Source organism: Fringilla coelebs, assembly GCF_963513975.1.
Source record: "Fringilla coelebs genome assembly, chromosome: Z".
NCBI lineage: Eukaryota > Metazoa > Chordata > Aves > Passeriformes > Fringillidae > Fringilla > Fringilla coelebs.
Window position 1 is genome coordinate 62,645,754 of NC_140031.1, and position 288,358 is coordinate 62,934,111.

The window sequence follows — 288,358 nt, forward strand, 5'->3', positions numbered from 1 at the left end:
AAAGGGCCTGAACTTAATATGTATTGACTAACATCAGAAATAACCCCCTCTGAAATCAAACAGAATTGATACTTGCCCGTGCTTCTCTTACTGCTTATTAATAAACATTGTTTAAAAGTCATGCACTCCTACTTACATAACCTGCTTTCATGTCATGTTATTGATTGTTTTGCAAAATCTCTCAGTTGATTTGGCTGGCAGGATGTTATTTGGAAACTCAGAGATAAACTACAATCCTCTAAGTGTTTTTCTTCAGAAATTAGAGAGTTTTTTCTTTACATTGCCTAAAAAAAAGGTGCAATTTCTGGTGCTCAGACTTAGTATGTCAAAACTCAGCTTTCCTGTAATGTTCCTTCTGATTTACGGTTTTAAGAATGACTAAATAAAAACCACCTTTTTTTTTACTCCAAGCAGACCTACAAATATGCAGTTCACAATTTTTTCCATCCCATTTTTTAAAATTTGCTTTATGTTGGTTTTGTTATGTCCCAAAATAGATCATGAGTACAATAGTCAATATACCCACCTTCCTTATATAAACATTGCTTCAATGCCTAATAAAAAATGTAATAATTGGGAAAGAGAAACGTACCCATTTGTAAAGAAATTTTCAAAAGCTGTGTGAGATAACAACCACGCATGTAAAAGTTATTTATATTGAAGAACACCTCTTTCAATCTTCCACAGAATTTCACTGAAGAAGTGAAAGCAGCTGGTGGTGCCGGAGTGGGCAATGTAAACATGATTATGTGGATAGGTCACAGTATATTCACACATACAGACTACTCAGAAAATATTAACAAGCTCCCCAAAAAAGGCCAGAGATTTTGTGGAGACTTTTGTATCTCACCCTACCAATAATTTATAAACAGGAGGGAAGAAAAAGACTTAAGCAAGTTATATAACCCAGTCTCTTACAATCCCAGACATTACATACCATGACTGCTTTTATAAAGGATCCCATAGCAACTTGAATTATTTCTGAAATGTCTGTTAATGTCTGTTATAAATTAGGTTAAATGTAATGTCAGGTTTTTAAAGCATCAGTATGCTCTCGTGAGTCATTCTTACTCATCCAAGCAACCTGTTTTTAGCGTAAAGGGATGGGAGACAGATGCACTACAATTGTACCTATTTTTTAAAAATGAAATTACTACCTTGTATACTGTGTGCTACTTGTTAGCTAAGAAGGAATATGTCCTAAAATGTTATAAAAAGCAGGAATATGAAGTTCAACTGCAGTATTACATAGCCTTACAGACAATTATGGAGAGCTATCAAATTTAAAAAATAACTAGGGATTTTTCATCAGACCTGCACAGAAACACCCTCTTTCACTACAACAGAGCATGTAAAATAATAAATAATTCCACTTGTGGTATTGGAAAAGTGAGAAATAAGGAAGACCTAAAGTGCAAATGAAAATATATGCCAAGTCCGTCAGAAAAGAAGAACGTACATTTACTTTTTGCCAAGCCTTTGACCTCCCCCGTAAGAGCATTCACAAGTCTGCATTGCTGTGTGTGATTCTGAATGGTCTATGCAGAAAAAGGAATCAAACAATAATTAGCTAGCTAACTAACAAACTAAAAACCCAACAAAAATACTACCTAAATTAACTTCTTCCAGAACATGGTGTCCTGAATTTGGGATAAGGAATAATCTGCTTCAAATACGTTAAGTTTGGAAGAGCATTGGCATAAATGGAAGAAAAAGAAGAGGAACAGCTGTGATGCTTCAGAGAAAACACCACAACCTATTATTGGGTAAAAACCACAGGCTCCATCATACAGCTCTTTGGGACACAAAATGTGGGCCAGAACAAGGAAAGTGTCTGGGAGCAGAACGAGGCTTCCAAAAACCTGCGGGAGCAATTTTATCTCAAATACCTCTTGTCCAAACCTAACAGCCCCTGGTGGCTCTGAGACATGCAGAGCAGTAGCTTCACACAAACAGCTGTAGATAACATCTGTACCAGACTACTGAGGAGGGTCCCACACAGCCACTGTCTGCCCCTGAAGGTCACTCTATTCAAGCTATGGTTCACTTTGCCACTCCAGATTCTATCCATGCCTTTGAAGATTTATATGCTGCCTTTTTCTTTGCCAAGCGCCTCTCAGCACTGTGTAAGACCTGAGAACCAAGGGGAAAGGTAACAAGTGAATCCAATCTTTCCAATGTTATGACATGGGATGACTCAAAAATGACAAAAAGTGGTTTTGCAGCCCACAAAATCTTGCTTCAAGGAAAAGACACATTTGCTTTCAGATTTTTAGCTTTACAGTCAAGTCTTTACTTTTTCCCATTTTACATATGCTTATATGTAAATACATATGCTTTCATGTGCATATTTCTGTGTTTGGTACATATAGATCAGCTCAGGAACATATTGGTTTCCTCTCCTTTCCTCATTCACAAAATGCTGATATAAGAGCTTATAAAGCTATTAAATCTTCTTACCATAAGTCTGGTTTTAGTTCTTTCATTCAAATTGGTATCTAGAAAGAAATACCCACACACATATTTATACATGTGCATGCACATGTGCATGTGCTTAGATAAAGGAGAGGCAACATTCTCATCCGTGTAACTCCCTCTTTAAGGGGAAATTTGGCCTGGGAGCAAGGATCAGCATACCCACTCTGCTTACCAAATATTAATATCTGTTTTGATTTTTGATTACTTACATAAGTCTTAGATGATCACATATTTTTGCTGTTCATCTATCCATCATAATTAACAAATAAAGTGAAAGTTCTGTAAATTATTATGACACTGCACATGTAGAAGACCTAATTTTCAGTGATGGATATCTTTGGCCATTCACATCCTCCCAGTTTTGCTCAAGGTAGACAGGTCGTGCAATGATGCCTGGTTTCAAAGTTATTTTTTAAACTAATGCCTGCTCTTTTAAAAACAGCAGGAGCTTCACCTTTAACAATGTAACATGCTTTGAATTTATCTTTGACATTAAAAAATGTGAAAAGTGCAGCTACTTTTGCACTAAACTGAGCACCTAATATAATTAAGAATGACTATTTCAAGTCATGCAAATAAAAAATTTTCTTTTGCTCTTCAACTGATGTCTTGCCTGCCAATATTTAAAGAAATATTTTCATTTTCTACAATAAAAATTACCAAAACTCAAAGAAATGCTCTGTTATCATTCCAAAATTAAGCCATGAATAGAATGCCTGTGCACCTTTTGTCTACTCTGAGACATTGTATATGCACTGTAAATGCAAATATTGTAGCTGTATACGGCTTTCCCACATGTTAATATTTACAGCTGGAATTACTAAATTTTTGTCATTTATTGTATTCTAGTTTGTCTGAATTACGAGAACAGCATCAGATTGGTAAGACTGGAAAATGAAGAAGAATATAAGTCAGATGAACCAGCAGTTGATTTATGTTAAGGCTAATCAACTAAACAGCGATATTATTGCAACTGTTGAATTTATAGTCTATTTTGCTGTTAACACTTGAATTATCCCATCCCTTTTGGAAATATTGAGCTCTGCAGGCTGGAATTCTCTATCCAAACAACCTGTCCTTTGCAGACAACAAAGTGAAACTCTTCACCAGCACCAAGTGCACAGGTAACCTCGGAGTTAAAGGGGGTCCCTGTCGAGAAGTGAGAATATGGTCATTCTCTCTCACTGCCCAGCTGGTTCCACTCCTCAGGACAAGAGAAGTCTCAGTAGACAGATCTAACATATTCATATTGCAGAAGGGTTTTCATGCAGTAAGCATGACTTTTGGGGTAAGCAAGGAATGCTCTGCGTAAAACATTTCAGTACAAACTTTATAAAAATATGGGCAAAGCAAACTCGGGCTGCTGAAAAGATGCCCAGATTTCCTCTGGGAAAAAGTGAGAGTATATGAAGATGATTTTTTTGCAACATTTTTCTTTTCTGTCCTATTATGTACAGCAACTGAAATTTCCCATTAAGTGCATCTAAATGCTGTATTTCAGTTACCTGTGTAATCCCTCCAGTTTTTTTTTGTTTTTTTTTTTGAGAGTATATACTTCAAAGTGCAAACTGCACCTGGGAAGAAGGCATAAAACACCAGGAATCCAGGAGCATAATTGAAGGAAATGATATAAGGATTACAGTGTATGGAAATCTGAAAATTAGCCAGCAGGACAAAGTTTTGGACAATGAGCAAACAAATGACCAAACTCAAATTCAAAATAAAACAAACAAAAAAGTTCCCTCTAAATTGCAGTCAGTGGTGGAACCAATGAAATATTAACTTGCATTTACCCTCTTCCAGATCAACACCCACAGCTATTTCTTCCTAAATGTCAACTTCCCTCAAAAATATTTGCAATATACTCTCACTCTTGTCAAATTCCTCTCTCTCTGAAATCCCCCTTTTTTCCTCACGTGCCAGAGGAAGAGGTAGCTGGATGTGGATTTCAGTGACAGAGTAGACAGGGCATACATGCCAACCAGCCTGTCAGGTGTCTGCATCTAGGAAGGTAGCTGAGCTCTCTGTCACCTGTTCAGACACAGATTTTCACAAAATTCGTAAGAACTATGTATCCTCATGTATTCTTCAATCAAATTTGGTTGAAATTGACAAATTTATATAAGAAGAAATTGCTCAGAAAAAAATGGCACATATAAAATCAGATGGAGCACAGCATAGAATCCTTAGAAAGAATGAGAAAAAGGAACCTGTACTGGGATGTTGTTCAGAGGAGTGGTATATAGCAGATTTGGAAGATAATTACTCTAATATTCACTACAGATTTAGTCCTGTATCCTTTCTTGGATCTGACTTTGAAAGTGAGATTAATTGCATTGCACTCCAAAATTACAAATGGTAACAGACTGGGAAAACAAGCCCTACAGAATAAAAAGTGAGATGAGTGGATATGTTTAACTTTGGTATAAAAGTACAGAGATGGGAGATTATGTAAAGAAGTGTTTAATGCAGTGATCAATTACTCTCTGTGCTGGGAAAGAAGAGATTGGCTTCATTAGCAGCAAAAAAATCTGTATGAGATCAATCAAGCTCTCTAAAGCAGTGTGTGATCAGCTGCCATGGAGGCTTTTAACAGAAATTTACAGAAGCATAGTCTCTTGTAAAGACTTTAAGCTTTATGTTTCTGTCACTGCATCTTAAATCTTTTTATCTGGGAGATTCTCGGAACACAATAAGGATCACTACAGTTACAGCAGCACAGCTTGGGTGCCATTTGCATAATTTGCTAGACCTCTATAAATGTCCTCCACTGATAAATCTGAGAAAAATCCAGTCAAGAAAATGTGAATCTTGATGTAGGCTTCAGTTAATTTTGGCTCAAGATCTGAATGCATGAAAAGACTGTGCTTGTGTATTTTAACACCTAACAGGGAAAAATGCTTCTTGTTCATGGTCTCAGTTTTTTCAAGCCAGTGAAACAAATTCAATTCAAAGAAAGTAAAAAATATATATTTCTAAATTTTTTTCATTCTAAGTACTCCAGTCTAAAGATTAAAACAACAAAAATTGAGCTGTATGTACGTATGCAATAATTTCCCAATAAATATTAATAGTGAATTTTGTTTATCAGTTATTCCCCTCTTCAACCTCTCCCCAAACATTTTTTAAAAAACTAGTTAGTGACCAGGGAAGCACCTCTTCATTTACGGAAAAGTGATTTTAACCAGTCGTTCTCTATAGGGAAATTGGTCTCAAACATATTTTTTAAAACAGTTGTTTTATTTTGTTTTGTTTTCTTTTGTTTTTTACCTGGGACACGGTAAAATTTCACTCCTGCAAATCTGATTGCATGTGGACAATCCTCAGTTACCTAAACATGTACTAGTTTCAAGTGAGACTTTTGCATGAGCAAAATCACATGAGCAAATAAATTGCTCATGAATCACATTCCGAATATAAGAGTAGAAAAGCAGATTCTTTCTTTCTTGTTACACAGCAAAGGAGGTTCAACTGCAAGATGTCACATAAGATTTTTTAAATGGAGAAACTGGGATGCAGCTGACAGCATTATAAAAAATTGTATTGCAATAAAATAATGTTAAATCAGCTTATAAATATGTATGTCATTCATGTTAATTCATCCATTCATTGTTATACGTTAATGTGTATGAAATTTGGGGGTTGGGTTTTGGACAAAAGAGAAGACCAGAATTGTGCCCCCTTTTACATATAAACTTCATATTTAATGCACACATCCATTTCTTATCCTTAATCTATTAAGTCTGACAATAGTTATTTTATGACTACAGTCCTGAAAACCAAGATACTAATTGAACAGTCATTCCAAACTTTGAAATAACAAAGGAATAAATAGGAGATCTCTCATATTAGTGTTCAGCATAAATTGTATTTAACATGGCAACTGGAAGGTGGATCAAAGATCAAGCAAAATGCATAATACCCCAGTTGTGTAGTGAAGTCTGCCCACATTATTCTCTTTAATCTGTTTATTCTCTTTTATCTCTTTAATTTTCCAGGAAGAAACCTTTCTGAATCCAATGCTTTGAAAATCTGAATAGTGGTACGTCAGCCACCCTGTTTGGCAGCTCTCAAGTTGTTCTGATTGGTAAGGTTATGTAGCCAGCCTTGTAAGAGATTTTGGGGACTCAGAGCCCTTATTTCATGCATTTCCCTAAGTATACATGAGTAGTCCAATGGGAGCAAACACAGTAACTCCCATGCAAAATGTGTGGATAGAGCTGAGGCCAAGAATCGCATCTATAAGATGGAGGAAAGGAATGAGAGGAAATTCCACAATAATGACTGGAGCACTGTCAGAGGAAAAGTAGAGGTGTCAAGGCAGCAGCAGCTTCCTGAATGTCAACCCTAAGCTGGACCATTTAAACTTATCATGGTTGGTTTCAAATTCATTACACACGGGGTCAAAGGATGAAGAAGAACACCTCTAAGATGACAGTGCAAAATTTGCCCCATCACACTAAGCCAAGATCATGTTTGTGACTCTAAAACACAATGCGTTACTTGCCTGTTCAAAAGATCTCGAAATCAGCAAATGCTAAAAATCTTTCTGCTAAAAATTTCAGTGCCAAAAGCCATACAATTGACTCAAAGTAAAAAGCATTTCAAGTGAATCACTCATTCGGGCAAGCCCAGACAGGACACTGTTAAGTATCAGTTGGCCATCATAATGGTTATCTCTCTTTAGGAACTTGAGTGTCAACAGAACCAACACAGACCAATCTCACATGTTGGGCCCAGACCTGTTCTTCTTCCTGTGGTAAAATTCCCACAGGTAGCAATGGAAATTCCACCTTTAAGATCTGTGCAGCTCTGCCATTTGTGTGAAGAGCTGAGTCTTCTGTGGACAGCAGATAGCTACACACATATCTTGATATTTCTCTGCATTTTGTCCTAGAGAGACTAAAGAGACTCTAATGGACTGTCTGAAGAACAAAGGGTAAAAGGAAATGAAAAAATGAGGCCTCCCTCACTTGATGTAGCTTATTGTCTACTTACCCATCCTTCCTCTACACCCATGGTCAAGTTACTCAACAGAAGTTTTGCCCAATGCTCAACATTTTATTTCTGCCATTCCTAAACTTCAAGTGGGTAATTCCTGAAAGGCATCAGGAAAAAAGTGCTGATTGGCAATAAGAGTTGGAGGTGACAGTTCTGCCACCAGCAAAGTGCAAATGACCTCTCTCGTCTACAATAAGCCAAAAGTGACAGCATGAGCTGGCATACCTTCACTTAAGCAACAACAATTTTAGCTTGTAGGAATATATCAGTTGACCAGTTGTTAGCTAAAACTCTCTCCAGTTCTCCAACAAGTCAGGATCTTCCACTAAATTCAGCCATAGGCTCCCTTAAAATAGAAATCAGCTGATGATAAGGCAGTTTCAGGAAAAACTTAACCAATAACTAAGGTGTTGAAAACACCTTAAGGGAGCTGAAGCTGAAGAGGAGGAATTTGATCTGTTTACATGTTTTTCTATAATTCCCACTACATAATTTCTAATATCATATTCAATCTAGAAAGCCAAGTATCCTCCAGCTTCAGGATTGTCCTACTTCAACCAGAACTCAGAGATTCACCTTCCAGCTCTGTTAAATGACCCACTTGGAGGCAGCTGTCCTCACTGAAGACAATTATATCTGGTGGGACAATGCTTTGGAAATCTTATATAAACTATATAGCACAAGTCGTAAAACTTGCCCATAAACATTTCAGAGACCATCTGATGTAACAGAAAAGCAAAGTGCTGCTTAAAAATAATCATTGAAATCTTGCACCTTGGAACACCTCTGTTATTTTGTTGGCCCAACTATCCTGCATTTATTTTCAGCATAAAACACTGCTTTGTACTCCTAAAAATTACCATGGGTGCCAAAGCCCTCCCATTTTCCATCCCCCAGACAGCTGAAGCAGATAGATGTAGCAATGGGAAAATGCTTCCTTGCCTCTGTGAAATTATGTGGATAATGGGATTGTTTTCCATGAAGCTCTTCCCAACATTCATTGCAGAAACTGCTGTCCAAAATTAACAGAAAAAACTCAGAGTCTTATCCAATGTAATAAGTGAATAACCTGTATTTTAATATTTAATTTAATTTAATTTAAACAATATTTAATTTCATTAATAAAAATAAAATGCAAATTGGCATTTAAAACTAACAAATAAGGAATAATTAACACAAAGCATCGTCCATGTCATGAAAATAGTTTTATAATGAAATAGCAATTGTACCACAGGTGTGAACAAAGTTAAGCCCAGAAGATATCAGAAGGACTCCCTTGCTACAATCAAACAGTGATAATGTTTCATCTTAGGCTTCAGTGATTAGCCAATATTAGCCTATATGCTTACTTCTGCAAAGTTATTTTGATTGGAAGATGAAAAAATATAGAGGCATACAAAGGGTTTTTTTCCTGGAACCTAACAGAAAAAGAATAACAGCATTAAGTCAGTCAACAGTGTGCTCAGAGAACTCTAATATTAGATTCCCTTCTCCCCATGTTATTACAATCAGTTAATTCCCTGACACCACACAGCTTAGCCTTGCTGTAACTTCCCAGCCACCACTGTTCAAGACTGCATTTAATGACCCCTTCCACGTAGACTTTTGGCAGAAAGGATGCCAAACATAGCTACAGGGCCAAATCAAGTCTCCAGCTGTCTCTAGTTCACCATCTGATAGATCCTCCAGTATAACAATTCCATCCCTACAACTGCTTTTTCTTCCACTGAACCTGGCAAAACATCACTGGGACTAACACTAGAAGTGCAGACATTCACAACAGGTTCAGGCAACTACCTTTTATAGACAGGGATGAAAAGAAAAACAATCAGGAGGTATGCTATAATTACAGGGTAATAAAACTATAAACATTGTTAATACATTAATTTAACATTTGGATTTCGCATCTAGGTGTACAAATCCACAGATGTCCAATTGTTACCATTTTAGGTTGGAGAAAGTAATTTTTTTGACTGATGCCTATCAACAGGCATTTTTTTTTCAGCAGTGACAGAGGAGAAAAGATATCGGAAATATTACCAAGGGAAGCTCATCTGAGTTACACAGTAAACACAGATAAAATAAAACCTCCCATTGTGTCACAAAGATTTAATTTATCTGGTTATGAAAAACACCTTCCCGGAGGAAAATTGTTTATATAAAATGCAGGAAGGGCAAAATGTTGCTGCTACCATAAAATGTGTCCCTGACATCCTACTTTCTGATTTCTTTCTGAATATTTGTGCTGAAATTCTGAAATTCTTGAAAAACATTGTTTCAGATGAGGCCCATAAAAAGCACAATTCTCATAATTCTCCTGGCTAAAACTTTGGTATTCTTACAACAAATCTCCACGGACAGCAGAGGGAAGATCATTCTGGCCCTTACTTTGAAAGAAGCAAGGAAGTCAGCTAATGACAGTGTGAAGAGATGACGCTTGCAGGAAGGGACAGTGTGGCACAGAGGGTCTGTAAAGTGTTGGGTGGGAGGGAACAAAGGTGAAGGGACAGAAAAAGGGGAGACATGCTGAGTTTATTTCAGGGAACAACTGTTGAGCACCAGAGGAAGACGGCAGGAGTCAGAGATATCTGTGTAATTTGGAGATGTGACAGCTAATCATTCACCAAATTCAGAGCAGGACCAAATTTTACAGCCAACAGAAAACTCACAGAGGTTGTCCAGTTGCTGGTTTGAATAAACTGAAAAACATAAGTTTCTGAGAATACCAGACATTTTTATATCCAGAATAAGACTGTGAAACTTTTTTTTTATTTGTCTAGTTTAAGCTACCTCTTCAAGGAAGAAGCTCTGATACTCCATGGGAACTGGACACGCAGTTTTCTTCTTTACTTTGTACTTGGAAAATACAAGGAAAAAATGCTTTAAATGAAGGAAGAAAAGCATTAGTGTTTAAATGGCTGATCCTGTGTGTTGAAGAGAGAGGTTTGTTTCTTTTTCTTGTTACAACAAATGCAAAGCTGCCATAAAGCACTCCACCCCTTATTTAAAGTGAGAGTTTCTGGATATGAAAATCACCAGACCAAAAGACATTTATACCGCCTACAGAAGACTGAGACGTTCCAACTATGCCCTATTTTACTTATCAACAGTAATAACTGTAATTAACTCATGGTTCTGCTGAAGTCTGAAAAGTCTGTTGCAGTTTAAAAAAAAACAAACCAACACAAAAAATCCAAACCCCAACCAACAAACCTCCTGCAAAGTGATATTAAAAAAAATTGATACCTGCACAGTACTGTCAGGAATCCTGTAGGAGCTTGTTAGGAATAATCTTGAATGTCTGATATTTAGGAGAGAAACCTCTGAGTGACAGCAATAAGGAGAAAAGAAGTAGGGTAAAAAGGTAGCCATTAGAGCAACGAGGTTTAGAGATTACCTTGTGAGGTTTAGAGATGCAATCCCTTTTTGTCTTGTGGAATGGAATAAATGCATGCTGCTGTGAATTTCACTGTATTTTCCAGAGTTTATATGTTGTTTTTCTGCATAACTGTGCGTACAAGTTTACTAGAAGCGCTATATTTTTCAACTCATCAAATTACCCTTTGCAGATTATCACTTTGAAAGCTCATTATTGAAGAATAAATAATCAGGGTGTCTGATCAGAGGACACATTATACAACCCTTCAATGCAGGCAGCGATCTTTTCAAAAGCCATTTTACCCCCAGTTTCCCTTGGGGAGAACACAGTGCTTATTTACTTTTCTCACAACAACAAAATGTCAGCTTCGAACAATATTTGAAAAGAATATTAAAAGCTGGGAAAAAGTGGAAACAGTAGAAAAACTGCAGTTTTTTTACATAAACTTTTATCTTGTCAACTCTTTCAAAAGTTACTATGTGAAGGATAAGAGTGCCCTTTGTTAAAATGAATTCACTGAAAAAATATTGCCACAGTTACTTTTAAAGATTGTTATATATTTTTACCATACCACCTTAAAAGTAAGCACAAACTAATTAAAAAAATCTATAGAGCACTCAATAATATAGTCTTATAAAAATTCCTCTGTGTGTATATAAAAATATATAAATACACACTTAGATACATTAATGTATTTATATAAAATAGTAAACCCCAGCCTTACCTACAGTGAAAAATCTTGCAGTCATATAAGAACGAAGAGCGGTGAAGCCCTTACTCATAAAGAGAATCAGATCACAAGAGGGAAGAAGGTGAAATCAGGAAGCTAGTTCCTACTTGAAAAACCACAGCTGTGAGGAAGGCTCTAAGTTTGTATATGAATCAGCCAAACATCTGATCTCTGGTGGTAATTAAGTGCTGGAAAATAAATTCATCTGGAATCTTTTTGTGGAATAGGAGGTAGGGATAAAATAGAAGCCACATAAAATAGCAAAGCTCAGGAGCTTTTGGTAGATAACTTCTGTAAATGATTTAATTATTCCTTGCTAAAAAATTAAAGACTATTGAACACAAAGGAAAGAAAGTTTTAATTTTAGCAGCAGACAGTACTTTTTGATCTCCACAAGTAAAGGGGAAAAATTGGGGAATTACTGAAATGGTACTGTTATATTTTTTAAAACGAAAGTGCTCCAATTGGAAATGTTTACGTGCATTTTTACCAGAGATAGAATGAGCAGTTGAAGTGTAGGCTTTCTGCAGGCTTTCTGCAATGCACAGATAATACAGATTTTTTCACAAACTGACAAGTAATACAAAAAACAAATCAAAGCTGAGACACTTCCGATTTACAGAAAGGTAAGTCCAGGCAAATCCTGTCTTGCTCTCCAAGTGCTCTGTAAATAAAGTCCAAGTGATGATGACTGTGACACTTCTATGCAAAAGAAGTAGGAAATAGACATGTACTTGCCCCATTTTGTACACAATATTTATGTATTATAGCTTTATCTTCTGTAGTGCATCTAAAATTGCTTTAACTGACTTTAAATATGAAAATTACTTAGACATCTTTAGCTATTTTAACATCTTTTGGATACATACTACAGGCAGAGGTTTAAAAAAATGACGGAAGGAAATAGTCTTTTTATTGCAAGTTATTTAATTAATTCAAAGTAAATAGAATAACCAGTGCTGCGCCATCCCAATGGTGTATTTTCCTCTAAAATCAAAAACGTATAGAACTGGGCTGTTTTAATGGCCCACTTCAGCCTGTGTATATTCAAATATTACTCTCAGATTGGGAGGACGTTTGTGTCCTTTACAAATATCAGATTCCCAGCTGTGAAGGGGCAATTCTGTGACTTTGTAACATCCAATAAAATCTTAAGGTACCAAAAGCAACTGATAGTTGCAATCACCATATTATTACTTTTCTTTCAGTCAGCAAGGCCCTCTAAGAAGCATTACAAAACCACAAAGAAATATTACAAGGTACTGAGTTGTAATCAGTACATTAACAACTGTACAAAAAGAAAATTGTAATCTATTCTGGCCTGCTGAGAATGTGAATGATACATTCTGAGTTTGCTCTTCCAGTAATAGATTTTAGGGGAAAGGCAGTGCCAAAATGCTGAGCAGCTACATGTCCTTATCACAGAAATGTATTATTAGAACAGACAGCAATCACAGAGAAACATAACACAAACTGTCATAGTTTCCAAAAAACCTTGCAATAGATGACTCTAAGAAGGAAGAATACGAAAAGTACTTACTGTGTAGAGAATAAAACGACACATGAGGAAAATCAGACTTTCAAGAGGAGATAATGAACCTTCTTGACAACATGGAAGAAGAAGAGCTTGTCGCAGAACTTTGCAGAGAGAAAAATAATTTCAACAAGGCAGGCCAAAAGATTGTGCAAATATTTTATTGTTTAAAAAAAGTGTGCACATTTAATGCAAGAAAGCAGACTGGATGGAAACAAGCTAAATCAGTTTTTGGGCCCTTTTCCCTTGAGTAGCATAGCTGGAGACTAGACCACACTGAAGAGCAGCTGAGACTGGCTCAGTTTGTTAGAGCAGGGTGTCAGTATAGATGAAGTTGTGGGTTCAATCCCTGGCTAGCCCTTTGCTAAAAAGGTTGGTTTGATGATCCTTGCAGGTTCCCCTCAACTCAGGATATTCTGAGAATCTGTGGTGCCAAGTGGAAGTGCAGGAGGATAAGGCCACTGTGGATTTTTGCTTTTGAGGACATTGGACAGTCATGACTCCTTTCCTGGCCTCCTTATGGACAGTACCACCTCCTGAATGTGTTCCCACCCTAAGGCATAGTCCAGTTCACTTTTCATGAATGAAAAAAAAATTTTCTTTCAGTTCTAATTTAGATCTTTCTTAGATGAAGCAGATGCTTGCTCTCCCTTACTTCAACCTACAGCTAAACTCAAGGTCTGTTGATGTCTCTGACATTCTCATCAGTAGCCTATTAGCTTGATTATAGGTCCAGTAGAATCATCTGTTTAGACATGAAATAAAACCTTCCATTCATCATCTCCAACTGCAGGTCTTCAGTCTGAACATGCAGAGACCCAGACTCAACTGCATGCAAATCATATAATCTATTATATAATATATCCACCTTCCCACACAGAGGCCCCAGGTAGAGCCATCAATCAGAGGAGGAGATCCCTATGGGATGTGAGTGGGGAATAACAATTCCTTGGTCCCCCCAAATGAGAGCAAGGCAGTCCATCAGAGCAGGGCTGCCAAACACAGACCTTTCCATTCAAACATGCAGAGCAGAAGTACTGGTTATTGGGGGATGTCTTCAGTCCTACTGCAGCACACAACTTGAGAAGAGCCTCCCATGGTCCCTGCTGCCTACTCTGAGCAGCCCATCCATTTCTCAGGTACCCCTCATGCATCTCAGCTCGGTGCTTTGCTGTCACCAGTCCCCCTTTGGTATTGAGGTTTGCTCTAACCCCACCCAGTTTCAATTACAGCTAGCCTGTGTTTTTATTCCTCGTCGTGGTTGTGTGTAGGTGGATTATGAAAGGCCCTGGGCTCCTCTCTGTTTTGAACCAACTCCAGTGCTGTACACTGGGGCTTGGAAGTGCTCCTGGAACCGATGGCAAAGCTAGTGCACAGTGATGGGACACCTTACAGATATCCTTGGCAGAAGGGCTGGATTCTATTTATGTTTTATCAATAAATCCTTGCACATCTTCTCCCGCTTCCATTTTTAATATATTCCATGGGCTAAGATTCCATTCTGCAATATTTGCAATGTGACAATCAACTGAAGTTTCCATGGGAGAATCAGCAGAGCCTTCTGCATAATTCTACAGAAGATAGTAAACCACATTTTTTCTGCTGCTTCTTCTAGAGTTAATTTACCAACATATACTGTCTCCTCATCTATATACCGTCATATCTATTTTCCTATAGAAATGCAAAATATCATTGGTTTTTAATGATGAGATGACAAACATTTTGTCATTCCACTGGCAGAGAAAACATCTGTTCCATTTGTCCTCTTCTTTTAATTTTCCTCAAAATTGTCCAATCTTTGCAATTGTGTTACTGAAACCCATTTTGTTGTTGTTGTTGTTGGTGGTGGTAGGTTGGGGGTTTTTTGCTATTTTCATAAGGGCTAGCCATGACTAAATGATGACAGGAAGGTGAGTTGAAATATGCTTTATATTAATTTTTACTCCCCTCATCTGATTAGCAGCCATTCAGGGAAGAAGATAAGGAGGACATTTTGCACATGCTGGAATATTCAGAAGCATATTTATTGTATTAAATTACTTTTGGAAATTTCTAACTTAGCTGAAGAGCAAATTGCCTCTCTGATAACCTGTTGTTTGAAAAGTAATACATGTGAGACATGTAGTGTTATATATGGACACAGACCAATTTGGGATAGATTCCACTCCAAAAGGTGCATGGCTTAACCCAAAGAACACCATGGCACATATCCACCATTCTGGAGATGTAATTTATTCTTTCTGAGTTGGAAGTACCAAAAGCAGCCCTGTGTAGCTCCCCAACTCCTCTTCCAGTGAAGGAGCAGCACAAATCCTGATTTGGACTTGGTGAATATCTGTGGGCCACGTCCTCAAGAGCACTGCAAGACCACTCAGAGGGCCAGATCAGCTGTGTATGCAGGCAACAAACCTGACAGTGCAGTCCCAAAGCAGGCAAGGACTGCTTTCCTTGAGTCTGTCTGGTATGTGACAGATGGACTTTAGCTGTCTGGAGGTCATTAGGTGCACTTAGACATGCTGCCCACAGGCTGACTTCAAAACCCCTATGTGGAGGGGAAGATCTGAAAAACTTGCTTATTTCCAGGCATTTCGCCAACACCTCAGAGTACTGTAACAGAAAAAAAAAATTCTTACTTGCAGCTGAATCTCTTTTGCAGTAAATATTTTGGATACTTCTTGTTTTCAGACAGGACAGTCATACAATTTTATTTGTAAAAAGCCTAGCAAGGCAGAAATGGGCCTCTGGTGTCCCTTAAAACACTCTATCAACATCCATTAGCAAACAACATTTAGTAGATAGTGGGGCTTTCTATAAGATTGCATCTATTATCCTAGGATTTTTGTTTCATGCTTTAGGCTCTCACATAACTTGTTCATTGTGTTACCAAAAATTTGGTAAAATTAAACAAAACCCCCTCCTTAACACTAATGTAGTATTAAGACAGCATTCTATATTTGGCCAGAGGCATGGGGGAATAGCTCCTCCCAAATCCATGCATATTGCGTACCTGAAAGCTGCTGGTTTTATATATTCTACATACATATTCATTGATTGTCCCAGACCAAACATATATATGATAATAATTTCCCTGAAATCATTAATGTATTTTCCCTCCCCTTTACACATGCATTCTTCTGTCCTCAGGGTCACTCTGGGGTCCCTGGTGGCTGGAGACCCCAGCGTTCCAGTTGACCTGGCTGAGCTGGCAGGGCACTGGGGTTGGTGGACTTCCAGTTCTCTTTCTTACACAATGGGTATTGTGCAGTGCATAGGTCAGTAGTTTTAGAGAAGAAGGATTGTATTAGCTCACCAGGTGTAGACAATTTATCATCTGGTAACAATTGTAAAATGGGACGATTTTCTTCTTATGGCATCCCAATATATCTTGGTAGTTAAATACTGCCAAGAGACACAAATGTTCTTGATGTGATTTGCTTTTCAATCAGAGGGTTAACAAACTCATCCCCTCTCCACCACCAGTATCCAGCAGGTAGGACTGTTATTGGCTGCCAACAGACAACACATGAACTGCTCCAATGCAATTGTCGGTGTTCTTTGAAGACAGAAATTACATAAAAAGAAGAAACAACAGCTTCTCAGCTGTGATTATTTGAAATAGGCAAATAAATTTGTCCAAGATTGGAAAGTGACCATGAAATCTAAATCTAAAGAGCTGGGTGAACTTCAGGACTTCTTTTGTCCCAGGCCATCTACTCATTATTGACAAATCACTGACCCAGTAACTACAAGATTTCCTGGTGACTCATATCCATGAAAATCCCTGGCATGCAACATCTAACAAGTAAATCCTCAAATGGGCTTAGTCACTGTGTCACCAAGGAAGGCTGAGAGTCTTGCAAAAGGGTGTTTAAGAGACAAGAATTTTACATGCATTGCAGCATGAGGACATGGGAAAGTACATTCTATAGTACTAAAATCCTTCCATGGGACATTGAAAAATCTATGGCTTTTCTTGATTTTGTTACATAGACCAGCTGTGTGAGGAAAAACAGCTTTGCGGGAAACCATAAACCTGTTGGAGTTCACACAGCAAAACCAGCATCTTTAAAAAAGAGGGGGAGGCCATAGAAAGGGCCCAAGTATAAAAAGTGTCGGACTTATAAGGTGCTATGGGATGAGATGATATCTCCAGGGCAGAGGTGTTATAATATGGATACAATAGCTTGGTGCCTATTGACTACACAAAGGGAAATTTGGAGTTCCCAGTTATTAAGGGATGGTTTCAAAAACACACAGGTTACATGTAATTGTGAGGCAGGTTGATCAAGAAAGCATCAAGCTGGGAATTTTTCAAAATGCTTCTGTTTCATCAGAAATTGACAATTCAATAAGGACAAATAAATATTTGCCAGGAAAATGATGTCTCTTCATGTAGTTTTCACCCAGCTTTCCAGAACATTAGGTTTAAAAGTTTGAACCTAAGATAATTTAATTTGGAGAAAAGTCTATATTTTAAGTAAAACGAAACTGAATTTCTTTAAACTTAAAAATCTTTAGTGTGCAAGTTGTCAAACCTGACGGAGAGTTCCCATGAAAGCATCTCTAATGATATAAATAATTTTTGCTTTTCAATGTTTATTTGTAAAAACAACCCATAAGTTTCTTTTTGGGAGAAGTTAAGTGCTACTTAGTTCACTTGCAAGGTGTACTCCTGATCCTCTGATTAGAAAATGCTATGAGGTGAGGTAGGTTCGTCTATTAAAGGACAAAGACAAATACAACTTCTTTGTCATTGCAAGGTGAAGGTTAGAAATCTTCTAAAAGAGAAGCCAGACAGAACTCTTAATTTCACTATTACACTTCCACCCTAACTCAGCACCAACATGCTGTTTAGACACCTGCCAAGAAAAACAGAAATAAAAATGAAATAAAAATCTAAATCATATAAAGTGGAGCCTGAAATGGCTCAATGCAAGCAATTGGGGTTTGGTAAATAAATAAGAATATGGATTTTTTTTAAGCAGATGGAGGGAGGAGGAGGAGAAAAACCTCATCTGCAAGGAGTATTACCTGAGTCATCATGCAATTAAAATCTGTGGGCTAATTTTGGGTCTGTTCCACATGCTTTGCACCAGCTCCAGTGGTATTACACATTTCAAAACCTACCTCAGCTACCCATCAAATTTTGCCTTTGGCATAAGGAAATTTTTAAACATTCCCTCCTGATTTTTTGTGTACGGGGCAGGGCCGGTGAAAGTGAATGTGCTTTGAGACACTCACAGCATCCAACTACTCTCACTTCTGGGGTGGTCCCCTGGGGACAAAGGCAGTGAATGTTAATTTCACTATCTCATGGCTACTTTAATTTACACTGGCAATTGTTATCAGGTAGCATCAAAATATAGCACATAAATATTATGAACCAGAGAATAACCACAGGAAGAAAGCAAGCTTCACTTCGTGCCTGCAGGTAAGACTGTTCATGAATGCAAAACTAATAGACTGATTCTTTAAAAACAAGTCTCTTCCTTAGATTGCAAGGTGATATACAAAAGGAGCTGAGTTTCAACTGAATCCACTTAACTCATGCTGGGTTAAGTAAGCCGACACTTGACCAAGGAATGTGAAAGGAGACAGAAAACAAAAAGGATGATGTTGATTCAACAGAATCTTTTCTTGAAGTTAAGTGATGCTATGCAAAGGGCCTTGCTTCTGTAAAAAAGTTTGCGACAGCATGAATGAGTTATAACAGGGAAGGAAACAAGGAGGGCAGTTCTGCTTTCCCACCTTGAGCAATTTCTTGCAAACCCGGATTTGCATCCTGTCAAGAACCTTGAGTAATGCACCAGAAGCTGTACAATAGCAAACAGTACCATCACGGTACCACAAAAACCTTAATACCATAGGATATCTTATAGATTCCTAGCAAGCCAGAAATCTCACTGAAGCCAAAACTTTGCATATTCCTTTGTCCGTCCTGACCCTATCCACAGTGCAAAAATTCCCAAAGCCCACTGTCAGCAGGTACCAAACTGTGCCTTTTAGAGGGAAAAAAAGCTGCTGGCTCCTAGTATTGAAAATTTTACCCAAATAATGAGTGGGAAACAAAAAAGAAAAGAATTTCTGTAATGAAGGCTGTGTTCCAGTTTACAGCATTTTCAGATAGTATAACACGTAAGAGCCTGCATTATAAAAATCAAGATGGATATTGGTCACTTCTGGACATTTCTCACCAGATATCCTCATTAAGTAATAATTACTAATTTAAAAATATTAGTGACTACGTAATATATATGTAGTATGTGTATGGCATGTATCACCAATCACTCTGAAACAAAAACATGTTTTATTAACTGCTCGATTTATCCTGAATATCTGCACCAGTTACCTTAGACAAGGAAATACAAAAAGCCTTAACATAATAGAGGGGTAAATACATGTACAGGAGTATATATATAATATTTTTATGTATATATTCACACATGCACAGACACATACCCAAAAATACTTCAGTGGAGTGTACTGAGTTTTCAAGAGAACTTGGCACTACCGAAAGTTTCTTACAAACGAACCTGCAAAATGGTTGTCAAATAATGCAAACCAAAGCAAAGAACAACATACACAATATTAAATACTTTGAGCTTACTGAGTTGCTTGCTTGGACTTGCAGGAGAAACTTGAAAACTGAGATACAGCCAGTATGAAACAGCACTTAAGAGTTTTGTCTCCTACTAATGCATATTTTATCATTTATGTTAATTATGACTTTTCATGATGGGCAATCTTCAAAGAAGTATAGAAAAGTCTCAGAGAAAGAGGCTGAGTATGAGGAATAGATTGGGTACAGTCACAAAACAAGGGGTGGGGTGAGGAAACAACCTTGGCTCTGTGGGACAAACACTCAACAACATGAGGGGGCTAGACATGGCAGTGAGTCAGAGACAAGGCAGATTTTCTCCTAGGCGAAAGGGAGGGGAACATCAAGGACTGGTGCAAGGAGCAATCTGAAAGTAAGAGTTTGTCTGACACAGAGAAGAAAAAAATTTTAGGAGATGTGTGAGTGGCAGAGCAGAGAAGCAATAACACTGTCAAAATGACTGAAAATTCAGATTTTGAGATCTCCAAGTCTAAGTCGTCCCCTAGAAATTTGTATCCCTCACTGTTGGCTGTAGGTAGTGTACTAGATAACACCTACTTCAAGGTTTCAGATAGGAGCCCAAAGGCAACTTGAAAAAAAAAAAAGTTTCCAGAAAATCAACATATAAAACATACTCAGAAAAAATGCAGAATTTTTTCTGGTATTCATCGGTACAATGTATCCCCAAACTTGACCACTACTGCCTTAAAAAAAAGGAAGAGAAAAATGCTATTACAAGTCATTACACATAGTCCTGATGTTTTATAACCTTATAGTCTCCATAATGGTAAAACCTCTTGCCCAGTTTCCAACAAACAGACATGAACAAACTGAAGAGGTATGAGATGACCTTAATCAAGAGGAAAAGTCACTGTTCACATCCATCTATAGCTTGTTTGTTCTATAGTTAACAAATAGAACAAACCTAGACCTTATTGAAGGACAGACTGCAACTGGCTGTATGTCAAAAAACAAGGGGCTACGAAGCAAACTCTCTGTCTGAGCATGTATCAGTGTTCTGAAGATACCACGGAATGATGACTGCAGCACGGCCTGGCTGCATGAGCTGCTGAAGTTGCACTCAAAGAGAAGCAGGACAGAGAAAGGAATTGGATCTCCTTCGTCTCCTTTGCTGCTAGAAAAGCTGCTTTTAGCCTGAAACTGTGGGAGTTCTTGTTAGGTATCACCGCCTGCTTCTCCCGCTAAATGTATGAATACTGAGGCAGATGGGTGTGAACCAGAAACAGTAGACAAATTCCCTTCTCACGCTTCGGAATGACAATGTGAGACAACTCCATCTCACTTTATGGAACCTAATTCAAAGCTGAGTTTTATTGAACTCTTAAGTTTGACTATTCCTCATCTGCTAAAATGAGGTATATGGTGGCTTTCAATTTAATTGACAATTGCATTCAAGCCCTATTAGTTGACCATTTAATGAAAAAGAGCGTCAAATAGGTAACTTGATCATTAGTTCTTTCTGACTATCAAAGTTCTTGTCATTTTCCATCAATATCAGAAAACCTTCTCATCCTTCTGTCTCCAGGAAATTTGGGATTCAGAGTGAGATAAATAAACCATCATTGTTGCGATGCATCTTGTTTAGTATAACCAAGAACCCACTCACACGAGTTCCTTAGCAAAGGAGTCTTGGTGTTCCATGTGAAGGCAAAAATATCCATGGGGCTTTCCCATGAAAAACACTGGACACCCCTGCTTTTAACTGGCACCCACCCCTCTGTTGATTCCTGACGGTTCTAAAATTAATTACTGTAGATTGGGAGGAATGAGGGTAATCTCTGAAACTGAGTCTTTCAAAGAGTTACATTTCAAGGAGCAGAAAATAGTTCTGCAAGAGTCTGGATTGTTGTATGAATAAAAAGCATTTAGACATAACCACTTTCTGTTAAACATAGCCCTGCAAAAAAGGACTCTCCACTTTGCTTCTTGTAGAGAGGCACAGAAAAAAAAAAAAAAGAAACAGCACATTAATAGCTCTTGAAATTCCTTCATACTGTCATTTATCTCACAGAAATATATTAATCCTGTTATGACTAAAACAAAATGGTGAAAGAGGACTAGGAAATTGAAGTCAAATGAACAGATCCATAGCTTTCCTTACACAGATTAAGTAGCATTTGGAAATAGAAATCTCTATTATGAAAAGGCATGCTACTAGTACATTTGCTTGGCAAGAACATGCTCCAGAATAGTATTGAAAATTTTTCTGTCTGGTCACTAGCTTTGTACAGCAACAACAAATTCTGACAGGGTTCAGTGGAAAGGACCCCTTCAAAACGATTGAATTTAAGCACTCTTTCAATTTTGCATTGACTTATGAGCTATGTTTTCTTGGGAAAAAAAATAAAGAAAAGGCAGTATTAAATTCCAGAGCTGAAATACTAACTATGAGTAAAATACAAGCCTGAGCAGGGTACGGAATTTCATTTGTGCAATATTTACACTTGCACATACTCCTCCAAAAAGTGGGGTAACATAAGCACGCCTGTTCTACACAAAGATAAACTTCAAAGGAAATGTTGAATTCTGTAGTCCACATTAATATTGTCACCTCAAGATCTAACTCTCTCCCTTCTTTTGCATTTTACACAATAACAGTCTACTATTTAAGTCAGCAAGAAGAAATAACATCATGACAAGACAACTCCTATTCTGCATGCAGGTTGCTTGTATTAAAAAAACAAAAAAAGTTGTTGCTTATAATTTAGTAAAGTACATGAATATTCTGCAAACCAAATGAGCAAATCCCCAGTAGGATGTTATAGTCTATATAACACAAGAAGTTTGCTCTAGGTGCTGCAATCACAAATTTCTATTTCTTAAGTCTTAGCATAGTCTGGGATAGACACCAACTACTCTTAAGCAATGGATACCTGCTTTTAATCAAAGAGAACAGTCACAAGATAACTTTATTGTCATCAAGTTATTAATACTATTAGGCATGGATATATAGCACCACACAACATAGTCACAAGTAAACCCCAAACCTACATGAGTTTCTTTTTGAAAAGAGTACTGCGTAATACACAGATTAAAGCATGCACAAGTTTAAAGATTAAGGAGGTATTATTAATGTTGTTTTACAACATTAGTTTCAGTGAGATTCATCAAATCCTTGAAGAGAAGAGTAGAAATCAATCTGTGTTTCCTCTGTGATGACTTAATAATTTTTTACTCCAGAAGGTAATTCTCATATAAGGGTTCCCCATGTTGGTGACAGACTTGGCATTCTGTGATGTCATAATTTCTCACATGTGCTCTAAACTTAGAGTACAGATATAAAAGTCTATACTGGCTTTCATTTTATAAGTGTATTTGCACCTCACAAGAACTCTATTCACATTTTCCATCACTTCTGCTTTTTATGTGTATTTCACGTGCATTTCAGTAGAAATGTAACTCTTTTGATTTAAAAATTGTTAAAAATTGTTTTTCCTTACATTCTTTTTTTTTCTTTGAAGCAGAAAATAAAAAAGAATATATCATAATTTTCTTTATCTGTGATCGTTTAACTAGTATAATTGGTTGAGACTTTATATAAAACTGAGAGTTAATAAATACAAATTTTACAGTGCCTAGGACAAGTGAAAACCTCTTTCTTGATCTAAAACAAAATCCAGTTTAAAAGCAAATAGTCTCTCAGAGTATTTACAATGCAAATACTACCACAAATGCATAAAAATCAATGAAGTCAATGATCTAGAAACTGTAGATAAAAATTTAGACTGGATGTCTAGGTGCATAAAGATTCAAGATGAAAGAAACATAAAGCAGAGAATTAACTAAGAGCAGCATCATTATTTTTTAATTATTAGAAAGAAATGTTTCTAACAAAATGGAGGGTTCCAAACCTCACAACAGAGAAGCTCATAACTCATGAGCTCATAGCTCATATTGATCAGAGAGGATCAATAAAAAAAGAAAGAGAGGAATCAGTCAGAGGTTTGAGGCTGCTACAGCATACTTCTATATTCAGAGGTCACAAAATCATTTGGTTGGAAAGGCCTTTCAAGATCATCCAGTTCCAACTCCCTTGCTGTGGTCAGAGACACCTTCCACTATGTGCTCAAAGGCCCATCCAGACTGGCCTTGAATCCTTCCAAAAGCAGAGCTTTCTGCAAAGGACAAATAGTTTTTTTAACTTGGCATTTTTAAATGCCAGAATATGGTGAAAGACCAAGTGTGAGTAACAACAAAAATACGCACTTTATGAGAAAACTGGACAGTTATGGGAAAATCAGTCAGTCTCCTAAAAAAATGAATATTTTGGCAAAATGAAAAAAATATAAAGAAAAAAACTGAAGTCAGACTCTTTAGCCTCTAGGTTGAAACAAGATATACAGGAAGTTATTATGATAACTTAACTTTTGAAAATATTTCCTCTGGGAAATAACAATACAGAGAATACTTATGAAGAAGAGAATTCTGTACTCATTCCAAGTATCAATATTTTATTTCTATGTTGATTGTAAAAGAGAACACATGCAAGGAGTAAGGCAAAAGAGAAACCATCATGTAGAAAACAATACAACCTACTCCAAAAATTTGTTGCCCGTAGTGTGGCTCACTTAAGATAATCCAAGCAAAGCTATTTTCAGACATGGCATTATCAGTATCAGTGGACCAAGAGCTGAAAAAACCAAAAATTATCTAAAATTGGGCCCTGATTGAGCAAAGAACTTAAATGTGTGCATAACCCTAGAGGCAATAGCAATCCAACTCACCACAGCAGCAATATGCAGCAACATGCCAGAGGACACATTTCAGTCACACACTGCGAAACTCTCACCCACAAAGAAGATTACTCTGGAATTTACTTCTTTTTACAATCATCCTACACAACGCTGTTTTGTCAAGAAAGAAAACCCCAAAACCAAAGAGAAGCCAAATCAACCCTTTTTTAAGAAGTTGTTAGGGAACCTTTTTAAACCCCAGAACATTGTGGGGCAGTACAAAACACTACTTCCTTTCTGCCTTCTTCCAACCAAGCAGTAAATTTGCTCTGAAAACACTGCTGAGTTTTGGGGTGGGCAGCCCCCAGTGAGCTCCTGCTGCTGCACTGCCTGCTGGCAGCAGGACCCACTTCAGAGGGATTGAAGCCCTGAAGTCAAAGATTGCTGCTGCAATGCCAGTTAGTGCATAATACAGCTCTTAGTCTGTCCAGAAGGGTCTGAGAAGAGCCAGTTTGGTGTCACAGGATTAGCTAATGGACACTACCTAGCTGCTGCCCCCTTGGGTCACAAGTCAGACCGTGATGCTGCATGGACACCCTTCGAGTCCCGTGGATGCTTCCAGGCCTTTCTCCCCCACCTCTTCCCAGCATGTTTTGATAGGTCACGGGTACAAATCAAAGTACACTGATGAGATTTTTCTTTCAAAAAAAATAATGAAGTGAAGCACATTATGTAACTTCTTAACAAAGTATAATGAAACTATGAATATATACTGTGAGGATAAGAAGGTGTTTTAGCATGCACACACATATTATTACTCTTGACATGAGCATAATGCATAAACTTAAGACAAATATTTACAATTTACATGTGAGATTAATTTATCCTATTTCTTCCTTTTGACAGCAAAATTATATCAGTCGCAAAATTCTTACCATTTTAATGTTATGTATTTTGTTTTTATTTGCTAACAATGAACAGGATTTATAAAATATTTCACTCATAAGAAAATTTATATTTATATTGTCATCTTAAATTAAAACCTACCTGCCTATTTCACATACTTCCCTTTTCTCTGCCTTTCCCAATAGAGCACCTCAGTTCTGCTAAATGTAGTCAGAAGAGAAAGTTTGCTTACAACGATTCCAAAGATATCCATTTAATAAATAGGGTAAAAGCCAAAGAACAACTCAAACAAAGACAGCCAATCAGAAAAAGTGATCACTTTCTAAAACTTCGGCGTTGTACATTCTTTGGTGGAGTATCTTTCATAGGATTGATCTTTGGCAAATGATTTGTACTGCATACAAATTAAACAAGCCCTAAGGACACAGAACAAACTGTAAATACAATGAAGTCTAATTCTTTGCTGTCTTTATCTTGCAAACATTAATTTATCAATGCAGTCCTGCAAGGATTTCTTACCTCCTTGCGCACAGAGGTATTTCACAGAGGCCAATGAAATTTCTGCAAGGAAGGAGACAGTACAATCACACACTTCAGGACTTGCTTATAAGTTAGGATTCATGAAATACACTGCATACACTGTACATATGCACTTCCTGTACACATATGGCATTGAGCTTCTGCTGCTCTCTTCACTATTCTTTATTATAGTGAATTATTTCTTCTCTTCACTAGTTTTGTATTAGTTTTTTTTTTGTAACTAATACCAAAAAATGTTTTGCAACAAATTAAAAAAAAAAAAAACCACTCCAAATTTGCTTATTAAAAATATTAGGATTTCTGCTCTTTTCAACTAAAAAAGACAAGTAGGCAAAACAGGTACTTTGGAGTCCTCTATCACGATGGCCTAGTGCCAGTGGCTAACAGATCATACACAAGGACAACAAGAAGTTAATTACTGTGAATAAACCTAGTTCTTTTTATGACTCATTCATTCTCAATGAGGATTTCCTTGTCCCAACTGTTAGAACAGTACAGTCATTTCACTTTTAACAATTAATACAAATTCCAGAGCTCTGCTGCCGTCAGAAATGACAACACCCATCCAATGTTAAAACTTGAGTATTTTTTTCCTATTCCCAGAAGAGACAGTTATATTACATATGCTGCTTGATCCTGTGTGCTTATCTATTCATAAGAGTATTTTGTCTACTTAACACAGATGCCCTTGAGTTAAAGCTGTTGCAATGTGCAGGCTTTCTTTAGGGCGATGGAGAGCAGGGAATTTCAAGCATATCCTGCAGAACTTGAACAAGATCTTGGAAAAGTACCTTATAAATCTTTACCATCTCAAGTCACAGAGCAGACACATTTTGCTGCCTACTCCCTAGCATGATGTCCCATTCCCTATTTGGGCCTCCCTGAATACAATTTTGAAAACTCTGATTCAGGCTTGGTCCCATAATACAAGGAGGATATTCTGAATATTGTGCAATGAATTGAGTCAACAAATCTAGAGCAGAGAGGAAAAATTGTGCTGTCACTGTATCTGGTGACAACCCCCCAAATTCCCTCCGTTCCATAAACAAGCTGAGGAACAACATCACCTGCAGAAAACCCATCTATCCTGTGATGGTTGGACTCTTTTTAAACAGAAACAGGTCTGCAGTTTTACAGAAGAGAGAGCTCCTGATTTCATTTGGCCAGAGCTGTATCTGCTGTGGGTCTCCCAGAAGAGCTATCAGACAGGTATCATTTGTCAGAGACTCCCTGCCACTCCTGATAGAGAAGACATGGTATCCATTGATAAATTTGTCTGCTTTCTTTTTGTGACATAAATGTTCTGCTGCCATCTTTTTTTCCTGCTTTCATGCAATTTGCAGTGAAAATATTTAATGGAAAAGAGTTTGAAGACATGGAGGAGGAATCATGAAGGTAACTGGAAATTATTTGTTACTTACAACAATTTCTTTATTCCAACATAAGGAGCTTGCATACCTTTACACATCCCATTATTTTATTCCTGTCCTGAAGTTATTATTATGTGCTTCAAAGACCGTAACTTACATAACTTCTGTGTGGCAGTTTGTCTAGCAATGATAAATGACCACAAGGAAGGGAGCACAGTAAATAAATTAATGAGGTCCCATGTTTGTGAGATTTTATGCTATGACTGTATGATTATAAGATTTATTTCTCATTACTTTTGTTGGTCTAGAGAGCAACCTACAAAGCATCTACAGATGGGATTTTTTATGTTGTTATTTTATATATTAACTAACTATATATGAAGACTAAGCAATCATCAAAATAATATACAAATAATTAAAGTATTTTTCTGGAGAAGGGCAGACAATGTAACTCTCCCATTTTAATTAAAGAAAATTAGGTTTCTTTAATTTAGAAATTAAAGTAACGAAGAAATCCATACACAACAAAGACTGAAAGAGAGGAAGAAAACAAACAAACAAAAATAGTGACAGTGATCTCTAATGGCTTAGAAAACACACTTCACCACCAAGAAATACTCCTGTGATGCAGGGCAAGTCAGTCATCAAGAACACGTTAAGACTGAGTTGCTGAGGCTGCTGTTCTATATTTTAGAAGGCTGTTCACAACCCAGCTCATTTCACTGGCACAGAACACACTCCCCACAGGTTACTGAGGGTAGTGGTCTGATGAAAAGCTTTTAACTAGATTTTTCACCCAGAAGCCATACTGTGAATTCTCACTCTAAGGTGCAGTGTTAATGCAGCCTCTTAAGAATGTTACAGGACAAAAATATACAAACATTCCCTTTTATTTTCATCTAAAATATCTCAAATAGGGTTTATGAATGTGGATGAAGATCCCTTGATCCTTTGTTATGCAAAAAACACCCATCCCTCTCATTTTCTAAGCAGGAAGGATGGATGCAAAGGGAGACTAAAAGCATAACAGCATTTTTTCAGCACAGAGCACTGAAAAAATCATAAGGAAATTGTACACTGGAATCAGGGCAAAGGGCTGAGCATGTCTGACTTCCCTGAAAAACTACCTTTGAATCAATGTGCCAAGAAACCTAGATGGGACAGAGGCCTCAGAAATACCACATTCCTGCAGTTTTCATGATAGGTATTCAAGGACAGAAAAATAAGAAAAACCTGCTTATGTCTTTCAGGGCTCACTAATACACAGTAAATGGGGACAGAGGGGACAGAGAGTCTCTTCCAGAGCACGGTTCAGATATGTTAGGAAGAGTATCTTACAAGGAGCCACGGCTACCTACAAATATTCTTCACACAGCCATCCTTGAATGAAAACTAATCTGCCAGCCACAGATGTGTAATGCACCATCTTGAGTGCAGAAGCAGAGATGTTCACAAAGACACCAAAGCCAAAAGACAAGCAGTTCTTCCACAGGAGGAGACAGACCCCCAGCTGCATGTTGTAGAGGTAGCACAACTCTGTTTCCACTCTAGCTGCTGAGAGACATCATCCCTCATTAAATATTTTATTTCCTAATTTCAACCCTACATAAACCCTAAGTGTCTTTAATCCAGGCAGGGTTATATTTTAAGCCTTATCTTTAATTGCTCCTAGCAGTGGCACAACTGGCACCCATTTGTGGGGCAACACCTTTGCTGAGGGCAATGCCTCCTGAGCACAGCTCACCTGCACCCACACCGGGACTTCTGACTAAGGGATGATTAATACCTGCAAAAAGAGATAGGCTTCCTCTTGAACGTAACAGGGGCTTAAAGCAAACACTAAAGGGCAGTGACAATAGGTGGGTAACCACCTGTATCAGTGCACGTTAACCAGCATATTGCACAACCCTTAATCACGGCAGATAAGACTGTGCCCAGCAACTCAATGAGATGTAAAGGTGTGGGAAAATAATGTTGATTCATTACTTTGAAGGGAGAAGACAAATGTTCAGTGTGCAAAGTGAATCCAAGTGTTTTTGGCCTCGCATCACTTCCTTTGGCAGCATTCTTGTTCCTTTTCTACCCTTTGATATGAAGTGGCTCTGATTCAGACTGATTCCAACTCAGCTTTCCCAGAAAATTCTGTGTGGCTTTTTTGGTTGTGCGTCTCAGTCGATTGCCAGGACTCTCTTTCCAGATACAGTTTGAGTCTGAACTAAGAAAAAGCATCAAGATTGTCAGAAATAGAGCCATGCAGATTATCTCACAGCAAAAACAATGAGAAATTTGGGTGACAGATTATATGGTCATTGTTTTGATTCTGGCTCTGAGGACACCAGTGTGCCAGAAACACAAGACCTACGGATGATGCAAAGTCTAATTTCTCAGTCAGTTCCCCGTTATTGGATATACCACTTTGAACTCTGATTTTTTTCAGAAAAATACCTGGTATCTCAGATTTTGCTTGAGTGCTTTCCTATCTACTCTGAAAGGGGTAAAATGCCATAATTTCACCATGCATTGCTAGGCTTGAAAGTATTTTGAGGTACTCTGGATTTTCCAAATGGTAACAAGAACAAATCCATCCTTCTGCTTGCAAGGTCATATGTATAGCTGTCTTTGTAAATGTGTAAATATTAAAGGTTTCAGTAAGGCAGCAGAAATATTTCCAATCAGAAATATTGTGTTTCATTGTGTCTCTGGCAGAAGATGACAGTTTTATATTTCTGCATACGGCTATATTTAATAATATACTTATATGAACTTGTAAAATCATTTCAGAAGAATGAATGATTCAGGATCCTCTTAGATGGAAAAAGTTGCACAGAGGGCTGTTGGCCCAACTTAAAATATAAAGCTGTTAGCAAAAAAGCCCCAAAACATTCAAAATGGAGGGGTCTGAAGTGAAGCCTTGTTCTGCTCTTGTACCGTATTTCCCTGTTTCCCTGTTTCCTTCCTCCTAGACTGAAGTTCAATCAGCCTCATCTCAGCCACATCATTAAACTCCCTTCATCTCTGCTGTGGCAATGGTTACCCCATATATACCCCACATTCTCTGCAGGGAACACTGGGTTCAAGCCACACTCAATAACCAGTTATTTTGAGACAGAAACTTAAATCTACCTCTCTCTGAAGGGATTCTTGGTGGCACAAACAAATTGAATAGCACACTGTTGAAGCCACTGCCTGCACTCATCTCACAGGTAAAGGCCAAAATGGTAGTAAATTCTACTCTAAGAAAATTTGCTCCTGTCGTGTTGGTTTGGGGAATACAGACCAGCTGCTGGGGACACCTAGTTCATATTACTCTGAATTTGGAATATGAAAACTAGTATGCAATCATGTGAAGCTAAACAGAAAATCCTAGTGTCCTTCAGAGGGGAGAAGGCTTTTCTTAAGCCTTAAGAAAATCCTCTTCGGCTTTAAGTAGAATAGGCCTACTTCACTGAGATACTACAACACATAAAAAATTACTTCTTAAGAGAAACTTAATATTAAAAAATTACTTGTTCTCCCTACCCAACTGTTGTTTCCCAGGCATGAAGTTTAAAAATTAAATCTTCTGCTAATTTTTTTCCAAAAATATTCCATTTATAGTTTTCAAAATGAGAAACATTAGAAAGGAGATACAAGAATAGGAAATAACATGGAACCTTTATAGGATGTAAAAGAGCTGTTGTAACTACAATTTGTTCTAGCATACATGTATAGTGTTCAAAGACCATGGAAGTGGGCTCATTATATGTACTGTGATAAATTATGTGTCTTGTAAGCTGAAGATTCTCTCTGAGAAAAACCATTTCATGTAAGAAACAGTGGTTTTGTAAAGAGATAACAGTGGTTTTTGGGGTTTCTCTTATCACATGAAAAATACATGTAGTCACATGTGGCAAAGTGCTGATGTAGTATAAAGCAATTCTGCTTGCTCAAATTACCTCAGAAAACTTTGTAGCTTTAATTTTGTTTAGAAGGCAGCAGTCAAGATCAAGTATGGTCAATCCACACAATTCTAATTTTATGTTATATCAATTTGTATCTAATTATTATATCTATTATTATATCTAATTTTATGTTATACCATTAATGATACATAAAACTGATGTGCTCACTATATTGAGTAGCACTTTTACAAAAAGGCAGATATGTGCCCAAGATTATTTGAATGACAACAGGATTACAGCCAAAGACCTTGGATCAGGAAGAAAGGCTCACGAGTAATTCCAAAGTCATTGGCCTTGTGCTTGTTTGATTGTGCCTCAACTGGACCCAGCAGCACACAGGCATGCTTCCTGGGACAATAGGTTCAGAATTTGTCATTCTTAAGACTGCATTTAGGTGTAGGTGTAAAAAACCACAGCAGTGAGGTGTACCTGGCAAACCCAGGAAATGAGTCAATATTTTCTTCCTACGTAGTAATTACATGAAAGAAAGGAAAAAAAGAAAGGGTAACAGAAAACAGCAGAAATTTATTCCCTTAAGGCTGGGTTTTCCCTTGGTCCATAAACACTCCTACTAATCTCCCTCATCAATTAATTAGAAGAATCACAGAAAGGATTAGTGAGAAGGATCACAGTACATCAATCACCAGTGAGAAGACTATTTGTTGACTAATAATTACGTGTCTCCAAAGGCCATGGCTCAAAAGTTCTCACTTGTGGATGGATGGACTCATTCCGCTCAATTTCAAACCTACCTGAACAATTCTATGTGTGGTTCATATTTGTCTGGTCAGCCAAAATGCAAGCATGAAAGGGAAATAAAGCTGAAGAATAAGTATATTGCAAATCTTGGGAACAGCCAGCACTAATAATGCCATCAGATTGAAAGACAGTCCAACAACAGTCACTAAAAGGTAAGGGCAATATTTAAGTGATTTTTTTTTTTTTTTTTTTTGTAGTGAAGCACTGAGGGCCTCTGAAGGAATTAATACATTATATCAATATATTAATATTGATATAATGTGTATTTGCATGTGGGCATTACTGTTGTATTTATGTGAGCATGTCTGTTAATGGAAATATTCAGGGCAGTGCTAGTAAACATTCCAAGATTACAGTCATTTTAGGACAAACTGGTTTTTACCTGAGAGAATTTTATATATAGCATAGTATCTCTTTCAAATTTTCTGTGATATGGGAAAACAGCTTTGAATTAATTTCTAACTATCCATTCATTTATCTACCCTTCCATGCCTTTTGTGGTAGTTCTTTTCTAAAACACAGTACTAAGACCAGTCCACTCTCACTTTATCCTCATTTAACATCCAAGGTTACTTGCCAATGGGTCCTTATAAACTTTGAATGCATCAACTAAACAGCAGAGACTTGCAACATTCATGTGAAAACAGATATTTTTTGAGCAGATAGCAAATGCCCATGGTTGTGATTATTTTTTTAAAGGATGATAACAACTTCCTAGCCTTCCTCATCCATGCTAACTGTAAGACGTAAGATCTATCCCCTTTATTGCTTAAATCACACATGTTCAGAGGCCAGGATGCTATTCAGAAAACATCAGATTTGTAAGTACTTTCAGAATGATTAAATATTCACACATTTCACATCCTCACTTTAGTTTAAAATGCACATTGGAAAATATTCCCTTTTTAGGTAGGATATTACCTTTTGTGATCTAGTCTAATTGTAGTTACTTTGCAATCTTACTTCTAACACAAGGCTCCCCAGAGTTAGATCATTTTTTTCAGAGATATTCCATGGTTTGGAGAAAATGTGATTCTGGTTAAAAATTACAATAGATGTTGTTTACTGCCGTTGTTCACCTCTGAAAAATCCTACTAAATTCAGTATAATATACTCTGAATATATATGAATACATATTTGCATATTGAATATAAACATCTCACATGTGCAAATAGATAACTGTATGTGTTGTGATGTGTGCTTTGTGCTTATTCATCTTGAGCTCTATTCATCTTCATGTCATGGATGGTGACTTTGTGTATATACCAGCAGGGTCTTTTACCATTTTGCTGCTGGATTTGAAAATTACTCTGGCACTTATGTTTCAAATAACATGAATTTGTACATTTAAACTCACTATGGATTCCTGGAATCCTTTTCCTAAGAAGAATTAAATCTCTCCATTAAGCATGAACATTGATCCTTATCAACTGTAGTGATCACATGTATAAAGCTAATTCCTGCAGAAGTCCTTCCATGGAAAAAGTCTGCTTAATAAAAGAGGAAAAAAACCCTTGGTTTTCAATGAAACTACAAATAAACAAATATCAGCAGTCCAGGAGAACCTAACTGCAACACCTAAAGAATGAAAAATTTACCCAGGCAGAAGCCAATTTTTCTTCTACATTAAGTAACACATGCAGTACCAAAATTTTCAATCTGGCAGTTGATTCCTTTTCTGGAGGAGAAGAAATAGGAAAAGAAAACCCACACAACTGCTAGTGTGCTGCATTTTTATTAATTATTTACTTCTAAGTTTGGTACTAACATTTTAGTACTCACAAACGAAAACAATGCTGCAGAATTCCAAATACTCTGAAAAGCATAACTTCACACCTGTGTATAGAAAAGCAAAAACTATTCTAAATATATGAAATTTTTTTCTACAAAAATAAAACAAGAGAATGCAAACATTTTAAAAAGTTGCTCAGCTGTTTTTAAACTTCAGTAAGTAAAATAGCAAAAGTTCTGTCCGTGCTAATGCAGTACTTTTACCTGAGCTAAGTTACACCCTGATTTATCAGTTCAGCAAATCTTTCAAAATACTTCAGGTAATTTGAAAACCACTTTTATTCTTAAATGTTTTTAAGTGCTCTACTGTGAGGGTAGTAAGTGTACAGCTGTAGACCTCAGCTTCACCTTTGAAATTCACGAGACGATCCCATTCCTTTATTAAGCCCGAGGTTGTACAATTGGTTGTACACTGTCTGCACAACAGACCTAGGAATATTTAATGCAAGCTTTTCTTGGCCTTTTGAGGTGGTTGCACAAATGTGCCACCTGATCTCATCTGTCAGGCTTTACCAGTGAAATGTCAGACAGGTTGGGTCACTTCTTATGCTCCAGATAGCAGTAATCAGGAAACCAATAGAGATTAAATAAGAGATATATTTAGTGACTCCACATGGTCTGCAGTCAACTCTAGTCTTAAGGGGATTCTTCTTATGACAGTCATGTATATAAAAACAGTACATCAGTGCAATAAATGTGAAGTCAGTTGAAACAGGGATACCTTGTTACTCTTCACTTTTAAAAACACCCTGCAGATGCCTTGCTTGCACCTCAATATAATTAATCTTACTGAATGGGCAGATATTAGAAGCAGGTGGCAGCTGAGTGAATTAGTGAATTTTATGAAAGATGGAGAAATCAAAACACATATCTGCAAAGGAAAGCCACAATGATTAGCAGATCAAAGCAGGCTTAAAACTGAACTGAGCAATATATGTTCACTACAGCATACAGATTTTTTAAATAGATAAATAGACCGATCTAACCCATATCTACAAGCAGAAGACCTTTTTAGAACACTTTTTTGTTTAGTAGTCCATGTAGTCAACCCTAGGGTAACTCGCTGTGGTAATTGCTCACACAGCATGTGCGTCAATCACTCTGCAGATGAAGAAACTCCCCCTGGTCTCCTCTAGCCCCACCAAGAACGTGGTACTTTCCAAATTTCTGCCAAAGGCAGGATCTTAAAGTATTAATAGGAAGACAAATCTACCTTGAGTACATCACTGCCTCTAAAGTGTATTTCTCCTGCAGCCGGGTGAAAGGGGAAGTATCCATACCAGGACTATTATCTAGTGAGCACAAAGAGGCATGTGAGAGGGAAATGAATAAAAGAAAAAAGAAAGAAAAGCAGGAGGAGTTGACTTTTGCCTTGCAGCCATACAGTTAAAACCAGATGGGATTTTCATCAGAAAGTCATCTTAACAAAATGCACTGGAAAAGGAGAGAGCCAACTACAGCAGAAGCCTTGCTTCCTCCAGAGCTAAAACTAGAAAATATTTGATTACTTGCAGGCAATAGCTTAATCCAGGGCCTGCTGATAAGAGTATGAAAAAACAAAGCAGAGCCTTATAGAGTAGTACAAACAGCAAAAATTTTCAAAAATATTCAAGATAGGATGACATTTGTGCAACAGACAATGCAAACTGCGATTTAATCCTAGATTTTAACTTGGTTCCACACAGATAATTCAGGTGTAGCCTGTGATCAGCATTAGGAGGAACCAGAAAAGAAGTGTACCTCTTCAGGAGGCAGATTCTCCTGGTTAGCAGTGTCTCGACTGATGTATTTTGAGAGAATTTTATCACTCACTGATCAATCTCAGCAGCTTCACACTGGTACAACTGCTTTTTATCAGATTGTTGACACAAGAAGAAATGTTCTTAAAATATTTGGCCACTTAGGTAACTTTCTGAAAAATACATTGTAAAATATTAGTTTAGCCTTCGAAGCCATTTAGAGCAAAACAACACCATGTTTTGGGACAGCAGAGCAATGATAAGTGTTAGTAATCTAGTACATGAAATTGTATGACTTTGTCTCTTAAACATACTTTCAATAAGATGTTCATAAAAGCAAGCATTTGGAATGCCACTTCTGTACTGAAAAAGGGCACTTCTGATGGCACAAAAATCCTTGCAAACTCAGACATGGTTCAGACATGATAAGTGACTTTCCACTTGGGTTTTTTCCCAAGTGGACAGCACTTGGGAAAAAAAAACCCACTGGATTTTTCCTCAAAAAGCATTTCTCAGATGAAGCCCATTCTTCAGAAGATTAGATGGCCTCTGTATCTGGTCTAGGCTTTCTGAGGAAAAAACATGTTACAACTCCATGCTAATGGTAAAAATACTCCTGAAGTACAGATTAATTTTTAGGTGATATCTGGCAGCAAGTATTGTTTTTAGAAGAAATGTAAAAGCACTGACAACCTGTTGCTCCCTATGGTGTTTCCTCTGAAGCTTAAGGGCCTAAAAAGCTTGGGAAAGGCACTTGTTATAAAAGACTTGTCAGATGTAATCACCAAGACATCTATAAATCCATTTCTGCTTTTCACATTAAGGGGAGTTAAAACACAGTCCGCAGTTAAAGGGAGTTTTCACAGTATTAATTTGCAGTTAGTATAACGTTCTTTCCTGCATTCAGAGAAGTGCAAAAGAATTTTGTTGTAGATAGAAGCGAACCTACATCCAACTAAAATACGGACTAAATTTTTTGAAGCAAAAAATTAATCAAATTTAGTATGATTTTCAGGGCAATCTTGGTGATTTAGAAAAACTACCCTTAATGAAAAAGACCACAGCAGATGGTCTCTTTTTTTTTCAGTGCAAGTGTATCTGGAAGCTTTGAAAACGTCTGTCTACAGTATTTGAAAAATCACTACCAAACCCTTTTGTTAGATGCTGCATAAAGGAATTTACGGCTGAGAATTATTATTGAGACTAAAAGCTACAGAGTACAGCAAAGACAGCCTTACTATTGATCCATTAATGTCTGCTCACAGTGTAGGGCCTGTGTCATTTCTACAGGACACACCTATGATATGGCACTGACTCTGCAAAACTCAAAACATTCTTTGACATGCAGGGTAAATTCTACCCACAAGCAAATGAAATGTGTAACAGAGGAATCAATTATCTCAATTTCAACTGGGATAACGTTGACTTGTTTGACATCCTTGGAATTCCTTAGACAAAAACGTGTCTAAGAGATACCGCATGTCAAGATGGATTTATGTAAGATACTTCTTTTATTTTAATTTCATTCAGTTTGACCTTGTAAAATATTAAGTATCTCCTGTTTGTCCTATGTCTTATTTTGTCCTGTGAAAATTGCTAAGGATTGAAGATGTTCAATATCCATCCAAAAAGCAGGTACTATCTTTCAGCTCTGGAAACTATTTCATGGACTGTGCAATGAAAGCTTTCTGCAGGTATACATAATAAGCTGTTAACAACCAAGACATAATGATGAGGACTGCAGCACTGTGGAGTATATTTTTCTTTTCAGCTGGTGGTTAAAATGCATGCATTTCCACCAAGACTCACAAATGCCAGATTATAAGAAAAATATTTGGAATAAACTGTGGGCCTGATCCTAATTTAGAAATCTGTTGAATTTCATTGAACATGACAGCAAATGAGCTGCAAATAAAAGCTGCTGTATTGAAGTTCCTCAAGACGAAGCCTTCAGCTGGAAGTGTACACAGATGAGTCAAATGACATAACCAGCCACCCAAACTGAAACAGGTCTTTCAGGGAAAAAAAAGATAAGGAAGGATTGAGCTAGCATCAGTAGTAACTCCTTTCTTGCATCATTTGTATTAGTAAGAAAATGCATTACTGTTTCATGGGTTGGAAAAAATCATCCACCTCCTTCAAGTATTTTAAAATAACTTTAAAAGGGTAGCTACAACACTTAAAATATACAGATAATAATTTAATAATTTTAATGAGAATATTTCTTATCATGCATTGCCAGCTCAAAAGGCTCTATGAATAAGTAATTAAAGGGTAAAAATGCAAGACTTGTTCCACTTTTCTGATGCAGAAATCTTTTAAATATTCTTGATAACATATCTTGATATGATATTAACAGTAAGCTTAAATCTCAGATAAGCTTGCCTCTAGGGAGCAGGAAATCCCCAATCTGATAGCCAGTTATCAAGTGCAAAATGTTAATTATTATAAAAGGCAAATCAACATCAGCAGACGGGCAAATAAATACTTTTCCAGAAGATTCTAAGCATACATTTAATTAAATAAAATAATCATGACTAAACAAGACTTTCCTCATAGGTCCCAGAAAGGAAAGAATGATTATGTTCTTCAACAGAATTTAAAAGACTTTGAACCATATTTGTTATCCATAAGGGAAATAAAATCTGCACCATAAAAGAAAAATAGCAGCAACATAGGGAATGGCAAGAAGTATGCCATGTTTCAGTAATAAGAAAGCGTGTCTGTGCCCTATATATAACACAAACCTGATAGGTGTTTGTATCACTCAGTCTACAGAATGCAAAAGCGAAGACTTAAATAAGGCGCAATAGACTCTGGTCTTCCTACTAATTGTCACATTTTATAGAAGATAAGAATCTAAATGAGAGTGGAGACAACTGATACTTGAATAACCCCCAAGTATGTATGTAAAGTATTCCACATGGAAACCTCTTCCCCAGAAGCACAGAGCACTTGGTATATTACCTCTAATTGTGTCTGATAGTTCAGCATTGCCAGAAGAAAGACAGTCAACTTTTTTATTAGCAAACTGTCAGAAAGGTCTGAATATAAAGAGCAGAAAAAACAGTAAAGTGAGGCAACTCCATTCCTCCACACAGAGGACTGCAAGAGCAGAACCACACTGTTGAGAGCATAAATCAAGGAGGCTGTCACCACTGAAGTCACCTAGAGGACTTGGCTGCGTGTGCTGTTTTGAGCTGCAAGTAATAGCTTGCCTATGTGGGAACCTACTGCAAAATGAGGTAGTCTGCACTCTGCTTGTGTTAAATAGTTCTCCTACCAATTTACTCCCAGTAAGGTTTAGCTCAGCCCACCATTACAGCAGGAAATGGATTGGTGCCCCCATGAGCAGCTAGTGGGGAAAAAATATTCCACAGAAGGTCACAACTAGACTCCTGACCTGGTTTGGTCTAATCTGTGGTCTCCAAGGAAAGGACTGAAGAAGCCCGTTGCCTTTCTGACACACACTCTATCTGCTGCTGAATGAAAAATTCCTCTTCAGCTCCAGACTGCTCCATTTCATCCCTTTCCCTTGCTTCTTGACTCTGCACTCCAAAGCTTCTTCAAACCCCTTTATGGATATTTATAATTGCATAAGGAGAAAAGTGTTAAGAGGTTTTTACCCCTGGTTTTGAAAGAAATAGTCACTGACCTTTGTCCACGTGCTTACAGAGTTTGTAAGCAGACAACAGGGACAGTAGAAAAAAGCCAGTGAGAGGAACCAGAGGGATCCCCACCCTCTGTCTTTTAGAATCACGCTTAATGAGACTAATTGCAGACAATAAATGCCTTCCACAACTTTTTCTCCTCTTCCATCACTGACTTTCCAAATTGCAGGAATGCCTAGAAAACACACTAAGAGTAACCAAAGTAGCATTGCTCAAAGTCTCTAGGTCTCCAAAACTACAAAATTAACTTTTTCTTACCTTCTGCTTTATATAGGAACTTGCAAGTCCTGAAATACACAAAGAAATACATATTCAAAATTCAGTATCAGGCATCAGCTATTTATTTCAGCTCCTGATCTCGCTCACACCCAGCATCTGCTTATCAAACCTGTTGTTAATACATTACAATAAATTGTGAATTAATTATTTTAATCTATTTTCTCTAATTAGTAACTCATCACACCTTACGTGCTACTGATAATAGAAAATTGTGCTTACTTTTAATTTGGATCTCAAATTACAGGAGACTGTGGGACATTTTCAAGATAAAACTGAGCAAATATATAAATGATTAAAAGTTTACAGTGGGATTTTAAGATAAGGACAAGACACTGAGAAGGAGGCATTCCTAAGTTTTCAATCTCATTTCAACTAAAAGAGGATCTCTATCATGGATGAAGGAAACATTATATATGATGTGCATTAGAGCTAGTGGTTGGTTAAAAATACAAGAAAGTTAGGTAAGACAGAAAAATCAGGTTATTGCAAATAGTGAACGTGTCCCAGGAACCATGAGAAATTACTGAGATAATGTGAAGTGCACATGTAATATCTGTTGATGCTGGCTTTCACGCTTTCATGGGATAATTCTGGCTCTCTTTTTTGAGATTATTTGATACACATTGTACCAGCTTTCTTAGGAAACAAATTGATGAAAGAAATGACTTTTCTCTACAATTTATTTGAAAGAAACCAAGCAAGTTCTTTGTTTCACACATGTGCATGCATATTTGCGCAGAAGTAGTTTACACAAGTTAAATAATGCTCATGATGAATTTGTTTCTCTAATTGTTCTGAACACTTACTAAAGCAAGAATGGAAAATAATGCTTCTTTATTAATTTCCAAGAATGGAAAAAAAGCTTCAAAGAAAAATCTCAGTACTTTAATTCTGCTTATCTAAGAGAAATATGAGACTTGACAAGGGTTCCTTTAATCGATATTTAAATTAATGGTGGCCAGTGGTGACAAATACATTGAATGCAGTCAGACTGCAGTGTTTTCTAAAGGGTCTCACAGATTTACTGCAACTAGGACAAATCATGAGCATCTTAATAAAAGATACTTCGGCTTCTAAAGGTGTGACATATTGTGTAAAGAACTAGCCACCAGATACCCCCATTTTTCCAGTATTTACAGATAAAAATTATTCCAAAAGGAAAGGGTATTTTCCCCACAATAATCCTGCATTTATATCTATCATATTCCAATGATCTGTGAAGTCTAGCTAATAAATTCTCATAGGTACTATGAAACAAGAGTAAAATAAAATATTTTCTGGCTTACAAAATGCTTACCTAATGGTGTCCAACATACTCATATTTGAGAATGATGTTGACTGTTATTGAAACAGTTTATTTATTATAGTCTTAGAATAACACACACTTTTGTGTCAGTCCTGGGCTACTGTTTGAAACAGGTCCCAAAAAATGAGTTGGCTGATGTTTATGCACCAGACCTTCATCAAACAGGTACAATTGGAATGGACTCCACAGTGAATGTATTTTTGTATTTCTTCCATACTGCAGTCAAGAATCCAATATAACATTGTATAACAACATGACGTCCCAAAAGAACTTTGCAGAATAAAACAACAGCTCAATCAATGAATAGAGAGCTCAGATTTTGTTAAGACTACAGGTAAAGAAAGAGGATACACTTTACCTAAATGTCAGTGATGCCAGGACAATTCTCTATCATGAGTGTTTCCGCTCTCCTCAGGCCCCTAAAATGCTTTAAAACCCAAACCAAAACCCCTCAGAGAATAGGATGTGCATATGTGGGACACTAGTAATCATTTCTACCACCAAACTTGGGAGTGTTTGCAATCCTACAGATGTAATCTCTCCATTTAGTGATACAACTCTATAAATGTTTGCTTTGGCATTCACCTGTGGAAGCCACATTGATAATGAAAAACTGAATTACTTGCCCCCATGATGGGTGTGGGCATCATGAGACCAGCAGAGTCCTGTCAAAAGAGATTGCAAAATACTATTTTCTGTCTTTTTAGAGTCACGTTGAAGATCACGAGAAAGTTGTAGAATTTTCAATAACTTTCACTGCAAAACTTAAATCTGGTAGGTTGCATTAGGATTTAAATTCTGCTTGACATGTGTTAACACTATGGAAGCAGTATCTGCCTTCAAAAAGGTTTAAAGGCAGCATTTTCAGGAGCACTCAGCTAGTTTGAGGCTATGTATATGATTACATTTCAGTCTGTCAGAGGAAACAAGATAACCAGTCAGGTCAATAGTATAACTACTTGAGATTAGGCTCTAGCTCAGATCTCAGAAGCCACTTTACTTTGCTGCTGCTACCTCCAGCTAGCTGGTTCCATCTCAGAGTGATTATTAAAAGGTCCCACAGCGACAGCTCTATCTCTGACCAGTTCTGAAACTTACTCATTCAGTGCTGCATGGATGGTCTTTGCAACTCATTTTAATGCAGTTTCAGCACCTCCACATCCTGCAAAGGACGCCAAGAACAGTTTTGGAAAGTGTTTGTGCGTCCACATCCCTTGAAATATTTGCCTACCAGTGGCAGTGGTAGCATGAAACTCAGCAGACTGCAAACCCTCTGCTTCACCAGCTGAGTAAACATTCGTGCAGTGGCCTGCACTGCACTCAGTGCTGCAACTCTGCCAGCACCATCCATTTCAATAGCTTAACTCAGGTGTGTCTGTAGGAGCGACCACAGTGTAAACACGCCCGTCAGTCCTTCCAAAAAGTCCACTTCCACTGAACTAAGTGACAAGCTCAAATCAAGTTGCATACTGATGCACAAGACAACTGTGTTTATTGTAAGATAGTCAGCTCTCTTAAGGATGCAGGTTCCAGCTGCATTCTGCACACATATGCACTTAAAGTTCAGGCCCTGCCTTCCTAGTCAAGACCTCTAAAAACAGAGATGTAGCTCTTTAAGACAATATTATTGAAACTGCTACTGACAGTTTTTCAAACATCTGCTTCTTTTAAGACTTTACAGAATAATCAAAACAGATTCAACACTCATATTGCGCTATAAATGCAGTTCTCCTTTCTCCAAAAAGTTATATAATTGAAATAAAAAAACTTCCTTCATATATGATGGTGAAAACTTACCCTCCATAAAGAAGAAAAAACCCATTACTTATTCTGGTCATTTATATTACCTTATTTTTACGTTTTCTTAAAGTCTGTATACATGTAACCTGTACAGCTACGTGTACGTGTGTAGTTCACTTAAATTAAATGTCTCTTAAGACAATACAATTTTGAGATATATTATCCATAAAAGGCACCCTTGAATAGCCTGAATATACACAGCAGCACTAATTCAGTTCTTGAGCATCCAGATACAGAATATTAAATAATACAGGCTTTAAAAAAAAGGCATTTAATATGAAAGAATTCTTTTTATGTCTACTTCTCTCATTTGTGATTTATAATAGCCATACTATAGGATCTAATGCTACTCTACATTTCAAATGCCTTTCTGTGCTAGACAGTTCTGTACCGTACAGTGCAAAGTTATGAAGAGCCTCTGTGCTGTTACTCTACACCTTTCTGCATTCACACCTCTCATTTCAAGTCCCATTTTAGAATTTAAATGTGTGACTGAACTGCTGTAGAGTAAGAAACTCCACAGTATTTGGCAAAACCCTTACTCTCCAAAAAGCCAGAGTAAATGCACAGAAAATGTATCAGAACTAGTAAAGATCTACTGCTCCAGATGTCAAACAAAGATTTTAGGACAAGAATCAAAAGCGAAAGGAATAAGAGGGAATTAATATGGCTTCTGTTCTGTAAAAATAAACAAAAAATATGAACTTCTTTTCAAATTTCTTGCTTTCTTGGGACTCATACTTTTAATATTGTGCCCCTATTGAAAGATTAGAAAGCAAGAGGAAAACAGAATTCTCTGACTCTCCAAGCAGCAAAAGGGTCTCATCCAACATCTATTCTGTTGTGCACACACAATTTAAATAAATACGTTATCAGGAAGTCTATGAGTATACACAAGCAACTAGCAAAGCTGATTGAGGATCACCATGGCTGAAGTCTTGGAGGTTACTTCAGGGGTAAACTTGGTTGTGGGGCTGATTTTGCTGCCTCAGACTGCCACGTCTGCACAACAAACTGCAAAGGGAGCTTCCTCAGCCTTCGCAAGGAATCTCAGATTTGGCTTCACAGCCCTTTAAGCTGTTCCCAGATGTGCTTTTTCCTGTTTCTGCACAAACAGGGAGCTCCAACAGTTGGAGATATCTGCTATGACACCCTCCTCAAAGCAGGGACACCTGAGATCAGGTCAATTATGACCAGGAATCATGAACAAATATGAGGAACTCCTTAGAAACAATAATAAAATTTTTAAACCCCCAATTACTAATATCCAGATTAAAAACTCAGTTTATGAGATCTGCAACCTCATTTCAGTCAGTAGCACTCACAAGTTTCCATTAGAGATATATGAATTTTTTATAAAAAATACATGAGATAAAGTAGAAAAGAAAGGGAAATTTTACCTCAAAAATGCAATCCTAACTGCCCTAGTTTTCGTCTTGTTGTTAGGAGTTTGTTTGTTTTCCCTTTTTTTTTTTGTTTTTTTTTAAATACGTGTTGGCCATAAAAATAATACATCGGTCAAAAGTATTCTGAATGAGATGAGACAGTCTGAGCTCTCAAGCAAAACCAATACCCTGTAGAAAAAGTAAAGGAAGAATCCTAAAGCAGTGTAAATGAAGTAAAGTGATCTGACACAACACTACTGCCTGAAGAAAATTATTCTATCATATTTTAAGTGTCAGAATTTTATTCCATGGAGTTATGAGAGTTTTGCCTCTGGGATTCTTTGCAGTATTGCTAAATCATCAACACAATTTATGTGCGTATATATATATATACACACACACATATACACACACTTCATACATATTATGTAATATGTACTCATACATATTATATAATTTACAGACATATGGTGATGCTCTTGAGACTAATCCTGTTCATTCATGCACATCACATTTTGCCGCTGACAAAAAAGGAACTGTTCAGATGTCACAGTGCGAAGCACTCACTCTATTTTTCTTTTTTTTATTCCTGTAAATCAGCCAGTCAATAGTTTGAAGAGAATATAATTTTCTCAAACAAAAAAGTTCTTTATCCTTTTCTTATTTCTATATAAAATGTTCACAATACACAAGATAATAAGTTGTCTCAAAATATAAAATATTTACTTCTGTTTAAAAAAAAACCCAACAAAATAAACTGTCCAGGAAAATCTCCAAAGTTTTCTTCTTTTCATTTCTTCCTGACAGATTTTGCCTAAGAATAGATGTCTAGATGCTGAATATTTCATTATTGACATACAGACCTGGGACACCCCAGAGCTTCTGTGTTTTCTTCATTTAGGACCAAGAAAAGATGCCTCAGTCATTTGGAATTTATGACTCCTTAATCATTTATCAACAGCAACTAAAAAAAAAAAAAAAAGGCAAAAATGGGCAGCTTAACATTTACTGAAACGATGACTTTTAAATAGTCATTAATTACTTCTAGAAAGACTAATCCACATTCAATTAAATTCAACTGGTGTATTGGCTTCACATCATGACAATAGCATACAGTAAAATCCCTCTCCGCAACACCTACAGGTATTGTGTATTGAAACCACTTTCTGGCTGATGTTGGATTACTTGCCTCTACAGGACATTGTTCTCCAAAAAGTGTGGTTTAGCTACTCCTCAGAGGCTCTGAGGAGAGTTTCTGATTAGAAACTTCATGTATCTCTACATGTTTGAGCAGATGCAATACCTGTATTAGACTTACATAATTTAGACTAAACTTTCAAAAGCAGCCTTATTAATTGTGTGTGCAAGTGTATAATAAATAAATAAGACAGATAAATTTAGTACATTCCAACTGCATACAAAGTGAGGATCTTGGTTATTGTAGCAACTGGTCTACAAACGTCCATCTCTGTATGAATTTATTTCAGTCATAGTAAATACAATTTCTGAATAGATTCTCATCAGGTATTTTCAGTTTGCTCCAACCTTCCCATGCAACAGTAAAGCACCTTAGCTTCACTATGAATGGCTAGCACCTGACTAGACAAAGAAAATAGTTATCATCATATAAGAATTAAATTGATGTCTTAAATCAAGAGTTCGAGGAAACAGATGCAATCTTAAAAACAAATAGGGCAGAACTATACAAGCACTTCATGGAAAGTTTAGGGATGAAAAAGTTACTACTCTGAATCTACTAGAAATAACAAGAGAAGAGCTGAAAAGACCAACCCTAGAAGCACACACACTGTCATAACACAACAAAGTTTTTCTTCCACAGTGTCTCACCTGCTTCTGTACAACCCACAAAGCACAGAGACTAATGCAATCCTGTGTCTTACTTTTCATGGGTATCCCCTCTCATTGCTGCTTTGAGGGCAGAGCTGAGGGAAGGCACCAACACTGATGACTGCACAAGCCATGGGGATCCCCAGAACAGAGCACCCATGGGCAACCATTGCCCAGTTCCAACTGCTGTGCTACCTTTCTGCTCCTTTCTTTCTACACCACCTGGACCCCATATATGCCAAGATCCACCGTTTCAGCAGATCTGTAGCAACTGTGCTGTAAAGCCTGGATCCTTTCATTTGTTTCTGACTTCACCATTTCCTGCAACACCATCTGTATAAATTCCCCAAGGAGAGACAGCCATGACATCCAAAGAAAGATGAACAGTTTTTAGCCTGTCAGACATTTGCTTTGCAGGTTTGGAGGGAAAAGGAGACCAACAAAGCATGGATATAGTGCTCAGCCCTTCACTAGCAGACAAAGCCCAACATAAGCGAAGATGGTAAATTTGCTCTGTAACTGATTTGGTTCAAGAAGCAGGTGAATCTTGCAATATACCCTCCTAGGAAGTATTTTCCTGTTTAAAAGTGAACAGGAATTTCCAAATCAGTGGTGCTGACAAGTTGACAAAATCCAAGCCGTTAAACCAAGTGACTTCGCCGAAAGTCTAGCATTCTTTTTTTCTCATATCAGAGAATTCCTGTATTGTGGTTTTCCTAACACTAATAGGGTTCTTCTAAAACTGCCTCTGCATGTCTGTAACCCTCACAACTGTGCTGCTCTAAGTAAGGGACACAGTTTCAGTGTCAAACAATAACAAAAATCATTGACCTATCGGTGTACTCAGTTGTTACTCTCTTTCCTCTTGCTCATCTTCAGTGGTCATCAAGTGCAGATAGGAAGGCACACCCTGGCTCACCCCACCACAAAACTTCTGTCCCTTAAGACAGGAGCAGCTCTCTCAGGATTTGTGTTTTAATGTGGAAAATAAAAGAGGCCTTTTGATGACACTCCATGTACTCACAAAAATTACTTGTGTTGTCTGATCCCGAGCTTCCTCAGCAGTAAAATGAGGCCATAATACTACATACTTAATGTCATTTATCCAAGACTTTGTAGGTCAAAAGTACTAAGGCTAACACAGCTGGAAGAGAAATCCTGTTCTTTCTGATTTCTACCTTCATATTCTAGGCACTGGAACTTACAGCAACTTATTTTTCAAAACAGCAGTAAACTAATACTAATTTTACAGTGACATGGATAATGAAAACTTATGTGGATGGATCTATTTGATTATAAGCCCAATACTTCACTTTGTTAACTATTCATGTCAAGCCCATATGAACAGATATTTACAAACATATACATATACATATCTTTCTTTCATACTATCTTCCATGTGTCTTTCTTTCTTGATAAAATGTGCTCTAATATATAAATTTATTCTACAAGCAAATCACCAATAACTTGTCAAACTATGGTCTGAAAAAAATGAGAAAACATAGAGATGGAGCTCTTCAAATTATTGTTTCTATATTTGACATGTCTGCAGTATCTCATAATGCTTCTGTAGGAGTACAATCAGCTTGTGTTTGTGAAGTCAAAACTCCTGCTTTTCACTGAAGTTGTTTATCTTTTAACGTAAAGCAGAGTAAACCAAATGAATGCCCAATACCGTAACACTTGGGAGAGGCAGAATTCTAGAGTCAACAGGTTGCTAATTAAGTTTGGAGAGTTTTCTTTGAGGATTTTTTTTTCTACATGAAGGAAATACTTTCATTTTGAGCAACTTCTGTTCTCACATCCATGTGGCTTTCTAGGTCTTGTTATACTTCAAAGCACTAGAAATTTTCTCTATTTCAGGTATCCAATAAAAAAGGAAAAGCTTAACTACACTTCTTTTGCCATGAAAAATTTGGTGGTCAGACCAATTTAGCTCAGCTACTGACAAGAGAACTGCTTTACACATATTCAAAGAGGGAGAGAAGAGTAGCAGTAAATGCTCTGTATTAGAAAGTCCTATGTGAAACTATTTGTCAAGACAGAGGCCCTTTGTTATTATTGAAAAGCAACCTGGAGGAGACCACCTGCCACTCTTCAGGCTGGCAGGAGGTCCAGTTGACGTTCTCTTTGTTTTAATGTTGTCGCTGATAGAGTTAATGAGCTGGTCATTGAGAGATAGCTGAGATCTGCTATTCACACCTTTGTCTTACAACTGAATTAATTAATTTCACAATGTCTCTTTTACCTTGAAATGAAAGACAAAAGAGTACCAAAAAGCCGCAGCTTATCAAATACTTTACCAAAACAGCTTGTACAGGGTTAAGCAGCACTTTCATAGTCTCTGCATGCATCTTCTGTTTTTCCTGATGAAAGCTGTGAGTGTGCAAGCACACACTTTCTCTTGATCTCTTTTTTTTTCTTTTGGCATGTTTGCAGCCTCTGTGGTCTGTGTGAAGGTAGTGAAGTGTATTGGAGCACAGGAATAGGGCAGGTAAGCCAGCAGACAGGATAGCTTGCGCTGTTCTGCTCATATCACTCAAAAACACCTACTACTGCCTCAAATTGTACTAGCACTGCCACAGAACTCAGGGTTTCTGATATAGATTTGAGATTCTGCAATTTATTAATGTTCCGTATATACTGGATTTTTTTTATCACTTATGACTCTTTCCAATAAACAGAAGAAAAAGGGAGATACAAGAAAAAAATTATTCCCATTAAACAGGAATTCTAAAACTATAAACTCCTGCACCTTTTTGCTAATCCAAGGCTTTTAAAAATCTTAAGATTGTTTCCTTTCCCTCTCCAAATCTAGGGGTTCGCTTAAAAAAACTCACACAAGATTAAAGAAACAATGCTTTCATTATGAGAAAAGGTTCTTAATATTTTTTAGTTTCCAGATATTACTGCTATTAAAATCTTTTAATATAATAGCACAGTTGGTGAGAAAAGTGGTAGAATTTTCAGATCAAAAGGAGATGGATGCTCTTGAAAAACAGAAGTATAACTCTAAACCAATAAGAATTTTTGATTCTCTGATAAAACTAAGCAATTGTTCCATACAAACAGATAATTTTAAGGAAAATATAATTTAATCATGATATATTTTTAATATAATATATAATTTAATGTTGTCTTTTCTATCAAATTTGAGGGGAAATCAGTCCTGATCTTACAGGATAAAAGTGGGAGAAATGGCCATGTCATGGTACTGCTGAACTACTTAGAAACTTTCTATACCATTTTGGGCTGCCTTCTCTCTTTCAAGGAAGACATGAAAAAGTCAGAGTAAAAGTTCATTTTGTATAATATGTTGGTAAAAGAGCTAGTTACACATTGCCAGAAAAGCAACAGAACAAATTTTTCTACCTCCTCTATGTTTACCTTCCTCATGGCTCAATAACTAGACTATATGAATTCTGAGTGAGGTCCTTACCTCTTCTATCACACTGCAGAGTTGATGGGAAGAGCCAGAACTCTGTAAAAGTCCCAGTTTTGCCTAAGAAGCAGCAGCTTCCCCTTCACCATCTCAGACCTCTATGCACACAGGAAACCAGGGGAAGAACTGTAATTTACAATGCCATCCCCTCCACCCTCTTCACCACCCAGAAGTACCAAACTTGACCAGGGAAGTTTTCAGCCTTTGAAGGAGGTCAGCATACAGGAAATGCAGCTGTTGGAGCTGAGCAGTCCGCTTCCCACGGGCTGCTCCTTTTTTTCTGGCTAGTGAGACCTGTATGGTCTTTCTGTAGCTGCCTGACCAACCACACCCCTGATTCATTACAGCACTTCAGACAACTCACTGAGCCCTGTGTCTTACCTGCACAAGACACACAGCGGGTGACTTTTCAAAGAACTTTTTGCTTCAGTGGTTGTATCCTTGAGTAAAAACTGTTACATGGATGTGAAAAAGTAGCACTACTATACACCCCACAAACACAGAGACTGAAATTTAGGTTTTAGGGCTTTAACTTCCAACAGAAAAAGGCAGCAGGAACTATGACCAGTATTTCAAGCCCCACAATGTATATCAAAATAAAAGCTTTTGTCAGTGGATTTGTAGGTGCTTCTAAAAATAATGTGGTTTGGACAATTACATCTTCAAACATTAGGTGGGCATACACGCCCTTCAGTTTATAGACAATTCTTGAAGTCATATTAGGGTTTTCAGAATAAGAATTCAGTTATCCTTTTAGTGTATTCATAGAACCATAGGATGAAAAGGGGTTGGAATAGAGCTTAAAGACCCTCTAGTAACAACTTCCTCTGCCATGGGCAGTCACACCTCCCACTAGACCAGGCTGCTCAAGGCCTTATCCAACCTGGCCTTGAACACTGACAGATTTGGGGCATCCAGGACCCCCGTGGGCAACCCATTCAGATGTCTTACCACCTCACAGTAAAGAATGGCTTCCTAATTTTTTCCCCTCTCTCAATTTCTTTTTTCTTTCCCATTTCATCTGCAGTTTTAAGTAGTCTGAATGTTTTCAGGTTTTGACCAGATGGGGAAAAAGAGTCAGCAGAACAGAGCGTAGTTTTAATTTGGGATTTCGCTTAGGATATATCTCAAAATTATTTAAAAAGTGAGAAAGCTGGCTGTCATGAGCTTCTGAAAAAAATCAGGGAAAAAAAAAAAAAGCACTTCTGGTCAAATCCAGGGGGAAAAAAGAAAGCATTCTTGGTCAACAGAAATATCAGAAAAACTATTTAAAAAATTAATTGATGTTCTTCAATCTTAAGCTGCTCCAAGGGAAATATGGGCTGGACATTAAGAAAAAAATTTTTACAGAAAGAGTGACAAAGTACTAGAATGTTGATAAAGTACTAAAATGGTCTGCCCAGGGAGGTGGTGAAGTCAGCATCCCAGGAAGTTTTTAAAAAAAGATTGGATGTGGCACTCAGTGCCATGGTTTAGTTGAGGTGTTAGGGCTGGGTTGGACTCAATGGTCTTGAAGGTCTCTTCCAACCTAGTGGTTCTGTTATTCTGTGCTAGGTGTTATACACCTAACACACCACATATCATGTGAATCAACAAGCAGGTATGGCTCCAATTTTACCACAGGGTAAGGATTAGTTTCGACTGGACAAGACATTAGAATTACAGCACGCATGGACAATAAAAAGTGTAAAAATATAACACACGATACTTTACAAATCCAAGGAATCTGCACTTCCTGATATGTATCCATTCACATAGCATACACAAATCTCTGGGAAATGATATGACCAGCTTGATAACACACATCTTTCAGCCTTGTGTGGCTGTTGTTTCTTTTCTCTTCTAATAATGAAGTCTAGTTCAGTAGTTCTTTCCTCCATTTCAAAAGATTTTGCCAAGGGACACTGCAGTAGCAGCCCTGCATATATGACCAAGATATTTCTAGACTGTTCCCCTAATGTTATTTCTAAAGTAAGCAATTTCTGTGTTTTTCACAAAGTTAGGCTGTATTAATCATGACTGGAAACAGAGAAAGCCTGCTCAACACATGTGAATATTGCCTATGCCATGAAAAATGCCTGAATGACAGTTCCCACCCAAAATGAACTGAGTTGTAATGCGCAGCACAGGCAGAAAGGGATTTCACATGTGCTGGGGGTCTGTTCAAGCCTTGCTTGGTTGTGCAGCAAATTGGTGAGGGACTGCTTTTGTAGCACATATTGCTTTCCACTTACATCAAGAGGAAGGCGATTAAAAATGACATAATTTTCCAGCTAGTAAAAAATCTACAGCCAGTTTTGCAATGCAAAAAGCAGAGAACTACTGTCTATCTCCAGTCAGCAAAGTTTCTCCTGGAACACAGCTGAGCCATCTCCTACAGAAGGCATAAAGGAAAAACAGTCTACATGTGCATAACTAAAAATCCTCTTAGCTAGGCACCTGAAGATTTTATCTCACTAGCTGCTCTGTCAGTTTTGTGGGTTTACAATTGCCTTCTTTTAATTTCAAAAGAATGTTTAAAATTGCTGTGAGAACACTGCATAAAAGAACATGGTGCTATGCAATTAACAGAGCACAGAAGGAAATACTGAAAATTACTCTATACAAAGATTTTTGATAAGAGAACAAACCAGAACAGGAATAAAGAAAAATATATTTGCCTAATCACTGCTTTATAAAAAAATGTATTGGAAGTAAATGTAGCTAAATTTAGAAATTAGCACAATTTTTAATTAGCAGCATGCTTCTCTATGGTGCATGCCTATGTACTCTTTGGAACAAAAGTTCAGAGTCGACTATCTCATATGGAAATGTTATTTTAAAGGTCACATTTTAAATGTGCTTTTAGCTTTTCTGTATTGCAGCTTCTAGCATAAACTCAGATTGTGAGTAAAACACCACCGGAGGGAAATCATGAGGGTTCACCTTCTATGAGAAACAGGATGCAAAACCCACCCATTGCCCTGCTCTGCTACAACAATGTCCTCTACCTCTCTTCCCAACCAACTCAACGGATTACTATAAAATTGTATCTTAGCTTCACTTTACTTTTAATCTTGCATTTTGCTGCTTCTTTTCAGACACAAGGAATTAGGTCCAAAAGTTTGACTGTGTTTCCCAACTGTACTGTCAGGTTGGAAAATCATCATTTTCTCTATGTATACAAAAAATAAGACATTTGATTAAAAAAAATAAAATTAAGATGTACTACTACCATAAGAACTGCAGGAAGTATCAGATGGTGTTGACACTTTGCATATGCTATGATACCTTGCTGGTTGCTCTAAAATGAACAGAAAGTGGCAAAAGTTACTGAACACCCAACACCGGTGTTTGAGATCTATGGTATTGAAATGGTAGCCGTTGTACAGATTTCTCTGCCTCCAGATGTCTACACCGCCTATGTGAACAGTCTGTAAACCCACCCCAGGAGATCAGCTCTCCCCTGTCGCCGGCTGCTGTCGCGACAGGGTGCAGCCCCAGAGGCCCCAGGGCCCGCTGCGGGGTTTTTGCCCGGCTGGCGGACCGGAGCGGTCGGCGGGCAGGACAGCACCGCGGGGCCCCGCCGCGGCCTGCCGGCAGCTCCGGGGCCGAGGGGCGGGTCTGGGGCCGGGACCTGCGGGAGGACACGCTCCCGGCCAGGAGCCGTCTGCCACTCGGACTGGCTCTCGGAGAAGGTGTTTCGGGCGCGGCTGCCCAGCGGAGCCCGGGGTAGCCCGCGGGTCTCGGCCCAGCGCGCACGGGGGGCAGCAGCTGGGGCGCGGCGCAGGAGGGCAGGGCAAACACCGCGCCCGCGGGCCCGGCCGCGCCGGGAGCGGGGCCCGGGGGGACGCGGAGGGAGAGCAGCGGGGGAGGCCGTAGGCGGCGGCCGTCGGGGCTGGCCCCGGCCCAGCCTGCCCCCCCGGCCCGGGCAGGCGAGGCGTGTCCCCCGCGGGCGAGGGCAGCGCTCGGGGCCGGCCGCGGCCGCTCCTGCGCGGCAGCGGCGGCGGCAGGTGTGCAGCGGTGGGGACGGGCACGGAGCGGGGGCAGCCGAGCCGCGGCTCTCCCGGCTCTCCCGGCTCTCCCGTCTGCCGCTGCAGGTACGGACGGAGTCGCGCTGCAGAGCCGTGGCTGGCGGATGTGCTGGCGCAGGTCGACCCTGGTGGTCCCCTGTGGGGGCCAGGGGCTGCGCGGAGCCCGAAGCCGTCACGGGCGAGACTGCCCTCGCTTCCCGCGGCCGGAGGCGAGAACTAGGCGGGGAGTCCTCCCGTCGGGACGGGCTTGGTTTGGAGGAAGGGGAGCGCGGAGTCTCCGGAGGAGTGGCCGCCCCGGCCGAGGTCGGGCTGAAGGGACCCGAGCGCCCCTCGCCGCACCTGTGGCCACAGGCGACGCGCATGGAGGTGCGGGTGTCCCGCAGCCCCCGGAGCGGCGCGGGGCCGGCAGCAGGCCGTGCCTCGGAACCGGCCTCTCCGGCCGCACGCAGGTACGTGCAGAGGGACGCGGATCTCCCGGGCCCGCCGGCGGCACTCGGCGGCGCCCGGCTCCTCCCGCCGGCGTCCCTGGGCGAGAGGGTGGTTCTGCTCGCCGGCCGGAGAGTCGAAGTACTGAAAGTCACTTTCCTGCTAAAACAGTAGTTGCGCTAACGCGAAGCAGGTATCGTGTTAAGTGGAATGTGTTTGAGGAGTGAGTGAACGGGAAGGATCACAGAACAAATTTCTCTCACCGAAATGAAGGGGAAAGGGACACAGCCACAGGCAGACCCTGCCGTGGTGCTGAGATGCGGTGTAAGGTAAGTGCTTTCATAGGACACCTACTGCGTTTTACGGCTGGCCATTGGTAAGGCGTACTGTTTGATTACATACTACTTAGTTATGTTTAGCCCTGTGCAGATCTCTGAAATATCTCTTCTGCAGATACTGTCACACATGCCGCTTTTTATTTGCACTAGTGGCTCTTCCACAATATTTAACTGGATCCTTTCATTCCTATGGCAGGAGTTGAGCCATAGTACAAAAAAATTTCAGAAGTTTGTGCTCTCACTGAGCAAAAACTTATAAACAATACAGCATTTTAAATTTTTTACTTCTTTTTTTGGTCTCTGAGCGACTTTAGTAATTTTGTTGTTTTGGGTTTTTTTGGGATTTTTTTGGGTGTGGGGGTTTTTTGATTGTTTTTGTTTGCTGGGTTGGTTTTTTGTTCTGTTGTGGTTTTATTTTTTTTTTTTTTTGCAAGCTGGTAATTATTCTGTGCTAGTGAGTTTTAGATTATGGTACAGACTACTATTGACACCTTTTTCTTTATTTCTGCAAAAGAGTGCCAGACACTATGGACTTGCAGCCCATGGTTTGCTGGAATCTCTTGATTTTAATTTTCTGTATTTAGAAGGAACCCATGAGCACAGTGAGACTACACTGCAAGTCAAATTTTCCTTTGACACTGCTGCAGTTTAAACCCACTTAACTTAGTTTCTTCAGAAAACTTCTTTATGTAGTAGAACTGAGACAAAAGTATTTACCCTGCACATGTATTCAGAGACACATAGTTTGAAGAGAGGATTTTTTTTCCTAGATTATTTCAAGACAAAACTTTTACTATGAGACGTAAAATACCCTCTCAGCTGATCTCTAAAAAGATTTGTGTAACTTTTAACACTGAGATTAGTCTGAATCCATGTGCGGTAGGGTTGGTTAAAAACAGGAGAAAAAAATCATCCTTCTATACCACCTGAGTAGCCAACGTCTATGCTGAACAGTCATAACCTTTATTTTATTCTTCAGTATTTGACATCTGGACTCTATAAATGTCACAGTTGTGTGTAGCCATTGTTTTTTTAATGCTTCCTGCATCTGGTTTGGGGAGGAGTAAAGAAAAGCTAGGTAGGCAGTTACCCCAGTTTAATTAGCCCAGTATATGATTGAATTCTCAATGTAAATAAAACTTTTCTTCATACAGAATGAGTTTTAAACCTTTAAAATCAAGACAAGATTTTTCCTATTGAATGACACAAGGTAAGTGTTGTTTTCAAGGTACCAGACTACTTCTTGTAGGCAATAGCATAACAATATGTAGGGAAAGAAATCTCTTAAGTATCTTTGTAGCTGTAAAGGATGATTACTGATGCATTAGCACTATGATCGGCCTCAGATTTTGGAGTTCGTGCAAGTAGTCGTGGCAGCAGGTTTGTGCCTTTTTTTGGATTTTGTAAAGCAAACAGGCTGCTTTGAATATTTGCAGTACACTCTGCAGTTACAGGAGAGTTTCTATCCTGGGAATAGAACTGGGATTTTTGCTTTGAGCTGGTGTGTCATTGTTTTGGGATGCTTGGCAAAAGAACAAGCCAATATTGTCCTTAGCTACAGCAGGAAGCCCATTCCCTGGCTAGTTTTAAGTGGTCCCTTATCTTGCAGTTTTTGTTTGACCAAGTTATTCCAAGAAATGAAGCCAACTGTCATCTTGACTTCCTAAAACTCTAAAATCTCAGATATGGGAATGACATTTGTTCTACTATGTGCAGTTGTTTGGGTTGTTTTTTATTTCTTAGTGTAAGGGTATTGCATGAAAAAGCTGTGAACAGAAGGAGAATGCACAAGGCTGGAAGAAAGTGAAGAAATTACGAGTAAAAAATAAATCCTTGCCTAAATTCTAATTGTGGTGTTAGCTAGTAGCTAAGTCTTAGCTAGATTCTTCATGTTATTTCCATTTATTTCAACAACCTGTGTGGCTGTGTGTCTACTGTGTCTCCTGTACACAATAGACTCACGATAGCCTGTGTGGCTATTGTGCCTCCTCAGGAAACCAGTAGTTAAGCAATACTATTTCTCCTTAAAAATCAATAGGGAGGACAGTCGGGTTCTGTCCAGAAAAAGAAGGCACAGCATTCTCTCACATGGTAGGAGCAGTAAAATGTCTAGCACAGTTTTATTCTTGATAGTTCAAATCCCACAATAAAAGTAAAGTTCAGTGAAGAATAGTACTGGGGATTTGGTTGTTCTTTGAGGAGGTTGGGAGTAGAAGGTAAAGGAATTTGCCTCCGTAGTATGGGTGGATTTAATGTTCGGCTCAGCTCAGAATAGCTCTGTCTGTCTCTTTTGTGCCTTGGTCTTCCCTTGGTTGTTGGTGATGATGTCCAGTTGTCAGATGAACAGATGCTGTGAGAACTTTCCACAGTTAGTTGTAGGAGGAATGTCTTTATAGTAATGAGCTATGACAAGTTTGAGAATAGGGCAGATGAGTTACTTCTTAAATTTGACATTTGTTTTTAAAGGAGAGCTGATGCTGAATTATAGGATAGTACCGTCCTACTGCACAGTCTGTAGATCTTCCTTCTTTGGATTTCATCTTTTGCCATCTGTTTTCAATACTAGTAGATGTGTTGATAGAAATTTTACAATTATGGTATCTGTTGTCTTTTAAAAGAAGTTACATCTTTCTGTTTTGACCAAAAAAGTCACTTTATAGCAATGTCCATTTTGCTTACTCATATACAAGCTTAGATTGCATGTCCATGGATCCAGGGTAGCAATGAAATGAGTCTGCCTGTGGCACCAGCATTGGCGTTTCTTAGCAAAGGCTTCTGGCTTTCACAAGTTGTACGCTTCTTTGTTTCTTCCCTTTTTTTTGGCCACAACAGAGAGATGTCATTTCTTTTAAAAGACTATGGCTAACTATTGTAAAATTAGTATCAACACATCTACTAAACTTGAAAGCAGACAGCAAAAGACAAAATCCAGAGAAGGAAGTTATACTGACTATTTTTCATTTAGTAGAGTCCCATCTTCATTTTGTGAAATAATTATTATCTCTCTTTTTTTAATTAAAAAAAAAATTAATACCTTTACTACCTCATTTATTTAATCAGGTTTTGATTTTATTTAATTTTATATATTGTGGACCAAAGACCATTTCTTAAATGTGCCTTTACTTCAAGTGTTGTGTATGATTTCCGTGTCTCATAACAACCTAATTAAATTTCACAAAACCTGCAAAACTTGGGTAAATAGTAGGGTTAATACTGTCAGATGCGTGTTCTGGATGTCCCGTCTCAGTTGGATAACCTTTCAGTGACTATTTCTGCAGCCTAGCAGGGAGCTTCTTATCACACATGTTGTTCTGTATTCATGTATTTCATCCTGGGTATTCAGAAAACAATGTGCTAGCAACTGGTAGGCATTTGTAAAAACTTTAAAAGATGTGCTGTACTTGCTTTGCTTAGGAAATACAGGCTTGAGAAGGAGGTCTTTCAGCAAAATAACTCTTTTCATCTCTCCCACCCCTATTATTAATTCACATGTCTCCTGTCACATCTGCAACAAGCAGTGCAAAGTCTGTCCTTTCATGTACTACAGTTACTGATTTCCCAGATCATAGTCTTTTGAATTGACAGCACAAGGTAGAAGATTTTAAAAACTTGTGAGAAGAAAACCTTTTGAGCATGTAGTTCAACTAAATGTTCTTAATACAAAATCAATTTTCTTTAAGAAAGTCGGTGAAATAAAAAACTACATTTGTGTTTGTTTGGCAGTAAATAGTTATCTGTTGAGATTTGATCTGGTAGAGTGCAATGCACCAGTCATTTCCACAGACTTGCTTTGCAGAATTAGCCCTGACATCCAGAGAAATTGAGCAAATACAAGAAGCAAAATACAAGAAGAAGATGTCCTTATAAATAGTATTCACAAATTTTAGAGATAACCGGGAGATGAAAATCAGAGGCTAAAATATGTAAGATTTTTTAAACAGAGCAAATGAGCAGTGAACTGTTATGCTCGGAATGCATTTTAAAGCTTCTTTAAAATTAGTGTAAAAAAAGAAAAAATCAAATTCATACGGCTGGAGTACAATTTCAATATTTGTACTATTTTAAATAGATACAACATTATTTGCTACTAATAGGATACCTTTTTTTCCTTGACTTTAACACAAAAGGTGTGTTTAGAAATCCGTTGACAGAGACCTTATGGTCACAAAATCTTGTTTTAATTAACTGTTATGGTTTAGGGGGTGCAAAAAAGATATTTCTTCCTTTTACTGTCTACATTGTGCATAACCCACTTCACTATATTATAAAATTAATGAGAAATCTTGAATCCATTGCACTTTTTAAATACAAAATCTATGTCGAAAATAACTCTTATATAGGTTTCATCCTTTTATCTTAGAGTTTAAGAATTAAAATAATGGTAAATCATTTAATGATTTAAAAAAACCCAAACAAACAAACCAAAACTGTACAAAGACTAAGTCAATATGTTTTCTGTAGATTTTCTCAAGTAAATCTTAGAAGGTAACTTCATATAAGCAATATGACATAATGGGATTATTTTCAAAATCCACTTAGAGGTTAGCTTGCCTGGCAGTGGCCGTGTAGATGTTCTCCAATCCGATGTTGTTTTAGGGAAATCTTTCTGTTACTGTGTGCAACAAACAATGTAATTATTTTTTCTGGCTAAATTGTCATGCTCAGATATTGGCGAACACTTACTGAACATAAAAGTCTTTGCTTGTTTATAAATAAGACAGGAAAAATATATTACTTTTTCACTGTTACTGTGTTGGTCTTGGTGTGCTACCCTTAGAGACCAGTTCAGCAGGTCTTCCCCATGACTGTCCAAGGAATCCTCCATTAGAAGTGACCAGCCACTCTGAGTCTTCTGTAGGGATGCCTTTTGTGTCCTTAGATGGGATTCAATATGTATCTACCAGCCACACTACTTGTAGACCCCAGAAACCTAATTTTCTAGAGGCTGTTTGGTTTAACCAGTTGTACAGAGGGATGTGTTCTTTAACCAGTTCTGCGTGAAGAAGAGTAATTACTATGTGCTGTCTGTATAACTTTTATTGGCTAATCACGGTGTACCTTTCCTTTTTCCTATGATTCTTCTTTAGAATTGCCAATCTACTATATTTTAAAACTCCACACTAAAAAAACAGGAAATACAAGGAAACGCAAAATTCCGTCAACAATTTCTGTGTCCCCAGCATTTCATCACTGATGCACCTTGACTTCCAATAAGAAGTTGTATCTTTACTGGCAGTGTCTGCAATGTAGGTCACAACATGAGGGGGAAGAAAGGCAGCACTGTAGTAGACCTTAGATGGCTTTCTGGGCAGTGAACTGAAAATGAGCCCAAAACTGAAAACCAAAACTGTCTTGGTTTGTCCTGAAGCGGGATTAAGCCATACTTAAAAGTCAGAAATCCAGATCAACCATGGTTAATTTGGAAATTTCTTTCCAATAAAGATGTTCTTGACACAGTAGGGAGCTTTACTTAATCAGTGTTTCTTAGACCTACTTAGGAACATGCTGCTCACAGCAAGCTATTTTAAGAACATTTTAAATTGCACGAACACATTTGCAAGACACCTGCCCCTGTAAGAAGTTACCCAGGAATAGTAATTAACACCTTGCTTTAAAGTGCAACAGAGAATTTCAGATAGATAGGGTAGGAAGAGTAAAATGAAACAGAAAATAGCACAGAATAGTTGATTTCATAAGTAGATTTTTTAAAAAAAATAAATTTTTATTTCAAAAATTTTTTTCACATTATTATTCTTGAAGGAATAATAATGTGTTTGCAACTCTCCAACACTTACTTTTATGACAGATGTCTATACCAACATTTTATTAATTTGTAACCAGGTTTAGTTGTAGAAGTCCTAACCTATAAACTAGTAAATAGTAATTGTGTCAACAGTAACAGACAACAGTTTCTGGGTAACACAAAAATATTTCCCTAATGTTATGGCTAATATGAGCTAATCATAATGCAAAGGTAAGGATGGATATTGTATGCTTCTCTGAGGACTACAGTGCAGTAACTTGCCTTATAACTTCTGAGCTTTCCTATGTTGAGAAATCAGTGTCTTGTTTCTACACTAAGTGGAAAAAATGGGCTGAATAATTTGGACAACTGACAGCCTGTGGGCTGCCGGGCGATTTATACCTCATGTTGTTGTGATTCATTTTTCTAGACTTAGTGGTTCATTTGGTAGATTGGGAAGGAACAGTGGGTCAGTAACTAACGTCACTATATGCCTCCAAGTCCTTTATATCTGCCTTACCCTGCAGTCTAAGTGAAGTACTCAGGGTAGAAATAACAAAAGGCTTAAAGACTCTTAGCAAATTACTGTTGTTCTGCTTTTGGCTCCATACATCCTTTGCTATTTACCATGACCTATTGATGAGAGAGAGGGTTTGTTACATATTTGTTACATATTTGTTTAGACCCAGCTGCGCCCTTGGGTCAGTGCATCACAGTGTACTTAAATACAATTTTACACACCAAAGCCATTGTCCATGACCTTTCAGCAAGTGTATGCCATCACATACAAAGTGAGGATCTCATTTAAGGATAGCTATAGTAAAAAAGATATTTGTATGAACAGGACAGTATGGGCAACATTTCCGTGTTGCTACAGCACATTTGAATTTTTTGACTGTGCCTTGAGTTCTGCTTCTCTTAATCTGTTTGGGCAAATAAAGGCAGTAAAGCCTAGGCTGTTTCTTTCCCAATAGAGAACATACAAATATTAGTTGGCTTACATTTTCACAAAACAGCATTTAGCTTAGTTGTTCCACTTAAGAGTGTTATCTGTCATTTATATGAAACTTTGTTCCAATTGAAGTATGATAATCTTATTAAACGATGCGTTCAGGTGCTATCCATTACATCTCCTTTACTGTGGATGTATATATTAGCAGTATACAAGATACTCCTGAAAAAAAATCACACGTATTATTTTCATTATTAAAATGCTGTTTAAGTTAGTCTTTGAGGGACAAAGCTGTATTTCCTATAAGCTTATAGAACGCCCTGTTCCTATTTAAAGACTGCAGAACTTCCTGTCATCACTGATGTCTATTCTAGCCATTTAATATTTATTTTTTGCATTTGGCTACATATTAGCTAACTGACCTCATCAGTTGTCATTGGAGAAAGAGAACTATTCAGAAGACCTGAATTACTTCATGATTCTTTTTTTCTTCTTCTTTTTTTTTTTTTTTTTAATGACAACCTATTATTTCTCATGGCATACTAATGCCTCAGAGTGTGTTAAAAGGACAGAATTCACACAAGAGACTGGAAATGTTATTAACCTCATTCTGGTTTCATTCACATTCTGACTTCCAAACGTAAGCCACCAAGTCAGTGGCAAAATCCCATTTACCCAGGAGACTGAATTGTCTGCTGTTAATTAATTTTGATTTTTGGAGTTTTTATTTCCAGTAAAGATGAGAGGTGTTCATGTTATACCTATTTGAATCCAAATACAGGGTTGAGAAGTCTCAGGATCTCATATTTCAAACTTCTTTCTAAATATTTTAATCTTAAAGACAGGCAAGAAGTCAAGAAGTCTAATGTCATTGTGACAAGTACCTTTATCAGATGTACTGATGTCGGTCATTGTTGTGCTTGATGTAAAAAAATTACGGGTTTGATTTTTCGAAAAATATGCTTACTTTCCGCTTAGTCACTTGACTTACTTTACTGGTATCTCATGCAAGTTAGAATATGATCCCAAATATATGCAGTTTTCAGTTCAGAAAAAAGTATTGGAAAAGTTGTTATCTTAAGCAAATTCAGAGATTATTGGATTCAGTTTTGGATAACAGATACAAGGACTTTCTAGCTAATTAAATTAAATATCTGAAAGTGTAGTATCACTTTTAACTTGTACAAATTGGCATAATGAGCAGACTATTTAGATAAGTTGAAGAGTTAGTTGGGGAAATGCATCTATCACCTGCAGTGGAGTTTAAAACCTGGGGCTTTTCTCCAGGTAATGTTTTTAGTACAGGGGCTGACAATAAAATCACAGGAATTTTTTCATATATAAGAGCAACAGGAATATTGGTGGATCTGTAGCATGCGATATCTTTGCTAGTTTTATATGTTGCAATCTGGTTTTATCTGATTTCACTTTAAATTGTTTTGTTTCCATCTAACTCATAAGCAAGAGTGTTTGAAGTTGTTATTTGTGTTGCAGCTTCACCATTGGAACATGCAAAGTGTGTTGCTTAATTCAATAATTTATAAAATGTGTATTTTATTTATATCTGCATAAACATGAATGTAAGTGAATGAAATGAAACTGAAGCTACGTTGTCTTTAAACAAACTCACAGGCTGTAATTTTTTGAAAGTGAGTTGTTAGAATCAAACAGCTGCATAAGGGTGACAGCTTTTACATTATCAGGTGAAGTCAGGGGTATTAGTGGGTCAAGGTTGAGTGATACATCATTAAATACTGAGACAAACCCATTCAATCACACACCTCAGTTCCTTGGCACTGGGACCACCTTAAATATTGCTGAGTATTCCAGAGACTTGGAATCCAGCTAAATCTGAGAAACTAGGCCCCCATAGGATTAGTTCTGGGATCTTCCCAATAATCTTTAGTTTTGAAACCCTACTTTCTTTCAGCATCCAGAGAAAGACAGATAATGCATCAATCCTCAAAAGACATAGTCTGTCCTATATGTCTGTTATTCCCACAGCCATCTGCAAAATCAGATTCTTTTAAAGGACAAAATTCCCAGTTTAAAGAAGATTAGTTCAGTGATTGAAGTCATATCCGATGCAAAGATCAAAGGAGCTCACAGGCTAATTTTATTCAAAGTAATTTTAAATAGTTTTTCACCTTGAACCTAAACATTGCCATTTGTGAAACTAGACGAGGATCAGTCATACCTTAGCTAACTTCAACATGGAGATACAAAGATTCACAAAACTTTGCACAACCATTTTTAAAAAAATGTTTTGCATGCCAACACAAGACATGTCTGAAAAGAAAATGGGAAAAAAAAAATAAAAAGCAGCATATATATACCCAATAGGCTCAATTAAAAACCCACAGAAATTAACGGGAATCTCTTTGACAAGGGTGTGTCTTTTGAGGCCATGCAGGAAAGTTTATGTGCATTATGCTGTGGCATAATCTCATAGGTTTTAGAAACAAAGGAGGGAAGAAAATTTTTTCCTAATTTAGCCAGAAGAAAACCCATGGAAAACGTAGTATGGAAGAATCCTTCAGTTGCAGGAAGAGGACAGTTTTATTCAGTCAAATGCAGTTAGAATGAATAATGGATTATACTGTAATAAGTGAATAAATATTTCTGGATTAATAATTTATCAAATTTCCCATGGTCAAATAATTTGGTGTGAGGGAGAAATATATGTAAGCCTTTATAAAAGAAATATGACAAGGTTTTCCTCAATGAGTATTTCAAGCAGCTGTATGTTTTTCTATTTCCAGCTGCTGCTTCTCTATTGTTGATACATTCCCAGCTGAAAATTTGCATGGGAACTAGGTTTTCAGAATCTTCTAGAAACTGTTTGGCTGTTCATTCCTTCCATCTTCTTCCTGGTGCAGGATGCTTTCAGATTTTCAGAAATCTACCAAATGTTCTTGGGGAACAGAGTCCCCATGTCTTCGGCCTTAGTCTCCCTACAGCTTGGATCTCCTCCTAGTTGTTCACCATTCTTGTAGGATTAAGAGTGTTAATCCCCAGCAGAGTTGTGTGTGCATATGTTGGGTTGGTCACCTTGAAATATTTCTTTCCTTCAAAAATGTGCTTATTCTGCATTTAACAGGAGAAAATACTTTGGCCAGTGCAATAAATGAAAATTAATTAAAATGCAATTAAGTCAATTTATGACAGACTCTTAGCTTTAAAAAATTCAGGCTATTATTCTGAGGAAATTAGGCATAGTCTCTCTATAATTAGTTAAAAAAAATATATTGAAATGGATCATGCATGTCAGAGGCTGCCAAAATACTTGGTTTAAAAACAAAGATCCTTGAGGGAATGTCCCAAACTCCCAGTTTTATGAAGCTTCTGAATTTGTTTGTAGATCTTTACATTACCAGGTTGGAATAATTACAGGGATTAAACTATGCCCGTAAGGCTGCCTGTTTTCTCCTGGTGCTTTCCCTCACACATACTCTGCTACTGCTAATGCCAGTGCAGCTTCTGGTTCTGATAGTGGGAGTCCTATAATACAAGAAGCTCCAGGCAGCTGCCAGTGCTTTGAATACTGGCTGTCTAAACCTGCTCCGAGCAGGTCTATACACAATAACCATGTAATGCTGGGGTTTGGAAGATAACTTTGCATTCTCTACTACAAGGTTCATCCCAGTGAATCAGTATCAACAATCATTATTTCTCCCTGCATTTCTTCCCTCCCAAAAGCTTAACCCCCATTGTCCATGTGTAGTTTTCCCTTTGTTTCAAGATTCTTTTAAAGCTACAGCTTTGCTTCAGTGAAGTGCTGATTCTGTGTCTGATTCAAGCACTTTTCATAGAATCGTAGAATGGTAGAATGGATTGCGTTGGAAGGGACCTTAAAGATCATCTGGTTCCAACCCCTCTGTCATAGGCAGGGACACCTTCCACCTTCTGATTGCTCAGAGCTCCATCCAACCTGGCACTGAACATTTCCAGGGATGGAGCGGCCACAGCTTCTCTGGGCAGCCTGTGCCAGGGCCTCACCACTCTCACAGTAAAGATTTTCTACATGATAGCTAATCTGAACCTTCCCCCTCTCAATTTAAAGCCATTTCCCCTTGCTCTATCACTACATATCCTTGTCAAAAGCCTTTCAGGTGCTGGAAGGCTGCTATAAGGTCTCCTCAGAACAGCATTCTCTCCAAGCTGAACAATCCCAACTCTCTCAGCCTTTTTTTATAGGAGAGATGCTCCAGCCCTTTAATGTTTCTGGCACTCCACTGGACTCTCTCCAGCAGGTCCACATAATTTTTATGTTGGGGGCACCAGAACTGGACACAGTAATTCTGGTGGGCTCTCACCAGAGCAAAGGAGAGGGATAGAATCCCCTCCCTCCCCTGCTGGCCGTGCTGCTTTTGATGCAGCCTAAAACATGCATGGTCTTCTGAGCTGTGAGCACACTCTGACAGATCACGTCCAGCTTCTTGTAAACCAACCCCCCCAAGTGCTCCTTTCCAGGGCTGCTGTCATTCTGTTCTCTCCCCAGCCTGGACTTATGCTTGGGATTGCCCTGCCTCAGGTACAGGACCTTGCAATTGGCCTTTTTGTCATTCATGGGGTTTGCACAGCCCCACCTGTCCAGCCTGTCCAGGTCCCTCAGGATGGCATCCCTTCTCTGCAGCACGTGGCTGCCCCGCACAGGACGATGTCTGTGCAAACTGCTGAGGGTGCCCTCGATCCCACTGTCTGTGTCACTGACAAATCTTGAACAGCACCACTGCCAGTACTGACCCCTGAGGGACAGCACTTGTCACTGCTCTCCATTTGGACATTGAACACAACTCTTAAGTGCAACCATCCAATTCCTTATAGACTGAGTGGTCCATCTATCTAATTAATCTGTCTCTCCAATTTTGGGGCTAAAATGCCATGTGTGACAGTGTCAAATGATTTGAATAAGTTCAGGCAGGTAATGTCAGTTTCCCTTCCCTTGTCCACAACTGCTGTGACCCCACTATAGAAGGCCACCAGATTTGTCAGTCACAGTTTGTCTTTAGTGAAACCATGCTGTTTGTCATTAATTCCCTCTTTGTTTTCCACTGCTTTTGCACAATTCCCAGGAGAATCTATTCCATGATCTTGCCAGATACAGAGGTGAGACTGACTGCCCTGAAGTTCACCAGTTCTTCCTTTCCCCCCCCCCTTTTAAAAATGGGGATCATGATTTTTGATTTAGTGGGAATTTCTTTAGATTGTCACAGCTTCTCTAATTGGATGGATAGTTTGCCTTTCATCTGCCAGTTCCCTTGGGTGCATCTCATTATGTCCCATGGACTTGTGCACCTTCAGTTTCCTTAGATGGTCTCAAACCTGATCCTCTCCACAGGGATTGGCTCTTCATTCTCCCCAGTCTGCCCCAGCCAGAAGGCATTCTCCCCTGCCTTTACCTTCTGCAGCTTGGCTGGAGCACTTGCTAGTAAAGACTGAGGCAAAAGAGTAATTGAGTACCTCAGCTTTCTCTGTGTTCTGGATAGTCAGGTCTTTTGTTTCTGTCTGAAGAGGATCCATATTTGCCTCAGTCTTCCTTTTATCACTGATGTACCTATAGAAGATTTTCTTCTTTCTCTTGACACCCCTTTAAATACAAGCCAGACTTAATTCTATCAGGGATTTCATTTTCATAGAATCATACAATCTGTCTGCTCGGACAATCTCTCTGTATTCTTCAGAGTCTATTCTATGCTCTTTAGGCTTTCTTTTTGTGTTTGAGTTTGTCTAGGTGCTCTTTGTTCATCCATACAGGTCTCCTGGCAGTTTTGTCTGACATGATCTTTGTTGGGATCACTCCTGAGACTAGAGGAGTTGAATCTTGAATATTAACAAACTTTCTCTCTTCCCTCCAGGATTTTATGCCATGGTACTCTACCAAACAGATTCTTCAAGAGGGCAAAGTCTGCTCTCCTGAAGTTGAGGGAAGTGAGCTTCTTCTGCCCCTTTCTTGTGGCCTGAGTTTCACCACTTAAGATCTTGAAGTTCACCACTTCATGATCACTGCAGCCAAGGCTGTCCTGGAGCTTCCCATTCCACATCAGTCATTCCTTGTTGGTGAGAACAAGGTCCAGGGTAGAACCTTTCTCTGCTGGTTATTCTGCAGCCAGGCCTCTGTAATCCTTCTTGATACTCAGTCTTCTGGCTGTGTCACTGCTGCTGTATCATGTGAAACCACAGCAGTATGTAATAGTCAGTGGACTGTACAAGGCTCAGCAGCCTGTCAGTGACATCCCTGCTACGATTCCCCAGTAAGCAGCACCTCTCTAGAGTGTGTCAGGTCTCTCAGAACCTCTGAACCTCTCAGATGTCACCTACTGCTATCACCCCTTGCCTTTTCTTAGTTTTGCTGGCTGTGATGTGGGACCAGATGGGGCTGCCTTTCTGGTTGTTATACAGGGAGCAGATGGGGCTGCCTTACTCAGACCTGGTGCTTCTCTTGATCTGGCAGGTCTTTCTTCTCAGTCTGCAGGGTGTTGAAGTGATTTTGCAAGGGCACCTCAGGCTTTGGGGAATTCTCTTGTTTCTGTGGGTCCTTGCTGTTGCAAGCTTCCATTCTCCTGTGTTATCACCTCCCTTCCTTCTGTGTGTGTTACATTTTGGTGTCTCTCTTCCCTGCTCCCCTGTTGCAGCATGTTTGAAAATTGTGAAGAGCAGTCTTAGAGTGGGAGATGCCTTAATGCATCAAATAAGCTTGTAGTCTGCTTGCTTTCTCCCCTTTCATATTCTGACGTGGCTGTCTTGAAGATAAGTTGTGCTCTGCTACTGAACTTTTTAACAGATGAAGTTAGAAAGTTTTTTAGAAAAATGCTCTATCCCACCTCTAGTTTTATCAGTTATAATTACGTGCTTTTCCTTAGTCAGAAAATGGTTCTTTCAACAGCTTTATGTGTTTGATAGCATTTGATGTATTGCCAGATACTTAACCTGTTGGTTTTTTAGCTCATAGGGTCAGTAGGAAAATCTACAAAATATTCAAAAACCTTAATTATATTAATTTTTCTTACTTTCAGCTTTTTCCTTTCCCAGTAAACTTAGTCTAAAATGAGCTGTGACATCGAAGGTACTTCATCAGCAGATTGTCAGAATCTTGTGCTGCAAGTTCCTCATGTTAGTTCTGCAAGCTCTACACATCTCTGCTTTCAGTTTCAGTGGTGGATTTGTCAAATGGGATGTTAACTTCTGAGCAGCAGCCTTGTCTTGCCTGTGTTTGAACTGATTAGATTTTGGGTCCTTGCAGCATGCCAGGTCCAGGCTCTTTGGGCTAGTGGCACAACCAGGATATGAAGCTTTGAAATAATGCCTCCCTTGGCCTAAGTCCAGACTATGCTGTATTTCATACAGCGCCCTCCAAAAAAACAGGCTTTGTTAGGACAGAAGGGATTGTATGAGACATCAGATTGGCAGATCAGAGAGCATCGATGTTAACACACCCTGATCTTGTCTGCTGACACAGCTGTTTAATTTAAATCTTGTTTATTTTATGTCATGTCAGAGTATAAAACCCCTCTACTGATGTTTGTACACGTACATGCAAACATTCTGTAGAATATGATCCCAAATATAAGCAGTTTTCAGTTCAGAAAAAAAGTATTGGAAAAGTTGTTATCTTAAGCAAATTCAGAGATTATTGCAAAAGTTTTAAAATAACCACACTGACTTATAAGAGATCTGTAAGATAATGGTAAAGTTATATATGAACGTACAAGCTTATATAAAGCTTATAAAGCTTATAGCTTGTAAAGCTGTATATGAACATACAAGTTATATATGAACATAAAATCATACAGATTTATAAACTAAATTCTAAAGGCAGAAAGAAAGGTTTAACAAATACAAAATGAGCTAGTAAATATGTTTTTTCTGTATGTCCATGAATTTTTATGAAATAAGCATTTGAAACTTAGAGTTTACTTTCCATTTTGAAGAGTTTAAACTTTTTCCCATCCTGAGATGTGTAAATGGAAAATTCCAATAGAATTCACAGATAATATTCCCAAATGGTAGATTTAAGAACTTTTCCTTAAATATAATTCTGAAGGGAGTCTTTGAAATGTAGTGTCATTCACATGTCTTCAACTTGGCAGTTTTCTTAGATGAGAGTAATTGGTGGGAAACAGGCTTTCATTTGTGTGAGACAGCTCACATGCTAGTTGTAATGTTAATTAAAGACACAAGTGTTTACGAGGACAACAAAAGATGCTCTCTTATGGTATTTTGAAATATGATTAAGTGCTTGGCTCCAAAATGTTTTCTATTCTATTTATGTAATATGGAAAAATGTGCTTTTCTATGTTCACTCCCTTTTTTTGAGGGTTCTAGGTTGTATATTTTGAAGCGGCTTGATCATTGATAGCAAGGTAACACCCAAAGGAAACTTTATTATGCAACCTCAGCTTTGAAGGATTTTACTGAACCACAGCTTCTTTGAAGATTTCCTACAAAATTTTAGAATACCAGGGTGTCTGGTGATAATGAATGCATTTATGTTAAAGATGCTGTAACAAATGTTAACAACTTTTCCTTTGCTTTTCTCCTCATTCTTAAAAATCTGGAGGAAAAAACCCCAAAACTACCAAAACTCCACAATGTTGATATGAACTCAAGGTGTCAGGTTTAAATACAGAGTTTGGAAATGAAAATTAAAGGTACATTTGGCAACTACAGCTGATAATGTCATCTGTTCAGTAAAGCACGTTTGGTGTTGTGAATGACTGATCTAGTCAATGTGCTCCAGATAGTTATCAACTCTCTTTACACTCATCAGATTCTTACATTCCACTCTTGCCGTTCTGACTGCTTTATAGAACCAGGTACATGATTAGAGAAATAAATTAAAATATCTCTCCTTGTTTGTTGAAAATAAGTGAAAAGAAAACACCAAACAACCATCAAACTGTGGAAGTGTGCGCTGTGGGCAAGGTAAATTGGAGGAGTCTGTCTCCAGTTTTGTAATGACTACCACTTTCCTCCTGAAAATCTGTCTCCTTGGCAAATCCACTGTCCCCAAAAATACTGTCTGCAAATGTTTGTGTGAATGGAAATAGATTACAAGAAGGTGGCAGTATGATTTCGAAGTATGAATGAAGCTGCTGATGTATTTTTATAACAGCAAATGTGTGTGTTTAAATCTCTTCCTTTGTAATCATTTCTTTGTTTAGGTGAATGTGGGAAAAAAAAAAGAGAAACCAAACAAACTGAGTTTAAAATGAAGTCACTTGAGAATACGACTCCACTGCAGTGTATAAGATACAACTCTAGATAATCCACCCTCTCTCTTGGATTTTACTGATGCTTTGGTAAGAAATGTCCTGAATAAATTACTGCTTTGTGAAAAATAGTTAAGAAACACTGTCTCTGCTCTGCAGCTGTTATAAACACAGAATTACAAACTTGGCTTTTGTCAGAGATTTTTTTAGATCTCATTGCCTAAGGGGTAAAAAATCCACTCATATTAGCATTACTGTACACTGTATGGTGAGACTGATATTCAAATGTTTTACATAACAGTGTGAAGCTTTTGCATAAATTTTGGTTTTCTATTTTTGATTAAACAAATCACACTTAAAGACTGTACAATTCCCACAGACACCTTTCCAAGCAGTTCCTTTATGCAGAGCTGGAGAGGAGGCAAGATGTTGGCATAGCTGTTGACCTAAAAACCTGCTATGCCAACATATTGTCATCTTTCCTGTCTGTTTGCGGCAGAGGGAAGTTATATATTGTAATGGGCATTTGGAACAGCTTTAGTCTTTATAGATAACTTGAACTGTCAGTTTTCTGACCCTGCTTTTGCATCAAGGAGGCAAGCGTTTGTTAGTTACCTAACAACCAAAGGAGGGACAGAACTTGGGTTTTTTTTATCACTCAAATGACAAACAGCTTAATGTGCTCTGAAAAAGCTAGTGTGGAGAAACACACTAGAAACAGAAACAAGGGCTTGAGTGGCCATCGGGGGACAGGGCAAGAATTGAGTGTTTTTTCTGTCTGACCTCTACACATTTACAGAGAGGTTGTGAGTTGTCTGCATATGAGTATTTCTGTTTGCATGTTTTTTTCCTTTTCTGATTGTATTCTCATCCCTGTGTACTTTTCATGTTTGTACTTTCTGTTAAGAGCCATCTAGTAAAGGGTGTTGGGGGCAATGAGAATATGGTAGTGGTCATAAAATGAACAAGCATCCACTAATGAAGTGTTGTAGCTGCATTTCATTGATCTGTTTTCAATACGTAATTACGAAAAATAAAACAGTAGAACTTGATCTGCAAGGTCTCATGATTACTGAATGGAGAACCCCATGAAAAATATAAATTCTTTGTAGCAATTCCATAATTCATGTACTTATTCTATATAAGGTGTTACTTCACACAACTAGAATTTTGCTTTGAGAATCTAAAATGAGAGCCTGGATCATGAGTAGTAGTGCTACTTAAAAAAACATAATGAAGCAGAACTTGATTCCACATTGCATGCACAGAATTCTATGAAAGTACACATAAAAGTAGTCCTTTTACACTTCTAACTCATTCTTGTCACTGAAGCACTGCATTTGATCTGTATATGAAAAAAAAGCTTATCATGATTAGGCTATGTCATTGCCAAATGTAACTTTGGGTTACTATCTGCACTCACCATAACAAAATTATTATAATCAAATGTTCTTACTACTTTCAGCTGTGTAATATTCAGTTTTTTATAGCCTCTACACTTAAGTCAGGTATGTATCTGTAGTGGGAAATCTTTCAAGTGATGCCTAAACTTTTTTTTTATATATATATGTTTATTGTATATTACACATTTTAGTATTTTAATGCACTCATGATGACAAACATGGAGTAGCACACAAATATAGTTGTAGAAAATTCCATCATTCTAGCAAACATAGAGAATGCTCCTCTCCTGATCGATGTTGAAAGTAATTTGATATTTAAATAGCAAGGTCTGAAGGCTAAAACACATCAGCTTTGTTTTAAAAACAGGATAGAGACAGAACTGAAAATTCAGCTCCCCTATTGTGCCAAACCTACCACAGATCCACAGAGCAGCTGTCATCTTTCTTGTGGCAAGGTGACTTCTTGCTCTCAAACAAGTAGTGTCCCCTTATTTGAGCACCTTTCCTGTGATACTGAACCTTGTGCTACTGTTCTAATAAGCAAAATAAATATTACTTGGTTTTCTGAAAGGAAAATAATGGTGAGAAGATACTTTACCTGTTAAAATGAATTAAGGGAAAATGGAGACAGGGATTTGATATTGGAAAATAATGATTATGATCTGGTCCTTGTGGAAAGGTATTAATGTTTGTTGTAATACGGAAGTTTTAAGTAAGAATAAGGTACTTAGAGTTACAACACAGTGTGTTATAGTATGTTGTTTACTTTGAGTTAACTTACTTTAGCATGACTAGCTAAATTTTCTCAAGTTGTATGCCAATAGTTGCAAACTTTCATCTAGAGATGTTTCTGGCTGGAGTAAGTTTCTTAGTCATTTTCCTACTAGCATTTATAGTGAGAATAATGTAGATTACAAACCAGTATTTAAGTTATTGCCTAGAAGTCCTTACTTTAAACCAAGGGTTTCTGAATTTCCCATTCTCTACCAACTAAACTAGTTCATTAGATGTACAAACCAGAAGATGAGGAGGCTGCAGTTCTCAGCAGAAGCTGTCTCAACAAGATAAGAACAGTTACTGGCCTGTCTGTGGGGTCATGGGAAGAGGATCCTATAAGCTGTTAGGAGGCCCCAGACCAAAAGCTGCCATTGCACCAAGAGGCACGTGCGGGGCATATGAGGAACAAAAGCCTAAGTTCTGAGGTAATTAAGGCCCATGGGTCTTGGTACGGGGTCCCTCAACAGATTAACCGGGCTCCAGCTGCCTATTGATGTACCATTCAATTATTTGGTTATTTTTTCCTGCAGCTGGATGACAGAAACTCTCTTGTGAGGAACCTAGAGTGAAGAAATTTCTTTTTTAACATATTCATTACATAGGACAATGTTTTAGTAGTACTCATGTAGACCCTAAACAGTACTGGGCCTTATGCTCAACAAACTACATAGCATAAGCTATGAGAGCATATGATGAGACAGAAATCTTCCTATTTCTGTAGGAAACAACTGTGCTTTAGGAACAATATGTCTATGATACTCTAGATGCTCTAGACTGTAAACTGTCTCCTACATCATAGGAAACATATTCAATAGCTGTACTTCAAGTAAAGTGTAACTGATTTACTTGTTTTGTGCATATAAACTTAAAATTTATGTTAAAGGTGATCTGATATGTTGAGAAGAATGATAAATCGTGCATGAAAGAGCTGAAAAAGAACAAGGAAAATTTTCCATATCTTTCTTGCCAAATACAAGACTGGGCAGAATTACAAGGAAGGGGAAGGCAAGGGCCTGGGGTGAGATTCTGACCTTGCTGGTGTCAGCACAACTATTGTTCTGTCTTTGTTTAGGATAAGGATACAGACATGGAATTGAGTTCATTGTTAGCAAGGTCTGGTTTGGAACATCTTCTATGAACCTCAATCAATGCTCAGTTGTTGTGCTTCATTTACCATCCTAACACTAACACTTCCATACTCTGCTCCTAACACTAACACTTCCATACTCTGACACAGGAGTAGAGGGAACTTGGAGACCTCTTTGTGTTGATAAAAAAAGAAGAGAATTAGTCCAGGAGGGAGCTGGGCAATGAAATACGTACGTACTCCGCCAGGCAGCCCAGTGGATGTTCTTCGTTAGTCATCAACATTCAACAGCAGTTGGCCAACTTGGCTCCTGTGACCATGGAAATATACTGTGAATATAACACATGTCCAAAATAAGAAAATGCTGTGAACTGGGGAGGGGGAAGGCAGGAGAGGCAAAGGTAACTGAAAACCAGTAACACGAAGTATCTTCTGTAAAAGAGGAAGGAAAGAGACTTGATTTTCCCAGTGATTCCATTATTGTCTTCTCTGGATGTGGTACTTAGAATCTCTATCTGATTTCATGTGACTACATGTTCTGTATAGCACTGACTTTACTCTGCCCTGCTACCTGATAATTGCTAACACAATTGAGACATGTAGTGAGGCAAGAAAAAACACAGAACAAAGGTTTCTCTTGTTTCATATTTTTGTGATCATAGCACAAGTAAAAACAAACTGCTTGTTTCAGTGTGTTGACTTGTCTGGAGAATAGCAGTCGGGACCCTTCTGGAAGACAAAGGCCTATCCTCATCCAGACCAACTGCAAAACATCTTTTCCAGAGGGAGATTATAACTGTTCTCCACAGTGCCTAAGTCAAAACAAGAAGTAGTCCTCAGATGATGCACAGTATTGGAAGCTGTTTGTCAACTGCATAGTTTGCTTCTTACTTTGGAGTTTTTTCAGTAAATGACAAAGACTTTGCTGATCTGCCATAAAGAATGAGATTGGAAGGATAGAACACAAAAAGGTGAAGCTACATCTCAATACAAAAAATGAATTTGAATCTAGGCTGACTGCTGGTAAAAATTCCTTAAAATATTCTCTTTCATAATTAGGTAATTTCTTAGATTATTTTCTAAGAGTTTGCTCAAGCTACTACTTGATGAATACTCAATTTATGATAGCTCCATTGACAAATGTCGCTGGCATTAAGTATTTTGGATGTACTTAGAAGAAGTTTCATTCATGGTGTCTGCCAGCTCTGTAGAGCATTTCTTCAGTAATTCAAGGGTAAATTGCATTATTTTTGTGAGCTGGTTCCTACCCTATTAAATAATTATTAAGATGAGGTACCTATTTAAGTTGTGGGAGCTCACTTTTTGTGTTCACTGCTGCATTTGTATTCTTTCATAGCTAAAAAGTTTACCAGTGCTGAAGCACATGACTGACTGCAGAGTAGGAAAAAGGAAAAGGGAATAATTAAAAGGAAATGGGATGAAACTGTTTACTTACTGCCATTTCAAGAAGAAAAAGTTAGGCTTACTTAAGAAAGGTGATACAAAGTTAATGATGGTACTAAAAAAGCAGCTCTGCTTGCTCAAGAACAAGAAGAGACTGGATAAAAGTTGGCATATACAAAAGGAAAACTATTGCAAAGCTCTTTCCTCCTTTTCCATCACATGATGAAACTTGCTTACATCTTCTGCTGACCTGTGTGCATACAGGGAGATTTATTGGTTGATTCATAGATAGGTAAGTGTGTGTGCCCGCAATAGCAATTCTGAAATACACTGTTAGGAATCTACTTAAGGTATATTAAAATTAACACAGCACCATGTCATTTTTGGATTATCTTTCCCACCTCAACATCAGTCTCTCCTGAACCACAATAAACACAAAAAAAGGCGCACAAGCGTGAACAAGAGTCTTTCTTACACATCACAAACCCCACCACCCCCAACCAAAACTACATTTTCTCTGAATAAATTCCATGTTTCTTAAACCCTTGTCTTACAGTCAAGAAGCTGGTTAATAAATTCCCAACATTCATAAGATACTGTAAATCAAAGCATAGGAAATGTCTCACGTCTATCTTCAAATGTCTCTTGTTCTTCTCCAGGTGTGTATCTGAACGAATTTTAATTAAGTGGTACCTCCTCGGGCAATGTACCAGATTTACCCAGGTAACCACTAGCTGGATGGTCAAATTGGGCTCCTGGCTACTCATTTATGCAGATATCCCAATTCCAGGCACAACACACGTAATCCGGCAAACTGATGTGATAGTTCCTTTACCAACTGTTAAACGGTTTTCCAGCAATATCCCAAGTCCTCTGCTTGCATCTTCTGCTGAATTTGTAGAACGTGGTCTAAGAACTAATCTGTGTATATATTTAACAGTGTTTGGATGGGCGTATTCTCATAATGGAGCCATAAACAAGTCAATTTTGACTTGTTTAAAAGCCCATCCAGAATTTGGATGGCATGAAAAGTTCTAGTACATCATGCCTTCTGAGCCCAGGGGTAACCTTGCTGAACTCTCATGTGGGAGAGCTACACAGTTGCTTTATCCAAGTGCCCAAACCTGCTGAAATGATGGCATGAGGCTGCATTTTTTCTTAATACTACTTTTTTTGACTTCAGGAAGAGTAAAGGATGGATGAAGAAGGATGCAAACAATAAATACCTGTATCTTCAATACTGTTAAGGAAGTTTACTTGAATAATTGTAATTTCATGCATGCTGGTGACGTCATGTCTCTTCGGTACACGACATATGGGTCTTCAGGGCAGCAGACTTCCCTCTCTCTTTTCCATTCTAGAACCAGGGAAAAAAAAGTAATTTCCTAAGGGAAAGTCTCCACACAGTAACCAGCACCCTCTTGTGTTCACGGCGAGCAGAGGCCAAACCCCGTGCCAAGTAACTCCGGATCACTCCGGAGCTTCATCCTGCAGCACCTTCCACAGCCCGAAACCTGACATAACAGCAGGAGCCTGGAGTCTTATACATGTTTCTCCAATAGCTGCTGGCTACTGCCCAGACAGGAAAGCAGTAATTAGCACAGCTTTATGTACCTTAATTTTCTAAAACACCATCAGAAATATTCTGATAACAAATAATCTGAACAACTTCTGCCCCAAGTGTTTCTTTTGAGCCACCACGAGGCTCAAAGAAGCTTTCCAAGTAGCTGGGGTATTTCTCAAAACGGAGTTTACACAATGTCTTCAACAGAAGCTGGGGAGTTTTCTATGGCTCTTTCGATCTTCCATGCTTCACTCAGCTAAGGATTTATGAGATAGAAATAGCCCTATAAATAATGTAATAGCAATGAAATGGCATAAGTAAATCCAAATCAGAACAAATATGCAGTTTGACTAGGGTACAGTACTGGTATCTAAATAAAAGAACAACTGATGCAACCATCAGTGGATCAGTTCTCCAGCCACTAAACTGTCCCTGAAGTGAGTTCTTGTTTATGTTGTTTCCCTGTTTGGATTACTTTGTACAGAAATTCAGAATTGCACATCGTTTGCAGACAGTTCTCTGTAGAAACTACTTAATAGCTGCAGAGTTTAATATATACAGGTAGTGTGTGATAGCTCTGAATCCATGTGCCTGCCTTCCAGACAAAGTTGAATATCCATGTATTCCTCACCTTATTAACCTATAAAGCAAACTGGATAACAGCCACTGCAGCCCTAATTATAGGACTTATGTTTAGATAAGGGCCTGCAAATGGGAGAAATATAGCCACGACCACGTGCCACCCAAACTGGGATAAGCTAGACCACATAGTGACACTTAATGAGGTTTCTATATCCAGCACACAAAAAAGAAAAAAATAATAGGTTACTCAAGAACCGTTATTCCTTTTTTCCACCCTTTTTCTGTCAATGTCCTTGGGCCCCACGCTTGGCACCAAAATCTGTCTCAGTTCGAAAGACAGGTGTCTGCTAGGGAAGGCAGGAACTTCCCTTGGAATGGAGAATGTAAACCCTCTACCTCCGAATTATCATAAGTTTGAAATTAAGGGGCTTTCAGGCAAAGATACTGGAGTAGGACTAACAGTTCTTTAACAGTTTGTATAACAAGGAGAACAAAACAACCACAACTGCAGCGTTAGTAACAACCGGAGCCCGGAGCGCACTCACAGCCGCGCTGTCCGCCGCCGCTTCCCCCTCTGCTGCAGTTCCGGGCGCGGCCGCCGGGGGCGCCGCTGCTGGCGGCGGGCGGGGCGGGGGCGGTGACTCCCGCGCGCTGCAGGGGGCGCTGTGGGCGGGGAGCGGGCGGCGATGGCGGCTGGGCCCGGACGGGAAGGGAGGGGGGAGGAAGGGAGGGTCTGCTCCGCAAACCCCATGGCACCGATCCCGGGGGGCTCTGGGGAGCACCAGGCTGGGACGGCAGGGATGAGCAGAAACTCAGAGGCAGTGGACGAGATGAACCTGGAACTCCGGAGGCATGGCTGGAACCCGCGGGGTGTCTGGGCAGGGCAGGGCCCGGGACCCAGCGGCAGAAGCAGCTCCCAGCTGGGTTATGGTGGTGGCAGCAAATTCCTTTCCCCGGGCGCAAGTCCGACCGTCCTCCTCCGAAACCCAGTGAAAGAGAGCCCCCAAATCCCCAGCTCCATCTTTTTCCTGCCTCTCTTCTTGCGGTGTCTCTGTCCCCCCGGCCCTTTCCCCCCCGAGATAAACTCCCAAAACCAGAGGAGTACTGTCTAAAACACCCGGCCATCAGTGCTTCCTAGCGACTCAACGGGAAAAAAATTCCACAAGTAACAAGGAAAGAAAAGGAAAGGAAAAACCCCAACCCCTGATAGGCTGTTAAAAAAAGAAGTGAACAAATGCATGATTGCTCTACAGAGCTTTTTGGAAAAAGCAGGTGAATTTCTAGCTGATAAAATCAGAGTGTACCTGAATGCAGGCACACAGTTTGTGTCACTGGGAGTGGGGCTGGGGCCGGCCTCATCTCCAGTGGGCTACAGCTGTGAGAACACTGACCAAAGGGAACACAGGGCACCCAGGTGCAATGCATGAACGTGAGGGGTATAAAAGGTTGGGCTAAAGAGCAAGAAGGGCAGATGCAGCCTTCTGAAGGGATGTTACTGTGTATGGGCAGATGCTTAAAGCCTTCTGGAATTGCATGGTGATACTCTGTGTATCATGGCTGTCCCAACTGTGATGCATGCTGTGGCACATGCTGCAACATCTGAAAATTGTGGGTCATTAATGAATTCTAAATAGCCTGGAAGGTTAGTCAGGGGAAATGTACTTTAACCAGATCAGTGCAAACAGACATACTGGAGCTCCAGCTCCATAAGGGAGAAAATCAGCACATCTAATGTGACCACTAACTAGAGTTAATAAGTCTATTGCAAAGAATGGTAGGGTGTGATGTCTTTTTTATAGAGTCATAGAATCAATCCTTTGGGGTGGAAGGGACCTTTAGAAGCCATCTGGTCCAATACCTCCCTGCAGTGAGCAGGGATGTCTTCAACTAGATCTGGTTGCTCAGAGCCCTGTCCTGCCTGACCTTGAGTATTTCTAGGCTGGGGAACCTACTACATCTCTGGGACATCTGTGCTATTTTTTTGCCACCCTCATCATAAAATTACTTGCTTATATCCAACTTAAATTTACGCTTTTTTCAATTTAAAACCACTGCCTTCTCTGGGGGTATCTGCCCTCTGTGCCCTCTATATTATAGCAGGCCCTGCCAAGACTGGTGCCCACCTTTATTATAAGCCCCCTGTGAGTACTGAAAGACTGCAGTGAGATCTTCCTGTAGCCTTCTGTTCCCTGAACACCCCAGTTGTCTCAGTCTTTCCTCACAGATGAGGTTTTCCATCCCTCTGATCATTTCTGTAACCATCCTCTGAACCAATTCCAGCAGTTCCATGTCCTCCCTGTGCTGGGTCCCCAGAGCTGGATGCAGGGTTCCAGGTGGGCTCTCACCAGAGCAGAGCAGAGGGGCAGAATCCCCTCCCTGCCCTGCTGCCCACGCTGCTTTGGATGCAGCCCAGGACACGTTTGGCTCTCAGGGCTGGCAGTGCCCATGGCTGGGTCATGTCCAGCCTCTCACCCAGCTCCCCCAAGTCCTTCTCACAGGGCTGCTCTCCACCTGCTCATCCCCAGCCTGTCCCCTGATACTGGGGGCTGTCCTGACCCAGGTGCAGCACCTTGAACTTGGCCTTGTTAAAACCTCATGGGATTCCTGTGGGCTCCATCTTGAGCTTGTGCAGGTCCCTCTGGGTGGCATCCTGTCCTTTAGGAATGTCAGCTGCACCACACAGCTTGGTGTTATCTGCAAACCTGCACTTAATGCCACTGTCTGTGTCGCTGTTGAAGACATTTAACAGTTCTGATCCCAGTACAGACCACTGAGGGACCCTGCTTTTCCCTAACATCCATCTGGACACTGGGCAGTTGACCACTACCCTCTGGATGTGACCATCTGGTCGATTCCTCATCCACAAAGCGGTCCACCCATCCAATCCATCTCTCCAATTTAGAGAGGAGGATGTGGTGGGGGACTGTGTCAAAGCCTTACAGAAGTCCAGATAGATATCTGTAGCTCTTGTCACTCCACCAGAAGGCCACTGGGTTGGCCAGGCAGGACTTGCCCTTGAAGCTGTGCTGGCTGTTCCAAATCATCTCTCTGTTCTCTGTGTGCCTTAGCACAGCTCAGAGGAGGATCTGTCTTCCCTCACCACCCTCCACTGTCTCTGTGCCAGACCCTGAAATGTAATTTGTGGTTCACAGCTGGAACCCAGCTGGTTCTTTGCTGGTTCTTTGGTGTGATCATTTCTGCGATCGTGTAGGATCCTACAAGACAATCACAGGGGACTGGAAGATGGGAATTACTTCTGGGACAAAGTCTGGCTCCTGTGTGGTCGTGGTCATTCTGTTTCAGTAGTGCCTGCAAGTGAGAATACGTTCTGCCTCCCATGCAAAACAGGCAGGATCTCCAAATTGCAATCAAATCAATTACCACATACAAAAGAGTATTTGCCATTTACTTGGGAGGAATTAAAAGAGCCACCCTTGAATGCTTAATCGGTAGTTATGTTTTAATTTCCAATCTCATTATGGCTGCAGCTGCAGACAGACTGTGTGGAAGTGCTCCAGACAGGTCCCACACACCTTCTGCACAATCTTGCCAAAACCTGAAGGCCCAGACCTGAGCTGAAAAAGGGCTCACGCAGATGGCATGAGGGACTGGGGGCGTGAAGGAAGGCTACTCAGGTTCCTGAGTCTCTTTTTGTGCAGCCTTCCTTCCCAGCAAGGGGTGTTACCACATCTCTTAGGGACCTAGATCTGAAGGGTGACTTGCTGGGAGTTGTAAGAGGTCACAGATTCTCTAGACAGGCAAGGTGTGGCTGTGTGTTCCAGATTGCTCTACTTTAAAAAAAAAAAAAAAATCCCCAAAATCCCATTCATCGCTGTTAAGCTAATACACTCATTTAGACAAGAAACAGCTGCATGCAGAGAATGTAATTCCATTACAACACTGCCACCTCTTGATCTGCTGGTTTCATTTTTGTCCAGCTCCAATCTGTGGTGGTGGATCCACCACCAACAGAAAGGCATAAAGTCTCCACTGCTTTTGTTAAACTGAAACCTTACAAGGAAGAGCAACTGTCTGGATGCAATATCATGGACTTCTATACCAGTTGCAAAAAAGTAGAGTGCTTGAAAACAGCCACATATTCTATCAGTGTTGATTAGTGTGAAACTATTTTCTCTGCTAACCCAGAGAAGGAGATACTGAAAGAAATGGCGTGGGGAAAGAGGGGGGAACAAAGGAAACCTACCACAACAACAAAAAACCACCCCAGAATCTGAGAAGCAGCAAAATCCACCTCAGGAGAAAATGTTATGGGATTTGTCCAGTATATGTGAAATACATTTTGTCCATGCAATGTTACTTTCAAACTCTGTGACTTCCGACGTGAACCTCAGTTTTCCTCTCAGTTCTTGTGCAATCTGTTACCCCAGGGGCTGCCACCCACAGGCATACATTTTCCAGGTGCTGGATAAAGAGGAGCAGTGCCTGCCTCCACCAGGAACACCAAGCCTGAGAATTGTGTAGAGCCTCCCGGAGAAGACTTGGCTGCAGATAAATAATGCAAATTGATTGTCTTTGAGTTTTGACTAGGTGATCTCTGGGAGGAGGTTTGCTCTAGAAGGAGGAGGATCACTCTGTGCTAGCAAGTGTGACATGGGGAAAGCCCACAGATGGCAAGGAAAAGAGACAAACTGGACAGACTGGCTGGGCCTCTTTGTCCAGCTGCTGGATGTTCAGCTAGTTCTTCACTGGGGTTTGACTACTGACAGAGATGGGGTTTTTGCATGGATTCCTTGATTTCTGGCACTGTATTTAATTTTTATTTATTTCAGATAGTGTTATATATAACACTCTCTTGAATTAACACCTTTTTGCTAGACTTTTTCATGATGTCTCTCTATGTTTCAGTCTTCATGTGCAGAATAGCTGAAAACAGGGGTAATGTTTCAGCCAAACCCAAGTACCTGGGAGCTGGCAGAAGCCTCTGAAACTGGTGAGTCACCAGGGACACAGCACGGATCCCCTGAGCTGTGGGGCCAGCTGAAACTGCAGGTCAACCCACCACACAAAAAGAAATAACCTGACAACCAGTCCATCAGGAGCAGTTTTCACAGCTCTTTCTAGCTGGAAGATCCAGTCAAAAAGAAAAATTTGCTCCTCAGATGGAGTTGGCAGGACGCAAGCAGATTTATTGTGGTTGACTTATAATACAATAGGACTTGAAGCAGCTGGGTTTTTCTACTTCTTATTCAGTAAACAGATTAATTCTGAACAACATTTATTGAATCCAGACTTTTCTTGCAACCCTTTCTGGTGTCTAAATCCAAGATGAACCCTCAAAATCTGTGCTTTTTGTTTTGGACACATTGTATGCAGGGACCACCTTGGAAGGGTTAGTAAGGTGAAATCAGGAGATATTTTAAATTAAAAATTTCTGTCTTTTCATGTAATTGATTTTGAGTGAAAAATACACAAATGCCAAGTCTGTCCTGACTCCTACAGCATAAGTTTCTCTCTTGACCAATTTTTTTTTTAATGTCTAAAATAAAATATCTGTCATGTCGTGTAAGCACTCATGTATAATCAACACGATACGAGCCCTCAGGTTAGTACACGCAATATTGCAGAGAGTATTGTCATAATGTCAGTATCATGAAAGAAATCCCAAAATCCTGATTCCTTAAGTTAGGTTTTAGATTTATGATTTTCATCTCTGTGTAAGCCACATTTATAATTTTGAGCACTATAATCTGGCAAAACAAGAACTATAAAATCAATACATAAGCTGACTATTTCTTGATATATTTTAGTCCAATATTTCATGTTTCAGTCCAATTCTATGTAAGTACACCTTCAATAAATGCTACATGTAGAGTCAATCTACACAAGCAGTTCATTGAAATGCTTGTGGTACTTGGGACTGGACACAGCCATTGATTAATAAACCTCTTAATAATCTAGTTTCACCTCTGAATGATCCTGAAGTAATAACATTGTACAATGTAAGGTAGCAAAAGGGGATGTTTCAGATGAGGGAAGCATGGAAAAATTATCCTGTATAGGAAAATTAAATGCATCCAGAAATTGGTGCCAAGGAGTGAAGCTGGGTGGCTCAGCTTACATCCTGGATTTTAAATTTAAGTTATAAATACATGTATACACACAAGAAAACCACTCTGTCTGTTAGCTACTATAAGTAAAAATCTTGGATTTAAAGGATATAGTTGTATGGACACTCACTAGCAGTGCTCTGTACTACAATAAATACTGACATCAAACAGCCAGAGTATAAAAACCACTGAAATATAAGTCCTTGTTATTGTTTGTATGGGAACCAAACAGAGATGCTACAAAAATTACTTAATTATTCATTGAGAAATTAAGGATTTTTACAATATCTCTGGGAAATACCATAAAAAACATCCAGAAGCAGTTAAAAGATTACAGAACCTGGCACATGGCTCCAGCCCTGCAAATGCACTATCACACCCCTCCCCCAGAGGCGTTGGTCACAAAAGTTGCAGGCAGAGCTGGCTGCCGCTGCTGACTGTTCTTGCCCGGGTCACAACATATCCATTTCTTTTTGCCAAGTCCTCCCTGAACAGCAGTCCCACCAAGTGCACCATGGCTTCTGCTTTATTTTAACCCTCCCCTCCCGACTCCCCCACAAACACAGCCCCCCAGGGCAGTACTCCCTTGCCCATGAATGGCATACCTCAGTCTTATGGCCCTGCCTGTTAAAACAGCCTTCACACTCTGGGTGTTTTCAGCTTCATTTTGTTCTCCAGGCTAAGAAGAGCTCGTTCCAGTCCTGAAAAATAATAACTAATAACACAATAAACCCCAGAAACTACAACACCGGCAGTAATAACAGTAGTAATACCCATAGCAAAATGAGCAGTGGTGGGTCTCTTTTTGAAGTCAGTTCCTCTGTACCTGTTTTAGTCAGAATTGCTTATGTGCTCTTACTGTTTAGAAGTAAAGCAAATGCCTTACAGAAGCCTTTTTCTCACAAAACTCTGGGTTTCTAACCTGTGTTTGTGCTCTCTTCAGCATGAAATATGACATTCCCTTGTATGTCTTTCCCCGGTGTCTGCCTTGGCCCATGCAGCCCCTCATCTCCATGCTGGTAGAATTAAGAGCTGGTTCTCACAAAGACACCCACAGATGAGTTGTGACAAAGGAGAGGCAAGAAGTTCCTTCAAGCATCCATAATTTATTAGACTCTAACACAAAGTAACACAGATGATCCAGCTCACGGTAGTTGCCTCCCATACACTGCCTCCCCAAAGAAGTCACTGCAGCTGGGACACACCCTGTCCTCTCCCAAAGAAAAACCTGAGGTCCTAAGCCTCTGTATTTGTCAGACTCCCTCTGGGTGCCTGTGGGGAGGGAGCAGATGTCAGCTGAGCAGCACCAGAACACGTGAACCTTGGTTTCTAGTCCTGTCCTGACCTGGTTGATAGCCTGGCTAAAGCACACAGCAACACTTGCAGTAGTTTTGGAGATACCCTTAGCCTCTTCCTCTGAGTGCGAGGGATTCCCATTAAAACACCCAAAATGTGTGAATTAAAACACCCAAAATACTGTCATCAGAACACTGACTTTATTGATAGAGAGAAACAAAGGATTAAAACACATTATGAGTTTGCTGAAATACACAGTGTACCTGTGGAGGACAGACAAATTTATATACATCAGTTCATTGTAGAAACATGAGTAGGATATCCCCAGGTAGTTTGCAACAAATCCAGACAGCTTTCTCTCCGTGGTGGCCCTGATAAAGCAACGGATATCCCCCCAGCCCCACCCCAGCCATGCTAGTGCCGGACCCCCTGCCCACCATCAGTGTCTCATGCCAGACTTTCTACAGCACGGGTGAGCACAGCTGGATTTGGCCTGAGGCCAGCAGTGAACCCCACTGAGGGCTGCAGGCTGCTTGCTCTGGGGTGTGCCGAGCTAGGTCCTCTCAGAGGGGAGGCAAGAAAGAGGGGGCCAGAGTGCTTTGGACACACCCGCATCCCGCCTGCCCCCGCTACCCCCAGCCACCTCAAGGGAGTCCCCTGGCCCCGGCTCCTCCAGCCGGCAATGGGTGGATGTTTTCCGCCCGAGGAAGGAACCGAACAGCCCAGGGCACGGCACGGGGCCAGTACGGCTTCCCTGAACGGCTTGGCACTACTCGGGTCTGCACTGGGACAGCACTGCAGCTCCCGGGACCGGCACCTCTACTCCCAAGGCACGGCCCGGGATTTTCCTGGACGGACAAAAACAAGCGGGGGAGGAGGGGAAGGAGAGGACGGGGTGGGGCGGGGGAGAGAAAGAAAGCAGCTCCACGGATGTCGGATGTCACGGACGGCGTTACACGGGCGACGCGGGGACTTCTCGCCGCGTTTCTCGGGCGGAGGAGCTGCGGGAAGTCGCCGGCACGTCGGGGCGGCCAGACGTCAGTGCCTGCGCTGCCGGCGGCTTGTCCCGGGACGCCTCTGCTCACAGGCACTTGAGGAGGAAAGAATTGCACGACGTCCCCCGGGGACAGTCGCAGAGCTTCCCGATGCGAGCCCCCTTCCTCACGGCGCACTGCTCCCCGGCGTCGCACTGCGGGCAGCGGCCGGTGGTGAGTGGGACCGCCACCAGCGGCCGCCCAGTTCTGTCCCGTCCTGTCGCGTCCCGTGCCGTCTAGACTAGTCCCATTCTCTCGCGTGTCGTCCCGTCCCGTCTAGACCAAGTCCAATTCCTTCCCTTCCCTTCCCTTCCCTTCCCTTCCCTTCCCTTCCCTTCCCTTCCCTTCCCTTCCCTTCCCTTCCCTTCCCTTCCCTTCCCTTCCCTTCCCTTCCCTTCCCTTCCCTTCCCTTCCCTTCCCTTCCCTTCCCTTCCCTTCCCTTCCCTTCCCTTCCCTTCCCTTCCCTTCCCTTCCCTTCCCTTCCCTTCCCTTCCCTTCCCTTCCCTTCCCTTCCCTTCCCGCCTCGTTCTGTTCTACCCCCTTCCCCTTCCTTTTTAGTGCCTTCCCGGTCCCGTCCCGACCTGTCCCGCCGGGACACCCACCATGGGCACCTGCCCGAACTTCTTCTCGTAGTGCGGTCCCCTCTTGCTCTTGAGCTTCTCCAGCACCTCCTGCAGCGCCTCGATCTGCCGAGAGACCACAGAGCTGCCGTCAGACCGCGCCCGCCCGCCGGCGCCCCCCGCCCGTTCCCGGCCCCCGCCGCACCAGCTCCTTCTCCCGGGAGGCTCCGCCGCCGCCGGGCGGTCCCAGGTCGCGGGCGCGGCGCGGCGGGGTCGATCCGTGCCCGCGGGCGCTCAGCAGCAGTGCGGCCGCCACGGCGCACAGCGCCAGCGCCCGGCAGCTCTCCATGGTGCTGCCGCCCCGCCGCCGCCGCCGCCGCCTTTATAGCGCCGCGCCCGCCCCGCCGTGCGTCAGCGCCCACCGCCGCCGCGCCCCGAGTGTCGGCATGGCACGGCTGGGCTCCGCGCCCCCACCTTCCACCGCCCCAGGCGGCGCCCCAAAGCGCCCGCCGTCCCTGGCCCTCGGGCCAAACAGCGGATCCATTTATGAGGGGGGCCGAGGGGAAGGCGGCCAGCCCAGCCGCACCCTGCCCGCGCTCCCTGGGCTCATCCACAGTCGAGGGCTGTGAGCAGAGTGGGAAACTGTTCCCTCGCCCCTAGGGGCTGGAATGGTTGAGGGAGAGAGTGGACATTGGACACACAGAGATGAAAGTGGAAGTTGGGCTTGCAGACTAGGGAGACTAGTCTTGGAAGTCAACACAGGGATCTGACAGGAGTGAGGGTAAGTTCCCCGTGGGCTAATGAAAAACACGATGTGCTAGAAGGAAGGAAGAGCCGTGTGGGATGATTAGCCTAAAGGAGTGGGGGGGTTGGGGGTGTGGGAGATAGTGGTGATGAGCAACAAGCTGATGAGAATGTGAATACTTGAATAAGGACAAGTGGGAACCAAGAGTGTGGGGAGGCTTAGGGCCACTGAGAGCAAGGAAGAAGCAGCATCAAAAGGCCCAGGATAAAAGTAACTGCTAATGTATCAATCAGAACTGTGAATGGTGCTTGAGGTCAAATATCATACCAGGTTCTTGGGGAGCATTATATATACCCTGTGTGTGGAATGAGGCCACCTCTGAAAGAAAATGCAGTTGCCTAAAGGAGACCTAGCATTAGTAAACACATGTCATTGAGACCTTCCCACTCACATTTGGTTCCACCAGCCCAGTGGCCTAGTGTCCTTGAATATTCTCACTAAAAAGATCTTTGGCAGGTCCAACCTGCCCAGGCCTCACGGCCATGGTAGTGGCAGGGGGCAGCTCTTCCCATTAAGAAAAGCAGTGGTATGCCAAGAAGACCATGCAAGATGAAGGACAGTGCTCACTCAGCCTTACTCCAGCTGCCTCTGGACCAAGGCTGGGGTAAAACAGGGTCACCGAGCAGCAGTTTGCTGGGATGAGACATTTGGCCATCTGGTTGCTGGGACAAGGAGGCAACAAGCTGGGTCTGCCTGTGAGGTTTCACTTCAAGCTCACTGCTCTAAAGTGGCTACGGGTATGTTCCTGCCTGCAAGTCAACAGCAGCAGGAACTGGGCTGTGTCTCCTCAGGTGAAGGGAGGATAATTTGTAGAAGAAGGAAACTGGAAAACTTTGTTAACAAAACTCTACCATCTTGTTAAAAAACTCTTAACAGCTGATCATTTGTAGGGAAGCTAGGAAGGGGAGTTAGGAACAGCTTGAAAAGGCAATGCAATGTGAGCGCACACACACAAGTTTGTTTAAAGAAAAACTAAACAGGTCCAGGCATGTATTTTTCCAAGCAGACAGGCATTTTTTCAAGGGAACAAAAGGAGTGTGGTTCAACAAATAATTTTCAGCAGCAGCATTTTGTTTGAGGTTCTGCTCTCTATCACGTTGCTTGCCTCCAGTGCTGCATGTTCACCTCTTGCTGTTACCTCCTCCCACACACTCCTATTGATCATCACATCCAGCAAAGGTCTCATTTGTAATTGCTGGTCAGAGTAGAAATCCTCTGTCTGTCTGCGTGGATCCTCCAGTTTCATTTAGCCACAGGGAAGGTTAAAATTTCCGATGTCAGGCTGGTGGTAAACCACTTGTAGCAAAGTCCAGGCTTTGTTCCCAGGTTGGAGCAAAACCACAACCACATGCAATACTGAAAATGATGGGTATGCCCAAAACAAAGTTTCTTAGAACAGAGAAATAACCCAGACTATGAAAAATGCAACACTTCATACAGAGAGGTAGATATATGGCCTATTCAACTTTAAAAGCAGCATCTGTGAAGCCTGACCAAAAAATCAAACCATATTTTATAGTATGAGGATTACTCATGCAGTGTTGGACACATAAGAGATGCTCAGAAAACATCACTGTTTTCTTTCCAACTTACAGTTCCAGTAAAAAGCTGAATTTAATGTTAGCTACTCCAGTAAAATTATTGTTGAATGTGGAGGTAATTACAAATTTCTGTTTCCAAAAGTCATTTTGTCTGTCTGGCTACAGACATCCACAGAACTATACAAGTTTCTGTGCCTGTTACTGTCTGTATCACGCTGTCTCTGCTGACATCACTGTCCCTTGTTCCCCATTCAGCCATTTTTGTATGCTTTGTCTCCAGCACTAGGAGATAAAAAATCAGCAGGATTAACATCAGCAGGATAGCTGAATATTAAATAAGAGTGTCAGAGGCTACCAGAGTGTCAGAGAAAAGGGTCAAGATAGAAAACCAGAAAGTCACTGTTTACAATTACAAAAAGGCAGGTACTTTTCAACAGCATCAGTAACCAGTCATAAGACAGCTGGCTATGGAATGAGGGGAGCCTGTGGCACTTAAGCACTTAGCTCTGGGCAATCTGCATGACGTGATCGGACATTGGGGATGGACAGCTCTGTTGTACCAAAGTACTAACCCAAGTTTCTCAAAGCTTACTTTCTCCATGCAAATGTTATTGCACACAAGGTACAAACAGAACACTACCAATGTGCATTAGCATCTGTACATCAAATGGATAATTTTGAAAGTCAGACATGCTTTTCATAATCACACTCTTCCATCATGATCAATTAATTAAGTGTACTTCTGAAAGTGGGAAAATAATGGAGGTTTATGTTGATGCTGGTGAGCAGTTCTAAGGCATTTATGTGTGTTCTAGTTTTGGCTTGGCATAGACATAGAGCTGGACGGATTTTAGGACTACTAGACTGTAGAGATTAGTGTCAAGCATTTGAACAAGTGTTCTACTGAATCAGAGCCACGAAAATGGATATCTGGCTTCAAGTGGATTCTTTAAGGCTTTGCAGAAAAGCAGCAGGCTTTTATAACTGCCTTGCTAAATTGCCTTAATTTATAAACCATAGTTAAAAAAATAATATACCGTCATTGGTTTTCTGAATCAAGACTTTTTTTTTTTACTGAAGCCTTGAACAGTGAGAAAAATCTAAGATAAATCAGAGTTACTGTTGAAGTAATAAGAGTCCAGAGGCATACTTGAAAGACATCTATTTCACCAGGAGATAGCAATTCATCTTGATGAGTAATAGATTGGAAAAAAGCCACTTAAATAAAAGATGGGTTCTCAGAACAACATTACATATACCAATGCCCACACAAACAGTGAAGCTACAAACTCCCCAATAAACTAACCCCACATGGGTGGGAGAGCAGTGGGAACAGGTCCCCAGTGGCTTCTCCATTTCTGCAGGCAGAGCTATCGCAGAGGCTGTGCACTATCCACAGCTCATTTCAGCCCACAGCTCATTTCAGCAGGCTTGTAATGATTGTGTTCCAGAGGCTCTACCTTGATGTTTGTTGAAGAAACTACCAATTTTGTCTGAAGATCAAACTGTAGCTCCCATGTTCCCAGCACCTTCCTAGCTGCCATGAAAATAAAAAGGAAAATGCATTTTTACAATGCATTCACCACCTCAGCCCAGGTAATTTGAGAGGAAATTCACCACCTCAGCCCAGGTAATTCACCACCTCAGCCCAGGTAATTTGGGAAGAAATTCATCACGTCAGCCCAGGTAATTCACCACCTCAGCCCAGGTAATTTGAGAAGGACACCCTTGGTTACTGCAGCAGTCTCTGGGGACATGAAAAGAAGCTTAGCCCACCTCATTCATGGTTTCCCATTTTCTTCTGTAGAGGTGTTTGAAAACACCCTCAAGGTCACAGTATCGACTCTTTTAAACTCCTTGCAGTTAAGTGTTAATCTCTTAAAGAGACCATGTCTAACTATCACAGAGAAACAGAACTAGGTAACCTTTTGGTCTCCCCTCTTCTCAGGGGCTGGAGGGAGGCACATAGCTCAGAATAGCTATGCCCAAGGCAAGACTAGATAGAAGCAAAGGTCCCCAGAAATCCAGAGCACCTGGAGTGATGTTCTGGTCCACCGCAGTTTGTGTGCACAGCTATTTCCCTCGTTCCTCAACCCCATTTGAAAAATCAGTGTCATTCCAAGTACCACCCTTTCCAGTAAGGAAAGAGATTAGTGGTTATGAGCTGCTTCAATATACCACAGTGAAGAGGTTACATGTACCAGAGACAAGTAGAAGTCTTGAAATAGTCACCCAGAGCTTTTACATTGCCTCTGCCATTCCAAATATTATGCCTTTACAGAGGCAGCTACCTTTAATCTAGGTTTATTTAAAATTTCCTTTCACTCCGAAAGAGATCCTACTGGTAGCACAGTGCCAATGAAAACTGAAAATTACTGTTGTAATGGCATCCATGTTAAACCTAAAAGGAGCTGCTACTGCAAAAGCATGAGAGTCCTGGTGGCAGACAAAATTTGAGAGCTCTGGGTGATTATTCTGAGCCAGCATGAATAGATCTACCAACATCATCAAATGTAGTACAAGCATGGGGTCCAATTCCTCACTCCTGCTGACTCCACAGAAAACAATGTTTTTCAGCAAACATCTGGGCAGCAAGAGACCATCTCAGCAGTCAGAACACCATCATATATGAGGGGCACTGTGTGCAGTCAGTGCCCCATACAGAATGCAGCACGGTAACATGCAAAAGCTTTTCCAAAACAGCTGTGTAGCGGAGTGGTGATAACCACTAGTGGCTCTCTGAACTGCTGTTCTGCACTGAAGATCCTGCTCGGTAGTGATTGCTAACCAGATCATGCTGATAGGATGCTAAGCCTGTGATGAATAATTTCATTTGCTTAACATGTTTCCAAAGCTAAGTATTATTAAGGCAGAACACTCCTATTTAATCAGATGTGTTTTGACTTTACTGGCATACATATTCAGAGGAAAAAATTTTGACAAGTGTAAAGAACTGTCTTTTCAGATGTAACAAGCAACAGGGAATTACCATTCTCAAAAGCATCTTTCCAAACATATTTGCTTTCCAAACACACCTGTGACCTGTATTCCAGGATTATCTGTTACTGTCTCCAACTTGGCATGATTTAATTAGTAGATTTAATTGAAAGAATGTATTCAAAATAAAAATATTATTCAGGAGAGATCAGATTTCTTAGCAGAAACAGGCAGTAGTCCTCATGGCTTTGGAAGTGACAGGCAAAACTGACCCCCATAACTAGGAACAGAAAGTCAAGTGCCAGAAATGATTATTCAACTGGAGTAGGAGAAAATACAGTACATTTCTTCTTATTGAAAGCCACTAACAGCATTTCAGGGTCTGGAACTATTTTTCTTCATATTTATATTTATATTTATATTTATATTTATATTTATATTTATATTTATATATTTTATAAATCTGTATTTAAATGTACAGTATTTTTAGATGCATTTCAGAAGCCTACTAACCACAAATAATTTCACTTTGCTTTCAGGATCAAGAAATCTTGGGTTTATGCCAGACATGTTCACAAATGTCTGTAGTGAGACAAGTGGCAAAAAACCACAGCTCTGCGCCTAGTTGGCAGTACTTTAAACTATTATTCTCTGTTAAATATTTATTTAATATACTAAAAGTAAGCATGAGACTGGAGACCCACAGAAGTAATCTTTCTAGTGGTGCAGAACACAGCAGGCTTTGGATACATTTCACCTCAGTAAAAAGAGGGAAAATTGCTCTTCTAGTGCAATTTTTGGCAAGCCTGCCAGAGACCACACAGCTCAACATCCGCAAGGCTGTCTACATTGTCTGTATCCTACACTGAGGATCCTGATTCCAATTATTTAATTTTCTTTTTTGCATCTGAGACCCAACTGGAAAGGCTGGTAGATAGCAGACCTTCCATCCTCCTCCTGGATCCAAGGAGAACTCCTTTCCACACAAGCCGAGGAAGATTACAACCCCGGGTGATCACTCCTCTTAGCAGTCTTTCCCCACAGGCCAGCACAGGAAAGGAACTCTATTCATGTACACTGGCTCTTCTTGCACTTGACTCTCAGCTAAGTGCAATGGCTGTCCAGGCACCTGTAGAGCAAAGCTAGATAAACTGAAATCACCTCCCAGCTACAACAGTACGTAGTTTCTTCAAGGTGCAATGTTTCTGAAGAGACCATACTAAACGACAGACACTGAGTTCTTGAAAAACTTTACACTCCAACAAGCTACCCTAAATAAATCAGAATAATCAGAAAGCACTCCAGCATCACAGAACTCCTTAGGTCAGTGAATTACAGGCTTCTGCTCTAAGCAAAGCATTGATCCTTGTGGAGAGAACACTCTGTCTTTGTGAAACCAAAATTACCAGAAGGACCACATGTTGAAACACATTTGCAGCCAGTCTCTGTCCTCAGACATGCTCTCAGCAACCTGCTGAGATTTCATAGATACCAGCACACACCTCCCATCTCTTCCAGAAAACATTATGCACCCATCAGGTTCAACAGCTGTTTTGACTTTAGGGAACCACACAGAAAAGCAGTGATTTTGGATGAAAGCCAGAAACAGAACAAAATGACAACAAATGCATAAAATCTAAAATTTCATGCTGTGTTGAAATCCCTGGCTGCCCTTACAGCACTTGCCTTTCACAAAAATTATTTATTAGCAAAGGTGAGTTTCTCTTTGTTGGACTGCTAAAGTACTTTGGATTTATAGGAGACATACAAAAAAGAATTAAAAGAATCACAAGAGCACCAAATATGTAGCTTATTTTGTACATTTATTTATATAAGAGATAGTATCAATAGTTTCTTGTAACATGAAGTACAATGCAAGAACTTGCAATTTATTCATGCAATGCAGTTATATAAGCACTTAAATGACTAATCTCAAATCACTATCAAAAATCTGAAGCACTGTATGCAAATTACAGTCAGTGAAAATAATGATGAAAGTTTCATTAAAAATAGCATCTTACAAATCTTTATTTTTAATCACCACAATACTGTAGCTAGTATGCTGTCCATCCCCAAATAAAACATACAGAGGTAATTCTGATGATCACATGTTTAAGTTTACATTCGGAAAACTCCAAATTCTGTCTTCTTTGTGGGTGCATTTAGTGCTGCGCTGAGACTGAGGCCCAAAACCAGTCTTGTGTCAGCTGGATCAATAATTCCATCATCCCACAATCTAGAGAATAAAAACCATAACAAACCAAAACTTTTAATAATTAAAGGAAATAAATATACACAACTGGTATACTTTCAAACCCATGAAATTTGAAATGCTTCAGAAAAAGAAAGAGGAGTAAAGAGCTAAATTATACTTAAAACAATGGAGTAAATCCATGCTGTTCCTCAATGCAATAGACTGGTGTGCATTACTCCATGGAATTGTCTTCTAGAACAATGTTTACATTATAGGTAAGTGAAAAATGTCAGACCTACATATTTTAAATAGATTCCTCATACTTAATCATCTCCTTCAAGAAAAAAACCCTCTTTGCTTGTTAATGTTCATGTGGAGAATGACCTATCTAATTCTATCAAGAGTGCTTGCACTTCAAGGATTATGTCACACCATTATTTACGCTATTCAGGTTAATTCAGCTGCCAGATGAGGATGATAAAAGTGTTTATTCTTTCATCATTAAAAAAACAGAAAAAAATTCAAGTATTTTCAGAATTTCTGTGGTGGGTTGACCTTTGATTCCAGGTGCCCATGGGGCCACTCTATCTCTCTCCTTTCCCAGCTGGACACAGGAGAGAAAATAAGATAGCAAACAATAGGTTGAGATAAGACAGTTTACTAAAGCATAACTGAAAGTTTGCATGTGCACCAGAGGAAAAAAATGTTAACAACTTTATTCTCTACTTCCCATCAGCAAGCAAGGTCCAGTCACTTCCCAGGAAGCAGGGCTTCAGTACATATGGTAGTTGCTTAGGAAAGCAGACACTGTAAATAACCAATGTTTCATCTTCCTCCTCCTTTCCTTACCTTTTGGAACTGAGCTGAAGTCATATGCTATGGAATATCCCTTTGGTTTATTTGTGTCAGCAGGTCTAGTTGTGTCCCCTCCCAGGATATTGCCCACCCCAGAATACTGATGGGGGGGAAATGTTGGGGAGAGAGGCTGGTGCTGTGCTAGCTCTGCTCAGCAAGGCACTGCTGTGCTGTCAGTACCCTTCCAGCTACTAATGCAAAGCACAGCACTATGAGGGATGCTGTAGCAAAAAGAACTCCTCCTCAGCAAGACCCAATACAATTTATTTTGTTTATTTTATCATTAAGTTCATTTAAGATACTACCTTCCTGAATCAAAGCCTGAAGGCAATTATATTATAAGCGAGCAATTGTCAAATGCCCAGGTCTCCAAAATCGCCAACACCTGTAAATAGTCTCTTTGATATTATCCAAAAATTAAGGTCCTAGTGGCATCAATTCTCAATGACAGCTCTATCCTACCTAAATTAAAATCCATGTTGAAATTCCCATGTTGAAATGAAACTGTAAATATTGTTATTTCCTCAGCAAGATATTTAAACAAGATACCACACTGCTCATTGAAACCCAGTCTCACTTAAACAATCACATATTTTAATCTGCATCTGCAGAACACATGCATCCTTGGTTAAGAGAGGGATGCCCCTCCTTCATTCCATCTTTCCCTTGAGAGACTTATTCTGCATTCTTTGTGAACTTACTTCAGTGTTAGCTAATGCTTAATTCCTTGTGGAAATTTAAAAATACAAAAAGCAGCCATGAACAGGGAGCCAAGAGTGACTCTACCAAGAGAAGACACAGCCTTTCCCTTCTAACTGAAGTTCCATCTGCAAATTTTATATTGTTCGGAGATAATTTTTGGCAAAACCTATTAGACAGGAAACAAGATATTTTGCACTCTTCTTTCAATCCCAAATGTGCCAAGCTCACCCCCAAGAGGACTGCAAACTGTACATAAATACATGCTGATAAACTCAAGGCAGCAGCAGACACTTGAGTGTTTTCCATATTCACTTTATTTTGTCATTTCCTTCATGCTGTGAAGGAAATATTGATCAAATCAGATAAATATACTAAGAGACTGACAATATATGCTTTTCATTTTACAAGGTGTATCTATCCTGTGATGCACAAAATGGAATTGCAGTAGAAGACGCCTTTAATGAGAGTAGGCACAAGGATTCAGACTCAGCTCTAGGAGCTTGTTTTCAAAGTTAGACAGAGAAGAAAAAGGATACCCAGCTTAGAAAGAATATTCTACTATAGATCTTATCACAGGGCAGCTTCCCAAGCAGCAGATTCTTAAACTAAATAGGCCACAAGAGAAAAACTGAAGTATAGAAGAAGAAAGGGTTTGGAGAAGGGAAGGCTCTGCTGCTAATTGGGCAAAATCAGGCTCTTTCTTTTTTGGGAGAGAAAACCGAATTTTGATTTAAGAAGTCCTGTACTACAGTAGTTGTGGCACTCACTGACCTGGCTGCCAGGTCCCAATAGTAAGAGAATGAATTCTGGAAAAATGACAGAATCACAGAATGGTTTGGGTTGGAACAGACCTTAAAGATCATCTAGTTCTAATCCCCTCACCATGGGCATAGATACCTTCCACTTGACCAGGTTGTTCAGAGCTCCATCCAACCTGGCACTGAACACTTCCAGGGATGGGGCAGAGAATTGCTCCTCTGGGCAACCTGTTCAGTGCCTCACCACCCTTGCAGTAAAGAATGTCCTCAAATGTAAAAAGGAGAAAAACTTATGGCATGGCAAAAAAGCCCCCCTGCTATAACCCCAAAATACAACTATAAGAAAACTGTAGCTCTATCTAACTTTTTCTCCTTTTAGGATTCTCAGTTAGTACCTCCCTTCTAGAGGGCTAGTAGCCCAAGCACTGGAATATTCTAACAGCCACATTTGTACCTGCATGGAAGTGGTACTAATAGCAAATTCTGTTTCAGATGACACAAGAGCTGTCTGTATCATAACTCAGATGAAGTGCCTGGTCTAAAATCCTGCTGTCTGACTCCTGTGAGTAACTTCTTTCCTAACTATATTTTTATATTTTAAGTAGTAACTAAATTTTAATTAGTAGCACATTTTGTTAAAGTATTTGGTCTTATTTGGCTTATTTGGGCAATACTCAATTGAAAAAACTCAGAGGAAGTGCTTCTTATCATACAAAAGTAAAAACAATTGGAAGCTTTTTTTGTTCAAAATACCCAAAGAAAAGTGTAACTTCATTTTGCAGAGACTTACTTAAGAGATCTTTGAATTTCCTTGATTTTTCTCAAGACAATGGTTGTAGCCCTTGATATAATCTAGCATGACCGAATGGCCAAAACAGTATTTTCTATACTTTCAATTTCATAGAGCGTACCTCACCAAAGTTTAATGCCTGTGGTTTTTTTTCCCTTTACCTTGTATTTATATTTTTATTTAGTTATGATGAATATAGTCAGAATAATCTGACAAAGGAATGGAGAAGATCCTCCTTAATAGTGAAAATAAAAGCCGTTCAGTGAGGTCAAATCAATCCCAACCTTCTGTCTTTCTTAAAACTATGAAAAAAACCCCAAATTTATGAACAATCTCAAATACATTAATTTCTATTTTTAAGCAAATTTTGGTTTTTTGATTGCTACAGCTTTGTTTGCTCTCTAGGTAAACTTTTCCCCCCCCCCCCCAATAAATACCTGCAATTAACTTTCTTATTTATGAAACATATTGAAACAGAATGAGGAAATTCATAATACTTAAAATATTCAACACATCTGCTCAGGGCCTGGAAAGGGCAGGGATGAACTGACTCCAAAAGAATCACTGACTTAGTACAGTACCTTGCAAGACACAACTTTATAGTGATTACAGCTTTAATAAATATCCAAATATGAAGCACATTTCAATGTCCGATTAGGGTTGTTTTTTATTTTTCCTTTTTTTTGTAACAACACAATTGACTTATATTGACAACTGCAGAAATTTTAAGCTGCATGGAAGTCAAGCTGCTTTCATATGGTCACCCCTGGCTTTTGCTTCTCTTTGTTTGAAGAAAACTGCATTCTCTACTGGGATGGAACATTAATAATTAAACTATCTATTAAAACCCCATTGCAGGAACATGAGTCACACTACACTCATAAAATGTCTGTAACTGAAATAGTGTGAGTAAAAGAAATGAAGTTGCCTAAAGTAAAATGCGTATTCGATTTGTTAAGATGCAAACCAGTGAAATCTTTTAAGAAACCTGTGAGCAGATTAATACAACTCATTAAAAAGGGTGCTGCCTAATGACTGCCATTAATTAAGGCTGTTCATTGTGAAAGGTTCTAATAAAAAAATTAGTTAAAGTCTGATTAGAAAATACAACTGCAGGGAAGAGTATTGACATCCTGTACGTACAGCAAGTTATCACTTATAAGCAAAACAATATAAACAGAATAAACACGGATATTTTCTTATCTTTTAAGATCATCAGGGCATTTTCCTTTTGTCCTTATTAATGCTAAAAGCTTGATTCAAAGCCTAATGAAGTCAAGTGGAAGGGTCACATCAATCTCAATGGCTATTAAGGGTGAGGCAGACATTAGGCAGGAGGACAGCATGAGTGAGCCCCCAAACCAGAGCTGCACACAAGCAGCAATACAGACAACAATCTTTGTGCTCATCTATTGTTTTTTGTTCTCTCAGAAATGCAAACCCGTTTGTTAAAGCTTCCTTGTTGACCTCTTTCGTGGAGGGCTGGTACAAAACAAAGGCTGTCTGGATTCTGTTTTAATTACAGTACCCTGACATTTGGTAGACAATCAGTTGGGTTTTTACCATGCCTGCAGCCCAACAGGAATGGGCTGCAAAAGGAACAGGGCTACTCCTCCCTGAATTACAGCAAATGCTTGCTAATAAGCAGCTGCTGATGTTGGCTGATTGGAAATTGTTGTATCCAAGGTGCAAGGTGAGTGGTACATCCTTCCCCCAAGCGAAGACTGTAACCTACTTCAACTCATTGTTTCTGCCTAGACAGCCTACTCCACAGTAATGAAAACTTCTGAACTATTGATCTGAGATCTTGCTTAGGAATTAGTTAATGCAAAGCATGAAAGGGCAGGAAACATGAGTATATCCACTGAAATACCCAATTAACTCTACAAGAGAGCAATTAAAAGCTCCTAGACAATGCAGACTGCACCTACTTGAACTGAAAAGCGAGAGAAACCAGCCAGAACTGCTTTGACCTAAGCCACTCACACACTGTTGTCAAAAGCACTCCATTGTGAAAAGAGGCATTTTACCTTCATTGCTTATAGCCAGGTAAGCCTCAGTGGGATTTCAGATCTGACATTTGACTTCATGTCTCAGCTGGGCTCATTACCTTGAATGCAGCATCACACGAACCCAACCACATGCAATCCAGACCCACGCTAGCTCTCAGCCGACTCACATCTGTGCACGTCACATTTCCTCTCCAAAAGGAAACAGTGAGAAGCGCTTACCTACCCTGCTTTTTCAAAAAAATGACACGTCACTTAGCACTAAAAGCACTAACACCTGGGCTGGGCAAATTTAAGCTATTTGCTGGGGTGACTACTAGATTAACAATTTCACAAAATGGCCAGATATTCTGAAAACATAAACTGGTAAATGTTGCTCATCAGAGAGCACAAAGCTGACATGGTTCAAGTTTCATGTCTAAAAAATCAGGCATTATTAAAAATTCAAAATGTGGTTTTTTTAATGTTAGTCTTAACTTCACATGTAAAACTGCTTTCTTACAGGTTAGTAATTTACTGTTGTAAATACTGACAATCATCTGTTGTTTTTGGGAGAAGGTAAGTTTTTATATTGCTAATATACCTAATATATTGAATGTTAAAAAAATCATGAGTAAAAGAGTCTGACTGTTTCCAGAGAACACATAAAATAAAGCAAATGTAAAAAAAAAATCACATTATTTGTCTTCTCTGGGGTAGGGATTAATTTTAAATACAGTTTGACTCATTTTTAAATGTTATTATAAAAGTGGAATATTCTTCTCCTTTAAATCCAGTTATAAAAAATTATACATATTTTTTCATTTTTCCTTCTGCCTTAGAGCACAAAGTCAGCTGTTAAAGGTCAGCTGTTAAAAGCTTTTGTGCTATTTCTATTACTACCCATAGAAGATCAAGCTTGACAAAGGTATTCATTTGATGAACATTAAAATTAATGTTGATTTCCCAGGTACGAATATCTCAGTTAAGTAAATTCCACTATCCCTACATAAAAGAGTAAAAGTTAACAGTCATTTCATATCTTACTTCTGAAGAAGGAGCTCTTCCCAGGTTACCTGCCCCTGCTTCCACAGTACACTTTCTTCTTACACCTCAGTTTGAGGAGAAAATCCTTGCTCAGCCATGCCAGTTTCCACCCTGCCATGCTCAATTTCCTACACACAGAAATAAAGAGCTCTTGTGCTCTAAGAAAAGTGTCTTTAAAGAATTGCCAGCTCTAATCAGCCCCTTTGTCCTTAAGGAGTTTCTGAGGCAATCTCATCCACTAACCCTTTAAACATCTTGAAAATCACTCTTCCAAATTTCATGGTCTGGAGTTTCTCTTTGCTGCCTCATATTCCTTGAGATCCTGAACTCAACCAGGCTGTGCCTGCTATTCCAGCTATAACCTCTTCAGTGAGCCCCTCTGCACTGGTGAGTGCCAGGAGTGCCAGGAGCGCCGCATCTCTGGCTGGCTTGCCTGATACCTGCACCAGCAAGTTGTTCTTTACAAACTCCTTGAGTCTCCTGAGTTGTTCACTGCCAGCTCTGCTGTTTCACAGCTGACACATGGGTCACTGAAATATGCTACCCTCTAGCTTCATTAGCAGCTGAGAGCCTGTGGAAAATTAGCTTTTGGATATCACAAGCAGAAATATATGCAGGAAGATCAGTACTGACAGGATGAAACTAATGCCGAATAACCATCAAAGGCCAAAAAAACCCCCTAAGCTACTTTCCAGATGTATCTGGATCACTTCAGGATGCCACCTTGTTTCATTAGCCTAACTACTTCCTGGTCATTTACTAATATTGCATCAGCCTGAGGCATGAAATGCTGCAAAGGACTTCTCAGCAAACATGAGTATGCAGCACCCATCAGCTAAAGCCCTACACCATCACTGCTATCATCTAATACAATTACCTACCATGACCTGAAATTTGCCAATGGCTTCAGATCATCTTGAAACTGCTACCTCCTTTTCCACTGGCTTCTTCTACTTGCAGGACCCCACTGAAATGAATTCCTCTTTGTACACATACAGCCACTCATTATATTGTACAATACGCTTTAGAAAGGTGACCAGATATTACTCTGGGGAGAATGATATAAAACTCATCCAGAATAAAACATGTAACATAGAAATTCCATGCTACCATATAATTTCTTACAGAACCAGTGAAGTACTTCCTGCAAGTGCATACTGTCTTTTGAAACAGTTCATGTTACCAGGTCCCAGAGATAAGACAAGACTGGTGTGAATGTACATCAAACACAATCTTTGCTTCCAATTGCTCTGTTCTGCTATTCTTTGATACCAAGAATTAGAAGTCAAGTCCCATGATTACAATTAAGTGTTAGAATAGTTATTTGTATGTTACCTTGCACTGGAATAATAAGGGTTTCCTTCCTCCTCGAACCTCCTAATGATTGGCTCCTTCAAAGCAGCTTCATCTGCCTCAGACAACTAAAAAAACCACATAAAATATTCTTTAATATTTTCTTCTCCAATGATAGCAGAGCTTTATATGCAGCATCAACCTGAAGAAAATGCCTAAATTATGTGCCCAAAGTTTTTTTTACTGTTTTAGCACACAATTGTCAATTTTGTATGTTTGATAACAAAATTCAAATAGCACTTTCCAAATTAAGTGGGTGTAAAAAAAGAGAATGAACATATACTTAACTGAATGCAAGAGTAATTGGTGACTAGCACTTGAAAAATTACTGAAGCTAGTATATTGGAAAAAAAAATTTGCATTGCCTTTGGCAAGATTTTTAATAAAGTAAGTCTGTGCTATTCTAACACTGGGTTAGATCCAGTGTGATCCAGACTGGTCATAGTAATTCAGAAAACTTTCAAGTTTTTAACACATCTGACTGACATTTAACTACTACTAATTATTTTTCTTGACCTTCTTTCTAGGTATCATGGATTTGGGAAATTAAGACAGAGATAAGGGTGAGTATATTCTACCCACAGAAAAAACAAGTCAAGTGTTGAAAAGTAATAAAACTGAGATAACATGTTCATACTGCTTCACTATTCTGATTAACTATTCATGATAAATATGAACAATTTTTAGACATCAATAAAACCCCTTCTTATGGGATCAAGGCAGTAGTATAACCATAAAGCTTGTAATTAAAAAAACCCAACTCAGCAGAAAAGAGTGTACAGTGAAACTATAAAATATTACAATAAGATTTAGTCAGATATGTTTATTATATAAACAATATACCTCTAATTTTCAATTAAAATGTTGAAATGAGCAAAAACTTTCCAAATCTCTCCAGACTTCTGTTGTTACAAGTTTCGTAATTCTTAATCAGTGAATCATTTGAAGATGAACTTTCTCTATAACTGCCATCTTCATAATAATTGGAAAGCCACTTTTTCCTGACATTCCTCTTCATACTCCCAAACCAAGGAGGATTCCTGGTTGCTTATATTAAGTAGAACTAATAACTTGCTACACTAAGTACAAAAATAGGATGGTATATGAAAAACTCCTCTTTTTAAGCAAAAAGTAAGAAATGTTAAGAATGATCTTCACATTTCAAAGAAGTAAGAAATAACCTTTCACAAATTTTCGTATTTGTCAGTGCACTAGTTGGCACTGGGATAATTCACTGGTGTCTCACTCTCTTCTACCCCTTCCTAGCTCACAAAGTGACCAATTCCTGTAAAAGAGCAAGTGATAATGACTTTACCAGAAATGAAAGAAGAAAGATATACCTGTTTTCCCTCCCTTGCTTTTTGGTCCTTAGCTATTGTAGCTAGAACAGTTGCAGCTTGTTCCCCTCCCATCACTGATATGCGAGCATTTGGCCACATATATAAAAATCTTGGACTGAAAAAAAACATGTTAAATATTAAGGTAAGACATTGTCACATTTCCTAGGGAAGAATTTCCACTCAACTAAGAATACATTTTTATGTATGACAATTTTACAATATAACATTTTTTTAAAAAGATACATTAACGTACTTCAATGCTTGCAGCATTACATTTGAAAATGTTAAAATTCTGTTCATTTCTATTATTCACCTTTTTTTAAAAATTTCTCTTTCATAGGTCTCTTCAGCTCACATTCCCAACCCACAGGAATTTTTCTCCTTAACATCCCAACTAACTTCAATAGTATGGGGAACCTTGACAAATTAAATTTACAAAAATCACACAAGCCATGTCCAAAGGGTCAACAAAAATTCTTTAGGGGTTATACAAACCTTACTCATAAAAGCATTGAAGTGAATAAGGAGTTTTTACACAAGCTGATATACTTTTCCTATGAATGCAGTATAAAGGACTAGCCTATACTGCCCAATGATTGTTTAACACTTTACAATTTTTCCACCAAGAACTGAAGTGGGAGAAAAGGTTATGAACAGTTTACTTTTAGAAGGACTCCTCTGTCACCTAATTCAAGGTGAATCATGAGCCTTATCAGTCTCTACAAATTTCAGGCTGTTATTTACTAATGAACATATTCATTAAGAACTCTTTTTCCAAAGAGCACAACTTCTTCAGACGATTTTTCAGAATGGTATTTCAAGGTTATGTTTTCTTAAATTATTTCTATCTGCTGTAACAATTTGAAGCAATACTTACCTATATGCTCTTCCACACATCCCATAGTTTCCAGCTCCATAAGAGCCACCAATAATGACGGTTATTTTAGGTACATTGGCACAAGCTACAGCAGTTACCATCTTGGCACCATCTTTTGCTATCCCTCCAGCCTCATATTCTCTGCCAACCATGAAACCTGAAGAAATACAACAAGAACAAAAGGCTCACCAGTTTATATTATAATACTGTGCCCTATGTCATACTGTGTGCTTCACAGTAGATTGCAGAAAGAACGAAGGAGCAAATCATAAGACAAGGCCTTCCCCAGCTGCTGACAAGCTGATTTCCAAACAAACTGGAGATGTAGGTACTATAAAGCACACAAGAGGCTGCCTAGAACACAGCCTCAACAATTAACAGCAAAGTCTACAATGAAGTGAAACCTCAAAAACTTGATCTTACTCACCTGTAATATTCTGCAAAAACACAATGGGAATATTTCTCTGGCAACACAACTGGATAAAATGTGTACCCTGTGGAGAGGAAAAAAAAGAAAAGAGTAAGCCATTAAAAGTTGGAAAAATGAAGCTATCACTACCAGCATTCTGAAGCCTGTGCTAAATCCTTCCACTGAAGTCCATAACAATATTTCCATCAGGGAATGCTATACTACTTCTCCTTCACCCAAAGTTAACTGCAAAAACATGCATTCACTGTAGCAGAAGTAAGAGATCTCCAAAACTGTGTGAGGCCATGGGTAAAACAAATAATATCCTTAAAAAAGCATTACTACTCATACTGAAAAGCTCAACTGATGTGACTCAACCAATATGCAGTTAAACCGTGGACAGTGCCAGTGTGGCATCTGACATTGACTTGGTAAGACTGTGTCAGAGAAATCAAGTCAGTCAGTCAGAAAAACATCTCTCTCCATTTTCTGTACAAAATAAAAGTATTCTCTAAAACTGAGAAAGGCCCATATACATATTTACCCACAGTCCTGCCAATTGCTGTAATGTTTTCTCCCTTTCCTGAAGACAGATGCCCTCTCCCAATTTATTAGCAAAAGACCAATTTCCTAGCAAAGTTACAAATAGTAGATTCCAAGCCTCTGTTTCAACCAATCTAAATCAATAAAGTTCCTTGGCTTATTTATACACTTGCTGGCAAACAAAACAAAACAAGGCTATGTAGCACAACAACTGAAAAAATATCTAACCTCTTCACTATATAAAACCTGCAAAGGTTATAAAAAGAAACAAAGAGAGAAAAATAATTAAGTATAATCTTCAGAGAAACATGTGAATAGCATAGTGATGATCACGGGGAAAATGTGCAACAATTCTTTACAAAAATGCAAGAAAAGAAAGGAATACTGCTAAGGCATGTTGCTCCTAGAACCAACATCATGGACAAATGTTTCTCTAGAGGTGAATTTCCTTATACACTAGTGATATGCCAGTAAAAGTCAGAAAATGAAGATTCCTTACTTTTTTTTTCATTGTTAGGAAAAACAGTTGTAGCACTAAATTGTTAGAAAAATAATGAAACTATTAGCAATACTGCAAGAGTTATTTTCCACCTGGAAGTAGCTGTTAAAACAAATGTCAGATGAAAAAAAATGTCATGTACTACAGTGCTTCAGGTTGGAAGTATTTCTTCAGCACATGAAACTCAATTTTGTGTATTATTTTATAACAGCAATAAATCCAGTAAAATTACTTCCTTTCTCTACCTCTCTCATCAATGCTTCCATTTTCTGTATATTCTCAATAACAATTTCCTCACCGTTAGCTCAAGAAGCCTGTTAGAATAAAACTAGTATATATAATTGCTATTACAAAAAATTCAACTGACAGTTGCTTCTTGAAAAAAATAAAGAACTAAAGCAAGCAACACAGACCAAGGTAAACACTTTGCAATACCCAGATACTCTTTATCACCATCATTCCCTGAAGTTCAAACTGTAAAGCACTGTTAATTGTGATAAAATCACAATATTCCTTCATACACAGCCTTTCATTCACAAAACAGGTGTTTTAGCTCACAGATTTTAAAAGACTGCACACATATTTACTCATTATGCTAAGCCAGGAGATGCCACAGCAAAGTATGAAACTTAAAACACTGGTAAACCAAGGAACAGTATTGGAATTCAGGTTTAAGATTTTGCAGTTATTACAAAATCAAAGATGTGATTTTCCATAGTACTTCATGGTTTAGAGTTTAGAAATACTCAACAGGGTATGTGACGTAATCAGGATGGACTTGTCTTGCAACAGATATAAGTTTCAGGATACACAATTTCAGCTATGCTGTATTCACACTGTATCCAAACGCTGTTCTGATGCTGGCCTATCTTCTTCACATCAGAAAAATTTACCAGACACTGTTTCTAAATTATGGTCAGTTTTTTTTCTAGCTTATTAATAGCTCATACCTGTTCTGCATTTACATAAAAAATGGGGAGCCAGTTGTCTTTCATTAAATAAAAAAGTTCCTCCTCGCAAGAGCAAGTTGTCCACCAGAAGTTTTGTTTCTCAATGGCAAAGAAGCTAATAATCTATCTATTTACCTTTTTTGCTGACTCTGAGAAAAGAACTCCATTGTTTCCAATAATTCCTACTGGGTAACCAAAAATTCTTGCAAATCCTAAAGGACAGAGATTAATTCGTAAATTTCCACATGTATTTATTTTTCCATAGCATATAAAGGTAAGATTTTCTCCTGGTAACAGAAACTACTATTCTTCTGAAAATAAACATCATTAAAAATATCAGTAGTGAGCCAGAAGAAATCCAACTATAAAACCAATGGGAACATATACAGAATAATTATATTTCTACTTACCTGTAACTAAAGTATCCCCATACAAGGCTTTGAATTCATCAAATCTACTTCCATCTACAATTCTAGCGATGACCTTAAGAGGAAATGGAAAAATAACATTAAACTCCTAATTCCTTTGAGGTTTTTAATTGCTTAGAAAGGATGGCCATGACAACATAAAACTTTTCCATTTTTGAACATCAAGCAGCCCACCATATAAACAGTTTGGATGGCAGGCAAAGCCCATTTAGTTTTTTAAGCGTGATTCATTCACACGTTTGTAAAAAATGGATTTTCAAGATCAAGAATGTTCTTACCAAACAGCTAAATTACACAGGAACAATGTTTTCCTGATTAGCTGAATTTCAAAGAAAAATCTCTGCTTATATTAAACATTAATCAATAGCCTCTCATTTGTAAAGAAAAACACATGTACAATCATGAGTCACTTTCTTAGAGATATGATTATTTTTAGGCTTGCTTGAGTTTGCAACATACAAAAATAATGAAGATCTGATTTGAGGTTTCTCTGTGATGCAAAGGAGCCATTTTTTATAAATACAGATCCACTGCTAACAAGATTTGCCAGAAGATACTTATTTCCACTTTCAAAGAACACAAATCCAAAGTCTTCAAACTTGTGAGAGTGAAGTATGAAACTCAATGAAACTGTTCATCTCTTTTTCCCCTTTATGCATAGCATAGCAAAGCCTACTAATTTCTGCTGCATATTTTAGGATAGGTACATATTAGGACTCTTCCTAAAATACATACTTGGCTAGTAGTGAAAAAGACTCTAAGTGTGAGATTCGTGGTAAATATGAGAAAGCCTGTTGGCTCACATGAAAGTTCCAAGGCAGATAATTAAACTAAAACTGCAGTAGGGTACAATAGTCTTTGAATGCAGTTGGGACAAGGCTCAATTGTTTGGTGTGCTTATACTCCATAAATACTTAAGCAATCTTTCACAGGACTGACAGAAAAAGCAAGCCATCATATCCCTGGGCAAGTCTATAGAATGCTTTGCCAATGAGGAGTTCCCATTGGCCTTTTCAGAATGTTACCATTGGCCTTTTCAGAATGTTACCAATCTCTCATCCTTCTCTAAAGTATAACTAAAATCCTTCCTTGGTTCATCCTTCTCTAAAGTATAACGAAAACTGATTATATTTTCAACAAGTCACTGCTATTGCAATGCATCTGCTGGACAAAAATATGAAGAAGTAAGTACCTAAATCAATTATCAATTGATTTAGATACTTATCAATTGATTTAGGTATTATCAATTATGACAATACAAAGAGTGATTTCCTGCAAGAAAATGGGTGCAAATATGTATGGGCATATGGATCTTGCATTAATACTCATACCTCTTTGACATCAAAATTTCTTTTTAGCTGATCGCCAACTATTCCATATATTTCATCAGCTGGAAATAAAGGCTCTTCTGACGGTTCTATAGTCACCTATAGCAATTTAACAAACAATTTACACAAAAAGTTCACATTATGATTATGATTTAAAAATTCAAACAACAATTGATTTGTCAACTTTCTTGAGCACAGACTTCTCTTCACTAACAACATTAAAATGCCCGTACTGGCTTGTCATTTTGCCTAAAGACCAAGTTTCCTAAACTGAAGGTTGATAACAGTTTCTCACTTACTGTTACCTTTTTCCTACTCCTGCATGTATCTCCACATATGCTCAACTTCTTCCATGTTATAAAAAAACTAGGCATGTCCTCCTATTTGCTTACTTTCCCCTGTGCCCTCTAAGGCAGGCAGCATTCTGAAAAACGGGTGAAGATTTTGTTACACTACTGAATGCAGTGTCTTGCATTCCTTGAACTTCTATTCACCCTCTCATATCTCCTACTAAAATAAAATATAACAATTCCACCCCCATATGCTATCCAAACCATTTCCTACAAGGAATTCTTAAATCAACACAATTAATTATTAAAATTTAGGTCTATCCCCTTGGTTTTCAACACCTTAATAATCCCAGAAAACGTTTACTCAAAAAGATGCTTTAGCAGGTATCTAATTTTAAGTCCATGGAAAATGATCATGTGGGTTTAGAATTAAGTATCTTGCAAGACTGGATTAATCTAAAAGTGCAGTTTTATGACTCTGAAGCACTCTTGTAGTTGCTTCATTCCTGCATTTAATCCCAGTAGTTTTACTGGGTATAATACAGCAGGAATGTAATTGCAGAACTGAAGCATCAGAGAAATCTTTAAGGACAAGAACCGTAACTTCCATTTTCAGACGTGTTAAGTCATAGACAAACATGTGTTCTATAAAACAAGTGTTGTATCAATCAGGCAGAGAAAAGCATTCCTAATTTCAACATTGCAGTGTTTTCAGACTCTATACACTTACATCTACTTTCTTTTGGAGATTCAAACTTCTTACAACTTTCCTTGCCAGATGAAGTGCATGATTGTCATCCAAAGCATAATGATCTGTTACACCAGATTTTCTGTACATAAACAACAACAGCAAGATGGATACTTCAGGGAAAAAACCAACATAAATCAGGCAATGAAAACTTGACATTTTAAAGCTTCTAAGACCTTGAAAATATAGATGAAACAATTCAGCTGTGTTTTATTATGCAGTTACTTTAAAAATGAAATCCATGCCTGACCTTTTCTTCAAAATAGTACATTCAAGTTATCAGACATGAAATAAAATGCAGGAAACAGAAAATCTAAATGGCAATATAAAATATAACAAGCATTGTTCATATGCAGCAAAAATTAATTTCAATTATAAAGAAAAATATGTTTACAAAAATGGCATGAACTGCCCTTCAAAATAATTCTTTATTCACTTCAAATTGAAGTAACAAATAAGCATTTATTATACAGCAATGCATAACTTACTGTGCAATAATACCTAATTTTGTTTATTATCAATTGCAGAATTTGAAATTGCACATATTTTATAGGTTTTATAAGCATTTTTTACAAAAAGCACAAGCTATTTTGATCTTGCTTGTAGTGAATTCTACATGACAGTAAGATACAATCTGCAAATTGCATTATCTTTCTCAATACATTATTCTGTTAACACTCAGTATTAAAGTCCTCCATATTATGCATGATGCTAAAGTCTACTAGACATGTATTTTAAAACAGGAAATGAAGGAAACAATGCTAACTAGAGTAACACAGTGCAACTCCGATATTCTAACTATAAAACAATCAGTCAGGACCAGATAACACAGAAATAATTTTCAAAAGGTAAACACAGCTTAAGAAAGATCTAAAACCAAAATAAAATAAAAGAAGGAAAGGACAGGGAAGGGGAAGGGGAAAGGGAAGACTACCATATGGACGAAATTAACTCTGGGAAAATATTTCTTTAAACCTGCAGTGAAGATCCGCTCCTCCAAGATCCTCTGCTGATACCTGTTCACCTGTTGCTGCTTTAACCTAACACAAGGAAAGGAAAATGAGCTTCAGAGATGACATTTGTCCTGCATTGATTCTTATACCATCTTAGGTACAGTAATAGAAGAGATCTTTGCAAAATGCTTCTTCATTAATCATATTTCCCTGTTTACTCTTCCTTAGAGCATCAAAATATGACAACACTGAATCTTATAAAAATTTCTTTTTTTTTCTTTGACTTTACATGCTTATTCTACTGTTAATATGTAGTTTTTATTTACAAAGAAACTCCCCACTGTTATACTTAGTGTGCATACACTTACACATCCTTCAGATTCATAAATATACTTTTTCACAAAAATTTTCTCAGCACTTAATATGAGATTTCAAATGGGATATTTACAAGCATTGTTTCAAGCTTGTACACCAGAAACCTAGGATTTTTCAATTTGCTCTCTCTTCATAAACACTTCTGTGAACTTTAACTCACTAATTTAAATAGTATTTTAAATACTATTAGTACTATTATTACTATTAATCATTAATTAGTACTATTTGTACTATTATTACTATAAATTTAAATACTATAGTACTATTATTATCAAATGTTTAAACTACTAGTAGTTTAAACAACCATTAGAAGTTTTTCTTTTCTAAATCTTCCAGTAAATACACAATAATTTAGTCATAATAATTTTCCTTAAAAGACTATATCAGTGGCATGTAACTGCCACTGTACAATGTCTCCATAAGAGAACCCGGACTGCACAATCCAAAGCCTAGATCTGTGTAACCTTAGACCTGAAAGGGTAATTTAAAAGTGAATGGTCCCCTTCCTAGAACAAAACAGTATCATTTATTACTAGGGTTAAAAAAAATCTCAGAACTCTTCTTGAGGCATTTCTACTCCACAGTAAATGCTCTGAAAAGGATTCCTTGAAAGCTGGAGAAACCATTCATCACCCACAGAGATTACAGAGGTAGAGTACAAGCAAGGGAAGGGAAAACTATCTTAATTTCCCAAACAGATTTCAGTTTCCAAGTTTCATATCTAAAAATGAAGCACACTAATTATAAAAATACATATATATTTTCTCACGCACACTTCCAAATGGTCAAGTTTGCAAATTTATCTACAGATATTTCTTCAACAGTGGATTCTTGCTTTGAAATTTGAATTACCCATCGAATATGAAGGTGTGGCATCCTAATTGATGGAAAATTTCTGTCAGAGACATAATTAACTTGAGTCTTCATTAAACAGTGAACATAAGATACTTTTAAGAGAAGTGAGGAAGATTTCTTCACTGGAAAGGTTATGCAGCATTGGAACAGGCGGTCCAGAGTAGCGGCTGAATCACCATCCCTAGAGGTACTTAAATGCCTACAGATGTGGCATTTAAGGGTTTAATGCACAGTTTAGTGGTGCATTTGGCAGTGTGAGGTTAATGGCCAGACTCAATGACCTTTAGGGTGTATTATAAGTGATTTTACCATTTGATTATATGATTTCTTTCTATGATTCTATGAAATAATTACGTACATCTGTCATTAGGCAACCAGTTATAATGAACTATTAACCACTGCAGAACTTGGCACAAAGCTGAATAGTGCAATCATTTCCATTGGCAAGGAAATCCAGAGATTAATTTTAAAATATTTTACAAAACCAGCTTTTTTATTTTTCCACAGAGGTGAAGTTTTCCTTCTCCAAATCACAATACTGGAGCTGTGGACTCTGTCTGCCACCATGTGAGATTGCAAAGTTTAACTCCTCTGCTCAAAGCAGGGCCAACCAGAGAAGGTTGCTAATGACCACGAGTTTTGAATAGCTCAAGAATGGAGACTCCACAAACTCTCTGGACAACTTGGTTTGGCATGACCAGCCTTGCAGCAAATGTTTTCTAATGACTAAAGAGAACTTCCTGTATTTCAGTTTGCGCCTGGCAGCCTCTTGACCGATCACAGGGTACCAACAAGAATCTTGGCTCTGCTGTCTTTACTCCCCTTTGCAAGGTATGGATAGATTTGCCCTAAGACTCACCAGATTGAAAAGTCTCATCCCTCTCACACCCTCTTCATTTCACAGATGTTCCACTCCATCATCTTCATGGATTTTCACTGGCTCACTCCAGCTCATTCTGGAGCGCACAGAGCTGCACCCTGCAGCCCAAATGTGTCTTATTCTGTTAGAGCAGGTGAGAACTAGTATTTGCTCCATCAACTTTCCAGATACAGCAGTGGAGCAGAGCATTCTACAAACTGTAGTTTTAAGTAAGAGTCTCAAAAATATATGTGGGCATTTTCTAAGAAACACCTGTTCAAGCTACTTCAGCTAGAAATTATTGAAAGCTATCAACATAAACTTTAGCTATAATATGTATTTTCCACAACAGATGAGGCTAATATGCAGGAAACTCCCCAGTACATAAATGCACAAGAATTTGAAAAACTTATTCCCTCTTTTTACCAGACTTTTTTCGCCTCTGAGCACAAAAAGCAGCAAATTTTACCTCAGGAAGGAAGAACCAGAAGTTTCTGGAACAAGAGCCTACAGGTCTACATAGCCTGAACTACCAAGCAGTACTGCCAAAGATGAGGATACAGGTATTCCACTTGAGAAAATGCAGAAGAATGGCCTTGAATATTACTGCTATTGTGACACTTGTCCTCTTCTATTAGGATCTGTCTAATTATGAAATCATTACTCCTCACCTTTCCAAAAAAGGAGACCAAGAAAACTTCCATTTTAGATGGTGGACTGTACCTACAATTCATATTTTTTTTATCATACACATCTCAAAACTAATTATAAGTAACATTGGGGATATTTCTTTTTTCACTTCCTCAGGATGTTTTGTTTTGGGCAGGTAAGCAATAAAATCCAATCCAATTTCCTTCATATAGGAAAGACGTTCTGGGGAACAGAGCTTACTCAATAACAGCTACAATATATGCTACAGCATGGAATGGGAGTTTCTATGGGAGTCTGAAGTAGTTTTGGCACTTAGAAGAAGGCAAGTAGAATATTTTCAGTGAGAATATGAAAAACTCTACAGAACAGAAAGGCTGACAAGTGGAGATAATAAAGTTTGACATATACACACAAAGATAAGGATCATTACATCTGCAGGTTGCTAAGAAACAAATTAAATGGGAGGATAATTGTGAAATCTTCCTCTGAAAATGGGGGAAGATTTTAAAAGTTTATAACACCCTTGCAGTCACTGACTTGCCTAGTCAAGTCCACCCCTTGAGGGCTGACTTGGGTCATCCTTTTCCAGATATCTATCCTGGCAAAAGTCTCATATGATCTAAATTGCCTTGTGATGTTAAATTATTACCATTCCCAGAAAACAAGCATCTAGTTATCTTTTTTTTTAATCTTCCAATCCAATTTTCTAGGTCATACTGGGTATTAGATGTCTTATTAAGATCTTTTGAAAAGGTTTCTACTTGAACAGCTCAGGTGTTCCTGCAACCAGGGCAGTTACTCCAAGTTATAGTAATGAACCTACTAACACTCCGATGTACAAAGTTCCTTTCTTTTATCACACTAGTTTTCTTATCTCAAAGGAAAGACATACAAATCACATGTTACTCGCTCAACTAATATTCTCAAATAGTATCTTTCATGCTTATACTACTTATCAGCAAGAAACTCCAAATATCTAAATTACAATGATCTATTTATACAGAATTACTTAATTTTGAGGATGATTTATCTATGTTAACCTATAAACAAGCAGAAAAACACTAATACAAAGAAGATAAAAAGGAACAGAAACCTAGGTAGGACATTTGAAACAATTACTGTCAAACGTCTAACAACAAAATCCTGCTGAGCAGTAAATAAACTACCATTACATTGCATAGTTGCTATTCATTACTTCATCTGCTTTTCCTCCTTACATTGTTCTTCTTATCAACTCAGAAAGCCTCCACCAAAATAATAAATTACTTCAAATGAAATGCTTTTTTCACTAGGGTGGTGAACAAAGTATCCTTGTACTTTCAGGTGTATGTCCCATACCCCTGCTTTCCATATGCCAGTTAAATTCTGAATTTATTTAAGATGTACAAATGTAAGACTTTTTTTCCTTCCTTTTTTCTCTTTTTTTCTTTCTTTTTTTTTAACTTCACAAGAATTTAAAAGCCATCTATATATTGAACTTTAAAAGAAAAATAAAATGCCAAATCTAGTTTTATAAACAAGATGACGCAATGAGGAAAATTCACTCTAAAGGAAAAGAAAACAAGACAAAAATTTGCTGTGGAAATGAGAGAAAAGCTATACAGGTAAACACTAAATCACATTAAAGGATGAGTCTTCATACTTTTAATGACAGTAACACAATCATGCCTTAGGAACTAGTCAAGAAATAAATATGTCAGCAGCTGTTTTCCCACAGTTTAATGGGATATACTACATTTTCCTAGTATTTTAAGTGTTGAAGGAAGTGACTTCCAAGAGACTTTGCCTCCTCTGTTAGTAGAGGAATCAATGGAGCAGTATCTTCATTAGCAATGCTGTTAAAAAGCAATTTCTCCACTTTGGCATTCTCTAGATGGAAGGACTCTTGAAAGACATTAGATTTACATTTGGCTTTGTCACAGGAAGAACACTTAAAGTTCCCAAAAGACTGTAACCAAAACAGAGCCATCGTGCTGCCTCAGACAAGTTTGTACAGTTTGACACATACTTGACTATTTCAAAAAAGCAATAGTTGTGATGAATGATGCTCCGTTAATTCTAGCATTAACATTTGTTACTAAAAATTCTTTCTTTTCTTGTAAAGCTTCTGTTAAGTAGAATAATCTTTGTCAGCAAAAGACTGACATTATAGTATTATTATTTGTACTGCTATAGAACTGAGCCTAGACTAGGAAAAACAATTATGTCTAAAATAACAAGCCACACTCAAGCATTCCTTTTGTTGTGCCAAGCTACTGTTTTAAAGCTCTCTTTTACCGTAGCGCTTCACAGTCACAAATTACACTATGAGTTCCACAATAATGCAAGGTTTAATTCACAGGAATTTGTCAGGTCAGTTTCCTTAGAAACAATTTCCTTACAAAGGATGGCAGGAAGGAAGAAAGGAAGGAAGGCTGGAAGGACAGAAGAACAGAGGGAGAGAGAGAGGAGAACTAGGACAAACTCCACTGTAAGCTGGCCTCCTTTGGCAGTAAACTGACATAAAAATACAGCAGACCAGTCCTGCTTCAGAAGTTCTTTTATCTTTGATCTTGACTTTGAGATACAATACACATGGTTGTGGTTTTTTCAAATTTTGTGTCAAACCTAGAGAGTACATAATTGAATATAGAAACAATTTTTAATATTTAAAATGTGCACAGCAATCTAAAAAGTACTATAAAAACACCTGGACACAGTCTGATTTATATACTTCTATATAAATCAGATATATATATATATCTGAAGTATATACTGATCTATATACTTCTAATGAACAGAAGAGATTTGATTTAGGAAACATTCAGATATACTTAAAAATACAAACAAATCAACAGAGTGTACAAGGTGTGCAATTATCGCAGCATGATTTGCGGGAGAGGGCAGGAGAGAGGCCAGTCACTAGAAACTTCTGTATACTTACCAGCGGTGGCCCTCCCAGGAATATTGTTCCCTGTTTGCCAACAATAATACTTTCATCAGCCATTGCAGGTACATATGCTCCTCCTGCTGTACAAGATCCCATGACTACTGCTATCTATCAGAAAAACAAAAAGCATAAGTTAATGAACTGTCCAACCCTTAAAAATAGCAAAGCCACATATTATGTATTTTAATACAGGTCATTGGACAGCACTGCAAGATTATTTCTGTCTAATAGAGCAAATTTTTTATGTTTTAGCATTTCTTTAAAAAATAAGAAATCTTCCATTTTCAACAGTCTGTTGAACTATGATCTTCAGACTACCCTGCTGGAAAACTCATATATGAAGCACCATGATCTAGGTATGTGAAATGCTGGAAGAGGCACACATTCTACCATGGAATTTGGTTTTACTCATGAACAGTAAAGGTTAAAACCTATAGGTTTCTCCCGGTATTTACACTTAAGTCAGGGCTTCAGTTACTGCTTATTGGCATAATTGCACCAATGTTAACATGCTTTGAAGGAAATTTCTCCCATCTCCTAGTGTGCTACTTCAGGTCTTCAATGGATCAACTAATTAATTTTGCCCTTTTGAGATGTATTGAGCATCTCATTATAGGCTTCAACATGAATAATTTCTGCTTCATCCTTTTGCCTAATTTTGAGATGAACACCTACCCAGGGAACATTTTCTACCAGTAATACCTTGGTGATACTTTTTCAAAACTAACTTGACCCTAGATATGATGAAAACTGTAACTGTAGATAATCATGGAAGTCAAGTTTCTCAATTTCTACTTCACACGAGCATCTTCAAAGACTCTTTCAAGACACTTGTAGAGCAGAAGAAAGGAATACTCGTATGAAAAAGGCAAACTCTTTCTTTCACAACCACACATACACACACATAAACTCAGAAAAGAACATTATTTTATGTTAAGCTTGTTTCAAGATATTTCTAAGGTGACATCAATTAGTGTTCTCTGTTATATCATAATTTAGAAGAAAAAAACAATACATAGAAAAATAAAACTTCTTAATCACATGCATTTCTAAAGAAGGACTACATGAACTGTGTCAATCTGCTATCATCAAATTAAACAGCCTTTTCAGCAGTTTTCAGGATCTTAAAACTATATATATTCAGAATCACATCATTGATCTGCAGTACTTCTCTTGTGCATTTAATAAATAACTCCTGGCAAATTCAAAAATAACATAAGTCTCTAGAAATGGGAGAAACTTGGTGTAAATCAGTTTATTTCATTTTTTCCCTCTAGGATTTGTGGGGTTTTTCCATTCTTAATTTCACCAGGCTCACACTGAGAAAATGGGCCTGCGTTTAAACTTTAACTCAGTTGTTAATTTTTTCCAACATAAAAACTGGAAAATCTACTGGAAAAAATAAAACCTACTTGTCAAATTTCCAAAAAATGTCCTACCTCCTGACTTAATTTTCTTAATTGCTGGAAAGAAATTCTTGATGTGTTCAATAGAAGTCAACAGTCCTGAGTACACATACACTATACTATTTCATATCCACTGATCCATCCACCACCGTATCCATGCAGAATATGAGTGTGAGAGAGCTCAGGAAGCAGCTAATGAGGAGCTAATCACAGCTTTCTGATTCACATCTATACAGACAACAACATAATTTAAGCTGCTGTGGGTGAATAATAAATTAGTCACAGGTAAAAGTGGAGGGGGAAATTAAAAACACTATCAGCAACTAGAAAACAAAAGAGGAGGAAAAAAGCAAGCACTCTGAGGGCCAAACTGAGAAGAACTAATGAACTGATGAACAGAACTTCAAGCAAGCCAGAGCACAGACCATCAGGTAGGAAACTAACAAAATCCAGTCTCCCATTTCAGAAGAATTTACCAGAGTGGAACATCAGAGAAAGCATAATTTCCTAATTCCATTTTCGAAAGAAACATGTTCTCAGACAGGGAAGATGGTTCTAGCTACCACAATCTGTTAGCATAGGACCAATAACAGATTTACAAATGTTAACAGTGCCTCTTTGAAATAAAACAAAGCAGATACATCGCCCCAAAAAAATGCACCCTTATCACATCCTTTAAATAAAGGAAGTGCTTCAGTAAAACATTTTTTTTAAGTCTTCCATAAATATTTAAAGAAAGATAAATATTCATCAGTGTCATACTTGGAAAATTTAACTTTCATCAGTATCATAACAAACAAAAATGTGTTTTATTAAAAGATAAATCTTTCTTATATTTAGTTCTTATTGTATATGAATACAATTACTTCTAATACAATACCATAATGGTAATTGAAAGAAAACAAATTCAACTTCTTAATGCAACTTTACAAGTATGTAAAATACATTTCAAGATATGCTGGAAACAAGAGCATGACTGTAGGGTCAAGCATTTCTAGAAAGGTCGTGCCCAACATCAGTAATTTCAGCCTTGCAAGCTGGGTATACACATCTGTCTTTGACATAACATCTAAAGATCATTACTCCCAAAGCAGATCATGACTGAAGTCTGTAGAAAAAATAAGGTTTTCCAAACTTTCTCCAAAAAAGATAATTCAGCAAAACATCGCTCCTTTGGTATTTGCTGTTCCACAAAAACACCAGGACCAATCTAGATCTACCAGGGAGTCTTACATGATTACAAACTGTATTTTTCTCCTAAGTATTTTCTTTCTAAATAAACATTACTGTTCTCTAGAGACCTACCTAATCACTACAATTGGTCCACTTCTACTGCTAGAAAGAACTGCAGAAGGTAAATTATGTCATACTTCCTAAAGAGATTTAGTGCATTGCTGGAATCTTCAGCCTTGGATTTTTATAGAGGCAATGGATTGCAGGATTCTTTGGAAGGGTAAAAGATGGTTGAAGATTTGAACTCTTACTTGCTTCCAAAATATGCCAAAACAGTATCAAGGTAACACAGGCAGTTTCTCAAAAATCCTGCTGATACAGTATCTGTCATGTAAGGAATCAGACTGAATACTGTTTCCTTGACTGGTGCATCTGCTTCACTCTCCAAGTATTGGCCTCTACTAACTCCTTCCCCCAGAAAAAAAAATAAACCCTGGCCAAGGCCCCAGTGGAGTCTCTTTTGTGAGTGGCTGGAATTGTGTCACCCTGATCCTCAGGGCAGCAGAATCCAGTAACGATCACCTCTCAAGGGTTTTATTACTTCTGAAAAAGAACACTGGATAATGGTATTATGGTGGGATTTGTGTGATACCACTGCCATGGGCTCTGGCTGTGTGACAGCCCAGTCTCAGACAACACAGAGTGAAGTAACTGCTGTGATAAAACTTGGGAGAACCTCAGGGCCTACTGCAGGCCCCCACAAATTAAACTGTATCCCAGCCCTTTGCTAGGATAATGACCAGCTTTTTCAGCATTTCAAAGTGTGGTAGAGAACTTTTTCCTGAAAATAAATATTGTCATCACAAGTTCCACGGTATGTGTGAACTGTTTCTCACTCAGAATAGATTTTGCTGTTCTCATTGTATAGAAAACAGAGGTTGAATAATTTTTTAATGTTCTGCATTCCTCTTACTGTAATCAGCCATAGATTAATCTGCCAGGATTGTATACATTACAGGTCTAAAAGAGAACCTCGATTTATGATCATAACTTCTTTTTACTCTGACCACTTGCAGATGCCAAAAAAAATGCAGGTTTCAAACAATGTCTTTATTTCTTCTATTGATTTATTGCTTTGTTGGAAGATTGTATATACTTTCCCCTGGTAAACAGAAAGAGTTCTGCATTTCAAATGAATTTCGCTGTGCCTCAGTGCTACATGAGGAAGCTGTCTGCTCTCCCTTGTGGTCAAAGAAAAAAAAGACTAATTTTGAGAACTGGTGCTCAGAACTGGTAGTTCTAAGAAGTTCCATACAATTTGCTTTTTTGACTTGTTCTAAGGACTGTTGGTGCAGTCTGTCTCCTTGATGCCAAAAAAGATACAGTTAGATTGGGAAAAGAAGATGAACTAGGACCATCAAAGGTGTAGAACACTGCAGGAAGAACAGTTAAGTAAGTTTGAAGTTTTTGGTCTGCAAAAGGGAGTACAAGGTGAGTATAAGAGAGGGCTACAAAACCATACAAAGAGGTAGGGAGTGACTGAGTAGACAGCAATCTGTAGATTGTGAATTCCCTGGTTGTTTGCTCTTCTGTAGTGTTCCTTTACTTGCAGTAGGTTATCTTCAAAGATCATGGATTTTTCTGCCCTCCCTGGCAGCTTCTCACAGGTCCCTGCTAACAATTCCCTTCTAGTCTTTATTCTGTTACCTGTCCTTCTCAACTCCATTGGGACCATACATCCTGCCCTTCACTGTCACTGCAGCCATAGCTGCCCATCAGCAATCCTCAAATATTTTACATTCTTCATGAATAATAGATTCAGTAAAACATGTAGTTTTGCTTCCCTACCACACCTGCATCAAAAAACTGATCCCTATGTATTACTGAGTGAACCATGACACAAAAGCATTTCTAAATCCAGGAACTGTGACTAACAGTAATTCTGTGCATCATTAATGCATTAGAAAATAACCTTATTATTAGGGGCGTTTCAGCATAAAGCATATCAGGGTATAAAATGGATTTATATATATACACATACTCCTGTTAGTGGAACATATGTCTCATTTATTAGCCATCCTCAAGGGGGTCCTCACCTTTGCAGTGTTGATGTAAAACTGTTCCAATAGATTTTCCAGTGCTTTCTCAAATGGCCCCACATACCATGTTCCCAAGACCATTTGTCTCCTACTCCCAGACAGGAGCAGGTAGGTCAAATCATTAACACTAAGAAAGTAGACAGTTTCTTCAAAACTATAATGAATTTTTGTGGACAGTTACTGTGCTACAGGGCTTCCAAGCCCCAGACTGGGCCATCAGGTTAGCACAACACAATGCGATCAGAAACAAAACATGGGCACAAGCCTTGAAAAGAGGTAATGGCAGCAGGCATAAAAACTATTTAGTACATTAATTCTTAGATAAAAGCAAATTACCTGTGGAATTCCTCGCGAGGACATGACTGCTTGATTATAGAAAATACGGCCAAAATGATCTCGATCTGGAAATACTTCTGCTTGCCGAGGTAAATTTGCTCCTCCTGAATCAACTAGAATGAATCAAATTATATCAGCTTGTTTTGAACAGTGTTACATACTTGTTGGTAAAGTATTTGCATGTAACCTAAAATATACAGCAACTACTATCACTAATACTGTATATATTTCCATTAATGCACATGGCATATATATACACAAGGTATAATGGCACATTCTTTTTGGAAAAATAAAGAAGAAAAACAGTAAACACCCCTCTCCAAAAGAACATCCATCCCAATGATTTTCATGGAAAATCAACTCAGACATGCTTAAAGATGCAACCATACCTCCAACAAATTTTAAACTCATCTTGCTGCAACTAAGAATTAAGAACACTTTTAATGTACAATTTTAACTCAACTATTCTCTTGCAATTCTGTCACAAGCTCCAGAAAAAGGCAGAGCTAATCACCACTAAGTTCAAAAGGTGCTGGCTCTGTTCTTTCACAGCTTGATTAAACTTCACAACAAAGACATTAAACTATCTTCAGGATGATTCATTTATTACGTGCCCTTGCCTCAGGATACACCCTCCTGCTCACAGGTCTCCAACGGCAGCTACCTCTCTGCTCCCAATTAATGAAAGTACAACCTATCGTGAGAGGTACCCAAAGACGGAGAGAACACTACTGAAGAAATGCACAGGGAGATAAAGCATCCCTGAGAACTCTGGCTCCTAATTTTTATGTACAACCACCAGTCTGTATGTACACTCTCATCTCACATGACTGCAGCCAAAACAATATTCCCACACCAGTGACTGACTCAGCGACAAATGGCACCAGGTGTCCACATGAGAATTAGCACCTAGGCAGCTGTTATCACTGTTGGAAAAGGCTGTTCAAACAACATGAAAATTACATGGTCAGCACAGTGCTGACTGACTACAAAGTGCTCCCTCTTATTGCACTGCTCAAACCAACTGGAACAAGTCCAGGTACAGAAACTGCAAGGCTGAAGTAAGTCACCAGATATGAATGACGTTATACATTCAAGGACTATACCTCTCAAAGACAGAACAAAACCCCTTAACTTTTCTTTCAAGGGCATTGCTGTGTCCCACAGTTCCTCATGCCATAGAATCTTAAAAGAGTAGAATCACCCACAGCTGCTCACTGATACTCACTAAAAAAGACTTCTCTGAACAGACAGAATTTGTTGATAACTCAGATGAAAAAAATGGTAATAGCTGTTTCGCAAACAGCAAAACTAAGTTTCTTCTGTTTTTTTTAAAAACTAAAATCAAATTTAGTCCTCCCCTTCCCTTCAGGACTCTTTCTATGGCAATCCCACACAATCCACACCCACACTGTCCCTTGTATCCACCTCACCAACAGTTTCAATTCACACTTCTCCTAATCCTTATATTGGTCATATTCACAGGTTTGACTCATCAGCAGGGCAAGAAACTTCAAACACTTGGGCTGGTCAGTACCTGTATTTATGCTGAATATTTAACTAGTACAAGCATCCAGACTGGAAAACAGCTGATATTTAAGTTGCTTAACTAAGCTGAACAGACAAGGAATAACCTGCCCGATTTTTAAAAATGGAGTTGAAGGTCTTTCTCTTCTGATGCTGGCATACACAAAATCCACAGGAATACACACTTTCTTACAACTCTCTGTCAAAGCTGACTGAACCTGGCTAATAGGTACAGAAGTGATTAGACTGAGAATTCAGGCTGAAAGGAAGACATTGACAGATATTTGTACAAAACCAGGATAAGAAAACACTACAAGTAATACATTACAGATATCTGTCACTCTGTTCATCTTTTATAATAAAAGCATATGTAAGAAAAACTTACATGAAGGTTTGGGTAAATACTGATCCAATAGGCTAAACTCAAAATGCTAAATAAAATACAATTAAATTTCTGCTTCAAAAAAATTAATCCCAAATCCTAAACGTTTATTGATCCAAACTATTTTTGACAATTTTGTCACTCTTATTATTTTTATTTCCTCGGTATGTTTTCTCATACAGATACATCCTCCACCAGAATGTACTTTTTTTTTTTAACTGCAATTTGAATTGACTGGATGAGTCTACAGGAAATATTGCTTATATGTGACAGAAAGAAGTGATACAGTGTAAACAGCTGCATCTGCCTTACAGCAGGAGTGTACACACCCTCCTGTTAAAATATGCCATCCCTCTGTAGAGATAATACAATATGGATGAAATACTGTATGAATAGGTGTGCTTTAAATACATTGTGGGTTAGTCAGATCTGCAGACACATCAGTTGCCCTTTACACTGGACCTTGGCTACTTCTGCAATGGGACTTACCCAAATAAAGGCAAGGGAGATGATTTTGCATTGCAATTTCTTGCGCACGTAAATGTTTCTTAACAGTGATGGGATAATAGGTACCACCTTTCACAGTTGCATCATTAGCAACAATCAAGCATTCCGTCCTGAAAATAAAAAAAAGTTTGAGAGACAGGAAAGTATTTCTAATGAGTAAATATGTATGTTGATTAGGAACTGCAACATGTCAAGGACTCTTTAAGCCCTGAAGCTCTAAGAGAGCTCTTCTCACCTGCATTTGCTCAAGGGCACCTGATGCTCTAAGAGAGCTCTTCTCACCTGCATACAGCTCAAGTGCTGTAACAGCAGCCTCAGCACTATAATGTCCTGTTCCATTATTTTAGGGAGTAAAATAATCCTGCATAGCACCATAATTAACTTCAAGAACAGTCTTGGAGGTACTTTGAGTAAGCAAAACTAATTTTTAGACTCAAATACCACCCTATGTTTTTTTAAATAGCTTTCCAAATGCACTTATCTCTTTCCTTCACTGGACACCTAAAACTCCCTGTATGTTTTGTTTAGTTAGTGGGATACAGTAACTAAAAATCCCCAACAAACAAACAAAAAACAAAACAAAAAACTTCACTTCCTTTTAGCTATGGCCAAACAAATTGGCCATTGATACTGATTTTGTTGATTTTTTGAGTGTCTGAAACAAAACATTACAAATACTAACAGCCTAATACTGGAAACTGAATAAAATTATACCTTCTTCCTTTTCATATCATAAGTAATGCAGATGACTGGAATCTCTCACCCAGATACTCGTCCAATGCCTGTGATAATGCCTCCTGCAGGTACCTCTTCATTACCATACAATTGGTAACCAGCAAACTGGGAGAACTCCAAAAATGGAGATCTGAATAATGACAAATGAAACACACCTGTAAAATATTACTAGTTCTATCTGCTATTGAATCTTACTTAAAAGGCTAAATTTTAAAATATTTTTTGTTAAAGAAGATCAGTATTTGAAAGAATGCTTCTGTAAAATTTCAATCAAGTTATTTAGTGTTTATCATGTTAGTGTTTACGGAAGCTAAAGAGAAAAGAAGCCTGCTGCAATATTTACCTGCAGAGACAACCTGAAATGCTTAAGAAAAAAAAAAAGGAAATACCTACCCAGGATCAATAAGCTTGTCAATTCTCTCTCTGGGTAACAGCTTTCCTCTTGATGTATGAAGCTTACGAGCTTTTTCTCCACCTCCTGTGATACAACAGTAAATTGTAACATTTTCTATGGACACAGATAAGATAAATTGTCAGTTATATTAAAACTTCAAATGGAAATGCTGACGAGTTCCCAGTTTTTGAAGTATGAACCTTAATAATAAATTTAATAAATAATAGTTTCTACTTCAAAGAGATTGAAGGTATTGATAAAAAGGCCTGTTTTTTAGAATCTACTTTATTTCCCACCTCATTTTTTAGTTTGTCTTGAAGCAAAGATTTTAATAAACATAGTTGTCTGAAACTTTCCCCCACGGCTTGGCAATAAACACAAGGGCAGAAAACATAAATATGTAGAAATCACATCAGTAGAACTACAGGAAATACTAATCCCTAGAACTCATTCATAATAGCTACACTGAATGCAATCTTGAATGACCCAGCACAATCTAGATTAATTTCCTTAGACCATGCTAAAACTGTAAGCAGAATTCAGACATAGAGCATTTAATATCAAGCTTATATTTGTTTCATTTCAACCCTTCACTAGAGGTCATTCTAAATCTTTTGCTCTCTAGAGCTTTGTGTCATTCAATACTTCAAGATTTGTTGACACGCCCCAGCCTCTTTGTAACAACAACTTATACAAACATTGTCTCTCAGTGTAGACAGATCACTGATCCACCTCATCACTCTAAAATTGTCTCCCTGTCCAAAATAAAGAAGGTATGTTTTACTAACATTTCTCCTGAGACTCCAGGACTTCTCTGTCAGCAAGGCATTACTAGAACAGAGCTTTTAAGCCCCCTTGAAGTCCTTTTTCCTACCTCCTTCCTTGATCACTATACATGTAATTTCCTACCTGTCAGGCACAGGCATGCCAGAAAGCCCACAATTTATTTTCAGTTCAGCCAGTTCATTAGGTCTATACATCCAGCCTAAGCCTAAATCTTGTAAATTCTTTCTGTACAAGATTCTTAAAAAACAATCTCTCATATCCATCCACAGTGATACTACTCTCATCCATGTTCTTAACATCTCATTACATCACATCTATACTATCTCTGACCTCTGAAGTCTTTCATTTACACTGTGTAATGTTGCAAAAATAATTTCCATCCTGAGACTTTTGTCACCTCTGTGTATCACACATGCTTGCTTCCCAGGTCTGGTAGCCATTCTATTGAACATTCCTCTTCCAACATCAAGAGAGTCTACCCTGCACTAACCTCCCTTCTGAGAAGTAGTGTCCTTAACAATGAAAAAAACCTGGAAGCATTTAATTTGAAACCTCTTCTTAATTTCTCCTTTAAAACAATGCCTACACCACTGCAACTGCTGATGTCCTACGATCAGTCATGGAGATTAAAGGTATCTCACCTGCTTCTTGTGCTTCCTGTCCAAAAAACCACCTGTTGTAAAGGGGCAGGAACCACTTCCTGTTGCACAGCTGGGGATTACTCAGTAAAGTGGGACATGGGTTGAGAAAAACCCTGCACACTGAATAACAGCTAACAAATGAAGCATTCATTGCAAAGACCTCGAACAAGAACTCATCTTCTGACAGCTTTTACAGTGAAATCTAAATATGTTGCACATATCCTTTAGAAGTATTCAACACAGGTACTTTAATTTTTCTTATATATTCAAATTATATGTAAAGCACTTTCAATGTCACTCAAAACTGCGTATTAAAATCTTGGTAGAGGTTGCTCAGATGAAGGAAAGATGAACTCTATGGTCTTGTCCTGTCATTGTGTAACAGGCAAGAACAGGCAAACAACCAGCAAGGAAGAAGGCTATAGCCATTAGTTCATGAGACACACACATCATTAGTTCATTAATTGCTGAACAGTCTCTACACCCATAAAAGAAAGAGGCAGCCCATGGGCTCTAACATCTCCTCAGGAAACTCTGGACTCCTGTTTCACGGCAAGAAAGAAAAAGCATTGAGCACAAAATCTTAACTGTGCTCCATTCCAAAGTTGTAAAAGAAATTACATTATATAAGAAACAGTGTATAAAATGACAAAACCAGTATCATGATAGTCACAAAAAGGGCACAATTAAAGCTACATGCTCAGCCTCTAGCAACATAATTAAGCATTTATTAAATATTTTGATTTTATTGTTTCCATTAATTATAGTCAACTGCAATTAATTCAGACAGCCTTACAAATCAAAAGAAACATAGATTTTGATCTTTTAAACTACTACAGACCTACTTTCTCCTTGCTAGCTCAACCACAGCTAGGAACTTGGAAAAGATCGACCAATAAAAGAAGGCCAAAGAAGAATCCCCATCCTTTATTGGATGCATGGGGAAATACAGTGACAGAGGATGAGGAAAAGGCAGAGGTACTTAATACCTGATTTGATTCAGTCTTTAACTGGATACCAGACCACTGAGTTGGAAGACAGGGAAAGGGAGCAAACTGAAGCTCCCTTAATCCAAGGGGAACTGGTTAGTGACCTGTGACACTACTTATACACACACAGGTTTATGAGGGAAGATGTGATCCACCCAAGGGTATGATGGAGCTGGTGAAAGAGCTCACAGAGGCACTTTCCAATATTTAGCAGCAGGCATGACTAAAGAGGGAGGTCCCAGGTGACCAGAAATTAGTCAGTGTGACACCCACCTCCAGGAAGGGCTGGAGAGACCAGCCAGGGAGCTGCAGGCCTGTCAGTCTGACAGTGGTGCCAGGGGAGGACATGGAGCAGATCATGTTGAGTGCCATTATGCAGCACATACAGGACAACCAGGGGATCAGGCCCAGCCTGCAAAGGTTTAGGGAAGGCAGGTCCTGGTTGACGAACCTGATCTCCTTCTATAACAGGATGACCTACTTCGTGGATGAGAGAAAGGCTGTGGATGTTGTCTCTGTGAACTTTGGCAAAGCCTTGGACACCATTTCCCACAGCTTTCTCCTGGAGAAACTGGCTGTTCATGGCTTAGATTGGTGCACTCTTGGCTGGGTAAAAGGCCCTGTCTGGTCAGCTGGGCCCTGTATCTGGCGGGGCCAGAGAGCTGAGGTGGCTGGAGTAACATCCATCTCATAGCTGGTAACTAATGGGGTTCCCCAGGGCTTGGTTTGGGGTCCAGTCCTGTTTAATAAGTTTAACAACAGAGGATTGTGTGGACCCCCAGTAATTTCCCAGACAACACCAGATTGGATGGGAGTGTTAACCTGCTGCAGGTCAGGAAGGCTCTGAAGAGGGATCTGGACAGGCTGGATCAATGGGCAAAGCCAACTCTTTGAGGTTCAACAAGCCCAAGTGCCAGGTTATTGTTCTAAAATCTAGACTATCATACTTACCTAATCTGATTTTTTCTGCTTGCTCTTGTAGCTCAGTTACCAGTGCCTTCATTCGTTCATAGTTCTCCTAAGTGGGGAACAAGACAGAATTTTAAATTCAACCAAGGGTGACTATATTTCAATTTTTAATAAACAAACATAAGAAGTACAAGACTAATTTCTCTTCCAAATATAATTTTACCTTACCAAATACCGTCTCTGTATTGTCTTTAAAGTAGTAACATTTCTACCTATGTACTGGCTTCTCTCAAGCATCCCAAAGCATTTAATCAAAATGCTTTACAAAAAATCTTACTGTGTTAGGATAGTAAAAGACTAGTTCTGAATTTAATAAACTAAAGTAGAACTAGTCACAACAGAGCTGAAGTGCTATTTCTTAGATTTTGTTTATCTCTGGCATAGGCTTGTTTGCATTTTAAATCTAATTTTGTAAAACCACAGATTTGAATTAAGTGCTCTTATGACTTGTACCAAAGGATGAATGACCTAGGTCAAATAGATTTTGGTGAACACTTTTTAGATTCTTGTTGTTTAAGGTTGAACAAGAAGATAAAACACAAGTTGGTTTGGTTTTTTCTTGGTTTGGTTGTGTTTGGATTTTTTTTTTTTTTTTAAGCTGGTGCTCTTGCTATTATACTTCTATAAAAACAAAGATTCATAATCTGAATATGAGTGAACCAGTACTGAGCTCACCATTTCCGTTCAAATTATCCAAAACTCCATGCGCATATTACAGCAGGTTGTGGTTTTTTTACAGTTTCTTAGGAATCTAAAGGTATTAGTCAAGCTTAATTTGTTGGGGTTCTTTTGCAGACACATTAAGAACTTTACTACCTTTTTAAAATGTGCAACTGCAATAAAAGAACATGCTGCACAAAAAGATCTGATTGCCTTGTCTAATTCTCGTATATATGATGTTTGAGCCTACTTTGATAGAAAAAAAAACAGGTGGTAACTCCATGTTAACTCTCTATAACTCTCATATATACTCAAGCACGCAGACTTAAGGTTTCCCTTAGGAAGAAGCTGCAAATGTTGCAGTTGAGTTTGTTCACTTGGGCACTGAAAGGCAAAGAAACAAAGCAGAAATAAAACAAAAACATGAACAGATTCAGCTCACATTTGAAGTGCTTTGGCTGTAGAGTGACTTTCAAAATTGCCTTTGTAATTGCCACAAATAAATTAAACATACTCTCTTGAAAGGTAAAAATGTATCTTGTAATTCCATACTTTTAAAAGTCTGTAGTTGTCACAATACCCAATATTACTTTCCATCAGTGTTCAGCTTGTCCAGCTGGGTCATTTTGCACCTTTACACATCAAAAATTTTTCCTGTTTTCTCCTTGTTCAGTCAGTCTTTTTCCTCTAAAAAGTCTTTTCCACACAATACTGTGCTTAGAAACTCACCTTTTACATAGGAAAAAAACCAAAAAAGCAGCTAAAATGGCAGAGGACATTAACAGAGGAACAGTAATCACAGTCATAGACTTTTTCATCAGATTTTGACTCACCGTAGCTAGTTTAGCTACTCTACAAGAAAACTGTGACTTTTTAGATAAACTGTAAAAAAAACTGTACAAAACTATCTGAGTTGCTCATACTCACTCAACTTCTATCACAATCTTTCCTGCCTTAAACCAGAATAGAACACTGTTATACTTTACCAAAGAGAAGTACGGATGTTTTAAAATAATTCTCAATACACACAAAAAAGACTACTCGTAGAAATAAATGCGCTAATTCTACCATTTATTTGTGGGCTCTTCATTATTGTCCATAAATAATGAAAAAAAGGTCAGTACACTGGCATCAAGTTCTTTCTGGAAACTGGTCCTTGCACCAGCAAGTTGGGTAAAATACTGCTGTCAATATGAGGATTTCTACAAATTTCAATGCAAAATTAAGAGGCAATCTCTAAATACAAATCCAACAGTTACTGCACAAGCTACATGAATTACTGCTACATCACCACAGGGTATGTAAGAGCCAGTGCCTGGAAACTTCAAAGAGACTTGGTTTCATTTTTCCAGAATTCAGACCCACTCACCTTTAAATTACATTTTTGCCTATCTGGTTCAAGAGACAGTTTGCATCATCAAGGCCAGCCTGTCTAGCTGAATTCACAGCCAGAAAGGTAAACAGTGGCCCAGGAAGGCAAGACCCTCATCATAATGTCTTCTTGTGTTTGCACTGTTATTCCTTGTATTACTTATTTTTCAGATGGTGAAGTGCCTCACAGCAGCGACCTCAGCTCTTTGTGTTTGTAAAGCAATGCTTGCACTCAGAGTGTTCCATAAATTATTTCTACCAAATCTAACACTATGAGCTATTTTACCAAGCCTTGCTTTTCTTTTGAGGTTGAAAGGTACCCAGACATAAGGGTGAATCTAAGGGCAGCTCAGATGATTGAACACTTTTATTAAAATACTATCATTTTTTGGTACACAAAATATGAATGTGTAGACATATATAGACACACTTCACATATACAAGCTTTGTATATGTGTATACACAAATATATATGCATACAAACAAATTCTGAGATTATATAGAAGCTTCAGTCACCTAATTTCGTCCCAAATTTAGTTTCTGCAAAACAAAGCACAGAACCAAACACAGAACCAAGGGACCTATCTCAGTAAGAATACATGCTGTTGCTTCACACACAGTTTTGTATTTTACATGAACAAATATGAAAACAAACACAATCCCTCCTTTCAGCCTTGATCCATACCTAAAGCCATGTTTTTCTAAGTCTAGCCGTAAACATGATTTTTGAATATGATGGCGTTAATAAAGCCCCATTAAAAATAAACGTATTTATACAGATGCAGTACTGCTCTCTTCGCAAAGACAGCTGGAATGACACCTAGCTCTCCTCCTCTAAAGATGATGCAAGTCCATGACTCTGTACAGATACTCCACCCGTTTTCAACTCGGGAATCAATTTGCAAACACAAAATCATCCAACTTTGAAATCATCAGGCTCCATTTTCCACTGTCTACAAACCCCGCCTCTACCTCACTAGCATGGTATCGATCAGCGTGAAACGCAGCAAGAGCTGGCATCCTGATTTAAACGGGCAAAAATATCCATGACGAGCCAGACGACCGCACCAACCCGCGTTTATTCACACGGTATCTGAAGGCTCAGCCCGCAGAAATGGACGGGCCCGGGCACTCCGGGAGCGGGGCGGGGGCTCTGCGCTGCCCCCGCCGCTCCGCAGGGCGAAGGCGGGACCGGCACCGGCACCGGCACCGTACGCGGGCACGTGCTCGCCACGTCCCGCATACCACGGCCGCCCCGGCTCCTCCATGGCGCTGCTGCGGCCCGCCCCGCCCCGCGGCCCGCCCGGGCCCCGCCGCCCCCGCCGCCCTACCTGGTAGAGCGCGGAGCTCGCGTCGGGGGGTGACCCCACGGCCGCCACCGCCTCGCCGCGGTACCCGCGGGCAAGCAGCGGGCGCAGCAGCCCCAGGCAGCGGCCCGGGAGCCGCGGGAAGCCCAGCAGCATGGCCGGGCCGGGCCGGGCCGAGCCGGGCAAGCCGAGCCGAGGAAGCCGAGCCGAGGCAGCCGTCCCAGGCCGCCGCCGCCACTCCCCCCGGCGCAGCCAATAGGCACAGCGGGGCCGGGCCCGGCCGCGCAGTCCCAGCCCGGGCCCCGGACAAGCTAATGCCGTGGAACGGCCTTTGGAAGAATTGTGTTGGGACGCCCACAAGTGAAAACTGTTTTCACGCACAGCCGAGGAAAGCCCTTGCCCTTCTTAGAAACTTGTCATACGGACACATCTTTTTAAAATCCAAACCATCTTTGGCCGAGTTTCTCCTTTCCGTGAAAATTTTGCTATTCTTCAGTATTCCAGTTTTACTTTAAGTCAAGGCCCTTATCTTTAGAGAAAGGTAACAGCAGGGAGTCTGATACCTAGTAAATTAAGCTCTATTCTAAAACAAAACCAGGGAACAACGACAATGCCCCTGCTAAACCACGCTCAGCCTGGTCTGTGTGCACCCCAGTGGCGCAGCCCAAACTTCAGCTTTTTCTTTAGTTCACACTTATTAGCTTTGTGGACTTCTAAGTATTTAAAAACTGCATCTGATACATAAAGAAATAGCAACACAGGTAAAAGAAAATAATTTATTCACATAATTTACATACAGAATAGGACTACTTCCTTTGACACAGAAAGCTTATATGTGATGATACACGGCGTCAGACAACTCTACGCAAAGCAGTTTTATGCCACATCTTTGTAAAAATGCTACGCATACGTATGGAGATTTCAACGATATTTTCTTACATCCTTCATCGTTATAAAAGTTCCATACAGAAAACAGAACACAAAATTCTCTTATTTCTATTCAAATTAAATTTGTTCTTTAAAAAAAAAATCCTCTATCAAAGTGCATGTTATTTGCTGCAAGGAAAAAGAAAGCATAGCCCCAATAAACAATGCAGATAAGGCACCATAAATCTTAGTAATGAAGTAGTTGATTTTTTCCCCCTTATAACAAGAATGCAAGCTAAAATGTATGCAACTAAATGTAGAATGATTATCCCCTCAGAACTCACTCAGAAGGTACTCACAGCAATTATTTCATAGCCACTCCCCAAGAATATATTTTTAGACTCTATGAGTGCAACTGATATAAACATGCTAGACATATCAGGAAGTAAACACTTGCATACTTCATATCTACAAGATATACAATACATAGAGTTACATGTATACATCAATGTCTTTCATAATGTTTACAGTAAAACAATATTTAGATAAACATTTCAAGTTAAACGGATTAGGCAAAGCACAAGATACCATCTGAACAGAAACTGTTGTTGGTACTTTTGAGGGTTTTTTTGGTGGGTGAGGTGGGTTGATCAGATGCTTTCAAGTAAGTTACTCTACAATGGGACCACTAGTCCCTTTTCCATCACCTCAGGGAATACTGCTGCTAGTGATATTTCACTGGCAGAGCTAATACACCAATTTGCAGTAACAGTAGCTTTTTTCTGTATTTCTCCTCTCTGACAAAAGTTTAAAGGTTCCTTCAGAAGCTTTGCCAACAACTTCTGAAAAGAAAAAACATTCTCAAACTTCATTGACTATTTCAAAATTAACTACGTATTTATATTATTTACCTGCCAGTAAAGGATTACCCAGTCCAAACCTGATGATAGGTTTTTTTGAGAACATATACAATACCATTTAAAAATCAGTTTCACCTTCATAATAAATTGCTCTGCAAAAGTACCTGCAAGTATTAAGTAATGGGAAAAAATTTAAGACTACTCAAGCTCATACAAACAGGAGTTTCAGACTAAATATTGACTCTTTCAGTGACCACCTAACTTTGAGAGTGCATAAACCTAATTACCTCACCCAGACAAATTTCTTGATGAAGTAAATAAAAACTTAAACTAAAATCTAAAGCTAAATCAGAATTTTATGGCAAGTTACAGTACAAGCAGACATGCACATAAGAAAACCCTTTTAATTCAAGTCCTTCAAAGCAGCAAATCCTCAGAAATTACATTATATAGTCATGGTTTAAATCCAATCTCTTTGTGCTACTTTGGACAGGGGAAACTGAGGAAGTCAGTAAATATACAAACAACTACACATAAGGAGAAGAAATTGTATCTATAGCTTTGTTTTCCAATTTAGAAGAAAATTTGTATTTATACTAGGAATATATCAATCTCCTAGGAATATATCAATATACTAGGAAACATCAATCTCCTCCTCCAAGTGATAAAAAAAGTTGCAAACATTAACCTTGTGTTATCATCTTTTAGCAAAGTGTGGTTTTAAATTTTCAACATTTTTTAAAGGAAAAAATTGGGCTTTTCAGGTTACAGTCTTTTAAATTATGTGGTTAAAAAACTCTTACAAAAATATGTAATTTGGAGATTCAAATAAAAACACCTGCAGTGCTTGACATATGTACGTATGTATTTACTACACTACTTCCAGTATTTGCATTCTGATCTTCAGATATTACATTATACCCAAAAGGTTAATTCCTCCTTCTAACGTAACATACTTCACAAAAAGAAGTAAAGAACTTTAATAGTCAGTACACTAAGAAGCTTTAGCATTAAAATGGAAAAGGATACTTGTTGCAAGATTAAACATTATTTCATTGCACTTTTCTGTAGGATAGTCACGCACTCACTATCAGTGTCTAAACAAGTGAAAGCATAAGCCAGCAGTCAGTAAGTAGTCTGGTCCTTTCACATCATTGTAGTGGTTTAGACTATGTCAGCATTTTGAGAATTCCTGGGTTGCTTCAGAAAGAATCCATTTCATCTTCACAGCATTAATTAACAACACGTCCTAGGGTGACTTTATGATGCTTGTATCCCCAATCATCTGTTCTGTTTATACTGGATATTAAGTTTTGCACCTTTAAGGCTGGTTCCGAGAGCGAAGGGGAAGAGACGAAGCGTAGAGCTTGTTATCAGAAGCTGCACTTGCTCCTCGGCATTCTCTCTTACAGACTGTGTTGTCTGCAGAACAGACAGACGGCAGGAGAGAGCTTTCCTTTGCTTTTGGTTAGGTTTTAGCTAGCTGAGGCAGAGAAGTTTCCTGGACTGTGCCTTTCCTTTTTTTTTGGGAACTGATCAGCCTTGTTCTGGACCAAAAACCCAGAAAAACATGGGCATCTCACACCTGTGGCCCACTGGAGCCCAGGACACGGCATTTTCCAGCAGAGGAGGAACTGGTAACAGAGCAAATGAGCTGAGCAACACCCCAAGGAAAGGACTTCCTGAATTTGCCATCTCTTCAGAACAGCAAGAGGTTTTATTGTTTAGTATTGTTCATTTTTTTAATGCTTGTGAATACTTTTCTTGTTAAATAAACAGGTTTTTTCTACTTTTCTCCAAGGAAATCTTTCCAAACCAGTTGGGGGAGGGGCCACTTGAATCTGCTTTCTAGAGGGACCCCTTTGAAAATTTCCTCCCAAATTTGCCCTAAACCAGGACAAATACATTTTTTTGGTGCCCAACATGTGGGTCAAGAAAGTGAAAAAACCCTCTACTGATTGCATTTTGGTTCTACTTACTCTGCATTGAGATGAAGCAGTCAGTAACCATGTTGCTTGAATTCATAATGCCTCTCTGGCTGGAAGCCTTAACCTGTCTCTGGTCCCTAGGCTGTTTTGAGGGTTTAATACCTTTCTGGTCCCTAGGCTTCCTTTGTTATCTGGAGATAGATCCAGTATTTGCCTAACATGTAGCTTTTATAGTAGAGGGGCATGGATTTGAGTTGCTATTGTGCTGGGCTCAGTGATAATGGTTTATAGGGAGTTTTCATAGGTATTGGAGCTTGTTCAAGATATGTTTGATTTATGGCTTCTTTGTTCGACCCCGCATCTGAGTTCCAGTAGCATGCTTTGGGGGTTTATTAAACCTACTTCCAGTTTGTTAAAGGAGGAGCAGGAGATGAGGCTTTTCAGCCTTTCCTTTCCATCTTCTCCTTTGAATCTGTTATGTCACTTTTGGAGAATGTTCAGTTTCCCCTGAATGTTAAAGAGATCACTTTCCTGTTATTTTATCTGGTACTGTTATTGCTGGCTGACATTAAGTGTGCCATAATGAATATCAGAACAAATTGTAACTTTTAAAATACTCTTTTCTTGTTGCAGTATATTCCGTGATCCCAGGTTTTTATAAAACCTCTTTATATAACCTATTTGCTATTCTGAATCATCCACTTCCATAAAGATGTCACTGAAAAAGTACTCAGAGATTTTGGTTGGCTCTCCTTCCTTCTCTTGATCTTTAGCACAGAGAGGTGGCTTCTCAGATGAGCTGTTACTTGGAACCTGAAAAAACAAGAAAACGTTGCTCTTAACAGTCTTCATCAGTGTGTATGCGTAAATATATTTACATATATATGCACATGAGCTATTTGTAGGGGTATTTTATTTATGTAGGAAGCTTTGACCAGAGGGAAAAAAAATATTAGAGTTTACTGAAAATGAGAAATAAATAGATATCCATGCAGAGAAATATCAACTTAGTTCCCTTACAAGCTTCCTGAACATGCACAAGTCAGAATTTGTCAACTGGAACAGATACCAGACTCAAAACATGAATGCTACACACCCATCTACTCACTCCCGAAACAACTAATTCTCTATTCTTCACACCTCAGAAATACATGGTTGTTCAAAAGTAAACTCATACCGTAACTGCAGCATCAGCAGCTACATGCTCATGTTCCACAGATGATGAAGTAGAGGGAAAGGAACAAGATTCCCTCTCATCCTTAGTGGATGGAGTGGGTTTCTTTAGACTTCGTTTTGGAGTCACAATTCGTGGCTTTTGGATCTTCCCTCTATTCCCTTTGGTGTCTTCTGCAGATTCAGATTTACTCTTTTTGCAAATTAAAGATAAAAATCCCAACGGTTTTCGTCCACCCCTGTTCAAAACAAGTATAGTCAGGATGTCAGAGGACTGCGCCATAAAAGGAAGATGTAAATAGCATTACAGGAATCCAATTCTATACACAGGAAATAAACAGACACCTACAGGACATACGAAAATTTTAAGGAAACAAACCAAAAAGTCATTCTGAGAAAGACTTTGGTATTACTGAATATTCTGGTACAAGAGTTTTTCTGAACAGTCACAGAGATTCTTGACAATTTTTAAGCCTGAGAACAGGAACCTAATATTTGCTTCTAATCCACAGACCATAACAAGCTACCAGACCTTCAGAGAGTGGTTCTAAGAAGGATGGAGGCGCACTTCTGAAGAACAAACTGAAAACTCTGAGCATCCTTCATGTAATCAATGGAAAACTTGATCCCCAAGGATGGGGCTACAGCAGACCATTGCACCCTACTGCAGGGTTTTAGCCTATTTACAGCAGCAAACCCAGACCAGTGAGCTTATGGAAATCACAGCACTGAGGGAGGTACACAAAGCATTAAATTTTCAGGTTGTTAAGAGTTTCAAATTAGAAAGTAAACTTTAAGGCTAGGATTCTGATGTTAATGCATCACTTATCCAACTGCTGTGGATATCCCAAATATAAATAGACAATATTGGTACTCACACAAGCATAATGAAAAAGTAAATGCAAGATTAGAAGAAGCCAGTGGAGCATTACAATTAAAATAATTAAGCACAGGAGCAACAGAGAACATGAACTCAAAACATTTAAACAAACAGTACAGAAAGCTATAGTTAAAAAATCAATTCAACATACAGGTTAGAGGAATATCCTCTGAGCTGTCAAGACTGAAACTCCTTTGGGGAAATTACTTATGTCAGTTCTAAAAATTCAGTGTGCTCAGTACTGTACCACTAACAAATCTTACTGGCAGGATGAACGCCAAAACAAGTGGGTGGGTATATATGTCACAACATAAGACTTACCTATGGAAAACAACAAATTATCCTAAGTTCCTATCACAGCCAATGGATGCCTGCCTGACAAAAGGCATCTATCATGTCTAAACAGACACACAATATTTCAGTAGTGCTCTTCAGTTGATCTACTAATTTAATGAGTAAAATAATGCAAATTTCAAAGCAGACAGTTTGATGCTTTCTGATTTGCAGGAGAGTATAGATACTGTAACTCTTACCCAGGCAGGTCACAAACAATGGCACTGAAAAGATGGCAACATAGAAACATGATCTTTTTTTTACAGAAAAAGCTGACAAAATATTATTGCAATTACTGCATACCTGAGTAATGGAGTTTTTGAAGATGATGCTGGGCTTCTAGTATGTTCCAACTGTGCAGATTCATGCACATTCTCCTGCTTTCCTTGTCCACTTATTTCTGCTCTTCTATTAGAGGTTACTCTAGACATAACCTCCTCTTCCATTTCAGATGCTGCATTCTCAAGTGGCACATTCCCTAAGCTCTCTGAAGTCTCAAGCTGGCTTCTCTCGGCCAGTTGTGAGATAGACTCAGACACCAATACAGAAGTAAGTACTTTTTCCTTTGCTGAAGACTCTGTTTTTTGAAAAGGACTCCCTGTAAAAGGAGTTGAGAGTCAAAGACATCCATGGTAATACAAGAGCCCAAAAAATGCATTATATTAAAATGGTTTGAACCATTTCAGCAGAAGGGCTGAATTTTTCTTTGGTTTTATTTGTCCATTTATTTTTATGAGTCACCACTATGAATTAAAAGTTCGTGGTCTACTTTTAAAGTCTGTAAGATCATACAGATGTTATGGGAAAAAGCTGGTAGAAGTGCAGTTTTAAATTTTACAGCACACTCTCCAACCCTCTCGTCCTTTATTAGCACTCCACAGAACTTAGTCTAGTCACCTAGCTGTTTAACCTTCTACAACTTCCCTTAGAAGCCTTTTCCAGAGGCAAAATTATAGTTCACCAAGCCCTTCACCAGCTCAGATAATGAAGACTGCATTATCAGCAGTTCTACTTTTTCTCTGTTTCTTCAGAGGCGGATTAATCTCCTAAACAATTCCATACTTTTTCAGTAAAAATGCAAAAAAACCCAACTATTTTGGCATTGTGTGGTTAAAATGCCAGTTTATACTTTTGATTATTAGTGCTCTTAAACAGGTAGAAATATTTGCTTAAGAGATGATAACATGTTTAGTCAAAAAAACCTCTTAAATTTCACCAATAAACCAGCTACAGCAATGCTTTTAAAACCATTATTAAATAACCAACATTTATGTCATTCAGCACACCTAGTTTTAGCAGAAAGCATGGAATGGTGGTATTAATGTAGTACCAGGAAAACTTGTTTCTACTATTGTGTTATATGGCCTTAGACAGAATTATTTAGCATGACAACCAGTATTAAGTTGTGATGTGTTTACAGTTTATTGTGATGTGTTACACAGTTCAATATACTTTGGTTTACAAGTTTACATGTACATACCAGAAATTATCACTGGCACATCTGTGGATTTAACTGAATAACCCTGTATTTAAAAAAGAAAAAAAAAAAAAGAGTGTTTTTTATTGCTCTCAATACAGAAGAGACAATGAAGTTGATAGTCTCATATCACACATGCACAGTTCTAAGAGAAGGACTGATACAGAAGACAGTGCAGCATCATCCATCCTTTAACTCATTTCCTAAGAGGCTTTTCACGGTGTTCTTATGACAAATTACTCAAGACAAGGATATTGAGATAAGAGATCAAAGGAGGAAGAAGATTGTTATCCATCCCTTCCTAGAAAAGCTCTCTGAATCATCTGGGGAATTACCATCCATTCCTACACCAAGGTACAGTTTACAATCTTAGCCTACTTACAAAGATCGATGGTAGTTGCTACCATAAGCTTGGTGATATTGTAAAAAAGCACAGAAGGATGCTGGAAAGATGGTTGCTTGTTTTCACTGGCAGTTTGCTCTTTTAAACTAGTACCTGCTATGTTAAGAATCAATAAGGACATTTCTATCTAACAGCTTCTTCATGTAACAGACACAATGCAGATTCAAAACATTATTCAGTGTACCTAGACATCCTGCCAGTCATCCAACATACCTCCAGAGTTTCCTCTCCTCCCATTAATGCCTTTGTCATAAGGGTGATGCAGAATGAACCAAGTAAGACATATTACCAGTCTGTCTACCAGGAAGTCTAATTCAAAAACACCTGAGAGCCTACAGATTCTCAAAAAACCTTAATAATAAATAAACACCCAAAACCTGTTGAAGATCTAAAAAGTAAAAGCAATCTATAGGTGCTGATTTTCCTTTTAAGTTGTATAGGCATATATAGCACATATTTAAGCAAGAGACACCATTAAAAAATAAACCTAATTAAAATGCTCAAGTATGTGTTATGCATCTACCCCATGGATGAAAACTCACCAAATTATGATCTCACCTTGTAATTGGTTCCCAGGTTATTTTCCACTGCAACACTAGATGGAGTTTTCTTGGAAGGAGGAAAATCATTCCCTTCAAGCTCAGGAGCCAACCGCTTTTGAGCTGTCTGCAACTTTGGAACAGGGTCTACAGCACTCTCTAGTTGTTTGGCTTCCATACTGCTGTTTAAAGGTCCAGCAACCTTACACGCTGCAGTTGTCAAGGATCCAATACTGTTTATATATATAAAGTCATTATTGTGGCAGTACAAGAAGCTAAAATTCACTTCGTATAAGGTTTCTGTATGGAAAGTACACACAAATCTCTGGTGATACTCTCTCTAGCTTAATGTCAATGTTAACTTCAAATGTACTACCAGGAAACAATTTGTTGTGTCATCTGGAGTTAGTTTCTGTAGTCATATTGAATTTAGTTTAGCTGCTCTATTTGAACTCCACTTTTTTGTCTTTTCATACAATGCAAAAATATAAGAACCTGTTAACTACCCTAGAAAAATGCTAAAATACAGTATTATTTATCTGCACAGGTGAACCCCCACGTGCTGTATGGTCTCTAAAACATACAGACATTTATAAGACATACAGAGAAGCAGCAGAGACTAGGAAAATATGGTAAAGCTATACAGGAACAGCAAGACAGAACATGTACTCTAACTCAGCCTGTCAGCAATTTTGTTTATCATAAGTAGTTCCACAGGAGTTAGAATTATTACACTGTGTAGCCAGCATTCTCCACAATTATGTGGAATTGCATCACACTCTAGTTATGATCTGAGGACTTTCATTAATATGGTATTAGGGTTTGCAGGTTTTTTACTACTTTGCAACAATTCCATTTTTCATAATGTCTTTTTCCGTTGTTGGTTTTTTTTTCTCCCAAATGGACTAAGAGATTTAGTTCAACTGTAATGCTGACATAAAAATTTTGTTACACTGCATTCAGAGGTACTCTTTGCAAAAGAAATTCAAACCCTTTTGGATTGCAGTAGACAAATCAGCTATTATTCTTTGGAGTAATTAATTAGTTTGTGTTTTCATCTTGTCTGCCTTTTAAACAGCAAATTCAAGACAATAAGAATTTACATCACTATTTATCATGTTTTCTAGAAAACCATCTACATGAAAAATCTGGGAGAGCAATAATAAACACCTACTCTACAAAACTGTTAAAGTACTGTTAAACACAAACATGCTTAGATTTTTTTAATTTCAATTGCTTTGCATTGTAAGTATCCATAAGGCAGAGTAAAGCTCAAGCTGGGCAAATTACTTCTACTAAAAAGGAAGACTCTACTCTGAAGGGTAAATCAGAATTAAGATGACACCAACATCTCAGCTAACCTTAATGCTAAATTTAAAATACCTATAGAATCTTCCTCAAATTGAATTAGAGCCCTTTTTGCTTTCTTAACTCTCTAGCCATCCGTCAAAATTACTTCCTCTTGCATTTCTTCTTTTGAGAAGTTCTAATCTGTACTACACAGACAGAGAACAATCAAGGTACACAAAAACTGTTTCACTTTGACAAAAAAGAAATCATTTACCTCTCCACTTCAGTCACAGTTGTTTCACTTGCATTTATTGGGCTGAGAAGTATTGGGGCTGGTAGTACTGGTTCTGAAGTTTGTTCCACCGCAGTAGATGCATCAAACTCTTTTGAGCCAGCTGGGATTTCCACCAATGTTAAAATGAATGTCTGTTCTTCCTCTGGACATCTGTGATCATCGTTCCCTACTATAAATTTTTCAGGGAAATAAATAACAAAAAAACCCTATTAATCAAATATTAAATGATGCTGTTCTCTTCATGTCCTCCCTACACAGTGTACTGAAATTTTAGGCATTCATTTCTCCATGGAAAAAGGCACTGGACATATTCTTTAGACAATAGGCTTCCTGACTTCCTAGATGAGATACACATCATCATCTCCTGGTGCTTATTCACTGCAGAGGAATTCTGATTACCATTTAGAATGAGGAATATTAAAAATGCCTAGTAATAATGAAGATTTTAAAAGGGTGTTCTAGCATTAAAGAGCAATTTGCTGTTTAATTAAACTTATGTCATGGTGGTCAAGTGGCCCTCTGTCTTTAATTGCAACTCTCAGGTATTAAGAGTTGCTTTTTTAAATGGCAGATGTCTACAATTTTGAAGGTAAGCACAGGATTTTTCCCCTCACTGCAGACTGGCAGAACAGGATCTGAGAAGCATAGTCTTGAATTTAATAGATGAAAAATAGAGATAATTTAATCAACAAGCAGATATTAACAGATAGTTGCCAGCTGCCACCTGTTAGAATTTAAGGAACAAACATCTGTAAAGTTTTCAAAAGATGGAAAACAGCAATGGTACTACATTATTTAAGACAGCTCTCAATGAGGTAAAGCTGTTATTCCAACCTCAGTTTGCTTGGATTCTTCATCTAATTAAACATGGTTTAAGATGCTTCACCCCAAGATTCTTGCAATAATAGAGGGTAATAATCTGTTCCAATAGGCAACAGATGTCTAAGAAGAAGTATTAGCCTGATCTTTTGCAGAAGCTCATGAGTTACAGTTTTGGACTGCAGTTTCTACATAAAGTAAGTATTCTGGGTTTCTGTCACTGTGACTATCCCCTATGTTAGACAGAAGTGCTCCCAAACCAACCATTTCAATTTGTTCTAGGGAACAGCAGACACCACCTTCGTAACTTTCATCATACTTGATCAGTTAGGCATTAATCTGTTGACTCAGTACAGCTAAAGAAGGAAGTTTGATTGTTTACACATCCCCTCTTCTTCTTTCCCTCTGCTCCACACTTGCACAGTACTGCCCTCCTACTCACAGAACTCTGACAACAGCATTCACTTGATAACTTCATGAGCAACTACAGCTCATTAAGCCAGTGGAAAACTACAGAATTTCTCACCCTCTGTCATGTTCAGTTTTTGCTGGGTAAGCCAGAGAGGCATAAAGGACTCTAAATAGGGTAAGCAGCAGGAGCTCTCAACAGGGCAAAAAGAGCAAGTTTCCCTTCCACTGATACTTCAACTTTATGAAGGGCTATTCAAATAGTTCTCAAGTCTAGTTACTATTAATGAAATGTAAAGACAAGCGGCTAGGGAGGGGAATGTCATTATGCTGTGAATCATTATTTGTGTTAATGGAATAGATTGATTAATCGTGTCAATGAAAATTTTAATTTTTTTAAAATTAAAAGTTTAGGGTTTCAATTCATCATTCAGTAAGCGCAAGAGAAACAAATGTGGGCTTTTGCTAACTTTGAATATTAGCATATTATACCTGAAGTTTCTTCTGTGCTGCATATGCAATGTTGTTGAGCATCCTGAGTACAAGCTTCATTCTAGAAACAACACAGTTGAAATTAATAAATCTGGAAAATTACTCCAGGAAACAGGAAGAAACAAAGCATGTCAAATGCTGAAGATCCAAAAAATGCAAGCACATCATCATTATTTTATTTGTCAGTTTTCAATTCTAGCTGTTCTAGGCTGAAGAGTATTAGCCTAACAAGGACAAGAAACACTGGGGTAATATAAAATTTATTTGCAGCTTGTTGTCTGTATTGATAGTTTGTCTAATAAAATTTATACTTCCTACAGCACAATTCTGTAAGAGATGATTCACACAATAAATTGTTCAGTGGCACTAAGAAAGTAGATTCCTACAACTCTTAACAAACCCCTGAGTGCCAAATAAAAACATGAAACTCTACAGCTCATCTATCCCTTTCCTTCTACAGCCTGTCCCTTTACTAAAAACAGGAATGAACTGAACCAGCTGATTGAACCAGCTCTACTGCAAGCTGCCTTTTCTCATACTCTCTCTGCCAGGCCTGTAAGAGCAACATCATTCTTGAACATTGTCCTAACATGAAATCAGCCTTGACACAGCAACCTGCTGCACTTGGGAAACAAGCTTCTATGCATCAGCTGTTCCAATGTAACTACATGCTCACTGATCTCAGACAACACTAGAAACCCTGGGGAACTGCAAATGAACCTTTGTCTCATGACAAAAATAAGGTAACTGTCATTTATACTAGAACACGGACATGCAAGCCACTGCAAAGAAATGAATGTGAAAGACATATTGTTTATCCACGACTACATACATGAGGATGATATAAATGATATAGACATATGTAAAAATATGCAAAATTTCTGTATATCATGTAATAATATGCATGTAAACCTCTTAATTGTTTTTTTTAATAAATGAGAAAGAGCACAACAAAGAATGCAGTTTGTTTTGCTCCATCCAAGAAGTAGCCTTTTAACTTCATTTTAATGTAAACAAATATAACAGTAAGAGGTCACACTGAATGGATACAAGAACCCTAGGTAACTTCTTCCATCAAGACCTCTTAAAAATTCTCCCAATTTTGCTAATGTGCATTACTTATTGCTGAAACGTTCTAAACAGAGTTTGCAAAGATTAAGTTTGTCTGAAAGATTGATTGGATATGCCCCTGCGAAAAAACAAGTTTCATTTACTAGCTGAAGTACCAGGTGTTTAGAACTGTTGAGTATATTTGCACTGAAAACCTCTTCCTTTACAGAATTTCAAAATCTGGGCACTTCTGGACTGTAATTAAGTTCTTGTTCTTTACCTGAGTAAAGTTGACTGTACATATATGGTGTTCAAGAGGACAAGGACTCTGCTCAGACAGTTCATCCACAGAACTTGGATTTGGACAATCTTCTAGTCCAAGGTGTGATTTTTCAGGTTTTGGTGATGGAGTTAGATGTCTTAAATCTCCTGAATTTCCACAAGGATCTCTTATCTGCTTTTCTATTCTGCAAGGTATGTATCTAGTTAATTTGAAACCAGATGAACATACGTTGTGCAAATGCTAAATTCTGTGTTACAATGTATTTAATAGGAATAATATGTAATTAAAGGGAAACAAAGTGCCTCTTTAAAGACTACATCATTGTACTAAACAGAATGCATCATCTTTGAATAAATCTCCATAAAGACTTTCACAGAAAGGCCTCTCTAATTTCACTAATGGAGACACTCCTACTGAAAGTAAGACCAAGCTGGAAGCCTTATAAGCTCATTAACATTTCTAAATTAATCAACTCATTAACATTTCCTTGCAGTTTCATGAAAGACAGTTAGGCAGCAAGGTAATTACTAAGTTCTGAAATAGCAAACAGAAGTTAATGTTCTATCTCTAAAAACTGTAGCACAACATGTAAGGGAGAAAAACCTGAAGTCTAAACTGTACACTATCTGTATTAACACAGACACAGTGTCTGTGAGCACACTTTTTCCATTACAGTTGCATACTACACCTGAACTTCAGCTGCATTTTTTAAGAGAAAGTAGGAATAAAGTCAGTATTAAATGAGGAATCTTCTTACCTCTCAGTTTTGTCTACTTGCTTGGTAAGTTCCATACTTCCAGATGTAAAGTCATGATGAACTGAAGAATCACCTGCAGCTTGTCTGATTTGTTCTGGTTCCACCTTCTGCATTTCTGCATTACCCCTCAGGGTTGTAGGATCTAAGTTTTATAAAAATAAAAATTCAAATATTGTAATATTGTCTTTTCAGTCTGCAGGTGTGTGTATATATATATACATATTTGTATTACTTTTTATTTATAATCTTGTATAAATTAAAGTTTTGTAGTATGTTTATATAGACACATATGCATGAATGAGTGCACATGAATACTTGTGTCTTACACAAATAAGGCATATACACATATCTCATCTTGCCTTTCCTATTTTGCCAGTGGCATGAAGACAATTAAAAGTTTGAAGACTACCTTTTTTGCAACTGCTTTAAGAACAGAAAGCCAGTTCTATCTCCTCTTCTACTTTTAATGTGAGGAAAAGACAGTAATAATAGAAAAAAGTACACTGTATTTGACTGTATTTCTGTAATTGGCAGTCCAGTAATTTAGGTGCCTTCCAGGTATTTTAATACCCGCAGAAAAAACCTGCTATTCAAAATTCACTTAATTTCATACTGAAAGGTATTCTCATGTATAAAACAATATCCCAAATGGGTACCCAATGTTACAAAGGTGATGTTTCATCTGTGAACATGAATGGAAAGTGAAGACTTTCAGCTTTGTTTCATTTCATGAACAGATGTGAATATCATTTTCAGAGCCCTAGGATAAGAAACAGGCTTACCAGTTCGAATTTGCTCTAGTTGTTCCACAAGTACATTTGCATTAAGTATCTCCTGCATTATGTTTTCATTGGACCTCAATATTGCAGAGGTTGGCTCAGGCTCCAGGTGTTCGCCTCCTGTCGGTCTCATACTACTCACCATAGGCAAAGAGCTACCACTACAAGTAAAAGGAAAGATGTCATCAAGAGAATCCCTGAAGTTAGTGAAGAGAAGATATAAGAAATATGGGGTAGAACAGACAATGACCACCTGAAATGCAGGCTGCAACTGCCAGAGAAGACAGAAAACTACCCAGTAGGATAAAAAAAAAAAAATCATCTGTGAATTGAAACAGACAGGTATACTGCAAACTAGTATGTCTATAATGTAAAGGAATTTAAAAAAAAAAGGAAAATTGAAATGTTTAAGTAAGAGGAGAAGATCAGAAATCTAAAACATATGACATAGAAGTAAGTTCTAGTTTAATAATATAATTAAACTGGATGCAAAATAAATTATCTTGGATTAAGATTTTTCAAAGAGCATAATCTCATACTTTGTTCAAGCAGTCAACAAGTTAAATACTCTTTAAAATAATACATGATCACCAGCAGACATTTCTCTGGGGAAGTGTCCCACTAAGCTGTCTTGTAATTCACAAATGCAAAAATTATTAATGATCATTCACTAAAACCATAATAATGGAAGATCAACTGATTTCTTGTCATCTCTTTGCTCTAAAACTTTGATCTACATCCCCACAGCACCAGTGACACTTAAGCAATTTGCCTTGGTCTGATTAACTGTAGAGAACTTTGCAAGAAAGAGCTTGATAATTAAGAGTGATCCAGTACATCATTCGTTTGCATTTTTTTTTGTTCCCCTCTTCCCTGAGTAAACTTAATTTCATGAGAGAAAAAACAGTTGTAGATACCCAAAATTACATACAAACACTTCATGAAAGTAGTAAGAAAGAGATGAGAGGAGTTTTTGCAGATTACATACTAAATTACATAAATGGAGAAACCTTTACTTAAGCAAGACTGCTTGCAAATTGATAAAAATGCCAGAAAGAACCTAGCAAAAGTAAACAGTGCCAGAGGATCTCTCTCACTAAAGAAAATGAAGTAGTAATTTAACCTGGTATCAGTAGCATCCATCTCTGAATATTCTTCTACACCTATTCTTGCGCCAGTGATTTGATGCTCTACATTGATGTTGTTTCCATCCTCAGAAGGCACCAATTCCTTGACAGAAGTGTCTGAAGCAAGCGAATACTGACTAGAAGTTCTATTTTCTTTGGAGTAAGTGTGACTTACAAGGCTGTGAGCCATGTCCAAGTCATCTTGAGCAGGTAACATATGTGTCTGTTCTGGTTTTAACAATAAACAGAATGGGAAAATTTCATTTAAAACACTCAGGTTTGGCATGTATATAAAGCTATACAACTTCAAGCCTCATTTAACAAAGTTTGTATTCTCCAAAGACATGGATTCAAATCACAGATAAACACAGTCCTATGAGAACACTTTTTGCAGTAAGAACACAATAACTAACATTCAGCAAATGAAAGCAGATAATAAATGCTACACAAAATCTATAACAAACCCACGTAATTTCAGGTTGTAGCTAGTTAGGATGTAAAGGCTATGCTTTACATTAAAGGTCTGAAAAGATCACTGAAAGTTACAGTCATTTGAGCTTGATCCCTTTTGTCCAGTTTATATGCACAGATCAATTTAAATATATGCTCCCTAAAAGGTCACAGAAACAACTTCCTAGCAGTGATACAGTTGGCAGTATTCAGTAGGGCGTCTGCCTCTTTCCAGCCAGCCTGCATTTGCTGAACTCACTGTGTTACAATGCAACAGGACTGAAAGCATAAAAGACTCTTGACCTCCTGCTATGCAGCAGCATGTGGAAGAGCTTTGCAGCCACTGCTCCATCCCTCCTTAGGTGGACCCAGAAAGCACAAGAGCAAGGCTTTGTCCCATAAATCAGATCATACCTTCAGTACTTGTTTTTAACTGGAAATTTGGATCACCCATTGCAAGTAAAGTCATAGCAGCTTCAGTGCTTCCATCGTTAATTCCTGTGAAGTTGTTCACACACATTAAAAGTCACAACCACATGAATCAGAAATCCACTTACCCATATTCAAAATCTGACACTACTACCAATACAGTGAAGTACATATTTTTTTAATTGGCCTTATTTAAGAATCAAAATGCTTGTAGACAAGCAGCTATTCTCATCCAGCAAAATCAAACTACAGTTAAAACACTGAGCAGTAACATGCCTGCCTTTAAGGGTGTATTGGATACAGGTGGCAAGGTGTTGGCAGCAGGGGCCTGCCCTGGACACGGCCAGCTCCAGCTGACCTACTGCAGGACACAGCTGAGCCTGTCAGCCAAGATGGTGACACCTTTGGAAACATATTTTAAGAAAGGGGGAAATGTGTATATCGGTAGCAAGTTAACAAGAAATACATAAGCAAGATTGTTTCATATCTACCTTTGTCCACATCTGGATTTTCGTGTATGATTGTTTCCTTAAATACAAAGAAAAACAATATCAAAGTTTCTATATAAATTGACACCATAACTTTTATTTAATGCTTACATGTAAATTCTGTGCCCACAAGTTACCCTGGTTTTAAGTCTAACAATATTTACTAACAGAGTTTACCCACAGGTGTGCCTCACATTTGTGTGGGACAGGTACCAGTCTAATAAGCTACACAGTTAACATTCAGACATGGCAACAAGCTTTTTGAAATAGCTTTGTATGACCAATGAAACAAACAAAAGACATTCTTACAGTTGTTGAGGTGCTTTCTTCTTCCCTCTGTACTACTGGTTGGATAGAAGCACAAGTAAGACTTTCAGCATCAGTAGCCACCTGCACATCTGGGATATTCACAGATATTTCCAGCTGTAAAAGTAATTTTACAAATATTTCAGTTCATCAGATGCAAAAGAAAATCTGTAAAATGCAAATGTTTATAAACCTCACATATTTAACAGATGTTCAACACCTAGAGAAATGTTTTGCAAAAATCCTACCTTCTGATTTGAGAAGGAAGCAGTGGTATGAACAGAAGGCAGAACAGGTACTGCTACCTGTAGCTAAGTGGAAGCATCAGACAACCTAAGGCCTTGTTTCTAGTCACTCACTTCTCCACTGAACTAAGTTATGCAGCTGAGATCTTTTATAGTGACTGTTTACCTCAAATGGGTCTTCTTAGTTTTTACTCTTTTTATGCTTTTTAAGACTTCAGGATAGAAAAACAGTACAGACTTATTTCCGAAGCAAGATAGGGAATCAATATGCAGACACACAGAAACATACCCACTCACCATTTCACCTATTTTTTTTCCTTCCTCAGCAATGTATTTTCACAGACAATTTCAGACATTTGACATTTTCAGAAATGTTTGCCAGCAAGTTTATGATATTTCCAGGGAAGTTCTTACAGAAAACACTGCTCAATCTGGGTTGCTCTCAAAGGCTTGCACTTTACAGACTTTCAACTGACCTATTTAAATTTTACAACAGCTAGGCCCTTGGGTATCTAACCACATTCCTCACTAGTACTCATGTCTCCTGAGTGTTATACTAGGCAACGTATAACACGCACATTACATATACTCCACATCTCTGAAATCAAGGATTCAGTGAAAGCTTCCATTCAGCAACTTTGCTGTCAATTATCATTCTAGAAGTTCCCTTGTGTTTTGACTGATCTTTAAATTATTCTGCTGTTTTTCACCTGGAGAAAGAAACAGTGTGATTCATTCAGGAGACAATAAAAATCATAATTTCAATGGGCAAAGAGAGGAAGAGGACTAGAAATAGTGGTCTGAAAAAAAGCACTAGAAAGCAAAAAAGCACTGAAGTGAATGGAAAGTAGTGGTGACAGGGAAAATAACAGAAAAATGTCTTCCACTGGATAGTGTAAGACTTAAGCATGACACAAATGGTATGAAATAAAGAATGAAGATTGTGCTGGCCATGACCGGGATGAAGTTTATTTTCTTCATACCAGCCCACATAATGCTGTCTTCTGGATTTTTAATTACAACACAGTTAGTAACACACCAGTGGTTTTGCTATTCCTGCCCAGCTCAACGCTTTTTTCCTATTCTTTTACCCAGCAGGAAGGCCAGGGTTAAGCAAGAGGTCAGGAAAGCACACAGCTAACACAGCTGACCCAAGCTGATCAGAAGGGAATTCTGTACCATGACACACTCAGCAATAAAAGCTGAAAGGAGGGAGAAGAGGAAGCCATTTGTGTTTAGGGCATTCATCTTCCAAAGCTACTCTTACACAGACCGAGGTCGTGATTTCCAGGAACTAACCTGACAATGGAAAGCAGCAAACAAATTCCTTATTTTGTTTTTCATTTACATGCAGCTTTTTCCTTCATGTATGTAACTGTCTTTATAACAACAGAGAAATCTTCTTGCCTTCCTAATATCTCACTGTCCCACAGGAAAAGGGAGTAAGCAAGCAGATATGTGTGTCTGGCTGCTGGTCAGGTCAGCCTACCTGACAGTTAAAAGCTTCTTGGCAAGGGGGACATGACATACAGAAACATTCTCCTCATACCCTCATTTCCTAACATTCAAATATGAAATTGAAGTGCTCCATTTGATCCATCCTGGGCCTCAAAACACAAGGATGAGCATCGAGTCTGGGCCTATATTCAATCCCAATAAACAGACTGGTGAATTCCCTGCAGACCTATATACAGTTTGAAAATATAATTGCATAACTGGACTTTAGGCTGATGCAGTATTAAGTTCAAAACCAAGTGTATGCGCTACTCTGAACACCATTCTTAACTAGAACTTGGATAAAACCCAAATACCCAGAGACACAATTAGAATAAAATCTTTTCAAACAATCAGAACAAAATTACATATGCAGAACCCAGCTACACAGTACCTCCTCCACAGTTTCCTGTATCTGCATACGAATTGGTTTTGGAGATCGAAGACCTATAGGAACAAACGCTGGAGCCTTGTTTACTTCCTCTGATGCAAAGCATTCATCTTCATCATCAAGCTCAAATTCATCTGCCTCCTCATCCTCCTCCTCCTCTTGAGAAGCCCGGAGGGTGACAAAGGTTATCTTTGAACTTCTGGGTTCCTTCCCAGACTTTCTTCTCTGTGTAGTTTTCAAACTTTTGTCTCTGGCAACACTCAGTTTAGCTTCTTGCCTTTGACTCCCCTTCTCACCACAATCAGCCTCACATTCAGAGGCAGAAGAAGTAGCAGTTTTTGGCTCCAGCACATGTTCTGGCAGTGCTGTCTGTTTTGATGATCTCCTGAGCGGCCTTCTGAAGTACAGAACAAAAACAATGAAATCCAAGACCTTCCAAAGAGAGAGATACTACAAATTAAAACAAACCCAATTAAAAAAAAAGCTATCATTGTGACCAACAATGCAACCTATTTACTTCTTATAGTGACAAATAAGCATTTAATCAGAAATTTAAATTCTTCCTGTGTACATAAGATTCTTACTGCAAATATGTATTAAGCAGTTTCAAAATGCTAGAAATGTTCACAATTAAACTTGCAAGATACACAATTCTTTGATTAGAGAAGTATGAAATCATTTTAATTTTAATCATTTTAAATTTGATGTGGAAGTCACTTTTTAAGTCATAGGAACACTTCCAGCTGTTCTTTTGCTAAAGCTATACTAGAAGCCCCAAACTATGACACTCTAATTGATCAGACTATTGTTTACAAACGGAAACTGTTAGGTGCTAACTACTTATCTGCTTTGGTTTCTCAGACAGCATTCTCTTCAATAATCAGTTACCTACAGTTTCCTCCTTCAAAATCATGGGCACAACCACTCTGAGTACCAAAAGCAATGATAAACTTTTCCCCCAAACATCCTACTTGGTAAACTGGTGGATAGTGGAAACAAATGGTAGCAGAGGAAACTACTAGCACAAAGTTTCTCTTTAGGTTAATCCCACAATCCCTGTGCCCCGAAACATGGATACTCTCATGTCCTGCCCTATAAAATCGGGAATTTCTGTTGAAACCATGGGATAGACTGGTGAGAGTGCTGGCTGTGTTCATTTTATGAGAATACATGCAGAGTAAGAGACAAAGGACCACCTGCACACATCTGCTAAGTTCAGATGGAAGACACAAAAACTGACATGTTGCATGCAGTCACATGACACTATGGCCAATAATTATCAATCAAATGAGTTTGGTTTATAAAGCAAAACAGTTGTTTTACCTTGTGAGATTGCCTGAACGCTTTTCCTGTGAGGTAGAAAGCTGAGAATCATGATCTTGATCTACATGTCTCTCACTCTCTGACGATATCCCCAAAGATTGGAGTGTAATGTCCTGCCTGATTCTCCTATGAGATGTTTCTTCAACATTCTCTGCAAAACTGTGTTTTCCTGTAGCTTCTGAGACGGATCCAGATTCAACTGTACTACTGGCGTTTTCCTGAACAGAGATTATTATTACCATATTAAGTCCCAAACATTTGTAACTGGTTTTGGTGACTTAAAGAACTTAGTTTGAGGATCTTGAGAACCTGCCCAGCTGTCATCTCTGATAACTTAGGACATTTTTTCTCATTGCCTTTAATTCTGCGTTCTATAGCAGAGGTGTCATTAACTGGTATTATCTATAATACTTGAATTCACAGTGCTGCTGGTAGTTAATAAACCAATACCATGCTCAATTTATCAAGTGCAACAACTCTTTAGAAGTTGGAAAGAAGAATAATTTTCTAAAATTACCTACTAATTTAAAGAACAATTTGCAGGAACATTTTTTTTTCCTGCCTTGGGAACAAGGTAGGAAGAAAAAACTATCATACATTATATAAAAGCATTTAAATATTATTCAACATATACACAGACAAACATCAGCAACCACAGTTCTGTCAACTATGGATACTTGACTAAAAGAGTATGTTTACTAAAAGTTTTAGTCATCCATATAAAAAACAGGGGACACCAGATAAACTTGACCCAGTTATCACAGAATTAGAAGCGATGGAACTAGTCTGGGCTAAGTTAGGCCTGCTGAGCAAATTTAAGAAGATCTGAACTTCGTTCACACTCATTTTAATTTCTAAGTATACTAACACAGATTTTAGGTACTATCTGAGGTTAGGTAATTGCCTTAATTTCCATTGTTCAATGAATAACCAACAGTAAATTATTTTTCAACAGTGTTCGTATGTATTCATTATAATGCAAATTTCTGATCATATAAACCATCAAACTTAAGACAACAGTGTATATTAGGTATTTCCACAGGTTTCAAATTCTAATTCGATTTATTCAGCATAGTTTCAAATGGTGAATTAAAAAAAAAATCAAATAATCACATGAACATTTTCCAACCACATACTAGATTTCTGTGCCACCTATCTTTCTAAGATTGGGCAAAAGGATTGAGGTATAACTGGCTCAAAATACATGATCAGCACTTACCCCTGATACACCTGTTTTTAATAACACCAAAAACTCTTCTTCATTTCTCTCAGTATTGTCCTCTTCCCTGTTTCCACACTCTTCAAGATAATCTCTTTTCCTAGTAAGTCTCATTAGGTCTGGTCTCAGGTTCCAATGGGGTTCCGTTCTTCTCTGTTCACTTTCTTCTCCAGAACTTAATTTATCATTGGACCTACAAAAATATGTTTCAACTTTTACTTCTGAAGAACTACAAAGTACACTCTATAAGCTTGGCTTACTATCAGATATTTAGTACTCCTAGCTAGAAATGAAGTTGTGTTTTTTTAATTTTTATTTGCTTAGTTGGCTACATGTAAAAAAACATAAAAGAAGAGGGAGATAATTCATCTGCAGCAGTGGACCTCCTGATTAGTTTTGGGAAAGATTTTAGGAAAGAAAAGAACATTAAGTCAGATAGACTGGAAAGTGTCAGTTATACCAACACAGGTCTCCAAAATTAAGCAGCCATAGGAACACAACATTCACTAATTCCAGTATTCAGGGTTCTACTGCTTTCAAAAAAGATACAATTCTTACATCTGTTCAAACAAGTTAAGATTGGTAAGATAGAAATCTTGGCCTTCTACACTCATGGCTTGAGAAAAAGGAACTAAGAGGGTTATCCAGAAGAATACAATTTAGTCAGCCCTATCTCAGTCCCTGAGAAAGCAATGGAACAACTAAATCTGGAAACTACTTCCAGATACACGAAAAACAACCTAAATTGGAGAAGTCAGCATGGATTAGTAACGGGGAAGTTATGCTTAATCAACTTGATAACATATTTCAATGAAATGACTGGCTCAATAAATAAAGCAGAGCAGTAAATAGCATCTGCCTGGACTCCAATAAGGCTTGTTAATACTGTTGAACACTGTCTCTCCTAACATGCTGATGTCTCTCCTAGCAAGCTCATGAAGTACAGACTGAAAGTACATTAAGAACTGATTGAGTTGTCAGGTTCTGAGGTTTGTGATCAGTGACACAAAGTCCAGTTGGAGACCAACAATCAACACTGATCCCATGGGTTAATACTGTATCAACTTCTGTCCAGTATCTCCACAGAATAATCTGGTTGATGGAGCAGAGTGTAACCTCAGCAAGTTGGCAGATCAGGCAAATCTAGAAGAAGTGCTTCCCAAGGACACAGACAGCCAAAGGTTATACTGGCCTCCAGAGGGACCTGGCGAGGCTGGAGAAGTGGGCTACGGGAACCTCAGGAAGTTCAGCATGGGGAGATGCAAAGTCCTGCACCAGGCGAAGAACAACCCAAGGCACCAGTGCATGCTGCAAGCCACCCGGATGGAAAGCAGCTTTGCAGAAAAGAACCCAACTGTCCTGGTGGTCTCTGAGTTGAACGTGAACCAGGAAAGTGCTGTGGCTGCAGACACCTGGGCTGCAGCAGGAGAAGTGTTGGCAGCAGGCCAGGGGAGGGGATCCTTGCCCCTTGCTCAGCACTGATGAAGCCACACCTGGAGGACTGACCAGTTCTGGGCTCCCTGGTAGGAGAGACCTGGATGCACTGGAGACAGCCCCTCAAAGGGTCACACCGATGGTAAAGGGCTGGAAGCATCTCTCCTATGACAAAAAGCTGGAGGAGCGTGAACTGTTCAACCTGGAGAGAAGGCTCAGGGGGAGCCTTCTCTGAAGGATCTGAAGAGATCCCTCTTCAACAGTTTCACAAAAACCCAAGGGGAAGGTGCAAACAGGACAGAGCCAGGCTCTTTCCAGGCATGCCCAGTGACGGGACAAGAGACAACGGGCAAACAGTGCAAGACAGGAGGCTCACTCCGAGCACCAGGAAATCCTGTTTCACTGGGAGGGTTACCAAGCATTGGCACAGGCTGCCCAGAGAGACTGTGGAGTCTCTATCCTTGCCAAGACTGAGAAGCTGTCTGGACACAGTAATGGGCAACCAGCTCCAGATGCCTTGACTGGGAGGCTGGACCAGAAGACTTCTAGCAGACCCTTCCACCCTCAACCATTCTGTGAGTCTGTGAAACCTTCCACCACTGCAAAAGACAAGAAGATTTTCAAGTAAGGCCCTTGTCTTGTTAGCACAAAAAACTCTGGGACATGATTTCAACATAATTTATGGAAGAGATTTTAGAGAGTTTTAGGGACAGATGCAAACCAGAAGTTAATTCCAGAAAACAGCAAAATTTTAAAATAGATCTGGGACTGCTCTTTGTAAGTTAAGACTGAGCAAAAAGTAGCTTATAACATAACCCAGAGCTGTCGCATGTAAGTGGCACTATCTGCCTCATACTGCACATACATTATAAGCATCATCACGGGAAGTTCTACCACTGGAAAGAAAAATTGAAGAGACTCAGAATATATCTTACAGAAACATAAAGTGAGCTTGCTGTCTTCTTGTCTACTCTCACCCATGAAGTACCTTCTAAATAGGAAAATAGCTTTGGAAAAAAACCCTTAAGCCTGTTAAAAACTGTTCTATTACTTAAGAACGCCACCTAGTGACTTGCACAGCACAAATAGTACAGCTCAGAGCCTGAGCTTCCAGACTCAAGTGCTGTATAAAAACAACTGGACAAATGCACAAATGTTTAAAGTACTGTCGCAGCTTAACCACAGCTGATAAGTAAGTGCCATGCAGTCAGTCCCCAAACTCCAGGGAGAAGTAGAATTGGAAAGAAAAGGAAAACCTTTTTGGTTTAGATATGAAGAGTTTAATTATCATAACAAAGTAGAATATAAAATAATGAAAAGGAGAGGCAGACACACAGACAGAGGGGAATAAAACACAAAGAAACAAGTGATGCACAACTGCTCATTGCTTGCTGACTGACACCCAGCCCAGCCCCAAGAAGTGTTCAGCATCTTCTGGCCAGGTCCCTCCAGTTTATGGAGTGGGTATGATGTTCCATGGTATGGAATATCCTTTTGGTCAGTTCACACCAGCTGTCTGGCTGTGCTCCCTCTCAGCTGCCTATGCACCTGCTCACTGGCACACCATGAGACACTGAAAAGTCCTCAACTCAGGGTAAGCACTGCTCACCAACAACTAAAATGTCAGTATGTTATCAATGTTATTCTCATATTGAATCCAAAATGCAGCACTGTACCAGCTAATAAGAAAAAAATAAACTCTACCCCAACTGAAACCAAAATGAAAGATTTTTTACTTTGAAAACAGGTAACTTTACCTTTCTGTGGTGTCCTGAATGCCTCCTATAGCATCTGTAGATAGACACTCTTCTTGCTCTCTTTTGCTGTCATAATCTGGTGATTTTTTAGAAGAATCAAGCGTTCCTGATGTCATGCTTCTTGAATTTATGTCTAGATTGTCATTCTCTGCCAAATTTCCCACAAGCAACAATACCTCCACGTCATCCTTTGATTTGAGAAAAAAAATCCCCAACAATATTAGCAAATATATCATCTTTAAAATAAAGTATTACAAATTATGATCATGTTGCTAACCTGAGATGAAACTTAATTTAAAAACTTCCAAGTACTTTATGGTACCATCACTGCTCCTTGTTCCTCTAGGAAGGCATTTAGCTAATAAAGACAGATACTAAAACCAATATAGTCCTTCATGAGAAGCAACCAAGGAGCTCAGGAAAAACCCAGCAACAGAATACAGCAGGTAACTATTCATGTATCATTAATATGACTGAAATGTCAAAATCCAAGTGAAGTCTTTGTATGTCTTATCAATGTGTCACTAGCAGGATTTTGGAAAACCCTGTAATAGCATACAAATACTGAACAGGAATTCTTACTAGGCTGAAATTAATTAATGCATTTACAGCAGCTTATTTAGATGCCTTAAAAAAAGGTAGTGTGGACCCAAGAATCAGTAAGTGTAGACAGAAATAGAATCTCACTTTTGAGGAGAGAAAGTTTTCAGATTCTTCTGCCACAGGCAGATTCTCTCCATGATTAATTTCTTCTTCATCTGGGGCAGTTAGTTTCTGTACTACTGGAGATCCTTTTTTGCTGTATGTTCTTTCTAGGTTTGGTTTAGCTCTTGGAGACTCAATCCTTTTGAGTTGTCCTGGTTTCAGAGCACTCAGCTTGCCTTCTTGGGAGGTATGTTTTTCAGTACTGAAATGAGTAAATTTAAAGTACACAAACAAAAACAGAAAATACACACTTGACTTTTGCTGGGAAAGAAAAAAAGCACTTCTGCACTTAAGTTTTGAACTAATACTTACACAAGAGACTAACAGACTGCTTTGTTTAAGATTAATAAAATTATATTTTCAAATATATTTCTGATTTATGGTTAACCTTGAAGCAGAAATAACAAAGTGTCTTTGTCAAGGCATTTTTAACATAAAAAAAAAGTCTTGTTGCTAACCATACCAACATCAAAGAATCAGCAGTCTAACACACACTTAAGATCTTATTTTAACAACAGTGGCAGTAAAATAGAAGAACACATGGATGGACAAATGAAAGTCAAGTCTCTGACATTTTGCAAAATTTGTATGTTACATATTTTACACGTGTGATTGCTACTTAAGCAAATACAGACCAAGTAATAAAAAATCTTGGTCAGGAAGACCTATGAGCTCATACGGATCAAGTATGTAATGCATAAATAATAACAAAGAGTGCAGCCAAAAAAAATGTGCTCTGAAAACACTGGAAGAAGCTGTTTGCAGGCATCGAAAATGGAATACTGTAGAAAGACAAAAGACAAGGAACGGAAGAATTGACACTTGCAAAGGGGTCTCATTATGCACAGACAAAAGCTTTTCAAATGCTATTTTACTAAGCTCAAATCTCACCTGCTTTGTTCAGACAATAAGGTTTCAGAAATAGAGAGCACCTGAGCCACCTCTTGCTGTTCCTGTTCCTCTTTGCTCAATACATCTGCTTGACACAATACAGCTTCATTTTCACCCTTTAATTTACAGTAAAAGAAGCATGAAGAAAAATAGAAGTACGTAAGCTACTAAAACAGACATATTTCATACACAAAAATAGAAACTATGCTATTTTCCCAGTTGGAATAAAGGTAAGAATCATGTTATCACAATTCAATTTATATGCAAGAAGGAACAGAAGTCTTCATACTCCTGGGATACCTAGAGTTAAGTTCTTAAATACTATGTGCACCCATGCATTATGGGAAACACTCATCTATTCAGTACTCAATCAATTCCCTAATACATGAAGCACTGTGGAAACAAGATACTTCAGCAAATGGAAAACCTTTGAAAAGTGGACACTGCAGAAGACAGCACAGACACACCCAAGCCACAATAACACAGCTTCAAGATCCAGAAGGCCTAATAAGCTTCACATCTGTATTTGCCACCCTGGTTCCACAAAGAAGCCCCTCAGACATATCCTTCAACACTGCAGGCCTGTGACAGTTTGATTAGTAAAGAGGAGCATCAGACCTGCACTGGTTCTACAGATTTGCCCAGTACAGAGCAGATGCGTGTGCACGGTTCACAGACCACAGGTCTAAAGCAGCCAAAGCTGAACCACAGGGAACTATCTCAGCCAGGGGTGAGCTGACTGTGGCACTGATAGGAGATGAGAGATGAATGCAGGACACAAGTACTTCTCATAGGCTCAATAACAAAATCAACTATAACCACTACAAAACATCAGTCACTCTTGCAAAATTTAGCGGTATTCCAAATGTAAGGCAAGACTACACAGATATCCCTACATCCATTATATGATTCATGTGTAACCCACAAAATAGTTACAGGGAACACATCACACTGTAAATGGCTTTTGAGGAATTCTGCATCTTTTACAAGTCCCAAGTAAAGTGTTTGTGGGTATACGAAGTGTCATTTACTTGTATGAAATAAAAGGAGTATGAGGTATTGTAGTGACGAAGCCAGTTAAAAATTATCAAATTAATAAAACCCCTTTTTCATAAAAATAGCTGTCCTCTGCCTTCACTTGAGACATCATACTAGATTGCCCAACACAGACTTGGTTCATCCAAACAGGAAAGATGAAAGGAGGAAAAAAAAGGTAATTCTTCTGCATTTTTATTGTAGAGTTTGTGTAAATGTGCATTTTTTTCCCGTCCTGCAATTCAACCAAAAGCAGATAATTTGTAAAAAAATAATTACTACTTCAAGTTGTAGACCTTACTGATTTCATACCTACAATACCTCAACTTACCAGGGTTGGGGATTTTTTTTTATTTAATATAGTCTCAGCTTCAGGCAATGCAACTTCTACGTTTTCATTTCACTTCATAAAAGTGAACATGCACTTCAAACCAACTTTGAAGGCAAAGCCTTACTCTTATTAAGGCTTACCATGACAGTATTGTCAAACTCATCTTTTTGCTCTGCTTCAGGCTTTTTCTTGCTCTCATTTTCTGATATTTGTAAGTCCTTCTTTCCAACAGTTCTTACCAAGTTTGGCTTGTACCTCTTGTTCTGTGCCAGCTGGATAGGCAAAAGAGGTGCATATTGATGTTCTTCTTGAGTGCTGTTTGCGTCATCAATGCAAAGTTAAGATAGAAAAAATAATCCAAAACTTAGTATAAACACAAACACAGGTCCATTAGTATTACACAGCAAAAACACTGAATTTTGAGAAGAAATCTTGTGAACTAAAAGTTCAGCTGAGTTTAAATTACAAACAACAATTTGTTCCAGCAAAAATTTTGAAGCACCAGTCTTCTAAACACTTCCAACAACAGAATTAACTAACTCACTGAAGGTACTGATTTACTGACTACTTGTTACTATAAAACCAAAGCAGTTTTCACATGGTTTCTCTGATAAGCAAACTAGTATTTACATGAAACGAATCCAGTCTTTCAGATGATGAAACAGTTATAAAGTGAATGCTCATTAATGTCATCCTTAGCACAGAAGCTACTGAAATTGTATTATCACTGGTGTTAAACTATGAGAATGGAAATTTTGTGCAGGATTTTCATTACACTATGTTTGCCAGATGGCAATCCACAGGCACAATGATTTCCCTGTAAAATTCTTTTATTGTTATAGTCAAGGATCAAAAGCAGATAAGCCCTTACCCTGCAATAGTAGTAGAAATGTCATCTTGGCTAATTTCAGATAGGCAGAACTCCAGTTCACCATCCTCTGATCTTGAAAATGTTTTTGGGGACTTATAACTTGGCCTCTCAGAAACCTCCTGAGAGGAAACTGACTTCTCCTTTCCCAAGGATTCTAGTGCATTTAAGACTTCACATTTTCCTGTTTTCTGAAAAATGTAAACACAAGAACCAGAAAAAGCTGTAATAATAAACCAAAATGAGACTTTATGATGTCTATGAAGTTTGGTACTCACCACTCTCTGAAAAACTCGGAGTTTTTTTGCACTCTCCTACAAACTCCTCTGTAACTGCTCACTAATGATTTCCCAGTCTTTCCAGGACAAATACACACTTTTTAATTTAAGACAAAAAAGCCTGAAATCTGTGCCATCTTCTATTAATACTTCTTCTTTCTTCCCTGTCATCTCTATAATGCCACTTTGGGTCACAAAGACATCTGGACACCTAACAAGAGATTAGTCATCTTCTCCTCACATATGACCAAGTGAAAAGTACACAAGTTATAAGGTAGAAAATTTAAGCTTTTGAAAAAATTGTTTTAAAAAGTTAACTTTGTGTTTTTTAAAATCATCAGTACTTCATTTCACAAAACCAAAAGCTCACATATAACTAAAAGAAAAAAACAAAAGCCTTACATCTGTGTCAGGAGGGATGCTACATTCACTATCACACTGTGTCAAACTTTTTTCCTCCTTGGTATCTTTCTGTGATGCACCTTTACTATTTACATCCAGAACTTCCTTTCTACTAGTTGCTCTTAAATTTGGCTTTGGTCTCTGGAATCGCGTCCTCAGTAGACAAGCTGATGATACAACAGTTTTCTCCTCTTCCTTCTGAGAATGAGATTTCCTGCAAAAACAAGCAAAAGAACAATCAAAGGCATGGGACAATATGGCATCCTTGTATACAGCTCTCACAGCAATAACATTAGTGACATGAAAATGATCCAATAAAAACAGAGTGATCATCACTAAACGCCTCTGTATCTTATAAATAGGTATGCAAAGAAGTTAACTGCCACTCCCACTTGAGACCTAGAAGACAAGTTGAGACATTTTACCATGATACATACATTTTACAAATGATTTTTAAACAAATCATGTTTAAAACTACCTAGAAGACTTACAGAATACCTGTGGTTGATTATTTTTTTTAAGAGGCACTTTAATAGGAAACCAGACCCTGTACTCAAGGATCTTTATAAGCACACTAGGATGCACTGTAGAGACCAACATGGAGAAGACAATCACAGGGACTGAACATTAGAAAAGTACATTTTTTTGAAAATTAGGCGAATAGTCCAAAGATCAAATTAACATCCAACAGCATATCAATTTAATGCCTTCAAGCTCTTGGGGTTCTGTTAGTTAAAGTCTAGTATTGTCTTGATTAAATACTTCTTTATATATATAAAACCTGTTTCCAATGCCAGAGTTGAATGTAATACGGTATAATACCTAGAGATACTGATAGCTTCAAACCATTCCTTCTCTCAAATGAAATGAAATAACCTTACCCTGTACTAGAATCTGAAACCTGTTTGGAGACATCTGACAATCCCTTTTCCCTTTCCTTGCTTTCTGCTTCTGAGGACTTTTCTTGGAAACACTGTCTTGTATTTGAGTTCATCTCAGAATCTGCAGAAATCTCAGAATCTTCTAACGTCACACTGGATGGCTGAGTGCCTTCATGAACTGTTAAATCCTAAAATGAATAAAAGTTCCACTCTGTTAAGATGAAATATTTACTCAATTCCTCTTCTAGGAGAGCAGGAAGAAAATGAGAAAGTTTAAACATTTTCTACAGAAATACTAAGATTTCTCTTGCTTCTTGTCATCCAACTAATATCAGTGTCTACTATAAAAGTTCTTTTTCTTTATATTTTCTCTTTTAAGTGGTTAATCTTCCAAGGCATTTTTTCTTTGCATTTTTCTTTTCAGATCTGGTATCACAATACAACCAAGTCAGATATATTCCATTTCCATGTATGCTGGTTTTGACTAGGGTAGAGTTAGCTTTCTTTCACAGTATTAAGTATGGGGCTGTGGTTTGAGTTTATGCTGCACACAGGGTTGATAATACAGAGATGTTTTAATTATTGCTGAGCAGGGCTTACACAGAGCCAAGGCCTTTCTGCTTTTCATATTGCCAAGCTGGAGAGGAAGTTGAGGAGGCATGGAAGGATGAGAGCGGACACAGTCAGGACAGGTAACCCAAACTGACCAAAGGGATATTGCACGTCCTTCTGAGGCATGGACAGGCACCTCAGCATACAAAGTGGGGGAAGTGGCTTTTGTCTTCCCAAGTAACCATTATGTGATGAAGTCTGGCTCCCCTGGAGGTGACTGAACACCTGCCTGTTCATGGGAAGTAGTAGAAGAGTTTCTGGTTATGCTCTGCACATGAGGGTAACTTCTGCTTTCCCAACTAAACCTTACTCAGGATTATCCAGCACTCAAGGATTTGTCTCAGCCCCTGTTTTCTACCTTTTACCCTTCCACTTCTGTCTCTAGTACTGCTGGTGGGGCAGTGAGCAAGTGAGCTGCCCCACCAGCAGTACTGGTACTTGGGTGCTGATTGTGCTTAAACCTAACACCATGGAAAACAATAACCAAGTGCAAAAATGATGAAATTTTATGACTAAAAATTTAGTTTATTCTGAAATAATAAATAAAGCATGCAAAGCCTATTCCTACAAATTATGGAGTATGTACCTAGGTCTTTGTTACCAAGGCTTCTATTAAGGACCCAACAAAACAGCGTGCACAAGCAATTGCTCAAGAAACTTACACTTTTGAGGCAGGGATCATTGTTTTCATCTCGATGGTGTGTGACACCTTTTTCTGCTTCTCCACCTTCCGTCATCTCCTCTTCAGGATCTTTTTCATCTATCACTTCTTTCTGCCTTGCAAGAGTTCTTCCTAGATTTGGTTTTGGTCTCTGTATTCTACCTCTTTTTAGAGGTGTTTGATTTAAAACAATCTGTTTGCCATCTTCTTTTAAACCAGCTGTTTCATTAGACCTGGAAAAACATACATGATCCCTACATACCACATCTGAAAGTGGGAGGAGACTTGGAGAACAGATGATTTTTTTTCCCCCTTTCTTTTAAATAGTTATTAATATTCACTTACCTAAAATGGTTAGAAAGAATACAATTGGAGGTGTATCTACTAGGGACTGAGTTTTAAAACTTATGTTTGCCCTGCTATTTTCCTCTTCCCATTTGTAAGAGGATATGACACTAGAGAGACCTTTTTCTGATCCATAATAGACCTCTTTGTTTTCCTACCTAGTCTAGAGACAGATGTACCTAATTTAATAAAGAGTTTAAAAATATGTAAATATTCATAGTTTTTCTTTAGAGAATTCAGAAAACAAATAACTCTTTTATCTTACAAATGTGAAAGTATCAGGAGTGAATTACAGGAATGGTCAGATTCTTCTACAACTTTTTACACTGAGCATCAAGTCGCAGAGTAGGTTAATGAAAGACGTAACTGAAAATTTTTTTCTGGCAGATTATCACACCCAGTTTATCTTCATCGATCCTCCTCAAGTATCTCCCTTTAAAAGACAAGCTTGAGGGTTTGGATTTTTATTTCTGTTCTTGGTTTAGGCTGTTTTGGGAATTTTTTTGTGGGGGAGTATTTGGGGGAAAGTTGGCTGTTTTCAGTTTTTACTTTTTACAATCTCTTCTATAAAACATATTATTCCTTTTACTACAGCTGCCACTTCACTGAAGAAAAATGCAACACTTAATAAATATGTGCATTACATTGCCCACATATTGAAATTTTTTCTTCCTCTTATTTGACATCTAACACTTAACTACACTTTAAGAACACTTACTCCTATTTTTTAAATACTTAACCACTGAAATGGATGTATTTTAGTATTAAAAGTGAGTAGCTGAGACTTGTTTTAGTTTTTGAGGGACTAAAGTTTGAGCTTTTTTACACTTACTATGACTTATAATTTAAAAGTACAACTTTAAAAATGAAAATGCTTAATATATGTTTCATAAATTAATGAAGATTCCTATTTTGCCCTCAATTTCTTTAGTCCAGAAGTTTCTTCAAAAACTTCTATAATTACCACACTACAAAATACTACCAGAAGTGACAAGAATGCTAAGTTGCAGGATGGCAGTGCTTATCTTCTTATTTTTCTCATACTTACTGAGACATTGTCTCCAGGACTTTGTCATCTTTTTCTGCAGTATCTTCACAGGTATCATCAGATCTATTACCTTGGTCATTATTCTGAATAAAAACAGAGTATTATGACATGAACTGTCTTACATTCATAAAGTACAGCATCACCTAACTGAACAAGTAACTGTTCATAAGAGGAGACAAAATAGATTGCTTATGACACACAAACAATTACAGGATAAATTTCTCAGTCAGACAGGTGCAGTAAAAACTACAGCAAACACCTGAAGTTGTATTTGCTGCAGGACATGAAAGACTATTGGTATCTACTGTTTGTGTAACAACCTCTCACCACAGCTGAGGTTACTAAACAATACCACAGTACCACTAAAAGCAAGTTAAGTAAGTGGCTAATTCCTGTTCACACTCAGGAGCAAAAGAGGTAAAGAAAAAAAGATAACATTACTGTTGTTTCCAGCAACTTATTATCTTCAGTTACGTTACTTTATTAAATACCTTCTCAGTTTCCCCCTTAGGCTGGGATGTTTTATCATTTCCTGCATGTTTTTCAGGCTCTTCTTTCCTTCCAGATGCTCTTGTAACATTAGGTTTAAATCTTTGTCGATATCCTCTAACTACTGTCTTTGCAATTGCAGTCTTTTCAGGTTCTCTACACAAAGGATACACAATAGCAACATTTACTCCATAACATTCAAGCCAAAAAATACCATACAGTCTAGTCTTGCACAGATTTCTTTACTTGAATTTTGTGGTCTTCAGAAAGATTTGCCCAAACTTATGCAAGTTGCTTCACATAAAAAAAAGCTTTGTTTAGTCTTACAACGCATGAAAACTCAATTTACCTATGTATTAAAAAGAGATTAATTTGTCACATAGGTGAGGAATTTAACTAGACTGCATATCACTAGACTGCAAGTGCCAGAAGCAGAGCCATTACCTGATAACTCAGGTTGGCAGGAAAGCAAAGCCATAGTTATCACTCTCCCCATATCAAATTACAGACATTGCTGGTACTTCAACGCTTCATCAACTTCCCAGAAAAGAAGTATATACCTTCTACCTTAGTACCACCTGATATCATCCAAAAACATGCTAAAGTCAATTTTGAAATTTACATTAAAGCTTCACAGTTACTGCTATCTTTTCCAAGGAGAACTATAAATAAATTAACAGTTACACTCAGTTCATATCAGGAGACTGGAAAAGTGATCTCAATACTTACTGAGATGCAGTATCCAAATCCCTGTTTTCTACTCCTATGGCTTCATTATGTTTTCTTCTACTCTCCTCTTCAGAGCACTGGAATTGAGGCAAGAAATATTACTCTTTGACAAGTGTGCAAGTATCATAGTAGGAGTTCCAAAAATATTATTTCTGTGGCTGGCCCACAGTATCCCCATTGAGCAAAACAGATGCAGCATCAAGAACAACATACTAAGTAAAATTCTTCTTTCTGACCTTTTCACCTGCATTTGCAAGGGCTGGAGAAGAAGTTTGGGCTTCTATTTTGTCTTGTGTTGCTGTCTCCCTCCTTCCAGATGATCTCACTAAATTTGGTTTAGGTCTTTGCAAGCGCCTTCTATCTGACTTTTCAGTTTTCCTTAAGATATAAAGAAAGGTAGTATACATTATTACCAAAGAGAAAATTTAAGTCTTATATGGTTCAAGATGTACTTCAAGAGCTTCACAGACTGCATGGGTCAAGACACTGCATGCAGCAAGACAATAAACAGAAAAAAAAACACATTGCATTTTTCTGATATTAGAAGACATGCTACAAAGTTAAAAAAAGTGCATCAAATAAACTTTAACTTTGCTGGCTTTCAGTGGAATCTACTTCAAAATACTTTAAGGAAGTATTTCCTGTTGTTAAATAAATAGGAATATTTTTTCTCCTCGGGATTCACAATTCATATAGAAACAATTTTATATAGAAACAATATAAATATGCCCTATATACAATGTTTTGCATCCACCTCTTCTGTCCCCCCATCCCCTTGGAAAGCTATCTCAGTCACGGAAAACCGAACATTTTTCATATACCTTGTCCTACTGCCAGCATCCACATCTTACTGAAGAATGGGGTACGTACATCACTTTCTTTGTCCTTAACCACTGCAATGGCATGTCCTGGGATTCACACACTGACACAGCCCTACATCTTATCAATAATCTTCAGATTGGGAACTACTACCTTTTCCTATATTCTCCCTAGAACAGGACAAATAAAGCTTTGACAGTCTTTATCGTAAGAGTGTGCTGCCCTTCAAAAAGGGAAAGACAGAAGTATGAAAACCAACTTAGCATTAACTAGTACCCCATCTCTAAATCACCTTTTAAAAACTGTATAATGAAATAAGAAGTTGATGATTATGCAAAAATGGAAACCTTAGGCACAGACTGCTTCATATATGTTTTCTCAGTACAAGAAACAGTCACCAAAATTAACTTCATAAAGGAGTACAGATAAGACAGAGACATTTTGGAGTATCTTCTATTTCAGAAGCTTGCACCAAGTTCTGAAGAGGAATAGTTTCCAAATAGTAAAGAAGAAATACACCATACACATGACATGTACAGCTAATAAGCTCTGATGGACAGCTATGAATGGTAAAGAATTCAGTGAAGCTCTTCTATTAAAAAAACAAAAATTAAATTTCACAGCCAAGCTTTTTTTTATGGCAGAATTTTGTCATTCTCTTGCTCTTGCTGGCTGTAGAAAGGCTAGGGTTTTTTTCTCAAATTCTAGCTAAGTCTTTCTCCCTATTCCTATCTACCATTTAAATCTTAGCTAATGCGCTGCTACTGAGTAATCAAAACTTCTACCAAAAAGCTTCACTGAATACAGAAAACAAGTCATCACGATCTGCTGACTGGTTCAACCTGCTATGATCAATTGGAATTATATTCAAATTGAGTGGATACAGGTTTACTTCACGTGCCACCACAAAGTAAAGTAGTTCTACTTACAGGATTTCAGCCTGTGAACCACATTCTGATGCACTCTGCTTTTCATCTGATTTTTGAGAGTGATGTGTATCTTCACTCTGAGGGAGAAAAGTAGAAAAGAAACAATAAACTTAGATAACCTCCTACTGTAAGGTAACAAAACGCAGAAAAGATTGCCACAGTGGTTGAGAGTGAAAGGGTCTGCTAGAGGTCCTCTGGTCCAACCCCCCTGATCAAGTGTAGTGGGTTAACCTGGGCCAGATGCCAGGCATCCACCAAAACTGCTCACTCACTCCTCTCTGCAGCTGGACAGACAAGAGAAAAATTACGCAGGGTTCACAGCTGGAGATAAGGACCAGGAGAGGGATTGCTCACTAAATACAATCAGAGGCAAAACAGTCTCAACTTAGAAATATGAAATGAATTTATTACTAACAAAATCAGAGCAGGATAATGAGAAGTAAAAGAAATCCTTAAGAATACCTTCCCCCCACCCCTCCCTCCTTCCAGCTCTACCTCCTACCCCAGCAGTGCAAGAGAACAGGGAATGGGGGCTATGGTCAGTTCATCACCCGAGGCTGCTCCCGCTGCTCAGGGAGAGGAGTTGTTCTCCTGCTGCACCTGGGGTCCCTCCCATGGGAGGCAGCTCTCCATGAGCTTCTCTGACGTGGCTCCATCTCATGGGCATCAGCCCCCCTCAAACTGCTGTGGTGTGGCTCTCTTCCCACGGGGTGCAGTGCTCCAAGGACAGGCTGCTCCAGCCTCGGGGCAGGGCCCCTCTCCCCACTGAGTCTCCCACAGGATCACAGCCTCCTCCAGGCATCCACCTGCTCCAGCATGGGCAGCTCCATGGGCTGTGGGTGGATCTCTGCATCCCCCATGGACCCCCATGGGCTGCAGGGGCACAGCTGCATCACCATGGGCTGCACCACGGGCTGCAGGGGAATCTCAGCTCCAGTGCAGCTCCTGTCCCTCCTTCTCCACTGACTTTGATGTCTGCAGAGTTGTTCTTCTCACAAGTTCTCTCTCTGCTCCTCTCTGGTTACAATTACAGCTCTGCAACCTCTTTTTGTTTTGAATTCTTCTCAAGCATGTTATCACAGAGGGGTTACCATCATTTCTAATTGGCCCAGCCTTGGCCAGTGGCATGTTCATCTCTGGAGCCACCAGGGATTGGTTCTACTGGGCATGGAAGAAGCTTCCAGCAACTTCTCACAGAAGCCACCCCTCTAGCCCCTTGCTACCAAAACCAGGCCATGTAAAACCAATACATCAAGGCATCTGGAGCTGGTTGTCCATTACTGTGTCCAGACAGCTTCTCAGTCTTGGCAAGGATAGAGACTCCACAGTCTCTCTGGGCAGCCTGTGCCAATGCTTGGTAACCCTCCCAGTGAAACAGGATTTCCTGGTGCTCGGAGTGAGCCTCCTGTCTTGCACTGTTTGCCTGTTGTCTCTTGTCCCGTCACTGGGCATGCCTGGAAAGAGCCTGGCTCTGTCCTGTTTGCACCTTCCCCTTGGGTTTTTGTGAAACTGTTGAAGAGGGATCTCTTCAGATCCTTCAGAGAAGGCTCCCCCTGAGCCTTCTCTCCAGGTTGAACAGTTCCTGCTCCTCCAGCTTTTTGTCATAGGAGAGATGCTTCCAGCCCTTTACCATCGGTGTGACCCTTTGAGGGGCTGTCTCCAGTGCATCCAGGTCTCTCCTACCAGGGAGCCCAGACTGGTCAGTCCTCCAGGTGTGGCTTCATCAGTGCTGAGCAAGAGGCAAGGATCCCCTCCCCTGGCCTGCTGCCAACACTTCTCCTGCTGCAGCCCAGGTCACCACTAACTGTGTCTGCAGCCACAGCACTTTCCTGGTTCACGTTCAGCTCAGAGACCACCAGGACAGTTGGGTTCTTTTCTGCAAAGCTGCTTTCCATACGGGTGGCTTGCAGCATGCACTGGTGCCTTGGGTTGTTCTTCGCCTGGTGCAGGACTTTGCATCTCCCCATGCTGAACTTCCTGAGGTTCCCGTAGCCCAATTCTCCAGCCTCGCCAGGTCCCTCTGGAGGCCAGTATAACCTTTGGCTGTCTGTGTCCTTGGGAAGCACTTCTTCTAGATTTGCCTGATCTGCCAACTTGCTGAGGTTACACTCTGCTCCATCACCCAGATCATTCATGAAGCAGTGTGCGTTCCACTCAAACCAGTTTCCAACACCATGCCAGTAAACATATGCCAGCAAAATCCTGCTCCAAGGCCTAGCTATTCATATTCTAGTCATTCACTTTTGAACTATTCAACTGCTCAGCTGTTTAAATTGTCTATGAGGTAAGTTAGGCATGCACAGTATACTCTCTGAATACATTTAGGTTAATGGACAGCCCATCAAGCCCACAAGAAATGACATTATTTAAATTTTGATGATTTTCTTAGGCCTGTTGATTGTTTTCCACTTGATGGTGAAAACATCACAAAAGCAATCCAAAAATGGCTTTGATTTACAAACCACTTTTAAAGATCAAGGTCAATATCTTGAGATGAACTACATAAAAAATACTAATACCTTTGATTCTGTAGTTTCTACACATTCTGTTTCTTTGCTTTTAATATTTGAAACGGGTAACTCTGGAATCTGGCTTTCCTGTGATGGATCATCTCTAATATCTCTGCTTCTCAATTTGGCAGGCTCTGATTCTAGTATAACATCATTGCTATCTTCAAGGCTGAAATAAACAAAAGCATACAGGAACGTTAATGTACTTGTAGAAAAAAAAGGTGTTTCTGCTTACAGACAGAGAAAGTTGCACAGAAAAACAACGCAATTTTACCACTAAATAACTACCCATGTTTCGGAGAATCTCATGAAATTGTAAGAGTATTTGCAGATGATGAGCTTTAAAGCAACTTTTGTACTTTTGCACTGCAATTATAAGATGATGTATAAATCTCATCTGAATGTTTTAGTCATGTTGTTTAAGAAAATAAACTTTAACACAAACAATCCATGTCAATGATTTTTTCCTCTGATCTTCTGTAACAATCTAGGTTGAGTCCAAAGGCAAATAACGGTCCCTTCATATACTTCTAATGAGCTACTAAAGAAAATGGAAGTTTCTGAAAATATCTATAAAATAACAAAAAATTTCAATACATCTAAATACAACAAATTAACACCCAAAATTCTGAGGCAGCACTCACAGTATCATAATGAATTTTTCATTTTACCATTTTCACATACAACGAGTTTAATAAACAAGCATTCACTTTCTTTTTAGTAAAAGTATGCCCAAAACTGAACCCAAAAGCTTGGATCTCAACCAAATTCTGCATAAATAAAATCTAAGCACCATTCATTTTCCACAAGAATAATTTTATTACAGATAAAAATTCCAAGCATATAGTAACTCAGCTTAGTAACACTATCAACCTGTGCATCAAGAGAAATTTTAGAAGTTAGGATAAACAATGGTGTTCCTAAACACTCTTAAAAAAAAAAAATTACTTTTAGAAATTACTTCAGTAATTAGGTACATTAATTTTGCAAGGGCAGCCCATTAGGACAGAATATTTTGAGTATATAAATCATAAACAGCTTACTCAACCCCCGGACAGTTCTCAGAAACCTGCACATTCTGCGGCAGTTAAATGGTAGTAATCATGAATAAATAAAACCAATATTAAAATTTTAAGCTATTTTTTTCTTTTGCCTAAGTTTTCCAATATAAACATTACCTGCATAAACTGACACCACCTTCTCTCTCCATTTGCTTATTCACTGGTGAACAGCACTCTGATCTCTCTTTCTCTGTAACAGCAGTCTTATTTTGCTTTCTTTTAGTAGCACAATCCACTTCTTCGCCACAGGTAGTATCACCATCACTGCTTGCATCAGGTATCTGTTTTTTCCCTAATAATTAATAAGAATTAAATCAGTTTGGACATTCTGGGAAACATCTTGGAATTCCGGTAATCAAATGAAGAAGAGTTAATATAAGACTAAAATTCTACTAGAAAAGGTGGTATTAAGATTTAAGAGAACTATTCTCATCTAAAACAAAGTATGTTTAGATTTATAATGAAAGCTGATTTTAAAACACATCTTTCCACAACCTCCTGCAAGGCAGATCAGCAACACAAATGAAAGACCAAATTCTGACTTTAAAGTTTGCAAGACTTTCTATAAAATTTCTATTTGAACATTTCAAAGTGAGCATTTTTGCCTCTTACTTTTATTAGAGGACTTCCCTTCTTCAGCAGTTGTTGAAGGAACAGGCACTTCTTCTGGAATATTCTCCACGTCCTCTTCAAGATCATCTTTTCTCTTCCTCTTTCTCTTCTTTTTTGCTAATGCTGGCTCTAATGCAACCTCTTCTTCTGCTTGTTCAGAAATGCCCAAAGATTCCTCATTTTCTTTCTCAGCTGTCACACCATCTGCTTCTGTTTCTGCATCAGAAATTCCAGCTTCCTGAAGTTCATCTTGATCATTAGCAGCTTCTCTGCTGGCAGCTTTTGCTGTTGAGACAGTACGGTTCTTGGTCAATAGACCGGTGCCACAAACAGCAAAGGCATTTCTACTAAAAACATTTGTGTATTCATGCATCACAACCAATACACTGCCAGGTGTATGAGCAGGATGGGAGAACATCAGTCATTGATTTGCCAGAAAAGCATCAGCATTTAATACAAAACACATTCTGTACATGGGACAACACTTCACCACATGAAAGTCAATACGGGATGTAAAGCCAGTTTAGTAAAAGTTATTGTTCCTGTGCTTTTTTGCAGTTTATACAGTCACATTTGGATTCAGAGAGAAAAAGACGTTGCTACTCATATAAAGAATTTTTATATGTCTGCAGAAATAGGTGATGATGGTTACAGAATGCTACCATTACAAGAAAGGTAACATTCATGTAATGAATGCCATTCAAAAGCAATTTTTCATCAAGAAATGTCTAACAGTTGATCATTCTAGCTTACATAAGCTAGACATTTTATCTAGCTAATGGAAATTCTATCTAGCTAATAATTAACAAGTTATTTTCTGTGTTTAATGAGTTAAACCCCCTACTTTAAGGACATTTAGTCTTGATCCTCCGTTTAACCCCTTTTTTTTTCCTTGTGTCATGGTTTGAACCTGGCGCAGTGCCAGTGCCCCCATGAAAAGACCTTCTCCATGGATCATCATTGTCGTTATTCATCTTAAATGAATTCATTTCTCTGTAATTAAGAATTCCAAAATGCAAGAGAAGTAGAAAAGCATACTCACATTTTTTTATGCATAACATACCTTTAACCAACCACTGAACTATAGAAACAAGATTCCTCTATATGGTTTTAAGTCCCAATGCATGAGATACTTTAATCACATCCAAAACCAGAGTATAAAAAAGCACATCCAAATAATCACATCCAAAACCAAGAGTATAAAAAAGCAGCAACTACTTCAATTTTAAGAGATCTTTATTCCTAGCTAGCATCCTCTTCAAAAAGATGTCCGCTTGTTTGTTTCACAGTACCACTTAGAAAAGAATAGGTGCTTGTGGAACAAACAAGTGAACAATGCCAAAAAATTAGCAAGAAATGTATGAAACGGTATCAGTATAACCACTTTTAATTAAAGCACATCTGTCAAAGGTCCTTTCCCAGGTACTGAGGTAGTAAAACACAGTGGGGATCAACAGTAATTAAATGCAATCCTTATTTTGAACAGACCAGTAAGATAAAACAACTTTTACATCATTCTCTGAAAATAATCATACCCCTGAGACTCAAGAAGTTAAATTACTATCAAAGGAGAAACAGAACCTAAAAAGAAGACACTTTTAAATGCAAGAAACTTTCAACTCAGAAGAGTTTGCCAAAAATATGATTTTGGCCCAAAAAAATTCTAGAAGTGAATTCATAAGCAATTCACGGAGATATGTACCAACTGGTAAGTTAGAATATCAGCACTTCAGATTGTGGAACAGCACCATTTTCACCACGGTACCATGTTTCTGCTCTGTTACTAATTATTACCATCCGGTACATCAGTGAACTACATCTGAAAAAGTTCCACTATGAAGCTAAGATCTTCTTGTCCTGTCTACAACAGGGAAGGAAAATGTGATGCCCTACGTGCTAGCAACACATTACTGGCCACTGCTCTGTAATGACATCTCAAGCACTCTTTCAAAATACCTTTTGACTTCTTCTGTGGCCTTGGAGATTTTTTTTCTTTTGGCTTCTGGCTTTTAACAGTCTTTTGCTTCCTCTTTCCCTCATCTGCTAAGACCTTCTCAAGCAGCTGGGCAAAGAATTCAAAATCAAAGGGTCGTTTTTCTTCTATCAGATTAAAGCACAGAAATAGAACAGATTTCAAAGTTGATTAATTTTTCAAGTTTCATCTTTGTAAAATAATCAGTGATACATGACATAATATAAAAAAGCAATGGTCATATACATTGAAACAGAGAGTTCTTGAACGTATTTCCTATATCACTTGAGCAGGGCCTGAAGGTGATATAAAGGTGACTGGAATATAGTAGTTTGGCTTTAAAAAACAAGTTATAAAACTAAGTAGTTCAAAAAATTTAAGGACTGACAAATACATAAACTATACCACAGTACCAAATAATGTATGAACATAATGCTGTAGGACATATGTACCTCATTCAATTAACAAAGTAAGTCTTTAAGGAGTCTCAAATCAGTTGACAACAAATAAATGTGCTAGAAATTCCCATGAATAAAAAGAATGATCTTCAGCTGAATACACAGAGAAAGGTTATATTAATCTCATTTAGCAGAAATCCAGAAAAGAGAAAACAAACCTAAAGATTGTTGTTGGGAACTATGCTCGTTATGAAAATCTAAGATTCCACAGCTTCTAGATTCATCTATGAGCAAAAACTTTCTTCTAAGTAATTCAAACAAGGCAAAGCACAGAAAATGCCATCAAAATAGATGGCTACCATTTAATGACTCATTGTAGGGTAGGGAATATTTACTTACTGAAAGCTTTGTCTATTCTCCATCCATTAGTTTTTTCCTCGCGTTTGAATTTGTTCTAAAAGCAAATGCACAGTTGTGTTTATCATTAAGCAAGAAATGCAACAATATTTTGCACAAAATGGCAGCTCAAGCTAAGCCTTCAGTGCAACAAACCAACTACAGTTGTTGAAATTCACATGCATATCCAAAGAAGTTTGTAACTAATTTTTAAATATAAAATCTGTTACCACAGCTTATTACCAGCAATATGCTTTTCATTATTTTCTACACCTCTTCCTGACTTTTAATCTGAGCAAGGTTTGAAATACCAAAGACTTTCCCAGCTGCGTACAACAAAAAAGGTAACACAGAAGGCCCTCCCCAAACAGCCATTTAGGCTTATCAGCATTCTTTAACTAAAACAAAGTGTGTTTAAGGACACTACATTTACTACGTACATTCATTGAAATTCAACTAGTATTTTAATGTTTCAGATACTTACAACCTCTTGAAACAGGTATCAGAAAACAAGCACTACTGTAGAGAAAATTCACACCAAAATTATCAACACTCATAGAGGAAGCATAGGAATGAACATAAGAAAAAGAAGAGTAAAACCAGATGTTTAATTTCTTCATTGAGTGCTTTAATTTTTACCTTAATTTCTGCTCTGGCTCTGTGAGGAAACAGCCGCCCAATCAAGGAGAAGTCTGTTCCTACCATACTGATAGCTAAAAAGAACATGTCTGTTTCTATAAGGGAAAAGAAAGACAAAATTACACACACTTAAATATTTACTAAAACATCCTTCTTGCTATCAGAAATAAAACAAACCTGTGAACTCTTTTTCATAAGGTCAGTAACTTTGAGGTTTGTCTACTGCAGCTGCAAGTCCAGGTGAGTACGCATGGAACACGTTTGCTATTTTACCTAGGTGCCTCTAATAATTTGCTGATGAACCATCTAAGAATTGTCTAAACTATTGTAAAACTTCAGAATGTGAAGTGTGCTTTCTAAACCTAGTAAATCAATGCTAACCAACCTCAAATTGTCCATGTCCATTTTTATTAATGACATAAGCACAAACAGAAATCAGAAAAACATCATGTAAACCTGTTTCCATTATCAATAGGAAAAGAGTGCGTTCCAAAGAGACCACAGTGAATTCTGAAGATAATTTTTCCATCTATAGTGGTGAAAAGTAGTTTCCAATTGTAAAAAGTCTTGCACAGTGTTGTAAGCCTAGAGATAATAGTCAATTCACAGCAGGAGTAACGAAGAACCCAACCTACCCACTCATAAGAACACAGCTGTCCAATTGCACTGAAATCAGTCCACACAGAAATACCTTATACAATCTATTCCTGCCCATGCTGGAAGAACCTACTTACGTACCCTAGAGAACTCAAATATCTGTAAACAAGAACCCAAAATTATGCTCTTGGTAAAGCAGACTAGCTTTTTCTCAGCATCTAAACATCCACAGCAGAAAAAAAAGCACAGGCAGCCTGCACATTAAAAGGCACTGAATTTTTTTAAAATGCCATTTTAATACCACAACTCTGCCTGTTGTAAGAGTGTGGGGGGTTGAGATTACATGAGATGACATGTAAGTAGATCCATTTACTCCACTGGGAATGAAAACTGTCAAGTATAAAGCACAGGTGAAAACTATAACTTTTCTGTGGACTCAAAGCTTGAAACCAAAAATATATTCACCTTTATTTGACCATGGCTTTGTGTAAAAACTTTTCCTGAAGCTAGAATATGTAGTTGTAGAGCCACGTTCAAAGATGGGATCATTTTCTTCAACAACACATGGACCTTTTGTTCTTAGAACTTCTACAGTTAAGCTGGGAAAAAAAATACACAAGAAGACTCACCTCAAAATATTGCTAAGAAAACATATAGTAGATGTTTATAAGACAGCTATTCAATTTTTTTTCCACAAGTAAGCATGTCTAGTGTGCAATTGATTTTAATAATTACACTAACACGTAATTTAATGGGAGAATGCAACAAGAAAACACTACCCTAATTCACCTCTATAAGTAAATTTGCTTTTTCTGTTTTATAAGATAATACAGACAGAAGTAATTAAGTAGCTTTAAAAAAAAAAAAAAGATTTTTTAACATATGAGAAATCTATTTTGTAAAACCATAACAGCCTCTCAATGTCCTTCTACAGTACTTTCAAATTCTTTTACTTTGGCATAAATTTCATGTTAATATCTTTGGGGAACTCAGAAATTTTATAATCTACTTTTTAAACATAATATTCTAAGCAAAGTTACTGAAAACACTGACAGGAGAATAAAGCAGCAACAGCCAAGACGCAAAGCCGGAGCAAATCACCAAATAACCAAATAACAGTAAGCAGATACATGTTAACAATGAGAAGCAAAAAAGTCAGCTAAACAGAAGATATTTGGAAGTTTGACAAATCTTCAGTGTTTATTCACAGTAATAAAATATGTCATCTTCCTGTCTACCTCCTTCTCCAAAAACAATTCTCATGAAGTATGCCACTACAGAGATGCAGACTACTGCTGTTTGCATTTTGCCACATCCTTGCACTGTTTCCTAAGTCAGTGTAGCTCAACTCTCAAGCATAAATACACTCATACTCATCCCTGTCCAAAGTAGTCCTCTATTTACAAAGTGAGCTGCAATGCAGTACTGTCCATGAGTCAGGCACAGAATTTGTCACCTTTCTTCATCCAGAATGATTGAACCATCTTCTGCTACTTTCACACGAGGAACAAGAAGTGGGCCATCCTGACTCTCTTCCTCATTTTCTTCTTCCTCCTCCTCCTCTTCTTCATGATCAGGAGTACTTTTCTCTTCCTGTCTACAATTTTTAAGACAGCACACAAAAATACTGTTCAGTTTTTTGAATTGCTGCTCATTCAACAGACATTCAACAATTTGATAAACCACCCAGCAATGCAACACATCAAGAAAACAGTCAATATGTGAACTTTGAAACCTGCTTTTTATTCTACTGTAAAATGGAAATATGCAAAACTTAACTTTGAAAGGCAAATGTTCTCTAACCACCATACCACCATAAAATTGCAATTTTTATAAATTAGACTGATATCTGAACAGTAAAAAATATACCTCCACTTTTAGTATTATCACAGAAATGCAGCTTTTTACACCAGAAAAATTTCCAACTATACTTCACCATCAAGACTTACTCTTTCATTTGACTCAGTGCAGAACTTCTTTCTGTTCTCTTTTCTTCTACCAATGAAGATCTAGAATGTCATAAAAAGCTAGACATGATTGTTTGTACAGATATATTTCTGCTTTCTTCCATGAAACTGGCTTTTAGTGCACAATGGATAAAGAAACACAAAGCTTTTTTTTTTTCAGTACTTTATATCACATCTAAATTGAATACACAACCACCACTACTTAGTAAATTTTGCCCTTTTTTTACAAAAAAGGACAAAAAATTATGTTTTAAGTAGAAATCCATTGTATGAATACAGGTAATGTGAGAGCATCTTGCTTTTTACCTCCTTGGGGACCATTCAGCGCAAAAGAAAAAATAAGGGAAGTGATAAATAAAACACACAGGCACACAAACATTAAGAAGCAACTGATAACAGATGATACCAGAAAACTCATCTACTAGTGAAAGAACAGGACTTGAATAACTGAACTTCTATTCATGTTATTGCTTTTGGTAGTTGCAGGAAAAAGGCCCTGCCCTGCTCTGTCTGTGGCAGTCTATGCAGCCAGCTGCATTAGTGAAACATGTCAATGGAGCAGCAGCAACTACATTCATCCATGTGGAATGTAAATACCACCAGGGTCTTGCAGTGCATTTTGCACTTCAGCACCTGGCAGAAGAAATGCTTAGCTTCCTATGTCCACTGGGTCTGGTGGGCCATTTTCCCTAACAGCCACAACTGAAAATTTCACAGCAGAGAGTTAGAAAAAAAAAATTCTACTAGCCTGTATTTCTGCAGAGATAAATCAACACCAGGGACAGATTCATGTTTGTGTATTTCAACAAATACACTAAGCTCCATTCTCACTTCTATACTAGAATTAAGCAGATGTGAAAACTAGAAGCTAGTCTAGCTTTGTTACCACTGCAACACTGTATCTGTGCTAACACTCCATATTTAAGTATTAACCTAAGGAGAGAGACCAAAAGTCATACTTACTTCATAGGATTGTTTTCTGGCAGATAGTATATTAAGTCTCTCATGGTCATTTTAGAACGATCTGGTGGAGAACGTCCTTCAATTACTGGAGGCCTGTGTTTCAACTTCTTCCATACATACCAAAATGAAATAAAAGAAAACAATAAACACTTAGATTCACCCTGAAAATATTTCGTATTTCTCAAATTATTATTACTTTTGTTTATTTATGAAGTACCCCATTCATGGAATTTTGTTGTTCACACACACACACACACACACAAACACACACACACAAACACAAACATACCACTCTCAAGAACCAAAACAAGATTATCTTAAAAGTGTCACTTTCTCAGTGAGGGCATTACAGATGCTTAAGCCACCTACCCTTTCAGAAGCATTCAATACCTGGCACAAATAAGTTTAAAGTTACTCAAAATTACAGAACTGTGACAATGATCAGATTGAAAAAAGATCCCACCAAAAAAATTCCAAATCCAAGCTTCTTGCAGCACACCTCCCTGCTGTATTGTGAAATGTTCAAAATTGGAATGCTGACTACAAAATAAAACCAGGTGTTATGCCAAGATGACTAACCAAAGAAAACCTTACACAATTCCTTGTAAAATCTGTATTATTAAGAAACAAGGCACTGTTACTGCTTATAAACAGAATAAACACAGAGAATTATGACTTATGACACACGACTAGCAGTGAGCAGCTGACAATCATCAGAAGACACTACTGCAAAGAGATAATGCATGCATTATCAAATGTCTTGCCCTTCACAGATAAGCACTGCTCAACACAGAGGCCTTACCATCCGCTCTTTCTTCAGCTCTTCTTTAAGCATTTCTCTTAATTTCCGAGCTTTGAGGATCCTTTCGCGGTCAGAACATATTCGTTTGACTTTCTCAGGAGAAGGTTTCACAGGTACCTTTTCCTCCTGTGTTCGTGATCTTTCCTGTGTTGGTCTCTCCTTGAGAGGAGAGGGTATGTTCTTCTGCAAGCTATCATCATTTTTCTGAACAGCTACACCAACAGTTTGCTCTTTGTTCGCAGACTTTTTTAGTGGTGAAAACTGTGGCACTTGTGGCACAGGTGTTTTCTTCTCAGGAAGCATAGGAGACTTTACAGAGCTTTCTACATTACTCTTTTCTGATGGGGAGGGATCCTTCTGAAGTGAAGCACTGCCAACAGAAGCTTGTGATGTTCGCCTCTGTGGTTTTGGTGCAGAACGCTGAGCAGACGATGGTCCAGCTCTGGGTTTGACAAGATTTGGCATGGTGGAGATACGTTTTCTTCTCTGTGTAAGCATCTCTGCAGGTCTATTAGCTTCCCCAGCACCACTTGTATGGTCCGCCTTGTCATCACTGGATAATTAAAGAAAGTATTCTGAAGTTCTTTACAGTGATAGATTTGTTGCACTTATTTTCAAGATGTGTTTATGGACCAACCAGTATAAACATTAGGCTACAGGAAAGCAGTTATACACAACAAGTCATGCTAGCACCAACATGTAGCTGATACTTCATCATCAAATAATCAGCTCTAAGAGCTGACATATTTTCAAATGCTAATCACTGATCTACAAGCTTGCAACAGCAACACATTCTCACACCCCACCTCTTTTTTTGGAAGGCTCTCTCCTTTCAGATGAAAATACCAGCACCATAAAGCCTTATAAAAATTACTCACATAACACAGGCAATATATTAAAAACACTTCAACAAAGCTGTATGTAACAGCGGTTTGATGACTTTTATTACAACAAAAGTAAACATTCCTCTTACACATTTGCAAGTAGATGGTATGTAAACTGTGACGTCCAGAAAAACTTCAGCAAACTGTTGCTTACACTTAACACAGAGTTAGAATAGCTCTTAGTTTCCCTGGAAAACTTTGTATGTGAATACTTTTTCTATCACTTATGCAGAAATAATTTTCAAATTGCAAGTAAAATTGCCGACCATTATGATCATTCCAAATCTGCTGACTCCACCAGTGTTCAGCTTCATGGCTGCTGCCCACAGTAAGACTGCAGTGTAATTATAACTGAGTCATAAAGAGAGTTTTTAAATTTTATGTTGGAACTATGCCTTGTTTCTGTATGTAAGGACAACCATAGTTCACTTACACATTTTTAAAAATGGTGGTTAGAAGTAAATGTTTTCCCAGAAATATAAAAAAGTATAAACACACAGTCAAACTTTTCAAAATTCTCTCTGGCTACCTTCTATGATTCAGGCAAATGCTGCAGATGATGTGTTTGCATTTAGCAGCCTCTGTTAAATGGCTGAATCAATTTGTCCTACACTGTGAGTTCATACACATTTTTAGTACAGAACATCCTTGGGCAAAAGGGCTTATTACATGGTGCCTTTTTAGGTGTTTTGAATGAGATTTTGCAAGTTCCATTCAACACCCACTGTTCTTTGTATAGCAGGAGACAATGGAAAATAATTCTTCATCGACCTTCTCCACACCATCTATGTTTGTGGAGTTTTTAATCAGAGTGCAGCACTGCACTCTGATTTCTGAACAGTTAAATAAAATCTAACAGAAAGCATATTAAAAAATTAAATTCTCTTACAGAATTTTCACTTCCCTGATATTTAACAAAAATTCTTCAGTATATAGAAAACAAAACAATGTAAAGCGACTGATGCTACAGACACAGTCCTGAGCAGCTGTGAGTGAAGAGATCAGTGTCCGCCCCCTCCACTTCCACTCAGGAAGAAGTTGTAGATTGCAATGAGGTCTCTCCTCCAGGCTGAACAGAACAAGTGACCTCACCCACTCCACATTAGCTCCACCTCAAGGCCCTTCACCGTCTTTGTTGCCCCTCTTCAGATGCTCTCTAACAGCTCAATGTCTTTCCTACACTGTGGTACCCAGAACTGCCCCCAGCACTCGAGATGAGGCTGCCCCAGTGCAGAGCGGAGCAGGACAATCCCCTCCCTTGGTCCCTCGAGGACCTGAGGGTCCTGGTCTGTGGCAAGTTGAATGTGAGTCAGCAGTGCCCTGGCAGCCAGGAGAACCACCCATGCCCGGCTGTGATGCTGTGCCTGATGCACCCCAGGACACGGGTGGCCCTCCTGGCTGCCAGGGCACTGCTGACCTACATTCAACTTGCCACAGACCAGGACCCTCAGGTCATTTTCCTCCAGTTTCTTGTTCCCCAGTCTGTCCATACACTCAGGGCTGTCCTGCCCCAGGCGCAGAATCAGGCACTTTCCCTTTTTGAACTTCATATGCCTGGTGTTTGCCCAGCCCTCCAGTTTGTTGAGGTTTCTCTGCAGGGCCTCCCTGTCCTCAAGGGAGTCAACAGGTACCGTGTGCATTTTGTATCATGTGAAACTTAATATACCTTTGAAACCTGTGTCCAGGTCATTTATGAAGTTGTTGAAGAGCATAGGGCTGAGGGTGGAACCCTGTGGAACCCAACAGTGACAGGTCACCAGTCTGATGTCACCCATTCACTGTAACCCAACCCATGAATCAGTTCTTCACACATCCCATGATGTGTTCATCCACGTGTGTGCTGAATGTTTTGTCCAGAAGGAAGGATAGTGTGAGAGCCAGTATGGAAAGTTCTACTGAACTCCAAAAAGATTACATGGACTGGTTTCCCCTGGTCAGCTAGGTAGGCTACCCTGTCAGAGGGCTATATGGCAAAGGCCTTTTTTTAGGCCATAGATCTGAGTTCCTTTCAGAGTCGCACTGATATCTAGTTTTGAAACTTAAAATTATATTACACTGAGGCAGCTATTAAATTACAAACACAAAAGTCTTTTACAAATCTGCTGAAACAGTAGCCTCTAAGTGAAAAATAGTAAAAATTTCTTCATTTAAAAAAAATCAAATAGCAAAATATCCACTAAGGTGATTGCTGTAACATAAAAACTTTATAAATACAAACATCCTGAAGCACAATGCAAAACAAGTAAAGATGAAAGATACAAGTTGAATAAAAGGCAGGATGGGTTTCCTAAAGACATGACATGCCAGCTAATCTGATACCTGAATTTCCAGCCACTCAGACAGAAGACACTAACACTGTTTCATCATACTGTCATAAGGGGCAAGCATCAACTAAAAGAATAAAGGTATTTATGAAAGACTCAAACCCAGCTGTACAAAAGAAGTGTGAATGTTGTTCTGAAGAGCAATTATCAGCCTGAGGACATGTCCTGAAACACTGATCTGTACTGCCTTTGGTGGGGACAGAGTTAACTTCTTTCACAGTAGCTCACACGGCGCTGTTTCAGGTTTGTGACACAACAGCCCTGACAGCCCATCCCTGTTTTCAGCTAATGCTGAGCAATGATTGTGCAGCACCAGGCTCACTTCTCACACTGCACCGTGGCTGATCACACTGGGGATCAGCAAGAAGCTGGGAGGGGACATAGCCAGGACAGCTGATGTCAGAAGATTGAAGGGCTATCCCACAACATGTGGCATTGGGCTCCTCAGTAAAGGCAGAGGAAGAAGAAAGAAAGGACATTAGGAGTTATGGCATTTGTCTTCCCAAGTACCTGTTAGGAGTGATCAATCCCTTCTTTCCTGGAGACAGTAAAGCACCTGTAGGTAGTGGTGAATGAATCCCCAATTCTGCTTTGCTTATGTGCACAGGTATTTCTTTATCTATTGAACTGTCTTTACGTTGACACACCTTTTCTCACACTTTTGCCGTTTTGATTTTCTGCCCAACTCACAAGGATGGGAGGGGCAGGGGTGTGGGGAAGCAAGCAGTAAACTGCGTGGGGTTTAGCAACCAGCCAGGCTTAACCTACAACAGGGAGGTCCTCAGGGAGACCCAGTTCTAAGGCCAACTTTACCATGTGCTTCCATTACAATAAAAAGCCCTTTAAAATCTTTAAAAATAGGCAAAAACCCTGCAATAAGGGAGAAAGTCCTCCCTTGCCAATGCACTCCTTGCTGTAGGAATGCAAAATCAAACTCATCTGGTTACAGAGCACAAAGAATTTTTGCTGCATACAGCTAACCAGGGCTTCTGGCTGCTGTTGAAACACATATAACAAGTGCTGGACCACATTAGGCCCCTCCTTTGCAGTCTTCACTTACAGAATCACAGGAGTAATTGGGCTGGAAAACACCTCAAGATCGTCAAGTCCAGCCTATGACCCAACATCACCTTGTCAACCAGACCACAGCGCTAAATGCCAGATCCAATCTTTACTTAAACTCCTCCAAGATGGTGACTCTACCACCTCCCTGGGCAGCCCATTGCAATGTTATTCCAAGCACCTGCTGCACAACGGCAGTGAAGAAACGCGGGATCATCTCAGGCTGCGAAGACCCACAAGTCCTTGTCTCACAACCCTGGACGCGCAGTCACCGGGCACCGACCGCACGCGTCTTCCACGAGGTCTGCAGGACGAGCCAGCGCCCTACCACAGCACTGACAGCCAGAGGGTGACAGGCCACGGCAACCAGCGCTATGCAGAGCCACCCTACTACCTCCTGGGATCCGCCGGCTCCCTGCCCTGAACAGCCCCGTCCCGCTGCCGGGAATCCGCGGCCCAGGGCTCCCGGCGGCCCGACACACTGCCACGCCAGGGCGAGATGGGCGAGGCTCACCTCTCTGCCCGCCGCGCGTCCGCCGATTCCGCCGCGGTCCCTGCTCCGTCCGCCGCCGGGGTGTCCGAACCTGGGGGTGCCGGCGGCTCCGGGTCCACCCCGCTAGCGCCGGTGGCGGCGGCCCTGCCCGGGGGCCGCACATTGGGTCGCACGGTGAGACGGGCCCGCCGGAACATGGCGGTGGCGCCGGGAGAGGCGCGCGCCGGGCGCTCCCGGGACAGGCGCGCGCGCGCCCGCCCGCCCGCGAACTCGGCGGCGTCAGCAGCGCGCGGCGGCGTGGACCCGCAGACGGTGCGAGCCCGGCCGGCTCTCGGCGTGCCGCCCCGGCGGCGCGCCCCGCGACGTCATCAGCGTGCGCCGACTAGGAAAGGGTCGGCAAGAGGCGGAGCCTCTACGGTGCAACCAATAACGGCGCCGTAGCCGCCTGTAAGGCCCAGGCAGCCCCTCAGCCGCGGGACCCCCGGTTCAGCTGGCTCTCAGAAACTCTCCAGGCTCCCGCTTTATCCCCGAGCATAGGCTGCTAAACCAAACCCCCACACCTCCCCCTCACACGCAGGCCCGGGCGGGCGCACCGCACGAACTTCTCAGGGCTCCCGGACTCGGGGCGGGAGGCAGCGGCGCGCGTCCCGCTGATTGGGCCGGGTCCGCGCGGCGCCGTGACATCAGCGCCCAGCGAGGCCATAAGGGGCAGCGCGGCGGGCGGCGCCTCAGACGGCTCCGGCGGTGGAAGCGGAGGGTTGGAGCTGCGGGGCGCGTGGTTAGCGGTTGTGGTGGGAGCCGTAGCGGTGCTGCGTGGTCTGATCATCTCGCCATGACCCGTGAGTACTGGGAGCTGCTTGGGGCCTGTCGGGTGGCGAAGTGGGCGGTGGGACTTGAGCCGCTCTCCCGGCATGGGCCGTTCTAGGCACGAGCGCGTTGCCGAGGGCAGTCCGGCTGGAGGTGATCCCTGGGCCGGGGTCTGGGAGTCGGGTGCTCTGTGAGGCCGCTGCCGCATCTGGCTCGCTCCGGTCTCGGCGTCCCACCAGCGAAATCTCGCCTGTAGTGAGTGCGTGAGAAGGAGGCTTTTTCCCACGTCCTGCCGCCGTCCGAAGCTGGAGGCGAAAACATCCTCCTCCGCCTTCTGGCCTATCAGTGGTGGCGGGACCGGGGGGAGAAATTAAGGTAATGATAGGCTGGAACAACAGGCACATTTCATGTCAGTCCCGGCTGCCACCCAGACTGAAAATAAAGGACTTTTATATCAGTGCTGAGCTTTGAATACTATGCTGTTTATGCTGTGGTTGTTGAGGCTGTTGTTGAAAGAGCAAGAGCACTCGGTAAATCGTCACCGTGTTCCGTGCTGGCCAACAGCAGTGTTCGTACACCCGCTCTAAAATGGCGGAGAACTGTGAACCGGACCCAGGATGCTCCGGCTCCCCTCACTGCTGGGAGTGCTCCTGTGCCTTCCGCCTGTTATGTCTGGCAGCACAGAAACTCCTTGTGTTTAATTGAGCTCGTACTTTCGCATTTACTCGAAAAAACCCACAGTTTGAGGCTGTGCTTTCACATTCATCTCGAAAATACACACTTATGAGGGCACACTGCTGCTGAAGTGCAGCCGAAGACCTGGAACCTAAATAGTTTGTCCACAGAACACAACAAAGAAGCGCATTTAGGATTTTTGTTGGCATCTTTCTTCTCCTGGAGTTAGAAGAGCAAGGACAGGTTGAAGTAAGGTGTATGTCTTGCATAAGTAGGCCTGGATGGAGATAGTGAGGAGGAATGTATGAAAGTGTTTAAGCAAGAGGAGTATACTGCTCTTTTTGTGGTAATTCATGCTTGAATTTCAGGAAGCTGAATTGTCTTCGGTTGGGACAATTTCATGGAAGATTTACGTTGCTTTATAGAATGTAGAAAACACCAGTGGTTCCCTTGATGGTAGGGACACTTATTCAGCATCCCATATGAAGTAATGGGACCAAATAGTCCTTGGCAATGTTTACTTGGAAGCACTAATGGTAGAAGTAAGGTTTTCGTCAGAGAGTTGTTTGGTATTCTATGCTTTGTGTGCATTCTCTATTGCTCAGCTTTTCTACCTTCTCTGCTTTGCTGCGGCAGCTGCTTTTCAGTGATACAATTGAGTTCTGTTCCTACATTTAAAACCTTACCATGTGCATGCAGAAACTCTGCAGTGCCCATTCTCAGTGTTTGCTTGGAAAACAAGGAAGAACCGGAGTTTAAGGGTGGAGAGTAACTGCTCCTAAGGAAGTGCCTGAGGTTTGGGGTGAAGGGTAATTCTGGCTTTAGCAGATCGTTTTTACTTCCTCTCTTTTTTCCTCATGATAGAAGAAGATACTTCTGTTTTTTGGGTTTTGTTTTGGTTTGCTTTGGGGTTTTTTTTTAAGCACTGTAGAAGAGCTCTTTCATTGCTGCCCAGTCCTTCATATAACGTTCTCGCCTCCTGAGCACCACAAAACCTAGGAACCATTTAAGGCCTGGAATGTGTCATCTGCTCATGAGTCATCAAGTTCTAATCAACACTAGTACTGCCAGAGACAGCTGGTTTGCTTCATCTCTGAACAAACAGCTGCCCTTCTTCTGGATGGACTTTGGGGACAGGATTCTAGAGAGGATGATGCATAGAAGTTCTCAGCTTTTCCAAAAGTTAGTACTTACGTCCTGTCACAGACAAAAGTTATCTTCCAAGACGAGCATTACCAGACAGTACATAAGAATGCACAAACCCCTGCTTCTGCAGGGTTGAGCTTGTCTACTTATTGACATGGCAGGTACCTTTGTCTGCTCAGAAATGCTGTGGGTACAAAGTGGTGGGTCATACCAGCAGGTTGTTTAAAAGTGACCTAGTCCTAAGGTGCTTTGGTAGACCAGAAATTACAAGCACCTCAAGATATCTGGCTTTGAGACTGAAAGATGGCATAGACAGTCTTAAAACTGTAGAGAGACTGAAAAGAGACAACAGAAATTATGGAGAGTGGAATTTTTATTTTTGAGTATAAAAGAATGTGATCACGTTAGTTCAACAGAACAAATGATTATGCGTAGCATATCTGGAACACTGTCAGTCCAAAAGAAGTAGAGCAAGAAGTACCAAGCCAGTGAACCAGGTCTGGCAGGTAGGAGCAAAATAGAACTAAGGAAGAGAATACTGAGGAGAGATTGCCAGCTAATGCAGAAGAGTTTTCAGTCTGTGGCCATTGCCTGGAAGACCCTGAGTATTTAGATGGATAGTTTTGATGTTGTGCCCTCAGGAGCTTTGTGTGATCAAAGAGATTGCATTCCTATCTTGTTGGCAGTTTGTTGAGTTTGTAGTCATGGGGAAAGCTGTGTGTTCCCTGAAGAAGTGTCCTCTCTACTGACAGTGATGTGGGTTTGTGACTTTATATACATATGGAAGTAATGTTACTCTTCTCACTTTTGTTGGAAGTAATGCCACCTAGTTGCTAAGGCCCAGGCTTAAATTCTGTACTTTACTTCAAATTAAAAAAAACTTTTAAGGTCATCTCTTCAATAGTATTTGAGTGCAGTCAATTTCAGTGCTGTCTTTCAGTCTAATATTAATTTGTAAGCTATATTGAATGCTGGAATCTGTTCGAGAGTGGATGACTTGGCTTTGGATGAGTTACTGACGTGATTTTGCCTAGCTTGTTGGTGTGATGGTTTTCCTTCTGCCTTTTATGGCAAACTACATTTTGTTTCTGCAAGGAATATTAGAATTTTGGTAATCTCTTAAACATGACATATAGAATTGAAAAAGTGACAACTGTGAGTCTTTAATTTCTCCTGTTGTACACTGGGAGAGGACACTGAGATAGAAGGTATGACTATACCGCCTCTACGCATTGTGCCAAAATGTACTGCCTTTATAACAGACTTTTACACAGGTACACTGTGTGGGGAAAAAACAAGTGGAAGTACTTGTTTAACTGTATATTATCTTGCAGGTGGGAACCAGCGTGAACTTGCTCGCCAAAAGAACCTGAAGAAAACTCAGGAGATCCACAAAGGCAAAAGGAAAGAAGATAGCTTGTCTGCTTCTCAGAGGAAACAGAGGTAAGATCTAGTAAAGTTGAGTAAACGTTTAGGCTGAAAAAGGAGAGGGAGATGGGTCAGAAAGAATCCAGTGTCTTAGCTGACACAGCATTTGTATACTTTGTTTTTATTCATTGGCTAATCACTTGCCAGAGCATAAACTGATGATGAAATTTTGCTGTACCTGCTGTTAAAAAGATGTGTTTTTATTATGTCCTGTAAAGCTTTTTAATTTTTTTACCAGTTTTTTGCCTAATGCAAACAGGAAAAGATTGTGTAATGCTTTCTTGAAGATGTTTGATCAATTTTGTCCTTTACTTCTAAAGCCGAAAGACTTATATGAGGTCTACTAATCAAGTAAATTGTCTGCCTCATGGAGTGATGCGTGCACTGAAAAAATCGGGGTAATAAAATCACTGTGCTTCTGGCTAAATGAGAAATTATTTTTTCCTTTGTCAGGTGGGGGTTACTAAAGGGAGGGAACTCTGCTTAGAAGAATTGAGCCTGTATCTGATATCCAACTGGGTTTTTTTCACAGGGACTCTGAAATCATGCAGCAAAAGCAAAAAGCAGCTAATGAGAGGAAGTCTCTGCAGGCAGGAGCAAAATGAGCTGCCGCTATGGAGAAGATAGAGTGCACCGATGGAGCAGAAGGACCTAGAAGATCATTCATAAAAGTGTCCAGCCATTAAATGATTAAACGTTTATTGTGCAGAGTTGTTCAACTATCGTTAGAGTATTTTCTGGTTACCATAGGCCTAGTTGTCTACAGTTCTCTTTCAAAACTGACTACACTCTTCTGCATGTCTGTGAATAAAAGTAGCAAGCAATAGCTTTATTCTAGCTTTTGCTGCATTTGTTAGTTTTACTTAATGGTTCCAGTAACAGAATTTCTGAATCTACAGTTAGACCAGATTTGGTTGCATGAATTCTTGAAAGTAGAGCTTTATTCAGAATGGAACACACTTGTAAAATGTGCTTAACCTTGCAGAGGTCTGAACTGTAAATCTCAAAATATTTTTACAATAAAATGTTGCATGGAATACTGTCTAATCTGAAATGGTTATGCTTCATAATCAGTTGATTTCCAAGAAGTTACCAAGAACATAAGGAATGGATAATCTTGTGGAGAAATGCAGTATAAGAATGTAAGTGTAATATAAAGTATAAGTACAGTTTGTAAGAAATGCATATTGTAAGCACTGTTACATGCAGTTTAAGTCTGCCCTATAGGAAAAAATCCCTCTTGACTTGCAGACTTTGTTGGTGTACAAAAGTGACTCAATTTAGTCCTGATACTAACTTAAGCTGGAGGCTTGATGTTAATGAGTTCAAATGGAAGCAGATGTTGAACATGTCACACCACTAAAATTATTTGAAATTACTGCTTCAACCTGCCTCAAGAATAAGTTAGTGTGGGAAAACTCAGCCCTTGCTTCACAGGTGTGCTTGAGTATATTTTGTACTGACCAGGGGAAAACTGTTGAGGAAATTTCCCTGTCTGACTATCCAGGAGCCACTCAGGCAGTCACATTTGCACCACCTGAGCTGGGAATGAAGCCCCTTCACAGCTACACCCCTCACACAGTCAGAGCAGGATTCCTCACCAGCTCAACCCCAGGTTTCCCATAGCAGAGTCTCAGACATCCTGATGTTCAATATACTCTTGATGCAATAACTAACAAAGTCACAGCTCCACCTGGTGCCTCTACAGAGGGACTCTAAACAAAGGAACCCCTGGCTTTTATACCCTCACAGTCTAGGGCTGGGTCCTGGGTCCTGCTGTGTCTCAGTTCCCCAGCTAGTGCCATAAGTACCTTCTGTTGTGCAGTGGGTTAGCCTCTAGCCTTGGGCTCCCACTGCAGCTGCACCTGGAGCTACCTGCACTGAATGTGTTCCTCAGCAACTGATCCAGTCTCTAGAGAAAGATTTTGAAGCCTTTGCTTTTTAAACTGTGTTCCATCTAAGTGCATTCATTGATTGGTAACAGGCCTCTAACACAGCTTGAGGAGAGCTGGAAGGAAGATGTAGCCCGTGCGGGCAATGTAACGCCTGCAGTAATTGAGAAGTTAAGCAAATTCACAGAATTGTTAGGGTTGGAAGGGACCTGTGGAGATCATCCAGTCCAAACCCTCTGCCAAGGCAGGGTCACCTGGAGCACAGGAATGTGCCCAGGTGAGGGAGACATTCAATGACTTCCCTGGGCAGCCTGTTCCAGTGTTCTGCCACCTTCAGTGTAAAGTTCTCTGTCTATTGAGGTGGAACTTGTTGTGTTCAGTTAATGGCCTTTATTGCTCTCCTGTCGCTGAGCACCACCGAAAAGAGTCTGGCACCATCCTCTGGGCACTTGCCTTCGAGATATTTGTGTGTTTTGATGAGATCCTCTCTCAGTCTTCTCTGGACTGAACAGGATCAACTCCTGCAGTCTCTGGCCATAAGAGAGATGCCCCAGACCCCAAATCACCTTTGTGACCTTTTGCTGGACCTTTCCAGTAGCTCCTTGTCCTTCCCGTACTGAGGACCCCCGCACTGGGCGGCGGCGGCGGCGGCGTCGCATCCCGGCGGGCCCGGGCGCGGCCGCGCCCCTTCCGGCGGCGGGGCGGGCTCGGCGCTCGGCGCGTGCGCGGCGGCGGGCGCGCGGCCATGGCGGACGCGGTGCTGTTCCGGCGCGGCACCGGGCAGGTGGGAACGGCGGGGCGGGCCGGGAGCGGGGCCGGGAGCGGGGCCTTGCCATGGCGCTAAAGGGTGTGTGGCCTCCCCAGAGCGACGACTCGGACATCTGGGACGACACGGCCCTCATCAAGGCGTACGACAAGGCGGTGGCCTCCTTCAAGGTAAGGGGTCGGCGCGGCCGCGGCTGGATGCCGGGGCTGAGGCCGCTGGATTGGCATTTAATGGTTTTGTCATTTCTCTTCCCTAAGAATGCCTTAAAAAATGAGGAGTGCTCGGAGTCTTCAGACAAGCCGGAGCAGCGCCTGGTGATTAAGAGAAAAAACCATAAAATAAACAGAAATAGAAACAAGAGTAATACAGCGCCCCTGAAACAGGTCGTGTCACTTGTAAATGCTAGTGGTGCTTGTACCGCATGTTGTACTGCCGTATTCGGAAGTTGCTGCTTCATCACTTTGAGAGTAACATTTTGGGGTGGTGGTGTGGGGTGATACCGTTATAAATTTAAGGTTACATAGAGGAATTTCGGTAAATGCAAAGGATTTAATGTATTTACTGTATTAGGTGGGATCTATCTTTCTGGACAAAAAGTAGCATAGGAAAAGGTACATTCTGTCCAGCCATGTAGGTATTTACATGCTTCTCTTGCTTCTGTTGCAGTGGAAAGTTGGTGACAGCTGCAGTGCTGTTTGGTCTGAGGATGGTAATTTGTATCTAGCAACTATTGCCTCCATCAACCAGAAGAGAGGCACATGTGTTGTCACTTACACAGGATATGGAAATCAGGAGGAGCAGAACTTGTCTGATTTACTTCCTCCAGCCAGTGATGAAACAGTAAATGGGATGGGGCACTCTGGGGAGGTGAGGGACTTTTTCATTCTTCTGTAAAGAATTGGGAAAGCAGGAGAATCAATGTCTTTTAGTATGTCTGGTGGTACTGCTGGTGTTCAAAATGAGAAGTGATGCACAAATCTGTTGAAAACAGACACAAGTTGATGGAGGGAATGAAGGCATCCCTTTCCTTCTTGAAATCTGCATGAAAGAAAGGGAGTGGACAACAAAAAATTGACCAGTGAAAGACAACATAGCTAGAATGATGAGCAGATAAAGTTATTCCTGTGTAGGCCTGGGAGGGCTGGAGAGAGGGAAGGATGTGAATGAGACTTTCCAAGAACTAAAATTGCTTTTATAAATTCCTGTTTAGTGCATGTCATAAAAATGTCTTTGTCTTCTAGAATGAAAATAAGACTCCATATTCAACAGATGAAAGTGAAAAATCTTCCCAGTCACCTCAAAACAAAAACAACTGTGCAAAAGCAAGATTTTCCCCTCAAAACTTGAGATTTCCCACACCACCACCACCAGCCCCAGGCCTAGGAAGGGTAAGCTCAACCTTAATTGAAATAATTTATGTACCATTGCTACGCCAGGTATTACTGTGAATCCTGAGACAATATGATATTTATTATTGTCTAGAATTCAATTAGCACCGTTTTGAGAATGGATGTACAGATATGCATGTCAATATCTGCTGGTCTGCCATTTTGTAACTACCTGGCCACAGTATAGTCCTTCTGCAGTGCTGCTGTGACAAGAACCTTCTGGTCCTTAGCTAACACTTGCTTTCCAATTGCCTTTTAACTTAAAAGAGGGATATTGTTCCCTGGATTCTGGTGGTGGGATTAATGACAGCTCTGTTGATGTTTTAAGATTTTGCATTTTCTAGCCAATTGGTATGCTTCACTTTACAGCCATTAAAGGTAATGTCCACATGTCATAGAGCTCTCAGCTGTAGCTGCTCTCTTGAATTAGGAGTGAGGGGGTGTTGATACACCCCTCAGTTTTCATATTGGGTAGGAGTCTAAATATAATAGTGCAGTTGTTTTCTAAAACACGGCTTTATGTTTTCTAAATGTCACTGTTTGTGCAAGATTTTTTAATAAGGTTTTATTTTCCCTTTTTTCTTTTGTGTCAGTAGATTTGTATCTAGATCTTTATTTAAGAACATTCACTAGCACGATGGAATTTAGTCAACTTTTGCCCCCTCTGCAAATAAGCAGAAAAATCGTCTGTTTTCCCATGTGAATATTTGATCTGTTTCTTCCTGTTGAGAGTGTGACATTGACTTCCACTTAGGAAAGCCTTTTAAAAAGGCTTGTATTAACCAGAGCCCTGTTTCAGCAGTGTTTACCTCAGTGACATGAGTAATTGTACTTCTCAAGTTATGGAATGTGCCTCAGAAATAGCTATTTTCACTATTCTATACATACTATTATATGCCTGTCTGTTTTTTCATTAAATTGCTGGAATGCGTTGTGTGTTGTTCAAGTTACATGAATTGTTCCACATAATTCTCTTAAGTAAAATGCTAATACCCCAAATTCCCTTTTAATTTATACTCTTTCACTTTTTTTTTTTTCGCCATGTAGTCAGGATCAAAATTCAAGGCACCTCCATCATTTTTATCTTGCTGGCCCCCACCCTTCCCAGCAGGACCACCAGTAAGTGGCAGAAGAATGGGGAGTATGAGTATTGGTGATCTCAGCTTTTCTCACTGAATGTGCTCACTGCCTGTATTTTTAGAACACATTTGTTCTGTTTGCTTGTGTTTTTCACATATTTGTTTAACACATTCAGTTCCAAATATTATGATAATCTAACATACGAGGTCTGATTTGCACTCATTCCTGAGACAGTGAAGCTGTTGCTAAAAATACCAAGGGGTAAATTATTTGAAGAAACTACACTTTGTATTAACGGTATTTCATTGAAGAAGATAGTATTTTCCCCTAGTAACACTTTTTGTGTACACTGCTCCTGTGGAGCTACAGGAGTCTTGTTTTTCCTAGTCTTTGGAAATTACATGTGTTTAGGAAGCATCATCTCTTGACTCCTATTCAGAGAACAAACTGAGGATATGTTCGTGTTTTTCAGTTTTATGTTTTAATCTTTTAGAATTAGGTGCTCTCTAATCTGGGAAACACCCTATTGAAACACAGACATTTCCTTTGTGATTCCTTAGTTGATTCCTCCTCCTCCACCACCCATGATGCCAGACTCTGCTGAGGACGATGAAGCATTGGGGAGCATGTTGATAGCCTGGTACATGAGTGGTTACCACACTGGATATTACCTGGTATGTGCTGCTGTGGTTTTGAAGTGACTTGGTTGTTTTGCAGTGTTATTGGTGCTCCTGTTTGCAGCAAGAAGCCATACAGGGAGGGCTGCTTTTTAGGTCTCTTATTCTGATTTACAGTCACTACATTTAGAGGTGTTTTGTATTGTGTAAGTAACTGAGTTGAGTAGAATTCATGTAAGCCAGCATATATATATATATATATATACATACACACACACACACACACACACACACACACACACATACATACATACATACATACATACATGCATATGTGTATATGTATGTATGTGTGTGTATATACATACATATATACATGTATATATGTACTATATCTAGAGAGAGATAGATTTAGTTGATGTTTTAGTACTTTGTTCGACTGGAGGGGTCCTGTCTACTTTTTTTAGCCACTGTTTTACAGCCATTCTAAAATGACCAATTCTGTCTTTGTAGACAGGTAGAGTAAGTACAATTATTTTTCAGTAGTCTTCTATGTATTTTCTTTCAGTATGAGTGGTAGTATCACATTTAAGATCAGATTTGGCACTTTTGCAGAGATTGTTTATCAGTAATTGTTTCATGTCATTGAAGGTCCAGTAGAAACTGTCAACATATTTGTGAAAATCTGTGACATGTATTATTGATTCATATTTTCATCTGTGCACTTATGAAGAAAATTATGTGATGAACTCTTTGCACTGCGGAAGTTGGAAAAGGAGGATTTTATGCTTCAGATTACGTATAAATGTGGATTGCTTTAATTTACTTTCAGTTGAACAAGTATATATTTGAAATTATTTTGTATAGCCTCTGATTATAAAGAGAGCATGTAGTTGAGCTTTTATTGTTTCTAAACTGCCCGTTTTGATTTTCAAAGAAAGTTTAAAACTGTTTGTGATTTGTTGAGGACTGAAAAAGATTGTCCAGAAATGTTTTTGTTCTGCGACTAAAGCTTTTATTTGCATGTGGGCCAAACCAAGATTTTACTGAATTGTATCCTGTAGGGTCTAAAACAAAGCCGAATGGAAGCATCGATGGAGAGACAAACACATACAAAGTAACCACATACCCACGTTGTTCTGAAGGATTGTAAGTATTGCAGCTTTATGGTGAATGAAGATACAGTCAAGTTTTGAATGCCCTTCAGAAACATCTTGGCTTTGGGACTTCCATCCATTTTTACGGCTATCTGAAAAGGCTCCTGCTGCCAGTAGTAATCCCTTCTTTGCAGCTGTGGAATTGTAGTTTTTGTAGCGAGAATGAAGGAAAGTATTCATTACTCTGATGAGAGTTCTAACTACAGCATCTGTCTACATCATGATTAACAGTGCAGTTTATTTGAATTATTAATGATTCATAGTGGGCTGGTTTTGGAACAAAAGGTTGTAAGTGAAATGCAGTTTTTTCATCTGTGTTTCTTTACACAGATGGGAAGGTTGTAGCTAAACTTTGTTTTCAGGACAAATTCAGTTTGGTAATGTTGAGCAGTTCTGTTCTCAGTACTTCAGTACCTATGCTTTTATTTTAAATGCTTTGTCCAGAATTCTCCAGTGTATTGTTCACTTCCTTATAAAACAAAACTATATTCTCCTGGGGAATTGTTTTCTGATTTTCTCTGACACCATGTAATTTCTGTGTAATATAGTAGTTCTTTGTGTGTTGAAAACAAAAAAGCTCTTTTATACTAATTTTTGCTTCTTTTTTAAAGCCAGGTACAAATCTTTTCCACTGAGAAGTGTGTATCACTTATGCATTGGTGGCTGATGGTGAAGAACTGAATTTTATCAAGACAATTAGTCATAACATTTTCTTAACACTGAGCTGTCCCTGTTAACAAATAAATGGCTTCAGACTAGTAATTAAATGTGCATTGAAATGAGCTCTTTCTAGAGACTTCTAGTCAAATGTATTTCAAAGTACTGCAGCAACAAAATACTTTTTACTTCCCTGAGGCCATTTCAAGTCTTCTTACTACATGATAGATTTAACTGTTTTGTCCTCATGTGATCGATTTCGTATATCTCTCGACACGTTTTGCATTCCTCAGACTTTCTGTCTGAATGGCAGGACCAGAACAATTGATTATGGCACCCTCTTAGGAGAGAGAGAGCTATGGCAGCAACGTGTGTTACAGTGGCCACTGGTGGCACTGGCATGGAAAACAGAGTACTGTCATAGTAGGAGGGACATCTAACAGGTCTGATGAGAATCATGAAATATGACAGCTTTTTTCAGGAAGGCTATTGTCTTGTTGCAAATGTATGAATAAAGTTCTACTTCTTAAACATTGAGTTTAGCAATGTATTTTGTTTTGGGGTGGTTTTTGTTTTGAGCTTCCATAGCATCTCTTGATTGGATAAATGGCTGAAATACAGCAGAAAGTCTTGATGTGTTGCCTTTTTCTAAGTACCATTACTGAAAGCAAAATAGGGAAAGCCTGTGGAGAGGTAAGTATGGACATAGGTTTCAGCCCTTACAATGTAGGGCTGAATTTTACTCTACTCTGCTCTTAGTAGGGGCTGTAGCCACAAAACCAGGCAGTAGTTTAGTTAATGCCAGTGGTTTGCTTTTCAGTGAAATAAGGTGTGAACTTTACTGCACTCACTTTCTTTTCCTACTGTGGTCATTTGTCAAAAATTCAGTTTTCCCACAAGTAATTGAGCAAAAAAAGACTTACTCATAACTTACATAAGCTACTTAGAAAGTTTTTTTTTTTTAAATTGTCTAGATGATGTAAATTAAGACTGATTGCAATGAGGCAAAGGTCCTAAATCATCTTTTCAGATTACTGAAGAGGCAGAACTGCCCTCTGCTTCAATCAGTTGTGTTCGTGTCAGGCATTGCTAGAAAAACTAGCTTTCATCAGTTTTAAACTCTAGTAAAATCTAGCATACAACAATTTTACTGTAGTTCTGACTTCAGTAAAGGGGCTTACGTTTTAACCAAATTATTCATGTAACTGATTTAACTGCAAGCAAAACAATGGATAGAATATTAACAAAAGTGTGTACAAAAGAGACAAATGGTTCACACAGGAGTGCTCACCACACTGAGAACTCCCAACAGCTTGCTGGTCCCAGGATATGTGACCTGGAAAGGCTCCTTCTCCCATCCCCATTGAAGATGTGAGGTGGTATAGAATAATCTGGGACTCCTGGCTGCTGGAAAAATTAACTTTATCGTGGCTGGAACTAGGACAATGCTTATTTGCAATGGAGATGTATAGTTAATAACACAAGAAGACAAGGAAAAAAGAAAACTGCAGACCCTAACACTTTCAAGGTTTACTAGGCTTGAAAAACAGGTGAAAGGAGCAAAACCCATTGGCAAGGTAATTTTAAACTCCTACACCAGGGATCCTTCATCATGATGCTAGACATTTTAAGGGCCTATGTATCAAGGAGCCAACCCACCATTGCTGTTGTCACAGGACCAGACAATCGAGGAACAGTGATGAAAAGCCACCATTACTGCAGCTCTGGCTGTGCTCTAATGTGTGATCATGTGGATAATGGCCACTTCTCTGAAAGGAGATGCATTACCAAGTATTCTAAAGAAATTTCTGCAACATAGTGATTTGCTAACAGCTTTCCAAGCTTCTGGAAACCTCCATAGTTAGCTACTTTCACTGCAAAATCAAACAGAGAGCAATAGGGATTTAAAGATGCTCTAAGGCTGTATGAAACATGAATAAAAAAACAGTGAAGCTGAGATACAGTACATTAAAAATAGAACAAATTTGTTGCTGCTAGGTTGAAAAAAAATAGTAGAACTTTGAACTCTCCACATTTGAGCATTGTGATAGACTGAGGAGACTATCTGATAAAGGATACTCTAGCAGGCATATCAGTGCCTACTAGAATAAGATACCAGTGTGTTTACAAGTGTTCAAATACCACTTTTAACAAAACAAAGCAAATAAAACACCCACTTGTGCAGCCACTGGAGGTCAGACATCAGACCAGCTCTGCAGAGCGTGAGATACCAAGCATAACAATCTCTCTCAGGCCTCAGTACCATCATAGGAGCTTTCCAGCCTTGCCTTATGGTCACCCTACTTACAAGATGTGACTCCTCTACTTAAGTCACTATATATACTGAAATATATGTCAAAAATAAAGGAAAATAATATGACAGACTTGGCATTTGTTTATAGGAAAAAAAAAAACCAACCAAACATCTTTCCTGGCCTAATATGGTAGTTTTAAGACTATACTAGAAAAGAATTACATTCAAAAAACATTTTGAAAACATTTTGAGAATTTTAAAAGCTAGGGCATATAAGCTAATATAACTAGCAACAAAGTTATAAAGCTCTATTTTAAGTCAGTCTATTTTTCCACGGCTTATTTTTCTTGTAATTTCCATTGCTTTGTAGAAGGGGAACTAAGAAGGCATTTCAGTAGAGGTCTCAGCAAAGTCTGGTATGTAAGCAGGCTGAATACTCTTTGAGGAGCAAGACATTTTGGGCTGTGTATAGAACATGCAGGAGGAAGAAGTAATAATTATTAAAAATGATGATTTGCAATTGTAAAGTATACAAACAGAAGATAATTTTATCCTGAAGCAGTGTCCTCTCAGACATGTTTTTTCATTTGAAATTCCCTCCTTTAAACTCACCTACCTATAACAGGCTGTCATCCTGCAGTCACAGGATAAATGGGAAGCATCTGAGGTGCAGCAGTTGTAGATACTGCTAAACCTTCAGTTTGGCTGTAGACTTTATTCTTTTACGCTGCAGGAAGAATGAGCTCCTTCAGATAAAGAAAAACAATGAAATTTTATGCTGCAGAGAGAAGATTACCTTTTATGTTAAAGATTAAACAACTATATAGTTCTTGAATATTGTGCCAAGGAGTGACAGCAGCAGATGCAAGTAAAAAAATCCATTACAATTTAGATTTTCAGCAATAGGTTACTATCTGCTTTCCTTTCTCAGGTCTGCCCATGCTGTTGTTCACTCTGTAACTCAATAGTTTATAAAGGTCATCAACAGAAAAGGCAAACTACGTCTCCAGAGAGGATGTAAGAGGTCTCATGAGTACTTTAGAGATACAAGGAATTTTCTGTTGACAAACTCAAGGCACCCACAGGAAAGGAAGGGGAGGGGGGACAGGGCAGAAACAAAAGGTAAACCTCCTTTCTCAAAATGCAATACATTTCATCCTTCCCCTGTTCCCTATAAACCTGCTTTTTGCAGTTGGACTGTGTTTGGATTTCAGAGGTGCTGAACACCTCTGATTCTAGTTGAGGACAGGCATTCATCTCACTCAGCTCATCCCTCTCAGAAGGACCTGAGCACACGCCCGTCCTCACATCTGCTCTGTGAGACCTCATTCCACTGCTGTTACTAGACCTGTCTAGTAACACCAGATAAATAAGTAGGTGTCCAGATAAATGCTCTCTCCTTTCTAAAACCATAGCCTCCTTGCCACTCTTTGCTCTGGTTTTCATCTCAGACAAGGCTAAGGCAATTTCATTTCAATTCCCTTGTCACAACTTTTGCAAAAGCCATTCTCATTTTCCAGCTGCTTTACTTTCTTAATGGAAAGCCAAGACAAGATTGTAGCTAGGCACCAGGCTTACATTGAACCTCTGTCCCACCTGCATTGGAAAGTGGATCTTTTACTTGTCCTGTGTTTATGTAGCTAACCAGCTCAGTTCAAGCTTATGTAAAACACCTGGCTTTAGTAAGAGCAGTGGCTTCTACATGGGCTTCTTCAAGCCAAGTTTTTTAAAAAAGGCTGGTCAGACTCCTCCATCCTCAAAGATGCTCAAAGTGAGATTGCCTTTGCAATCAAAGACACTTGATTAGTTAGGAAAGCATTGGCCTGCTATCACATTCTCAAAATCAGGGACAGAACTGGATTGCCAGCATCTTGGGCTTACTGGAAAACAAAACAAAATCTGGAGCTGAGGGTAGATCCAGCCATACCTGAACTTCTTTCTCAGAAAAAGTTTAGATGGCAAGCAGGTCCTTTCTGCGCTTCATGTCTTAATGGGAGGGTCTCCCTGATTAGCTTTGTCTGAAGCTCCCATTCTGACCATGACAGAAAGCATTATTCAAAAAAATGAAGTTTTTTAAACAAAGAAAACAAAAGGCTCAAAATCTCTGGCAAATGAAGTGGATAAAATAAAATCAGGCTGGTAAAAAAATAAAATGAGAATAGCTAAACTAATTTAAATCTTCTTCCAGTCAGCAGGAACAAAAAGTCTGTGAAGAGACCTTACAGAGCCATCTGCTAACCAGGCTGTAAAGGAACCTTTCCAAAGGGACAACACAATTGCAGAGGATTTGAAGTTACACTTTCTGTAATAATTCATTAATGTATACTGCAGATGAATTCAGGGAGATTCCCACTGTCTAAATCAGAAAAGGGGAGAGTATATAGCAGAAGGTAGATCCAAAATCAAAGCAATTATCGCTCAGTGGGGAAAATATATTGCCAATTTTTCAAGAGCAGTCTGCATGTCTGGGGTAGAGGAAGAGACATTGTATCTGTAAGGCTGACATCTGTTACAGACTAATAAGCAGAAAAAATATAATTATGTCAGTGTAAAAACCCACAACTGATCTACATCTCAAGCAGTGCATTTGAAAGAAGTCCCCTCAACTCAAAAAAAAAAAAACTGCATTAGAACAAGAAAAGGTGCAGGGAACACAGTAAGAAGGATAAAGTAGAATAGTTTTTGCCTGAGGATTGAGTGAGTTGCCTGTATTCTTCATCATGAGAATGAGAGCATTTATGGAGGATACAGTGCTTTGCCAAATGATGCATGAAAATAAAGTGTGTAAGTAGACTTTTGCTATTCTATAAATCTACAATCCCTCCCAGCTTTGCTTTTAATTACCTCTAAAGGAAAGCCCAGCTCTGGCAAGTAAATCAGGGTTTGTTCCTCTGGCATAAAACAGCCGTCTCTCAAAGGACTGCATCCTGCACACTGTACCTGTAATTGTCTCTGCTGGGTTCTTCAGCTTCTGAACATTGATGTCATACTTTGAAATATTACCCACACTTTTTGCCCAGGACAAATTCACAAGGGGGACAGAATTTCTTGTGCTGTTCACATGGGGTACAACAAACCATCATGGGAAATAAAACTAACCCACAGCAAAAACTGCACATTAGACTGAAAAAGGGTATGTGAAAAAAACTAGCAGCTGCCATTTCCATCAAAGACCATGATGAATGAGATATATAGGACAAAAAGAACTTTATCATACTCATTTCTTATCGTAGGTTTTAACTCCTCTGCAGTTGCTCATGGACTTCCTGGAAATCTGTCTCCATGTATTTGCCTAACTTGAGAAAATCAAAGACTACATGTGGGAATGAGTGTGAAGCAGAAAGATTTAATTGTTATTTGTCTCTGCTACAGGATCTTTTTTGACATTTTTTGGAAAAACAAGACTACTAAATTATATTATGTATGTCTTTTAGAAAACATTCATCATCACCTCTCTTTCTGTAATAACATAGTTTCTACAGGTTATAAAAAGTTGATTTTAACTTACTAAGAAGAGATAAGATAACTGCAGAGATAGTATCAACAGGTGTGTTATTAAATCTGATTAGCCAAACTGAAACTGCTGTGAACTCCAATTGACTGGTGCCTTTACAATGACAATAGCAACTATTAAGAAGGTGTTACAACCAAAATGGAGGGAAAGAAGACATGAGACTTGAGCAAGATGGCAGAGGCAATTAGCAGATCCAAAGAACTTCAGCCTGTAGCTTAAAAACCTCAGTGAACAAATATGCCTCACAATCTTAATTCTTCCATCTCAAAGCCATTACTGAATGTTGATAGCACAGTTTGAATTTCTGCTTAGATTAAGGAAAAAAAAAACAGGTGGCAGAACATACAATTCTGTCATGTTGTTATTAGTATTGTGGTAAGACAATGATAGAAAATACTTTGCTCTGTGATGGTTCAGAATGTAGCAGACATGTCTGCAGTTCAGCTATATGTATTCAAATTCTGCTCCCTGTAAGTCTAAAGAGCTTTGTTTTCTCATGTAATTGAGGGATGGTAAAGATTTGTGACATTTACCAAACAAATTCATCCTTAAGAAAGTTATTCTAAATCCAGGATCTCAAATCTGCTTTTTTTTTTTTTTTTTCCTGTCTATAAAAGTCATATTCCTCTTTCATCCAAATCCCAAGCCAATAAGTGCTAAGGTCATTATAAAAGACTTCTAGTCCTACTGTATTTTGAAAAATTACTGTGGTGGGTTGCCCCTGGCTGGACAAGTGGTGCCCACCGAATCTGCTCTACCCAATCCTCCTTAGCTGCACAGGGGAGAGGAGACACAATGACAGGCTTGCGGGTCAAGGTAAGGACAGGCAAATAATTATTCACCAGTTACTGTACTGTTAGGCAAAACAGACTTAAACAGGGGAAATTAATTTGCTACCAAATTAAAGTAGGTTAATGAGAAATAAACCCAAATCTTGAAACACCTCCCTCCCACCCTTGTCTTTATGGACTTCACTTGAATTTTTCTCTACCTCCATTCCCCCAGCAATGCAGAGAACTGAGGCTGTGGTCAAATCATCAACTCTATTACTTCTTCTCCATCAGGTAGGACTCCTTACACTTTTCCCCTACTCTAGGATGGTCTCTCCCATGGGAGATAGTCCTCCATGAACTTCTCCAATGTGGGACTCCATATTGTGGGACTCTGCTTCTTAAGGACTGCAGTTCTTAAAGAACTGCTCTGGTGTGGGTACAGTCTACTCCACAGGGTGCCGTCAGTCCTTCAGAATCAGGCTGCTCCAGCATGAGTCCCCAACACGGTCACAAGTTCTGCCAGCAAACCTGCTCCAGGATGGACTCTTCTCTACATGGGGCACAGAACCTGCTTCATTGTGGATCTTCCAGGGTCACAGCCTCCTTCAGGCATTCACCTGCTCCGGTGAGGGGTCCTATTTTACGCCTATTCTAATGAATGCATTTTCAGCATTTCCATGCTTGGAAATTAGCTATGAGTGTTGTTACAGAGGGAAACTTCTATTCCTACAAAGAAAATGTAAACTGGAAGGAAAGTGAGGGCTCTTGCCTTCTTGAAATCCACTCCTTTCCACATGGCAGCACCCTCTAGGCTCAAAAATTCTTGCTCCAGTTGCATCCTTAACCACACCACAGAGTGTCTTCCTTGAGCACTTCTGTCTGAAACCTTTTACGCAGCATTTTCAAGACCTACAAGAATTTCTCACAGGCCTCCTAATAACCTCATTGATTGATCTTATGGCACATACAGTAAATAAGCAAATAAACAAGAATTAAGAAGGTAGGAGCTTCCCACAAGCAAGGGAGACTTGAGAGCCAGTGAATCCCAGTCAAAGAGAACAGGTGGAGGGAAGATTTCCTCCACACTGCTTTAAATACACAGGACACAGATGGAAGTCTTCATACACCAGAAAAATACTGCCTTAGTAGAGATTTTTCAGGAGCTGATGTTTCTGGTTTGAACTGTCCTATCAATGAGAAGTGTAGGAAAGAACAAACCAAATTATCGCTGTGACCACAAGCTGATAATGGAGTATATGGCTGCAACTACAACACAGTTTTTACTTTCATAAATAGAAACTGGGTAGGAGTGTGTTATTTTGGTATCTAGCAAGAGAAGAAGGAGAATTTGGAAGTGTTCCGACAAAACCCTTTTATCTCCATTAGAAAATACTTATTGCAAAGGTGAAAATATTACCAGAAAACGCTGTCTCAAGAGGCTGTCACCAGCATCAGAATATGTAAAAGCCAGATGCTCAGAGCTTGAAGTGGCCTGCTAGACCAGAACAAACACTGTATGTCCTTTTTCTGTTAGTTTTTAGTAATAGGACTGCAACCATCTGACAGCACAAAGGGTTTATAGGGATTGTTTGACTCAGCACAAAAAGAGATGGAGATGCTCAACAGTCATTTTTCTGACAACACAAGAGAATGACTGCACTCTATCCAACATGCAGGTACTATCAATAGAAAAAGCATAGAAACAATGGAATGAAAACTGCCTGAAATAAGTGAAAAGTAGCATGTATAACTTTTATGAGGTGAGCATGAAAAATTGAACTAACATAAGAGGAGAGGTTTGGGTTTGTTACTTGTTTCTGTGTTAAGTTTCAACTGATATATTGTCATTTCTAATCTGACAAAAAACAAAGCTCAAAAATTTAGTTATATACACCCAGTGCAATTCACTCACTGATTATTTACAATCATCACCAGGTAACTCAAGAAAACCCATTGTGATGTATTGCTTCAGACACTGCACCTGTAACTTCCTTTTACTGAGGTGCAGCACATTACAATTCTCACAGGTTCAAGCTGAAAACACACTTTGAACTGACACTGCAAAATGGCAGTCTTGCATTTGTCTCAATTTCTACTCTTCAAAGTTCAGGTAAGGATATTTCCCCTCCTCCACCCACCTTACTGTCTGTTGCTCTATGGGTTTAGCCAAAGAGAGAAGATGATGTGCAGTTCTGTCAATTCAGTGTAGCTTCAGAACCAAACAGCGTGACTTTTTGTCTTCAATACTGAGTCCACCAAACAATAACTTGTATTAACTCAAGTATTGTCCTTTTGCAAGTTATCTGCCTTTCAGCAACCTTACCCTCCTACAAAAAAAATTGAAACTTAACCCAGACACAGGAGTAATAGAATTCAGTTAGCTTTGAGTTGCACCATTAAAACCTAAAATGTGTTTTCAGCACATTTATAACAGCTGTATTTGAGCTGGCTTACCAAATGCCAAGGTGGCATACTCATAATACTTGAAATTACTACATTAAATGTACACCAATTAATTGTTCAAAAACGTTTTTGTTAAATTCTTGCAAAAGAGTATTTTGATCTTGTCTTAGGTTACAAATGCAAGATGTGCCTGGGGATGTGTATTCTATCGCCATCTGTTAGAAGTGGGGCAGTTATCTTCTGTTAATTGGGCAGTTTTCTTTATCTCTTCCACAACCAATCCCCCCTCCAGGAAATATCCTCTGTTAATGGGTCACTGAGTCTCACTGCATGACTGATAAAAGTACATCATCCCATTGTGAGATGCTACGCCCTGGGGAGGGAGCCAAGCATTCCTACCTGGATAGAATCTGAGATTTGGAACAGCACAGGCAGCCTTTTCCCACTAGATTCCCAGAGGTGTACCAGGCCCTACACCACCACTGGACAGTCAGAGGAAAACTACTCTCCTACACCCTTCTACAGGTTCACTGCTTCAAGAGAATCACACCTATCACTCTAGGAGGACTGCAGCCACCATTCAATCACATTGCTACCAACATCCTGACCCACAGGATGTCAGGTCATATTCTGACTCTGTGTTTTTTATATTACTGCTTTTTTTTATTTTTCCTAATAATGAATTGTTATTCCTACTCTCATATCTTTCCCTGAGAGCCCATTAATTTCAAAATTATAATCATTCAGGGGGGTGGGGTGTACATTTTCCATTTCAAGAGAGGCTCCTGCCTTCCTTAGCAGACACGTCTTTTCAAACCAAGACAGATCTACAGAAACCCACCATCTACCAAAACTAGAAGTTTGTAACAACACATGTGCAAAATGTATTTTCAGGGCTTCTTTTTGAACAAGTAATGAAATGAAGATGAATCATCACATTATTGTAAAAAGCAGTTTTATCACTTTCACATTTACAAATATACATGTTATTAAAATAACAGAAGAAAAAAGCCATAGTTCTTTAGATAAGAGCAAAAAATAGATACAGATCATTCAAGTATTAAAAGCAATAAAATAATAAAAATAATATTTAAAGTAATAAAATAATTAACATTTGATCCTACTCCACTGTTCGTCCCTCTGTAACCATCTTGTTCAGAGATGCGTCAGTTAAAGCAATGGCTGAATAAACTAATCAGATTCATGCAAGAATGACAAAGATACAGCAATATGAGATCATACAGATACAGGAGCAGGGTGCTCGTGAATACAGCCAGGACAGCAGTGCAGCGAATCATGAACAAACAGATCGCATTCCACACAAAACGCGTTCTGACACACTTTGCATATGTACACCTGTGTGGGAAGGACAGAAAGACATGTCAAATTAGCAAAACTTATCATCATCACACTACAGTAGGGCAACAGTTACATCATCAGGATAATCTAAACAGACTACACTGCTAGCATCACAGAAACTCAACTGAATTAAATCTTCTGACAGCAAGTGCATCCGCAGGCTTGAGCTCAGGTCACTGTAAATGCTTCCAAAAAGCTGAGAGTGGAAGCTTTTTTTAATGCAGCTCCCTATGAAATTCCCTCCCACACTTCTCCACACTTTGCAGCCTAGAAAGTGTGACTGTTTAACACATAACTCTAGTTAACCACGACATTAACTTTCACAAGTATTTTTCTGGTCTTTAGAATGTAATGCTAAAGGATCATCTCTATTTCTCACAGCCCTCAATGCAAATAACAATGCCATTCAACATACTTACATTTTGATCTTTCATTTCTCCCTGGCATCCTTGACAATACCTAAAAGCAAAATTTTATATTTTAAATTAAAAAAAAAAAAAGAGTCAAAACTGTGCAAATCAATGTTTTAGAAAAGATTTCATACACAGTAACAATTTCTGGCAATTACTTCAGCTACTCAACTGAACTCACAGATCATGGAAACTACAAGTACTTCTTAATGCCAGAGGTGCCCCAAACCACCCAAACACCCAGGATCTCCAGCAGCAAAGAGGTGCTGTTGCCAGCTATTCTTACTTTTGTGACAAAAAAAGTTATAGGATCCACAAGTACACTCATTATCACAAGTAAGATTTGCATACCGTTCCCCTTTGTATTCTTCCAGTGGAACTTCCTGAAAGGCATCTAAAGGAAACAAGTGATGGTAAGACCTAGCCAGGTGAGGCGCAGACACTAACGTAAGACCTGCAAACAAAGAGACACCAAAATTGTTACAAGGGAAGATTGACTGAAAAGCTTTTCTGTATCAAATAAAGTAAAAAGAAAACATTGTATTTTTAATTACTCAGTCGTTGAGAGCTTCTAAGAACTTTAAAAAGTAAAATTACTTTTTCCATTAGCCAAACCTGTAATCCAGTTTTAAATCCAAACACAAAGAACAAGCAAATTGATCAAATTTCTACTGAAAAGGTTTACCTCAGCCTTTAGAAATACATTTACAACACACAGTGGTGAAGTTAGGAAGCTCCTTTTGGCAATGTTGGTTCTGCTGTATCACACCACCAGCTAAAATGATGCCGTGTTACAAAGCTCTACTACAGCTTGCTATACTACTGCCAAAACCACGCCACAGCCCCATTTCAGCTAACACAGGTATGCTGGTTTTTGTCACAGTAACTATCATGTGGCTGTGTCTTGGATCTATGCCGGAAACGGTTGATTAGGCAGGAGTGTTTCCTTTACTGCTGAGCAGTGTTTACACACAATCCAAGCCCTTTCTGTTTCTTACTCCACCAGTGAGTAGGCTCAGGGATGCACAAAGCATTGTGAGGGAATACCGTCAGGATTGCAGTCAACAGTGCATCAAGAGAACAAAGGGATATCCCATACCATGTGGCATCATGCTCAGCCTTTAAAACTGGGTGGAAAAGGTGGAAAGGGGAGAATGTTCAGGATGATGGCATTTACTTTCTCAGGTAACTGTTGCCCATGATGGAGTCTTGCTGACGGGAAGTGGTGAATGAATTACTTACTTTGCCTGTCTTGTGTGCACAGCTTTTGCAGTAACTTTTCAATTGCCTTTAATGCTACCTGTGAGTTATCACACTTTTACTCTTCTGACTCTCTCCCCCATCTCATCAGTGTGTGGGAGTGTGTGGGGCTGAGTTGACAGCTGGGGTTAGACCATGAGAATAGGTAGGGCATGGGTTGGCACAAACGTCTCACTCACTCACTCACTCACTCACTCACTCACTCACTCACTCACTCACACTGTAAATGTCCAAATTGTTGTTCTCCTGATCACTGCAGCTGTGGAGAATCCACTGCAGATATACAGGATTTCTATAGTTACTCTATCCCCTTACTGGAACAAAACCCATGCTGGTAGGAAAAACTTGAAATTAAACTAGGATAAAGTGACCCAAACCCATAATTATTTCATCCTCTATCCAAATACATGCATCCTGGTAATACCTACTGTGTTTCAGTCATATGCCTGTGGAAGCTAGGAGAACAGCACCCCCTCACAATATTAATATTATAAACCACACTAATCCTCCCTCCCACCCTCACTAAGAGCAATGGAGGGAGGCATCATTGGCTGCACAAGCTATTAACATTTGCAAAACCAAAGGGCTCTTGTTTACAACTCTACAGCCTGTCATGTGTCACTGTGCAGCCTGCCCTTGGAAATCTTTCACCCACATACACATGGAGGGGAGAGTACTCCTGTCCTCCTGCTCCAAAGCACTCTATTTTCATGGCCTTGCACAGAGGACTCTGAAACATGAATGTGTTAAGTTAAATGAGGATTCTTGAGAAGTCACCATTCCCATGTGCATCACTTCTCTTCCCCACTTTGCCTTATACCAAGGAATATGATACAGCTTTACTGTTACAGGTACAGTCCTGAGAGACACTTGTACAGAAATGCAGGACTCTTTAAGCAGAGATGGCTTTTAATTAGTAAGTATAGCTGAATTTTTCTACCCCTTAACTCTCTTACCATGAACTCCTGATTCATCTGCTCACCTCTTCTTGCCACTTACCACAGATTTTGCATTCCACAGGAAGCTCACAGTATTTGGCTCTGCACTGAGGACAAAAATACCCACCCAGTGTAAGACCTGGGTCACTGTTATTTTCCAATTGCCTACAGTAGAAAAAAACAATTTAGTACTTAAGAAGTACAAATAATGTTGTTTTCACATTAAATCATTAAAAAGCTTCACTAGATTGCATGTAACAGTTTAATGTGTGTCAGAAAACAATTGATATGGATAGAAGTCAGTGGCCAAATTTTCCCATAGGAACCAAAGACTAAATATTTTCATATAAAGAAGCCAATCTTTCAAAATAAAGATAGGAACAATAACTGCATGCTTGTTTCTTTTTAGACACAAAAATATTTTATTGCCTCTATTGCACATAGTAATTACTCCTTCAAATAGCACATGCTGTTAGACACTGTTTCATTCTGAAATTCAGACTCCCCTATAACCCTGGAAAACAATGATTCTTTTCATTGAGAAGTGCACTGTTACAGTCATCAAATGAGGCCTGTATTTTAAACTTCCCTTTAAAGTCATTTTAAGAAATACATAAAAAATACTTTATTCAGATAATACCCTTCCATCCTCATAATTATCTTTTATAATGACAGTAGTAATTAAATCAAGAACTGCAAGTAATTACTTAACACCTTGTAGCACCTGTGTGCCCCAATCACTGTGTAACAGAACTAAGTACCATTTACTACCTTAAAAAAACTTAAATGCAAATTATAAACACACATTTAACAGAGGATACTGTTAATACTGGACTTACCAACAGAAATAAAATGTCTACTGAGAAGTCACAAGACATGGTTTACTTGTTTTTTCAGATTATTTTGCAATACTTTCACTGTTGAGAAGATTTTCTAAATATAACTAATTAATACTGTATTCATATCAGCTCATTGAATTCTAATCAATGCTACTTACGCCATGCTAAAGGATGGCTTTGCATCTTGATCAGAGAGAGAAGCGATAGTATGCTGAGGAAAACCTGAAGAGAAAAACATCCCATAGTAACAATTTTAAACATACAATAATGTGTTAGTTTCTTACTTGAATGAAGAAGTTCAAAGATTATTCTAGACATTCAGGCCTATCTCTTTCCCATTGTTATTACAGGAGAACTGATACACTCTTGCTGTATCAAATTCTTTCCAAAGGTCTCTACCTACACCCACACCTCCCTGACTTTACTTCCCCTCAGCTGAAAAAATGTCTTCACCATAGACTGTGTTAAGTGAAGTGCACTGGAACACCATTTTAGAAGTACAGTTAAAAAGTAAAATATGTGAAATGGTAGGAAAGCAGAATGAGCAGCATAAAAATATTCACTTAAACAATAGTTTCTAATTAAGGAGGAAGTATTTTTATAAGCATCCATCCAGCCTATATTCACCTTCTAAGCACAGTATATGACAGATGAGACTACAGGATTTCTTGGAGACTGATATCTGTCTTTCTTTCTATCACTTATTTTTTTACAGATCATGACAGGTGAGAAGTTGGTTTTTCCAACTGCTGCTCAGGCTTCACCTAGGAGACGTAAACCTAGACATAAAAATACATGCATTCTTATCTATGGAAAGGGTGGATGAAAGTGAGAACTCAATATTCTACTTTAGCATTACAGTTCCCACACTGGTTTAACTCCAAGATTAAATTTATTGAGAAACAGATCAAGAAGAGAAAAGGTAATCTACTTACAAAAAGAACACTCAAGAAGTTGCTAATAAATGTGTACTACCTATGTTTTTTAAATCAATTAATAGTTGTAACAGTTGCTTTCTGCAGGAAAAAAAGCAGAGGGAGAAATAAAAATTTTTCACCCTTCATTTCTAAGTATTAAATTTATAACAATTACTGTGCCATCAATATCGTTCTACTTTGTTGTTTCTGAATTTTGTTCAGTAATTAGTCTTACTTAATAAGCTTTATTTAAAAGCTGACTACTATGCAGGAATAACATAAATAAAAGTGATACTTATCTAGCAAAATGAAAGTTAAAACACAAAAAAGTTACACAATGTCTTTATTACGTGTTTTACTATTTGTCTCTTCTTAACACAGAAGAGGCAAGTAAAGAAAAAGACTAAATCTCATGCTAGGAGTTTGACATATCCATATCCTACCCATTCGAATAAGGGAGCACTCAGAAGTTGAACTGGCAGGTGGAGGACTGACATGGTGCATCAGCAGTTCCTTATAATGACTTTCATCCAAGATCACATGGTATGTTCCTGTCACAGACAAAGAGATGCCTTACTATCAGGTTATGAGCAAAAAAACCCTAAAAAACCCCACATACTCCAAATGACAGAAAACAACTTAAGTAGAAAATAGAATTTATCCAAACCTGTTCCTAAAAAGCAGCCCTGTTAGTACTACAGTAAATGACAAGTTTTAAAACTTGTAATAACAGAATGTTAAAGTTGGTATGAAGGCACAGAGCTTTTTCACCAACATTACACTGTAGTAATGATACTGCAAGAGCTACCACTGCAGCAATGGATATTAACCGTTACACGGATGAAGTTCCACATCACATAGCTTTATATGTGGAACAAAAGGTTTGAAAATATATGTATTTCTTCTCTCTAGAGTTGCAGCTACCAGCTGACAATAATTTCACTTACTACTGCATATTTTATAGATTTGGGCAACTCTTTAATTTTCTGCTAGAACAACTGAAAATATTTATCCTCAAAAATATCAAAATCCAGTAATAAATATATAACAAATTACTTAATTTTGATTTTAAACCTGTGTTAGTAATATAGTTATGAAGCTCAGATACCTACCACCAGTTTCTTGGGCAAGTACTGTACAAACTCGAACTTCAGCACTTAGGCCGATGACAGATACTCTGATCTTTACTGCTTTTAAACACTTAAAATAGAGAAAAGAAGCATACTCAATTCATGTGCAGAACAAGAAATAGTAGGCTCTAAGTTTTGAACAAAAATTAATTGGTGATGACACTGCTACTGCCTGTTTTTCCTTCAGCAGTTTGGATGTTCAATGCAGAAGTGAACTTCGACTCTGTACCTTAATTAGATCATAGATGTTGGCTGGATCACATGTTGTCAGACTGCTGATGACTACCAAAACCTCTCTGCTCGTATGTCCTGGCATGTGCCTAAGGAAAGCACACAGTTAATTTAGTTATGCACACTAAGCTATTTGTACGATAACATCTCTAAGGATCTTAATGTGCTGAAGTCAGATGACGACATGATATGAAGTCCTCTATAAACTGTGGTAAGATCCTTGTCTGAGCACCAGATTTTCACCTTCTGAAAGCCAAACCTTTCCAATACCTAAAATACAGTATTTAATTGTATAGTTGTTACCTGATTATTTGCTGTAATGAATCCTTTGTACCTTAGCCATACTCACAGGTAAAATTCATCATCAAACTAGCACACTTCAGTAAGTCTTCTTGGCTTCTTAAAAAGCTCAAACCAGTTTTTAAGCGTAAATCCATTACTTTTAATTACTTCTAGTTCTTAGTTGAAAACTCTCTTCCTGCTAGTATTTAAACAGCTTTTCATGACACTGATTATCTGCTTTGTTCACTCAGTGTCTTTAACTGTAATTCTTTATTCAGTTTTCCACAAACTGGGATACATCTCAATACCTCATACTGCAAAGAAGTGCTCTGAATCTATCCTACCTAAAAATTGATCTTTATAAAGTATGCCAAAACTCTCACAAGATTATTGGGACACAATACTGTTTCTTTTCCTGTTCTCTTACACTATTAATCCCTAACTATGTCCTCTCTCATATCACAGCCCTTCAGTAAAAAAGAAGTGCAGTGTCTTTCATCACAATATGTACATACCATCATCAATTTGGTTTTCAAATTTCCTTTCTGTAAGAAACACACCCCTAAATACAAGCATCTAGTGGTAGAAAATAAACTTATGCACTACTAGAGTATTTAACTTAATGACTTGTATTTTAAGAGGAGATAAAGTCACCTTTTAAACACTCAAGTCAGCATGATGCAAGATGCTACTTAGAAAAAATTCTGTCTCTGCCTCTCAAGTCACAATCACAAAGAAAACAAAAAACCTCCTTGTATACACTAACTTTAAAGTCTGCATGGCCAAATTTAGGGAATTATACAGAGAAGGCTCTCCACTGCAGCTCATATCCACTGCTTTCTTCAGAGCAGTTACATGCTTTTTTGAGTTTCCTGTAAGTGAAAAAATGTAATCAATTTAACTGATACAACAAATTAAACAACAAAAATATTTAAAGTGCATATGTAATGAAGCGTACTTGTACAACAACAGGGACTGGTATCAGAGTGGAAAGGGTCTGTATTTTTCCTTAGAAATTGGCATTTTGATCAGAATGCAGAAAAGAGTAAAAAAGATTTTTACTCTATAGGTAGTCAAAAAGCTTAGAAGCCAAAAAGAGTAAAATTACTGTTGGGTATCATTAAGCACTCAACATGAGTGTGACATGCCTCACAAACAGAAAAAGAGTTTTGTTTCCTCTGTTATCCTCAAAGCATGATTCAAAGATTGATTGATCCTCAATTTCCTCAATGAAACTTGCTGAAGCCACAGAGATTGGCGTAACAGCAGGCAGGAACCAAACAAACTTTGACTTCTTAACATCTGATCAGATCTCACAAAAACTACAGGTGTTTTAACATACAAAATTAACAAACAGGGAAGAAAATTAACTATAGGGAAATTAGAACATATCTGAGTTGCATTCTGGTCGAGTCTTGATTGCAAACAATCAACCAATTCTGGATCAAAGCAGATCAAAATGTAAGTTATGGTTTCAAACAGCTTGCAATAATTTCTCTTTTAAATTAAAACTAATTATGGTAACTTCATTTTCAGCAGTGTATCAGGCAGAACTTAGAACACCAATGAAAAGGATAAAAACATCTGCAATTTAAGAAAAGAATACTACTTCCCTACCTGAGAGTTCTGTCATTTTTTCTGCTCTTTTACTCTTGGTTACAATTAAGCCAATCTGAAAAAGGGAAAAAAAAGATGAAACTTTTCTTAGAAAGTTTTACAATGAGTTTTTTAGAATTTTACTGTATTTTTTAACATCTTTATGGACCAGAATTATTTAACCATACAAGTCTATAAAAGTTTTACTTCAAGAGTAACAACAGCAGCACAACATGATGCATCAGTTTATAAACACTCCTGTATTTTCATGACTTCTGCCAAAAGCTACAAAAAGAAATCTTCCAAAATTCTAAATTGCAGAAACAAGAATTTCACTAGACAGATGAATAAAGGATAGGAAGATACACATAAACTGAAAACAGTTTACTTGGTAGTGTTATAACCAAACCTACCTTTTAAAATAGTTTTCTGTTATTTGTTTTTTGCATGGTTGTACATACCTGACTAACAGGATTCTGGTCAAAGTACTCTTCAACAAAATATTCCAATAACTATAAAGAAAAGTTAAGGCAGTTAAAAATTAATTATACTTTTAAAAAACTAATTATACTTTTATTACATATGCATTAAGGAGATGCAAAACATCTACTAAACTAAAAGCAAAACAAAATAGTTGGGTAACACAAAAAGGGGGAATGAGCCTTTTCTTTCCATTCTTCTTTCACCCTATCCTCCTTCTTCATCCCTAGTAACATATTAAATGAGATTTCAGAAACGACACCCCCCCTTATTCATGTTCTGTGTTGAAGTTCTAGATTCCTGCTGGTTCAAATGGAGGTTTTCAATGTACCAAAAAGTACTACTCTGTAGAAAACCACTAAAATCTAGGATTTCAGGCTCAAGTATTGTTGGAGAAGACCATACAGAACACAATGTACACAGTTCAAGTGCCCCACAATCTGAAACAGCAATCCAGTTCAACACTCATCTAGCATCCTTTCAAATAAGAATTCATAAAAAAACCCAACTGTAAGAAAAAAATAGAAACCAATTCTAGATGTGTAATGAGAACATGTCATCCCTTATTTTGGGCAACACCTTATTTCCACATAGTTTCCAAATGTGTCTTCCATAATATACCCATGCAAAGTGTTTTTACTGTACAGAAGTACATGTGCAAGGCAAAATAATGCCACACAAATTTTACTATTCTAAAAACAGGAAAGTGACAGGCAGAAACAAGGAGACAAATGTAGGGATGAGAGATGAAGCTATGCAGATACAGGAGACTGCAATTCTTTGAAATGCAAAATGCAACCAGTTTATAGAGAAATGGTGGCTCAGTAAGAAAAAACGTTGAGTGTAGGAATACCTTCAGAGTGCAAGTAAGTCTGTTCGGTTTTAAGTCCTGGTCCTCCATCGTTCTTGATCCATCAACAACCACGTAAAGGTGACGCATCTGCATTTCCACCATATATGAAAATCACTCACAGAATACGTATTGAAATGAATTCATTATTCTATTTACTTTAAAAAGCCACTACTTCCTCCCTCTGACAGGGAAGATTCAGAAGATCAAGAGGTGCAATTAACAGCAACTGAAAAGTAACGCATTCTTCCATTTTTTTCTTAAAATGAAAAAAAACCCCTTCTCTTGAAAAATGCACACTGCTCTTCTTCTCTTGCGACTCTCATGACAAACTACAAAACATGCATAGTTTGAACATTCAGATCTTCATCTGAAGAGCTCAGTCTTGTACAAAGCAATGTGGTTATTTGCAACCCATTTCCATCATCTCCATTTTTCACATGAAGAGAAATGGACAGTGTGAGCACGTGTGGTCTGACTTCTGCTGCCAAACACACCCTGTGTGTCAACTCTCCAACCCTGAATAGACACGCTTCACATACACACTGCCAACAAACAAAGAACGCTTTAAAAAACCAATGAATAACAGCAGAAACCACAAGGTTTGGTATGAAGTATGCCAGGCCAGCAGAAGTGTATTTCAGATCTGGCATACCACCTCTAGCCAAATAGTTTTGGACTAGGGACAGGAAGAAGAGTGTTAAAGTATTTACATACCATTCCAAGCCGAACTTGTCCATGGTGTTCGTAGAGTCTAACAAAACACAGGAAGATTTAAATCAAATTCAAATGAGTGAATGGCTCCTAAAAACAAAAATCCAAACAAATCTAATACTACACTTCTGGCTAAAATGTAGAAGCAACAAACTGCAGACATTTATCCGTGCTGAAAAACCCCACAGCTCAATCACAGATTTCATAGCTCACAGTAAATAAATAAGAACTACTTCTTACTACCAGGTTTAATGAAGCTTTAAAATTGTATCCAAATTTGACAAATCAAGTTCTAACATAACTTGAAATAATGCAAAACTTAGGATTTTTTTCTAGTAATTTTTCTGAAATTTGAAACAGCAATCTGTAACCATGATACCAGAAGGTAGAATCTGTTGTGACAGGACAACGGCCAATGTTTTTAACTAAAAGAAGGTTGATTTAGATTGGAGATACACATGTTTTTACCATGATGGTAGTAAGGCACTGGAGCAGGTTGCCCTGAGAAGCTGCGGATGTCCTATCCCTGCGAAAGCTCAAGGCCAGTTTGAATGGGGCTCTGACCAATCTGTCCAATGAAAGGTGTCCCTGCTCATGGCAGGTTGGAGTGAGATGATCTTTAAGGTCCCTTCCAACCTAAACTACCCTGCAATTCTCTGATTTGTATACTAAAAAAAAAAATTGATGGAAGATTCCTTTAAGCTGTGCAGATGGCAGACTGCTCTGCAGTGTTTCATAAAATCAAGACCTGCAGCTTGCATACACAAAGGATACACAGCTTGTATACATTCCGTGTTAAAAGATAAAAATCAATTTTTCACCTTTTTTTCTGGCATGCAACTGCCCCTCTGAAGGAGAAAGGCTATAAAAACATCCTGCAGGCATGCCTTATGCTTAATTCATCCCACAGAAAGCAGTTTCGGGAGATCAAGCCCTTAAAACTGACCAAATCGGTGCTATTAGCAGGCTCGTGGCCACACCACGTACCTTTTCCTCTTTGCCTTGAAGAGAATGTCCTCGATGGTTGCCTTCAACGACCCGGATTCGTCTTCCTTAAGAATTTCCCTACGCAGAATAGACTGTTACAGCGGGCAGAGGGGAGGTTTTTCCTCCTGTTTCGCCAGAAAAGAGAGAAAGGTGAGGGGGGAAGAATATACCATGTTCTTTCGTAGCCTCCTTCCCAGCGCTTGGTCCGCTCGGGCTCGTCATCCATCTCCGCGGCGGCTGAGGAGAGCTCGGGGAGACGAGCGGGTTCAGGGGTGACGAGGGGGACTGAGGAAAGAAGAGGCGGGTGAGAGGGGGTCTGAGAGGAGCCGAGGGACACTGAGCAGGGTGAGAAGGGCTGAAAGGGGCAAAGTGCAGCCGAGGGGAGCCGAGGAAGGCTGAGTAGAGCCGCAGGACACGGACAGGAACCCCGACCCCCGCCCGCAGCCAGACTCCGTCGTCACCAACACGTTGGTGCCCACCCTCTTCCGCCTCGGTGCGCCGCCAAACCGTCCCGGCCGCCGCCAGGGCCGCGGAGAGACTGTTCCGGGAAGGTTCCGATGCGTTTTCCGCCCCATCCCCACAATCCTGCAGCTGCCGTCATGGAGAGGCCGAGCGCCGAGGGCAGACGCCTGACGGACACATCGATGGAGAGGCCGAGCGCCGAGGGCAGACGCCTCACGGAGACATCGATGGAGAGGCCGAGCGCCGAGGGCAGACGCCTCACGGAGACATCGATGGAGAGGCCGAGCGCCGAGGGCAGACGCCTGACGGCTTGTGCGGGCGCGGAGCCCCGTGAGGAGCCCCTCGCTCGTGTGTCCGGGCACAGCCGCCAGGCTCATGGCACTGCCTGGGTCTCGGTGGCACTTGTGCAATTAACCGAAGACATTTCAGTAATTAATGGCGGAACGCAGGAGCTTGGAAGAAGCCCTGGATTTTAACACGATTGTGCTCATAAGCCGGTTAATGAAGGCAGCCCTCTATCACCCCGCCAGCAAAAGCAAGAAGTAGGTATATTTAGGTATTTTGATATTAAGTAATCATGTTTTCCATCTACCTAAAATATTTCTGAGTATTCATGTCGCGTCACCAAGAGTTTCCATTTCATAAGCACCACAGTGAGGATTAGTTCAGAGCTAGCTGAGCTAATTGCTGATTGCTCTGCAGAGCAATTAAAACTTTACTGGATACAGTGGAAGCATGCCAAGACTGGGTTTCAGCTCTTGAATTACAGGAAAGTTGCTGAACATCCGTTTCTAAGGAGTCTCACTCTGCATCCAAGTAAGACAATACATGAGGAAGAAAATATGTAAACAGTAGTAGCAGCCCTTGAACAAGACTGGGGCAAAACGAACCACTTCCGTACCCTTCAGCTTATAGCGTTTATCAGGAGACGTGTATAATTATAATGGAAAGAGAGGAGAAATTAATTAGCCTTCAGTTAAACCATACCTGGGAAAAAGCAATTATTTTTTTGAAGGAAAGCAGTCTGAAGACAGGACGAGAAGAATTCTTTGAAAAGCCAGGATTTGCTTCTTGGAACTGAAATAGTTGTTGTTTGAACAACTCCCATTAGAACATACACCCTTTTTTCTTTAGAGGGAAAAAGTCCAATCTATAAAACACTGAAATGAAGTGTCTTATAAGCTAGCATTTCAAATAAAATAAGTGAGAAATGAGACTTCTTTCAGAACACGAGTATTTTTTATTCTCAATACCAAGAATTTCAGTGCTGGACTGGAACACAGGACATACAGTAATTTTGTAAAACTTTATTGTACAAGTACTTGAAATCCCACCATGATTTTGAAATTAATAAATAACACACTGGACACCTTCTTTTATAATTTCAAAGCAATTAGGTTCTTCATTGCCATGAGCATTTGTAGTCACTATGCTGGCACAAAAGCTGGTCAAGCTATTGTGCAAGACAAAATTTTGGGTATGTTTGTTAGTCACTACTTTATGTGGCCTGAAAAACTGTACAGTTTAGTAAAAAGTATGCCAGTCTTGCCACATTTGTTTTGATCTAGGATACCCAACTGCTTACAAAGACAAGAAGAAACACAAATACAGTTTAGAAACTATGGTACTTCGTAGAAACATTAAGAATCTTGAACATCTCAACTTGCAGATCTGTGCAGCCAGGTAAGCATTTTCTAAGAGGAAGACTGAAGGATAAAACTTCTTGTTGTATGCACTTGGGGTTTGAGGACAGGCTGTAATTAAAAGCAAGCCCACTGATGTAAGGCAGTATTCCTTGGTGATTAATTTATGTGTTAACTACCTTCTGCAAAAACCCAGTCACATGGGTAAGACCACACAGCATATTGGTTACACATACATGCAAAAATGTAGGTTCAGGGCTGACCTAGAGGGACTGCACAGAGAGATTGAGATGATAATCATCTAAAACTTCAGTTTTGTCTGGAGTATGCCTTGTATTCTTTAAGAATATCAAGAGGCCACTTTCCTTTCCTTGATAGTTCTTGTGGTAACTCAGAAATTCTCCCATCACTTTCCTCCTAATTTCTGCCTTGCTCCAAGTTACTTCAGCTTCCAGCCATTAATTCTTATTTAATTGATCTCAATTTCTCTGAGAGATGGACATGTTAGAGTAATCTTAGAGTAACAGTTTTTCTCCAGCATGTCTGTAGCTTTGTAGACAAGACCCTTTTCAGTCATCCATTGGTAGGTCAGTGCAAAACCAGGGCACAGATTGTACACACCAGAGGTGCCTTAGCAGCCCTGAGTGCTGTAACAGACACAGGACTGAGTAAGTAATTTACTGTAATGGTTGCAGCATGTTGCTGCAGCCTTAGGATGGCCTGTGTACCTTAGGATGGTAGCTTGCTTCTGTCATGCTCTGCATCAGTCCTGTTTGGAACCCAAAAGGTGGGCAGAAGGGAGTATTACCCTCCCAGCTTCTCTTCCCAACATTTGGAAAATCTACTTGGCCACACCTGTGGCATCTTGCCGGGAAACACGAGAATCCACATACAGATGTTGGTATTCCAGGCACAGGTATGCTGTTACCTTTTCCCAATCCATTTCTTGGAAACCTGGTAGGAAAGAAGCAGAACGATGGTTCTCCACAGGCGATCTGTCTGAGGGACCAGGAGCCAGTTTCTCAAAGAGTAAACTCAGACCACTGTCAAAAGGAGCCTAGAGCTGGGTCTGTCCTACAGAAAGAAGACCTATTAAGTGTGCAGACTATGAATCTTCCAAAGAAAACCTCAGTCATGTTTATGAACACCAGATGATCCTCAAACTTGTGCTAATCATCTCCTGTTATTGATGCAATGCCCAGAATTCTCACTGAGAAAAAACGAGAAGCCTGGGTGCGAGAGGTCATTTATTTAGATTGTGGGAATTTGGACAAGTACTTCTCTTACAAAGAACAATTTAACAAGTACTCAGCACAACAAGTATAAAAATTTGGCCCATCTCTTTTATAAGGAAGAGAGGTTTCTCCTTTGAAATGAATACAAACCAGAATCAGAAGGAAAGGCACTGTAAAGAGAGAGAGAGAACAAGGCATTGCACTGGCTGTCACCTATTCTCAGAATGATGAAAATAGTGAGGCACCTTCCAAAAGATGAGACTGAAAGCTTTGAAATGAAGAGGTGCCAAATTTTCAAATTCTCTCAGTGTTCTCATGGCATCTTGTGCTACTTACTTCATCCACTAAAGCTCTTGCAATTAAATGGCTGATAAAATTGGAATGTCAATTTTAAAAGTGTGAAGGTGGGTGCATGGCCATCAGGATTGTGTGAATGATAAGGGTTGAAAAACCAGCAGGGCTACAATGGTCAGAGTGAGGTATGTTAATACATTTCCAGCAGTGAAGAGCAGAGGTAGTACTACCATGACCACACTAAACTGGAAATGACTTTCCTGACATTGTTCCTTTAAATTAAGGCAGAAGTTAAAACTTTCTTTCAAAGAAAAAACCAAATCATTAACAAAAATTTGCAGTAACTGTAATTAGAGCACCTTTTTCAAACAAAATGTCTTTATAAGCAATAGAGTAATATGGCTACACTGGTGGGTTTTTTTTAATATTAAAAAAAGTATTTCAGAACAGACAAATTGCAGTTGTAGAAAACTGTACAAAAACTATCAATGCTTCTAACAATTATAGTAAGTAAAAAAGTTAAAGTAAATAAAGATATGAAAAAGGATACAAAGAGAAAATTTACTGGCTTATGAAAATACTTGCACATACAAACCTATTGCCAGCATAATATCCCCAAGAAAATATAAAAATATATATAGAGTTTATGTAAATATGCTCTGGAAAGTATGTCTTTTAATACATTTTATCTGGCCTTCAAGAGGATACTAACAATTTATACTTTGAATGAGAATTCATTCTGCTGTACTCGCTCTTGAATGCCAAGTTCATTAACAGCTGCTGTATAGACAAGCTGTTACTTGCTGATGAAGAGTGAAGCCCTTAAACACAGGTGCCCCTAAGAGCATGATCCAGAAGGTAGGCACAGCACACTGACCTATAGCAACACTAACGGGACATTAATATGTCTCCTCCTATACCTCTATTCCTTTAAGGCCACGTATAGATTTGTTGCATCATCTCTAAAGAGGGCAATACTAAAACCAAACCCAGGTCCCCTGCCCCCAGCTGGTTAAATAAGAAGGTATTTTTTTCTCTCTTGCTAGGCAAAATTCAAGATGATTTCTGGTATAATTGACAGCATTTGGAAATACAATACAAAATTTCTTATTAAATTAGTTTCTGAATTGCCCAGAATATTCAACACAATCAGGCAGTGCATCAAACCCCACAGAGAAAGAACAGCTCAGCTCCTTCTGATATCATTAAGATGTCACATACAAATAATATCCAAAATTGTTAACAGCATTTCTGTGCAAAGTTTCCACAAGGTATGTGGGAACTGTTTTCTCTGGTAGGCTTTGCAAGTTTGCAAATGAAGTATTTTCAAATAAAGTATTCATATTTAAGAGGCCAGGATTTGCACTATGAAAGCGGAATGTTAGCAGCATTTTCCTAACTTACAACTTCAATTACAATTGGTTCTGCTTACAAAACCTATCAGTAATGTACAACATCCAAACATATGACAGTGATTAAGTAATCCCCATAAGTGTACTGTTCAAAGAGTAAATAAATAGGTTAAAATACACATATCGATTTTAAAACCAGAAAATAGTATTCATTAAGTGAAGGCATTACTAAGTTTCTACATTCCAGTTCATAACTTTATCATAGTCCTGAATTCGTTGTTTTATGTGAGAAAGCTTATTCTTCAGATATTCACAACGCTCCTTTTTCTCCAGAAATGCAGGATCCTGCCAAAAATACAAAAACCTATACATTAATATATTAGGCTTTCAGACTCTTACAAGAATACTCTATTATTCTCTTCTTGACTAAAAGGACAGTAGGTAAATATTCTCAAAAAAATCACGCTCTTTTTCCCTGGCCCTTTCTTACTTCCTGCTTCCCCCTTACTTCATGAAAGGCCAGAAGAAAATGCTCTGCCTTTATATGCTGTGGTTACTTAGTAAATAGAGCTGTTTTAAAGCAGAAATTTGCAAATATAAATGGCATCCTACTATGTAATTTAGATTTTACACATGTATTTGTTGTATGTGCAATACATCCTTCCCCCCAAAAAGCAATGAAGCTTAACTAACATGGACATAAACTCTGAATTCCATGGAGAAAAAAAATTTGTAATGCATAATGTTTTTAATGGAATACAGATACATATTTGCTGCCTGCATTTAAAAATTACAAAGAGAAACCTGTTGGATTAGACTGAAAATTACTTTTTTAGAGTGTCTAAATTCCATGCCTCAAAAAAATGCAAAACTTCTTTTCAAGCGTAAGACTATGTTTTCTGTTTTTATCCATTGGCTGTGTCAGTCAGTGAATATAATGGAACTAATCTTCTGAATGCAGAATGCTAAGAGGTAACATACTCTCAGAAGATGAAAATGCTTGACTCTTGGGTGGTGGTTTGGGGTTTTTCCCCACATGAGGCTACTGGAATCATTATTCTCAAAAATTCTCGTTGGCATGAGTGTATGGGTTGAAGTTTGCTGAAGTTTTAGAAGACAAAATACACAAAACACTACAGGTACCCTGAGATACTGAAATCTGCCTAGCTTCAGAAGTATTGTCTGTTTACACTCTCTTTGCTAGTCATTAGATTCAATAGCAATGTAAATTTAAAACACTTACGTTTTTCTTCTTCTTGTATTCTTGTAGAACTTTTGATATCCTTTCCTGTTCCTAATGAGAAACCACAGATTTTTAAACTTTTAGTGTGCTCTATATATGCATGTAAATACTACAAAATACTCATCAGAATTCCTACTTGATCAATACCTTGTGGTTATAACATTTAAGATGCAAATCTTGTATTTGAGAAATAATGAAAATACATCAATTGTGACTCACTAGAACATAAAAGCTACTAGTATGAAACCAAGAAACTAAAACCCCCAGAAAACCATGTATAGGTCTTAACTATTAGAAGACATTGTGCCCTAGCTGAGGACAGTCAAAAACTGCCTAATACCACCTAATACAGCTATTTTCCTTGAGCCCATTTCACAGGTACTTACATATATACTTTCAGGATGGTGTGGAAGCTGTTTCAGCAATGCATCCAGCTCATCAAACTTTCTTAATACAGCATTAACTTCCATAGACAGTTCTTTATACTCAGCAAACTGATCATTGAATACTGCTTTGTACCGGTCTCTCATTTCATTTGTTTGAATTACAGGGTATTTCCTGAAAAAAAAATATTTTAAGAATTAGTTTTAGAGATACAACTTACTAACAATATTTAGACTCTTCACCTTGACAGAGTATTTCTGTATTTTTTGCTAATCTCATAACCTGCTGAAATTTGCTTGTCTGTAAAGCATTGAAATCAGAGAATCACAGTTTAACTGAGTTTGTAGGAGATGTCTGGAAGTTATCTGATCTGACCTCCTGCACCATCAGGAGCACTTAGACCAGGACTATGTCCAGAGAGCTTCTGGTATCTCCAAGTACGGAGACTCAGTTTCTCTGGGAAATCTGTGCCAACCCTCAAAGAGAAAAATACTTTCCTAATATTCAGATGCAACCTCCCTTGTTTCTATTTGTGCCCATAGCAAATCGTATAAAAATTAATTTATTAATTGGAAAGGCCTACCCTTTAAAAGGGAGCATGTTACCAACGCAGCATTAGAAAGTATGAGAGTAGTCAAATTTCAGGACCTAAAAAGGCAATTTCCCATGTATTTTAGTTTTTTCCTCTAATATCTATGTAGTGGTCTTCTGTTCCTTTGGCAGTTAATGTACTTGCTAGATTATGACATTCTCTTTCAACATTTGAGGTTTGTGGGGGTTTATTTTTGAAATTAAGACTCCTTATTTACAGTTAGTGGTCTTATGCAACTGATACCAGCCGCATCCTCTCTGCTTTTTAATGTTAACACACAATTAGAAGTTCCCATAGCAGGTGCATGGAAAAGAAACCATTGGAGAAATGCAGAGTGAAAAACATTATTCAAGAATCCTCCACTAAGTTGGTCCATCAAAATCAAGTCACTTACGCTAAGTAGTCTGGCATCACTATAGGTTTAGGAATGTGGCCTGCAGGTATATGACCATTAAGTAGCTCTGGTTTTCTTTCCAGTGATTTGAGCTGCCTGTAACTGACTTCTTCCCTTGGTCTGTCATCACCTTCATACTGTTTTAATAGAGAAAGAATTTGTTCTTAATGAAATCAGTTTTACATAAACCACAAAATACGCAACTTTAAGACAGAAATGCATGTATTGAGCAGCAGGAGAAGCAAATCACAGATACTTCTTACAACTCTTATTGTAACTAGAAAATTAGTTTAAGGATTTACAATAATGCTTCTCACACATATTTCTTTTAAGTTTGTCCTAACAGCAGTACAGATAAATACTTCTGGAGGTTTGCAAAGATTTGTTTGCACGTCTTAAAAATACAGTGTAAGGAAGTTTTCTTCAGTATTTATTTAATTTGTGAATGAACTGGAATAATTCAGTTTTTTGGAGTTCCCTTTTCTCCTTGTTTCCTAATGCACAATTTATCCCTTGATCCAGAAATAAAAAAAAAAAAAGTAAAATCTTAGAACATAAACAAAGGATCCTGATCCAGTACTGAATCAACAGAGAAAATAGTGGTAGGAAATTCACAGTGTCTATCAGGAGACATTTAAGGCTGAAATGAATACATTGTAATTTCTCTGGAAAGCCCATACAATCTTTGCAGTATATGCAATGACACCTTTTGTGGCTGAAACACTAACACTGCTGAGGCTTTAACTGGCAAGGGGGTCATTGGAGCAGTCCCAGAGACCAAGGAAGAAGCTCAACTCACAGGGCACCTACACTGTGCTTCCACTGGCTCTCCTGAAAATTACACTCACAGCCAGGAATAAAGAGAGACTCAAACCTATCATGCATCAGATGACCTGCTGTTTTAGTCATGTCTGCCAATCTCTGTGATAAATGCTACTTGTCACCTCATAGAAAAGGTAAGAGCACATGGAGAGGCAGCCATCAGATCTGCTATTTTACAATTTTGCAGATTTTATAACCTAGCCTAACTAGGAGTAAGTTCCTTAGAAGCTCCTTTTGAATCATCTAGACAGGAGACTGCTGTCCAAACTAGCTTAAAAAACTAAACCTAATCTCTTTGAGGTCAAATAAACAAATAAATAAATTAATTAAAATAGTCACAAGGAAAAGAATAATCATATAGAATTACCAGTAAACAGAAAAATAAATTCCTACTTCCTACCTTCTTTTCTGGAAAAGAGGATTGAGTTTTCATCTATCAAAAAAAGGGGAAAAAACTAAATTTTATTTTCAGCAAAAATAGTATGGAAAAGCACAGACCTAAAATTTAAATGCTATATAGAAAACTATATTTATACTTAGGTATGATGAAATTGAACATAAGAAATATTTTCAGATCCACTATTTAAAGACTTGTTTAAGGAAAACAACCACCCAAACCCCAGAACAACAGGATTTCCCAGAGCACAGCTGTAAGGAATAGCTTGCAGGAAATACTCCATCCACTTCTCAAGCTCCTTTATTATTGTTTCACATTCCAGCCCACGTTAACTCACTAACACGCTGAGCCTAATTCATTGCCTAGAACACACAACAGTGCACTAACCAGTAGCTCAACCTGCACCTGTTTTGCACGGCATTGTCCAGTCTCTAACCTCTATCATTAAAGTATTCCCTTTAGAAATGTCTAGTAAGTGGACTAAAAGAACTTGAATAGTAACAGGGAAGAATGAACACCTTGTGTACAACTCTGGCAATCACCTCACTCTTGCAGGACATACTATCAGTTGGTTAAAAAGCTTTTATTGAAGAATTATAATTCATTTTCAAAAGAAAAGTCTCAATTTTATGCAAGATGTTGAACTGGAAACCAGCATTAAATAAAACTGCTGCAAATCAAACTGCAGTCACAGAGCAGAGGAAATGCAGCTTTAAACTCATTCCTAAAATCCCTTAAAGGCAGACCGCTCCTTAATTTAGGCTTATGCACGTTTCACATGCATTAATTTTCATGCTATATTAAGTCTTACTCATTTTTAAAGGGTCTTTTGGTGATATTTTTAAATGAAGGAAGTTTTACACAAATTACTTTGAACTCTCTAGGTAAGAGTGTTAAATCTCTACTGTTGCAGTTTATCATTAACCAGGCAAATACCGAATGCTTCTAATATGGGCAAGGCCAGCAGTCAGGCAAAATATTTGACATGAAAAAGATGTGGCTGACTGAAATTTGAGACATCAAAATCTATCCAAGGCTGTTACTACTTATATTTGCTGATAACTATTGTAAAGAAAGCTGAAAAAGCATTTAGAAGTTGTTTGGAGATTTGCTTGCAAAGTAAAAGTATTTCACATTCTTAGGTTTATTCACACTAGCACTTGATGTGCTGAACACACAGATTTCGAATAAATGCTAGGTGGCTTTAAGCCACCTAACCCTGCTGAACAGATGAACATTGTTCGTTTCTTCCTTTGTTTGGAAAATACACACTAGGAAGTAGTTAATCAGCTGACTCAAGAAGAGAGCCCAGTAAGAAGAGAATAGAGCCGGGTCCTAACCCAAGGTGAATTCTAAACATTAAAAAGAACCAAAAAACAAAACACGTCCAAGACTTTGGATCATATGGTACCCGGTAGATGGAAAACAATAACTAATGACTTTAGAAAACGATAACTAATGACTTACCTCCTGTTCCATTAATTCCCTGTGCCTTCGGGCCCCTTCGTGCCTCCACAACTTTAGGCAAACTATCGCACTAATTAGATAGAGGATCACCGTGACAAACAAGAAGATGATTGCCGCAGTCTGACCGCCCTCCACACGGCAAAAAGCCGCATTTATGGGCGTCTTAAACAACTGGTAATAGCAGAGCCCACCTCGGTTGGTATCGTTTACGTACACTATGGCAGCTGACATGTACAGGATGAACAAGGCCACATTGATCCCAAACTCGGTCAGAGGCCACCAGTTGGAATCGAGGAGGATAGTTCGGTAGTACATAGACATGCCCAGCACGAGTAGCACTATGGTGACGATCCACGCCATTCCCGCCACCACCAGGATGAAGGGCGTTTTGGGTCCGCTGTAGGAGTATCCCCCGTAGGCGCTGCCCGCCCCGTATCCGTAGGGCTGCGAGTACCCGAACATGTTGTACCACTCGTTGTCCTTGTGTACGTAGGCGGTGACACAGGCGAAGACGGCGGCGCCAAGCAGCAGCTCGGCCACGCCGAGGATCCTGAGCAGCCCTGCCCAGGACTTCATGTAGGCGTACCGCTGGTGGTACTCCTCCACCCGCTCGCTGTAAGTCTGCCCAGTGCCGGCGCGGCGCTCCAGCGAGCCCGAGGGGTCTCCGGAGGGCAGCATGGCCTCGGCCTCCTTCCGAGAATTGTAGCTCCCGCCCGACCCCCCGAATGTGTCCATGTAGGAGCCAGGCACCGTCCTGGTCCCCGGTTGCAGCGGGGCGGGAGAAGCAGGCGGCGAGCACTCGACCCCGTCCGAGATGTACCTGATGTCGGAGGCCGTGCTATCCCAGCTGGAGCCGGGGTGGCGTCTCCCTTTGAAAAAGTTCTTCCACGAGTCCGGAATGAACCGCCGAACGGGCTTGAGCTCTGCCGGCCCGCTGGGGCCCGGGCTGGCCCCGCCGGGGCCGAAGGGAGGCTGCAGGGGCAGCGGGGGCGGCGGCAGCGGGGCGGCGGCGGACCCAGGGCTGGCCCCGCGGGGCAGCGGGGACCTGCCGGGTCGCCCGCCCTGCGAGCTCCGCGACATGGCCGGCGCTCAGCCCGGCCCCGAGCGCTCCCCGGCCCCGCTCGGCTCACCGACGGGAGGGAACTCCCGCAGGGTCCCAAGGGCAGCCGGCGCCGGAGAAGGACGAGCCGAGACGAGAGCGCCCACTGGCCCGGGAGCAGTCGCCCAACACCTGCGGCACCCCGGCGGCCTCACCTGCAGCGGCCCCTCGGCCTTCGCCCGGGGAGGCGGGAGCTTCCGGCCGGGAGTGGCGGGACCGCCCCGGCCAGGAGCGGCGGGAGCTTTCCCGAGATCACGGCGCGCCGGCGGTGCGGTGCCGGCGGGGCGCGGCCGGGCCTCGCAGGAGGGCTGGGCACCGTGACTCGCAGCATGACAGAATGGGTCAGGTTGGAAGGGACCGCAGAGGACCGTGTGTTCCAACCTGCCTGCTGAGCTGCTCAGAAAGAAAGATATTCTTCATATTCAGGTGGAACTTACTTTGCATCAGTTTCTGCCCATTGCCTCTTGTCCTTTTGCTTGGCACCACTGAGGAGAGCGTGGCTCTATCCTCTTGATACTTTCCATTTAGGTACTTCCAAATATTGATAAGGTCCCCTCTCAGTCGTCTCTTCTCGGGGCTGAACAGGTGCAACTTCCTCAGCCTTTCCTGGTAAAAGAGATGCTTCAGTCCCCTCATCATACTTGTCACCCTCCCCTTAAGGAGCTTCATGTCTCTCCTGTACTGGGCATCCCAGAACTGACACAGCACTCCAAGTGGGACCCTACCACGGCTGAGTACCGGGGCAGGATCACCTGCCTCGACCTGCTGGCAATGCTATTCCTAATGCGCTCCAGAATCCTGTTGACCCTCTTGTCCACAGGGGCACTGCTGGCTCATGGACCGCTGCTTGTCCAGCAGGACTCCCAGGTCCCTCTCCAAAGAGCTGTGCTTCAGTCCCAGCCTGGGTTGGTGCTTGGGCAGCACCTGGCACAGAGGTGGCCCAGTGACAGGGAAATCCAGGGCACTGAGCAGTCTCTTTGGACAAACCTACACTTCTGCCATAGTTTTTCAGGTTTAGGAGCTGAAGAAGAAATCTGGTGTGCTGCACCGTTGTCTTCTGCAAATGGCTTTCTACATTCATCACAAAATCTGCAGCTGAGTACAAAACAGCATTAATGCAGTAGGAGTTTTATTTACATTGTCAGTATGGGCTATCAACTTCAGTCTCCTCTTTTACAAGGTTTAAAATTCCAAACAGTGCTCTTTTTTAAGATATAAATTTTAATAAAATGTTCAAATGCTCACAATTTACCAATTGTGGACTCTGGAAACAAACTGTACAAATGGAAAGTAAATAAAAATGTGTTAAAAATAAAGAGTTATTCCTTGATTTAATAAAAAAGAAGGTGTTCTTAAAAAAATAAGTTCTAAGCTTACTAATCAAAATACCTTTGCAGTAGTGTCTTCCTAATATCTTGCATGAAAGAAGTCTGACCTGAGAAAAATAATCACTAGTACCATATTGGGTAGATCAAAATGCACTCAGAATTAAAGACACTAGAATATAATTATTTCATATGCTTAGTTAAGTGGTCCTGTTTATGCTTACATTATTTTGGATACCAAAGTTGATGTATCTTTGAAGCGTTTCTCACATTTTCATAACATATTTACAGATTGCTTCCATATAATAATAAGCCCCTACAGTCCATAAGCTATGTATTTATCACACAGTTATCATTACATACCTTGAAAAATTAATTAATCCAGATGGTAAAGCCTTGGTTAAGACATAAAGCCTTTTATTAGAAGTAATTAACATAGCTTAGTGACCCAGATGTCTAAACACTGTTTTTTCAATTACATACCATACACAGTAATCACCTGGTACTTGCCTCATCATACACATTTTTAAAATGTACTGCAAACTTTGGCTTTGTTTATTATCACAGGGAAAAGCTTTTAAAGCCTTTAAAAGGATCAGTGAGCAATGAGGATCTAGTTAATAGAGTCTATGGGACTTCCCAAAGACTTCTCACCACATCTCCTGAAACAGACTTATTTTGAAAGAAACCTTAAGCCTTAAAAGAAGGCTTAAGCCTTAAATAAGAACTTCACTCTTAGGTTTGATAAATAATTGACAGATGGGAAGGAAGTGGGAGAAGGGAGTATGAGTTAATGATTAACTCCTGGAATGGAGGAAACTTGCCACTACAATGCTGCAGAGATCAGTGCTGGGAGCTAGGCTATCCAGTACATTCCTAAATATAACCTTGTGAAAAAAAGGGAACCCTGTGAAGACTGAGATGAGCAACTTTGCTGCTGATGCTAAGTTAGACAGGCCAGTAGAATGTGCTCTGCCAGAAGAATTGTGCCACGACTTTATGAGACTGGACAGCAAAAAACATCACAAATTCAACACACACAAATACCTGAAATCCATGCAGTAAAAAAAAAGATGAAGGATTTAAAATACTGCAACATGAGGACCCTGACTCATGTATTTATAAAGCATGACATGTGCCTCATTTCTGAGGACAGATACTTATTTAATTCTATAAAGTTACTTAAGTTTTGAAGATATTACTGGTGTTGTTTCAAACTGTGAGTTGACACAGGCAGGCAGCCAGAACAGCTACAAACTTGCAGTTAGAACAAAACCAATAAATTTATTTTCATTTACCTTGCTAATGGGGGGATTCCCAGAGCAGCACCAGGCAGAGGCACACAAGCAGAGATGGTTCACGCTAGAGGATCACTGGACTGTGGTTCTCAGAGGCTTATCAAGAATTATTTCCAACTGCAAGGTCACTTGAGTGATTTACAATCCTTCTCAACAGTCTTCCAAGCTTTAACCTGTTCCTCCCAACACAAACCTATCTGGAGAGCTTCAATCTTGGCTACGTGGCTGCGTGACTAGAAGCATATTTATTTACCCACCATACATGATATGTGGGGTTTTAGTTAGGCAAAAGGAGAGTAGTATTGACATTTTGGGTAACAAAAAATGTATCAGTATGCCTACTGATAAAAAAACCAAAATGAAAAATCAACAAATGAGCAACTACCTCACAATTAAGTGCAAGAGTTACACTCAGTGAGTTTGTTGACATAGCATTTTAAAGCAGTAGCTCCATCTACATATGCTTTGGTTGTAAAGAGCAGCTTGAGAAGAGGCGTTGGAGCAAGACTGTTCTCTTGATACTGTAAGGGAGGGACATAACACCAAAACAGGAGTGAAAAACCTGCTCTGCCACAATTATCTATATACTCTGTCAAGGAAAACCAGCAAGATGGCTTTAATGATAATTACACATAAGCTGCTGAAGACTGAATCTAGAAAATATATAAGCAGTTAATATATACAGATCACAAATATGGCGAATTCTGCAATTTCTGCCTTCACTGGATATTATAATTACAATTTTTATCATTCAATCATAAATTTTACCACCTGTGCAGACCAACACTTTTTCTTTTTGCTATACTCTACAAAAGTATTCAAATGTAAAAAATTGACAAGTGCTTTGGTATCTCATGAGCAAGCTGTTTTTGAAAAGCACTTAAAAACTGTCACATTTACATGACAGTTTAATGTGGTTGAAACTGCACAAGCTTAAAGTTAATGTCGGGAATATTTTGTGGTATTTCTACATTATTTTTGTTTCCATGAACAAGGAAGTACGATTGTCTCAGAAATACAGAGCGAGACTAACTTGGACACAGAGAACAAAATTTGTAAGAGGCCCTGGAATGGAATTTATTCTTCCATTCAAGGAAAAATACAAATGTATCCCTTCAAGCAACAATTTCCATAAAAGTAGCTTTTAAAAGTAAGATATGTGACCAGTTTAACATTGAATGGAAATCTTATCTGCACTACTTACTTATCTAACAGATTTATGTGTAATATCTCCCTCACAGCGCCAAGCACTTACATTTTTACTGATAAAGAACCTCTGGGCCTCAGATATAGTCCAAAACCTCATACTTTGGATGTACTTTAACAGTCATTAAGGTCACTGCCACCTATACTAAACAAGACATATGAAGAAATATAGCTTGTAAGAAAATAATTGTCTTGTACCCTTCATGAACAGTTAGAGAAGAATCTAGAAGTTCAGTTTCAGGGTATGAAAAAATGCGTATATGAATAAGAAATTACATTCACATTTCTAGGTATTATTCCTACAAAGGACAACAGCAGTACTCAAGTATTCATTGTCTCTCTGACATCATCTATGTAAAAAAAAGTTTGCACAGCTGTGGTGAAGATATAGGTTGAACATTTTTGCAGACATATGTGATTTTTTTTTTTTTACAGCGCCTTATTAAAAAAACATACAAACAAACAAAACACAAATAAACAAATTAGAAAAAAATTAGTCCAGGGTTTATGCATTGTAAAAATAAAAATATCCTATAAAATCTAGGATAGATGGCTATGGAGCTGGCATTCATGATCTGAGAAGTTGTGCAGGAGGAAGGTTGTTTCTTCACAGCAAAAGCTAATGGGGAGGTGCAGGGACAGAAGGTTTGGCTGCCTTAGCTCTGGTGATTAGAGAAAGGTGAGTTCGGATTCCTTCTGACATTTTGGAGCAGAGGGATCAAAGGCAGCTGTGAAAAAAGGTTGCAGCAAAGAAAGTTCCACCCCCTGTAGTCAGCTGGTCAGAGAGAAAGAGAGGGGATGTCTATAAATATTAGAATACAGATGGGAAAGAGCAAGAACAGAGATATGTAACTGCATGAATAGCAACTTAACATGTATCTTGAACAAGATTTATAGCAACTACTGACTCCATCGACCATTATGTTACATAGTTTTCAGTTTCCAGGACATTCTTGATGCAGGCATAAGTACTTTATTTTCATATACCCTCATCTCCTTACTTCTCCTCAAATGACTTTGAAACTATGTATTGTTGCCTAAACATGGACAGCCAATGGCATCATGGATCCTGATTTAGTGGAGTTCTGATAGTATTGTAGTATAATAAGTTTAAAATTCTTACGAACCACAGTTTTTAAATGTCAAAAACTCACACTGTGGCCTCATACAGGGAGCAGGCAGGAAGTAAATTTACAGAACCTGAGTGTATAAAATGCTGTATTTTCAATAGTAGGGAAGTGGAAAGTATTATATAGAAGTAGAAAGTGAGATAGGGCAGCAAAGAGAGTTGGAAGAACCTTCCAGGTCAGAAAGGAGGTCACACATATTTCTCTCTGACAACGGACATAAAGGAAGTGAGATAAAAGGAGAGAGGAAAACACAGCAGAAGGAATCATTTCAGAATCTTTGAGAAATACAAAATATAACCACACCACTGTGTAAATTCTGTACAAAAAGGAAATTTTGCTTTTACTCAAGGCAACAAATGTGGTGACTTTTTACCTGGCTTGCTGTGTTGACAGTACATGAACCTACTGCAACTAGTTATCCAGTTTTATTACATACATGTAGTCGATCTTTATTGAAGCGTGTGCTATTTAGCTAATAGACATAGACAGCTGCAATCCAAGTTACCACAAACTTTTAATACTGTTTTTATACTGTTATTATGTCCAAGCATTCATTAGAGGTGAACCTAAGCCTCACTTTAGCAAACCTAGCTACTAGAAGCTGATTTTTTTTCTCATGGAGAATGAAGAATGAATCAAAGCCTTCTAGTTTTTGCAGTAACTTATTTCCTCTTGAACATGGAAAACACAGATCAAAGTATCTTTGCCCCTTGCATCTCCTAGTTCTCTGAAATATCAAATATGCTTTCCTTGTTGCAGATACTGCTGTCACTTTATGTTTGAGATGTGAGGTCCGTTTCCTCTTTGATCAAAATTGATTTTCCAATGAGAAAGCAAACCATTAATTTGCTTTGATATTCCTTTGATATTGGTATTTGAAAAAGAGTATGATTAACTTTTTTTAAGCCCTCTACTTATTATATTGCTACTACTAATGTTCTAAATTGGGGAAAAATTAAAAAAAATAGAAAAAAAATGAACAGAAAAGGTTTTATAAAAAGAAGCACTAAAAGATTTTTTTTTTATTGGGAAGGCAACCCAGTCACCTAAACTAGCAATCTCCATTCAAACTTTTGTGCCTTAAGTAAAATACAGGGTGTGGAGTGTTTTTTGAATAATGAATATTTGAATAATGAATAACTGATCTAAAAGAGATCCTGGCATTCTTGGTTACTTATTCTAGGTCTGATGAGTGTACAGCTTGCCTTTCTTTTAAATTTCTTCTTTATAAATAAAGCAGAAATACAAATATGCATAAATCATCTTTCAGTTGCATTCTCTTCAATTATTAATTTCTCATCTATTTGCATGACCTGTATAATGTTCTCCCTGAAATATAAGAAGGCAAAGAAAACCTTTTATTTACAATATTTTTTCAAGAACTCTTCTCTACAATGATATGAACTGCAAAGGAAAAAACCCCTTCTTTAACTTAATACTCAAATTTTAAACCCACAGTTGGATTTAGTGGCAGGTGAAAGCTCTTTATTGAACTAAGGGAATTCAGCAGTTATATATTTATTTGCCTCTTTCCTTGTGATTACCATGGATCCATTTTATCCATTAATACTCCCAAAGAGAATGTATTGCTTGTGTTACACATACAGAAATGCAGAACAAAAATTACCAGTGTAAAAAGCAATATTATATTCAAATAGTGCTGAGGAGATCAGCATCAAGGGGAGGTCTCCCCAAAATTTACAAAATATCACTGAGTACAAATCTAAGTGAAACACCTGAATGACTGAGCAGTTTTTATTTGACACAATCATCCCTTCTCATTAGTCTCCACTAAATAAAATGCAGGACAACAGTGTTCGGTGCAATATGATTTGAGTATCTAATTCTGACATATCATGTGTAGAAGTTGAAAAACTGTTACCTTTGTTTTTCTGAAGTTCTCTTTGTAACTCTGGTTTTTATAGTTCAAAATAGTTTATTTAAAATTTAAGGTTACTTTTGGACTATTTAGTTTTTCTACACTATATATGAGCTCTTTAAGTGAGCTACAGTGAACTTCTCTTGGACATGCCCATCCATTTACCCATGTAATGGCATGAACTGAAAAATGCCAAAATGTTTTTAATGAGAGGTATTTGTCATCTTTTTCTAAGGCACGCAAAACAATACACATGTAGAATGTTACCACCAGAATAATTTTTTTTCATGTTTACAAGTTAAACCTAGAAACACAATTCTCTCCCCTCTGACGTACAGTTAATATCTCCCAAATATAATCCCAACTCTTCAATTTACCAGCAGGCCACTTCAAAGCAAAATAAATAATTTCAGAAGTGCCATACACAAAGTCAGTGTGCTATTTCATAAATGCTGCAAGTGTGGAGGTAACAACCGAGGTAAGTATATGGAACATAACAATGAAAGTATCTCCCCTAAATAAAGGTTACATCATAATAGCTTTCGTCTGTAATGTCATAGTGGTAAAAAAACTATCAAGAATACAGGGTGCTGCATTAAATTATATCAATGTTTACATAACAGATATCTAATATTGGGTTTGGGCTAAATAATTTTGAGGTTTTACATGACAGACATAACCCTTCTACATATTCATTATCAAAAAATATTACTGGTGCCATGGACGAATACATCAAAAATGTTTTGCACTGTTGTCTTTACTGTGTTTCAACAGGGAACAGAATACCTTAATAGTGGAACTTGTCAAAATGTCATTTAACTTTCACAAAAATCATTACCTTTATCTCTCATAGATGAAATTGGGAAATTGTTTATTGCACCACCTGAAAAAACCTTGCAAATCACATCCAGAGAGCTTCTTGCATGAACATAGCTCTGTCCTTTATTCTGCAAGGAATATACAACATTCAAAGCAAGAGGAAAAGGTAGGAGAGGGCTCTTACCCTTCTTGAAGATAGCAGTGACATTTACTTTCTCCAGTTTTTGGGCAGTACTCACCGTTGCTGCAATTGGTCAAAGGATGCTGAGAGGGGCCTCACAGTTCCATCTGCCAACTTCCTCAAGACCCAATATTTCATGGGTGCATCCCATCTGGGCCCATGGACCTAATTATTTCTAGTTTGCTGAAGTATTCCCTGACCTAATCCTCTTGCACGCATGCCAAATCCCTTCTAACCTCAACCATGCTGTGATTCTGTGTTCTGTGTTCTCTACAGACACCCTCTGGTTCTTTGAGTCACCAGAGCACTACATTCAGAGAAGTAAGCAGATCAGGATTGTGTAGTAATGAAAAAGGCAAAAGGAGACAAAGAAGCAGAGGCAGAAATCAATATTATAGAAGAGACAGTAAGCATAGGAAATATTGGAAAGGTTCTGCTTTTTGTAAGATTGTTGAAAATAACTGTTAGCCCTTCTGCAGAGGAGAGTTCAGGCTACTAGTCATAGTTTATGGCAATCTGTTGAACAGAGTAAAATCTTTTACCGAATGGAAAGGTGTGTAGAGCCAGAGGGGACAACACAGCAGATGCTACTGCTCTGAAAAAAGCAGCAGATCAAGAAACTGATAAAGTAACATCATTGGGCCACTTCTGGAGAAAACAGCAGGACAAAAAGTGAAAAATCTGATGGATAAAGGAAATAAAAAGTTTGGTATGGAGAGTACAGTTTAGGAGCTTGCAAGTCTAGTGAGAGAAAAGGACCTTGACAAAACTATCATAAACCAGTGACTGCTACACAGATGAATACAGCTTTTCAGCTACCTAGCATGCAGTGAGACAAAGTGTAACAAAAAGAAAAAAAGGATGAGAAGTCCAAGTGTGGACACAGTCTCTGAAGGAAAAGTGATGGACACAATGAAGCATCCTAGTAAGGAAAAACAAAAGAAGAAACTCTGGAAACCTTAGCAGTCTACAGCTTCCTCATTAGGAGAAGTGGAGGGGCAGGCACTGATCTCTTCTTCTGGTGATCAGTGACAGAACCAAGGAAATGGCATGAAGTTGTATCAGGAGAGGTTTATGTTGGATTTCAGAAGTTTCTACATCCAGAGGGTGGCTGGGAATGGAACAGGTTCCCAGGGAAATGGTTAAGGCACCAAGCCTGTCTAAGTTCAAGGAGTGTTTGGACAATGCTCTCAATAGCTGGCAGGCAGGTCTGGAGCCTCTGCTGGAGAATATTTAATTATTGCATGGCAGTACTCAGGAAGAACAACTCTGGGTGATCAGGAACACTCAGCTACACAAAGGAAACAAACATGGGATGGATGACTTCTGATGCAGTAACTGCAAAAGAGAACTGGGAGGACATGCAGAGTTGTTGTGTTTGTCTTCCCAAGTAAATGTTACACATGATAGAGTCCTACTTTCCTGGGAATGGCTGGACATCTGCCTGCCCATGGGAAGCAGTGAGTGAATTCCTTGTTTTGTTTTCCTTCTGTGTCCAGTTGCTTTACCTATTGCTGTCTTTACGCCAACCCAGGAGTTTTGTAACTTTTACTCTTCCAGTTCTTTCTCCCTTGCCCCTGGTAGTGGAGTGAGAAAGTGGTTGCATGGTGCTCGATTGATGGCTTGGGTTAAACCACAATACCTTTCCATCCACTGCCACTGGTATGTGCCCACAGTGCCAGGTCCCTCTCCGCTCACCACACCTGGCATCCTTCTGGAAGCTGGTCCTTCTGATACCGAAATAACAAGAAAAGAACTAATGTAGATATAGCAATAGCAGTAGTTATGCTAAGGCTTAGAAAGCAGCAGTTCACAAGCAGGCCCTGGGAAACAGGCCTGGGAATATACTAAGAACCACAAACTAATAATTAAAGGATCTAGTAGAGCATGCAGAACACAGTGAAATGATAAATGATAAAGGTTAAAGTATAATCAATGATAAAGGGTCCTGGTGGTGGGAAGACAAGCAAGGGGGATTAAAGGGGGGTAACCTATAGTTTTGAGTAGACAAGCGTGTAGAATTTATGACTTTTAGAAATAATATCTACAAGGTTTATGTAACAGCATTGTGTACTTCTGTATCTACACCACTTTGTAAAAGGATATAAAAACCTGACGAAAAAGGGGAACGGCGGGCTCTGACTTTGGGACGCTAGTCCTCAGGCCCCAGGGCCCTCAATAAAGCACCGCACTAAACAACCTAGTTGTTTCGTGTCTCTCTGTCGGGCAACACTTCTGGCCAGCTATTGTATTGGTGCACCTCAAAAACACCAATGGAACCTGCTCCTGTAGACATAGGAAGGAACTTATTCTGGAGAGTTGTCTCTCCAGAATAAGGTAAAAGGCACAACCTTCCTCCTACTCCAGGAAGACCAAGATCCTGGTCTTGGTGGGATGTGCTGTCAAATGTTCTCTTCAGTGAGACAGAGACGCAGAAGAGTGACAGGCAAGAGAAAGTGGAAAAGGGAGGGAGGGAGGGAGGGAGGGAGGGAGGGAGGGAGGGAGGAAGTGGTGGGAGGAAGTGGTGGGAGGAAGTGGCCGAAGGGGTGGAAGGGAGGGAGGGAGGGAGGGAGGAAAGGGAGGAAAGAGAGGAAAGAGAGAAAAGGGAGGAAGAGAGAGAGGAGATAGGGAGGAAGTAAGGAAGGGAGGAAGAATCACTGCATAAGCCATACATTTCCTGACTTTGAGGATCAGCCAAGGGACCAGCTAAGGAGTGTCTTCCTTGAAGCCCAATTCTGCATGCAAATGTAGCTTTACAAGCAGCATCAAGGCCACTGTTTTCTTTTGCCATAGCCAATATGTTCTGTGTGCTGTGATCAGTCACAGAACTCTGGTTATCCCTACAAAGTGGTGTTTGGATTCAGAGAAACAGCTCTGAAGTCTCAGTGCCCTGTATACCCTGGGGGGGGGAACACCATCCTTTCAGTCACATTGCTTGTCATGACTGGCAGGCAGGAGCCATCCTGCCAGCCTGTTTGCCCAGAAGCCCCTCTGATCAAGGGACCACAGGGTCCTTCCTGTCCCCTTGGCCATAGGGAAAGGCAATGCATGGAGCAGCATGTTGATTCCATCTGTGCATAGGCACCATTTGGCTTTATTTAGCTCATTCTCCTATGTAAATGCACTGCTCCCTTTCCATTCAGAACCTCTTCCACTGTCATGGTCACAGCAGTATTTTCTGCAGGAGGAGGTACCACCAACAGGGCCCTGGGGCTCCAGGGATCTTTGGACTATGGAGGGTCATGGGATCAAGGACAGGCCCCACGTGAAGAGAGACAAAGCAGCACCCAGTGACTGTATTAGCGAATAACAATTTATTTCCTGTCTTTTGAATAAAGATTTGCTGGAGCCTTGACTGTGCGACCCCTGGAGTGGCCTCTTGCAGGGCTGGGAGAGTTTTGGGAGCCAGGGGCCCTCCTCTTCCGGGGGTGCCGGGAGCCCCCATGTGAGAAGTTCCTGCCTTGGACGGAAGAAGAGGGTCTGCATTTGCTGCCCTGGGCAAAACCTGCCTCTTCCACCTCCCTCAGCTCCTCCTGGGCCTGCACCTGCTCTGCGGACAAGGACACAGATGAGGGACAGTCAGTATCCCTGCAGAAGGCAGTTTGTGAGGTGCTGGCTTGGTCCTCCATATCAGAGCCTTCAGGGCTGCTTGTAGGGTAGGCAGGATTTTGCTCCCAGGAGCTAGTGGAGCTGGCTGCAGGATTGTGGTCCTTCTCCCCAGAAGCATGGGATTGCAATAGCCTCTGGGCCTCCGTGCTGCATCCATGCACAATGACATTAATAAGGCCATACACCAGCGGCGCTGTATATCCCTCAAGATCAGGCTGCAGAATCTGGAACAATAACTTCCCATTCAGACCACAGAGACACAGGGCCTGCAGGATGTGTCCCTCTGCATTCTTTGCCAGCCACCACTGGGATCCATATATTGCTTCCAGTCTTTGATACAGCCAGGGCAGCATGGGGTCTAGGAGATGTTTCTGACCTTGGAAAAGTTCTGCCCACACCTCAGGCAGGAGGCCCCCCACAGTCTCTGGCTTCATAGGCCCCTGCTCAGCTGGGGACAGTATTCCCTGTGGAGAAGATGGCAGGGATGGCGCAGGGCAGTGCGGGTTGTTTTCAGCCAAGTGGCTGGGAGCTCTTCCTGCCTGGCTACAGGTCTCTGGCAACTCTCCAGAGGGTGTGACAAGACATTGTAGATAGTCATCTTCTTCACGCACAGAAAACTTGACAATCAAAATCGTTCTGCTGCAGACTGGGCACACCGGTTTCCTGTCTGTCCAATGCATAATGCATCCCAGGCAGAACTGGTGGCCACAGGGCATTGCATAAGCGGCATCCTCATGAGCATCATGGCAGATGGGGCAGCTCCACTCACTCTCTTTACACCAGGGAGAGTCCTGGGGGCTGGGGGCCCTCCTTTCTGTGGGGTGCCAGGGCCCCCCGTGTGGGTATTCACAGCCCTGACAAGGAGCAATGGGACTGTGGCTGCTGCCCTGGGCAGAGGAGCTTGGCACCACCACCTCCCCCTGCTGTTTCTGGGGCTGCCCCTGCTCTGTACCAATCTGCACAGATGTCTGGAGCATGCGGAGGGCACAGAGGGCAGCTTGTGATGTGCTGGGTTGATCGTCCATATCAGAGCTGGCAGGGCTTGGATGCCAGGCGGGAGTCCCTCCCTGGGAGCTGGTGGGGCAGGAACTGGCCTCAGGGCTGTTGTCCTCCTTCCCAGCAGCATGGGAGCGCAGCAGCCTCTGGGCCTCCTCACTGCATTGGCCCACAATGAAATTGACAGTGGCATCAACCAGCTGTTCTGTGTTTTCCTCCAGGAGAGGCTGCAGCATCTGGACCATGACCTCCTCATCTGGACCACAGAGGCACAGGGCGTACAAGATGCTGCTCTCTGCTCTCACTGCCAGCCACCACTGGGACCCATATATTGCCTCCAGCCTCTGGCGCAGCCAGGGCAGCATGGGGTCAAGAACATGTTCTTCCTTTTGGAAAAGTTCTGCCCAGACCTTGGGCAGCAGGCTACCCACAGCCTCTGTCCCTGCAGACCCCTGCTCAGCTGGGGAGTGTATTCCTTGCACAGGAACTGTGCCAGGGCGCTGGCAGCTGTTTCCATCCAGGAGGCCAAGAGATCTTTCTGCTTGGATGCTGGTCTCTGGTGATTCTCCCTGGGGTGTGATGACACACTCTAGGTATTTTTGTTCCTGCAGAGAAAACCTGACAGACTCTATCAATCTTCTGCAGAGTGGGCACTCTGGTTTCTTCTCTGCCCAACGCAGGATGCAACCCATGCAGAACTCATGGCCACAGGGTATCACATAAGCAACACCCTCTTGCTCATCATGGCAAATGGGGCAGCTCCACTCTGTCCCCATGGCTTTGTCTGTTCTCCATGGCAATTCAGGGAGTCCTGAGAAGCTGCTCCCCATCACTGGCACTACCAAAGAATCTCACACAACTGCAACAAAACCTTGATCCCTTGCTGTCCCTGTGCTCAATCCTCCAGATCTTGTGGACACACATGGCAGGAAATCAGACCTGAGTCAGCCTGAGTCAGGTTTTCTCTGTGCCTGAATGAAAGTTGCAAAGGATGTGAGGTCGTAGTCTAACCCAAGAGACATCACAGTTCACTGCCAGGTGACTGTATATGTGACATCACAATGGGATGCCCAGCTCATTGGAATAGGACACTTGAACCGACATAGCACACTGAAGGCCAGCTTCTGTGTGTGTCCTGACTGGTACATGAGCATGCTCCAAAACCCAGTGATACCAATCTTTGTTACACTCATTTTTACATTAATACATAGGCCTTTTAGCCCCACTCTGATTAAATTAAGTCTAATTGGTGTTCTAATACTTCTAATATAGCATATTTCTTCTGGTTCTGCATGAGCAAACACACCAAACTGCTTTAAAATGTATGGCATTCCCTGTAGAAGGTCATTATTTTGATATATTTTCCACCAGACAGGTGATCTTGATAGCAGCAGAGTGTATGCTCACAAGTTCATGGACATGTAATGAATCCATTTAAAATAAAAAGATTCTTTAAACTTCTTAAATTAAATCTTTGCACAGTGGTAGGAGAATTCAGTGAAGTACCACAAATCTCTTTGGGGAGTTTTTCAAGCAATGACCAACTATGTTTTCAAACTGGATTCAAAATGCATTTTGGGTTCCCTAAAGAAAACTTCTACAACAAACTTGACATCACACTCTTATTTGTGAAAACAAGATAATCAAAGACTGAAAATTCATTGTGAGCCCTGTGGGCAACACTGTCAAAAAGGCTGCCTGGACCCATCAGGGCTGAGGGAAAAGAGGTGATGGCTTTGGGATGGGCATCCAAAGCTGCCAACACTATCCCCCAATACACCATCCAGCATCAGGAGAAGCCTTGCCAAGTTTTTTCAGCATTTTATCCAATTGCTCTATTTTTAAAATTTAGTTACATTCAACTTCTGTTCATAGTCATCTCATTCCTTTGATGCTTCTACCTCTTCCTTTCTTTGCACCTTCCCCTCCCTGATTGTCAGCTTGGCTATTTAGAAATGGCTTCTTTTCACCCACTTGGTACCTAATGTGCCAACACCAAAATAATTCTCCTTATTTTGCCCCTAACTGCCTTCTCTTTGGGGCACTGTCAGAGCTGGCAAAGCTTCAGTCTTTCCCATGTGTTTTTTGGGCAGTAGGTGGGTAAGGGCTGGCGAAGTGACTTCCTAAGGCCTACAGAGCAATGCACTGCAAGCCAGACCTGTTCTCTTTCAGTCAAGGCTTCTTTGAAGGCACTTCCGAATTCCCATCATGGAAATGAAGCACTGTTGACACAGCACTAGAGTGTGATAGGATTTGAAAGGGGATAGGAAGCTCATCTTGCAAAAGAGACACAAGAAGCTTTCTCGCCACCAGAATGTTGGCATCCCAATAGCAGCGCTCCATGCTGGCCATCTATCCCCAGGACATCTCCCATTTGCACACCCCTCCTGCTGGCAATGGGCTCACTCTGGCTGTCGTGTGGGGCAGAGAAGGGAACAGGCACCCAGAGAGGGATCCTTTCAGTGTGTCTCCAAAAATGACAGCAGAGCAGCCTTTCTCACTAAAGGGATCTGAAATGACTTGATGGTCGTAATAGTCTGGATTGTGTCAGGGGTGGGGGTCAAAGACATCACAAAACTCAAGAGGCTCCAAGCTCCTCAGAAAATCACTTCAGTCAATGTACTGGGTTCAGACCAAATACCTTTCCTGACTTTACCAAATCCTTCAGTGGTTCTCAAACCCAAAATCTTTCTTGTCTTTTGTCAGTTTAAGTACTTCTCCCTTCTTTGTCTATAGCTGGAGAGAGCTTTCCAGCTGCCACCTCTGCTCCTCTGTCAGCCCATTTTCTCTGTGTTTCCAGGGGCCACCTACAGTTCCACATGCCTTTTGCTGCACCATCGTGCTCTGCACATCACCTACCATTACTACAAATACTTGCTCTGGTGTACTAATTTTGTGCTTTGCTCTGAGGAGATGGCAAGAAGTCTAAAAAATTTGCCTTAGATAAGTTTAGGGAGGAATCTACGCCACCCACTGTGGCAGCCAGAGAGAAAATACAAAAATTTCTCAATATTGCTTGCAACAAACTTAGATAAAATACATGAACATCAATGTCTTAAAATTTAGCAAGATGAAAACATGGAAACACTTAATGCAGTGAAGAACAGCAATTCTTCAGTCCTGTCATCACTTCATCTTTCCATGAAATACCTCTCGAAGAAGAAAACTCAGTCCTAGTTGGACCTACTTCATACAGAGGAACTATCCACTTGGTATTCTCTGACATAGAAAGTTTTGATGTTCTCTACAATAGAAATTTTTGGTGATGCTTTAATCAAACCAACAAGAAAAGTATGTAAATAGAACTTTAGAAGACATGAAGAAAAAGATAATCCCTAAAGACCTTATTTGGCAAAAGTTATCCTATTTAAATTATCCATACCTTAACAATATTGATAAGGATGTATTTAGCACCATTTAGGCAAACTTAAGTTAGAGTAGCCAACCAGCCTTCTGAGACCTTTTCAGTTTTAGGTAACATGGGGTTTTTGTTGGGTCTACACATTCTGCTAAATTCTAGTTTGCAAATTTGGAGGGAAGTCCAGAAAGCAAAATTTCTTTTCCTGGGCTCAGGTAGTATTTGTTCACTGTGTTTGATATTAGACAGGTCCTTAGGGAAAAGGACATGGCTCTCTTTTCTTTCTTGGTCTCTTCCACCCTCTGGCACTCAAAGCCGTACTTGCTCTTGTAGTCATTTTGTACAAGGTCCTGCTAGGATGGTTGACTAATTCAGGAACAAACAGCCATGCTGCCATACTAGGGACATTGCTCTGGAAATGAGCAGAAAGATAAACCATTTAACGGTTTTCACTTTAGAAACATTGCATTGCAGCTTTATCTGCAGAGGAGGCACATTTCCTGTACTGCCCAATACAATTCCGTGTGTCCAGAGCAAACTTGAATCACATAATTTAGGAGTCTCCAGCTGTAAATCTCACAGCCATGGGATCCAAAGTAATTTCTTCCTCTGCTCAAGTGGCTCTCGATTCCAGATCTGGACATACACCCAGTCTCCTGACTGGTGAGGATATACTTGAACATTCAGGGTTATTAGTGTTATGAATGAGGTCACATATGTCCAATTCAATCAACCACTTACTTAAAATTTAGCAGCAGTTTTAATTGAGGTGAGCAATTTTAATTGCGATGAAATATTATAATCAGCTCTAATTCAGTAGGTACCAAAATCTGGTAGTTGTTCTAAGAAAGCATAAGCAAAAACCAATTGATAAGGGTATGGGGAGGGTTTCCCACCCTGCCTCACCTATGAAGGCAAAAGGACACAAACACAACTTATATAAAGTATGCTAATGTTATAAATGATCAAATCTGCAGCCAAATTATAAAAAAAATCAACAAAGATTTATTAGATCAATAACAAAATATAATTTTGAAAAACCCATTCACAGCCAAGGCAGCGTCAACTCCGGAATTTGGTGCTGGGTGAACCTGGATCCGACTGACAGAGTGCCAGCGTCTCCCCGGTGGTTCACCCTGAGTGTCTCATACAGCCAGATTATATCCTGTGTATTCTGCCTGGAGCTGGAACGACAGAATGTCCTTTTGTGTCCCTTCACATGTAGAACTGGGACCATACAGATACAAAGCCAGTCCAGGTCTCCAGATGGCTGTCTGAGCTTCTCCAGAATAGCCTTCTTTGGCATGTATAACTGAGTGGTGCCAGTATTCGAGATGGTAGATGCAACCTGCTCCAGGTGCAGGTTCTTGTGAAAGGCTCAGGCATTCCTGGGAAGTTGACACTCATGGTCCGGGAAGCCTTCAGTCTTAAGCTAAGGGACTTGATATTATCTTTAACGTTGTCCGGGAACTAACTGGTCTCTGCTCCCAGCCAGAGTGGTCAAAGTTAGATGCTTACAATATTTTATATACACATATATATATATAAATAACATGAATTAACTCTATATATACAACATGTATATATTTTCATCAATAGTTTCCCATAAATCTCCTATTTTCAATTCTTGAAATCTGCGTCACTCTCCTGCAAAGCTCATGCTCCCATTGTTATTATGAGGTCTTCTGGTCTCTTTGGGGGTCTTCTTGGAGGAAGGCTGAAGGTCTTCATCACATGTCCTCTGGATAACCTGGCGGAGGGGTGCATGCAGATTAAGCTTGGTGTTATAAAGGTAAGCACTATGTTCCAATTAAACTTTATTTATTTCATAGATAAGACCATTAATTTAGACTCCCCGTCTGGAGCCTGAATTGTCCCAACTTTATTCATATTCAAGGCTGGTTCTGCTCCGGGAGTTGTCTTAACTTCAGTTGATGCCAATTTTGCTTTGGGAGTCACTTCCTGACGTTGTCCATGCCCAAGGTCCAATGCAATCCCTGTATTGTGTTTCACAAACGTATCAGCTGAAAAAACCATCTGCTTCATAAAACTGATCACATATATTTTTACAGTTATTTTCCAAAGCTATGGATATATTTACAATTTTGTTAGCACAAATCACATCCATTTATCACATAAGTGAGAGCAAAACAACAAACTTGCACCATGATAAAAGCATTTTCTCTAAAGGGTTACAGATTCTCTAGCAGCAGCGTGGGAACTCAGCGGACCTCTCCTGATGTCCAGAGCTACCAAGAGAACCCCTGGGGGGCTCGGGAGCCTTGGAATGTTGCCAAAAGTACCTGGTGGCTCAACTTTGACCCTTTGAGAGATGTCCCACCTGTATATGGGGATATGAAAATCACTGGTGTTTAAAGGATATAGAAATAGTACAATTACAAGTCAAAACACAGATTTTAAGATTTTGGTACAGGGGGGTTGGGAAAACAAGATGGAGGGAGTTAGGGCCTGCCACATGGCTCTTCCTCCTTCTTCTTGTCTTCCATTTTCTGTGTGACGTAGATATTTTTGATAGGTTCTTAGTAAAGGTACACTTAGTAATAAAAATGATAAGTATTGGGGACAAAAGATAAATATAGTTTACATAGTCTTTGTTATAAAAAGATGCGACCGCCCTGTGGGCAGTCAGAGTGCCTTTGGCTGCCTTGCTAGTCAGACCCCGGCTGGGCAACAGAAACATTTTGTTGATAAGAAATAATAAACAACCTTGAAGACCAAACCTGAGAGTCCAGCCTCGTCCTTTGAAGCCCGGGGAGCGAACCCATCTCACCCTTGTCTGGACAGAGACAAACAACAGCTGGCCCAGACACAGCAGCATTTCGGCTGCAATTTCAGTTTGCAAAGGTTCATTGAGAATACAGGGAAACTGAGTCTCCACTTATTCCCCATTTTCTTTCCAGAGAGCCTCTTGGCATATTTGAATTCACCAGCCTCTCCCAACTCACTTTTTTGAGGTGGTGCCGAGATTTTGTTTTCTCAGCCTTGATCCTCACATTTTGAAATAAATTACAATAACCCAGCAGGTGGTGGGTGGGGCATCAGCTGTTTCTCATGCATTGCTTGGGGGTTCTCCCCGCTCCAAGGGGTCCAAACTTTTCACACCACAGGTTGTTCCCTGTACAGAAGACCAGGGCTTTTCACCATATGCTTCCTTCTCCAAAAGATTGATTTCATTCCCCCCTGCAATAGCGAAATTTCCAAAACTTTTTTGGGATTCTCCATTTTTGGGATTCTCCATTTCTCCAATTCTCTTTCTTTGGGATCACTGCTAACTTTCCCTTGTAATTCAACCACTTTTGTTGCAGACTGAGGTACCACTACTGGACACCAGCGAATTCCTTCTTTATCAGCAGGCAGGGCTTGGGATGAGAAGGAGGAAAGAAGATTGGCTTTGCAGAGTGGAAGCTCTCCTGCAGGGAGTGGAGGAAGGTGCCATCAGGATGAAATATGTGCATGTTACTATTGATACTTATAGTCATTTTATATGGGCTGCAGCACAGACTGGTGAGAGAGCAAAGCAGGTGGAAAGGCATCTCAGTAGCTGCTTTGCAGTGATGGGAGTGCCACAGCGCATGAAAACTGATAATGGGTCTGCCTATTGCAGCAGGAGAATAAAGGAGTTCATGCAAATGTGGGGAATAGAAGATGTGACAGGCATCCCTAATTCCCCGACTGGGCAAGCAATTGTGGAGATAGCTAATGGTACCTTGAAAAGATATCTGGGTAAATACTCAGAGCCGCAAGAAAGATTGTTAAAGTGTTTGTTTGTTTTAAATCATTTTTGTGTTTTTGGGGAAAGTAAGGTTCCTCCTGTAATTCGTCATTATGTACGGGAAAAATATAATGAGAAGAAAGATGTGTGGGTCAACTATAGAGATCCTAAGACAGGGCGATGGCAAGGACCTGCTAAAGTGTTATATTGGGGCCGTGGGTATCTTTGTGTTTCTAGCCCTGCAGGATCTCTGTGGGTACCTGCTAAATGGACCCGAGCAGTTGTGTTAGATGGAACAACTCAATCGACTGAGCAGACAAGATCGTCGATGAGTGGAGACGAAGCTGTTGATCATCCTTCGACCGATACTTCATAAGCTAAAGGGACAGTGTGGTTATGCTATTGACCGAGCAATTGATCAGTGCAAATCTGTAAATAACATATTAGGCTTACATTCATTGCTTTCTGCATTTAAAGCTAAAGGGCCTAGAAATCTAGCTTGTATTAAGTGTCAAGATAGTAGTTGTGCTGCATGGATATTATTCTATTGCGGGAAGTGTCAGACAATTAAGTGGGTACATCAGACCCACTTACCTGAGTTGTGGTGTAAGCACTGGGCATTTTACTGGCGATTCGCCTCCTGGGAAAGAGACCTTAAGTGCTCTACAGGCCTACCTGGTTTTCGGGGACTAGAGTTATATAAATCTCCTGAACAGAAAATTATTGCATGGTTTAGGTGGGAAACTCAGCATAGAGTGGAACGTGTTTTAGGGCAATCTCTATCTTGTATTTTACAATCTAAGTGTGGTAGGGGTATTCCCCTGTCACAGTTAGATGTCATAGGTCCAATTTCAGGGGACCAAGACCCTAACAAAGTGTGGGATGATTGTCTAACAAACCTAGAGAGGCTAAATCTGGGCCATCCCGGGTCCAGCAGCCAACAAGGAAGGGAGATTGCTAGAGCCTTGCAGGAAAGTCGTAGCAAACATGTCAATCTGCCAGGGCAGTGGATAGTTCAGCCAGCACAGATGGAAGAGCTATGCCATCATTTTAGCATTCTTCCTCCTCCTAGTAGAGACAATGAGCTACGTAGAAGGCGCAACAGGAGGAAAAGGGGCAAGAATCACCCGCATGGCCATAGCTCAGCCTAAGACTAACATTTGGGTTACTTTGGCAAACTTAACTAATCAGGAAGCTATTTGTCTGTCATTATCTTCTCCCGGTAATCCATTTTCAACTTGTTTAGTCGGATTACCAGCAGATGCCTGGCCATGCCCTTCACATGTACCCACATGTACCCTGCAAGACTAACAATGCTAGGGCAAGTGTGGATCATTGGGACCAGTGGGTTTCTTATTTTCCCATAGCACCGCAGGAACCCCAAGAATTGGAACTGTTAGGTTCAGTTATGGCAGATGCATGTCTTAATTTTTTCTATAAGAGCCGGCTGTCAGCCAAGAACCATTCCACTATTGTAACTTCTAGCATGGCTGTCTACCGTAACGCAACAGCCTGGTGCAATTATACCACAAAGACTGTGTCAATCTCATCAAATAACCCTATTCAACTGCCACCAGGTTATTTCCTAATATGTGGGGACCGTGCTTGGCCTGGAATCCCATCAATGCTAAGAGGAGGGCCATGTACAATTGGACGGCTGTCTCTACTTAACAGCAAACACTTCCATGATATTGAATATGAGCCACCACCACTATAGAGGTAAAAGAATGGCTCACGCATTTACTGCTGACTGTAAAGATGATGTAAAGTTTTGGTCCCCAGAAGCCATAACTGCAGCATCATTCTTGGCCCCAGGTGTATCAGCAGCAAATGCTCATGTCACCTTAAACAGAATGGGATGTTGGCTTGCTAAACAAGCCAATATCACCTCTTTGGCAATTTCTGGCCTTCTGCTAGATGTTGATTCTATTCGTCATGCTACACTTCAAAATAGGGCTGCAATTGATTTTCTGTTGCTTGCACAGGGCCATGGCTGTGAGGAATTCGAGGGCATGTGCTGCATGAACCTTTCTGACCATGCACAGTCTGTACATGCTCAGCTCTCTGAATTGCGAAGGCTAGCTGGGAAATTGCAAATAGAGTCGGGCCTAGGTATTGATGGATGGCTCAAATCTTTTGGCCTAGGATCATGGATACGCTCTATTGTTAAGGTTGCCATTGTAGTATGCATTGTAGCCTTGTTAATAATATTCATCTTGCTGTGTTTTTGCATATGCTTGCAGAATATGGTGCAAAAGATGGTGTCTGCTGCATTTAATCAGACCATGCTTGTTCAACAGAAAAACAGGGGACATGTAGAGAGCTTTGTAGACATTTGGCTAGCTGAGAGAGGTCACGTAGACACAATACCATTAACAAACTGAGAAGGACACAGGCCTGAGAGTCAGCAGTCAGTGTCCAATGACAAAATTGGGCTATATTAACCTTGCTGCAACATGAGGATGTAGGAGGGTAGTGCCTTGCCAGAATAGGAAGAATAGTTTCTATAGTTGCAATGAAAAACCTAAAAGAATGTAGAAGTAGGTGTAACTGGATGATAAGTAAACCAACCAATCCTAAGCTCAGCTTTGCAATATGTATGAACTTCATTAATATAAATGTATGTGACTACTGATCAATAAACGAGAGCTGCTGATCAGCCCATATTGGAGTGCTGCTTTTCTCCCACCGATCCTACAAATGGCGATTTTCCTACATAGAAGTAGTATAATTACAGGGCAAAACATAGATTTTAAGATTTTGGTACAGGGGGGTTGGAAAAAAAAGATGGAGGGAGTTAGGGCCGACCTCATGGCTCTTCTTCCTTCTTCTTCCATTTTCTATGTGACGTAGATATTTTTGATAGGTTCTTAGCAAAGGTACACTTAGTAATAAAAATGATAAGTATTGGGGACAAAAGATAAATATAGTTTACATAGTCTTTGTTATAAAAAGATGCGACCGCCCTGTGGGCAGTCAGAGTGCCTTTGGCTGCCTTGCTAGTCAGACCCCGGCTGGGCAACAGAAATACTTTGTAGATAAGAAATAATAAACAACCTTGAAGACCAAACCTGAGAGTCCAGCCTCGTCCTTTGAAGCCCGGGGAGCGAACCCATCTCACCCTTGTCGGGGCAGAGACAAACAACGGCCAGCCCAGACAGACCCCGAGACTTGGGCAGTGTAACATCAAATAAAGTAACCCATGCCACATGCCACTGTCACCCTCTAGCCAGGCCGTGCGACACAAGAGGTAATGGCTTAACCAAGAAAGGTGAAGTGTCACATGGGGCCCCTGGAGCAAAGACAGGATGGCGAGGGCTTACAGAATGGTTCTGATGGTAGATGGGGGCTGCTGGTGCTGACTGGAGTGGCTGTGGAGCTCCAGTGGCAGTTTCCTGCTCCCTCTGTGCTGCAGTGATGGTGGCAGTGGCGATGGTGATGGGTGTCTCTGTCTCCCTGCGGAGCTCTGTTTGGCACTGCCGCTGCCGTCAGCCCGCCACGCTGGGCATGTGTGTGAGAATGGGATCTGCCGCTTCGCTGCCTCTTCCTACCACCCTGCTGGGCTGCACTTGGCTTGACTGCACTCCCTTTTGCCTTGGCTGAACTCACTTGGTATCAGTGTCACCACTCTGGGTTGCCTTGTTCTGCTGGAGTGGAAAAACAGTGCCACATGGCACCCTGGCCCTGATGGTTTCAGCTGTGTGTCCGAGCTGTCACTTCAATGCCACCCATCTCAGCCCCGTGTCCTAAAACTTACTGTGGAAGGAGAAAAATGGGGGGAAAATGGTGCTGTGTCTTGGACCCAAGGCCTCTCTGATAGAGGGAGTCAGACAGAAGGATCCTCCTTGTATTTCCAGGCATGGCATTTTCCTGCTGAAATCACAGCAATGGCTATGATGTAAAATGTTTTTAATAAATAGTTCTGAAAGATCCATGACCACGTCTCTGTACTTAGGAGAAAGCTCTAAATGTAATTGAAGCATTCCTTCTCCTTGTTTGATGCTCTCTAGAACTAAGGAAGGTCTGGCAAGAAGAAGCTTTCTGGTTTTTTCTCAGAAGCAATAGTGGCCAAAGAGCACTAAAGAGGTTCCTCACATCCTGGTCCCTTCTCAGTGCTCAGTTTCTCAGTGTGGGCTACAGGGGCTTAGTGTGCTTTTACTCTTCCATGCCTTGAGCAAGAGGTTTTGCACTAGCAGGGCTTTTTTTGTTGCTTTGTCGCAGAGGAGAATTTGCAGGCTTTTGTTGGCAATAGCTGTAGAGAAGGTCTGGTTCTGTGCATGAGCTCACAAAGCAGCCTGGGGCACTGCTCTTGTGATGTCAGCGGCCGCATCGCAGCGTTGTCAGGCAAAGTTGCTGTGCCGAGGCCCGGAAGGGCTCAGTGTGCAGAGCAGCTCTGTGGCACGCTCACTGCAGGCAGAACCTGGCATCGACGAGGTCTCTGCCAGCAGGACTCCCAGTATTTCTGTTCTCTCTCCACAGCCGTTGTCTGGCGCAGACTTGGGCAGTGCTGCTCAAGCCATGGAGGGAGTGTTTGCGGCAGCTGTCACGGCTTTTTCCGTGGCCTATTCTGGGTACTTTTTCACCCACCTGGCATGTAAGTAGACGTCTTTGTTCGGTGCAGCATATGGAAACCCAAATGCCACAACGAGGCCTTTGGCTGGGTAAAGCCGCTGCCCACAGGTGCAGCTAAGAAGGGGGTGTCTCTAGCCAGTGGGGCGTGGGCAGCATTTGTAATGTGGCCTGCAGGGGTTCTGCTCCTGCCGTGCCATAGCCTGTGGCATTGGAGTCTGGAGTCTCCTGGGTTTGCTGGCTCAAGCAAGACAACTTCCAAGATGGGAGGACTGGGAGAGCTTGGCAGGAGTCCTTGTAAAAGCTGTGCACTGCTCTCCAGGCCTGAGGGAAAGTGCCTCAACAAGAACACAAGTGTTCTTGTCTGCATTCCCTCATCTCAGCATTCCCTCATCCCAGCATGTGCCTGTGGAACTTGACACTTCCTGTGTGCTAAAAGAGCCATTTGTTCTGTGATGAAATCACAGAATGCGCTTGGAAAAGGCCTCTGAGATAGACATTTCAGAGGACTTCTTGTATGCTCCTGAACACAGGAGCTGTTCTTGGGTTGTGTCATGACAGAAGTGCCAGCATGGCTAATGGGACTTGGGGAAATCCTCTCTGGGAAAGGTTTTCACTAAGCTCATGGCAATTGCTGCTGGCAATGTCTTGAGAAAACTGAAGTACAGGAAAGAGGGGAGCTGTAGTTGCTGGGTGGGCTGGGGCAGAAGCAATGACTGAACCACTGGGACTTTCTGAGTCTCAGATTTCACTCTGGGTTGAGTGGCCAGGGAAGAAAAAAAGGTAGACACCAGGCAGTATTTTGTGCTGCTGTTGTCTTGTTTGCTGTGTGACACAGCACAGCAAGGGGTGCTGCTGGAGTGATGTAGTGAAAGCAGAATGCTCTGTCTTTGGGTTGACATTTTGGTGGGCTTGCCTAGCAGAGGCAGTTTTCTTACATCATCTGGTTCTTTTTCCCTTGTGTGTTGCAGGTCACATCACCAATGCCTGGAGAGAATCCGGTCTTTGGGTGAGTGCCAAAGGAGCCTCCGGTGTTGGTAGCATTTGACAATTGTGTAGCAAGCTGTGAGCTGGGCCTGTTGCAGTCTAGTGCCAGCCTGGCTGGATGAATGAAAGTACAGTCCAGGCTCTTTGCAGCCTCAGAAGCAGCAGGGGGATCACGGGCTGCTTTGTCCAGTTGCTTTCCAGAGCTTTTAAGCAGCTGGAAGTGGGGCTGCTGGGTGCTTTAAGCCATGATGGAATTTCTCCTGTACAAGAGAGTGCAGTCCCATCTCATTGGCCCATTTTACTTGAGTTTGAGCACCTCAGAATCCCATTTCCCTGCAGATGATTTCTCCTTAGTGCATCTGGATCTAGAGCTGAATATGAAGAAGGTTACGTGTCCCTCATGCTGCTGTCTGTCTGCAGAGCCCAAAACCAACCCCGGAGCCTCCTGTGGCTGTGTGTCATCATGGAGAAGAGGCCGAAGGGGAGGAAGATGCCCCCCAAACTGCACCTGCTGCCACTGCAGGGCCTGAGCATCCAGCATCAGTAAGTGGCAGCTCTGGGTAGTCCTGTGGCTGGAGCAAAGCACAGCTGCAAGTTTCTGATCAGACAGCACCTGCTGTGCCAGGCTGAAGATGCTGAGAGCTGGAATCTCTCCAGCCCTTCCCCCAGGCAGTGAGGCCTGCAAAAGGGGTGTGGAAGGTGGAAGTTTAGGCATCAGCTTCCAAGTGTTCTGAAAGGGGCTGTGAATTTGTCTTAGCAAGAGACACGAGGCAGCATCAGGATGTCTTTGGATGCTCCTGGGGTACAAGTGAAGCCCTTGGTGCCCAGTGGCTGTGCAGGCTGCCTGTCCCCGGTGAAGGAAGCAGTGCAAAGGTGCAGTTCAGAAGCTTGCAGGATGTGAGGAGACACTGTCCCCAGGAGGCAGAGAGCAGCTGTCAGTAGCTAAAGGAACAGCTGAGATGCAGCAGGGCCTGTAGGTGAATATAGTTAAGGTTCTGAATGACAGGTTCTTTCGTGTCCCTCATGCTGCTGTGTGTCCACAGGGCAGAAGGGCAGCGTCAGCACCTGCTCTGGCTGCCTCTGTACCCGAGGACGAGGCTGAAGAGGAGGAAGGTGCCGATGAAGCTGCCCCTGCTGTCAGCCCAGGGCCAGAGCAAAGACCATCAGTAAGTGCCTGCTTTGGTTAGCAGTGTCTGTGGTGTCATTTTGTCCGTCGTGTAAAAGCAGCCTTTGGATTTTGGGCCTTGAGCTGGGGAAGCGGGCTGCAAAAGCTGAGAGGTGAAGGGCCCTGGATGTGGCCAGCAGCATCTTCCTAGGGGCTTGCATTTGGAATGGGCTGGGAGGGGCATCTCTGCCAGGCCCATTTGTGACCCTCATTCATTTCTTGTCCCAGAGCTGCACCTCCTCTGTCCTGGCACCTGCAGGAGCTGCAGCGCAAGGCTCTGAAGAAGCCTCCAGCCCCCAGGCCTGCGAGTCGAGCACGAGCAGCTCGTGCATCTGGAGCACGAGCAGCTCCTCTGGCAGCAGAGAGCAGCTGGGAGAGGGGACAGAGGACAAGTGCCTGGCCATGCTGAGTACGTCCCTTGTGAGCCTTGTCTGCTGGAGCAGTGCCTTGTGTGTGCGTGTGTGGGCATGAGCTGTCCCGCCTGCTGTTCCTCCCCCGCTGAGTGCCGGCTCCTGAGGCCTCCACACAGGAGCTGCTGTTGTGCTTTGAGGTGGTGAGGGGTCACCGGGCTGTTGCTGCTGCCTCTGAGAGCAGCTCAGCCTGGTTTGGCTTTGCCTGAGCTTCCCTGGAGGCAAAAGGCAAACCAGAGACTGTTCCTGGCTGAGCAGGAGGCCGTGACCCAGGAATGAGGAGGCCTCCAGGAGCTCCTGTGGGGCACGGCCAAGGCCATCTTCAGAACTCGGCCTGTCCTAAAGGCTGAGGGACCTCATTCCTAAGGCCCAGAACAGCAGGTTGGAACATGAGCTGCTGCTCCTGAAAGGCAGAAGGGCATTGTTTAGGCAAAGACCTCCAGCTTAAAGCTGGAGATTGTGCTACTGCTGGAAGAACTTGGTACTATTCTTCCTCTTCTGGAAAGGGCAGCTGTTGGTAACAATTGATTCCAGAAGCCAGGATGCCTTTGATATTTGCAAAGATTAAATCTTTTGCTGAATGTCAGATCGCGTTCATTGCCAAGAACAGAAAGGTTTTGTATGTCCTGCTGCCCTTTACATTTCTAGACAACAATCACTTCTCTTGGTTACAGTTTTCTGATCCCTGTCTCCTCTGCCTGTTTCTGCATGTGCTTAGATTTCAGTTTAGACTTTTAGTTTTGTGTAGGCCATCTGTGCTGCAGGGCTGCTTGTCTTGCTGCTGTTGTTGGTGAGGTGGTGCTGGTGCGGTGGTGTTGTTGTTTCCTGACTGCCTGAGTTGAAAGGGCCCAGTGTCCCGCAGAGTGGGGCTGCCTTTCTGATCCGCTGCAGGGTGGCATCTCTTTTGAAGTGAGCATCTTTCCTTGGGATTTTCACAGAGATGCTGGTGAGCCAGGGAGATCCTGAGGCTGAATACGCAGAACTGGACACTCTTGGCAAAGGGTGAGTGCAGCCACAGTGCCTTCTTGAAAGGGAGGGCCCGTGCACTTTGCTGGTGTCACATCTCCCCAGAGCGACGTCAGGCAAGCTCCAAAGCTGTTCAGACACTGCGTTAAGATGATGCCTGATGCTCTCTCAGTACTGGTCAGCATTTATAGCTGTGGTCTGAAGGCATGGCAAAGACACCTGGATGCTGGCAATGTCTTTTCTGCGGCAAAGAGCAGCACCTGGCACACCTCCTGTCCCTCAAATGTGTTGCACCTGTTTGCCGCTTTTCGTAGGAGAAATAATTTTGGCATGTCTCAAAAGAATACAGAATGTGTGGGAATGAAAGGAGGAGAAACTTCCTTGTCTCAAAGGTCAAGTTAGCAGCTGACAGCTGTCAGGGAACAGATCTGGGCAACATTTCTTTTCAGTATTTTGCTGGAAACAAGGTCCAGTGGTCAGGATGACCAGCACCTAGTCTAGAGGCCAAGAGCAGAAATGAAAGAAGCAGCTCTCTTTTGTAGCTGAGGTGCCAAAACACAAAACTTCAGGGCAATGCCCGGTGCCAATGCACTCTTGAGGAAAAGGCATCATCTGCCTGATGGCAGACCCCTCGTGGATCCTGTGGGATTTTGGCCTTTCCTGCAAAGAGCCCACCAAGCTGTTCCCTTTGAAAACAGGCTCTGCTGACTGGAAATGGGACTGGTTTGCAACATTTTCTCTGGGAGAAGCCAAATGTACAAGAAGTCCCCAGAAAAGTAGAGTCCTCCCCGTGTCTGGTGCACCAAAGAGAAGCAGCTGCCAATGGCACTGGACTCAGAACACAGCAGTTGAGGGATCCTGTGTTTTGAGGACTTCTCCATTTGTGTGTGCAGCAATGGAAGCCTTTCCCTGCTCTGGCTGTGGCTGCAGCTGTGGCTGGACACTAATTTCCTTGCAAGCTGGTGAAAGGATCTATGTCTAGAGGCTTTCCTCCAATGGCTGCTGCATGGCTTCAGGCTTCTCAGAAGGCCTGAGTGGTGGTGCTTGAGTTTGGCAGAGAAACTCCAAGGAGAGGTGTGAGAAGGGCCAACGGGCAAGTGCCTGGAAAAATCCCACTCATGCACAGATAGGGAAAGAGAAAAGGGGGAAAGGACCCAGATGAGAATGTGTCGTGTTCCATTTACTGTCTGCCCCAGGACTTTTTTCCCATTGGACTGCCGTGTTGTGCACTTGCAGGGACTAAAGGACTTCTTCTTTCTCCGCTGCTGTTTTGTTTCTAGGGGTTTCGGCACGGTGTGCATGGCAGTGGAGACTGCCACAGGAGAAGAGGTAAGCGCCAAGCAGCGCCGCAGCTTCTGCAGCTGTCGAGTGCCCTCCCCTGGGCTGTGAGCTGTGGCTGAGCTTTGGGTCGCCAGCAGAGCTTTGCTGCCAAGGCCAGTGAAGTGCAGAGCAGTGTCTGCCTGCCAAACAGAGTGGAGACAGATTTTGTCCTTCTCAGCTTCCTTGGGGAATGCAAGGAGGCCAGGCGGTGTCTTTCACACACAGGAGGACACGCTGGCTGGGTCTTAGTGCCCAGGTGGTGTCTCAGAGCATGGCACTGCTCTTTGGGGCTGCAGGGTTCCTGAATTCTCATTTCTGGCTGTTAGCAAACACATGGGAATCGTGCTGGTAGTTCTGTAGCCATCTGCAGGGCCGCCCTGAGAACTGTGCTTAGAGATAGAGTTCTGCAAAGAGTCTCTCAAGGGCCTAAGCCCTGTTCAGAGCCTGTTGTATATCCCTAGAAGATCAAGGCATGGGTTATGTCTTTTTACAGTCAGGCAGTAATTGGAAATGTAAGTGGTGTGAAGGAAAGTATTTTAGTGGAGCCAAATAAAAATGCCTGAAGTCAGGAAATTTTAGGATTGTGTTGTTTGGAGGTGTCCTTAATGATGTTTACATCATCACAGTATTTTTTCTGCTAAGAATGTAGGCATGTATTTCTTGTGGGGAGTAGCCCTCAAGATGATTTTAGGCCAGCATTTTATCTGTCATGTCTGTAAGAGTTTGCTTTGTGGTTGTGCAAGGGAGCATGCCAGTGGTTGCTGGAGTAATGCTCGAGACGCCTAGAAGTACCAAAGGCTTCCCAGTAGATTTGGTCCATTTTTTCTGGCACCAAATATCTTCCTGCTTGCAAGAGGTGTGTGAATGAAAATGGGGATGAGACCATGTGCAAGACCTGGTGGATGACTGTGGGCATAGTGAGTGTTGTTAGAGCTTTTTGGTGGAGAGCTTAGACGGTGTTTCTCCTAGGTTTCCAAGGCCAAGGGTATGTGGCTCTGTGTCCTGGGAGGTGCCCAAGCACGTGGTCTGATGTCCAGTCACAAGGCAGCTGGGCCCAGCCCAGCACTATCATGCCATAATCACTGTCTCCATGTTGCCCTTGTGGTCCTGTGCCACAGACTTCTTTGGTTCATGGTTTTCTATGTCGTTTCAGGTGGCCATAAAGAAAATCAGTCTCGTGCAAGGGAGCGGCAGCGAAGTGTGCCTGAATGAAATCCAGGTCATGCGTTGCAATAAGCATGCCAACCTTGTGAACTATCTAGACAGGTGAGTGGTTCTGCTGTTCTGCCAGGAAAGGTCACTCACATCCTGTAAGCCCCAGGTTCAACCACTGCTTTGATCGCTGGCAGAGGATGGAGCTGTTAATTCCTGGTTTTGGGCTGATTTAGAGCACCTTGGGAGGAGATTGCATTGGAACTGCATTAGTCTTTCCTGGCATGCCGAGTTTGAAGGGTGTTTTCAAAGATTGGACTTGGACCCATCTTACTGAGCCAGCAGCCTCCAAGTTCCTGTCCCCTCTCCACATTGTTTTGTTGGTTTTGGGGTTTGATTGTTTTTATTCCCGTGGGTCTGAAGTGCTGACAACGCTCTGTAGATTTTGGTTTTTTTGGCCTGTTGCCTTGGTGTGGATACCAAGCAGTCTTTTAGACTGCCCAGAGTCCAAGGCCTGTAGAGTGCAGTGAATGACTCCTCACTTCCTCCTGTCTTCCTCGGAGAGAGACACAGAAACAAGAATCCATGGGGTGGTGAAATGCGCGCATTCATGTCCAGGCTGTTGTTTCCTCCTTTCAGCTACCTGCTGGACGAGGAACTGTGGCTCGTGATGGAATACATGGACGGAGGTTCCTTACACGATGTCATCAGGGAGACTCGTATGGCAGAAGGAGAGATAGCAGCTGTCTCTCGGGAGGTGAGGGATGGCGCTTGTGCTGCCCATGCCTTGTTCGGGATGGTCCGTCCACATGGGTGATAAGGAGAGGAGAGATTTCATCTTCGGAGCCTCCTTTCTGCCTTTCTTTTATGACTGGCAGTAGCAAGAGCATCTGAATTTCCTTTCATTGTCCCTGCCCTTCTTCGAGTGTGTTTGTGTTTGCCTCTCTAAACACTTGCCTGGAGCCTGTGTGTGCTGCATTCCTTCCTCAGAAGGGCAAAGGTGCTGATGCTGCAATGTCGATGAAGTGTCAAAGACAAAGAGATCCTCACAGGACTCTCACTGAGCTCAGCCTCAAAGGAGAGCCTTGCACCCAAAGTGGTGTTTGCAAAAGCATCCACTGTTGTCTGGCTGGAGAGAGCACAGCCACTGCAGCAGTGCTCCTTCAGTCTGTGTTTGCAGGGCACTGGCTGGAGGAACAATTGCCCTTTCTCTTTCAGAGGCAAACACACCCTCACTTAGCAAGGCTCTGCTCTCCTCGTGTTGGAGCAGCAAGCTCTTGCCCTTGCCAGCAGCCTGTCCTGCCATGGCTCAGCATTCCCCAGGAATGTTACAGTGTCGCAGAATGTTCAACTTCCATGCTTGTGGGATGAAATCCACTCAGGCTGGTGTTTGTTTTTCCTCTCTCAGTGCCTGCAAGGCCTGGATTTCCTTCACTCCAAGCAAGTCATCCACCGAGACATCAAAAGCCACAACATTCTCCTGAGTCTGGACGGATCTGTCAAGTTGGGTGGGTGTTGTTGGCCAGGCTCAGCCGTGGCAGGCTGCGGTGTGGGGCTGCCTTTGGGTGGCTGCTAGTTCCCTGCAGTGGTGCCTGTGGCAGTGCAGGCTGCCCTGCTGCAAGGGCAGAGCAGAGCCACATGGGGCATGGAGGTGTTGCTGGGAACAAGGGCTCAGGAGTGGCTTTGGGTTGTGTGTGTATTTCCCTTCCCAAGCAAGGCACTTACAGTCTAATAGCTTCAGGGGACTAAAAGCCACTGCCTGAAACTGGGGGCTTTTGCTAAGTGGTCAATTCCTTATTTCCTCATCTGCAGGCCTGAGGAATGGCAGCATAGTCCCTTTATGGCAGCTGGGTTCCTCGCTGCCTTCTTGGACATTGGTACAGCGGGGAGTTCTTTGGTTTTCTTTCCTCATTCACGCTGGCTTGTTTTTTCTCCTCAGCTGATTTTGGCCTTGCTGCTCAGCTCACCGCTGAGCAGAGCAAACGGAGATCAGCTGTTGGGACCACTTACTGGATGGCGCCAGAAATCTTCACCAGGAAGCTCTATGGCCCCAAAGTGGACATCTGGTCCTTTGGAATTGTGGGGATCGAGATGGTGGAAGGAGCGCCTCCTTACCGGATGAAAACCTCCCGCACGGTGCGCTGCAACTGCTCTCAGATACTGCTGTCACTAGAACTAAATCTGCTGCCATTCTTCTGCTTGGGAAGCTTGCTAACACCTGAAAATGACAGGGTCCAGGCTGCACAGTGTCTCTTGCTCCTTGCCCAGAACATCCCCTTGCCATTTCAGTGCAGAAACAGCATAAACAATCGTGATGCCTTTTGCTTGACACAAGCTTTTCCTAAGGGAGCAGTGAGCAGTGCTGAGCTTCTTTTTATGGAATAATCCTTGGAAACAGTAGAATTAGATGGAAGTCCATCTTCCAAATGGCCTGCGGAGCTGATGTCAGGGCTCAGAGAAGCCAAGTTTGCTTTTGCTGATGGAGTTGCTCCTAATTCCATCAGCCAGTGAAGTCACGGGTGAAGGCAAGAGCCTTTGCATATTGGACTGGCTATGGCTGCCTCTGGCTTTGGGTCCTTTCAGTAGGGGTTGCAAAGGTATCTCTCAGGCTCTGTCAGAGAGAAAACAGCCACTGGAGAGAGGAGCCTGTGCAGTGGGGTCTGTGTGAGCAGTTTGGGGTGTGAAGGAGACAGGTAGAGTGTGGCATTTCCTTCTTATCTAGGTTCAGCAGCTGATCAGCAGCGGTGACAGGCCAAAGCTGCAGAAGCCCAGGCAGCAGTCCGCGTGGTTGCGAGACTTTCTGCACTGCTGCCTGGAGAGGGACGAGGACCGGCGCTGGTCTGCCCAGGAACTTCTGCAGGTAAAGGGCAAAGCGGCTGCAGGCTGCGCCAGCTGCCCGCTGCCAGGGGCTGCTCATCTGCTCAAGTCCAAGGCGTCTGATGAGCCCCGCTCCTAAGAATCTCCAGGCTGGGGGCTTTTCAGAGGAAAACAAAGGAGAATCCTGGCCTGGGAGGCCTTGGAAGGAGCCTTTCAAGGTCCCCTAGAGCAAATTTCCTTAGGCTGAAGACATCTGGATTAATGGATTTGTGGGATTGAGAGCCATGGTTGCTTCATGTAGCAAGGTCCTGGATGTGGAGAGAGAGGTGGCCAGCATGCCCTCCTTTCTGCTTTCTGTATCTTTCTGGTAGCCAGAGAAAGCCTGTTTCAGCCTGTGAGGAAAGCAGAAGTTCATGTTGTCTTTTTCTCTTTGGGCAGCATCCGTTTGTGGCATCAGCCAAGCCGACCTCCGACCTGACGCCTCTGATCCTGGCAACCCAGCAGTTTATCGCTGAGAGGAGATACTAGCCCTGGAAGAGGCCATTGTTGTTTTTGTAGTTTGTAGTTTGTAGTTTGTAGTTTATAGTTTATAACTCGCAGTTGGAAATATCAAGTTTCTAAGTCATACTCTGAAGTTTCTAGTTTTTAGCTCAAAGTTTGTAGTTTTTTTAGACTGATAGTCAAAATAAATACTCTAATAAATAAAACCTTCCCTGTGTTGGAAGCTGTTCTTTGTTCTAACCCTATGAATAAGCTCTAAATTTGCTTCTGAAAGATCAGGTGTTTCTTCTGTGTGGAAAGACACATGGATGGGTTTTGTGGCACGGTTTGGAAGCGTGCAATGGTCTTCTTCCTTCCTTGCCTCCAGGCCACAACCTCTGGTGGAGATACAGCCCTGCAGCTGTGCCTAGAGGGGCAGAGTAGGGCAAAATGGAGCAGAGCAGTGGTGTCACTGCTGGGGATGCTGCTGTGGCTGTGGGCAGAGGGGGAGGGAGCCGGGCTTCTGCACAGGCTTGGGCACAGGTGAGTGTCCAGCGGGAAGGCAAGTTCTGCCACGGGAACTAAGGCCAAGATGAGGGAGTGAGAACTTGTGCAGTTTGGATCTGCGTGAGCCACTGGGAGGCCTGTGGGCCTGCTAGGGGACTTCCTGGGGCTATGGCCTGGAAGAATGTCCTCTAGTCTTTAACCTCTCCCACGGTCTCCACTTTTCCTTTCAATATGCGTTCAATACAGTGATTATTGAAAATTTACTTTGCCATGTTTGGTGGTAACGGACCGTATATTTGATGACCATTGAAATTTAAATTTTAGTAGGGCAATTCTTTAAAAAACTTTCTTTCCCAGTTTTCGTGTTCCATCCCCCCTTCCCTAGAGCCACTATCCCTGAGAAGAACAGGCCTAAAGATGGAACCTGCTCAAGAGCACAGGGCAAGCCACCAGCCATCTGCCATCTCCCCTCCTTTTCTGACCCCTTGCCAGGGGTGCACTGGCCACGCCACCCTGGATTCTACCCTAGCCCACTTTCTGACAGCCCTCAACCCTGCCCCTGCTTTCCTCTTGTATTAGCAGTCCCCCAATTTTGTTGTAATACATGTTTCAAAGATCAAACCTACAATAAAAGCTGACAGTAAAGCAGCTGGAGGACTGACACTGTTGCCCCCACAGGAGACCTGTGCACGTCCCTGGTGAGTGGTTTCTCCCAGACCAGTCCCATAGGAAACCTTTTCTTTTGACTTGTGTGTTTGCTGAAGGGCACTGGGGAAAGGTGTCAGCACAAGTCCTTTTGATTTTCTGTTCTCTTTTGTTTTGTGGATAAGTGAGCGGGAATAAAGTGGCAGGGAGCTGCCCAGGATTCAGGCCCTGAGTAATGAGGGGGAATGAAAATCGTATTTACTTATTGTTTAGTTGTTGTTTGCAATATAAACCACCTCTTTATTTTAATTCTCAGTTCTAGTTAAAGTCTATTAAGTGTTATTTTGGCTTTAGCTAAGAGAAGATTAATATTTTTACTATGATTTTTATACTATTCATTTTAAATAAAACAAGAAAGGGGGAGTTGTGAGTGTTTATCCTGGAGGGCACAGGCCAAGAACTGACCACACATTGTGGGAATCCATAAAATTAGAGAGTTTTAGGAAGGTGGTGAAAAGACAGGCCTCAGATACAGAAAAATTTTGAAGTGCTAAAACAGCAGAAAAAATGTCTAAGTGGTAGCGAAGACATGGGAGGTAAAACAATAGAGCTGTATAGTTTGGCTTTCTAAGTTGCAGAAGGTTTATTTTAAGTGAATATTTAGAAGGTTAAGTATGAATAGTGCTCTGTGCTTTGTCTCTTATAAACGGGCCATTGTCTGCAAGAATAGGCCACCATTGTTTTAACCAAAGCTACATGTGCTTAAGGTGATTGGATAGAACTATTTTCAGTATGCTTTTGCTCTATGTGATTGGCTATGATGGCTTTATGATATGTTGTAACATTAAGTTACATGCAGAATAAATACTTTTGTTCTTCTTAGACCCTAGTCTCGTGTGTGTATGTCATGTCCAGCCTAACGGTGACATTTGGTGCTGCCTGACGTGATGGAACTGCCGGGCGAGGGGCAGTGAGGCCAGAACCCAGCGAAGCTGAGAGCAGCGGGGTGCAGCTGCCAGTCCGGACCTGATTCTGACACCTGGAAAAAAGGTGAGCCACTGGGAACAATGGGAAATAATTTAACAAGCAAAGAACAGATTGTTTTATCTGCCTGGAAAACTTTCTTAAAAAGGAAAGGAGTTAAAACAAGGGGCTATGCTCTGCAGTTCCAGATTACAAGGCAAGATGTATTCTATTGCCATCTGTATGGCAGTTGTCTGGTGTCAAGTGGGCAATGCTCCTTATCTCTCTTCCGGAGTGATCATAATCAGCAGGGGACATCTGCTGATAAGGGGCTATTGTATGTCACCACATGACTGATAAGAGCTATAGCATCCCATTGTGAGATGCTCTGCCCAGACAGAGGAGCCAAGCAATGCCATGCAGATATAACCTGCAAGGTTCTGACACCAAGACAGCCTTTGCTCCACTCGACTACCCAGAGGAACAGCAGCTGCTTCTGCTTCGACGTATCTGCGGAGGAAGAAGACACCCCTTTCCTACAGGACTCCCCTGCTCCAACAGAACCGCGCCTGACACTCCAGGAGGACTGCAGCCCTTTTCCAACTGGACTGCTACCAACACCCTGACCCACAGGGTTTCAGGTTGTGTTCTGACTCTGACAGTGTTGTTCTGGTGTATTGCATTGTTGTATTTTATAATTTTATATTTTTTCCCTTCCCTATTAAAGAAATGTTATTTCCTGCCTCCATGTTTTTTGCCTGAGAGCCCCTTATTCATACCAATTTGGAGGGGTGGGGAGGGTTTGCATTCTCCATTTCAGGGGAGGTTCCTGTCTCCTTTAACAGGCACCTGTCTTTCCAAACCAAGACATCTGTGTAGTATTTTAATATGGGCAAAGTCTCAAAATTTCAAGACTGATGTAACTACTGCTTTTAGTGTTAGAGCTTAGAAAGACTTTGGAGAAAAACTCTAAGAAGTAATTCAGGATAAGGATAAAGCAGCTCCAGATTTATCTCCTACCTAGAGGTTACTTTATAACACCTTAAAGGAGAAAAAAAGGAACAAGACAAAAAAGACTTGAAAGAGGTAGAAGAAGAATCCGAGGAAGAACTCAAAGCTGCTGAGGAGCAGCAAAGGAGAAAAGTTCAGCCTGAGTGTTCTGCTTAGATTTTTTCTGCGGACACTGTTGCTGAGTGTTTTGGTACAAGAAAAGTTGATAAGGCTTCTTGGTGTTTACCTGCAAAAAGCTTCAAATCCACCTTCCCTTCCCTGTAGAGTGACTAGTTGAACTTAATGTTAAATCTAACTCCGAGTCCTTGGCACAGTGGCTGGCTAAGATGACCTTAAAAAAGAAACAAATTGAGCCATCCACTCCTTTGCTTGACTCTGGCTCTGATTCTGATTCTGAACTGCACGAACACTTGGAAATATTAACTCTTTGTCCTCCTTTGTTTTCTGATTCTGATAGTGACAATGAAGAAATTACAAGGGTTAAAAGGTCTGAATTAATGCATACTTCTGTTTGCTGTAAAACTAGTAATAGAGATAAGCTTGGTAGAACAGGTAATAGAAATAAACTTAGTAAAACTGGTAATAGAAAAAAGCTTGGTGTCTCAAAAGCTCTGCCTTCTGATAATGTTATTATAACTGCTCGTGATTCTTTTCGGTGTTGAGAATATATTAAAAAGAAACAGTTGCAATAAGAGACTGAGATTCAGTAGAGAGAATAGGCCCTCCAAAGGGCTCAGATGCTGTTGATAGAGATGTTGCTAATAGTAAAATGGCTTTTCCTGTGTTTAAAGCAATTCCTAATTCAATTGGTTTCCATGCTGACAGCCTTGTCTTCTTCCCTGCTATGGATACACTCGGAAATCATCAGTTGGTATTTCTTCTATTAGCTCAGCTTTGCTTGCAAGCCAGCTCTCAAGGCCCTCCATATCAATGATACTTGGATAGTGCTGCAACCAAAACAAAGTGTTTGGCTAAGGCTAGAAAATATCACAAAACAAGAAAGCATGTGCCTTTCAGTTGCCAGCCCTAGTAACCCCTTTGCCACTTGTTTAGTTGGTTACCTATGGATGTGTGGCCAATACCAACCAGTGCATACTGTCCGTACTCTAAAAATCCAAGGGCGTAAGACCAAGGTGTTAAAACGAATTCAGCAGATGACTGAAGTCATTGGATCAAGAAATTGCCATACACACCAAATGAACCCAAAGAACTAGAGCTATTTGGGTCAGTAAAAATGGACTACTGCATCAAATTTTGGTTCATGAGTAGTCAGAGAGATGTTTCATCAAATAATAAATTACACCAACATGAAACCCTGTGGTGTAATTATACCACTCATGCTTGGTTCAAAATTCACCCAATCCATCTGGAACCAGGCCTGTTTTTTATTTGTGGGGATAGGGCTTGGCCAGCAACACCATTGAGAATAGGAGACGGCCCATGGAGCTGAGGACATCTCACTATGTTAGCACCCAAAATCACCATGGAGCACAAATTGGCTCGGGCTAAAAGATCTGCTACTACCATTTGGAGAAAGATTCCAATGGCAAAATTATCTATTGCATAAAACCCACAGAAATAGTAATGTCTTCTTTGCTGCCACGGGTGGCTGCTGCAAAGGCATTAAAACAGCTGGGTGGAACTGGGTGCTGGCTAAGTAAACAGAGTAAATAACACTACATCGATTGCCCTCAGCGAGCTGCCAACTGATGCCAAGGCTGTGCGACATGCCACTCTACAGAACGGGGCTGGGATTGATTTCCTTCTTTTAGAACATGGACATGGTTGTCAGCACTTCAAAGGTTTGTGCTGTATGAACTTATCAGACCTCAGGGAATCTGTTTACCCCAGCATGAGCCTTTTGCAAGAAGGAGTGGAGGAATTTCAAATGGAACAAGAAAGCAATTGGATTAACAATCTTTTCAAAGGATGGCACCTAGCATCCAATAGGATCTCTACTATAAAGACTGGGCTGCTAATTTTGCTGGTGGTGATGTTGATAATACTTATTTCTTCTTGTATTTTCAAGTTAATGTTTAAAACCTTAATAAAGCAGTTTACTATTCCATCTTAGAAAAATGAAAAAAAGGAACATGTTGGGGCTGGTTTGAGTAACGAAGGAGACTTTAATTTGAGGCCATGGGAAAACCCCTTTAATTAAGGTGAGAAAGAGCTCCCACCCGTGATCCTCTTGTTCAATTATTCAAATGATTACTAGAAAGTTCTGATTTCTCTGCATTACCATTGGATAATTATTGTTGCATTACTTGCAGAATTCCAAATAATTCCTTCCTGTTGGATCCATTCCTCAAATGGATCCACCTGAACCCCTCCCCTTTTGGGAATGTATAAGTATCCCTGCAGACCCCAGAACCCGGCTTTTTCACGTTTGTTCTTCGTACTGTGCACACTGTTTAGTTTGTTGTTTTGCTATTATATTAAATTTGCTTTTCCAAACAACTGGATAGGGAAGTCTCTCTCATCAAAGTCACCAGGGCTCCTTCTCAGGGAAGCCACTGGCTAACTATCCAGGCTAAGACAAGAGAGAGCTTCAATACAGAGGCAAGGTAATGGATGCACTTTTTGTTCAAAACATTTTGCATCATAGCCATGAGTGTGATTTCAGCAGGGAAATGCCATGACAGGAAATGCAAGGAGGATCCTTCTGCCTGACTCACTCTAGCAGAGAGCCGTGGACCAAAGCACCAGCACCATATTCCTCCCACTTTAGTCCTTCCACAGTGTTTTTAGAACACTGGGCTGAGATGGGTGGCAGGGAACTGACATCTCTGACACACAGCTGAAACCATCAGTGCCAGGATGCCATGTGGGACAATTCTTTTGCTCCAGCAGAAAAAGGCAAGCCAGAGATTGTTTTTTCCATTGTCTCCCTTCATTGTCTTAGAGAAGGGAAGAGAGGGGAGGCTGTACAAGGACTATCTCAAGAAGACGAGAAAGAAATGAAGGAAAGCCTTAGAAAGAAAAAACAACCCTCATCCTGCCCGTTTTTGAAGGAATAAAAGGGAAAAGTCCTTAATATCCAGCCACAAATCTTTGGAGTCTTGACAGCCAAGAAGCACAGGAGCCTGGAAACCTTGTTGTGAGCTCACACACAGGACCAGACCTTAGAGGACATTGCTGGCTCAAAGCCTTTCAGGCGCTTGTCTGTGGGGAAAGGGGCAGATCAAGCCTTGCTCTGCTGAGGCGATGCCCTGCTCTGCACGCCCCACACGCCCAGGCCTGCATCCCAGCCCAGCAGTGCCCGCTGGTCCCTGGCACACCAGAGGCAATGCTCCACGCCTGTGTCTGGAGCCCCTAACCCAGCTCCTAAATGGCCAGGCGAGTGGGAGCCCCATGTGGGGAAGGGCCCAGGAAAGCCAAAGGGTATTTACCTCGGGATGTGTGCCCACCACATGTCTTGACCCTATCTCATCTTGGAACTTCTATCAGCAGAACACCACTGGAACCAGGAGTGGTAGCAATGTTGGTTCTTTTCTGTCATTCTCTCCCTCTCTTTTTTCTCCAATTTCCATCCTCTTACATTTTTGAGAAATTTAAAATCTAACAGGCTTGCAGTTTATTAAGTTGAATGGACTAAATTAATGCTTCACGGAATGTTTCATGTTGATTGAATCCTGCTCGAAATTATTTCTGCCTTCCAAGTTCTCTGATTTTCAAAAGTTGCCAGTAAAGGCTTTTTTGTTGTTCTGACCTCTTGAGAACATCTTGTGAGTATTTCTCCCACATTTCTAACTCAGAATACATGAACAAGTGTAAGTCCTTTTAAAGGGTCTAATAATGCAGTGTTTTTGGGGCCTTACATTTTAATTGGCACAGTAAGCAGGGTACTCTTGAGGTGACATGGGCCTTTTATGCAGCAGTAACTGCTTGTGACATAAGAAAGGAGAAATAAATTTTCTCTCAAAGCTGCCATTTTCTGGCAGAAAAGTAATGGAATCCGAGACAGAAACTGATCTGAACTGCTCTCCACTGACAAACTTGCTAGAAGCTTCTCTAGAAAGCTTGTCCAGCCCCAAAGAGAGATGGGAACTGGGGGAAACTGGCACCATCCGCAGTTACTTGTGCTGAAAACATGATCTTTGGTAGAAGAAAATGAAACATTCCCAGGAAAGGACCATGCCTGGTATCCATATGCATGGAGGTTTGACTCAGAGAGCTGAATGTTGACCAAACATATGAGAAACCACTGAAACACGCTGGACCAAAGCCAAAGAGCTTTAGAGTTGCAATTGAACACTGCTGGGAAAGGGCTGGAACCAGCATTTTCCAGACTCCAGGAACAGCCAGGCCTCCCTGACTGCAACCTCAGCCCCTCAGCCCTTGGCAGGGCTTGAATGCCTCAAAGTCCATCCCTGGCCCTCAGCCTAAACTCCACCTGCCCCTCAAAAACACAGAGGCAGGACGGCCCGAAGGTGATGGCACCTTCCTCTGCTCCCTGCAGGAGAGCTTCCACTCTGCAAAGCCAATCTTCTTCCCTCCTTCTTGTCCCAAGCCCTTCCTGCTGATAAAGAAGGAATTCACCAGTGTCCAGTAGTGGTACCTCAGTCTGCCAGAAAAGTGATTGAATTACATGGGAAAATTAGCAATGATCCCAAAGAAAGAGAAATGGAGAATGTTTTTGGAACTTCGCTATTGTGGGGGGAATGAAATCAATCTTTTGGAGAAGGAAGCACATGGTGAAAAGCCCTGGTCCTTTGCCCAGGGAACAACCTGTGGTGTGAAAAGTTTGGACCCATTGGAGGGGAGAGAACCCCCAAGCAATGCATGAGAAACAGCTGATGCCCCATCCACCTCCTGCTGGGTTATTATAATTTATTTCAAAATGTGAGGATCAAGGCTGAGAAAACAAAATCTCAGCACCACCTCGAAAAACTGAGTTGGGAGAGGGGGATGAATTCAAATATGCCAAGAGGCTCTCTGGAAAGAAAATGGGAAATAAGTGGAGACTCAGTTTCCCTGTATTCTCAATGAACTTTTGCAATCTGCTCCTTCTGTGCCTCCTTCTGGCAGCCATGGACATTGAGCCTTGTCTGCCACCAGAGGCTGGAGGCTGAAATGCTGCTGCTAGAGAATCTTTAACCCTTTAGAGAAAATGCTTTTATCGTGGTCCAAGTTTGTTGTTTTGCTCTCACTTATGTGATAAATGGATGTGATTTGTGCTAACAAAATTGTAAATATATCCATAGCTTTGGAAAATAACTGGAAAAATATATGTGATCAGTTTTATGAAGCAGATGGTTTTTTCAGCTGATACGTTTGTGAAACACAATACAGGGATTGCATTGGACCTTGGGCATGGACGAAGTCAGGAAGTGACTCCCAAAGCAGAATTGGCATCAACTGAAGTTAAGACAAATCTCGGAGCAAAACCAACCTTGAATATGAATAAAGCTGGGACAATTCAGGCTCCAGACGGGGAGTCTAAATTAGTGGTCTTATCTATGAAAAAAATAAGGTTTAATTGGAACATAGTGCTTACCTTTATAACACCAAGCTTAATCTGCATGCACGCCTCCGCCAGGTTATCCAGAGGACATGTGATGAAGACCTTCAGCCTTCCTCCAAGAAGATCCCCAAAGAGACCAGAAGACCTCATAACAACAATGGGAGCATGAGCTTTGCAGGAGAGTGACGCAGATTTCAAGAATTGAAAATAGAAGGAGATTTATGGGAAACTATTGATGAATATGTATTCGTGTTGTATATATAGAGTTAATTCATGCTATTTATATATATATATGTGTATATAAAATATTGTAAGCATCCAACTTTGACCACTCTGGCTGGGAGCAGAGACCAGTTAGTTCCCGGACAACCTTAAAGATAACATCAAGTCCGTTAGCTTAAGAATGAAGGCTTCCTGGACCATGAGTGTCGACTTCCCAGGAATGCCTGAGCCTTTCACAAGAACCTGCACCTGGAGCAGGTTGCATCTACCATCTCGAATACTGGCACCGCTCAGTTATACATGCCAAAGAAGGCTATTCTGGAGAAGCTCAGACAGCCATCTGGAGACCTGGACTGGCTTTGTATCTGTATGGTCCCAGTTCTACATGTGAAGGGACACAAAAGGACATTCTGTCGTTCCAGCTCCAGGCAGAATACACAGGATATAATCTGGCTGTATGAGACACTCAGGGTGAACCACCGGGGAGACGCTGGCACTCTGTCAGTCGGATCCAGGTTCACCCAGCACCAAATTCCGGAGCTGATGCTGCCTTGGCTGTGAATGGGTTTTTCAAAATTATATTTTGTTATTGATCTAATAAATCTTTGTTAATTTTTTTTATAATTTGGCTGCAGATTTGATCATTTATAACATTAGCATACTTTATATAAGTTGTGATTGTGTCCTTTTGCCTTTGTATATGAGGCAGGGTGGGAAACCCTCCCCGTACCCTGATCAATTGGTTTTTGCTTATGCTTTTTTAGAACAACTACCAGATTTTGGTACCTACTGAATTAGAGCTGATTATAATATTTCATCGCAATTAAAATTGCTCACCTCAATTAAAACTGCTGCTAAATTTTAAGTAAGTGTTTGATTGAATTGGACATATGGGACCTCATTCATAACACTAATAACCCTGAATGTTCAAGAATATCCTCATCAGTCAGGAGACTGGGTGTATGTCCAGATCTGGTATCAAGAGCCGCTTAAGCAGAGGTGGAAATGACTTTGGATCCCATGGCTGTGAGATTTACAGCTGGAGACTCCTAAATTATGTGATTCAAGTTTGCTCTGGACACACGGAATTGTATTGGACAGTACAGCAAATGTGCCTCCTCTGCAGATAAAGCTGCAATGCAACGTTTCTAAAGTGAAAACCATTAAATGGTTTGTCTTTCTGCTTGTTTCCAGAGCAATGTCCCTAGTATGGCAGCATGGCTGTTTGTTCCTGAATTAGTCAACCATCCTAGCAGGACCTTGTACAAAATGACTACAAGAGCATGTATGGCTTTGAGTGCCAGAGGGTGGAAGAGACCAAGAAAGAAAAAGGAGCAATGTCCTTTTCCCTAAGGACCTGTCTAACATCACACACAGAGAACAACTGCCACCTGAGTCTGGGAAAAGAAATTTTGCTTTTTGGACTTCAGTCAAAATTTGCAAACTAGAATGTAACAGAATGTGTAGACCCAACAAAAACTCCATGTTGCCTAAAACTGAAAAGGTCTCAGAAGGCTGGTTGGCTACTCTAACTTAAGTTTGCCTAAATGGTGCTAAATACATCCTTATCAGTATTGTTAAGGTACAGATAATTTAAACAGGATAACTTTTGCTAAATAAGGTCTTAAGGGATTATCGTTTTCTTGATGTCTTCTAAATTTCTTAATACAGACTTTTCTTGATGGTTTGATTAAAGCATCATCAAAACTTTCTATGGCAGAGAACACAAAAGAATACCAAGTGGATAGTTCCTCTGTATGAAGTAGGTCCAAGTGGGACTGAGTTTTCTTCTTTGAGAGGTGTTTCATGCAAAGATGAAGTGGTGACAGGACTGAAGAATTGCTGTTCTTCACTGCATTAAGTGTTTCCATGTTTTCATCTTGCTAAGTATTAAGACATTGATGTTCATGTATTTTATCTAAGTTTGTTGCAAGCAATATTGAGAAATTTTTGTATTTTCTCTCTGGTTGCCACAGTGGGTGGCGTAGATTCCTTCCTCAGCTTATCTAAGTGTCCTGGTTTATGGCAAATTTGGGAGAGAATCCCTAATGAGGGGCCCCTCCAGAAAGCAAACCCACACTGTCCCTTCCCCCCAACCGGTTCGGGAAGAATTCCTTGGAGACAAGTGGAAAGAACCTGTTTATTTAACAGGCACAGCACCCCCAGCACACAAAATTAACAATACCGGATGACAGCACTGTTTCACCGCTCTGAAAAAGGTGACAAGTTCAGAAAGTCTCTCTCTGCGGGGTGGTCGCTCTGTTATCAGTCCCTCTGGCACTGGGGCAGCTGCTGCAGCCACAGGGTGCAAACTCTTGGTGTTCCCAGGTCCCAGTCCAGAGCAGGTTCGAGTAGATCCAAAAGAGGAAAGGAGAAACAGTCCAGGACGAAATCTGGACTGTTTAGCTAAACTAACTAATGAGAAAAAGCAAGAAGCGAGAGCAAGCAGGAGCAAAAGCAAAAGCCAAAAGCCAAGCAAAAAGTAAAAGCAGCGCTATGTACTGCCCCGTCTGTACGTCCTGCTGGCCGTGGGGGAGCAGCTGATAAGGAACCAAAACAAAACATTCCCTCTTCAGAGCCATTCTTGAAGGCACAGAACATAATATCTAGCATAAACAGCACACACCAATGGGGATACAAGCATCCTAACGTCAGCCTAGGACATTCCACCCCTTATCCCCATATTGTCAGCATACTATCACCCATCATGCATTTATTCACATAAAGCTTCCATCTGTTCCCGCAAAAATTACAAGCAATACCCATCATGCCCTCATCACATCCCCACACCGGACCACTGAATCCAGGCCCCATACTACAGAACTGCGGGATTCCCCACTTTCACTTTACTCACTCAAAACTCCATCTTTCACTTGTTCAGACCTTCGACACTTACACATTTCCTTCTCCATCTTTCACTTGCTCAGACCATCAACACTTGCACATTTCCTCCTATCTCATGTCTGTATGGTTTAATGTACAGACAATGGCAATAGCATCTAGCAAACAGTGATATTTGCATATCATTCTCACCCCACAATCAGATCTCCCTGAGGTACACATCGTGTCATTCCCTCACTTTGCATAATCCACCACGTGCAACCTGGTCCCTGAGCAAAGACAACCCCACGAATGGGTTTGTCTGTACTCGAGGCAGAATTGATCCTCACGGTCCTCCCTAACAAACCTCTGACATGTACCACTGGGGACTTTATCTCCATCTGTTATATTCAGGGACTCAGACTGGGCAGGACCTGCTCGGTTGGTGGAACCTCAGGTGTTAACCAACCAGGTAGCCTTTGCTAAATGCTGCTCCCAATTTTTGAAAGATCCCCCACCCAAGGCTTTCAACTGGGCTTTTAGTAATCCATTGTACCTCTCTACTTTTCCTGCAGCTGGTGCATGGTAGGGGACATGGTACACCCACTTAATGCCATGTTCCCTAGCCCAGGCGTTGATAAGGCTGTTCTTGAAATGAGTCCCATTGTCTGACTCAATCCTCTCAGGGGTGCCATGCCTCCAAAGGACCTGCATTTTAAGGCCCAGGATGGTGTTACAGGCAGTAGCATGAGAATCAGGGTAGGTTTCCAACCATCCTGTGGTGGCTTCTACCATTGTGAGCACGTAGCGCTTGCCTTGGCATGTCTGGGGCAGTGTGATGCAGTCGATCTGCCAGGCCTCCCCATACCTGTACTTGGACCACCGCCCACCGTACCACAGGGGCTTCACTCGTTTGGCCTGCTTGGTGGTAGCACACGTCTCACAGTCATGGATGACCTGAGAAATACTGTCCATGGTTAGATCCACCCCTCGGTCTCGTGCCCACTTATAGGTGGCATCCCTGTCCTGATGGCCTGAGGCATCATGGGCCCATTGAGCTAGGAACAACTCTCCCTTGTGTTCCTAATCTAGGTCTATCTTGAACACCCCTATCTTTGCAGCCTGATCTACCTGCTCATTGTTTTGGTGCTCCTCATTAGCTCTACTTTTGGGGACATGGGCATCTACATGGCGGACTTTCACTGGTAGCCTCTCTACCCTGGTAGCGATGTCTTTCCACTCATCAGCAGACCAAATTGGTTTTCCCCTATGCTGCCAATTGGCCTCTTTCCACCTTTCCAGCCATCCCCACAGAGCATTAGCTACCATGCATGAATCAGTGTACAGGTAGAGCCTTGGCCATTTCTCTCTCAGCAATGTCCACGGCCAGCTGAATGGCTTTGAGTTCAGCAAGTTGGCTTGATCCACCTTCTCCTTCAGCAGCTTGTGCAGCCTGTCATGTGGGGCTCCATACAGCTGCTTTCCACTTCCAGTTTATCCCTGTGATGCGACAGGAACCGTCAGTGAAAAGAGCATAGCGTGCTTCCTCTGGTGGCAGTTGGTTATATGGAGGAGCCTCTTCAGCCCGTGTCACTGGTTCTTGTTCTTCATCTGTGACACCAAAATTCTCACCTTCAGGCCAATTTGTAATTACCTCCAAAATCCCAGGGCGATTCTGTTTACCTATATGGATGTGCTGAGTGATCAGAGCAATCCACTTGCTCCATGTAGCACTGGTGGCATGGTGGGTGGAAGGAACCTTGCCTTTGAACATCCACCCCAGCACAGCTAGTCGGGGTGCCAGGAGGAGTTGTGCTTCTGTACCAATCACCTCTGAGGCGGCTTGGACTCCTTCATAGGCGGCCAAGATTTCCTTCTCTGTTGGAGTATAGTTGGCTTCAGAGCCTCTGTAGTTTCGACTCCAAAATCCCAGTGGTCGACCCTGAGTCTCCCCTGGCACCTTCTGCCAAAGGCTCCAGGACAAGCCATGGTTCCCGGCTGCAGAGTAGAGCATGTCTTCACCTCTGGTCCTGTCCTGACCAGGCCAAGGGCTACTGCATGAGCAATTTCCTGCTTGATCTGGGCAAAGGCTTGTTGTTGCTCAGAGCCTCAGTGGAAATTGTTCTTCTTGCGGGTGACCCGGTAAAGGGGGCTCACAATCTGACTGGACTCAGGAATGTGCATTCTCCAAAAGCCTATGGCACCTAGGAAAGCTTGTGTCTCCTTCTTATTGGTTGGTGGAGACATAGCTGTGATCTTGTTGATGACATCTGTAGGATGTTCATCTTGCCACTTCACTCCTAGGAACTGAATCTCACGAGCTGGTCCCTTTACTTTGCTCTTTCTAATGGCAAAACCAGCTCCCAGGAGGATTTGGATGATTTGCTTTCCTTTCTCAAACACTTCCGCAGCTGTGTTCCCCCACACAATGATGTCATCAATATACTGCAGGTGTTCTGGAGCCTCACCCTTTTCCAGTGCAGTCTGGATCAGTCCATGGCAGATGGTTGGACTGTGCTTCCACCCCTGGGGCAGTCGGTTCCAGGTGTACTGCACTCCCCTCCATGTGGAAGCAAACTGAGGCCGGCATTCTACTGCTAGAGGAATGGAGAAAAATGCATTGGCAATGTCAATAGTGGCATACCGCTGTGCTGCCTTGGACTCCAGCTCGTACTGGAGCTCTAATACGTCTGGCACGGCAGGACTCAGCGGTGGAGTCACTTCATTCAATGCATGGTAGTCCACAGTCAATCTCCATTCTCCTTCAGATTTACGCACTGGCCAAATGGGGCTGTTAAAGGGTGAGTGGGTCTTACTGACCACCCCTTGGCTCTCCAGCTCTCAGATCATCTTGTGGATGGGAATCACAGCATCTCGAGTGGTTCTATACTGTCGGCGATGCACCGTGGAAGTGGCAATTGGCACCTGTTGCTCTTCTCCCTTCAGAAGTCCTACTGCAGATGAATTCTCAGTCCTGGCAAGGTGTTCAATTGCTGGATGCCCTCTGTCACTACAGCTGCTATCCCAAATGCCCACCTGAGTCCTTTTGGGTCTTTGAAATACCCACTCCGAAGGTAGTCTATGCCCAAAATACATGGGGCCTCTGGGCCAGTCACAATAGGATGTTTTTTCCACTCATTTCCTGTCAGGCTCACATCCGCTTCCACCAGAGTGAAATCCTGGGATCCCCCTGTCACACCAGCAATAGAAACTGACTCTGTCCCCGCATGTCTCGATGGGATTAATGTGCACTGCGCACCAGTATCAACCAAAGCTTTACACTCTTGTGGTTCTGATGTGCCAGGCCAACGAATCCACACAGACCAGAAAACACGATTTTCCCTAGCCTCTACCTGGCTAGAGGCAGGGCCCCTCTAAGCCTGCTTATCCTTCTTTCCCTGGGCATATGTCTTGGATGTTCCTTCAAGGGGATCAGACATGTCATTGTCATCATCGTATCCGGCAGTTCGGCTACGGGCAACTGGAGCTGCTTTCCTTTTGGTGGAACTCCCTCTCTGAGCCATGTCTTCCTTCAATTCACACACCCGTCGTGCCAGAGCAGCAGTAGATTTCCTATCCCATCTCCTCATGATTTCTCCACAATCACGCAGGAAGAACCACAGCTCAGCTCGTGGGGTGTACCTTCTCTCTCCATCTGGGGAATGCCTGTGTTGGGCACTAGAACCTCTGATCTGTACTGCTGAGATTTGGAGAAGGTCTTCTTTAATCTCCTCTCTGAGCTTCTTGTGATTCTCCTCTATCTTGTCCTCTAATTTCTGCAAAAGCGTTTCCACTGCTGCGATTCTGGCATGTGTTGGGCCATGCACAGCATCTGCATATGCTTGGAGCTTCCTTGCCATATCCACCACGGTCTCATCCCTCTCATCCCGCTTCATTATGGCTAAGGCAGAAGCATATTCATGTGGCCCAAGTCGTACAAGTTTCCGCCACATCACAGACATGCATGGTACCAAGTCTGGGTTCCTAGTTGTTGCGTCATCTGAGAAGATAATCTCTGCCACTGCCATTTCTCTCAGGCGTTGGATCCCTTGCTCTATGGTCTTCCACTGTGTTTGCTGCATATAAAGATCATCTGCACACAGGTATCTTTGTGCAACACTTTCCAAGACCCATGCCCAGAGGCTGTGAGGATTAGCCCCCCTCATCATTCCCTGGTCGATGACAGGATCATGTGACAGAGATCCCAAATGCCTCGCTTCAGTGCTATCCAGAATTGTAGCCTTGCCTGCAGCATCCCAAAGACGGACTAACCAATTAATTATGGATTCATTGGGTCTTTGGGTGTAATCCTTCCTTAGGCCACGAAGGTCCTTCAGGGAAAAGGACTCAATATTGGCTTCTGATCTTGCACCTGCTTCTTTAACTCCTGATTTTATGTCAGGAGGTGTTGAGGGTCCTTCTCCTGCATCATCATCACCATCATCATCCACTGGTTGATTGGTCTTGCCCGTGCATTTTCCACTTCTAGTGCTGGTAGCAGCAGCCATTGGTTTAGCTGCTGGCTTAGGCTCATTATCTAGTTTGGCTGCAGCCTGAGTTACTGGGTTAGCTGCTGATTTATCTCCCTGCCCCCCTGCCTCTGTCTGCTGCCCGACAGTATCTAGCAGAGTGTGATAAGCATATGCCAAGGCCCAGCTCACTGCAATGATCCTTTCTCCTTAGGGTAATCCTTGTATTTCTCTTTCAGGTATTTCCCCACCTCAGCTGCGTTCTGAATTTGTCTATGGGGAAAGTCCCAGACTATAGGGTCAGAGAATTCCTTCAGGATTTGGCCCATATCCTCCCATTTCCCACACCATTTAGGATTTTCCACACCTGGGTCTACTCCTGGGTCAGGGATCTCATCAGCTTGTCTAGAAATCTCAGCCCTCATTCTAGAGAAGCAGCTGACTGTATAGAGGAAGCTTACCAGATTGAATACCAAAAAGATGGTCTCTTTAACATTAAGGGGAAACTGAACATTGTCCAATAGTGATGTAACAGATTCAGAGTAGAAGAAGGAAAGCAAAGGCTGAAAAGCCTCATCCCATGTTCTTCCTCTAACAAACTCGATGCATAACCATAGCCACGAACCATTCATACCTAGAGAAGGCCCCAGCATGTTTATAAACTTCTTACAAATCTGCCCAGCAGAATAGCTATTCTGGTCACTGCCCCTATGCTGTAAAAACTAAGTATTAGGGACAATACTAGAGCTATTTCTGGATAAGAAAATAAACCTAGGGACCATAGAGGTATTAAGATCTCAAAAAACCCTAGGGACCAGAAATGCATGCAAGCCTTAACCCAAATAGACATTATGAATTCAAAAAGCGTGGCTATTAACTGCTTTATATGAACACAGAGTAATGGCAACCAAACTGCACACAAAACAGGGTTTTTCCACTTTCTCTCGAGCCTCACGTTGGACGCCAAAATACTGTCCTGGTTTATGGCAAATTTGGGAGAGAATCCCTAATGAGGGGCCCCTCCAGAAGCAAACCCACACAGTCCCTCCACCCAGCCGGTTCAGGAAGAATTCCTCAGAGACAAGTGGAAAGAACCTGTTTATTTAACAGGCACAGCACCCCCAGCACACAAAATTAACAATACCGGATGACAGCACTGTTTCACTGCTCTGAAAAAGGTGACAAATTCAGAAAGTCTCTCTCTGCGGGGTGGTCGCTCTGGTATCAGTCCCTCCGGCACTGGGGCAGCTGCTGCAGCCACAGGGTGCAAACTCTTGGTGTTCCCAGGTCCCAGTCCAGAGCAGGTTTGAATAGATCCAAAAGAGGAAAGGAGAAACAGTCCAGGACAAAATTTGGACTGTTTAGCTAAACTAACTAATGAGAAAAAGCAAGAAGCGAGAGCAAGCAGGAGCAAAAGCAAAAGCCAAAAGCCAAGCAAAAAGTAAAAGCAGCGCTATGTACTGCCCTGTCTTTATGTCCCACCGGCCGTGGGGGAGCGGCTGATAAGGAGCCAAAACAAAACATTCCCTCTTCAGAGCCAGTCTTGAAGGCACAGAACATAATATCTAGCATAAACAGCACACACAAATGGGGATACAAGGATCATAACGTCAGCTTAGGACACTGAGGCAAATTTTTAGACCGCTTCCCACGTCCTCAGAGCAAAGCACAAGTTACTCGACCAGGGCAAGTATGTGTAGTAATGGTAGGGGAGTTGCAGAGCACGATGGTGCAGAAAAAGGCATATGGAACTGTTGGTGGGCCCTGGAAACACGGAGAAAAGTGGCTGACAGAGGAGCAGAGGTGGCAGCTGGAAAGCTCTCTCCAGCTGTAGACAAAGAAGGGAGAAGTGCTTAAACTGACAAAAGACAAGAAAGATTTTGGGTTTGAGAATCCCTGAAGGGTTTGGTAAAGTCAGGAAAGGTATTTGGTCTGAACCCAGTACATTGACTGAAGTGATTTTCTGAGGAGCTTGGAGCCTCTTGAGTTTTGTGATGTCTTTGACCCCCACCCCTGACACAATCCAGACTATTACAACAATCAAGTCATTTCAGATGCCTTTAGTGAGAAAGGCTGCTCTGCTGTCATTTTCTGAGACGCACTGAAAGGATCCCTCTCTGGGTGCCTGTTCCCTTCTCTGCCCCACACAACAGCCAGAGTGAGCCCATTGCCAGCAGGAGGGGTGTGCAAATGGGAGATGTCCTGGGGATAGATGGCCAGCATGGAGCGCTGCTATTGGGATGCCAACATTCTGGTGGCGAGAAAGCTTCTTGTGTCTCTTTTGCAAGCTGAGCTTCCTATCCCCTTTCAAATCCTTTCACACTCTAGTGCTCTGTCAACAGTGCTTCATTTCCATGATGGGAATTTGGAAGTGCTTTCAAAGAAGCCTTGCCTAAAAGAGAACAGGTCTGGCTTGCAGTGCATTGCTCTGTAGGCCTTAGGAAGTCACTTTGCCAGCCCTTACCCACCTACCGCCCAAAAAACACACGGGAAAGACTGAAGCTTTGCCAGCTCTGACAGTGCCCCAAAGAGAAGGCAGTTAGGGGCAAAATAAGAATTATTTTGGTGTTGGTATGTCAGGTACCAAGTGGGTGAAAAGAAGCCATTTCTAAATAGCCAAGCTGACAATCAGGAAGAGGAAGTTGTAAAGAAAGGAAGAGGTAGAAGAATCAAAGGAATGAGATGACTACGTACAGAAGCTGAAACTAGCAAAAACAAAACAATAAAAAACAAAACAGAAGAGCAATTGGATAAAATGCTGGAAAAAACAAGCAAGGCTTCTCCTGATGCTGGAGGGTGTATTGGGGGAGAGCATTGGCAGCTTTGGATGCCCATCCCAAAGCAATCAGCTCTTTTCTCTCAGCCCTGATGGGTCCAAGCAGGCTGCTCATCTGCTTGGCCACTCCCAGGCGGTGCCAGAGTCCTCTGCTCTTCAAGATAAGCTCACCATAAGTAGTCTGGCTGTCATCCCTTGTGGCTTCTCTTTTGCCGAGGATTGGTGTTGGCCATTGATTGTCTGATGTGTGATGTGGGGTTAATTCTTGGCCCATGCCCTCCAGAATAAACTCCCACAACTCCCCCTTTTTTTTTTTTATTTAAAATGTAAGGCATAACAATCATAGTAAAAATAATAATCTTCTCTTCATTAAAAGCAACATGACACTTAATAGACTTTAACTAGAATTGAGAATTAAAATAAACAGGTGAGTTCAAATTGCAGAGCATAACTAAACAATAAGTAAATATGATTTTCATTCCCCCTCATTTCTCAGGGCCTGAATCCTGGGCAGCTCCCTGCCACTTCATTCCCCCTCACTTACCCACAAAACAAAAGAGAACAGAAAATCAAAAGGACTTGTGCTGGCACCTTTCCCTGGTGCCCTTCAGCAAACACACAAGTCAAAAGAAAAGGTTTCCTGTGGGACTGGTCTGAGGGAGACCTCCCGGCAGGGCCGGGCACAGGTCTCCTGTGGCATCAACAGGGTCAGTCCTCCAGCTGCTTTACTGTCAGCTTTTATTGTAGGTTTGATGTCTGAAACATGAATTACAACAAAATTGGGGGACTGCTAAAACAAGAGGAAAGCGGGGGCAGGGTTGAGAGCTGTCAGAAAGTGGGCTAGGGTAGAATCCAGGGTGGGGTGGCCAGTGCACCCCTGGCAAGGGGACAGAAAAGGAGGGAAGATGGCAGATGGCTGATGGCTCACCTGTGCCCTTGAGCAGGTTCCATCTTTAGGCCTGTTCTTCTCAGGGATAGTAGCTCTAGGGAAGGGGGGATGGAACACAGAAACTGGGAAAGAAAGTCTGTTAAATATTACTCAACCAAAATTTAAATATCCATGGTTGTCAAATTTACTGTCAGTTACCACCAAACATCACAAAGTAAATGATTTTCAATAATCACTGTATTGAACATATATTGAAAGGAAAAGCAGGAGTCCATGTGAGAGGATAAAGTCTAGGGGACATTCTTCCAGGCCATAGCCCCAGGAAGTCCCCTAGCAGGCCCACAAGCCTCCCAGTGGCTCACGCAGATCCAAAGTGCACAAGTCCTCACTCCCTCATCTTGGCCTTAGTTCCCGTGGCAGAACTTGCCTTCCCGCTGGACACTCACCTGTGCCCAAGCCTGTGCAGAAGCCCGGCTCCCTCCCCCTCTGCCCACAACCACAGCAGCATCCCCAGCAGTGACACCACTGCTCTGCTCCATTTTGCCCTACTCTGCTCCTCTAGGCACAGCTGCAGGGCTGTATCTCCACCAGAGGTTGTGGCCTGGAGGCAATGAAGGAAGAAGACCATTGCACGCTTTCAAACCGTGCCACAAAACCCATCCATGTGTCTTTCCACACGGAAGAAACACCTGAAGTTTCAAAAGCAAATTTAGAGCTTATTCCCAGGGTGAGAACAAAAGGAGGCTTCCAGCACAAGGAGGTTTTATTTATTAGAGTATTTTATTTTGATTATCAGTCTAAAAAAACTACAAACTTTGAGCTAAAAACTAGAAACTTCAAACTATGACATAGAAACTTGAAATTTCAAACTGCGAGCCATAAACTACAAACTACAAACTACAAAAAACAACAATGGCCTCTTCCAGGGCTAGTATCTCCTGTCGGCCATAAACTGCTGGGTTGCCAGAATCAGAGGCATCAGGTCGGAGGTCGGCTTGGCTGATGTCACAAACGGATGCTGCCCAAAGAGAAAAAGACAACATGAACTTCTACTTTCCTCACAGGCTGAAACAGGCTTTCTCTGGCTACCAGAAAGATACAGAAAGCAGAAAGAAGGGCATTCTGGAAACCTCTCTCTCCACATCCAGGACCTTGCTACATGAGGCAACCATGGCTCCCAATCCCACAAATCCATTAATCCAGATGTCTTCAGCCTAAGGAAATTTGCTCTAGGGGACCTTGAAAGGCTCCTTCTAAGGCCTCCCAGGCCAGGATTCTCCTTTATTTTCCTCTGAAAAGCCCCCAGCCTGGAGATTCTTAAGTGGGGGCTCATCAGACGCCTTGGACTTGAGCAGATGAGCAGCCCCTGGCAGCGGGCAGCTGGCGCAGCCTGCAGCCGCTTTGCCCTTTACCTGCAGAAGTTCCTGGGCAGACCAGCGCCGGTCCTCGTCCCTCTCCAGACAGCAGTGCAGAAAGTCTCGCAACCACGCGGACTGCTGCCTGGGCTTCTGCAGCTTTGGCCTGTCACCGCTGCTGATCAGCTGTTGCACCTAGAGAAGAAGGAAATGCCACACTCTACCTGTCTCCTTCACACCCCAAACTGCTCACACAGACCCCACTGCACAGGGTCCACTCTCCAGTGGCTCTTTACTCCCTGACAGAGTTTGCGAGATACCTTTGCAACCCCTACTGAAAGGACCCAAAGCCAGAGACAGCCATAGCCAGTTCAATCTGCAAAGGCTCTTGCCTTCACCCGTGACTTCCCTGGATGATGGAATTAGGAGTATCTCCATCAGCAAAAGCAAACTTGGCTTCTCTGAGCCCTGACACCAGCTCCACAGGCCATTTGGAAGATGGACTTCCATCTAATTCTACTGTTTCCAAGGATTATTCCATAAAAAGAAGCTCAGCACTGCTCACTGCTCCCTTAGGAAAAGCTTGTGTCAAGCAAAAGGCATCACTATTATTTATGCTGCTCCTGCACTGAAATGGCAAGGGGATGTTCTGGGCAAGGAGCACGAGACACTGTGCAGCCTGGACCCTGTCATTTTCAGGTGTTAGCGAGCTTCCCAAGCAGAAGAATGGCAGCAGATTTGGTTCCAGTGACAGCAGTATCTGAGAGCAGTTGCAGCGCACCGTGCGGGAGGTTTTCATCCGGTAAGGAGGCGCTCCTTCCACCATCTCGATCCCCACAATTCCAAAGGACCAGATGTCCACTTTGGGGCCATAGAGCTTCCTGGTGAAGATTTCTGGCGCCATCCAGTAAGTGGTCCCAACAGCTGATCTCCGTTTGCTCTGCTCAGCGGTGAGCTGAGCAGCAAGGCCAAAATCAGCTGAGGAGAAAAAACAAGCCAGCGTGAATGAGGAAAGAAAACCAAAGAACTCCCTGCTGTACCAATGTCCAAGAAGGCAGCGAGGAACCCAGCTGCCATAAAGGGGCCATGCTGCCATTCCTCAGGCCTGCAGATGAGGAAATAAGGAATTGGCCACTTAGCAAAAGCCCCCAGTTTCAGGCAGTGGCTTTTAGTCCCCTGAAGCTATTAGACTGTAAGTGCCTTGCTTGGGAAGGGACACACACACATACAGAGCCCAAAGCCACTCCTGAGCCCTTGTTCCCAGCAACACCTCCCTGCCCCGTGTGGCTGTGCTCTGCCCTTGCAGCAGGGCAGCCTGCACTGCCACAGGCACCACTGCAGGGAACCAGCAGCCACCCAAAGGCAGCCCCACACCGCAGCCTGCCACGGCTGAGCCTGGCCAACAACACCCACCCAACTTGACAGATCCGTCCAAGCACAGGAGAATGTTGTGGCTTTTGATGTCTCGGTGGATGACTTGCTTGGAGTGAAGGAAATCCAGGCCTTGCAGGCACTGAGAGAGGAAAAAGAAACATCAGCCTAAGTGGATTTCATCCCACAAGCAGGGAAGTTGAACATTCTGCGACACTGTAACATTCCTGGGGAATGCTGAGCCATGGCAGGACAGGCTGCTGGCAAGGGCAAGAGCTTGCTGCTCCAACACGAGGAGAGCAGAGCCTTTCTAAGTGAGGGTGTGTTTGCCTCTGAAAGAGAAAGGGCAATTGTTCCTCCGGCCAGTGCCCTGCAAACACAGACTGAAGGAGCACTGCTGCAGTGGCTGTGCTCTCTCCAGCCAGACAACAGTGGATGCTTTTGCAAACACCACTTTGGGTGCAAGGCTCTCCTTGGAGGCTGAGTTCAGTGAGAGTTGTCTGAGGATATCTTTGTCTTTGCCACTTGTTCAACCTTGAACCACCAGCACCTTCGCCCTTCTGGGGAAGGAATACAATACACAAAGGCTCCAGGCCAGTGTTTAGAGAGGCAAACACAAACACACTAGAAGAAGGGCAGGGACAATGGAAGGAACTTCAGATGTTCTTGCTACTGCCAGTCATAAGAGAAAGGCAGAAAGAGGCTCCAAAGATGAAATCTCTCCTCTCCTTATCACCCGTGTGGAAGCACCATCCCCACCAAGGCATGGGAAGCACAAACGCCATCCCTCACCTCCCGAGAGACAGCTGCTATCTCTCCTTCTGCCATACGAGTCTCCCTGATGACATCGTGTAAGGAACCTCCGTCCATGTATTCCATCACGAGCCACAGTTCCTCGTCCAGCAGGTAGCTGAAAGGAGGAAACAACAGCCTGGACATGAATGCGCGCACTTACACCACCCCATGGATTCTTGTTTCTGTGTCTCTCTCCGAGGAAGACAGGAGGAAGTAAGGAGTCGTTCACTGCACTCTACTGGCCTTGGACTCTGGGCAGTCTAAAAGACTGCTTGGTATCCACACCAAGGCAACAGGCCAAAGGAAACACAATCTACAGAGAGTTGTCAGGACTTCAGACCCATGGGGATAAAAACAAAATCAAACCCAGAACCCAACAAAACAATGTGGAGAGAGGACAGGAACTTGGAGGCTGCTGGCTCAGTAAGATGGGCCCAAGTCCAGCCTTTGGAAGTGCCCGTCAAACTCGGCATGCCAGGAAAGATTAATGCAGCTCCAATGCAATCTCCTCCCAAGGTGCTCTAAATCAGCCCAGAAGGAGGAATTAACAGCTCCATCCTCTGCCAGCGATCAAAGCAGTGGTTGAACCTGGGGCTTACAGGATGTGAGTGACCTTTCCTGGCAGAACAGCAGAACCACTCACCTGTCTAGATAGTTCACAAGGTTGGCATGATTATTGCCACGCATGACCTGGATTTCATTCAGGCACACTTCGCTGCCACTCTCTTGCACGAGACTGATTTTCTTTATGGCCACCTAAAACGACATAGAAAATCATGAAGCAAAGAAGTCTGTGGCACAGGACCACAAGGGCGACATGGAGACAGTGATTATGGCATGATAGTGCTGGGCTGGGCCCAGCTGCCTTGTGACTGGACATCAGACCGTGTCCTTGGGCACCTCCCAGGACACAGAGCCACATACCCTCGGCCTTGGAAACCTTGGAGAAACACCGTCTAAGCTCTCCAACAAAAAGCTCTAACAACACTCACTATGCCCACAGTCATCCACCAGGTCTTGCCCATGGTCTCATCCCCATTTTCATTCACACACCTCTTGCAAGCAGGAAGATATTTGGTGCCAGGACAAATGGACCAAAACTGTTGGGAAGCCTTTGGTACTTCTAGGGGGCTTGATCATTGCTCCAGCAAAACTGGCATGCTCCCTTGCACAACCAGAAAGCAAACTTGTACAGACATGACAGATAAAATGCTGGCCTAAAAACATCTTGAGGGCTACTCCCCACAAGAAATACATGCCTACATTCTTAGCAGAAAATATGTCATGATGATGAAAACATCATTAAGGACACCTCCAAACAACACAATCCTAGCACTACTTCACTTCAGGAATTTTCATTTTGCTCCACTAAAATACTTTCCTTCACACCACTTACATTTCTAATTACTGCCTGACTGTAAAAAGACATAACCCATGCCTTGATCTTCTAGGGATATACACCAGGCTCAGAACAGGGCTTTGGCCCTTGAGAGACTCCTTGAAAAACTCTCTCTCTAAGCACAGTTCCCAGGGCAGTACCGCGGGTGGCTTCAGAACTACCAGCACAATTCCCATGTGTTTGCTAACAGCCAGAAATGAGAATTCAGGAACCCTGCAGCCCCAAAGAGCCGTGCCATGCTCTGAGACACCACCTGGGCACTAAGACCCAGCCAGCGTGTCCTCCTGTGTGTGACAGACACTGCCCGGCCTCCTTGCATTCCCCTGGACAGCTGAGAAGGACAAAATCTGTCTCCACTCTCTTTGGCAGGCAGACACTGCTCTGCACTTCACTGGCCTTGGCAGCAAAGCTCTGCTGGTGACCCAAAGCTCAGCCACAGCTCACAGCCCAGGGGAGGGCACTCGACAGCTGCAGAAGCTGCGGCGCTGCTTGGCGCTTACCTCTTCTCCTGTGGCAGTCTCCACTGCCATGCACACCGTGCCGAAACCCCTAGAAACAAAACAGCAGCGGAGAAAGAAGAAGTCCTTTAGTCCCTGCAAGTGCACAACACACCAGTCCAATGGGAAAAAAGTCCTGGGGCAGACAGTAAATGGAACATGACACATTCTCATCCGGGTCTTTCCCCCCTTTTCTCTTTCCTTATCGGTGCATTGGTGGGATTTTTCCAGGCACTTGCCCGTTGGGCCTTCTCACACCTCTCCTTGGAGTTTCTCTGCCAAACTCAAGCACCACTACTCAGGCCTTCTGAGAAGCCTGAAGCCATGCAGCAGCCATTGGAGGAAAGCCTCTAGACATAGATCCTTTCTCCAGCTTGCAAGGAAATTAGTGTCCAGCCACAGCTGCAGCCACAGCCAGAGCAGGGAAAGGCTTCCATTGCTGCACACACAAATGGAGAAGTCCTCAAAACACAGGATCCCTCAACTGCTGTGTTCTGAGTCCAGTGCCATTGGCAGCAGCTTGTCTTCAGTGCACCAGACACGGGGAGGACTCTACTTTTCTGGGGACTTCTTGTACATTTGGCTTCTCCCAGAGAAAATGTTGCAAACCAGTCCCATTTCCAGTCAGCAGAGCCAGTTTTCAAAGGGAGCAGCTTGGTGGGCTCTTTGCAGAAAGGCCAAAATCCCACAGGATCCACGAGGGGTCTGCCATTACGCTGATGATGCACTTTGGTCGAGAGTGCGTTGCCACCTGAGGCTGAATGTTTGTATTTTGGGACCTCAGCTACAGAAGAGAGCTGCTTCTTTCATTTCTGCTCTTTGCTTCTAGACTAGGTGGTGGTCATCCTGACCACTGGACCTTGTTTCCAGCAAAATACTGAAAAGAAATGTTGCCCAGAGCTGTTCCGTGACAGCTGCCAGCTGCTAACTTGACCTTTGAGGCAAGGAAGTTTCTCCTCCTTTCATTCCCACACATTGTCTATTATTTTGAGACATGCCAAAATGATTTCTCCTACGAAAAGCGGCAAACAGGTGCAACACACTTGAGGGACAGGAGGTGTGCCAGGTGCTGCTCTTTGCCGCAGAAAAGACATTGCCAGCATCCTGGTGTCTTTGCCATGCCTTCAGACCACAGCTATAAATGCTGACCAGTACTGAGAGAGCATCAGGCATCATCGCAATGCAGTGTCTGAACAGCTTTGGAGCTTGCCTGACGTCGCTCTGGGGAGATGTGACACCAGCAAAGTGCACGGGCCCTCCCTTTCAAGAAGGAACTGTGGCTGCACTCACCCTTTGCCAAGAGTGTCCAGTTCTGTGTATTTAGCCTCAGGATCTCCCTGGCTCACCAGCATCTCTGTGAAAATCCCAAGGAAAGATGCTCACTTCAAAAGAGATGCCACCCTGCAGCAGATCAGAAAGGCAGCCCCACTCTGCGGGACACTGGGCCCTTTCAACTCAGGCAGTCAGGAAACAACAACACCACCCCGCCAGCACCACCTCAAAAACAACAGCAGCAAGACAAGCAGCCCTGCAGCACAGATGGCCTGCACAAAACTAAAAGTCTAAACTGAAATCTAAGCACATGCAGAAACAGGCAGAGGAGACAGGGATCAGAAAACTGTAACCAAGAGAAGTGATTGTTGTCTAGAAATGTAAAGGGCAGCAGGAAATACAAAACCTTTCTGTTCTTGGCAATGAACGCGATCTGACATTCAGCAAAAGATTTAATCTTTGCAAATATCAAAGGCATCCTGGCTTCTGGAATCAATTGTTACCAACAGCTGCCCTTTCCAGAAGAGGAAGAATAGTGCAAAGTGCTTCCAGCAGAAGCACAATCTCCAGCTTTAAGCTGGAGGTCTTTGCCTAAACAATGCCCTTCTGCCTTTCAGGAGCAGCAGCTCATGTTCCAACCTGCTGTTCTGGGCCTTAGGAATGAGGTCCCTCAGCCTTTAGGACAGGCCGAGTTCTGAAGATGGCCTTGGCTGTGCCCCACAGGAGCTCCTGGAGGCCTCCTCATTCCTGGGTCACGGCCTCCTGCTCAGCCAGGAACAGTCTCTGGTTTGCCTGTTGCCTCCAGGGAAGCTCAGGCAAAGCCAAACCAGGCTGAGCTGCTCTCAGAGGCAGCAGCAACAGCCCGGTGACCCCTCACCACCTCAAAGCACAACAGCAGCTCCTGTGTGGAGGCCTCAGGAGCCGGCACTCAGCGGGGGAGGAACAGCAGGCGGGACAGCTCATGCCCACACACGCACACACAAGGCACTGCTCCAGCAGACAGGGATCACTGGGGACGTACTCAGCATGGCCAGGCACTTGTCCTCTGTCCCCTCTCCCAGCTGCTCTCTGCTGCCAGAGGAGCTGCTCGTGCTCCAGATGCACGAGCTGCTCGTGCTCGACTCGCAGGCCTGGGGGCTGGAGGCTTCTTCAGAGCCTTGCGCTGCAGCTCCTGCAGGTGCCAGGACAGAGGAGGTGCAGCTCTGGGACAAGAAATGAATGAGGGTCACAAATGGGCCTGGCAGAGATGCCCCTCCCAGCCCATTCCAAATGCAAGCCCCTAGGAAGATGCTGCTGGCCACATCCAGGGCTCTTCACCGCTCAGCTTTTGCAGCCCGCTTCCCCAGCTCAAGGCCCAAAATCCAAAGGCTGCTTTTACACGACGGACAAAATGACACCACAGACCCTGCTAACCAAAGCAGGCACTTACTGATGGTCTTTGCTCTGGCCCTGGGCTGACAGCAGGGGCAGCTTCATCGGCACCTTCCTCCTCTTCAGCCTCGTCCTCGGGTTCAGATGCAGCCAGAGCAGGTGCTGACGCTGCCCTTCTGCCCTGTGGACACACAGCAGCATGAGGGACACGAAAGAACCTGTCATTCAGAACCTTAACTATATTCACCTACAGGCCCTGC

The 288,358-nt window shown here is 40.6% G+C and overlaps 7 protein-coding genes across 8 annotated transcripts; 2 read left to right on the forward strand and 5 right to left on the reverse strand.

Annotated features, from left to right (window-relative positions):
* Nucleotides 1-85,137: 85,137 nt before the first annotated feature.
* On the reverse strand, nt 85,138-85,999 carry CARTPT (CART prepropeptide; the record flags this gene model as incomplete). Its single annotated transcript, XM_084225285.1, has 3 exons — nt 85,138-85,245; nt 85,693-85,776; nt 85,856-85,999. 3 exons carry the CDS (start codon nt 85,997-85,999, stop codon nt 85,138-85,140), a joined length of 336 nt encoding a protein of 111 aa, XP_084081411.1.
* Nucleotides 86,000-92,743: 6,744 nt separating this feature from the next.
* On the reverse strand, nt 92,744-130,176 carry MCCC2 (methylcrotonyl-CoA carboxylase subunit 2). The gene is made up of 17 exons (XM_084224784.1): nt 129,961-130,176; nt 126,581-126,647; nt 123,213-123,297; nt 122,848-122,949; nt 122,067-122,194; nt 119,669-119,781; nt 114,649-114,762; nt 109,008-109,072; nt 108,015-108,114; nt 106,998-107,093; nt 105,649-105,721; nt 105,374-105,450; nt 103,265-103,331; nt 102,838-102,994; nt 101,961-102,075; nt 100,603-100,688; nt 92,744-93,169 (listed from the first exon to the last, which is right to left on the reverse strand). Exons 1-17 carry the CDS (start codon nt 130,090-130,092, stop codon nt 93,052-93,054), a joined length of 1,695 nt encoding a protein of 564 aa, XP_084080910.1. The 5' UTR covers nt 130,093-130,176; the 3' UTR covers nt 92,744-93,051.
* Nucleotides 130,177-130,789: 613 nt separating this feature from the next.
* On the reverse strand, nt 130,790-183,264 carry BDP1 (BDP1 general transcription factor IIIB subunit). The gene is made up of 42 exons (XM_084225908.1): nt 182,957-183,264; nt 178,173-178,725; nt 177,371-177,477; nt 176,390-176,449; nt 175,897-176,037; nt 174,906-175,039; nt 173,844-173,938; nt 173,208-173,262; nt 172,395-172,538; nt 170,439-170,723; nt 169,944-170,118; nt 168,775-168,934; nt 166,256-166,332; nt 164,744-164,885; nt 164,508-164,584; nt 163,781-163,934; nt 163,290-163,372; nt 161,898-162,129; nt 160,624-160,811; nt 159,743-159,956; nt 159,066-159,253; nt 158,335-158,509; nt 156,829-156,944; nt 155,920-156,139; nt 155,233-155,420; nt 152,042-152,234; nt 150,823-151,040; nt 149,503-149,896; nt 147,373-147,486; nt 147,067-147,103; nt 146,561-146,644; nt 145,693-145,924; nt 144,573-144,730; nt 143,791-143,932; nt 143,031-143,217; nt 141,701-141,761; nt 139,961-140,150; nt 138,416-138,629; nt 137,458-137,500; nt 136,281-136,575; nt 134,769-135,003; nt 130,790-134,404 (listed from the first exon to the last, which is right to left on the reverse strand). Exons 1-42 carry the CDS (start codon nt 183,130-183,132, stop codon nt 134,276-134,278), a joined length of 7,065 nt encoding a protein of 2,354 aa, XP_084082034.1. The 5' UTR covers nt 183,133-183,264; the 3' UTR covers nt 130,790-134,275.
* A 367-nt stretch (nt 183,265-183,631) lies between these two features.
* SERF1A (small EDRK-rich factor 1A) lies at nt 183,632-188,033 on the forward strand. Its single transcript, XM_084225914.1, has 3 exons — nt 183,632-183,774; nt 186,898-187,006; nt 187,524-188,033. Exons 1-3 carry the CDS (start codon nt 183,768-183,770, stop codon nt 187,594-187,596), a joined length of 189 nt encoding a protein of 62 aa, XP_084082040.1. The 5' UTR covers nt 183,632-183,767; the 3' UTR covers nt 187,597-188,033.
* A 1,562-nt stretch (nt 188,034-189,595) lies between these two features.
* On the forward strand, nt 189,596-195,079 carry SMN1 (survival of motor neuron 1, telomeric). Of its 2 annotated transcripts, none has more exons than XM_084224631.1 (9): nt 189,596-189,667; nt 189,748-189,819; nt 189,907-190,032; nt 190,316-190,516; nt 190,891-191,037; nt 192,085-192,156; nt 192,678-192,791; nt 193,799-193,883; nt 194,503-195,079. In XM_084224631.1, the coding sequence occupies exons 1-8, from the start codon at nt 189,629-189,631 to the stop codon at nt 193,853-193,855; spliced, it is 828 nt and encodes a 275-aa protein (XP_084080757.1). In that variant the 5' UTR covers nt 189,596-189,628; the 3' UTR covers nt 193,856-193,883; nt 194,503-195,079. The 2 variants fall into 2 exon arrangements, with proteins under 2 accessions (XP_084080757.1, XP_084080758.1); XM_084224632.1 differs by having other exon boundaries at nt 190,316-190,489.
* A 9,362-nt stretch (nt 195,080-204,441) lies between these two features.
* Nucleotides 204,442-217,462, reverse strand: GTF2H2 (general transcription factor IIH subunit 2). The gene is made up of 16 exons (XM_084225589.1): nt 215,965-217,462; nt 215,656-215,770; nt 215,486-215,563; nt 214,502-214,538; nt 213,788-213,874; nt 212,916-212,966; nt 212,476-212,530; nt 211,625-211,730; nt 210,575-210,665; nt 210,328-210,415; nt 209,659-209,766; nt 208,457-208,520; nt 207,521-207,624; nt 205,613-205,715; nt 205,271-205,310; nt 204,442-204,848 (listed from the first exon to the last, which is right to left on the reverse strand). Exons 2-16 carry the CDS (start codon nt 215,709-215,711, stop codon nt 204,729-204,731), a joined length of 1,188 nt encoding a protein of 395 aa, XP_084081715.1. The 5' UTR covers nt 215,712-215,770; nt 215,965-217,462; the 3' UTR covers nt 204,442-204,728.
* Nucleotides 217,463-218,385: 923 nt separating this feature from the next.
* Nucleotides 218,386-227,317, reverse strand: MARVELD2 (MARVEL domain containing 2). Its single transcript, XM_084225605.1, has 6 exons — nt 225,771-227,317; nt 224,307-224,339; nt 223,085-223,221; nt 222,101-222,272; nt 221,715-221,765; nt 218,386-220,816 (listed from the first exon to the last, which is right to left on the reverse strand). Exons 1-6 carry the CDS (start codon nt 226,848-226,850, stop codon nt 220,700-220,702), a joined length of 1,590 nt encoding a protein of 529 aa, XP_084081731.1. The 5' UTR covers nt 226,851-227,317; the 3' UTR covers nt 218,386-220,699.
* Between the last annotated feature and the right edge of the window lie 61,041 nt (nt 227,318-288,358).

Bases quoted from the DNA above. Each gene is read 5' to 3' on its own strand.
- MCCC2 (XM_084224784.1), bottom strand. From the start codon at position 130,092: ATGCTGCTGGGCTTCCCGCGGCTCCCGGGCCGCTGCCTGGGGCTGCTG. The intron at 109,073-114,648 runs GTAAGTATACAG...TCCTTGTGTTAG, and splicing joins TCCTGGGAGGGCCACCGCTG to GTTAAAGCAGCAACAGGTGA. The intron at 108,115-109,007 runs GTTTAAAGAAAT...GTTTATGTACAG, and splicing joins GGAGCGGATCTTCACTGCAG to AAAATCTGGTGTAACAGATC.
- BDP1 (XM_084225908.1), bottom strand. From the start codon at position 183,132: ATGTTCCGGCGGGCCCGTCTCACCGTGCGACCCAATGTGCGGCCCCCG. The intron at 176,450-177,370 runs GTAAGTATGACT...ATGACATTCTAG, and splicing joins CCAGAAAACAATCCTATGAA to ATCTTCATTGGTAGAAGAAA. The intron at 136,576-137,457 runs GTATGTACATGT...CTCCTTTTACAG, and splicing joins TGTGCCAGTGATAATTTCTG to GGAGTCCTTTTCAAAAAACA.
- SERF1A (XM_084225914.1), top strand. The intron at 187,007-187,523 runs GTAAGATCTAGT...TTTTTTTCACAG, and splicing joins GCTTCTCAGAGGAAACAGAG to GGACTCTGAAATCATGCAGC.
- SMN1 (XM_084224631.1), top strand. From the start codon at position 189,629: ATGGCGGACGCGGTGCTGTTCCGGCGCGGCACCGGGCAG. The intron at 190,517-190,890 runs GTGAGGGACTTT...TTTGTCTTCTAG, and splicing joins GGATGGGGCACTCTGGGGAG to AATGAAAATAAGACTCCATA. The intron at 192,157-192,677 runs GTAAGTGGCAGA...GTGATTCCTTAG, and splicing joins CCTTCCCAGCAGGACCACCA to TTGATTCCTCCTCCTCCACC.
- GTF2H2 (XM_084225589.1), bottom strand. From the start codon at position 215,711: ATGGATGACGAGCCCGAGCGGACCAAGCGCTGGGAAGGAGGCTACGAA. The intron at 210,416-210,574 runs GTACAGAGTCGA...CTCTATTTTAAG, and splicing joins ACATCTATGATCTAATTAAG to TGTTTAAAAGCAGTAAAGAT. The intron at 204,849-205,270 runs GTAAGTATGTTG...CTTCCCACACAG, and splicing joins GAGAAATGAAAGATCAAAAT to GTGTACATATGCAAAGTGTG.
- MARVELD2 (XM_084225605.1), bottom strand. From the start codon at position 226,850: ATGTCGCGGAGCTCGCAGGGCGGGCGACCCGGCAGGTCCCCGCTGCCC. The intron at 222,273-223,084 runs GTAAGTGACTTG...TTTTTTTTTCAG, and splicing joins GTGATGCCAGACTACTTAGC to GAAATACCCTGTAATTCAAA. The intron at 220,817-221,714 runs GTAAGTGTTTTA...TATTTTTGGCAG, and splicing joins AATACAAGAAGAAGAAAAAC to GATCCTGCATTTCTGGAGAA.